This window comes from Corvus kubaryi, unplaced genomic scaffold (assembly GCF_017639235.1).
Source record: "Corvus kubaryi isolate FWS band 111438036 unplaced genomic scaffold, C.kubaryi_AGA036_p1.0 37308, whole genome shotgun sequence".
In the NCBI taxonomy this organism is placed as follows: Eukaryota; Metazoa; Chordata; class Aves; order Passeriformes; family Corvidae; genus Corvus; species Corvus kubaryi.
In genome coordinates this window covers 2,472,581-2,740,919 of record NW_024581096.1, presented here as the reverse complement: position 1 = coordinate 2,740,919, position 268,339 = coordinate 2,472,581, and the positions used below count along the sequence as shown (strand labels likewise).

The following is a 268,339-nucleotide window of genomic DNA, read 5'->3' as shown; positions in this document are numbered from 1 at the left end:
TCTCTTCTCTTCTCTTCTCTTCTCTTCTCTTCTCTTCTCTTCTCTTCATGAGCAGCATTCCACTATAGTTAGATTTTAAAGGGTGGTTTCTCGAAGTCTAACTCATTAATAATGGAGTATTCCAGACATATGTAAGACTATTTATCTGTAGCAATGGTTGAAACAACCAATCTGTTTTACATTCTTATTTTGAGGTATACAAACCTTTACGTGAGAAGTTTAAGTGAAGGAAAACAACATACGTTACCAAACAGATATGGGGACTGAATTACATTGGTGGGGCCTCTTTAGAAATGCTGCAGAATCAGAGCTGACCTTTTGCAGAAAATTCAGTGTTTCTGCCAGCAGTCTCTAACTTTATGCCCTTCTCTTGCCCCGTTTTGTCTTTTCAGAAGATATGCTCTCATTGTTGGACATAAAATGCTTTTCTCACCTCTACTGTGCAAGTCATTTTCTCAGGGAGTAAACAGCCAGAGGATCCAGCAGTTAGGTATATTTCTAGAAATGAACTGTGAGGATTTTGAAAAGCCCACAGAACTTAATGTGGACTCTGTTTTGACAGTTGCTGTTACCTTCACTTCACTCCAGATTTTCTCATTCCCTTTTCTCCTTTGTCATCCCTTTTTTCAGTGTTTCTGTTTCTTGTTTTTTTTCCCTCATAGCCTGTCTCCACTCAGTAATGAAATTAATATCTGATTTGCTACTGTCACATTAACTGTTTGGGAACTCCTCATGGCAAAGTCTTGAATGTATGTATGACAAGCCCACTGGAATCCACTGTCCTTTAGATCTGCGGCATTAAACATGATGAACAAAAATAATAATTTTTTCAAACCTCTATGTTTCGAGAAAATTCTGAAAACTCTGATTCAGTCCCTGACCGATGTTTCAGATGAATTACTTATTAAATAGGGGTACCAGTTCTTACTATCTCTGAAAAATACTTAGTAATTTTACATCATATTTCAGTCTTTCAAGGGAAAGCATTGTTCTCAAATACTCTGTTTTATATTGCTATAGTTTTTATCTAAATAATGCATGTTAATACTGCATTTTTATCATACTGTTTTCATAATTTATTTCTTTTGAAATTGATTTTTAAATGTCAGTTTGCTGGAATTCTAAGCCCTAACATGTAACAGCATGTAGCAACTCCTGTTGCTATGTCTTGTCATGTCATGTCAGAAGCGGAATCAGTTAATAAGCTCTTCTGAGCAAAAACCTGAGTGTTACTAGCTTATGTCAGTAAGTAGTGCTTCACAAGGGGATCTAGAGCTAAACTTTAGAAGGTATTTATAGACAGAAGTGTGGCTGATCATGAGCCTTTCATGTCATGCTGCTTCTATGCCCACAACAATTAGGGGTGCCAGAGAAGCCTGCATGGTTCAAAATTAATGTTAGACCAATCCAAAATAACTTTTTCATTGCAGTATTTCTGAAAAAATAATGTACGGAAACTTCATACCTACCTTCACAGATGTAAATAGAAGTTGCACTTGTGTTTATCTGTAACCAAGACAGCCAAGAAGTGTGCCTTTGTGTCCCCATTAGGCCAACTGTTTTGAGATCTGTTTCAATAGCATATTTCAGTATTTCTCTTCTATAGGTTTCTAATGAAACACAGCTAAAGCTAAGAATTTAATGACAAGTTTTTAGTGCTCCTTTCCTGGTCATTTTCCTAAATACTGTTTGATTAAGAAATCCCACATAGCTGCAATTTGATAGGAACTCTGCTTGTCTTCATTCTGGTTAGCTTGGCTTATATTGTTCTCAGAAAATTACTTCTGATTCTCACTGAATCTTATAGAGCCAGTCTATGTTAAGAATATGTTCATATATCTTAAGAGAAGTGAAAACATGAGATAATGAAGTTACACGCATTAGAAAGGCTTCAGCATGAGCTCTTAGAATTCCACATGTGCTGGGATTTTGCTTCTGATTTCTTACCTCTTTTTTTTAAGTTTTGGACTGAAAATTGCAAGTTAATGGAAATGTTTTTACTAATGCTCAGTATTTCTCCACATTCTGTAACACTGCTCTCTAGTTAGAAAGGACCATTTTGGTTCTGTGCCCCTCACTGAAACCAGCCAATGGCATTGCCAGGTAAATTGTGCAGGGCCATGCAATTAAGAGCATGTCCTTCTCACGCCCCACATTTGGTCATGCTCTTTCAAGCGCTGCACTTCCTGCATAGTCAGCTAAGAAAAGACTTCACACTTACTGTGATCTGCATGGTACATGGAGGTTTGCTCTAGTGAGAGGTCGAGTATCAAAGGGTAACTACTCTTAGCAGCATCATCAGTACCTTGCAAGATCAGTCTCCAGCTATGGGAGATACCAGTTCTGTCAGGCCTACACTGGAAAAATTCCAACCAATTTCAACAAGGTGTACAAAATCTGTTGTAATTTTTCTAATTGCTTTATCGTTCTGTTTCTGAGCAATTAGTTAAATATTTGAAACCATTATCTGGGCATTAAGATTTCACCTTGACACAGCATTAAAAGAAGCATTCCTTAATCCAGAATCTTTCCAGTATTACCAGTTAAATGCTGTTTAAATTCATGTTTTAAAATTTAACATATACCAAAGTGTTGGCTGTTAATGCATAGAATTTTCTCCTTGATGGGTACATTTCTAGATCTACATTTACATTTTCCACATAATTTTTAACTGTCAGAGAAATAATATACTGAATTATTTGTATATTAACATAGAAGGTCTTATTTTCTCTTATGTTCCATTTTTTATCTTGCTGTTCTTATTTTTCATAAGAGTACTTTCATCATGAACATTTCCTGGCAGCAGATCTGGTGTAAGAATTCAAATACCGACATATTAAATTCTGTGCTCAAAGTTGTTGAAGAAACTGCTTCCCATTTCAGAAGAAAACAAGTTTGCATTTATTGTTTGAGCAAAGAAAAGCTGACACATCATATCTCTGTCTATCAGGGCAAGACAGATCATTGCAAATGTAGTGTTGGTAACCTTGGCAGTACGGCAAATGGTTGAGTGGCAAAATACTTAAAAGTGCCATGTTTATACAGCAGCCTCCAATTATTTCCAACAGCTCTGGAGTTGTTACTGTGGTGAAACAGCACTATCCACCCTTATGCGTTTACAAGCCCTTCCAAAAAAAACCCCAACACCAACAAAGCAGCATTTGGTACTTGGGAATAGTATGACAACTGCAACCACAGTATGTAAGGCTGAGCAGGATGAGGCTGTGTGCTGAGGAAGCAGTCCCTTCATGCAGGGTGAAGAGCCCCAGTGCACCAAAGTCGTGGACATTCCAAAGTCTGGGCATTTAATTTAACTGCAGACCTACCCAAAGTAGTGGGTACAGACTTTTGCAGTTCATTTTGCATCATTCAAGACTCAGAAATTAGTAGTACGTCTGTGCAGCTGCTAATACATGATACTGAATGGCTAAGAAAAACTTGATGGAAAAATCCTTGTTTCCCAAGCAGAAAAAAAGGCTTTGCAAAGAGGGAAAAGAACAAAAGTAACACCAGTTCACAAAGTCAAGTGGAGACCAAAGCAGGATTAAGAAATCTGAAGTGAAAAAATTGCGGAGTTCTTTTTGCTAGAATACTGCTTCCTGAACACATTTTATCAACAGATGGTTTTAAAAATTTCTTTTTCCTTATGTGAATTTAAATTCAGGAAGCTAATCTATTTCTTTTTTCTTTTTTTTTTTTTTTGACACATTCAAGTTTTCTCAGTCTCTCAGCTGTGATTTTTAACTACTCTTACAGATTTGGTTTGTGAATTATCTGGTGGCGCTGTGTGAGATTCTTTTACTGATTCTATAACAATTTTTCATTTGGGATACTTTCATATGGAGGTATTTGAACATATGATTTTTTAAAAAGATAAAAAATACTCTGAGGCGTAAGCGTGACATATTCAGAGCACTCCTAGAAGCATTTGATACCTAGAGAATCCCAAACACTGCCTTATTCTGAGCAACCTAGTACTATCTACTGGATGTGCTGTTTTCTTTCCAGTTTAGAATTGCAGCAGTCACAGTGTTTGACCAATAGACAAAAAAAAAATTTATGAAAATATATAGATCTTTTCAGTAATTGCTAATGCAATATAGCTCTTACCCAGATCACAGTGAAACTTACGGAACATCTTCACTTTAAGTAGTCCTGGTAGCAAGGTGGTTTGTAATAATTTGAGGAAAAGCAAATACCATGTTCCTTGCGTTTTCATTCTAACCACTCTTCACAACTGCTCTGGTTTTCCCATTTTGGAATATGGAAAACCAGATACCTGAGTTACAAACAGATAGCAGGTATCCAGATCACGCTAATGCTTTAAGGAATGCCTTTTAGGAAAAAAAAGAAATTGAAATTTATATTCAAGGAAAGTACTAACAGAAATGAAATGGAAAAAGGAAGTGTTACAAACCTAAGGAATCAGCTGGTTTAGTGTCCTGTGAATGGTCAACAGCAGATGGCATCACTTGCCTGCAGCAGAGTTCCTTCTAAATCCAGTATGTTTGTAGTTCATTGTGACTGAGATCCTACAGCATCAAATACCTAAAGCATTTACCTCTCCTTCAGGCTCTCTGGAAAGTTTGACCGTATTTGTCCACACAAATAAGAACCAATTTCGAAAATGACCACACATCAGATACTAGTTTTCATAAAATTTCTGTACAACTGTTTATCAAAGGAACTGCACGAGAGTGTAGGTACGAATCCATTTATGTTTTGCGGATTTTAGAAAGGTAGAGTTTAAAAATTATTTGTTAATGAATAGTGAGTGATTAAGGGACATTTTAAAGAACACAGAAGCTTAACTAAAATCAAAGGGCAAATCTGCAGGCAGCATGACTTTTAGCTGCCTGCAGTGAAGTTAAGAGAGGCTGGGCTTGAGCCTGTCAGATGGCACAAATTTATCTGTGCTTTCTCCACATTTTTATCAAATTCATTTGAGAACTTGTCAATGCTGACAAGGCAGGGTTCTGAATAGGAACTCCTTTGATAAGCTTAAGAGTTACTGTATATACACCTAATCTCACTGTCTCCTTGGTTAGCACAGATCCTTTCTGGAAGGTCTGTGTCATGGTTTGGATTTATCTGTTCTTTGGTATCATATAATTTGGGGCTGTGAGATGTTTTGTTCAGCTGAGACTAGAGCTAAGCAAGGCTGACTTGAGGGCTCAAAGTTTTTTTTCATCTAACCGGACACCACCTTCTCAACAGGGAGTCTGATAACCTGCACAGAGAAAGGCCCTGTTCAGCTTATGTTTGGCTAGTGCAGAAGTCTCCTGAATTTCCCTAAAGTAGAGGCAAGGGACAGACAGCTGAAGGAAGAAGGAACAACGGGCTTGGAGTTGATTTCTGCAAAGGTGTGGTGGTCAAGCCCTGCATTTTTTTTTTTTTTTTTCTTTTTTAAAACTTAGAAGAACTTAAAAGCGTAGTTGGAGACACATGCAATTTCATTTGGAATTCTGAGTATTTAGAATTAAATACTGAGTATTCAGTATTTAATTCTGTAGAATTAAATTCTGAGTATTTAGAATTAAAATCCTGCTGGGGATTTTAATCTTAGCTAAAGTGGTGGCTTCTTTTGAGCGAACAGCCAAACTCCCACCCAATTGCTTGCTCATGCACTCCTCAGCAGGACATGGGGAGAAGACAGGAAGAACAGGAACGAGAAAGATTGGGTGGAAATAGAGACATTGACTGACTGTAGAGCAGCCTTGACTTGGGAATGATTACCCTAATCTATTGCCAATTAAAATAAAAATAATTACTAATGTAGGTAGTGGGAAAAGACACATACTAAGCTAGCACCTTTTCTACCTCTTTTCCATGCTCAACTTCACTCCAGGCTCCTGTACCTACCCCCACCCTCCTGAGAGGTGCAGGTGGGATGGCAGTGGGGGGTTCCAGTCCTTACCAATCTGCTTTGTTTCTCCTTCCTCCTCACACTTTTCCTCAGCTCTAGTGTGGGCTTCTGCACAGGCAGCAGTCCTGTCAGGAAAATCTGCTCTAGCTTAGGCTCTCCACAGGTGGCAGTTCCTTCAAAAACACCCATCTGCTCTGGTGTTCTCTGTGGGCTGCAGGGAAGATCTGCTCTGCCGTGGAGAACCTCCTCCTTTCTCTTACCCTGATATTCCCTGTCTTGTTTCCTACTCCTTTTGTTCCCTCTCTCTCCCTGTGGCTATTTTTGCCCTTTTTAAAAATAAGTTTTTGTTCAGCAGATGAACTCAGCTGTGTCCTGCCAAGGAGTCCTTGCAGAGCTGCAGGAACTGTCTGTGTCCAGCACAGGGAAGCCCCCCACCTCATCCCACAAGGGGCACCCTGTTGCCACCATCACTACCAAAACCTTGCAAATGCACCCAACACACCTACTATTACCTAGAGTGGAGTAAGTTTCCTTTCAGTGCTGTTTTACTCATATACAAGAAGATACACTGAGTGATTTGTAATTGGGTTTGTCCTCTAGTGGAACAGATTGGATAGTGCTCTCGTAGTTTACTTCTTGCCCATTCTTCAGTTCAGCCATTAAAACTCACTTCTGAGGGAAGAAGTCTAGAAAATTCTGGTCTGTGACTCCGATAGTTTCAAAACTATGTTTTTCAAAAAAAAAAAATGTTATAGTTGTATCTAAATTGTTCTAGCCTGGAAATACCTAAAATGTTATCAACCTTGGAGTTAGCAATGTCTCTACAATATGAGTCACTGCACTATGGTTTTGTTCTGCTGGTTGTATCATATACTCAGATTGACTCCATCAGTCTTACTAGAGTTATCGGAAATTTACACTGATCTAACAAAACTAAACCTGTTCACATGTCTTCTGTTATTGAGAGCGCTGTTGTAACTGCTTCAAAACAACAATCTGATTTAATAAGAACAGCATTGCAGTCATTTATGGATCTGCTAGAAGGAACAAGCCCTGCTTTTTTCCTGTCTGGACATGGGTATGGCATAGCAATTGTATCACAGTATTGCATAGAGAACAAAAAACCAATACATGGCACTGAAGCTGACAGCAGTTTGTGTGCATTTTTTAAAAAACAGCCCCAGCAAATGGAAGGAACACAAATAAGAACATTTTTCCAGGAACTGTTTAGAAGAAAACGTCTTTGTTGGACAACTTTTCTACCTGTATTCAAAATAAATCAGCCAGTCTTTTGTTGCCTTCAAAGATCTATGGCTGCATGGTGAAGAAATAAATGATCTGTTTAAGATACAAAAGCAAAGGCAGGTTTAGTAGGCTGTTGCACCTGAGCCATAATCAGAGGGACTTCTTGTACTTAGTATATAAGGGGATTGTCACCCTTTTCATCCCAACAGAAGCACCATTATGTCTGAGGTAATTTTTGTTCTTCATCTTTTTCATCTTTCTACTGCTTTGTATTTCTCAACCATGGTGTTTCAGATACTGACTTAAAATACAATCTACAGGGTAATATTTGTGGACAGTGATTTTTCACAGCTCATCATGCCAACTTACATTATTTTTCAAGGGAAGTACATATATGGAGCATAAGACAGAATGTGATTATTTAATTTTCACTTTTGGCTTGGCAAATGTTTATTTTCCTTTGGCTTTTGAAAACAAACAATCTTCGTTATATGTCTAGATAGTTCTTTCAGCTTATAATATTTTGGAACTATTAATACTTTCCCTTAGAGTTAAGCATAGAACTTGTCAAAACAATGCTTTTACAAGAAGGTTTATCAAACTGTTCATATAGCTTAGCTACTCTTTTAACCAGAGGTAGTACATCTGTTTATGTTTTTTAATGTTGTTGAAAGTACAAATAAATTCTGTTCTGTTGTAAATGTGTGACTAAATTTTTTAAGTTAAATTGAGAATTAGACCATAATAATTTTTCAGTTTTAGTAGTCTTAAGTTTCACTAATTTCAGTGCAACTGTGAATGCTGGGCACCTGTGGGAATTCAGGAAAACCTCAAGGTGTTTCTCAATTGTAACCAACACTTTGGCAGTACAATAAAATCATCTGTCAGCTATTTTGGAGGAAAAAAAATTTTTTTTAAGGAATTTTTATTCTTTTCCTTCGCATTTAAGGAGGAGCATTTTAGTCATGTTTATTAATGTATCTTGAAATAATTACCAAAATAACTGCGTTCACCTCTCTTAAAGATACCGAGTACTATATGGTTGGTGTAAGAGCTCCCTCTATAGGTTTTATTGTAAATCTCAATCTTAGGAAAATACAAAGGAAAGTAAATTCCACTTCTTGTCTGTGCCTTTTAAACATACTCAGTTGAACAACATTACATGATTTTTAAAAAGTAGGATTTTATGGAAAGAAAGACATCGATTTTAACAGTAGTTAAACCATGAGAATGTAATAGATTTACTATAGATTTTATAGACTTAAGTTTATTTTTACAAAAAATTATACTTTTAATAGCAGCCGGATAAACTGCGTAACTTAAGCTACTGTTTTGTATAGGACTAACGCAGCATTTTCACTTTTGTAACTACATTTTATACAGCCAACAATGAGGTGCTGGTCTGTGTCTCTTGGGCGGGTGCTCAGTGCTGTGCTAGCTCTCATATATCCAGCTACACATAAGCTATTAAATAGCTCTGTTGCAAACACCATTTAGCACAGCATTGTGTAAGATTGTGTTATATGAGATTTCTCTTGAATAACTTAATGGTCTTCATAAAAAAATCAGCTAGACTAATTGAACAGCTGACTTGGGGGAAATATTAGGAGTTTGCATGAACTTTCCTTGTAGATAAATATTATCTTGGTATATAACTATTAAATAATATTTAATATTAATTAATAATAAACTTATCATAACCAGCATTCTGAAATTTATGTCTATACTAGTCCCAGTTAAGCATTTCTCATGGTATGGCATTGAACACACAGAAATAGAAAAACTGATAACACTTTAAAAGGAAATGTTAAGCCCTCTACACAGAATTCAGGGATTATAAAAGAAATCTTTGTGCGCATTCACATCAGAGCATTTGGCTTTCAGAGATGAAAATGAAGCCTATATACATGCATAGAAGGAAATTGGTTGCAAACTAATGGAATTGTTGTGGTCATTATTGCAATTAAACACTAATTAAATAGTTTGAGACAATCAGTGAGGGTACTGGGCTGGAAATAATTCTCATTGTATAAACCTTGTACAATATTTTTCTTCGATACCACTGCTGTTACTCTGGATTTGCAAATGAGAGAAAAATTTTGCCTATAGTCCAATTACATATGTTCCATATTCTTGAGAAAACAAGAATGGGCCAGAACATGCATATGTTATTGATGTTTCTACTTCTTACTCTCATGCTGTTCATAAATACAGTTTGCAAAAAACCACAGAGATTTATGGCTGCAAAAAAAGTCAATTAAAATGCCTATTATTATGAATACTCTCCCAGCTTATTTGTAAATAGGAAGCCACTAATAAATCTGTATTGGTCCATGAGTTAAGCATCTTATATATAATTGCTGCCTTCCTAGTCTGCACAGTTAAAAATTCTGTCACTAAGAGCAAAAATGTTTTTTAAAAAGTTTTCACCAAGTTTGTTTCATAGAAATTTAATAGCTGTATAAGGAAAACACTGTTTGCTTACACCTGTGTGCAGACCCTGAAATCTTTTTGTCAGTGACACCTACAAAGGAACGTGGTAAATTGTAAATAAACATGGCTAACAAAAGTCCTGCAATAGCCATGACTTTTGAGAACATCAGAAATACTGCAGAGAAAAGTAGAATTGGCATATTTCAGTTTTATCTAAATCTGCTACAAGGAAATTACCTTGTCACAACATAGTGACTGTTTCTCTCAGGGATAGACTTGTGGTTAAATAATCCTAGTTTTCAGAAGAGCTAGACAAATTCAGCTTGACTTACCTGAGAAAGAGGAGCAGAACTTCTCTTTCTGTTTCCCTATCAAAAGAGCTCTCATCATTGAGCAGAAAAAGGTCATCATTACCATCTCTGGTGGCTTAAATTTTTTGCAGGTTCCACTTTGCACAAGAACATGTATGGGGGAATCCCCTTCAGGTGGAATAGACAAGTCAGTGGCTTCAGGACAGAAGAAACCTTGGTCACAAAGAAATCTTCAGACATCTAGGAAACTTAAGCAGAAACTGAATGGGCCTGTGTGTGTATATTGGTGGGACTCCAGGACTTAGGTATTGCATGATAATAATAATAAATAAGCAATAGTTTGAAGACTTAAATTTTGGACCTGCATACTAAATATGGAAACCAAATGGATCTCTACACTCCTAAAGTTTTTTCTCTCAAAGTTTTTTTCAAAAAAACTGTGTGCTCATTGAGAAAAGGGCTGCCACAGTAATTGATGCACACATTGCGGGGTGGCGGGGGGGAGGCAGAATTGTGGTTGAACCCTTTTGTTCTGCACCATAGCTTTATTCTGTATGTATGATAAAATGCAGAAAGTATTGTGCATGATAATTTTTCAACAAATCAAGACTTCAGAAGTACAAAAGCAGATGTGGCTTAAGAGAAATGGTCATATTATAGTCTACCCAAAAGAAATAAAGCTCCTAGGATGGGCTGGTTTATTACGATGTGTTTGGTGTAGCTCCTGTAGTAACAGACCACAGCAATTGTAATTTATGCTCCAGTAATTTCCTGCCTCTTTGATGATGTCCACTTTGTAATGGCTTGGCAGGTGGAACCTATCGTCCTTTGTCTCTTGACTAAATCCAGCAAAATTTCTCTTCAATCTTTAGTCTTTTCCAACCTTTTGGGTTTTTTTTCTTTTTTAGCCTTTTATCTTGTTTAAGCATTCGTTTTTTGTACAATAATTTTTTTCATGACTGCACAGCTTACCACTACTGTGATTCCAGCCCACAAAAGTGATACTTAATGCCTGATTTTACAAGTAGGCATGAGAATTGGTTCCTGGGTGTGGGTAAATTATTTTCTTGGTGTCCTAAGCGATTAATTGGAGGTGTAGGATTTCAGTTTTTGTTTTCAGAATTGTTACTACTTTTCTGAAAAAAGTCTCATGCATCCAATTCTCCTGACAGTGCAGTTGATAACACTACTAATTTAAATACAGGGGGAAAACAAATTCAGGCAGAATGTATAGAACGAGTAGGCTAAACCTGACTTGTTTCTGATGAGAGTGTCTTCAAAGTAGGGTTGATTCTGCTTGATACAGGATTTGTAACCTGAACAGGGACTGTTAAAGTGGCCCTGTAATCTCCTGCATTTTTGTCAAGACCAAGGGTAACTGAGACTGGATGGCAAAAAAATGCTTCAATCTCAAAGAAAATACTAATCCAAAGCTTTTTTAAAGAGGGGAAAATATCTCCATCACTTGTTTACCTATTTTCTGAAAACATGCAGAGGAGACAATCAGGACATGCAGTCTTACCAAAGACAGCCCAAGTTTAGCAGTGTTAAGCCTAGAGTTTTACAGATCTAAAGAATGCTTTGTAAATACATTATCATAGAAAAATCTTAATAGTTTGTAAAGCAGATTGTGATGTGGTTGCTTGCAACAGTAAAGAAGTGGATTTTATGACCCTTACATCCTTCTAATCTCATTCCTAATTATATTCTTCTCTTTTATTCCAGCCCAGAAGATGGTGAAATTCATCCTGAAATCTGTAGACTATACATCCAGTTGCAGTGTTGCTTAGAAATGTACACAACAGAAATGCTAAAGTCCATATGTCTTCTAGGATCACTGCAGTTTCATCGGAAAGGTACTGAATGGCACAAACACACAGAGAGATGCTAGTTTTAGAAAAAGAACAATCTTTTGGGTCATGAAAGACAAAACACTGTTCTGGTTTTGGCTGGGGTGGAGTTAATTTTCTTCATAGTAGCTATCATGGAGCTACGTTTTGGATTTGCACTGGAAACAGTATTAATAACAGAGGAATATTTTAGTCATTGCTAAACCCACATGAGGTCAAGGCCTTTTCTGCTCTTCACCCTACCCCACCAGTGAGGATGCTGAGGGGGCACAAGGAGTTGGGAGAGCACACAACCAGGACAGCTGACCCCAGCTGACCCAGGGGATATCCCAGACCGTATGGCATCGTGCTCAGCATATAAAGAGAGGGGGGAGGATGAAGGAAGGGGAGGGCATCCAAAGTGATGGCATTTGTCTTCCCAAGTCATCATTACTCATGAGATAGCCTTGTTTTCCTGGGGATGGCTGAACACCTCCCTACACCCATTGGGAATGGTGAATAAATTCCTTGTTTTGCTTTGCTTGCATGCATGGCTTTCATTTTACTTACTAAACTGCCTGTACCTCAGCCCATGAGTTTTCACCCTTTCAGTAGTCTCCATCATCCCACCAGGGGCGAGTAAGTGAGCAGCTCTGTGGGACTTAATTGATGTCCGAGGTTAAACCACAACAAGCACCAAATTGTAAAACAAATTATATATTTCTGTAATAGGTTTTCAGTTACTAAAAAGGAGCTCTATTTCTGTTAATCACAATTCTTACAGAAGTGTGTCTTATCAGGTATGTATCACTAATGTCCTCACCATTAAAAAGTCTGATTCTTTTTAAAAAAGAGTATTCCCTTAAGTTTTGGCTGTCATTAATCAGACAAGTGGGCAAACTTAGTAATGTTATTAGATATATTTGTTGGGCAAGATATGTTATTAATAGTGTGGCTGTTACTATTCATTTTCTTAACTCATTGCTGTTTCCAGTAAATTGTTCTTATCTTAACCCACGAGCTTCACCTTTTGTGCCTCCAGTTCTCAACTCCATCCTGCCCCAACAGGAAAAAGGGAGGGGAAGAGGGAGAAAGAGAGAGAGAGAGAGAGTGGCCTATGGTTTGGGAGAGTGTCAGTGATAGCACTAAATTGGGAAGTGCCATTGCTAAAACACTGCCATAGCAAAAAATAGATAAATACGGTTTAAAAGATGCCTACCTTTATAAAAGCAGATACTAGATTTGGAAGGGAAATTTTGCTTCAGTGAAAATGCATCTCTGTAATCATTTCATACTTGATTAGCTGCCTACTGAAAGGAAGATGTAGAAATGCTGATGATTTACTGAACAGTTTACTTAGTAACCTCATTGCTCAGTGATGGCACACGCTGATTAGGGCTGTATTTGTGCTGATTGTAACTACTCTTTCCCCAGATAGTATCTCATCAATGAAAAACTGGGTAAAGACAAGACAACATTCTGTAATGAGCTGTAATAAAGGTCTCGTAATGAACCTTTTGAATTTCCTGTCATGCTAAAATATCCTGTAGTGTACTTTTCATATCTGGCTGTAGAATACTGCTAAAGCCAGGGATATTTTTATTATTAAAGTAAGAATGAGAGATTTATAACTGCTTAACTGAGCTTCTCAATTATTTTCTCAAGTTTGATCCTCAGCATTATTTAACTAAATTGATTTAATTTCATACTAAAAGCATTTTCTGCTTCTTAAAGTTAAAAAAAGCTGAATTGCTGGTGAGAAGAGGAAGAATACATCATTGCAACTAAAACTATTGAAAATCTTTCCACTGACTAAATTGAAAGTAAAATTTAGGGTTCGTATCCATTTTTGAAGTATCTATTACAGAAGATGGCCTTACCTGCCACTGTAAGGATGAGAAGATTTAAAAGCTTTTGTTTCCCTGTAGGCTCTTACCAGGGTAGAAATGTTAAGCCTAAACCATACATTATTCAAGCAAAGCCTGTATTATTAGATGACTCTTTAACTGCTTTCAAGTGACTGAGCAAATGATCTGAAATTCAAGAAAGGATTCATGAATTGCTCACAATATAACAGAATTACTGGTAAAGAGCTTTTTTCAGTTGAAAAGAAATCTGTGTTGTTCATTCTGGCAAATCTGCAAGAGCTTGTCTTTGTGCTAACAAAAAGAACATTATGGTCTCTGCTTCTGTCCTCAAGCTGAGAGAAAGAACCTTTACTATTATTTCATCTAATGCTTTTATTGTTTCTATTGAAGCACCTTTCACATCCCTGAAGGATGCATCCTGACAGCATGTCACCAAAGGTCAGGTCAGGGTTCCACCATAAAACTTTAAAATAACGGAACGATCCTCTACTACCCTGTTTCATCAGTAACACCTTGTGATATCAGTGGCAAATGGATGGTTTACCTGAAACATTTTAAATGAAAAAGTAATATGTGGAGATTTTAGTAACATTGTGTTATGAACTTCTTGCCGTGGGAAAAAATAAGGAAACTTATATGACTGAACGACGACAACTGTACCATATGAATCACCTTAAAATACCAGCATAAGCTGCAGTTAAGGACAAGAAAAATTTGAAACACCTACAGGGGTGATACAGAGTAAAACATGTAATCTGTGAAGCAGGCTTACTCTGCTGTTCCACAAGCAATTGAGTCACCATTCAGCATAACAGTTTGTAACCACCAGAAAGGTCTTGGTCTCTTTCTCTATGTCTCCCCTCCTTTATAATGCCTTCACTTCTTCCTCCTTTCCACTGCTTTTGGAAAAGGAGTGGTATGATCCTCCTTCTCTGGCACTTGCTCCTGAACTTGTAGGGTTTTTGACTGACCTTACTTAAACCACTTCATAAGAAAACATCACATTTTATTTTCCCTTTTGTTGGGGTAATCCTCTACCATTTCAATGGCTAAAGTGGATCACAGAAGGATTTGGCAAAGCACAAGTTAGCAATGGATGCCAGTAAGCAGCAAAGAAAGGATACAGGACATTCTTTTATAGAGGCTAAACTTGTTATGGTCAATTCATGCACTCTCTAGGATTCACAGTTAGGTAACTGTGGGCTTCCTACTGGCTTTAGAGAGTATTAAAACATTAAGCAAGTATCTTCTGTAGCATAGGCGACATCTGGTTTGAGACAGGTAGCTAAGAATAACTTGTTTTTCTTTTTTTCAAAGGAATAATTTACCAGAATGCAACTGTTTGGAGAACTTGCTCAAAAACATTATCTTATGATCCAGGAATTTCTAGATTTAAAAAACAAGGTTACCTACCTGATAGCTGGGATATGTATTTGTGATTGTGGAAGAGCAGTGTACCATGGTCTGCAGTCTTGATTTTAGCATCCTACAAAAATGGGCTGAATGACCACTGCTCTATTAGCTGGTCTTGCTCTTCATGTACTTTGTCAAACCTTACAGGAACTACACAGATTTGTCCTGATGTCAAAATTTTTCAAATTGCAAAAATGGTGAAATGAAAAAACATTTCCTACTCATCTTTTTGTACTGCTGGTTTGAATGTTGACATTTGTCTGGGATGCACTCCAGTGTGAATTTTCTTCTGTATTTGGTGCCAGAATTGTAGCTGCCACTACAGAAAAGAAATGCTACCAGGCAATCCAAAGGAGATTTGCAAGATTACCAAAATATCCTACCAATGGTTAGCTCTCTTGAGTGTTCCACTATTATGATCCAATCCTTTATCCTGTTCTCTTCCTCACAAAAGCCCTGGAAGATCTGTCATGAAGCCCCCCTTCAATTTCAATACTATTATATTTAATTTCCATACAGTGAGAATGAATTAGGTAGGTGTCAACACAGAAATTCAGAACATAATACATTTGGGCTGTGGGTGGTGCCAGCTTTATATTGCTGTTAAATCATAAAGTACAAAATTTCACATTTTTGTCTTTTGTTTTCCCTTGGTATTACTGTAGTACTAGGAGACATGAATTGCAGTATTCTTTAATGTCAAAATTTTGAAGTTGTTTCCAAAATGTATGTTGTAGTTTCCTCACCCTGTTCAGTTTTGTCTTCTGGCTTTTATTTTGTGTTGCATGAGAGCTAGTGGAGTTCAACTGAACCCCTTCAAATTGGTAAGAGAAATACATGGCAGCTCTCAGGTTTGTAGCTTGGTGTGGTCTGCTCTGCTTCTGAACAGTTCTTACTCAGAGTTTGCATTTAAGCAGTCTTTTCCTCCATTTGTATTGTGCAAGGTCAAGTTCAAAGCATGAATTAGATAATTTGAGTATCTATTTTAATCAATAAATAATAAGGATACATGTTTTGTTTAAATATTTTAAAGGAAAAGAACCTTGCGGCCCACCCAAGATCTTAGATACTAAAGTGGAGGAGAGTTCCGAAGTACCGATTTTAGAAGACACATCATTATCACCAACAGATATTCAACAGCATCTATGGCAGGTTTCCACAGATATTGAAAACACTGAAAGGTATGTGTAGCACTTCATTCCTAAACAAATTTCTTCCTAGAATTTATGTAGTCTCTTTTAATTTGACAACCAGTGTTACTCCTACGAAAAGTATAAGTAAAATAAATAACCTGTTACCTTTTCTGGTACATTTAACAGAGTTTCTGATTTTGTACCTGAAATCTGCCGGACTCCAGTTCTGCATTCCTAAATCAAAAACACAGAATCTAATTCATTTCAGTTAGTTCTGCCCATAGGTTTAAATTCGGAAGTTTTAGGAGGGGAGGGGAATGTAATCTGTAGGTCTGTTATAGTGGTGTTCTCTTACCCTCTTAACTATGCAGTTGAAAGAAAAAAATGAAACTGTTTACTAGAGAGTAATACTGATGGCCAATATTTCTTTGAAAAAAATACTATTTTGAGGCTTTGTATATTAAATTGCTGCAGAGATTAGAATTGTTGTCATGCTTATTTTCATAAAGCCAAGTTCTGTCCTACAGAGGCCATAATGTGGAGAATAAAACAGAGCAATTTTTTACTAATTGTGCTCCTGCATTTCTAAGAACCATTTTATGTGTAGATGAATTAAGCAAGACCATATTGGTTTTAAATCCTGAAAGCATTAAGACATTACAAGCCTATAGGTCTACCATCAATGTGTAAAACAGAAACCATTTTGAAACTTCTGGCCTCTTTCAAAACATATCAAAATATAATTAGCTTTTGGAGATGATGTGTTATTATCATATTTTCCATCATCTGCCTTTCAGAAAATCTAATGCCAGAGTCCTCCTAAGGCAGGTGAGACAGATAGCCTTGTTTTTAAAATTTTCATTTAATATGTAGTGTTAAGTATCATGGGTTAGTTGCATGTATTATAATTTTCTGCTGAACAGTGAAACACATTCATGGCACAAGCTACAAAATGCTGATAAGGGCTATGAAGTTGACATTAGTACTAGCTAATACTAATTTTAAGACACATTGTGTGTTCTGCCACTAGGATCACATTGTGCCCCCAAAGGCTTTTAATATGAAATATTCAAGTGCCAGAATAGATCATAAATTTGAACAAGGAAAAGCTAGTATCAGACTGTCATAAAAGTGCTCCCCTGTTAATTTTATTGCCTTTTTTTTGGTATGCATCTTCTGATACATGTATGTAAACCAAATGCTTGCTGTGAATGGATTTTTGTATTTATTGCTCCACTGTTTTAGCATATAAAGCTATACTGTGAGCTACTCCCCATGCAGTCTTCAACTGTTGTTCCATTGTATCTTTTTAAACTGTTGTATCCACAGAGATATGAGAGAAATGAAAAACCTTTTAAGTAAACTCAGGGAGACTATGCCTTTACCACTGAAAAATCAAGGTAGGTTTTGAATTTCTTCATATAAGAAAAATTAAGATAATTAAAGGGTTTGCCTTCCTTTAGATACAAAAAAATCTAGGGTTCTTTAAGAGAGACTACAAAAAGAAAAATCTAGGCAAAATCTCTTCCCTGCTGATTCAGTGGAGCCAGAATCTAGTATGTGATCTTTGGCCTCTTGAGTTTCACATGAGGTATTGTGGAATTTTATAGATAGGGTATCTACACATAAAATAATGAACTTTTCCCGGTGATATGAAGGCAGAAGCACAACTACTTCCCAGTGTCAGGAGTCCTTCTTTCTCAAAGGTAATGAAGGTGCAAATTGCATAGACTATGACAGGGATCCTTCTGAGTGATGGGTTTGCTTCACCCCTACAAGGCTTGTAGCTTCTGTGACCTGACACTCACTCTGCAGAAAAGCTACTTGCTTTGAGTCTGCCATGAGCCTGCTTTTGCCATAGACAGCTATCAGGCACCCGATACAAATGCACAGGTGGGCAAGATCTCCATCCTATGCATGTATTTAGCAATGGGTCTTCATTTTGTTGTGTGCTAAATACTTCACATCTACAGGCACTCTCTTTGTTCATGAGAACAGCATTAAACAGATAATAATTTTTCTTTTTGATTTCTTCTTGATAATGGGTGTTCCTTAATGGGGTGCAGTCTTGGCGCAGTGGCAGCTGATGAAATATGCTGATTTTGTCCTAGATCTCATCCCGAGTAACTAAGCAGCCTAGCATTCATCGTAATATGCTAAGAGATGAATATAGAGTGAATGGATTCTTTATACAAGTAAGACTTCATGGCAGGATGGCTTGATGGAAAACTATGTTGAAAGGAAAAAGGGCATCACTTGTGATACAGACCATTGTAAAGACTGGAAGAGTGACAAAAAGTCTACGCCTAGTCTAGAAGAAAAGAGCATGCTGGAAATAAGGAAGGGAAAGACAAATTGGGGGGATATAAAGCACAGAGAAACTTGAATTCAGAGCAGAGATAAAAGTGTACAGAATTCTTCTTTGCTGCCTGGTGTCTACACTGCCCTTCAGCACTGACCAGAAAATCACTTACACCCTGTGCAGCAGGATAGGAAGCATCCCAGAGTTTTAAAACTCTGAGATGTGCCCCAGGATCAGGTAGTCATAATTATTATGGAGATGCTGTTAACCAGCACTGTAAGACTCTCAAATGCAAAATTTATTTATTTGCTCTGTGCTCTATGGGAGCTATTGATGCCTTTTCCTGGTCTTAAAATCAAGAGTCATACATGGTTAGAAGGGGAAAAGGGATTTTACCTTGGAATTTATTTTAAGGATCCTTAGGTGCACATGTCCAGTTCATATGCATCGAAATGCACCCCGCCAAGTCTGCCCCCAAAGATCAGGTATAATATTATAGGTTTTACTAATTAGCATATCTATCAAAGATTCCCCAATGAGAGGCTCAAGTGAGACCCCCTCCCCAAGGAGCCCTCCCCTGGATGGTTCTATCTTGGTTTACAGAATGTGTTCTAGAGAGGACCTTGGGGTCTGGGGCACACTGATCCCCAGCTACAAAGCTTCTAAAATGTTTAGTCTCTTAGCTTGACAAACAAGTCCAAGAATGTAGGCAAAAAGCACTAAGAATACAGAAGTTGTAAAAAGGTATAACAGGGGCATAAAAGAAAAGGCAAAAAATCTTCATGGCATCACTATCACGTCATAAAGAGTTGTCAGGCATTGGAATGACTGCCCAGGGAGGTGGTGGACATGTTGAAAGGACTGGACCTGGCACTTAGTGCTATGGTCTGGTTGATGTGGTGGTGATGAGTTAGAGGTTAGACTCAATCTTAGAGATCTTCTCCAACAAATGATTCTGTGATCACGTAGGTGCTGTTAGGACACGTAAATTATATAAACTCTTTCCTGTGTAATCTCTGCATATGTGTACATGCTTGTGTTAAAATGTGGGGGTTTTCATCACAGATGATAGCAGCCTCCTAAACTTGACTCCATATCCACTGGTAAGAAGACGGAAGCGAAGATTCTTTGGACTGTGTTGTCTTGTCTCAAGTTAGAAGATTAAGCACAGAAGCACCAAGGAAATCACAACTTTGATTAAACCACTATTATTTGACTACTGAGAAGATGAAGGTGGCTAATCTTGATTATAAAGTACATTTTCTACACTAGGCTATTCATTTTTGTCTTCTGGTCCATCCCCCTTTTCAAATAAGGGTTTTAATAGTTTTAAGTTACGGTGGTTCAAAAATGGCTGTGGAATAGATCTAGCATATTTAAATCTTTTTGAAGTATGTTTTGCATGCTTACTTTCAGTCACTCAAGACACATGAATTATGGTTCATAGATAATTTTAGAGGGTTTTTTTAAGTGTTTGAGCTGCAGCTAAAAGTTTGTGCATAGTACAGTACTCTTACTAGTATCATATTAAAATCATACTCAACAGTTTTTAAGTATAGGAAAAGAACATTTGATCATTCTCTCACAATCTTTAAACACAGGAAACTATTTAAGAGCAAAACTATTAAAGTTCTAAGACCTTCAAACAATATTGTAACAGAGTTTGTACAAAATCTCCAGTTGCTTTTCGTGCTCTCATTCATATTTAGTCTTCCACCGTATCTCAACTTCAAAGCTTTATAGAAAAATATCTTAATTTATGATACACAAACCATATATGAAAATAGTTAGGACTTGTAAATACAGAGAAATCATAATATCTACAAACTGTATAATGCATAGAAGCAACAGATTTCCTTTTAAGCCAATAGTGTATCTACAAGATTTTGGAAAAAATAAATAATTTATCAAAAGAAGGTGTATTAAAATAGACAATGTAAAACACAACATCAACCCATTTTGTTGCCAGTAGAATTCAAAGCATGGTGTCTGCATATCTCTAAGTACTGATCTAATAAGGCATGCCAGAATTATCTCAGACTGTAAGATATTAAACGTTTTACATTGTTAATAAAGTTTTTTATTTAAACTGAATGTTGTCGTGTTTCTAGTTGTATTGCCAGACTATGTATTTTTTTCTAATTTTGTTGTCCGGGTACTACAAAAATTCGTGATAATATTTCCATTTCAACAGGTATGTTTACAAAGATAAAAAAAAATGTATGACTGAATTCTTTAAATAGCACAGAAAAAGGTAACTTCAGTGTGTTTGAAGATTTCAGGTCATGAACTATTCTTAGGCATGCATACTCCTAAGCATCTAAAATGGGGAGATCCCTACACACACAAAACTCTGCTTCTCAGAGCAAACACATTTTTAAGAAGAATGGAATCGAAGTCCACAGCACGTTTTTTGAAGTTAATTCTTTAAAGTGTTCTGCACATTTCTCATGAACCTTGTGCTCGCTAATCAGAGCTGTTGTCCGTAAGAGGCAGCACCTACATGTTTTCATTGGAAGTCTTGACACTGAACCGTGCCATAAATCAAATCTCTCCTAATGGGAGAAGGTGTTTTAAAGTCTTTGCAAGGAGTTTGAGAGACAAACGGAGACTTTCCTGGAGTTTCACTGCTGCCAGATAGTTGTTTATTAAGTCTTATCAGAGAAACAGAGTCACTACCATGACCCAGGCATAACACAGAGCAGAGAATGCAGGAGAAAAGACCAATTATCAAGATTTACACAGCCTTTTAAAGATAATTTAACCAATGGTTACTAAAAACATACATATTTTCACTTTCCTACCAATTATTCAGTAACACAGCCAGGAACTGCAGAATTTTTTGTCCAGTCATCCCAAATTACTTTTACTGCATGTTATAAATAAAGTATGTAATTCGTGCTATTATGTATAAAACTGAAATGTAATAAGACCATGCAGAGACAGAGTTTCAAAATCCCTCCACCAGCCTGGCTGAGAGAAAAATTTCACAACACTAAAAGAAGTTCTCTCACAGATGTAATCAATAAGTGAGGATTCCACCCAGGTGGGGTTGGATCTTATCACTGGGACATTGACACCATGATGACTCCATCACCACCTTCTGATATCTACATCTCATCTGATAAGGAATCCGACATTCCAGGAACTAAAAATAACTGTTCCAGGAACCAGAGATGGCCCATTCATCATCAGAGATGGCCCATTCATCACCCAGGATGGACAATTCATCAGACCCAGGAAAGGCTTTGTGCAGCCCAACTTCGGGACAAGAAAACATCATGAATATGCTAAATTGCGAGAAAAATAGAATTAATTCGGACTCTACCCAAAAACTGTGTAAGAAGGGACCAGCCAAAGCAGCACTCGTGAACTTGGGAGATCTGATGCAGTAGAGGTCAGATCTATACGTGTTCACCCACCTCCGACCCCGGCTCAGTGCTGCTTTTCTTGATCGTGGCTTTTGAGACCGATATTTCGGTCGCATAATAAATGTTTTTTCTTTATAAATTTTGATTGGGCAATTCTGTTTATCTCACTGCAGAATATGGAGTAGTAGAAGAAGAAGAAGAAGGTTTGGAGAACAACAGTCCTCCATTTTGATGTATTTTGCTCTTCTCTATTTACTACAAAGAGAAGCCCAAAACCTCTAAATTTTTCACCCTGTGACAATCTTACATAGTAGTCTATCACCTGATTCACACCATTGTATTTTCTAGTTCTTGTCTGATCGTAGGCAGTTTTTTCCAAGGTTGGAGGTCAAAACAGTGTTGTTCAGGGGGGTAAAACCCCTTCAAAACAGGCAGAGAAATATTCTCTGCACTCTAGGTTCCTACATCGTCTCAAACCAACAGACTCACTCGGTGACTCCATCCCCACAGATACACTAGGTTTTGCAACTGTTAAAACTTAGGAAAAACAACTCCTGATGTCTAATGGCTATTAAAATTACTGTCTGGAAAGTTGATCAGTAGTTAAAATTAACCAATTAATTTCTGTTCAGCATAAGTGAAAAAGACAGACATTAATGCCAAAAAGAAAAGTATATGAATTCAAGACTGAATGTACAGTGATGCCATGAGAAAGAAAGGGGGAAAGAAGATTACACACAAGATTTCTTTAAATGTCCTGTTACATTGGTACACACAGAGAATCAGATGGGCAGATAAAGCAGTGAGCTTGTCTAATGCACTACCTGCCCACAGTGCATCACAAGGAATTTCGTATGCGAAGTTACATGACGGCTCACATCTCTGTGTTCTAACACAGGAATATTTGTCATGGTTTAGTGTAGTTTGGGTTTTTAGTTAAAGAGGGCTTCATCAGCCACAGAAGTGATTCTCTTGCAAACAGGTGCTTACAGCTTCCTCTAGCCACAATGGAACCTATCAACCAGCTAATTTGAATATTGGCAACTTTTTAAAGCCACTTAAGAAGCTTGGCACACCTCTGTGATCCACATTTAAGAACGGACAAACCCTGGGAAAGCTCTCTCTTGCTTACGGCTTTTGGACAGGTAACCTGGGGGACCAGCACGGCCCAGTGGGGCCGGGCCAGGTGCTGCTCAGCGTGGCCAGGCAGTAGTGTGGCTTGGCTGAGATCTCAGCTGCTTCTGCTCCCTGGACACCCGGCGCAGCCCCCTCAGTGCAGGCCAGGCCAGCTGGGAGACAGCCATCCCAGAGCCCCCGCAGCCCTGCTCCGTGCAGGCGCCCCACGGGGCGGCCAGGCCAGGCCAGGGCAGCCCTCACCCAGTGCGGCCGAAATTCATCTGAGGCCGCTGCCTGGCAAAGATCACATGCCCAACAGCCATAAGCGAATTCCAGCTGCAAGGCCCGGCTGAGATTAACCCTTTTAGTGCTGTAAGTTTCCTCCAGAACAGATGAAGCCTGCAGACATCAATCCTCTCCCAAGTCAAAAGAGAAGGAAGGGTGAAGGCATGTGAAAAAAACACCATAAAGACACCAAAGTCAGTGAAGAAGGAAGAGCTGAAACCCTGAGGGAGGAGAAAGAGGAGATGCTTCAAGCTTAGAAGTTGAAACTCTGTTGTAAAGCTATGGTGAGGGACTATGATACATCAGAGTACCCACTGTAATTTCATGAAAGCATGGGGGGGTGGAGCGTTCAAATTGCAATTGTGAGCAAAAGTACCTGTGCTGAAATGAGCAAATGTTGAAGTAGCTGTGATTTGATGAGAAGCTTGAACAGAAACAGATAAAAGTGATGAAGACCCTTGCTCCCAGGGAAGGAGAAGACCTCTCTTCCTAGAGATGAAGATGCTCCCAGAGATAGGTGAAGAGAACCTTTGTTTCTGAGTAGCTCAGCCTTAAAATGGTACCCCAGTAGCTCAAGACTGGACCCTCGAAAGCAGTTGTGAGGAAAGCTGTAAGTCAGGGGAAGGGATTATCACACGCGAGCAGAGAACCAACCGGGGCGGCTGTCTCGCTGTGATACTGAAGCCATGAGAGAACTGTTTCTTGTGGAGATGTCTCCATAGCATGAGCAAGAGAGACTCCTCTCCCTAAGTGAACTGAAAAAGATTATTATAGAGATGGTAAACTGACTGAAAACCTCAAGGGTTGTCTTTTTACATTGTCAGTGGGAGAAGGGAGAAAGGTGAGGGGAGGAGAAGTGTTCTGAAGGTTTAGTCTGACTTCTTTTTCTTTCTTTTAAGTCTGTTAATAAAGTTCTTTATATTCTTTTAAGTTTTGTGCCGGCTTTGCTTTCCCCTAATTCTTATCTCACAGAAGGAAAATAAGTAAGTAATGGATATTTTGAACCAAATCACTACAATATACATTAGTTAAGACAAATGTATAAACACTTTAGTTAATTTTAAAAAGCTCTTGACATCAGTCATATCACAATGAGTTCCATAACTTCAGCATGTTCTGTGATAGATAGACTTAGATATGTTGTCTTCAAAGCCCTTTGAGATTGGAGTATATTGAAGTGTACAGTAATAATACATCCTTGTACCTTTTGTTGTTCTGGAAACTTTAGCAGTGTTTCTTTTTCCTCAACTAAAGACTACTAAAATCGCAGTCTTTGCTCATTTTGAAGCCTTTCTATAATTCTAGGCAATCTAGCAGCTTACCTGAAGCAGTTTGTGTTACACTTTCTACTAATCCTAATTGGACACATGCTGTAATTCTCAAGCTGTATGGCCACTTAAGGAATACTGGTGATCAAAGGTGAATGGAATGTCCTCCAGTTATCCCTTAGCAGATTGTGATATGAACCAAGTCCTGGTAAGTTTCTGAACTGAAGAGGTGTCAAGGGATAATTTGGTTTACTTAGGAATGCAGAGGATCATCTTTTACTAAGTCAAAGGAAACAAAACTTTTTTTAATGCCCAGAACATCATGTTGGTAAAAGAAAGATAAAAGTTAATGATGTGACTACATTTTAGTTTAATGGAATAGGGCAGTGTGGGATCAAAGTTTAGAAGTTCCCTCAGCAAAATGCCATACAAATTATTTAGAGATGATTTAGAACCATTATTTGTTTACTTTCCACGTATTTAAAAGACACCCCCAACTTCACATTAATAAGCTTCCAAATACATGGAAACAAGCAACTCAGGGAGAATACTGAGGAAAGCAGCACTTGCTTTCTAAATCCTTGGAGTCTGAACATTTTAGTTGAAAGTGTTAAAAGTTAAAGGCACCATAACTCTTTTGCAGGGTAAGAAACAAGTAAAAATTCCTCTTCCCACCAAATATGTCAAGTTTCACCAACTCTTTTTTTTTTACTAAAACTTTACACAGCTCCAGCTTTTCAAAACCAGATTCTTTATAACCACTACCCACTAGCAGCAACTTTTTTTCACAGATATTTCATGTAATAAAATATACCAATCTAAGAAGTGAAACATCTATGTACACTGTAAAGTCTAAATTTTTCAGAGCAGAAACAAAATACAAGCTTACAGGAGAAGACAGCAAACACATACTGCAGGTTGCACGTTAACTTACCCAAAACGAAAAGTTACCATGCAAAATCTGCATGTTAACTTACATAATACGTCCGAGTATACCCAATACAACCTAGAAAATCTTTGTCAGAAAATGGGGAAAATACAATAACCAACTTCTATCCCATTTGAGGAATAAACATACAGTGGTGCATTAAATGCCTGTTGGTCTTACATCAGTATAAAGGTGAAATTCCTTACTGCCTATGTAAGAGATATGCTACCTATTGTCTAGCTTCATGGACAAGAGGCAAGAGAAGCTAAAGAAACATCTATTTCTGCTCGTTCTTACTCATAAGTTACCTCAGACCTCAGCCAATGAAGAGATTTGTAGCATTATTTTGGGAAGTTTGTGGTCCTGTTTTAAGTTCTAGGACCTTGAAGGCACTGACCGACATGGGAAAAGTTACCCTTTACCAGCAGAACCAACCTTTTCTGCTTCAAAAAGAAGTGAGCTAGGCTAAACGCAGGTGGGCAGGACATATTTTCTAGGGATCATGGTGTAGCAAAAGTTGTAACAATTACTTTTAACTGTTGTACAGCTGAGTAATTAATCTCAAACCTAAAAGTATTTCCCCTGAGATTCTATTTTCTTGTAGCAGTTTTACAAAAATTGCCCCAGTCGTGTGTCAAGAGGTATACCTTTACTCCTTAGTTGGTAGTTGTACCTTCTAATGTGTTTGAGTTTTTCAACGTAGGCTGTTCCCAGCATATGCATAATTGTACTAGGTTGAAAACAAACCAGTGGAAGGCACCAAGTCAGAATAACAATTTAATGGGGAAATTAAAGAAAAGGAAAAACTAAAAGAAAACACTGGTTCAAATTGACAGAGTCAGGATACAACCTGACACCCTCTTAGTCAGGGTGGTGGTAGCAGTCTGGTAGAATGGTAGCTGCAGTCCTTCTGAAGTGGTGATCCTGTAGAAAAAAGGGTCTGCTCTTCCTCAGGTCCAGTGGTGGCTGCGTAGCTCCTGTCCTCTGGAAATCCAGTGGAAAGGTGTTGTCTCTGGTGATCCAGGATGGAATGCTTGGCACAATGGGGTAATGAGTCATGAGGCCAAGTGTTGATTAGGCTCATTAACAGAAGATGGTCCGGAGGGAGTTATCTCTGAGTCATGCAGCAGGACAATGATGGGCCATTAACAGAAAGATAGTCTGGGGGGAGGAGGCAAGGAAACACTGCCCCACCTGATTTCAACAGCTCATGAGGATGGTAATAGAATACACTGCAACCCAGGACAATAATCTACTGTCCAGATCTAGCCTCATGTTGCCAGTCTTAGACACTTTCCTGTCTGAACTCACTTGGTTTTGAACTACCAATCTCCTTCTCACTAGTACTTTGAACCTTTACCTTATTTTATATCATCTGTAAAATTTCTTGGAGTGGTATTTCTCTCAGTTCCATTCTTCTAAAATGTATTAAGTACCAGTAGTAATGGGAATTCTGGTGTCCAAGAGAGCACCTGTTTATATTTGTCCAGACTGTTACTGTCTAATGCAAGCACATCTTCATTTGAGCCATTACAAGTACTCAGCTCCCTCTTCCATAAGTTATTTCTAGCTCTTCTGGGTCTGCAATTCTTTGATGAAAACAAAGTTTCTGCCAATTTTCAGCCTAAATCTACTCCTGGACAATTGATACCATATACAACACGTTTCTTCCAGGTCAACTTTATTCCTTGTTGAAATTCTCTGATGGTCAAAATTTTGCCAGGATATTTTAAAAACTATTACAATAGGTTAAAGCATCAGGAAAATATACAGTGCAGATAAGTAAGGATTAATCATTCATCTTCACAGTACGCTTTCTCAGTGGGACAAATACTTAGCCTACACAGAAAAGTGTAAATAAGCCACATCTTGAGTACATCTTGCTGAAGTTTAAATCAACTCTACTAAACAGTCTTTTCAGACTTTTGTCCTTTACTGCTATTACTTAAACTATAATTTTGCTTTTCTAAATAAACATGTTCCTCTGGTCTTCTTTCTCAAATAATTTTTTTCCCTAAAGCTTTTGGTTTCTTTATTCTTGCACCTCTTGTTTTCTGCTACCGCCACCTCATCTCATGTTCTTCTTTTGTCACCTAAATTCATCTTCATAGATTGTTACACTAGAATTTCTTGTGAACAGTGTAAATGTTCTGGCATTTTTAATACAGAAGCATTTTTGATGTATTTTTCTCTATCCACCCTTGTTATTATTTATTGTCATTTGCATCTTAGAATTTCTATTAATGCCTTTTTCAGGTCCTTGAGGCAGAGGCATTGTAGTAAGAGGCACCAGGTGCGTGTTTTGCCAAGAGAGTCTCTGATGCATGGTAATTTTCACAAGGTAAGATAGGTTGGCTGCCCAAGACATGGCAATGTCAGAACTACTTTTTAACAGCTTCACTGCTGGCTCTACTGTGGAGACTTCAGAGCACTACTGAATCATCAGTTGAGTGAAAAAGTTTGGGATGTCTGACATTCTCTTTTGCATACAGAGACTGTGTCCTTTTTTGACCAGGGAGAGATGACATGAGGAATTGCAAAAGATGATCTTCTATAAATACATCCCAGGAGTTCCTAGAACTGATTGTTACATGAAACAGATAACAAGCACCATGTCAGGTTCAATACTCATGATACTTTTCAGAGCGACCTGCAGCTAAGACATTCTTTCCTGTTGTCAACTACAAAAGCACTGAGTAAATAGAGTTCAATATGCCATTATCTCAGCAGCTTGCATGTCCTTAAAGATCAAGCCTGTAAAGGTTGCCCAGTCTGTTCCAAGTTCACAGCTAAACACTGCAATTTCTTCTATCCATAATTGCCTTGTTGCAATTCTGAGCTATATTATGATTCTTCACTATGACTTATTTTTGAAAGGAAAAAGAAAACAAAACCTTCCAGTTGTAGAGCTGTGTAATAATACTGCATCACAAAGAATTTCTTTTTCTTTCAGTTTTTGTTCCACCTCTTGGTTACCTAAGACTTTTGTTTGTCCATCATTTGTGCTCCCTTGCAGAGTGCACAAGAACTAACACATACCATTGAAGAGAGCTCAGAATACAACAAAGGAAGTATCTGACTAAACTGCAGGAAATAATTCAGGAAAAAGTCCTGTAAACAACGCAAGTTGATACTACCGAATGACAAAATCTTTAAAATGTAATGATAGCGTAATATTCATACAGATTTTGATGGTAATAGAGCTTGTAGTGGCAACACACAAAAATAACATTGCAAACAATCAGTGATGTGAACAGTGATTTTCTCGCACTGCAGACTGATGCTACTAGCAGGTAAAAGACTTCAGAAGTTTAAGCCTGTGAAGATGGTTAAGTATATTGTTAAAATGCCTCTGAAGACTATGAAAACTACTAAGTATGGAAGCATAATTTTGGCAGAATATAAAGAGAAAAATGTTATTGAATTGCTATTCAAATGTCCTAATCTGATATGCATTCAAATTAAGGTAAAACATGCTATACAAAATTATTTGTGTTGAAAGTAGCTTTCAACTACTCTAGGTACATTAAGAAAATGTATATACTCTGAACTCTGGAAAAAACTAAAGGGTTTTCCTTGGTGTCTCACAAGTTGCAGGGAATGCTGAAGCTCTAATTTTTGTGCTGGGAATGCCTTTTCCTTTGGCTATTTGTGAAACAAGAGCTTCAGTTTAAATTCAGTGATTCCAGGCTTTGGTGCATTTTGTAGCACAGTTTGTTTCCCAGCTTAGTAATTTCCTATCTTAGCTCGATTGTCAATGTGCACGTTTTTCTTCCACTATCTGGGAAAGACTACTGAAGGAAACACCAAGTATCTGCTTTTGTTTCCTGGTGCCTATTGACAGAGCCTGACTTGCATTTCAGAGTTTATTGTAAGGCTTGTGAAGGTTGATTCTTCATTACTCTGTGCATTTGGCATGCTCACCCTACATACTACTCACATGCTTTATTCTTGTCTTTCTTTCTGGAAATATGCATTTCATTCTGTAACTAAGCTGACAAGGAATGGCACTTGTTTGCACTGGCATCACCTTCATATTGTAAGAGCTTTGGTGCTTGCAGAGTAGCAGGCATACAATCACTATTCTGTAGAACTGCCTGTACAACAGCAGCAGTTATATCAGGGTTAGCCTTCGAAAGTGTGATTCATGCAAACTGAAGCTAGTTAACAACTGACAGGAATGAAGAAATAGCTAAAGTTTAATGTTAGAAGTCTTGTTTTGATATCCAAACCGTTACATCTATGTCAAAGATGAAATGGCCATAGCTGTAGAAGAACAAAACCCAAGCAGAAAGGACTTTAAAAATTGATAGCTTTTTTTGCTTGTTTGTTTTCAGCTTGCTTACAGTGATCCTGCCAAAAGAATGTGTAATTGTGTTTCACAGTCTATGACTAGATGAATTTTAGAAGATAATTTTGAAGAATCAATCTTTTTAGCTTCTCATTGCTCATTCTTCCCCTCTAAGGACCTGAACAGTGTTTCATAGTTGCACTTACTGATTAATGTATGTAAGCAGAAAATGTTGTATAAAACATACATTTATTTAAAGGGTAATAGAAAATCTCGCTTGAATTTCCATATTTGATGTAACCATTTTGACATTAAGCATATTTAAGTCCAGATCTTTCTACACAAAGCCTTGCAAACAGAAGTCTACCACATCCTACTATAAAGGAGTACAGACACAATCACAACAACTAAGAGGGAAGAACTAGTTAAACTTGCATGATTTAGTACTAAGAAACCTGAAATAGAAAAGCAGATTTTTTTTCTAAATGGTCCATCTAATAATTTGAAGCACTGATGTATGCAAATGGCTTTCTCAAAAAAATATATATATTCCATTTTTAAACAGCATTGCAAAGCTGTTGGGGTTTTAGGTTAGTCTTAGGTTTTTTTTCCTGTTAAAGGAATTTTCTGCCATATGCATGTTGCTAGGGGACAAATAGCTGTACTCAAGAAAGACAAAAAGGGGAGTGGGGCGGGCCTGGCTACTCCTTTGTCTACACCTGGGTGTGGGGGCAGTTCGCTCTGAGTGTCGGAGAGAGAAGCTGCAGAGAAAGGAGCTGCTGCTTCTTTCTTTTTGGCCGTTCTTTCTTCCTGCTGGAAACAACACCGGGACCCCAAAAGCCGCTTTCCCTGCCCTGCTGGAGGCCGAGCTGTGGCTGCCCTGCCCCGCTGCTGCTTCGAGCTTTCGCTACGCTGTAGCCCTGCTCGCCCTGCCTGCCTGGACCTCCGTGGGGTTCTCCCATCTGGATACATCTCGTCTGCCACCCGGGATTTGCGTTCGTCCCTGCCGCTCCAGCCTGCCGTTCTAGCCTGCCGCTCTAGCCTGCCGTTCCAGCCTGCTGTTCCTGAGAGTCCGGGATCGGCTGCCCAGTGGTTTGTGAAGCCTTTGTCCCATCCCTTCCCGGGATCCCAGGGCACCGGTGCCGCGTGCTCCCCGAGCTCGCTCCGGAGCGCCCCCTGCAGCCGCGGGGGAACCATCGCACCTGCCCTGCTCACCGGGAGCCGCCAGCGCCCCTGCCGGCTGCGAGCGGAACTGCACCCGAGGGGAAAGGGCCTGACAGCCGAGAAGGCTGGGACTGGGTTTGTGATTGCTGTTACTGCCATAGTTGTTGTTGTTTTGTTTGACTGGTTATATACTATATATATATATAGTAAAGAACTGTTATTCCTATTTCCCACATCTTTGCCTAAAGGCCCTTGATTTCAAAATATAATAACTTGGAGGGAAAAGGGGTTATATCTGCCACTTCAAGGGGGGGCTTCTGCCTTCCTTAGCAGACACCTGTCTTTCAAAACTGAGACAAAAGCATAAATAAACTTGCTATGAAAGGAAAATCATCTTCTCTGCAGAAGCAAACACAAGAATAGACCAGCATCTCAGTCACTACTTGAACTGTCTGAACTGTTAGAAGATGAACTTTTTTCCTTTCGTCTCTTCTTCTTCTCCTTTTTATGATGCCTTCCTTTCTTAGATTTATGTTTTTTTCCCTTTTCCTTTTCTTTTTTGTGTGATTTTTGCTTTTTTGACTTTGGCTCATCCTCTTCAGCTGAACTTGATGAGGACGATCTGTAAAAAAAATGCAGATCAATATGTAATTAAAAGAAGGAAAATGACACAATAATAATTTAAGGTGTCAGTATTTATATAATGTCACAAATTAAATTTGGAGTAGAATTTGTACAGTAGCATCCACTGGAAAGCTTATGATATCTGAGTCTGCATGTTTAACTTAAATGATAACTTTCCTAATAACACTTTCATGCCAGAAAAGCCGTATATTTATAATACAGATTAAAAAACAATGGAATAGGCAAGTTGTGCAGGTTTTCAGTCTTTGAGAAAAGAAAGACCAAGAGCACAGACCATCAGAAAATAAAGTATGACAGCAAGATAGAGCTTCCACTTTTAAAATACTGCATGATAATAACGATGCTAATTAATGCCTTCAAATGTATGTCCCTGATGCAAAACTCTACGAGAAACAGGTGGGAAAAATTTTTAAGTTCTTTCAGTTTATACTATTGGTCTCTAACCAGCAGTGATAAGTGATTACATACATAAAAAAATTATGAGAACAACAAAATTTATTAAATATTCGTGAATGCTAAAGAAGGCAGTTTTGTGCTATTGTTTACTTGATTAACTATTACTTGCATGTAAAGAAAACCGACAACCAGACTGACTCTCTTCTGTTCTACTTCTTCACAAGTGTAAGGTCTGTCTTCAAAAGTGGATGTTTGAGCTACACAATGTAAATGAGGAAAGGGAGAAATGCAAGTACAACAGGTATTAAATCCCATTTCTTTATTTCTGAGAGATGACGTCTTCTGGTCTCCAAACACATTTTACAGTTTATAGCTTCCAGTACAGTTCCTGGGATATCATCTTATCAACTGTCCTAACAACAAACCAGCCTCATCTATGGTCTCATTTAAAAAAAAAAAAAAAAAGAAAAAAAAAGAAAACAAAAAACCAAAAACCAAATCAGTCCACAGGCCAGAACTCAGATTCACAATACATTGGGGTATTACGACATTTTCCTCTGAAACTGGAGTAACACTGTTTTTAGACTTCTACATTAACAGGTACCCTAAAACTCAACACCTCTTAAGTATTACAGAGGTTTCCCTTTTGATAACTGCATGTTACTCAGAGCACATGTGTGTGCCTGCAGGTGTGTTAACACATGCATGTGCACACAAAGAGCCCTAGTTTCTGAACTTCAGAGAATCTTCTGCACCCTGGCTCAGCTGGGGACCAACCCCACAATCCTCCTGGACTTACTCTTTTCCCATCACAGCTTGCCTAGAGCTGGACAGTCAGGGGGAGTACTGCATTCTCTGATCTGCAGACCTCCAGCTTGCTAGAGCTTTCAAAGCTCCTGTGATCCTAACTCCATGGTAGAAAGCCTGTGACTCCACCATTAATTGAAGAACCTTTACCTTACCATTATTTTACCATTACCTTACTGTTAATCAGTTCTCATTAGAAAACATTAAACTTTTCAAACCAAAGATGTACTTGCAAATAAAGTTGCATCAATAGAAGCAATTTCCTGAGAAAGCACAGAAGTATCAAAAACATTTCTGAAGTTGTGTTTTGAAATGAAAAGAAGTGTGTGAAGATTACCTTTTCCTCGGTCTTTTTAATTTTGTTTTCTCTTTGCTTTTTCTTTTTTGCTTCTTTTTTTCTTCCTCTTCATTTAAATCTATCGGTAGAAAGTTGAAGTTTACAAAACATGTGTCTGAATTAAGATCAGCATTAAAAAAGTAGCTTCAATAGCAATGTAAAGTTACTACAAAATGATTCTCCTTCCCCCAAATTCTGGTTAGTATAGCAACTTCAGAAATATATTGCAGAGCAGCAGAAGTTTTCTACTCGACTTACATTGTACTGACATTGATCTAAGCACTAAGAATGAAGGAAGGCCTGTAAAATGTAGCAAAAAGACCTTTTCCTATATGTTTACATCAGATCCAGGTTTTCATATCCGTTCTTCTGTATTTTAACATTCACCATATTATTGTCCAAGTCTGAAAACAGGCCATTTAATTAGAACATATAAAAAAAATAATATTCTGTTAGTCTTCCCTGAGTTACTTTCACACATCCTTATTTCATGCTTCACAAACAGCAATGCCGTGAGACACATTTGAGTTAATTTTTAAGGTACTGCCTACAAAGACTGGCAGAAGAGTCACCCCACATCTGGTTGTGTCTGCTTCCTGCCGTAATGCCGTACAGCGTGGTATAGTAACTTCACATTTCTCTTACAGGCAGTATTTTTATGACATAGATGAAATTTCTGACCGTAGATTTTTCTATACCTGTTCAAAAAGTATTTTTGAACTTTGCAAAATGCAAATCCACCACATAAATACACATTCAACTAACAGTAAAATACTGGTTTTATAATTTATCCTTTAAAAAGAGACAGCCAATTTTGAGTATTTTATCTTATTGTTACGACACTTTCCATAAAGTCTGCATGCTGGTGTAGTTATTCCTTTGCTACCACAAATACAAATATTGGTCTGTATGTTATGGAGCGGAACTTGAAAGAATTTAGTATGACATAAAAGAGCAAATTACCTTTGGAGCAATGAAAAAACATGAATGAGAATGGGTGAACAAACAGTATTTTTTTAAGAAAATAGTGCAAAATCTTGAGAAGATGAGGCCACTTGAAATGGCAAAATTCCACCTGGATAATTGGCAGATACATGTCTCCTTACAATATACCTACCAGCCACAATTTGAGAAAGAACATATAATAAACAGGAATATTAGAAGATCAAGTAAACAGCTGTCTTTCCTGCAGATATCCATCTTCAGTCAGCTTAGAACTGAAAAAAATCCAACCTCTACATTCAAAAATACGTAATAAATGGTAAGTATTTTTTCCAAAGAGACTCGTTCCAATAAAGTACCACTGCAGTACCAATTCAGCACTCTTGATAAAGAGCCTATCCATTTCTTTTGAAGTGAACAGCTAACTATAGGGTTCCATCTATCCCTTTTCCTTTCTAAATAGTATCTTCAATAGGAACTAAATGTCAGAGTGTGTGAGAACAACCGAACAAAACATAATGAAAAACAGAAGGGCAGAGGAGAAGAATGTTCATTCGCTTCAAACACACTGTGGCAGAACAAACTGCCCTTCTTACTTAGGTGAATAACTTCTTTGGAGTCCAAACTCAAATAAACTCAAGTATCTGATAAACAACTCATCTATCCTCTCTCTGACAAAGAGGTGATACTCAGACATTCCAAATATAGAACAGTACTTCTCCAAATATGAATGGCTGAATTCCAATTTACTAGCTGTTTCAGTCAAAATCCTACTTAGAAACTGGAGAGAAATTCAGGTGTCATATTTCTCATTAGCTAGAAGATGTTTTAACTACATGTCGTAATCAAAAGATTAACTTGGAACATCCATGTCATTTTCTTCTAAGCAGCTTCTTAGTAACAGATCAATAATCTTTTGTGTTTAGGAGCCCCTTTTGAGATGTTCCAAACAGGTATATTAGTAACTTCCTATGGAAGGAATTAATCCTAATAATAAAAGAGTGTGGGTGTATCAAATCTCTGAAGTCTGAACACATAGAGCAAAAGACCTATTTTAAAATCAAAGGCTAAAAGAACTAAAGTAGTTATCAGAAAGGATGAGAGTCCCTGCACCTCAGAAGACTATTATCCAAAGTATTCTAAAAAAACCCCACAAAAACCACCTTACTCTTTTTTTCACGCATGGCTTGTAATCTCTGTAGTTCCTCTTCCTCGCTGTCTTCACTGCTAGTGCTGCTAACATCTAAAACAATATCTCTTTGAGGATCTACTCGGAGGAAGTTTCGACATTCAAATGTCAGATGACCAGCTGAACAAAATAAATATACAGAAAGAAAAATTACAATTTACCAAAAAAAATCAAAAACTAAAGAACATTTATTTTTGAATTATTCAGTTTTGAGAAGTGAAAGGAAAAAGGCTAGGCTGTGATCTGTGAAAAAGGCAGGAAAAAGCTTACTTTGAAAAAGTCTCCAAGAATTTTGATAGCTTGTGCTATGCTCTTCCATTTAATAGTGCTTTATAGCTTCTCTCCTATTCTGCTAATTTGAAGATTTTTTTTCGACTTTAGTTTATATTTTTTAATGGTCTCAGATACTTTCTGAAGAAATTACCTAAAAACACAGTGTGAAGTATTTAAAAAACTGTAGTAAGTGTTGCATTGCTTTTTTTACTCTTGCTAGTGAAATTGTAGAATCCTACTTGCTTATGAGACATAATCTTTAACAACCAGCACTTAATACTGACTAAGCTACTGCCTCACCAGTATTTTCAGTTTTCTAAGTTACATCTGGATAATCATGATGAGCTAGAAAACTTGTGCTGAATACACTCATTGAAATAATAAAGTGAAATTTAAAAACAATTAAGATCTGGTTTGGGAGACGCAGTAATTTAAGTAGTAATTGAAAAAGCTCATGTTCTTAGTAAGGATGATGTCAAAGTACCTATACCTTGAAGACAGAGATTTTAGGAACATAAACATGGATAATGTGATTTGACTACAAGTTTCCTTTTCTTCTAGAAAGCTTCTGATACTTGCTGCATGTAGAAACAAAGCACTAAATCTGTATTTATATCCATGACCCTTGGATACACAAAGCAATTCCTTGACAAAATTTGTTGCAAAGCCTGAAGTGAAAGAATGAAGCAAGCTTTTTTCCTGTCACCCAACGTAACGTTCATAAAAAACAGCTTAACTCGCTGTGCTAAAAGTTCAAGACAGTTCAGTACAAAACAGTGTCCATTCCTCCAATGTTCTAAAAGTAAGAGTCAGTGATTAACAATTTAAAATCTTCACTAAGACCTGTCTCCATTAATCAGGAAAGTAGCCACAGACATGCTTATATGATCAGTGTATAATGCAAAGCATGAGCTAAATGCCAACTGCAGAACTTGTAAGCAATAAAGGTAGCTGTTTCTTGAAATACACAATACACAAAGTAGTATTTTCTTAGCATAAAAGATTATCCAGATTTTAAACTATTTTTTCTTGTGAATCAGATTGGACTTAACTTAAACTGAAACGCCTGCATCTTTACAGTAAGATTCAGACGAAGCACAAGTGCTAATCTGAGTGTATATCAAAGAAGGTGCTTTCAATTCAAAGTTTCTCAAATAATTACACTGCAATGAGTATGTATGAAGATAATAGAATAATTTTTTTTCTGAGAAACTCAAAGAGCATTGATAGGTGTGAGAAGCCAGAGAATGAATATGAAATAAATAAATGAAAAATAATATGGTAATTTAAACTGCAAATGTCTGGGCAACCAGGGAGAATACTTTTCTCATTTTCTCCCCTCTCCTCAAAAGGCAGTTCCAACCAACATCATAAACTGAAGAAAACACTGGAACCCCCTTTTGCTCATTACAGACTTACGGTAGCCACACTTCTTGCATCCAGCTCTGATGTTATCCTTATTTCCACCTGAAAGAGAAAATTTCACCAATTAGGTGTTGCTGAAGGGAACCTTCAAGTTCCTTTCAAATGTGGCTTAATAATGTCAATACACAGATAGAGGTGATCGCTCCTCAGGAGTATTAAGTACACTAATGTACGGATTTTCAACCCCCACATGTCCTCCCTGGATGGGGGAGAAAGTCCTTGCCAGGAATAAGAGACGAACAGGACTTTTGGATCTTCTCAGTCTTCAGGTTGTTTATTATATCTTATCAGTAATTTACATGCCGCCAACATAGCATGAAGCAGAGCAAATACCAAAAAGGAGATGCAGGAAAACTCAAGGCCTTTGGTAAATTATCCAATAGCTGCTAAGTGCATATATTGTTTTTAATTTTCTACCAATCCCTAATGAACTATCCATTCTCGTGGCCTGTACTGCAGCGTTTTCTAACCCATCATTCTGTGCTACCAACACTGCAGAAAATGGAGTAGGCGAAGAAGAAGGAAGAGACCTGAAAAACCACAGGGATCCTCCATCTTGCCTTCATCTACTTACTATACTATATGTCATACTACCACCTAACTCACACCCTTGTAGATTCTAGTTCATCCCAAAGCCTTGGCAACTTTCTCCATGGACGAAGCTTAAAAACAGTGTTTTCCAGGGGGGATGGGTCTTTCAGAACAGGCAGAGAAACACTCCCTGCACTTTGGGTTCCAACACACTAAGATCTCTTAAAAAAACCTGCATTTCTAAGGCTACTTTTCTGTGCAGTAATCTATAAGAATACATTTGACTAGTTTAAACTGCTAGAGATCATTTAGCCTTCCATAATTTACTGCCAAATCCTAATTTGATTCATTGTGACCTTTCCACTTGTTTAGTTACAGTATTGATGCCTTTTCCTGGTCTTAAAATCAAGAGTCATACACGGTTAGAAGGGGAAAAGGGATTTTACCTTGGAATTTATTTTAAGGATCCTTAGGTGCACATGTCCAGGTCATATGCATCGAAATGCACCCCGCTAAGTGTGACCTCCCCCCAACACTGGGTATAACATTATAGGTTTTACTAATTAGCATATCTATCAAAGATTCCCCAATGAGAGGCTCAAGTGAGCCCCCCTCCCCAAGGAACCTTCCCCTGGATGGTTCTATCTTGGTTTACAGAATGTGTTCTAGAGAAGACCTTGGGGTCTGGGGCACACTGATCCCTAGCTACGAAGCTTCTAAAATGTTTAGTCTCTTAGCTTGACAAACAAGTCCAAGAACGTAGGCAAAAAGCACTAGGAATACAGAAGTTGTAAAAAGGTATAACAGGGGCATAAAAGAAAAGGCAAAAATCTTCATGGCATCAGTATGAACACAGTAATATGTATCTAACATTCCAGTGATCTGTTGCACACTATATAAATTCTAGCAGTGCAAGGGTGTTGACTGGCATTCACTGGAAACTCTGAAGTGGTTTATATTTTAACTGCAAGAACTGGCTTTAAAAGGCAATTAAAAAGACCAAACCAAACAAAAAACCACTCCTGAAAAGAAAGAAGGAAATAAAAAAGTCAATAAACTGTTGGATTTTTCTGAATCCATACAACATGACACCAAATACAAAAAAATGTAAGAAAGCAAATGTGTAATAAAGTAAAGAGAGTAACAGAAAAGTTTGGATTCTAAGCAGGACAAAGGATCCTAATAATGCAAGTTTTAGGCATAGAAAGTGTGTGATTCTCCCATCTGTGACAGCAGGTAAGGTAAACAGACACAGTAGGACATGATTCAGAAGAAGGGAAGCACCAGGGACTTGCCCCCCGCCCCAGCAGATACATCTTACTTTTAATCATTTAAGCCATTGGTAATGAAAGTCACAACTGAATTCCCAAAATCAAAGGATGCCATTCTATCCTCCAACTGAATAGAGCAGAAAAACCCCAGCAACTTAAGCAGTCATGTACATTTTTCCGAGTAACTAGGAAATGCATTTAAATAAATAATCTATTTATTTAAGTAAAGAAATCTATTACTGGATAAAGAAATCTATTACAGAAATTAAAGAATCAGAAATGGAGTACACTGGCCCCATTAATTCAAACTATGATTTACTGAAAAAAGCACTGTCTTCAGAAAATTCTACTCAAAATAACTGAAACCTTCAAACCCCAAGTTGAAAAAACTACCTTGGAAACTCGGACAGCTCTGGTCTATGACCTAAAGAGTACTGGAAAGCCAAGCAACAAAGATCCATACATTCCATTGTAACACATGATTTTCTGCAGATCCCAAAACCTTAGTATTACATATCCCCTTCAAGATCAGTAGTGTTCAGGTGCCTTTTTTGTGACTATCTTTAGAAGGACAGCCATGAGAGGTAAGGAGGTAGAGAACATGAAAGAAAGTGTCACAAAATAAAAATCTTGCCATGTCACATCACAGAAACATTCAAATCAGTATTTGCTTGTTCACTATTCCTTGGGACTACAAAACAGGATCACCCAAGCTACCTACTTTGTCTCAACTTTCTGAAATGCATAGTCAGCCTCAGCCCTACTGCACAGCTGACTTATAGGTAAAGAAAGATTTGGTATTCCAGCAAAGGGAGGTCAGTACAGTCATGTGCACACTACAGAAATCTCCCGTGTAAGTCAGGATCTCCAAAACAAACACCCATCAGATGACAAGAACATTAATATTGTCATCAAATATTCCCACCGAATTCCTAGGACTGAGATTTTATTATTGGCTTTAAATAATAATGTTAGAGGCAGGAGTTTAGACTAGATAAAATTTTAGATGACTAAAAGCAAACAAATTGCAAGAAGCTTCCTTTTCTCACTCCTTCCTCTTCCCATATCTTAATTCTCAAGGCAACTAACAACTGACGCAGAACTAAGGACTTCATTAATTCAGTGGAGCATAACATTGGAAAGGAAAGCTTCGGAAACCTTTGAACGCAAACATGTTTTCCTCAAGAACGCCTTCTAGAATGGGTGCAAGCTTCTAAAGGCCTTCTCTTCATCAGAGAAGCAGCTCACCACAGCTCAGGCCTGTTCAGTTGTTCTCGAACCAAACACTCCCCGTTTTTCAGAACAATGGGGGTTTGTGTTTGGCCAACACAGACCTGAATACCTTGCAAACCGCGCAGGTGTTTCTGCCTGCCCTATCTCAAAAGAACAATCTATTGGCACACAAGCGGTAATCCACAACGACAGTCGAGAAGAAAAGCGAAGTCTGACAACCACCGTTCTTTGGCTCTAACCTCAGAGGCGACGGGAACGCAGCGCTGGGTCACCCCCAGGCTCGGGGAGAGGCCCCCGCAGCCTCGGGCGGACGCGGCCGCAGCGCCCCGGCCCCGCGCGGGCACGGCCCCCTCTCCATCTCCCTGCCGCTGCCCCCGGCAGCGCGGACGGAGCAGTGCCCGCCGCCCCCCGCACGCTTCCCACTGCCGCGCACGGCCGCGCGCCCTCCCCGCGCAATTGTCCGTCGAGCCGCCGCTGATTCCCCATCCCCAGATGCCGCGCCTGGATCCAGCCGGCTTTGCCCCCTCTTCCCCCACGGCCCCGGGCCGGAACCCCTCACCCGGCAGTGCCATCCCGCAGCTCTCTCCGGACCGGCCCGCACACGCAGCGAGGCTTCTCCCCGCCGGAAGGCTTTTCCCGGCGTACTCCCGGACCGTACCACTCATAGAGAAGGAAGGGGGTCTCAGTACTCCTAGGGCGGGAGCCACGGCGGGGGACCAGAGGTGTGTGGAGAAGCCTACGGGTGTTTCCCAAGACACGTCATTTCTCAGTGATTCCCGCAGAGACTCCGGCCGAAGACTCCTTCCTTCGTCCTTCTTCCCGGCTTGTGCAACTTTATCCCCCCTTTCCTTGGTTGAGTACAGGCTCCCAAGATGGCGAGGGGCTCGGGGCGGTAGGAAGTGTTGGAGGCGAGGCGGAGTTCAGCGTCGGCCGTGGGCGAGTGTTCGGTGGCCGGGCTCGTCCTTTGCCCACCATGAGCAACATCTACATCCAGGAGCCGCCCACTAACGGGAAGGTGAGGCTGCCAGGGTGAACATCCTGGAGGAGTTGTAGGGTAATGGGGGGACAGACGACAGAAGCACGAAGTTGGTGGTGGTGGTTGTGGTGATTTGGGGTGGGGAGGTAGTTGTTTCTGTGCTGGACTGGTTTGGTTAAAGTTACTTCTTTGGCATTACCAGAGTCAAAGCACGAGGCGTGCTGTGTGGAGACATAACACAGAGCAGTCCTCGGAACGTTTAATTTCATTTCCTCTATTCTCGATTATATCTTACGTCCTTGATTTTGTTACGATTTATCACTGAATGTAATGGTATTCCGTGTAAGAGAAATATATGCCTTTGGAGATTTATAGTATTTTTTCCCCCACGTTGTTTCGTTATGGAAGTGATGAAGAGTATCTAAGTTTGTATCGAGTACCAGCCACGTTATGTTATGTTGTGTTGTGGTCATTATGTTGTTACAAATATATTATCCATCTTTATTTATTTATACATATTGATTCAGAGCTGTATCTCAAGATCTGGAAATGGTAGGTAGAACAGTAGCTGCTTGACACACTTAAGTGTATACCACTCTTACTAATATAACAAATTCAGATGCATTTTTTAGGAAGTTATATTCTTTGATCAGTGTCTAAGTTACAATAAAACTGTTGTTGCATTTATCTGTATGTTTACAGGTTTTGCTGAGAACTACAGCAGGAGAGATAGATATAGAATTATGGTCAAAAGAAGCACCAAAAGCATGCAGAAATTTCATCCAGCTTTGTATGGAAGGTAATGACTGAATGGGAAGGGAATTGCTGAAATTGATTCATATGCAATCTTTGTGCCCTTTCTGTAAAATAGAGGTCATAATTATGTTTTGACTTAAGTATGTCAATGGGTCTATTTCTGTTTAGAAGTTATTAATTGACACACAGACAATGTTTTTCAAGGTTACCAATGAAGCTGGTGGAGAAAAAAAAGTAAAAATTTTGGATGGTTTTCTCAAATTAAGTAGATGACATAGTTTTGAAATACTGTCTTTCAGAGTCTTGAGAAATCTTACTTTAAGCAAATGTCTACAAACTATAACAACTTTAGTGTGTGTATGGAATTACAGTGATGCAATGCTAGATGTTCTCCAAAATTCTCTTTTTTGCATCACAATTTACACTACCATTTCTTTTTTTTTCTGCGAGTGCTCCTAATGTTTCATTTGCTGTATTTTTTTGTTAAAGGAAGCTCTGTAAAACTTTCCACTGAAGCAGTGGGTACCAGAATGAGAAGCTCCCTACTGAGAAAACTGTAACAAAAATCTTTGAAAGACTTGATGGCTTTATATGTTTTCTAACTGCTGCTATTCTCTCATTTCAACATTTATAGAATTGTTTAGAGTTCTTTTAGCCTTTGTCTGTTAAACAAAAGTAGCAGTCTAGGCTTTATGGCTCCAGCACAGATCTGGTCTGTTTTGTGTTCTTTTCCCTAGACTTTTTGGAGTGGTAAAGGAATTTCTTAGCCTGTGATAAGGGTTCACGTATCCTTAGTGGGCTTTATTTCCTTTCTGATTTTTTTAAAATGCTGTGTAGTATCCTATGCTTTGTATAATACATTTAAGTATTGCTCGTTAATATCCTGCCTTGTAACCATCCGTGACTGTGTCTAGTTATGCTGCAACATTTGCACACCCTACTTTGTCTTGCAGCATGCTGTAGATTTATTTTTGTTTATTACTATTATTATTACATCAACCAGGAGTATAGTTCAGGTAAAGTTATGTTTTCATTCCTTTTGTTTTCTTATGGTCTTGTAACCTTTATCAGGTAGATAGATAAAAGAAGAAAAATATGGGAGCAAAATGTACCACATATTTCATTCAGCAAAAATCATGAATTTAGGTACAGTATAGGTGATGAAAGGTGTTCCATGCTGGTGAGTGAAAGTGCAAATCATCTGGTATATGGATGTGGCTGATGTTGTCGATGAGATGTCATCCAGGGTAGAGCATAGTATTTCTAGTTCTCCTTTTAAATTGATGTATTTTGACAGTATCATTCCAGTAATAAAACTTAAAAGCTGAAAAGACAGTAGTTCTCAAGATCATCTTGTCTGTGATGAGCAGGATTTTTTTCAAAAGAAACATATGACACCACAGGGTTTTTTTTGTAAGACTGTGAAGAACAGAAGGGAACCAAACGGAAGGCAACAGTGGAATCTAGTTACAGTACCTGCTTTCTGGAACTTCAGTCTCTGGACATCTCTGTATGATCTATGTGAAAATTTGGGTTTGAGATCACTTACATGTATTTAATATCTTATTCCTTTTTCCTCCTTTTTTTTTTTTTTTTTTTTTTTAGAGTATTACAATAATACAGTATTTCACAGAGTAGTGCCTGGCTTTATTGTGCAAGGGGGTGATCCCACTGGTACTGGATCAGGAGGAGAGTCAGTCTATGGAGCTCCTTTCAAGGTGTGTATCTTGTGTGTATGTCCTACACATTAATTTTTTGTTGTTCTGTATCTGTTGTTCTTTCTACCACATTAGATTGTGAAAAATCAGCTCTTTTATGAAATGCATACATGTGCAGTAGTTGCCTTCATGTGCTGCTTCAGTGTGTTTGAATATGCCCTTCTAAATTGAGAGTTCTTAAATCTAGCTGCTCTGGTGTATTGATAAACCTGAGGGAAGCTACACACTGGCTCAGCAGCTGTATTCTGTTCTGCCTGCCTGTTTTATTTCAGGTGGGGCAGGCACCTTTAACTTCTGGCTGCAGCTGCAAAGCCTGTTTCTGGGCCTTCCATCTTGCTGCTAGACTTTTAAATCTAGCACAAACCTGAAGTTTGTGGGAGGGAATGGTACCTGACCAGAGAACAAAACAAAAATTGCTGATATTGTAGTAGCATTGCTGCTTCAAATTAGTGGTATCTCAGTATTGCAGTGTTTAGCATCGTGATATTGCAGTGGTATTTATCACTTTCTCCTTGCTTTGAAGGGAGTCCTGTTTTGTCTTCTTAGGTCCAGAAAATGTTCTTCCTGTGGATTTTTGCGTAACTCTATTATTACAACCTGTTACTGTGCTTTCATGAGTTAGGATTTAAATGAATTTTTCGCATAAATGCAGTGATTGTCAAGAATGGTATTTTTGCAAGAAATGTATGAAATGCAGTTACTTTTTAAAATGTTTTAGGTTTTCTTAATATCAGGGAGATAACGAATGCAAATGAAAATAATGAATAACAATTGATTTTTAGGCAATGACTGGGAAAAGATAAAATTAACAAGACAGAACTTAGAGGTTTTTTAATTAGTAATGTGTCTTTCTGTTATTGATATTCTAGTTTCTAATTTTTTGTTTGGTGTTTGTTATGTGTTTATGGTTTCTTTTGAAGATTGTTCACTTTCTTGCATCATTATAGGCACTAGGGATTAGAAATACTCACTAAAAATAATTTTTGCTGCTCAAAGTAGAGGCTTTTAAATACAATTCTGGCACTGAGTTTCAAAATACTTGGGATTTATTACTGTCTGAATTAAAATTAGCAGGAGATTTTTCTGTGTGTGCAGGTTGATATAAATAATATCACTTCTCCCTCCTATCACGCTGTAGCTAAAGGAGTGAAAAAGTAGTTTTATACTGAAACCGTTCTATTTTCTGCCCTGCTTTTACCAGGATGAGTTCCACTCACGATTGCGATTTAATCGAAGAGGACTTGTTGCTATGGCAAATGCTGGGCCCCATGATAACGGGAGTCAATTTTTCTTTACATTGGGTCGTGCAGATGAACTTAACAACAAGCACACAATCTTTGGAAAGGTCTGTTACATGAACTAGAGTCTCAGTTTAAGTCTGACAGAAGCTAGTACAGGTTGCTCTGAAGGCCAGTTTAGTGCTGAAATTTATTTCAGTGCTTTCTAGGCTCTCTGTTCTCTTTGTTTCTTATATCCGGTAGAAAAGTTTCTGTGGGTTGTTCCTGTTATTATCTGTTTTGCTGTTGTTGTTCTTCTAAATTGTATTTTTATGTTGTGCTGCCTTTAAATAATCTTATTAGTATTATTATGGCTCTGTTATTAATCTGCTCATCTACTACTAATGACATGTTAGAAAATTCTGTTTGTAGATTCTAACTACCCAGGAAGGATCAGGAAAATGAAACACATGAGATGAATTTACCACTCTCATGATTTACTTAAAAGAAAAGAAACCAAATATTTTTTTATTTCGGTGTTTTTTGTTTTTCTGCTACATAGTTCACAGTAAGACTTCAACATCTTCCTCTGCGTACATTCTCAAAACTACCTGTATTCCTTCAACTTTTGCCATTAAATCTAAAACCCCAAAATTTTCTACATTGTACTTGCTGTCTTTTAGAAGTCTTACATGCTTACAGTATTTTTTATATCACTTGTACTTTCAAAACTTTTTACATAATAATTGCCTTGTAATTTGCAGAGTGAATAACACAAATTACAGTCAAGGACTTTCAAACCTTTTCTTGTAAATTTGCCAGGTTACAGGGGATACAATATATAACATGTTGCGCCTGGCTGAAGTAGAAGTTGACAAGGAAGAGAGACCTCTCAGTCCGCACAAAATAAGAAGTAGTGAGGTGAGTGTGTTCTGGTTTGAAATGTGACGTTTTAAAATTCTTTTGTGCACAGTGTTCAGAAAATTTGGTTTGTCCTTTTGCATAGTGTTTTAAAATGTTGAATCACTTAATCACAAAATGCTTACTAAAGATGTGTCTAAAGTACTGGGTTTTTTAACAGGTTTTGTTTAATCCTTTTGATGACATTGTCCCAAGACCAAATAGAAGACTGAAGAAGGACAAACCAGAAGAAGAAACTAAAAAGTCCAAAGTAAAAGGCACAAAGTAAATATCTGCAACATAAGTGGTGGTTAATTTTCTTTCACCTTTAATTTGTAGTTTGGCAGTTTTTTATTTTCATTTCTGCCTTTGAAGCGCTTCCTTGTTTCCGGGGAGGATCATGCAAATCTAGTTTCTCTGACCGAAATGTTTACTGTGCATCTGCTGAGCTGTAACTGTTTCGTGCATGTGATAGCTTGTTGAAAATAATAAAAGGTGGTGTATCTTTCCCACTTGCCACAATGAGCAGTCATCTGACTGAGATTACACTGCATTTAAAACCTACTTGTAGGAGTAACTGGGTCACAGCTCAGTTCTTCGGGATTTTTTGAACTTATTTTATCAGATACCACTTCTCCCCCACTGAAGTACTGAGCAAGAGGCAGGCATTTTGACATGGGAAATTTTAGTTTCTGTGAATGAAAATTCATAGTCATAAACACACAGTGAAAAGTAATAAGAACTCTAAAGTGTGCATGCTGTCAGTTCTGTTGCACAAAAATAGAACATGTTGCAGCTGACTGATTCCAACATAGCGTAAATAATTAACTCTTGAAAAAGAAATTACAGATCATAATTTGTTTTAATTGCATTCCTTGAAAGTGTACACATTTGATACCTTTCTGAGCCATCATATCTTGAAAATCTTGTGTCTTACTTGAATGCTGCTCTTCTGAGGAAAAAAATGCAACAGAACTGTCAGCATTCAAGAGTCTGGGAAAGTTAGTCAAGACAGAATTTCTTAAATAGTGTCTTAACTGATGCTTTGCTATCCTTGTTTTATCTCAGGAATATAATAGAACATGCTTTACATTTATGACTTACTGCAAAGCAAAATGCGGTAGTTGTTTGGAATTGGTGCATTTAGCAGGACAAAAGTTTTTTTAAAAAATCATGTACAATATGAATGTAATATATTTAAAGTTAATGGAATGTTACTAAGACTATGTTTAAAATTTTACTAGAAATTTTCTTTTTTCTCCTAAAGAAACTTCAACCTGCTTTCCTTTGGGGAAGAAGCTGAAGAAGAAGAGGAAGAAGTCAGTAGAGTTAGTCAGGTATTGTACCAAATTATCCTTATTTTTCTTTTTGTCCTCATTACCTTTTCTGCATATTTGTGGAAAGCTTTAAAGTTCTTAGTCTTGTTCTTATGTTTGCATTTTGAACAATAATACTAGAAATCGCTTTACTTTTTAGGATTCTGCTGTTACGGCATTTTGAAAAAACAGAGGTTTTTAACTCTCTTGACTTTGAAGGTGCCTTCAGTTACTTCATGAAATTTTTACATTTCCATGAAGTTTCGCAGTATAGATCTATGTCTGCTGTTTGAAAGTCATGGAAGCGATAGGTACTTTATTCTTTCTCAAGTCCTTAACTTATGAGTGTGATTACATGGTAAAATACTTGAATTCTGAAGATCATCTGTGCATTTCCAGTGCATGCTTAGCTCCATTTTCTTACATATATCCTTTCATCTGTGTGCAAAATGTGGTTATTGTGGAGAAAATAGTCCCTTATCATAATTTAATAGTGCGCTGTAGTGAAATGTTTACATTCACAGAACAAGGGTTGCAGAGGTAATTTTTGGTCTAACATTTACTTCCCTGACATTGCAACTTAAATAAGGTTAGTTTAAAAATTTCTTTAATAAATTGTTGATTTAATTTCTACTGCTGACCAAGTTGTTTTACTAGACCCGTAGGCTTTCTACAGCACTTTGCTGTTTTGGTTAGTGATCAGACTCTATGGTCCTGCATCCTGTGCCACATAAGTGAAAAAATGGTTGTCAGTCTTCAGAAGTTAGTTAAAATACAAAAGGAAAATAATGAATAATGATGGACAATATTATAGTGAGATGGTATCAGTCAGAATGATAGTAGAGTTTTATTACAACAGCAGTTTTAACTATTTTTCTTTCTTTTTTTTCAGCTTACCAGTCAGACAAACTTTACTTGTTTACCTTAGTATGTTCATCTGCCGTTTTGCTCTTGCTGTATATCTGGCTTGTAATACTGCGTTTAACTCAGTTGCTTCGACTTTCTTACTTTTCATGCCAAATACTCGTTTGCAATTTAAAATTGTCTAATTAGAATGCCTCTTTCATGATAAGCCTAATTTCAGTGTTTTCATGCTTTCAACTCAGCCTGAAAATCTCATCTGCCTATTTGTCCTGACTAAATTCTTGTCTAGCTGTAGCTAGATAAATAACCACACCAGCTCTTTAAGAATTTGTTTATTCTTTGCAACAAAATAAAACCTTCTTTTTGAAACCTCACTGTTTGTTCATAAGAGGTCTAGATCAGTGTCTCTGTAGTTCTGACTGTTATCTTAATCCTGATTAAGTTGAAGTACATGAACATCAGCACTAACTTTCATTCTCTGTTTCTGATAAGAGAAATGGAAGGTCAAAGTTTTATTGAGATCCTTTGACACCTACAAACTTAGAATCTTACGAGCTTTTTTTGGTTGCTAGATGCAGTAAGTCTTGCTTGTTTAAGAAGGGCAGAGAGGCTCTGGGTGAAACCCCTAAAGGCCAAGAAGGCTATTAGTGTCGTCAGGGTTCTGGCTGTAGGGCCCCCACCAGTTGTTGATTAGTTGCTTCAGTTTAAACTGTAGCTTTCAGTGTCCAAACTGCTTATTGTCTGTACTTGTTTCCTTTTGTGTTTTAACTTTGCACCACCACCACTCCAAATACCCCACCCCCTTCCTTAATGAAGGAATTATCTTTTCATGTTGCTGAATGTGTTAGTCTGTGTTTTCTACATAACAAAAAATTTTAGTTGCGTTTAAATGAGCAAGATTTTGTCCACACTCTACTCTCTTCCCAAAAGCATTAGATGATGGAGACATTCACAACACAGGTCACAATACAGACTGTTTCTGTAGCAGAGATTTTCAGTCTGATCCCTCTCTGAAATTTTAAGTATACTTTTTTTCAGATTAGCATGTAGAATGCTTTCCAACTGCAGTCTTTCTGCCTGAAGTTCTTATGTGTTGTTAGATTTGTTTGAGTCCTTGTGTCAGTAGATGATTCCTGAATGATGTATTCCAGGTTGATGTATTGCAGTTTGTTAATTTCTTCTTTTTTCCCCTAGGGATCTAATTAGTGTTCTTCCAATTAAGAAGTATTGTTTTGTAGATGGTGGTTCTCTGAGTTGTCATGTGTCATTATTGGAAAGTCAAGTTCTTAGCTCTTCATTCACTCAAATGTATATGTGCTAGGCCTATCATCTTTATGATGTGTAATGGTTGTCATGACTAAACAGTATCTTTTTTTCTCTCTCTTTTTCTTTTAAAACTAAGTGCATTGCTATTGCAAAAATAAATCCATGGAGTCAATTTGATGCTTCTCTTTCTGGAACACTTTCTCTGTTCCTCTGCTCTTAAAAGTGTTTAAGCTTACCAGATAGGCTAAAGCTAAACAAGAAATAAATTATGTTTTTCTTACCATAATCCTTTTTCACTATCTAGCCTCTTAAACACTGAAATGAATAACTTTTTTCTTTTTTTTTTTTTTCTTTTAACAGAGCATGAAGGGAAAAAGTAAAAGTAGTCATGATCTGCTGAAGGATGATCCACATCTAAGCTCAGTTCCTGCTGTCAAAAGGTTAATATGTGATTTCTAATTTCTAGAACAGATCTACTTTCAATATGTTATACCCAATTATGATAATGAATACTTCTTTAAGAAATGTTAACTCATGTTACTCCTTCAAAAATCAAGAGTGCCAGTGCTAGATCAGACTAAATATTTCTCTAACCCACCAAGCTGTTACCACCACTGGCCATCCAGTAAAGAATAAAAGCAGGGCAAATATAATGCTTATCTGTGTCCCAGCCTCCATCAACTTTCACCTCAGAGGACTGTCAAGAGTTTGATGTAGTATCTTCCCTTTTTGTCCTGAACTTGGATGCTACCAGTGGCACTTCATAAATTCTAGCTCTCATTCTAGTAGAGACAATGAGCAGTCAGTCTCTTTTATACCTCTCTTTACTACAGTCCTTTCTTAGACCATCTCCTAGCCTAAACTTTAAAAGTTACTTAAATTTTTGTCATGCAGAAGATACTCTGTGTCGTGATAATTCTAGTTGCTTTTCCCAACCCTCCAATCCAGCTTATACTTGAAAATATCTATTTTTTTTCCTTATCTAAAGAACACACTAAAAATTAGGTGAATCATGAATCTATATGCTTGGATAAAGTTGGTTTTCTTCTCTGTTTCTTTTTAGTACTTTATAAATTCTGATTTTAACCACTGTTGAGTGTTAAAGTCAGAAAATTCCATGAAAATACGTTAACTCCAAGAATTTGCTTATTTTAGAATTGTAGACTAGTTGGTTTGGAAGGAACCATTAAAATTTATCACATACAACCCCCCTGCAATGAGCAGGGACATCTTCAACTAGATCAGGTAACACAGAGCCCCATTCAACTTGGCCTTGAATGTTTCCAGGGGACATCTACCACCTCTCTGGGCAACTTGCTCCAGTGTCTCACCAGCTGCATCATAAAAAACATCTTCCTTATGTCTAGTCTGAATTTACCCTCTTCTGGTTTCAGACCATTACCCCTTGTTCTTTTACAACAGGTCCTGCTAAAATGTCTGTCCCCATCTTTCTTATAGACCCACTCTAAGTATGGAAAGGCTACAATAAGGTGTCCCTGGAGTCTTCTCCAGGCTGAACAATCCTGCCTTTCCTCAGTGGAGAAGTGTTCATCTTCATGGCTCTCCTCTGGAGTCCCTCCTTCAGGTTTCTGTCCTTCCTGTGCTGGGACCCAGAGCTGGATGCAGCACTGCAGGTGGGGTCTCAGCAGAGCAGAGGGGCAGAATCCCCTCCCTGGCCCTGCTGGCCGCGCTGCTTTGGATGCAGCCCAGGACACAATTGGCTTTCTGGGCTTCAAGTGTACCTTGTCAACTCATGTCCAGCTTTTCATCTACCTGCACCCCCAGGTCCTCCTTGCTGGGTTGCTCTCAGTCCATTCATCCCCCAGTCTATATTGATAATCAGCAGTTGCCCTGACTCAGGTGCTGCTGCACTTTATTAAATTAATGTCATTGATTGCAACACATCTAGAGTTTTTTTAATGGTCTTGATTACTTACTGATTGCTTAGAGCACACTTCAAAGCCTTAACTTTTGTGACTTCTTTAATATTCCTTGCTTTTTCTCTAAAATAACTTCTTTTTTTAAATTCTGGGCTATAAAGGTTCAAGGGTCCTTATATTTGTGATAATTAATAGTGAGTGTGTTAGCCTTAGAATATTCAAATAGATTTATTTTTTAATTCACCAACCTGTATAAGCTGTATAAGAAACTAAAATCTTGATGTTAAGCTTAATTATCAGTAAAATGCATCTTCCGAAATATAAACTAGTTGCAATGAAATGCTAGTAATCATTTGATAAAAGAGATCAAAAATATCTCAACTGGGTTTTGGTGGTTTCAACTATATACATTAGTGTTCTTCTTGAATATTTCAAGGTATGGTTAGGATTTCTCCATTGTATGAAAGTCCTTGTTTTTAAGCATTTCTAATTAGAAAAGATTATGATGGTCAAAGAATAGAAAATAATATTAATTGCTACTTTTAAGATTAATGTGAGGATGATATAAAGCAGTAAGTTCACTAAAATTTCAGGTGGCTAGCAATTTTTTTATTTAAGAAATGGTGGGTTTAAAATACTGTATTGAATCTCCTCTAGTACTTCAAAGTAGTTACTTTTTTTTTTCTTCTTTTAGTGAAGGAGCAAATGAAGAAAAGGGTTTGAGTGAGGTAAGTATCATTTTTTTACAAATAAGTCTTTTTTTTTTTTTACTGTGTGCAGAATAGATTTTCTTTGGGGAACAAATGCTACTTTAGAGATTTCTGAGAACTAGCTCAGGTCAGATTTCCAGCACAGGCCTGAGGGCTCTCTCCGAGCGCTAGTATTTGGCTATTCACAGCAGGGTAGAATTAGCATACTGCCTGCTACCCTTTGTAAAAACTGTTTATATTGTATTTCAGTCAGTAGGTTAGGTATGTAGAAGTATGGTATATGGGTTGTGTACCATCCAGTGACAAACTACCAGAGTGATAAAACCCCTGAAACTGCTTCTAAAAAAATAGTTTAAATCAAGTTTGTTATGAATAATTATATAATTGCAATATTTGAGGGTAAGTCTGCATGTGAGTCAGATTCCTGTTTGAAAGATTTCTTCAAGAGAATAAAAATTCAGTGAATTGTTAAATTGTAGCAGTTAAATTGTTTGACGAAGACTGTCACCTCTGAAAGACATGAAGTCTGAATAGTCAGACAGTAACATTCAACTAAACATGGAGGCAATTTAAGTACAAGAAAATTGTCATACATTGTGCAGATAAGCATTATGTCTCTGTCTCCAGCCATAGATCATGGGAGTACCCTTTTGAATTGCTGTTGAGATAAAGATGTAGTATTTGACTAGGAATATAGTCTCCCATTCCCCTAACTGAATTCTGGAAAATATTGTTTTCTATATCTATCCGTCATGCACAGGTATTAACTACACTGTGTGTTGACACACTGGAAGTAAAGGAAGAACACAGTCTGTGCCATTCGTGTGCCTAAAAAAAAGCATTTGCTTGCATCCTGTTCCTTTTTTCACAAGCCACAGTATGAATTCAGGTTTTTTCACCAATCTCCTTTGTAATTCCTGCTGTGCAGGAGCATTTTAGTGTTAGAAAAGCTTGGAGAATGCTATTTAATTAATAATTCTTCAGATGTTTAAATAGCCCTTTCTTAAGCAAACTGGGTTCAGGGAGTACAGAACCTGGATGTGTTAGGTTGAATAATAAAAATTTAAATTAATATACCTAATTAAGCCAAAGTTGGAAATATGAAGGTTTTTTTTTTTTTTCCTGGAGAAGTGTTGTCTTTAGGTTAATTTCATTGAAAGATTTTAGCTAAGATCTAGCACTTCAGGCAGTTACCTGGGTCTTGTACAGTGGTACAAGTAGTTTATCATCTCTCTTGGAGTTTAGTTAAATATCACAGGATCACTTTTGCATTTACACAGCTGCAATGTGTTGGTAGTTATATAGCAAAATAATTCTTCCAGATCTCCCTACCTCCCCCAGCTAACAAGCCCATAGCATGTAAGGGAAACTCTTGCTAGTATTCCCTAAGCACCTGGCCTTGCTGTTCATGCTATTAAATACCATCCTGTTTCTCTAATTGCAGTCTTCAAAGTCGTACATTTAATTCTTTGAGAGAGCCTTTGTATTAGCAATAACTGATAGCTATTTGTTAATATTGTTTTTGTGCCCAAGTTGTTAATTGAAAACATTATATGAAGTGTTTTCCCACCAGTGACATCTCTTTTCTGCACAGTATCTTTTCCTCTGCCTATTTGTCAGTCAGTTGCTGAACAGTAAGTTTCATGCAGTACTATGAATAGATAAAATTAGATGTCCACCCCTCAGTTCAATAATCTTATTAAATAGGAAAATCATATTATATACAGTAGCCACTAGTCATTCTGTCACAAAATGTCTAATTACATTTTTATTTCCCTGTTAAAGAGATGAGTGGGGCAACTCCACCCAGCTAATAACAGCTGCAAGTGGTACTGCTTTCAGGCAGGCAGTTTTGCATTTCTGTGTCTCATGGGGAACAACCATCAGCCAGCAGAACAGCCACTTGCCTTTAGAGGTGCCATGCAGTTCAATTTGGGTTGTTGAATCTATTGTTAAATCTATTAGTTGAGATCAGATGGACTTAATGAGAGAGAAGAGGGACTGAAGGAGGAGACTGGGCAGGAGAAAAGAGTAGAGCTGCAGGAGGGAAAGCGGTTGAGGAGGAAGGTTATATCCTGTTTTCCCTGGTTTTTTTCCAGAAGAAAAATGGTGAAATACTGTGCAAACTGAGGGTAATGGACAGTTTGGGAAGTAGGCAATTTAGCCAAGTGGGACAAGTTGAACCATTTTGTCCCTCCCATTTTAACCCCCCTCCTGTTACTCAGATTTCTGTAGTTTTTAACTAGCTTACTGCTTAGCAATTGCAAGTTGTCTAGAGCTGTCCATTTTTGTCTCAGAATTTCTTCTGTCCAACTCCATGTGTTTCAGTGAAATACTCTTACCTAAGTCCTAGCCGAATCACCACCAGCAGTCTGTCTTTATCCTTGACTGTTAAACATTTTGAACACAGTCCTGTCACTTTCTTGTTTGGACCTCCCCCTGCTGTCGAGGTCTGCAGTCACCCATCTCTCTGAAAACTTACCACGTAAGCAAATCCATGAGAAAGTGTCATTATCTCCTGTGTCAAACAATAGCTTTCTGGGAAATTGAGGGAAATGCTGATCCTGTTCCACTTTTCTCTTCCCCTATTAAAAAAGAACAGACAAAACCCCCCCAACAACTTTTCAGTCTTTTCATCGGCAAAATATTCAGCTATTTTACTGTGCTGAATATCCAGAGATTTCTTTTTTATTCCTGAGTGGTCTTGTCTTGCCTCAATCTCAAACCTAAGCATGTTAGTCTAAAGATTCCCAAACAGTGACTCCACTACAACTTCTGAAATCCAGCTCTTGATTTTTGTCTTCTGTTTCCCCAATTTGCTTCTTGCTGCTTTTGCTTTTCGATCCTCTCCCCCTCCATGTTTATGGACATGGTGTTCATGCTACTACTCCTCCTCCTACCTGTCTACCACACCCAGGACATGTAGATGTTCTTCCTTCCCAAGTGCTTACATTCTGACGGTCTCCTGCATACAGTAGAGTCCTCCAGATTACTAAGTGTCTTTTCTTACTTTGGATAAAATTAGAATCATGTGGTATTTTACTCTTTCCTTTTGCTGATTAGCATCACACCAAATAAATGTAAAAAGATGTACCATGTCATCTTCGAGCTGGCATTCTTTAATTACGATTCTTACAGACTTCCTTCTTCAAGGAAGGAAGTAGTCAAACTTAGATCCCTTGGTCTAGTCAGGCCACTTCTTCATTCTCCAGTTATTTCTCCCTTCAAATGTCTTTGATCCAAGGTGGTTTATCACCTTTTGCCAACCTCTGCTAGTCATGGAGGCCTGAGGCCTCTTCTTGGACCTCTGTAGCAAGCTGGGATGATTGATTCCACAGGTTTTCACAGCCTGTTATGATCAATTTAGTATCTGTAAGTTCCCTAACGGGCTGATGGACTAACCTCTTCCATCCCATCATGACTGTAGTATAGCCATGTGGTAGAAAGTTCTTAAGTTTTCCTTTCAGTGGAAAATGAAGGAAAAGTTTAGTATATTGTCTTGATCAAATTTTGGATTCATGAACAATGATACGAGTAATATTACACTGCTATGATGTCTTCTGTAGACCTGTAAGAGTTAGTGGTCTAGAATAGATGGTTTTAATTTTTTTAACTCTACAGGAAAGAAGTAACTTGTGTATGAAAAAGAAATTAATCATATTTGTATTCTTTTGTTCCCTCTGAAGCAAATAAGGATGTATTTGTTTGAAATGTTTGCTTTGAAATGAAGTATTCATCTTTTTTCTTGAAAGAGATTGTATTTATAAGAAAAAGATTTCTGTATTCGTCATTCTGTACTAAAAAATATCTTAAGGAGTTTTATCATTTTGTATCAATAAAGGACGAAGAAGAACATGATGAAGATGCTGATAGTGTAGAAGATGAAGCGGCTAGTAATGACAGATCTCAAATAAAGGAACGCATTGCCAAGAAATTGAAAATTGATACAAGTGAAAATGCTAAACAGCAACTTCAAGAGGAAGAAACTAAATCAGAAAGGAAAACAACTAGTCGCAGGTAAGGATTGTTTTATTTGGTTGGGTTTTTTCTTTAGATTGTTTACAGTTTTAAGATTTTCTGCTCAATTCCCGTTTTGCAGTTACAGCGTTGATAGGTGAGTGTTACATTAAAAATACTCACCCCTCCCCACCTCCAACTGTGGAACGTGAGATTGCCTATTGCTTTCATTCTTTGTCATTTCTTAGTTTTGTTTGCCAGTTTATAACAAACAGTTAACTTGCGTTTTGTTGCACTCGGCACTTATTGTTACCTTGTATGGGAGTTTTAATTTTCCCTGTGAGTTAGAAATTAAGTGTCTTTATATGTATTTGTCACTCTTTATTTTGTCTTTCTACTCAGTTGTAAGACTGAGTTTTGCAGCTTCTTTATCTGTAATCGTCCACCATTGAGACTCACAGAAAGGAGAGTCATCATCCAGTGAAGCCTGGTTTAACACAGTACTCATTCTTGCAGTGTACCTGCTGCCCAGTGACAACATTGCTAAGAAAGCAATTTGTATTAACCATTTTAATAGGTTTGAAGAGCTCTAGAAACTAAAATATTCATGGAATTTGAGAGGGAAATTCAGTGTCTTTTGTACGTCATCTTCATTATTGATTTGAGTCTAAGAATCACACCAGGTACAGTACAGAAGCCTATGCAGTTTGAGCAAATCTGGATTGGTTCCAGTCAGTTCTTTCTCAGGCTTGGGAGATGTTACTTCTAAAGTTCCTCATAATTTTATGTTTGCTGAAGAGAGGAGCCACTTAATAGCCAGAGATACATAAGAAGAGCATTTGACATCAAAGGCCCAGCACAATAACAAAAATAAGGAAACTCTAAACAAAATCTGTAATTTAAATGGGCATTAGTTTATCCTGTCATGTGATTTAATTCTAGTTAGAGGCTAGGTAACTAACTTCCCTGATTCGTCAGATTTTATGTAGTCAACAAGAGCTGTGTGGTCAGATCTGTAAACTGATGTTACTCCATTTCTTTTGGAACTATACATAAATCGCATCTCTTTGTGGAGTCATGTGTTGTGGTTTAAGCCCTGCCAGCCACCAAGCCCCACGCAGCCACTTGCTCACTGCCCCACCAGCAGGATAAGGGAGAGAATCAGAAGGATAAAAGATAGAGAACTCAGCTGAGGTAAAGACAGTTTAATAGGGAAAGCAAAAACTGCACATGCAGGCAAAAAACCACAAGGAATGGATTCACTGCTTCCCATGGGCAGGCAGGTGTTCAGCCATCTCCAGGAGAGCAGGGCCCTATCACATGTAATGGTGACTTGGGAAGACAAACACCATCACTCCAAACATCCCCCCTTTTCTGCCTTCTTCCCCCCACTGTATATACTGAACATGATGCCACATGGGCTGAAATACCTCTTTTGTCAACTGGGGTCACCTGTCCTGGCTGTGTCTCCTCCCAGCATCCCAGGCACTCCATTTCTCCTACCTTTGTGGCAGTACAAAAAGCAGAAAAGGCCTTGGCTCTATGTAAGCCCTGCTAAGCAATAACAAAAGCATCTCTGTGTTACCAACTCTGTGTTCAACACAAGTCCAAAATACAGCCCCCATGCTAGGTACAGCAAAGAAAATTAACTCCACCCCGGCTGAAACCAGCATGAAACTCAAGTTCTTGAGCACTGGTTTTCTGTTTTTCAGTGTTCCTTTCTCTCTGTAAGAGCACGTAAATTGCAGTACATGAAATACAATATCATTATTTTATGGCTATGTTAGATATAACTAGGTATTTTTTAAAAGAACATGTACAAGACATCTTGTAAAACAGATCCCCTGACTTTTCTTTCTGTTGTCTTTGAAGTTGTGCTGTGTGTTGCTTTGGGAATTGGTGGCAGTACTATCTCTGTTGTAGACACGTGGTCCACAGGAAGTCTACTGAGATCAATGAGTATGATGGATAATTTCAATCCCAAAATTTGGTTACTAGTCCTGTGGTTTAGATTGACACAAGTTTAAACTTCTTAGAGTCTCAGAGTTCCTGGTTGTGGAGAGAGACTGAACAAGTACAGTTTAGCATTACATAGCCATATCCGGTAGTGGAGGCAAGGATTCAGAAATTTGAAAAGTCTCCAAGAAAAGCTCTCTCTGAAAAAGAACCTTGAAGTATATGGCAGTCAAATAACATCTTTAGAACAGGAAAAGGCTTTGGAATCTGTGCATATTTACTACCTCCCTATCTGTCCAACTACCTGTCCACCAATCTGTTATAATTGTCACTGGAGTTTTATAAGAATGACTGCTGGAAACAAAATTGCCTAAGGTGTAATAACAAGTTTGTAGCATGAAGAGAACACAAAGCTAGAGGGTACTCCTAGGAATGAGATACTTAATGCCCAAGCTTGCATCATGTTTTAGCTCATTGTCAGAGACATTTGTATAGTCAGTCTGTAAGCTGCTGGCTCTACATGTGGTCAGTCAGTGTGCTCTGTTTGTGGTTATTGTACTCTTTCAGGGTGGTAGTTGTAATAGTATTTTAGCCAGATGGGTTATTTTAACTCAGAAGAGGGTTTTACTGGATGCATTTTTAGCAGTTGGGAGCCATAGCCTTGGGAGATACTGCTTAGTATCTCAAGTAACATAAATTTCTAGACTTACTGTTTTCCAAATAATTGTCTGCCGTCCTCTGGCGTGAAAATCAAAGGCATGATATTGTTTGTTATAAATAATGTGTTTTTACATTCAAGGTCTCTTTAGATAAAGTAAGATCAACAATATCAAGTTTCATTGTCTGAAATAGTGACTATTTTCTAAGTGTACTGGAGATGTTTGATAATATACTCGTGGGTGTTCACCACCCACTGTAGTCAAAGCCTATGTTGGCCAGAGGCAGAGATGTGGGAGGTGTAAACATCAAAGAAAAAGTTGGATGGGCTATCCATAGCTTGAGGGTAATGTCTATTGACATATCAGAGGGTGAAGAAACTTCTGATATCTATCAAAATTTCAACTCATCAGATACTTAAATGTGCTAGTAGAATAAATGAACTTCTAAGAGTATTTGTTTCAGAGTACTGTCTTTAACATGCATGACATTTTCTGCAAAACTGTATTCGTTTCTTTTAATCCGAATGCATCTGTGAGGTCTGAAGGTTGCACATCTATTTTAGAGAAACAGTATGGAAACAATAGACACCTTCTCAAGTTCACGGTACTGGGATCCAATACCACTTCTAAATGCAACCATACTTGAAGTGCTCAAATGGTGAAGTTAATTTTAGTCATTTCAGTATGCATTTTAACCTCTTATGTATGTTTTAAAAATAGTTTTATACACTTTAAAACTTTGTATTGGGTAAGATAACTTGGGAAAAAGAGTTTCCCAGTCATTCAGGCAAGTTGTTAGAGAAATTCCACAGGTCTGGGGTTTTGTATTAGAAAGCTTAAACCTAGATTGTCACTGTAGAACAGCTGTTTACATGAGGAATATATAGAGATAGAAGAAGGGTTTGCCATCATTGCATAAGTAATAAAATTTCTCAGCATCGCATTGAGTTTTTAAAATGGCAGTGGCTCGAGATGACCATCTGAAGGCTTCAGAGTAAATAATCTTCTTCTAGTCTGGTAATTAAAAATATTTCTTATACATTCCTTTTCATCCTGTAGGTGGAGCTCAGATGCTACACATTTCTCATTATCAGCTTTAAAAATTTTCAGTGCTTCTTTTTTGCACAGCATGTAGTGTGGAGTAAAATACAGTAGACTTTACAGTTTTTCACTGTACAGTCAACAAGTTCAGTTGCATCCTTGTAATGGATGTGGTATTAAATAGCAATATGAAAGAAATGCTTAAAATAGCTAAGCTCTTGAGGAAGAGAAGCTGACTTTTTCAGTAACTAACATCACTTGAATTTAATTTGGTGTCTCCTCTTGTATATTTTTCCCTTAATAATGCTATAATTAGCAGTTGAACTAAGTAACCACATTTGGTTTATAAGCTATTACTATCATAAGGGGATGAATAGTAGTAGTAGAAACCGTTAACTACTTGTAATTAATAGTAGCTGTATTGCCTCCTTTGCATTCCTGTTTTTTCTTATACCCATTTGCTTGTCATGGGTGAAATAAATCATATGTGAAGCTTTACATATTTTCTGTGCATATATATTCTTCCTTCATCCTCCAAGCAGAAACCTATAACAGTTTTCAAGGTGTAATTCCTCAGATTTAGTTTTTTGCTGAAAGACAATACAAAATAACTTGGACAAATAACTTCCATCCCCACGGTCCTTTTGTCAGTGAGGCACAATTGTAATAAAAATAGTTAATAATGCTAGGCAGGGTTTCAAGTTCATGCTAAGTCCAATTCAGATCAGGTAGTAAAAATTGAATATGGTCAAGACACCTCAACATTTTCTTACCATCTACTTGAATAAACATTGCCAAACTGAGCACACAAGTTTGCTTTTCTAAAGTGCTCTTATAGTACTGTGGTGTGGAAAAGCCAAAGGTAATTTTATGTGATCACATGGAAGTCTTTTTTAAAATACTTTTTAATCAAAACTTTTCTGTCTTTATAAATCTGCAGTTGTTATAAACGATGAGTTGGATATTTTGTATTTATAAATTAATAATTTATGTTAGAATATGTTGTTTTAAATGCATTTATTTTGCACTTGTTACCTTGTGCTTATAAGGCGGGCATTATAATGAAGAGTATTAAAATGTATATTTATATGCTTCTACTTATTTAAACTTGATCTAGCATCTCATGTTCAGCAAGCTACTTAATTGTTAATGTTGTCAGTTTCAGTGTGATGTCAATACCATATTTTAGAGCTACTTACTTTGGTATATTAAGTTTTATCTGTTTCTAAACAAACAGATATATTTGTTCACAAAATTCCTATTCTAAATTTATTAACTATACTTCTAATCCTACTAGCATTTTTTTAAACTAAGTATAACTTACTATCAGGCTTTGTTCAACAAAAGAGTTTGTCTCCTGGTTTTTCAGTTTAGCACCAGAAAATACACATTGTATGTTAATAAAACTGGCTTTTGAGGTTCTAAATAGAAGCAGTTTTTCTGACTTTGTACTTCCCTGTACCTAGAGAACTGCTGCTGTTTTCATACAGCAAATTCAGATATTCTCATAATTGTGTTTTAAGTCAAAGGAGATGATTAGATAACCCGTATATCTCATGCTATAGTTTACTGCCATTTACGCTTGTGTTGAATTCAGTGTTTGGCTACAGCTGAACAGGAAAGGCATTCAAACATAATTTTTGTAGATATCAAAAGAGTGTAGTTTGGTCCATATTTAGTCAGTGAGTGTATTCTATTCCAGTACTTAAGATACATTATTCCTAACAGTACCTCTTCCAGCTTTAGATTTTGACTTGTCTGGATTCAGCTTGTAGCCACCGAATTATTTTTTGCTGTGCCTTTTTCTGAAGTTCACTACAGCATGCTCTATTTTCTCTTAGTTCAACTACTTAAATTCTAATCAAGTCCTTTCAATAAGTGGTACAAATTGTATTCTTTCAGGCTTTCACAGTAAATTTTTTAGCATCCTCAAATTACTTTATGGTTTGGGTTGTTTTCCTTCTCCAAATTTTCAACATTCTTTAAAGCTCTTCCATCATTAATCTCTTATTAGCCTTAATAATGCTGTATACAGAGAGCAGCAATTTTTTTTTTTCTAACTTCCACCTCCCTGTTCATTCACACTTTGAACCACGGGTTGACCCTGTCAGCCCTTCTTACAGGTGTTCAGCTGTTATCACTTATATTGCTAGGGCATTCCAATTTTTTTTTCAATTGTAAATCTATGAGAAACAGTTTCTCATTTTCTCTGTCTTTTAGATCCTAGATTTTGGCAATTAGATGTCTTCGGATTTTGTTTTGTTCAGGAAGCCCAGGTTGCCTAGCAGTTCTGGTATGAGAGCTTTCTACTGTGACAGTTCGTGCAATTCACTACTAATGGATTTAGTACTGAGTTCCCTGCAGCGTGTAGGTGTATTTCTACTCAGTGGTTAACGTGCCACTGACAACTATTTTAAGCAATAACTTTGTAACCTAATTCTTGAACATGGTTTTTTGGCCTGTTTTGTGTCACTATATTTTTTTTTAAGAGTTCCTTACATGTACGTACTGGGAAGCAAGTTTTCAAGTTTTTTGGGTTGACTCTAAAATTAGCCAAGTTAGCAACCAGTCAGGAACATATACAGAGTTCTGCTAAGAAACTCTTCAACAGCATTGTATCAGAATCTATATGCTACTCTGAAACCTAAATCTCCCCTCTTTCAATTTTTTCTCAAAATGAAACTCGTACTCTAAATTTCACCAATGCCAAGTGCAAGGTGCTGCACCTGGGTCAGAGCAATCCTAAGCACAAATACAGGCTGAGCATAAAATGGATTGAGAGCAGCCCTGGGGAGAAAACTTGGGGGTGTTGGTTGACAAGAAGCTTGACATGAGCTGGAAACGTGCATTTGAAGCCCAGAAAACCAGCTGGGCTGCGTCGAGAGAAGAATGGCTAGCTGGGCGAGGGAGGTAAAACCTGTGTGAAAGATAGGGATAAACTTTTTAGCAGGGTCTGTTGCTCTAAGAATAAAAGGCAATGGTTTTAACCAAAAAAAGGGTTGATTCAGATTACCTATAACAGAGATGTTTTTTATAATGAGGATGGTAAAACGCTGAACTGATTGCTCAGAGAGGTGGTGGATGCTGCACCCATGCGGTTTGTTCAAGGTCTGGCAGGACAGAGCTCTGAGCAACTTGATCTGGTTGAAGATGTCCCTGCACACTGTAGGGACTTGGACGCAATAACTTTTAACCTTCCCTTCCAACCCAAACCATTCTAAGATTCTACCTCTTGAATCTCCTTCCAACCCAAACCATTCCCTGGTTCTGTATCTCTAAAGTGTTAAGGCTAATGCTTGTGTTTCATGGGGAAATTGTAAATGCTTTTATTTTATCAAAAATCATTAATTCTGTATGTCAAAAAAGACTTGTTCACTCTGCGTTTATTATGCTTCCTTTGTATGGGTTTTCTTTTAAAACTAGGAGACATCCTTAGTAATAAACCAGCAAAACAGCTTGTGTTGTTTAATTTTAACTTAACTTGAAGCATGCCATTTTGACAGTAAAATAATTATCCAAAGCTTTAAGCAATTTTAAACAATTGATATGTTAAATTGATAAATTTCAACTTTATGCAAAAGTAGCTATTTAATCACATATTGAAATAATTTTAAATAATACTGAATAAAATTCTAACCGATATTTCTGTAAAAGTGCAAAAACTCATACAGTGCTGAATTTCAAGAAAGGAAGTAAGCAAATCTTTGCTACTCATCCTGTTTCAATTCAGGGTATTGAAATGTTTCTCTTAAATCCTAACTTTTAGTGGCCTTTATTACGCTAAACACTCTTAGGACTGTTTCAAGTGATCTGCTTGTTGTTCTTCAGTAGTTCATAGATTTCTATTTCCGTTCTTTCACTCTTGATTTGACTTGTCGTTTGAAAAGCTCCTTGGAAAAGAACTAGGCATGTGAAATATGCTGATACATATACAGAACAGTATGGCACTATTTTAGTCTTTCTGTTTTTATGTATCTTGATTGAAGTGTTTCCAAGCAGAATTTCATTAGGTTAGTCGTTTGCCTTAGATACAGTACATCAAGAACACCAGCTGAATTAGACAATTTTTCTTGTTCATCATGTAAGTTCTTGAGAAGGTCGTAATTCAAGCATGTGAACTTGGCTGTGAAGACCTGACAAGGTTGTAGGAGATAAAATTTCTGTATTATGCAGGTAGTACCTACTTCAGTATTTTTGGTGTATATCAGGACAGTGCTCTTTCACTAGAAAAGCATTTTATGGAAATCTGGATAGGACTCAGCCCCAGTAAAGAGGCAGAGTTTGGATTATTACCTGTGAGAAAGTAGTGAAGTTATTCCATTATTTATTAATTGACTTTACAGCATAAGAATACAGAAAACATCTGCCAGTTGTCAAGATCAACACATTTTCCAGATTTTATACTGTAGTTACAGGTGCTCTGACATACAGTCCTTGCTCACATACGCCAAATTTGGCTTGTACTCAGAGTGCAAGTGGGGCACTGCCTTTGAAGAATTTTGGAGTTTATGTCAGAAATAAAGTAGACAAAATGACACGTGCCTCCAGTGGTTTGCAGATGGAACTCTCCTGAATTCTAAATACATTTAAAATTGTTATATCTGAGAGAAATGCCTTGTGTTTTATTGCTACAGCTATGATACGCAGATTTGCATGAGCTGAAGCTACCTGAAAACTTTTTTTCTCTCCTGTGATGTTAAGAACAAGCATAGACACTAACATGTGGGAATTCATTGTCTAGGTATCACAAACAGTGGGAATGGAAGTAACCTGAAAAAGGAACTTATTTTTATGTATTCTTTTAAAACGCAGTTTGGTTGAGTGCGTGTGTGATTAATGTAGTAGCTGTTTTAAGCGTCTGCTTTTCAAAAAATATAAATATTTAAACTTTCACCTATTTGTAATTTGTAATTTGAACTTTTTGTTTGTTTTTGTTTGGGGGTTCTTTGGCTTCTGTGAAGATGTCTTTATACACTAGATCCCCAGAAAAATAATGTTAGGTACTTTTACGGTGCCTTGCTTGATCTTGACTACGGCTAATGTTAAACTAGAGAATCGCACGCACGCACTAATCACTAGAGATGTAAAGAGAAAAAGGGAAGAGATTTTGTTCTATGCACTTCAAGTGTCTGAAAGGAGAAATGTTTTCAGAGTATTTTAGTTCAGTATTGATACCGTAATTTTGTAGTTATATCATACACAGTCACCCACAGGTAATATATTCTTACAGTCATACTTCCCTACATGACAGATATTTATTTTGATAGGTTTCTGCATTAATTCATGTGTATTTTGTATGCTTTTGAGTGACTTGTCATAGCATATAAATTCAATAAGGATTTGAAACGAAATTGTTAATTTGTAAATTGCCATTTATCCGCAGTCATATGGAAATTGATTACTTCTGCAAATGTTTGCATGACTCAATAATTCCAGTGAAACTATTAATGTCAACAAAAATTCATAAATAAGCCTGAGAACCAATGAAGTTTTTTAGGACTGGAATTTGTTGATCATCTTATGGTATGAGAAAAGAGGAGAGAAAGGAATATTTTGTCTGAAATGACAGAAAAAATCCTTACACTTGGAATTGAGTAACTTTTTTTTGAAGACTGTCTCAAGGGATTTTCGTCTTCTGTTCCTGTCTACTTGGCCTCCTTTTCTTGCCAGTTTTTACACAACTAGAGTGTTACAGTTGCTTGTGGAGTTCTCTATAAAATAGATTGCTTATGCAACCTCAGTAAATCAAATAAAAAAAAGTCAGCTACAAAATTAGAGCCAGAAGTAAGCTGTCACAGACAAGAGACTTCTAAGCAAGTTTTAGTGCTGTAGAAGGTGGGCATGACCTTCTGTCCACAGCATACTGTATAAAAGATATCAGTCTTACAGTGAAATGGGAGCAGCCTCTTGCTGGGACTAGAACTTTGAATGATATTTACTCTTGTTTTAATTTTTATATGTTTTATCAAGTCATTTTGTTATTAGTTTTTTTCTCATCTTCTCTGCTAACACGTAATTGATATTTTCTTTTTGTTTTACATACTTCTTTTCCTCAGTGCATGAGGGATCACTCATTTCAGTCTATTTTTCTGTAAGGATAGTAATAATATTTGGTTTAGCTAAGTGTAATGTTTCATATTTTAGCCATTTTTCTTTAATATATTCCTAAATTATTTTTTGACTGATGATATTCTCTGTGTAATTGTTTAAGAAACTGAAAACTATTACCTTCTTTTCCTTTGGTGAAAATGAATTCTTAACTTACCTGTAAGTTTAAGAAACTAGTGTGTGTTTCTTTTAATTTGCATTTTTGTATTTTGTTCAAGAAACTCAGTATTTCAGACACATATTACTGACATACAAGAAACAAAGATTCGGAATTGGTTTTAGAAATACATTTATTTTCTGAATAAGACTGTTTTCTTAGTGCTAAGGATTGCATGATCCACTTATTCTTTTCAAAATAATGTAAATTTTTCTGCCTTCTTTACCTTAATAACATTCATTGTAAAGAAAAAATAATCCCAGACATACTCTTTGTAGAGTTAATGATTGGCAGTAACTTAAAAGCAGACTATATTATATTAAACACAAGCCCAGATTGTTTGGGCACAAAACCCAGAATCCCTGCACTGAGATTTTTCTTGGCTGAGCATCAAAGCGTATTAATAGGTATAGTGTTAGGCTGGGACAAAGACGGGATTGTTACTGTGGTATATTTCATCCTGCTGCTACTTGGCAAGACTCAGTGTATTTTTAGGTGAAGTTTGTGTGTGCATTTGTCTAGTCACCTGGAAAAAAAGGATGCGTATATGACCCATGAAAATGCAGTTAGTGTGATGGAAGGTGAGAACGTGTAATCCTTATTATACAGTGAATTGTTAGCACTATATAGTGGGTAAGATACCATTTCAAAGAGTTGGAGTGTTCTCAGTTGTTTAGCTGCACATGATTTTTTTTTCCTTCTAACATAACAAGATGGATTTAGTAGTGGTATAGCCATGTACTTTTTAATTGCTAGATGTTCATGCTCCATTTCCTTTCTTTGTTTCAACAGAGTTGAGTAGCATGGGAAGAAACTTTTTGAGGGTTTTCTTTGTATTATAGAATGTATTTTCTGTAAATATGAGTGGTATATCTTGAAGTGGTGCTGTAATGAAAGATGACTGCAGTATGTTCAAACATTTTCTTTAAACATCACACCTGCTGTTTAACTCTAGACAGTCAGTCCATTTTACAATTCAATATTTTTATTATTTTTGCATGCCTTCCTAGAGAGCCAAATAGGTAATAAGTATTTTTGATACAGTGTAGAACAAGTGATGTTGGTTATCAGATTCTGGTTGTGGAATCTTTATAATGAGTAATCGTTTGTAAATAAAAAGAAGGGAATTCAATTATTGTCTAAAAAGTTGTTGTGTTACATTTCTGATAATTAGTAGTTAATAGTAGTTGATCATTTGATAATAGTGAAACAAAATAAATCAGACAACTTTGTTAGCTGACTCACAGAATGGGTAGGGTTGGAGGGGTTGAATAAAATCTGTGTCAACATAAATAAAGGCAACCCAACTTGAATCCTTATAAGGGTATATCTTTTTCTAATGAGAAGAAGCTGTTTATCTAATGAAAGTGGAAAACATCCAAAAAGCCTGAACCTTGAGAGGATAAGGCAGAAAAGGATGTTCAGATAATTGCATCCAGTGTTTTACCTAATAAAGCACACAAGACTCTTAAATTCTTTTATCTCATTCTTACAGTTTGTCTCTGTCTTACATTTCTATGGTGGAAAAAAATTCCATTTTAATTTAGAGAATATACCCCACAAAACTTTTCTTTGGTAAGTGCTTTTCTTATTAAGTAAATAAAAATGCTGCTGCTTTTCAGTCTGCCTTTTGGCTTTCCTTGGACCCTTTTTCTCTCATCTGCTAGCCTTCTGTTAGCATATCTTCATTTGAAAATTGTACCAAATCTCTCTTGGACTTTGATGCATCGAGTACATTGAGCATTAACCTTGTTTTGTGGCATTTTCCCCAGCTTTTGTTATGTGTCAGCTTCATCAGACAGTATGCTGTATTTTTCTTCCTTCACACAAGATAGTTTGTTAGTCTATGTCCTCAAGTAGTAGAAATATTTTGTTCATGGCTCTATGTTACAGTTTTCTGTTATTTTTGCTCAAGAGCACTTTATCAATCTCAGGCATATAATTATCTGAGTTATCTTTTCTCATTGTAAAGAGTGATACACCACTACTGTTTCCCCTTCTTCTTTCATCCCCTGGGTCTCTAGATTTTTCCTCCCATTTTATTCACAACCAGTGTTCCAAAAATCTCTATAAGCGTCTTTTAAAAGACACTTGGAAGCAAATTGCATGACCATGTTGCCTTTTTTTTTTTTTCTCTGACACTTATTTTTAGTTGCTTTTCTTTCTGTTTTGGGATAATTCAAGAAGACAGAAAAATATGTCATCCTCAGATATCATATCTTGCTTTCTCTGATATATGAACAGAAAGAGCTATCAAATCTTTTTTTTCCCCTCTCTACATTGTAAGTACTTTTCCTTTTTTTTTTTAGGTTTTAATCCCTAACATAATAATAATGTAGGGGGTTTCTGTATATGCTCGAAGATGAATGTCTGTATAACTTCAGCTGCGTCTGTTGTCATAAATAAATGGACAATGGTCGTTTAACAAATAGTTTTCTATGTAAAAATAACATCTGAGGCCAAGTTAAGACTTTTTTTTCCTGTTTGGTACCGTTTTTTGCTTTGGGCCTTTGGCAGCAAATTAGGAATAGCCTGTTTCACCCTTTGTTCTGTACAGGTGTTTATTCTTTGTATTTTCTTGGACCTTGAGTATAAAATTAAAGATAGTGGTAAAATCAAAGTATCAAACCAAGTAGCATATGTTTATAGCATCTTTTTAAGTAACATTTTTATTAGAAAGTAGTGTGGGGGTTTTTTGTCTTTTAGTATGTTAAAAGTTGTAAATATGTGTGTCTATGAATGAACACCCAACAGAAAACTCTTTGGTGAATTCATGTAGTTTCTCCTTATTCTGTTGGAGATTACTATGGTCTTAAACCCAAGATACCTTTACTAATAACTGGACTGGGTATTGCTAGTTTTTGTAGAGCATGGCATTTAGTAGAGACTGCCTTTATTACTAAGAAGGTGTAAAAGGTCTGGACTAATGGTACAGAATTACTGTTACTCTGAGGGGTTATTAGGATATTACAGCATCTGGCCTGAGATAAGAACTCTGGTAATACAAGTAGCACTGTTAATGGCAGTGGGACCTGCAGTTCAAAATACACAATTTCAATGGAGCTGGCTATAGCACGTGAATTTTCATTTTACAGTTTGCAGCTTTCCCTATGAAATGTTTTCTAGTTCTCCTGGGTTTCAGAGTTCTGAGATTAGTGCCACTCTCCCTTCACTTTCCAGTAAATCAGGGAATGCTTTGAGGCATCAGAGAGATAGCGACCATAAAAGTGAGCAGGAGAGAATAATGTAGAATGCTGCCGTGCTTTATTATTCTTGTCCACTCATTTCTCGCTAAGGGATATTACAAAAGAAAGACATATTGCTGTAATGGTTAGTCAGAGGTCAGTCTGACTTTTAGTGGATTTTGTGCATTGCTACAGAAATGTGGCTTAACTGTCTGCAAAGAGAACTCAGTTTTAAAAGTTGTATAAACTATGTTACTTCAATGTAGAATGAAAGTTTTAGAATTATGCCCACCCTATCAAATGACATGTGGAGACACCCTGTGTGTTCTTGCACATGTTCTTAGAGCAGCGGAGTTGACCATTTGGGACCACATGATGGTGTGTGGAGTCAGTGTGGTTTACTGAGTCCTGCAAAATCTGGGCTGTGCACAGCTGTTTCTCCATAGCGTCTGTAGACCTCCAGAATGCAGAAGATACTGAGACACACTCACCTTTGAGAAGTGAGGTGGAGAGGCAATTAACAAAACCAACCTACCAAAAAAATGAATTCATTATTAAAAAATAAACAAAAAAAACCCCACAAAATACACAACAATGTAATTCTTACCTCTATTTCCATTAGTTCTCATTTTGGCTCATTGTGCACCAGAAAATCTGTGATCCTCTTGGTAAGAAGATTAATACACATTGTTTGACAACTTCCCAAGTTAGAGAACAGCAAAGCATACCATAGTCACAGTTGGATAATTTCACAATAAAATCACTTTTTAATGAGAAGTGTATCAGCAGTACAGGCCTTTTGAAGTTCTTCTTAAGTTTGGCTGATAAGCAGCCATACTGAGCTCATTGATGGAAAAGCATTATTTGCTGAACAAGCCTCATGCTTAAGACTGGAAGTCATTGTTACGTCATTTCTTGGTTAATTGGCTGCACCTGTGATTTGTTAACAGCTCTAATCCAGTGGTCTCTGAACCACGTGTGGAAAGGTCAGCAGGAGAGAGTCTGGTGCACTGTGAAACATTGTTAGATGTAATCTTAGTTTGGCAACCTGTCATGCTTGTTAAATCCAGATTGTCACTTTTCAGCACATGATGTGAGCTTCTCAAAATGAAAATGGTGCAGATGATAAAGGAAATAAAGTCTGTGGTTCATTTCTTTTAAGGCAATGCTTCGTTAAGAACATACACATTTTTTAAAGAATGTATCAATTTGTAGGTCTGTCTCTTGTAGTGAAAAATTCTTTACAACTTTGTTCTTAAAGTTGGAATTTGTTGTATTTTTTAAAATATGAGTGTAAAATTAATATGAATCCAGTGAAATATGTCTAGATATCTTTATGTACACATGCATACAAGTGTATTTGTTGGTATTTAGCTCTCCCTTCCATGTCGGAGAGTTTGGGTCCTCAGCATTCTCAGGTGCTTATCATTGTGCTGCTTTTTATCATGTAATCCTATCTGGGGAGACTGAATTTTCAGTATAGTTATTATATAATGAGTAATTATATTGGTGCTATTTATATACATAAACTATCTTGTAACTCTAGTGTGCTTTTCAGCTAGTTAAGTAGTTTGAGTCTTGCAATAAATCTGGAAAATACTTTCTACGTATGTTGATACTGTACCTGAATTTTGAAAGTTCATCTGAGTGTCTTGGGCAATTGAATTTGCCTTTGTCTTTTTTGTACATTGTGTATAAAAAGCAAGTTGCTAGATTTATTTAAACAATTTGAATAAGTTTACTTAACTGAAACATCTCTTGTAACATTCTTTATTAAATAGGAATAATCTTGCTAAAAGTTATGATACCAGGGAATCAAAAAATTGTAGGGTAGTTTGGAAAGGACTTACAAAGGTCACCTAATCTAACACTCTGCAGTGGACATGGATATCTTCCAGCATATTATTTTGCTCAGACCCCTGTCCAATTTGACCTTGAATGAACCCCAGGGATGGGATATCCGCCACATTTGTGGGCAACCTGTTCCAGTGTTTCACCACCCCCAGTGTAAAAAAAGTCTTCCTTACATCTAGTCTGAAGCTACACTCTTTTAGTTTAAATCCATTACCCCTATCCCAACAGGTCCTGCTATAAAAAGACTATCTCCATCTTCCTTGTAGCCTCCTGAAAGGTTGCAGTAAGGTTACCCCAGAGCCTTCTCTTCTCTAGGCTGAGCAACCTCAACTCTTTAAGCCTTTTGTCATTGGATAGATATTTCAATCCTCTGATCATTTTCATGGGTCTCTTCTGGACCTGCTCCAACAGGTCCGTGTCCTTCCTGCTGGGACCCCAGAGCTGGATGCAGCACTGCAGGTGGGGTCTGAGCAGAGCAGAGGGGCAGAATCCCCTCCCTGGCCCTGCTGGGCACACTGCTTTGGATGCAGCCCAGGATATGGTTGTTTGGGCTGCAATGGCTTGTTGCCAGCTCATGCTCAGCATTTTATCCAGCACAACTCCAAGTCGGTCCTATCAGGCTACTCTCATGACATCTTGCAGCACAGGAATCATGTTTTTTCAGGAAAGGGTATAAGTTGGTATGGTTTTCGTGATTGAATTAACATTTGAATATTGATTGTGAGATTGTAACATCTACTTTGGAAGCTGTTGGTTGTATATGCAATGGAGAGTGTTTCTGAATGCATGTGGATTAAATACTAACCTAGTACAGTGCCCATGTTTTATTTTTTCCCAAATAATTCCTCAAGAAATAGTAGTGACTTTATGTATAGTATGTCATTGTCACAGAAATGGCATTATGGTAGTATTCTCATTTTAAGTATATGCATGCTGTAATTCACTGTAATGCGATAGATGAGAGTGAGTGAAGTATTTATGCCACTTTCATTGTGGTAGAGGACAGGGTTCAAGCTAATTTTATAGATATATTTTCCCTCTGTAAGATAGCATTCTCAAACAAGTAGGTTGTGTGGCTGTTTCAGTGACTAGCACACAAAATGGAAAAAAACAACTTTTAGTGTGAATTGAGGTCAGCAGTTGAATAATCACCTCCAGAAAAGAGGATGGACTTAATATGTCCAGCTTATTTTGAACTCCAATTTTGTATTCTTATTTTTTAAAATTTTCATTTTTAATGCATATTATCTGTGAAACACTCAAACTTACAGCTTCTTCAAGATTTACTGGGATATTAATTACAATGTACTTTGGAGTATTCTGATGAAATATGTTATATTTATAATGAAAATATGATGCAGGTTTCAGATTATTTCATAGATGCTTTATGTGCTGGTTTTTTTCTTACAATTCAACACTGAGCAATTTCGTGTTCATTCACAGTAGCGTAAGACAAAAAGTTACCGAACTATTTCTTAGGTATGTTCAGGTTGCTAGCTATTTTGATTAGAAAATAAGGAAATTAGCCATTCTGTTAAAATGTCCAAAGAAAACCAGATCTCTTCAGCCATCTAAAATGTGAAATTGTTTATCAGCATTATGTATGAAGTTAAAGTTACTGAGTTAACGTTACCTTTCATCAACGAAGTATGTTTTTCTCATCGAAGAAAATAAGTGCTTAAATGAAAAATAAACCTTCATCTACTTAAAATAGCTGTGATTTTATGTCGTGCTATCCCTTCTATGTCATAGTGAGGATAATATCTTCACAGTAATTGTTTTTAGTGGAAAAAGTAATTGAATTATATTTGACAATAATCTTGAATTTGTTTTAAAGTGTAAAAATTGAATTAAAAACAAATTTTTATTTTTAAAAACAAGTGCATGATCCAGTGAAAACATTTTAATTGAAGCTGTTGGATTTTTTAATAACACCTCTGCCCAGAAAAAAGAGTTGTAGTAGGTGGAATGTTAGTAGATTTTAGGGCATTATTAAGGCACCTTCCTGTATAGCTGAATGTAAGCATCTTTGAAAAAAATACTTACCCCTACCAAGAAAACAGTATTAATATTGCTTTTTGTATTAATAAAAATTCAGTGATACTTTTCAAGGCTTATTGTCTGTTACAATCTGATTTTTGTTTGGCGAATCTTTAACAAAAATTATCCAAATAATATGACCATCCTTAATCAGAGACAATTCTTTAATCATGTGATCTATAGCCCTCTCCAGGTCTCTCAAATCCTGTCTAATTTGTATGGTTAGAGGTTTCTCCTGTGAAACAGACAAAAATAAATAGCTTAACTTGTTCAAAGGCATAAAAATACTTCTATTTTGCATCTGCAGTCTGTCCATGGCAGATGTGTTATTATAAGGTTATAGCAAGGTTTTAGAGTTGTAGTGGTAGCCATTTTCTGATGGTAAATTTAAAGGATTAAGCAGATCTTTTCAAAACACTGTCATCAGTAAGGTGGTAGAATACTGGTGAGGGAAAAATGCATTCATGGGTGTCTTTTTTCATTCAAGCATTTCCTCCACAAATTTACTGCCCAGTAACCTTTAGGCTCATTGTTGTTTTTTTTTCATTGACTGATGAAATGGTGGTTGCAGGCTGTTGGCAGAAGAGGATGGTTTTGAATGGTGGCTATTGTTCTATTAACATTAGAACCCTCTGGCTAGAGGATCAGCAAGAATGCCTGCTAAGATTAAGTGACAATGTTGTCTCCTGATCATGGAAATAAGTTGCTGATAAACTATGACAGTACAAAAAGCCCTAAGGACTCAGGGTGGGAAAAGCTGTATTAAACTTCATATATTGCTCAGCAGAATTCTCACTTGCTAGCCAATTTGTCCACTAGTATCTGTTAGGAAGTAGGAATAAACCTTACATATTTGTCCTGTGTAGATTTATAAAATAATTCTTGAAACAATTACAAATCATGAGGTTCTATTTCTGTCTCTCTACTTTCATGTTACTATTTTGATACTAGAACATTCAAGGCATTATCTAACCCTTACAAGGAGTTATGTAGTGTTTATTAAATAAACGTATTTCCAGTGCTCTTACTGAAATTTATATCCTAAAATGCTAAATAGTATGTGCCTATTTCATACCCTCATATCTTTGAGTATTTCTTACATTTGGGCTAACTGTAGGTAAGCATTGGTGCCGTAATTGTTTGTTCAGGCTCTGCGAGCCTACTCCGAAAGATACTCAGCTTTATTTAAATGCATTTGTGACAAGTGATATTTGTGATTCATATAATTACAATACAAATGCATGCTCCAAAATACCTTGGGTTTAAAATGTTCTGTCGTTCTTGAAATATTTTAATATGTACAGAAGTTTGGAATTCTCAAAGAGAATTCATCTTTACAGTATTTCATCTTTACAGCAATGTAAGATGTATGCTTTTAGAAATTTTGTAGCATATGTTGAAACTTTTAATTTAGAATTACAGAATTACTGAGGTTGGAAAAAACATTAAGATCAGTAAATCCAAATATAAGCAGGACACTCCCAAGTGTGCACCACTAAACCATGTCCCTAAGTGCCAGTTCTACATGTCTTGTCCATAAATACAGTGATGGTGTGGAAAGTGAAATTCTTAGGAAGTAAGATTTAAATGTAATTTTAAAATATATATTTCTAGGATTCATATGTATTTGAGGAAGAAATTATGGGAAATGTTATTTTATTTCTTTTTTTTTCATGTCTCCAGTGATGATTTTTATGTTTATCAAGTTGGTGAGGTTATCCCTTGCTCTGAGATCCAAACAATGCAAATTGTAGTCTATACAAGTGGAGTGAAATTATCTGGTTTAGAGCACTTGCAGATGAATGTGTTCTAGAGCTTCCATGGTTCCAAATATGCTGGATAACTTACAGTATTACTGGAATATCAGGACCCAGTCTTAAAGTGTGGGGTTGCACACATTTATTTTATTAAATAATAAGAATTGTTCAGACTTGTACCGGAAGGTTCAAGTCATTTTTTCTGGTTTTTCTCCCTCTATTAAAATTATTTTTACTGGCTTAAGTTAAGCACCTTGAAACTTACTTGAGCTTTATCAGGTTTTTTTATTATTTCATTTTCTGGAAAATGAGTGCATCCTCATGGGGCATATACTTTGCTGTAATAGTGGTCTGTTGTAGACTAAGTCTCTGTTCTGTGCATAATCTTTTAATTCCCTTTAGCTGTGCAGAAGGAAGCTCTTGATACAGCCTTGCTTTGACTTTCAAGAGTAATCTGAATGCAGTACTGAATAAAATACTATTTTCTCATTTATGTTACCAAAATGATATCACCCCTTCCTTCTTTGCTCAAAGAGGGGAGAAGGTCTGTCCTGTGGCCCAAAGCTGAACACACAGGATTTGAAGTGTGGCCTCACCAGTGCCCAGTACAGGGGGAAAATCACTGCTCTGGTCCTGCTGGCCACACCATTGCTGATCCAGGCCAGGATGCCATTTGCCCTCTTGGCCACCTGGGCACACCCTGTTCAGCTGCTGTCACCAGCACTCCCAGGTCCTTTTCCTGTGGGCCCTTTCCAGCCACTCTGCCCCAGCCTGTGGCACTGCCTGGGGTTGTTGTGATCCAAGGGCAGGACCTGGCACTGGGCCTTGTTGAACCTCACACCATCGGCCTCAGCCCATGATCCAGCCTGTCCAGATCCCTCTGCAGAGCCTTCCTGCCCTCCAGCAGATCAGCGCTCCCACCCAGCTTGGTCTTGTCTGCAAATTTACTGAGGTTGCAGTTGATAGGATCATAGAATTTTTTAGGTTGGGGAAGACTATTAAGATCCCTGGACCAAACTGTAAAGTTAACACTGCCACATTCACCACTAAACCATGTCCCTAAGGGCCACATCTACCCCCAGTGTGAAGGAGCACAGGTCCTTCAAGGAGCAGCTGAGGGAACTGGGGTTCTTTAGCCTGGAGAAAAGAAGGCTCATGAGAGACTTTATTGCTCTCTGCAACCAACTGAAAGGAGGTTGTAGTGAGGTAGGTGGCAGTCTTTTCTCCCACATAACCAGAACAGGACAAGAGCAAATGACCTCAAGTTGCACCAGGAGAGGTTTAGACTGGTTATTAGAAAAAATTCCTTCACCAGTACAGTTGTGGACCAGAAAATTGGTGAAGATATTTTCAAGATATATGTAGATGTGGTGCTTAGGGACGTGGTTTAGTGCTGAACTTGGCATTTGCTGAGTTAACAGTTGAACTCAATGATCTTGAAGGTCCACTGCAACCTAAGAAATTCTAGAATTTCATTATCTGCCCAGAGAATCTCTCAAAAACAGAAATTATGGGTGCTCTAACCTGTTTTCCACAAATCTCTAGGTTCTTACGTCAACAGACGACAAGACTTAAGAGTTATGAAAACCTCTGTGTATCAGCTGAGATTCTTCATATGAGGTATCATCTGCAAGGGCAGGGTCTGTCATTTTAAGCCTTGCTAAATAATGCATGCTGTCCACACCAATCAAAATTTTTCTCATAGACAGGCTCCATTCCTTTCTGGGACAAAAGATTTGGTGTCATACCATTCTGTACTAGACAAGAGATTTGGTCCTATTGTTTCCAAGTGCTTTTCTCCCTTTTCTAAATATGCTCCTTTGCAGTTTCTTTTCATGCTTAATTTCAGTCACAGTGATATTAGTTTACTGTCTGAAGCCTTATATTTGCGGAAAGAAAATATACAGAAGGAAAAAACTTGTATTTAAAATGAGTACTTAAAAGGAGTTATGAAAGACTGTTGTTCCAAGTGTGTGTTAGGGAACTCTCCTTAGTAATAGTTTTAGCTGTTGGAGTTCCTATTTCACAGTGTAACAGTGTATTTCATATCTTATACATATTTCATGGCAGCATTGATGTAAAGAGTGAAAAAATCTTACTGTTGCATTCTTAGGAATCTAAAGGAAATAGGTACTCTGTTGTTCAAGAAGTGCTTGGACAACACTCTTGGGTACATGGTGTAATTTTTGGGGTTGTCCTGTGTAAGGCCAGGAGTTGGGACTTTGATAATCCTTGTGGGTTCCTTACTTTGTTTTTTAAAAACAAACCTTTTTCACTGTTAAAAGGATGATGTAAAAGATATCCAATTATGGGGACTTCCTAGTAGTACAAAGTCACTGCATTAAGTAATAATCACATGTATTTCTTTCCTCTGAGTCTTATGGCTGTATGCTAAAGGGTATGTTCTCTCAGTGTAGATACACAGAAGCATAACAGATAAACCCAGCAAATGCCATAAACTAGCTTAGTGATTATGAATATTTAAAGCATACAAACCTGAAAAATAGAGAGGTGACCAGATTACCTAGCAAAAATTAAAACTTATTTGGTAATTCCAAATGATCATCAGCAGGTTTGCAGGATTAATTTACCAATCTCTTTTCTATTACTTGCTTCCCCTATATCCCCCGCTCCTGGTTGTGCATTTTTACTACTTACCATCCACACCTGTTCTAGCCCTCATCAGAATAGCACTGACTTATTTCACTTTCCTATAAGAAAGGTAACTGAGCAAAAGCCTAAACTAGATGTCCTGGTAGATGAAGGAAGAGCAATTTAGGAAGGAAAGTAGTGCAATACCTTTTGTTTTCAGTGTCAGCAAACTGTTAAAACAGCTGGGCTGTTCATAAGAACTTCATCTGTGCATGCTGCTAAATCTCAGATGGTTTCTTTAGAATTTCAGTGTTAGTTTCCAGCTGTCCAACTGTATTGTAACACATTCAGTATTTTCCTGTTTTTTGATCTTTTCCTTTCCATGGAATTATTCCATTCGTTAGTTACAGGTAGACTTGTTACTTAATTGTGAATGAGAAATGTGGACTGTTGTGATGTTACGGTAGAAAATATTCTTTGAAAAAATATGAAACCAAAAAATCCAAGTTTTTTGGTACAGGAACCCCTAACTTAAGATCTATGGTTTTCTCTCCCTACTGTGTCTGCCAGTCTTGCAGTAGTCAGATACAATAGCATGTCCAGGGAAAGGCAAGAGACCTCAGTTTCTCAATGGGAAGAAAGTGTATGTGTGAATAATATATCTGTTATTTTAAAAATTATGTCCTTATTGCCTTTAGGATTTGAGGTGCATACTTTAAGAATCTCAGTCCGTATATTCTTTTCCAGCATGTTGCCAATAACAGTTTTCTATCTCAGTATGAATGAAAGAGTGCATCAGTGATGCTTGTACAGTCAATATTTTACCACTTCTTCCACTAGTACCATTCTCTCAATGGTGAGGAGAATAGCCTAATGCAGAACAGCAAATTTCTTCCTATTTCCTTGGGAATTTACATGCTGAATTCAAATACATGATAATATTCTTTCTCTTCCTCAAATGTGTTTTCAAGGGTTTAGATGGTATTGTTTCTGTTTACATTGTTAGGTTCAGATAGACTCAACATAAGTTGAAAAAGAGCAATTTTTCTTAAGTTGATTTCCCTCTCTCCCTGGAACTTTTTGAAAGAAGGCTAGAGAAATTACTAATTACTTCAAAGTTGTATTTTCTTTTCTGTAGCATATGTATTGCTATAGTAATCTGCCATTGTGAGATCTTGTTAGCCTGTTTTTCAAATCTGCATAGTTTATTTCTTGCCTAGCTTTTTCTCTTTCCTTTTTTTTCTGTCTGATCTGCTTTGATGTCATGTTGAGCACTGTCACAAATTGGGTTGGGTTTTTTTTCTTTCTTGTGTCCTCTCCAGTTGGTGATAAGTTATTATCCATTGCTTAAACTGATTTGAGATTTTAAATGTATGCTACCACAAATTATAAATATTTCCAGTGTTTTGATTTTCAAGTTTTATTTTTCTTATAGCAGGAACTTCAAAACCTGATTTGTTTCGTATTGATTTCTTGCAAAATATGCCAAAATGGAATTCATGTGCACCCTATGCTCTTTTCAGGCTTTAAGTGCTTCTAACTATCTGAAACAGGAAAAAAATTCCATAATGTTAAATGAACCATACAATGCCTTCAGACTCACTCTCTGCATAAGGGTTTAGGGTTACATAAACCTTTTGCCAACCCATCACTGAAACTTCATTTTTGTCATGGCTCTCATAAGAGTGATGGATTCCATGATTTTCATGTTTTTTAAAAAATATCTATGACTTTTGACATTGTGGTTTTTTGCATGTGTGTGGGAGGATGTGATGGTAAACAGTTCGAACCATTTACAGTGAGAACTTTCAGAGCTGCCAAGTTAAGCTTTGAGCTCCATGGGAAGCAAGTGGAGAACAGGAGCTCAGCAGCAGTTCTGCCGTGACACACAGGATTAGGCATGCGAACTCTCAGTGAGAAACTTCTGCTTCTTCAAGAGGTAGTTAGGCATCCACTTCCTCAGGAGGGTGGGGGGTTTTTTTTATACCGTGATTTACAAAGGTCAATAACTAGTGATTGCTGTTTGAGATCATGTTGTGGTTTTCAGACTGAACTCCACTCTGCTTTTTGAGGGTTTTTTGCCTTTTTTGGTGGAGTAGAGTACTTGAACCTCTTGGTGTAAAAAAACATGGCTTGCAACAATTTGCACTGCACTGCTGTAGTCTTTAACTTCATCTCATGCTCTTAGCTTTTAAAAAATGTCTGAGGAAGAGCTCCACACATGGTTGTTGATTATCAACAATTGAATCAATTTCAATAAATGCTGGTTTATGTTTTTCTTCAAAAATATGATAAATTAGAATAGCAGAAGCACTCAGTTTGTGGATTTTGTGGTTCCTGAATTTGACTGAGATTAGGGTTTGCAAATAACTTCAGGGACATAAATTAAAACTGCATTGGATTAAATAACAGTTTAGAAATTCAATCTATTTTTACCTTAAATGCCTCCATATTTTCCACTTGTCTATATACATGTTATAGTGCTTCATAACTTGATACCTAGCAGATTTTTGGATGACAGACTGGCTTTCAAAAGCAAGCAAAAAACAACAGGCAACTAAGCTTTATACTACAGATTGGTCTTGTATCAGGAGAAGTGTATGACACTCATGTATGAAGTGTTCATGTTAAACCCTGTTTGCTTAAATGCCTTTGTTAAACACCTGTGGTACTTCATGATCTGTCTCGATCTAAACTTATGATTGAAAAGCGATGCAAAACCAGTTATCCTTAATCAAGAGGTATTTCAATCCATGCATGCTTTCTCCTAATGAAGAAGTCCATTTTGGGGTTTTTGTCTGTTAGTCTAGGTAAACTGAGTTTTGCAGCTGTGTTGTACCGCAGAGTACGGGGACCTTAGGTCAGACAAGCTCCTACTTAATAGACCCAAAGTATTGAGGCATCATGTACTTTCAGATGTCCAGCAGTCCTGTTTGTCTCAGAGATATGACTACATGCAGGAATATTTCTTCCATCAAATATGTCAGATTTGTGGAGAAGAGTATAGAATGTTTGCTGCAGCTCTCTTTGTACCTCAAGTTGCTGCAGGAGCAGCCTTGAAACAATTGGATCAATTAGGCTGTTGGCTAAGTAAGAACTCTCATGCCATTTCTCTTGCATTGAGCAATTTGTTAACAGATGTTCAAAGTGCAAGACATGCAACTTTGCAAAACAGAGCAGCAATAGATTTCCTTTTGTTAGTGCATGGACATGGATGCAAAGATTTTGATGGAATGTGTTGCAAAAACCTTTCTGACCATTCGGTATCAATACACAAGAGCATTCAACAATTAGAAAAAGGTATCATCAAACTCAAAGTTGAAAGAGGATCATGGTTGGATGATTTGTTTGATTGGTTGAGCCTCGCTCCGTTGTGGAGGGAGCTTCTGAGAGTGGGAATGTATGTTTTGATTGTCATTATAGTCATGACGGTACTTGTACCTTGTCTACTTCAGTGTATCCGACAATGGTTTAACAAAGCAGTTAAAGCAGTGTTCATGGTTCAAACAGGAGGGGGAGATGTTGGAACCCTGAGTTCAGAGAATTCCAGTCTTTCAGTGCTGACAGGCAATGATCCTCAGAAGCACACTGCATTTGACCTGAGGCCTTGGGAAAAGCTTCCCAAATTATGTGATAACACTGAGGTTGTTGCTGTGTAATTAAAGTTATATCACTGAGTAGAATATGTAGAGATGTAGAGAAATTAGGTTTATGGGATATAGTAAAAATATGGAGGATTTTGGGTGTAGGTTAGTTCTTCTTCTTTCCTCCTCCTTTTTCACAAATCTGAGTGTTCTGGTATTGGTTCAAAAAACCCACAGTGTGGAACATGAATGTTTAGTTACTGGATTATAAGTAAAAATAAATTAGTTGGCATTCCATAATTGGATAGATTGGACTTTAAAAGACCTTGGAAGGTAGCACTTGGGGGGCCATTTTCACCTTGTTAACTTAGAGGCACACTCTGTGCAGCTGTACTATAGATAAGAAATAATAAACATCTGAATCCGAAGATAAACTCTGTGTCCCCTGCATTTCAATCTGAACTCTGAGTTAAAGAACTCACGAAACAGAGGCAAAGAAGAAGAGAAGGTGCAAAACAGAGAAAATTAATAATTTTATGGGTTTTCTGAAAAAAAGTTTACCATGCACTTACAAAATGTTTAGGTCAGCAGTAAGATGTAACCATTTGATCCTTCATAGGTTATGCAGAGCCTGGAAGAGACTAGGAAGAGAGTATTTCCTTGTGGGTCTGCATGTTTCTGGCATTAACTCAAGTAACCACGGTGTTTATTGAATTTGTCTGAATACTTGGGCTTAAATAGTCTAATAGTATTCTACCTTTTGAAAGTACAGCATATATCAAAGGATTCTCACCATATATACCTTTTGAATTTTTTGTAGATAAATATCCAAAATGTTAGAGCAAACCGTGCTCTCTCTGTATGTGAGTGAGTAAATCCTGCTTGATTCTGTCACCTTCATACTAATGTTTGTCCAAAGGGATAGTGTGTGATGGAAACTTTGATCAGATATCTATGATTTGCTCATTTCTTTTTATATAAAAGTCTGTGTTCTGGTTTATAAATCGTAGTTAACTTTGGGCACTATGGATTTTTGAATGCTTGGCAAGGAAGTATGTTTATTTTGGCTAAAGATATGGAAACGTGAATATTTCCTTTTTCCCATCATGTAAACTAGTAATGGAAAAAAGCATGGATGTTTGGACCTATTAGATCATCTAGTCTGACCTTCATTATACCATGGTTTGTCCTATTTACCCTTTTCATAAGCCCAGTAATCCATGTTTTTTGAAGGCAGAAGTTGTGCTCAGTTCCAGAATGTTTTGAAGAAGTGGCTATTATGATGTGAAGACAAGAAAATGTGGAGAATACACTTCTTTTGTCAGTTTCTTTTAGTAATTGGCTATACCTTCTGTGAAACATTTGTGCCCAATTTGCTACCAGCAACTATGTCTTTTTGCTTTTCTCTACTAATGTTAGCCCTCATTTCTCGGTATTATTTCTTCTTATTTCATTTGTACACTTACACTGTCTGTCATCTTAATTGTTTTTTCTCGGAAAGACAGAACAGACAGTGTTGTAGTCTTTGAAGTTCCAGATAACTGGAAAAAGGGAAATATAAACTCCTATTTAATAAGGGGAATTGGAAGACCCAAGGAAGTACAGACCGGTCAGTTTCACGTCTGTGCCAGGCACGATTATGGAGCAGATTCTCTTGGAAACTCTGCTAAGGCGCATGGAAAGAAAGGGGTGATTGGTGACAGCCAACATGGCTTTACAACATCCTTGTCTCTAAATTGGAGAGACATGGACTTGAGGGATGGACCTCTGGAGAGATAAAGAACTGGCTGGGTGGCCACCCACAAAGACTTGTGGTCCAATGGCTCATGGTCCATGTGAAGACCAGTGACGAGTGGTGTCCCTCGGGGATCAGTGCTGGGGCCGATACTGCTCAACATCTTTGTCAGGGACACGGACAGAGGGATCAAGGGCACCCTCAGCAAGTTCACTGACAGCACCAGGCTGTGTGGGGCAGTGACACGCTGCAGGGAAGGGATGGCATCCAGAGGGACCTGGACAGGCTTGAGAGCTGGGCCAGTGCAAACCTCATGGAGGTCAACAAAGGCAAGTGCAAGGTCCTACACCTGGGTCATGGCAATCCCAGACACACCAACAGCATGGGCAGAGAAGAGATTGAGAGCAGCCCTGCGGTGAAAGACTTGGGGGTGCTGGTAGATAAAACACTCAACATTAACCAGCCAAGAAAAGCCAGGAATGCCAAGGAGATCCTGGGCTGCATCAAAAGCAGCGTGGCCAGCAGGACAAAGGAGGTGATTCTGCCCCTCTGCTCTGATGAGACCCCAGCTGGAGTGCTGTGTCCAGCTCTTGTGCCCCCAGCATAAGAAGGACAAGGAGCTGCTGGAGGAAGTTCTGAGGAGGCCATGAAGCTGATGAGAGGAGTGACAGACCTTCCCTATGAAGACAGGCTGAGAAAGTTGTGGTTTGAGAAGAGAAGGTTGTGTGAGGGGGGGCCTTACGGCAACCTTCCAGTATCTGAAAGGGCCTACAGGGAAGCCTGAGGGGCTCTTCATCAGGAGCTGTAGTGATAGGACAAGGAATAATGGGTCCAAACTGCAAGAAGGGAAATTTAGGTTAGGTATTTGGAGGATGTGAGGTTGGTGAGACACTGGAACAGGTTGCCCAGGGAGTTTGTGGATGCCCCAACCCTGGCAGTGTCCCTTTCCATGGCAGGAGTGGTTGGGACTAGATGATTTAAGGTTCATTTCAACCCCTTAACATTCCATGATCTTACGATTCTTTGTACAAACTTATTTTCTTCAGTAGCTGAGCAATTTTTTGGCTCTCTTCTGTGCTGCCTATGAAGTTGCACTTGTTAAATAAGACCATGTATTTTCCATACGCATCTTTAATAGTTGAAAATTTATCACTTACTTTTTACAAAATACCTTTTTTTTTCCTCATCTTTTTCTCATATGTAGTAGTTTGTTAATACCGAGGCAGTTGGCCAATAAAACCACTGGATAATCCTTTATCACTTTGCAAAGATTGGCATATTCTCAGTCTTCTAATTTTCATGTGATAAATCAAAAGATGAGGAGACAGAGAGTCACTCAACTAATCCTTTTGGGAATTTAAACAGAAGTTGACAGATTAAAATATATTTATTATTCCATTAGATGAATTCTAACAACTTCCTTTACAACTGATGGACTGAAAAATTGTGCACCATTTTTGTGTAGCATGATTCTGGTTTTTGACAAACATGGAGAGTTATTTATGAGTTTGTATCCCTCGTTGTTGTATGCAGTGCTTTTCAACTCGAGTTGCTGCATTCACTTTCCCAGTGAACCAGTCTGGGGTTCCTGCCAGTATTGTCCTTGTTATGTGCTGCAGAATTGTGATTTGAGGCCAACTAAATTATGTCTTCAAGGATTTTCAAATGCAATCACAATTTCTTTGCATTCTAGTATTCTCAATTTTGTAATAATTCTGCAATCCTTCTATAATTTTTATCTGTTGGAGAACTAGCTCAAATGTCACACTGTTTTTATATACTTGTGAGCCAGTTTGCTCTTATTTTCTCTTATTTTAGTTTGTGATCAGTCGTCTCTAGTCAATTGCTTTCAATTCAAAAACCAACTAACCTTCATCTCCTAGTGAAATCCAAAATACTTTGTGTTGGATGCAATATCAGTGATTAAAAGGTCATATAATACTCCATAAGCTATTTTAATCAGGACTTCCAGGATAATTTCTGATTTTTCTCAGTTTGTTATGAACAGATAATTTTAGAGTATTGTACTTATTTTGTTTGGCTTTTTGTTTCAGTTTTGGTTTGTTTTGTAGACAACATCTCTAGATACTCTGTTTTCAGGATGTTCAGTTTTTTTAGTTACAGTCTGGTCTTCAGGCTGGGAAAGCCCTTCAGCTTCAGAAGTATTTTAAAATAATTTCACTTTCTTTACTTTCTTTCACTCTACACTGTCTTTCTTAACTAGAATTCTATTCACTGATTTCCTGCTAGAGTTTTCAACACTCCATGTGTATTGACCCTTGTGGTTTCAGTACTGTCAATTTTATCAGTTACCCAATTATACCAATTAGTGTCATATCACTTAATACTTGGAATGTGGGATCATTCCTACTAGAAATAAGGATGTTGCATTAAATTCATGTAATCTCAATGCAGAAGGGATATATTAGGATATATTAGTCTGCCATCTCATCAGAGGGGGATTATACTCCTTCATATTGTCTAAAGTCGTGTTGAGAACAAAATGTTCAGAGTAATGGTGCTTCCATCACATCTCTTAATTACTCCACATAAAAGTATATTTCCCAGCAGCAGAATACCTTTTTCTGTATTTTTCCTACTGAATTATTAAGTAACTGAACTTTAAGGTACTAGCAATTGTTTTGGTCAAACAGAACTGTTTCAGCAATATATTTCTGGTTTTACTAGTTTTGTGCCCTGTTCTTTCAGATGGTGGTGCCCTTTCCTAAAATCCAGTTTACATGGCTGCTTCTAAACAGGGATCTTTTGTGCAATTCTGATATGTTTTTCTGTTTTGTTGAAGACTGCTTCAGGAAGTGAGTTCATGTGTCTTAGCCCTCTATATTTTCCACTAGAATGTTGAACTGTACTAATTTCATTGTCTCATTCACTGTTGATCCACCGTACTTCTTAGTGTACTGATTTTTTTACATCAATAGGTAATCATGCTCTTGGAAAAGTAGAAGAGGGTCATCTGAAATACCATTTCATTAAAAAATTGGGAGCTTAATGTGTTATGGCTGTTGTTTAATTTTTTTTTTTGATCCCTCTGTGTGTGTGGGTGGAAGTTGTTCAATATAGCCATCTTTTCAGCGTTTTTTCCTCACCCTTTTCCCTGAAATCAAATAATAATTCCTTCATTTGGTTGTTGATCCAAATGTTTTCATATATATAAAATACCTTAACAATTACTTCTTTTGTTGTTATTAAAAATTATTATGGATTAATCATGAATGTTCAGGGCAAATCCTTGACGTCATGTAATGAGAAGTTACATAGTTGGCCAGGATCTGTTTCTCTCCATTGGTGCTAGACATTGACTCTGCTTAAAGTTGGCAGTTTCTGTGCGTGGTTTATCACTAGCTTAAACACTGGCAGCAAGTAAAAAAAACTTGCAACAGTACAGCTGTAGTAATGTGAGTTCTAAAACTTAGGACAGGATTCACAAAATGGCTTTAAATATTTTTTGAGCTTAAGTGGAAGTAGGTAATGGCTCTATTTGCCTTTTTTTTGTAAATTTTCAGTTGTTTCTACATGCAGTGCATACAGTTCACCTTTTGGTGGAGACATAGCATGCTCTGCAAACATTTTAGTGGAAGGTAAAAGCTGCTGACTCATTGAATTCAAAAGGCTGCGCTCTGTGTTGTCCAGTAAGAGGAGAGGCTTCTTAAGACTGAAACTGGAGACAGACAAAACACTGTCCAAGCCTTAGAACTTCTTATGAAATACATAAACATGTAGCACAGAATGGAGGTGAGATAAGGAGTTTGGAGGTATCTTAAGGAAATGAAGTTAGAGGAAAGGGAAGCATTTTAATGAAAACTCACTATGTGTGCTGGAAATGTCTTTTATATGCCCCCCAAGCAGATGAAAGGTTGCTTTTTTCTCTTTGTGAATTGAGACTAAAACATAACATCACTTCTCCGCTGGAGACTCCTGTGGGACAGGTGTGGTCAGAAAAAGACTGCTAACACTGTCTGAAGAGAGAGAGTCTGAGTGAGCAATGCCTTAAGGCAGTTAATATTCACTGTTTTGTCACATGTTTTTGCACTCATTTCCAGACTAGCATTTTTATAAAGCTTAACTTGCTATGTTTTAGGTTATTGACTTAAAGTTCTTCGCATGTAATTCCTGCTCATCCATATTGAAAGATAGCCTGAAAAAGCTGCTTGATATTAAGTTAATCTAGCAGTGATGAAAAGGGATATGGACAAGCCAGAAGTTTCCAATTACAGAAACAACAGAAGAACAAGTTATTTCTTCCGTTATTGCTATACTTGAAAATATTAAATATGTAATACCAGTTTCAGTCTAAGTTTTAGTTTTTGAGTTCGAAACAGAAAAAGACACCAAGTAGTAAAAATCATTTGCAAGTGGTATCATGAATTGTGAATTGTTCGAGAACAAATATGTGATACCTATACCCACCCAAAATTAAAACAATACAAAACCCACCCAAACAAGGGCCTGAAACATGAGTAAAAATGCATGTATAGCAATAATCTCAAAATACTTTATGGAATCTTTGCATCTTCAATACTAAAAACTATTCACTTAAGAAGTACTGTTTAATGAATTACTGGTTTTGTCCTTTATTTCCCTCTGCCCATCACTTAATATGTACATCTTTGCAGGTTTTGGGTATATATGAGAGAGCATATATATGCTCCTTTTATTCTCCTGGCTGCTAGCCTGTTTGATGAGATACCAAGCTTTTAGCTAACTATTGCAACTGATAGTTTTTCGCAAACAAAATTATTACTGGATTTCCCAACATAGCAAGTGGGTCTCCACCTCTACTGCAACTTAGACATATTTTGTATATATTTACCAATCTCTAAAATGTAGTGGCTTCATTCTTAAAAACAATTTTTAGTAGTCTGCTGTGCAGATTTTTAAAAAATCACTTTTAAAAAATGATTAGTGATTAAAAAGTGATTAATTTTTTCTCCTAAAGAACTCCTAAAGCCATTCCTTGCCTGAATAAACCAGTTTGGTTTTAACTGGCATGGAATGCAGGATTGCTACAGAAGTAGCTTCATCCAGACCAACACCATGAGCTGTATTCAGTTATTGTTCCAACATTAACTTTCTAAAATATGATGTAGACACTGCACTGAATTTGGTCCCTGAAATATTCTTTCATGATGTGCATTTGAACTGCAAGGTTTTTTTTTTCCATTTACATAATCTGCTCTGTATAAGTAAGTCTTTTTATTCATTTAGTTATTGTATTCATATTTAAAAGCATTTGGCAATTAAAACTGGAGAGAAAAAATTACTTTTTGTGTGTATATATATATAAATCCAATCTGGTGGTAGATGATCATGCTTATTTTTAACAAAATAAGCATGTAGAAATGGTAAATGGCTGTTCTTTCTTTGTTGCCACTTGATGGTGTTGCCCATTTGGAAGAAGGTCTCTTGATAATTTTTAAATTTTTAAAATTATGCTTAGTATTCCTGCTGATCTTGAAGCACTTGGCAAAGTTGTTTTTTGTGAAGAAAAGTAGTTTATTCTCCTTGATAGTCTTGAGGATTATTGACAGTGAGGCTATCAATACCACCATATGTAACTGGACTTACGCAATTTCAAGCTGGATCCTGTGTTAGCATGGAAAGGATACAGTCTTTGCTAGTCTTTTGCTGCAGTTTTTCCAAGCTATAGGCCATCAGAAAAGTGGAGTTGGGGTATAGATGCAACATACAACTGCTGAGCACAGAATCATAAGGTTGTCTTTAGAAAGTAATGTAGTTCTGCTCTTTTTGTTTACTGTTTTGTAAGAGGGAGGAGGGAAGGACAGTGGGAAAAATAAGCAGACAGAAGGGGCTACAGACTGACATCTGTTTACATATGGTATCAGTTGGGTGTTTGTGGGTATTATGGCAGAGGATGAGTAACACAGGAGACTTTTGAGGATGAAGTTTTAGTTTCTATCTGGATTTTATCACAGAATTTCAATCCAGACAAAAAGGTCAGGAAAATAGAAAGCGAAATAGTGTATGGGGGAGGAACTGAGAAGTGTTTATGTACAAAGCTGAACTATTATGGGAATGCAGTGACTTGTTCTTTTACACCCAAGCAGATGCATGAAAGGCAGTTGCCTGAAGTCTTTTTATTTGTCCATAGTAAACCCAAATTTTCATATTCCTTGTGCTCATGGAGTCTGATTGGAGTCAAAACACACAGTCTTACCCAGTTGTGTGAGATTGATCTCCTGTTGGACAAATGTAATCAACAGTGAACATGTGGTGTTGCCATATTCAATCTAAGAATGCCAGGGTAGCATTTTGAGCTAGTTGTTTCTATTACTTGTACCCAAGGCAGACTCTGTATTTTTCTGTAATACCAGTTAGCATATTCTTGTGAAGAAAAAAAGCAAGAACTGACATTATTTTCTTATTCCTTATGCTGTCTTTTCTATTGCAAAGGAAGACAAGACTTTAATCATCACTTAGGGTCAATTTCATTTTGCATTTCTTTTTCTTCTCTCAGATCTAATACATTTCTGATATACTCCTGTAAGTTAAAGGCATCAGTCCTCTCCAGAAGCAGTAAATTCCACTATCTGAAAAATACAATTGTAATAAATTTTCTGGTTTAAGGAGGAATCTCTGAAATTTAGGTTTAAAGCTTACATATCCACTCATCTTTTCTTTCCTAAATGCTCTAGAGTGTATTTATGGAGAGTTATGAACCTAAGCCGTATTTCTGCAGTCTGAAGGTAACACCTACCATATACTGCCAGGGGTGTGGATGCAGTTAATACTTAGCCTCTCTCCAAATGAATTTATTTTCTAGTTTTTCTGGTTTTTTGATAGATCTGATGCTGTATTTTAGTGGTATGTCATCTGTTACTGGCTAAGCTCCCACTACCTTGCTTTGCTTTCTAGAGAAACTTACCACCACAATTTTTAAGGCAGTGTTCTCTGTTAGTATGAAATCCTTTGTCTAGCAAGTGCTGAATATCATAAGGTACAAGAAAATGAAGTAATTGGGAGACTGCTTCTTTTTCTAATGCTATACTTCATTAAATGTAGCTAAGAAGTTACATATTCCCCTATAAGAAGTATTTATTAATTTTGCCCTACCTACTTGAGCAGTTTTACTGCTTTCTCAGGAATGTTAAAGAAATAATTTTCATTTGTCATAGGGTTCTGACATATCTGCTTACTGTCAGGGGTGGGTAGGAAGGGCAGATGTGAAGCCTGGAAAGTGAAAGACATGGCTGTACTTTAGTAGGACTCACTTCTAATGCTGCTGGTTTCAATCTTTCCCATACTTTAAACTAGTTGTGGAAAAACTTGTTCTTTATGAATTAACCCTTCTTTTTAACTTTTTAAGTAGTTTTAATAAAGGTATTGATAAAAGTATACATAATATGGCTTTTCAGTATCTCATATACCAGTCAGAAATGTTAAATGAATCCATTCTCTTTTTTTCCTTACGTTTTATACCAGATCAAAAATTGTGCAATAATGTGTAACTTGAAGGTTGCTGCATTCTTTGTAACAAGTGATTAATCTTTTGCAAGAATGATAACACAAATATACTAAAGATAGTATTTGGCAATAGTTTACATAAGGGTGAATTGTTAAAAGGAAAAAAAAGATGGTAGAACAGTTTGAAAAGAAAAATACCTGGTAGAAAGGCAGGAAAAACTGTTGCAACAGTATCTACTGGAAAACCCATGAGCCATGAGCCAAAACTGATGTCAAACACATTAATGTCTCACTGTGATGAATAACCAAGTAAGTATCAAGGACTCCTGTACCTAAAATAAATGCTAGCACTGGATTTACTGGATATTTAATTTTTCATGGGTTTTTTTAGTGTTAAGTATTAATGTCTGAAATCATCTGGATGGTGTTTTTATTTTCTGGTAACAGAGTGAAACAGAAGAGCTTAGTGGATTCTTGCAGTTGCACTGACGCAGAAGAGAAGCTGTTAAGGACAAGACAAAGCAATGTTACTTTGTGAGGGAAACAGGATAGTTCTTTTCCTGCATCCAAGCTACACAGAGTTATGTTAAGTACCTACAGAAAGAGTCCGTGAAAGAGCTGGCTAGCTTCCAGCCTAGTGCAGGTTTCATTATCAGGAAAAAATAGATTTTTGTGGAAAGAAAGCCTACAGAAGAAGGTGTGAACAAGCTTTAAAAAAAACCCCTGAGAGCAGGTGGAGGCAACCTGCATGAATGATATATTCATGTAGCTGTGAGACATAAACACGTGAGCACTGCAGCTTCCATATAAATGTGGAGTTCAATTTTTCTTTATTTTTAATGTGCACTTTTTTAATGGAATGTACTTTAAAAATGTTCTGAACATGCAATTAACAGTTCCATGTTTTCATGGCTTAGGGAACACTTTGATCATGTTATGCCTACCAAAATCCAGTAAACTGTTGCTGTTTTTTAAGGGCTTGCATTATATACGCAGTTCTAAAAAAAATTACTTGCCAGCTTTTAACTTGATGATTTCCTATTAGTGCTTTCTTGTATAGTAATCGCTTCAGTGGATCACTTAAAAAAGATATTGAGTGGTACTGAAATCCCTTGTTGAGAGAGATTCTGAAGTAAAGAAATTCTTCGGAAAGTAATGAGTTACAAGAAAGTTTCTTCATGTAATACTTGCTTCACTATTAAAGCTCTGTTTAACAGAGTTTGGTTTTACTAATTGTGAAATGTTCTGCAGTGTATGTCACTAGTAGAAACCATTATTTATCTTCTCTTTCTATGTTTTGTTCTTGTAAGACTTATTTTAAACAAAATGTACAATGGTTCATGGCTGCTTGATCATTTCTGAGAACAGATATGCAAGGGAGATTATTTTATACAGGACACTTAAAAATTATGTAAAATATTTTGCTGGAGAAACATTTATAGGCCCATAGTCTAGTTATTAGTATGTCATTACTTCATAATACAATGAAGACTAACTGTTTTCCTCACCTAAATTATGTGAGCTATGAACAGCAGTCTTGTCTTGGAAGTCAGAATTTTAGAGATGTGATGGTGTAAATAAACTCATTTGGGAGTATGTTTTGGAACGTATTTATATAAAGTATTAATCAGCTACTCAAAGAGTACCAGACTTAAGATATGTAATACTGCTTTGGTATACTGGATTTGTCTTCCAGTGGCCACAACCCTCCAAAATTGTAGAATTGTGGATTATGAAATTTCTGGTTTTCTTCACTAGAAATATTAGTTGATTTGTAAGATCCTGAGAATAGCTGTCCAGCTTTTTCTTTACAAATTTCTTTTTTTACTGTACCTACTACAGAATAAGGAAACCTTAAAAGAAGCCAGTTACCCATTTTAATTTTTTAATGCATTTTGGGTATTAAACTTGACAGAAAATCTGTTTCTAAAGTATCCATGCTACTTTCATTATTTCTTGAATTCCATTCAGTTTAGAAATACAACTGAATATAGTCTTAAACAAGTGCCTTCTGGCTTGGCTTACCAAAAATCTTAACAGTTGAATTGACACGGTGCAACTACAAGATCAATTGCCTTGAGAAGCTCTAATTGACATTTTAATTTAATGTTAAGATAATATGCTTTATTTTATATTTGTGATTGCCTGAGTGTTTATACAGGTCCAACTGGTCAGGGGACACAAGGTCATTTCTAAAGCTTTAGTGTCTGCTCATGTCTGAGGATGTACAGTAGCATATTTCTTATGGAAGTTTTGAAAGAACAAAACCAGAAAAGTTCCAAGATGCTGAAAGGAAGGGAGAATCAGAATATTTGAATTAGATATCAGAAATATTTTCCAAATTATGAAACATACGGAAATGATTGTTTCAGATATTTATATTAAGACATGTATTGTAGAAATGAAGAAGCAGATAAACTAAGTAACCTTGTAGATCTTTTGCATTTTCTTCTTCCAGCTTTAAAACTTTTCTACAAATTTTGTCCTTTTTTTAGCTGTTTCAAAAATCAGTTTAACATTTGTCATGTCCTTTTTGCAGTAGAATTTCAGCCAGGACTGGTATAACCAGAATATTAATTCCACACAATTTTTAAAGAGAACTGTGAATATAGCCACAATGCTGTTTTTAATTAGGTTTGTTTGCATTGTCTGTGGGTTTCATGTTACTACTTGGTTCTTCCTATTGACTAACCGCACTTTTAACTATCTTTCCTAGTTTTTTTTCTTGCACTTTTCAAGACAGAGTTCATTTCTGCCCATATTTTAATTTTCATAAGTCTGTTAATGCATTTCTGTTTTCCTACTGCAGATAACAATTATTTAGTGTCTGCAGATTTTCATTAATATACTGTTCACTGTCTGATTCGTAATTTAGCCAAGTCAGTTCACCCATAATAGCTAGTGAAGAAACACAGAGTTATGAGAAATACCAACAAATTCAAAACACAAATGATCTCTGAAAGGTAAGATTTATGGTACTAAATGAATGATGGCTGTGTAAAAATCAAAAGAGCAAGAGCAAATATTTCTGAATAATCTGGTTACATAGAACATGCCTATCTTGTGTGTGTTGCATCAATATAACTGCAGCTCAGTCATTATGTGAAATGAAACACTTTTTACATGAATAGTATTTAGTCTGAGCGTAAATGTAATTCCACTTTTGTGGAAGTGCAGTGCATCTGTATTAGCAGACACACAATGATTAAAAAAAACTGCTAGCAGATGGTGTTCAACAAAGACTACTATTGTTTCAGTATGAGATGCTTCAAATGTTCTGGGCATTTAGCCCAGACAGAGCCATTTTTCCTATAGTATGTGATCAGGCAATAACAAAAAGAATGAAAATAGAGGTGTCAGTCCATATAAAAATATTTTTATAACTTAATATATCTAACAAGTCAGTGGCAATTATTAAACCAAGTTAAATTAACAAAACTGATAAGATCATTCTTTCTACATTTTCATGTCTCTCCAAACAGTTATTTGGCATTCTACCTTCTAGGAAAAATGAGTTTGGAAAGTTAAGCTACCTGCTGGTACTGTTTAAATGCCCACAGATAACATAACTCAAGCTGCCTGGTGCCTGAAAGTGAGTGTTGGGGCAATCAACAGGAACAATAAAAATCTGTTCGAACAGAAAATCCACAAATCCCAAGGATTTGGAGCCTCCCTGTGGATTTTCCACAAATTTTGCTGTTTTCAGCAGAATCTAAGCTTTTATTTTAAAGGTGAACTGCAAAGCTGAAAAGAAAATCAAGTTAATAAAATACGTGCTGAATCCCCTGCTCTCCTTTTGCAGCCTCCTAACTGAGGCTGTGTGCCACATATGTTTCAAGTTTTCTTTTTATAAAAAAAAGCATCAACAAACTCTGTTTGACTATCATCTAATACTTACTTGTTGACTTCACGAATAAACCTTATCTCAATAATCTATTGTCACTGAAGAATTTCTTAAATCCATTATTTTGTTTTCTTCAAGTGACATGTTTGCCATCCCTCAGTTTAGTCTTACTTTCTTTTTTCTGCATTTAGCCCTTTAGAATATGAGCTTTGGAGCATACAGCTGTGACCTTCTATTTATAAAGATATTACAGATATAAAATACTTCTAGGATGAAATGTGGTACATCTAGCTTGAATGAGAAGCAATTACTGATTTTCGTTTACAAGCATTTTTCCAAGTATTTTTAGATTTAAATTGTAAAAATCAGATGGGCTGTCACAATCTGATTTATGGTAACTTAAATGACATGAGAGAGTTTTATACAAAACATTTGAATTGACGTTTCTTACTTGAGAATATTTAGTGATAACCTTAGTAGTTCAGTGAAAACAGGAATAGGATTTTACTAACTAATCAACAAATGAAAACGACATCCCAAAATGCTGATAATGATAAAAGAGAAGTAACTAATACTCTATATAATAGAGTATATATATTACATAGTATACTGTACTATATAGACTCTATCTGTTATAATGCTATAAATTTTGAAGTAAAAACCCCGAGATTACTGCATATGTATTATTTTTTATGTTGTTATGCATAGACTTCATGATAGAAAGGAAATTTTTTAATATAAGGAAAAAGTAACATTGAAAATCATGAGACCTATTATCTGTGTCTAATTATCTTTATTGTTTTAACACTGAATAACAGGTGCAATGAAGAAATTAAACATAAGATGAAAAGTAAAAAGAATATTGCCTTTTTTTCTTTTAATGTTGTTGCAGTAAGACTACTTCTTGGTATGATCTTCTTCATCTTTTTCTTGGTATGATCTTTTTTATCTTTTTCTTCATACTATTCTTTATCTTTATTGACTTCAATTGTTCTTTTCCAGTAATTTTAGGAAGAAAATTTAAAAGGAAGGAGCATCCTTTGATTTCTAACTGCAGATATCATCATTATTTTAACTCCTTACCTGACTTTTTAAGCACTGAGTTTTATTGGTTTATTGGTAGAATTTAGTATTTTTAGCTGGACTCTATGATTCTAAATTCAAAGGAGCTTAGAGATAGCACAGTATTTAATGCTGAGAAGTTGGGACAAATAGACTCCTGTAAATTCTAAGACTTTTTAACAAAACAAAGTTCACCCTTGACGTTTCTGTACTTAATTAAAACACCCGTTGCAACCATTGTTATGATGCCACATGCCTGTTTTGTTCCCAAAGTAGAGATGAACCAGTTACTAACTTTTTGTTCCTTAACCAAAATGGACACGGTCTTCAGCAGGTTGTAGAAATATTTGTGTGTTACAGCTGGTTTTCTTGTCTGTTTAATAGAACTTGTCTATACTAAGAGTAATTTGCATTACTTCATAGAGTGTAAAACACCGTATGGTCATAGTATATTATTTATACTATGTAGTATATTATTTAAGCAATAGTAAAGCAGCTGCATGTTTATTAAATCAAGTAGTATGTTTACACATGTTAAAAATATTACTTCACTTACGTGACAGTGTGTTTATATTTGACAAATAAATGCCCTCTATAGCCTTCTACTGATCAAATTAATGTCAGTGGTGGCATTGTTACAAGAATTGAACTGTTCTTGTGATATGAACTGTGAAAATATTACCGATGCCAGATTAAATATAAAATTTAGTCAGCTGTTTTATAATAAATTCAACTAGTAAGGACAAAAACTTAATTGACTGAAGCCTAAAAAGATTCAACTTGCAGGATATTTCTTGATTGAAGCAGTTATATGTGAGATAAAATGCATACTAACTAGCACCTTTCTTGCAAATGCTCAAATATAAGGCTAGTTTTCCTTTTATACTTATAGCTAGTTGTTTGGACATCTTTCAGCCTCAACATTTTAAGCCTACGTAATACAAGTAATAGATGTGTCCAGGTTTGGTTTTTTCCATTTTATTTCATTTTCAGATAGGTATAATACATTAAACTATACTTATAGTAACCCAGTAGAATAATTTATGTGTAAAGCAGTGTATAAGACTGGAGGATTGGAGACTTTACTTACAATAGAAATAATTAACATGATTGCATATGCCAATCTTCTGTCTCTAATGTGCTATGGCTACTAGAATAAAATGTCCTTAAATAGGTTTGATACAAATACTGTTCATTATTAGTCAGTTACAAAACTTTTCAATCACACCTGAGGGTGGATGATCATCTGAAGTAGGCTTTCATTGCAACATGATGATTCAGGTCCAGTTTCAGATCTACAGCAAAAATAAAACACCTTTGCTATTTGATTTCATTTTTGAGATGTGCTTTAGCTCAATTTAGAAATACTTTTCATTCACATATAGTCCATGCTTAATTGATGTACAGATGTGATGTGATAATGATGTGAGGCATTTTGGAACCATTCTTTTTTCACATGAGCAGGGAATGGGTAATGGGAAGAGATTAGAGACGAAACTACTTCTCAAGAATGCGAAATCCATCTGGAATCAAATATTCTTCTGTAAAATAACCTAGAGCTGAGATGATGCTTGTAGAACTCTGAGATAACGGACCTTAATTTTGGATATTCACAGATTATAATAATTGTTATAGAATCTACCTCTTTAATTTTATTAATTCTTTTGTAGTAGTCTTACTATGATGCTGATTTGTTGCTGGTTTTTGTGACTCATGTGGGCATTTCTCTGCCTGTTTTGAAGGGTTCTACCCCCCTGGACAACACTGGTTTTGACCTTTGTCCATGGAAAAATTTTCCTACCCTTTGGGAAGAATTAGAATCTACGCTGGTGTGAACTAGGTGATAGAATATTATGTAAGATTGTCACAGGGTGAAAAATTTAGAGGGTTTGGGTTTGTTAATATAGTAAATAGATAAAAGCAAAAAACTTCAAAATGGAGGATTGTTGTTGTTCTCCAGACCTTCTTCTTCTTCTACTACCCCATATTCTGCAGTAGAAGTAGTTTGGGATGATTGGATAAAGAATTCCACAGTTCCTGTCTACGTGACAAAGTGATTTATTGAACATTGGTGGAAAAGTGAAAATATCTTTTAAGTTTTCATTGGGTGATTTACCTTTAAAAGACTGTGTAATCTTGATAATTTGGCATTCTCCTGCATTCTCTGCTTTGTGCTATGTCTGGGTCACGTTAGTGGCCCTGTTTCTCTGATAAGACTTAATAAACAACTATCTGAAAGCAGAGAAGGCTGAAGGTCTCGGACTCCTGGCAAAGGCTTTAAAAACTCTCCATCAGGGGAGGTACAATTACGGCATGGGAGTGTCAACTCATATACTTGAAATTAAAAAATTAATGTACAGAATATACTATGCACTTAAATACATGCTTTGATAACACTGTGGGATGCTGGAAGAGTTCTTCTGACTGTGTATACGTCGGTGTAATTAATTCTATGGTCTTTAGGCATTCTCTAGATAACTCTGCATCAGCTGTGGCATATGGTCATGTATTAAGTGTTCAATATGGAGGAAGTTCACACAGGCCCTAAACTGAGTCAGGCTTTGACTGTATTTCAAAATCAATCTATTGATTATTAATCTACTTCCTTGTTTGACCATTGATGCATTCCATAAAATTAGAATGCTTTTCCTTTTTGTTTCACTATTGCATAACTCACAGTTATTGCTTTCAAAGTTATATCAAGCTTTTCCAGTTACACAAAATAAGAAGATGATCTTTCTTGGAGCTGCAAAAAAACCTAGTTTCCCTTTATTCAGAAACAGAAAATGACAGATCATTTTCTATGAGGAGTATTTTTACATGAGAGATACTTAATTCAAAAAAGCAATTAAGAAAATAAATAAGTTTGTGCACCTTCAGACATGGAGCTCTCCAGTATGGCAGATATCACTCAATGCTTATGTGCTACTAAGTCAAAATAATAAATGTCATGTTTTAGAAATTCTAACTGATTTAAGAATAAATTATGCCAAATGAGATCAAAGATCTGTTTAGCCCAATGTCCTGTCTCTGATGGTGGACAGAAGCAGCATAGAGCTAAGATACTATAGGGCAGCCTTTCCTTTTTCCAGCTATCTGAAGTTCAATGCTTACTTAGTCAGGAAGTTCATTTGGGCTTTTTTATTTAATGTTCTGTGGTATATTTTTCTTCTGTGACTAGATCTAGCTGCTTTGAACCTGTTCATGCTTTTTGGTCTGTATGGTGTCTTGTGGCAATACATTCCTCAATTTAATTGTAATCAGTGTCAACAGTATTTCCTTTTATTTCTTTTAATCTGCTGTCTTGCAGTTTCATTTCATACCCTCAAGTCTTTGTCATCTGAAAAATAGCCAGTAACACCTGTAGCTTACATTCTGTTGAAGATATTTCTGTCCTGTGTTTGTTTGGATACATTTTTCAGGTTCACTCAGATGTCCATTTATATACTAATTCTCCTTCCATACGAAGTGTCTGTACACAGTATTTCTAATCGCGTCCTGACTCTGATGTCTGGAATCTGATTTCTGAACAAACTTTGACATGAGGATTTCTTCTTTTACTGGACAGACACAAAGGCTTGATGGCCCATTCTCACCAAAATCCCAGTTGAAACAGATCTGCTTTTTCTGTCAGCTTATTTAGATAGAGGGGATCATCAAATTAAGGCACGGGATTTTTTAAAGGTTCTCTTAACCACCCTTGTGTTCTGATACAGAAGCAGGTGTAGGCTGAGCTAACAGTGCTTGACTGATGAGTGAGCTACATAATTTTTCCAGACACGGAGAATTCACAATTGATTACTTGGCTTATTTTGACTGCAGTCTGTTGTGCAACTCTGGAGAGTAATTCCGTGAAGTGCCATGTTTACTGTGTATGTCTGTGTCTTCTGTCTTAAACAGGAAGAGGAGCAGGATGCTGCTACCAGAGCATCTCATCCAGCCTGTACCTAGCAATCTCTGTCTTCAGGAGTCCCTAGAAGAAGTATGATGTAAATTGTTCTGACAGTGGAAATCCTGGCTTTTGACTTTCCCATAGTGTCCTACATCTCTACCCTGTCACATCATGCACATGTGGTTCCTTCATGTGACAAAAGAGGGCTTGAGAAAAGCAGTTGCTGCAGCTAGGTTCTTTTTGTGCTGCCAGAAAAATTCTTTCCAGTCTGCTCTCTCTTGTCTGGATCAGAGGAGCCCCTAGAAGAGGGGGCAGCCAGGGAGGATCCTCAGGCTGGATGAATCACCCTGTTGGATCCTTTCAGGCTCCAGTAGTACTACTGGAAGAAGTAGGGGTTTTTTGTTTTGAATGAGGCTCAGTGATTGTTTCTAGACTTGAAACATTCTGCAGACAGTCTTTAAATTGGCATTAAGTTGATGACATTTTTATGTACAAAAAAGCAGTTTTCTGTAAAGTGGACATTTGAGAAAAATTAAATTATTTTCTCTTCAGAGACCTACTTATTTCAAGTCTTAGTAAAAAAAGAAAATCTGTAATTGCTTGTGGAGGCATACACTAGGTAGATGCTGTAGAATGTTTAACTGATCTTTCAGACATTTCAGCATTGATCCTGAAAGCACCTCAGGATATACTTAACTTCAAGCCTTTTTTGCATTATTAGAACTACTAGCTACTGAGTTCTCAGTTGTAGTTTGCAGTAGCAAATCATTTTCATATGATTCGGTTGTTTAAAGTACCTGTTATATAGAGACTGCAGAGCAAACTCACTCAGGAATAATGTTGCCATTTTGTAATAGGGAAGAATGTTAAAATCTATAAATGTTTAGGCCAGCTAACTCTATGAAAGATTTTTGGCAAAATTCTATTTTTAATATGGTTCTTCCATGTAATTACAAATAAAATTTGTTTATTTAACATTGCTCCTATGATAGAATTTCCTATTTTGTATTGACAAGTAATATGGCAGGTCAGAAAATAACTCTGTATGTCTGTGATGACTGTATTTTACAGTGTTTGATAGGTTTTTATGGAAGCCATTTGGTGATCTCATCAGCAACAACTCTATTGTTTCATTACTATCAGATTCAGTGGGTTTGTGATTAAATCAGCAGAATAGAGAACATGAAGGGAGTGCTGTTCACTTTGCAATCATTTCCATCTGTTAAAAATTTTTATCAGATGTTGGGAAACAGCAGGCAAAACTCAGAGCAAGTGTTTTATCCAATTTCCAAGAAATGGTGATATATAATTGGCATATATTATGTTCTTAGTTTAATCTGTGCAGTTAGCTATTTTAAATAACCTATGGTATACCAGTATTAGTAGAATATATAGAAAGCTATTTCCATCATTCCTTGCATTATATTCTTTTGAAGACTTTGGTGCTGATACAAATATTTTGGTACTTAGTAATCATGAGCACTCGCAACACTTTTCATAAAATGGAGAGTCAGAGTGAGACTTGTAGTGAAAAATTTCCATCAGGCATGTGCTGCTGTCTGAAGTGTCTTTGCCTCCACTGATGATGTAGGAATCTGCAAATGGAATTGTCTGGCCAGTGGCCAGTACCAGAGAAGTGGGAGAGGAATCCATCAGCAATACCCATAAGCTGATTTGTAATTGGGTGGTCCCAAGGCATGGAGTATTCTATTTCTTCTGAAATTCATTTTTAGCATTAACTGTTCTAAATAGACGCTCCTGGTTTTCATGTAAATGTCTGACATACTTTTAATAATGTGAAGGTTTTTTACCTCAAACTGAGTGGTCTCATCTAAGAAGTGAAAAATATTTTCTTTTCTAATTGCTGAGATATTGTTGAGTGCCTACTTGCCTAGATATTAAAAGTCTGCAGTATTTGTGGTTTCACTACACTTTTTCATGTTTCCTTTGTCTCATCTTCTTCTGAAATTAATAATTCCTTTTTTCTTCATCTTCACGTCAGGGCTGATTTTTCGTGATGGGAATAATTTTTGTCATCTTTTCTGGAGTTTCTGTATTACTGTGTTGGCCATTTTGGCATGGGATACTCGGTTTCATTTATAGTATTCTAAATGAGTAGTATTGGCTGTCTCTTGTAGAGCTGCTATAATACTTCTTGGTTTGTTCTCCTTGATAAATGTTTATGCTCCTTGATAAATTTTCTGTTATTATTTTCCACACCGACATATTGGTAGAGATCTTCATTGAGCTGTTACTAGTAAAGTTCACAGGCTTTTTTCATGAACTTGTTCTGTTACTTTAGGGTAACAGTCCTTCACTCTGTAGGCTCTTCAGTTTTGTATGATAATTTAATTAGAGTTTCTGAGGACCTGTTTGTTCGATTTTCCATTCCTGAGCTAAAACCATGAGAAATCACCATATTTTGTCTGGGATTGGCTGAGCTCCTGATTTTGGATCTTCTGGAAATATATCTCATTCCATTTTTTCAGAGTATTTAACTTGAAATATTAACCTAGTTGAACTGGGAAGTAGTTGCCTATTCTTCTCTTAGTTTGGCTAATCTTTTTCACTGTGTGCTTCGTTTTCAATCCACTTCTCACCCTTTTCTCTCTCTTTTTAAAAGGGTCATTGTATAGGCTTTTTGAATATCTAAAGCTGTTCACTTTATTGTCCATCACTTTGTTCATCCACACCTTTACCAATACACTGGAATGAAACTGCTGGATTAGTGAGAAAACTTACAGACTCAATGTTCAAGATGATTTTTATTTTACTAGTTACTTAAAACACTTCACCAGAAGCTGTCATGATGTTCATTGTGTGCTCCTTGGTCATCCCTTTTGTGCTAGAAGTACACTGTTTGTTACTACCTGGTCATCTGGTACAACACTGGTTTTAAGGTGAGTTAACAGAACAGTAACTTCTGAGTTCCCTCCTGAGGATGTACTCTGGAGCTTTATCATACTTCAGCTGGTTGAAATGTACCCTTCTGACACCTGTCCCTCTGGTCTTGTCTCATCTTTATGTCCAAACCAGGTTACGTTCTTGGAGAGTTATCTCCCTAGAATCTTCTTTTGAGAAAGCTGGCACAAATCAATCATTTATCCAATCAGCAGTGATTTTGTTTTACTTTTATTATTCCCTTTAATCCCATGTGACCTAGTGACCTCTTGCTTCTTTTATGTTTTCTTGTTTTAATTAGTTCAATCATTTTAGCATTAAACTTTCAGCTGTTTCCTCTTTAAAACTCATCATAGCCCCTTTTATACACCTTCTAACATATGACCTACTACAATCTATTCTGACAGCTCTAGCTTTAGGTTTACAGATGCAAAATTCTTCTAAAAATTGTTTTACAACTTGCTAGTCACACTCTCTAATTGCTTGTCTTTCTGGTCCATTTTTTGTGAGCTTTGCATTGCAACTAATACGTTTTGGTTTTTCTGGTTTACATGCATGCTACTTCTAAAGCATTTATTACTTTTATCTAAGATATTGGAATCTGTTTGACTTCTCTGGTGAAACCACACTTCTAAGCTTTCATATCAAGTTACAGATTTGGTTTGCTTCCCCTAATATAGTAGAAAAATATAAGACAATGATCTAGATATGAAAGTGAGAATATTAAAGATGGTTATTAGTGGCTAATAGAAAAAACATGTTGAATTGGTTTATTGAAAAAGATTCAGATAAATTAACCTGCCTGTAGGTATTTCCTGAGCGATGGTAAGCTTTTTTCTAGGCTAAATGGTCATGATAAAATTTATATGGGATTAATCTGGAGGAGATGGTTAAAGAGAGGTAAATACAGAACAGGAACTCTAAAATAATTAAGAAATTGATTAGGAGAGAACATAAGGTATGTTGAAAGCTATTTTTTCGGGTCAAATTTATAGGCTAGTTCTAATTTCAGGTTTTCAGTACTACTTTAAATACTAAAAAAATCCCCACCACTGTTTGTTAAAAGAAGCTTGTAAATACTATAAAGTTGAAATGTAATGTTAATGAGATAGGAATATCCTAATGCAAAATTGTATGTTCTCAAAAGTTTGAGTGATAGAAGTAGGGTGAAATTTAGGAGTCATAGTATCGTACAAAAACCAAGAATTCCTCCTGTAGGCCATCATTCAGAAGTGACAGGGTAAGAGGAAAACCTATTAATTGCAACAGCTCTGTTGGTCTGCAGTGTGGTGTGTTACTACAAAAAAACCTCCAAAAAAAACGACCAAACATACTTCTAGCAAGCATTAAGGTAGTAATTTGCAATCCAGATAGGTATAGCATCGGTCTGGGTGAGAGATGCTGTTGGTCTTCCACTTTTTTCTGGTTTTGTTTTACAGTTGTAAACTGTCTTGCAGTAAGCGGAGTTGGGTTTTCCTCTTAAACTGAGAAAATTTAGGGTCTCCTATCTGTTCCAGGATCTGCTGTGAACATAGAAGGTCCAGATAGTGCGTAAAATCCGCCTTAATATATGATATGTGATATATGATATATACTTCTATACATGCCCTAATGCATACATCTGCATTTTCTGGCAGTGTAACTGGTGGCTGAACAATGTAAGCAAAGAAAGTTTATAGTGAAAGCTAATACTTTTTATTAAGCAAACTGTGGAAGAAAAATAAACTAGCTGAAGAAGAGCACATGTGCCCTGAAACCTGTGGGTTTCTTTGCCTCTACATCTGTCTTAGTTACCATAAGAAAATATATTGCCTCTCCTTAGTATCTTTCTTGTGCAAGTTTATACTTCATGCTCAGCTCATGGGCTCTGCTGTTTGCTGAGTTTCTCCCCGTAGAGTAAAACAGTAACATTCTTCATCAGTTTCAGCCTGTGAGAATTCATTGCACAATACTGGGACTGCTGATATACCATGTAGCTTACAGTCCAGTATGTATAATTACATAAAAATAGAGTGCCAGTTCTCTGAAGTGTTAATGATGTGAGGCACCTATTAACACTCAGGTTTATGGTAATGAAAAGGCAGTAACAGTTGCCCATGTAGTCTTTAATAAACATGCCAGTCCTTTTGGATTTCAGCATTGAAATCCTTCCTAGGTAATAAATACTGGTAATCCATCCATAAATTCATTCAATGCAGAAGTTTTTAACATTTTGGTTTTTTAAACAAAGAGTTACAGTACTAATTGCCAACTGTAGTATACCAGATACTGCTAAAGTCAAAAACAGCATTAACTGTCAAGCCTTACTGTTAACACAGGTGGCCATACAGGACCCAGCAGCTATATTAAAATATTTCATCTACAGGTTTCCAATGTCAAGACCGCTGAATATGTCTGCCACAATTTTTACATAATCATCCCATTTGAGATACAACTGCAATACACCATTTGCAGAAAACAGACATACATGCGTCTGACTTCTACAGCAAAACTAGGCTGGCAGAAAGACACAGTGCATATTCCAAACCTATAATTTTTATTCTCCTATTTACAGTTGTAAAATTCTTGCAGTACCAGAGATGAACAGTAATGCAATCCAGACAAGAATAAGATTCTTGAACCCTAGTGGAGTCTTAGATGTACATGCCAATGGGGAATTTGCTATCCACTCCAAGAATTGCATGTTCACAGATACCCCAAGGAGCAGAAGGGGGAATATCAGAAAAGGCTTCAGAGCTGACATGTAGAGCATGATATGTGATATAAGATATATATTCACCTTGCTTCTTCCACACATTCTGCAAATCAGTTAGTTGTGCAAACATGACGTTTTATATTGTTTCATTTTATCATTGGGGTTCTCTATTTGAAAATACTGTTTGTATTTTAACTTAGAATTGGAACTCCCAAACAGAATATTAGGCATTTTTCAAGAGTGTGTAGCAGAAAACAAAGCTATCGAACAGAGATTCTTCCTCATTGCCTTTGGTATTATTAAGGTGCCTGTTTGTCAGTTTTAGAATTACTTTTCCATATAAATCATGGGCATTGAAAATTATCATTAATAAATATAAGAAAGAGAACATGAAATGTGCTTTTAGTGGAATTAATACATTTGGGGAAATAGGTGACTGCCTGTAACAGGGGGGTATTGAATCCAAGACTTCTTTCCAGGCTATTAGCTTACATTATGAAAGGATAGTATTGCACTATAGCTTGATTTTTTTTTTTTGGTTTATCTAAACTGAATTAAAATCATCTCTTCTTCCATGAAATTACCATGAGCAGTGTTGAAGTACATTAGTATTCATTTTATTTTATTAAGATGTTACAAGATGCTGCTCATGTAAAAATTAAACTTGCGTAACAATTTGGACACACTTTTATTAGTTACAATATTTTTTAATTACTTTTAAAATTAATTAGAGTATTTTGGGTTACTTTCCTTGTTCGTTATGCTTATTGGAACAACACTTACTAAATAATGTTACTGTTTAAGGATAACCAGTTAATAATTTTCTTTTGATATTACTGAATGAGAAGACAGCAAAAGCAAATGAAAATAATTGTCTTTAAAAAAATATAAGTAATACAATTATAATACTAAAAAAAGAGAAGGGAAAATAATATGCTATGCCATCAAAAATAATAATTTAATCATTACTACAGCACTTCCCTGGATTAATTCTTGTTTCAACTGCAACTTGCTTTCTAGAAAAACTCCAGGCCCAGTTATGCAGAACACACCATGATCTTTCAGTTGTTCAGTCTCTGAATGGTTCCTCCATTATAAATTTACATTTATCTCAGTAAATCCTCTGACTGTGAGGCTATCTGTATTGTTTTGCCACCACTTAAATACTTCAGTTTTGAAAGAATGTGGTCTTGTTTAATACTGTTTGTACTGGAATCAGTGAATGACTGTGTGCTAGGGTAGCCTCTAGGAGTTTGAGCCTCTCTAGGGTCTTAGGTGGAGTTTAGAGGGGGTGTAGCAAATGCTCTAAATTGTAGTGAAGTTTAGACTGGAGTTGGGGTAAATTTGGAAATGCATAGAATGCAAAGTTTTCCAGCACTTTGTGATTGAAATATCAGCATTGAATGAATTTTAGCATCTACTGAGATTTGTCATCACTGGATGGGAATATCTGAATTACAGTTTTGAATATATGCAGCCATTTTTTTTCCCTGAATCACAGTTGAATAAGATACTGTGCCTCTCCAGGTCTTATTTGTGTCTGTATATAATATATATTTTATTTGTTAGAGACTTGGTATGCTTAAATAAATACAGGCAGTTACGGTTTATATACATGTATGCAGAAGCATACAAGTACAAAGAGACATATATGTATGTGGGATAGGAGGAATGGTTTTGGACTCGTGCATAGCAAGTATGATCATACGGTCACTTACACCAAAGTCACAATTACTGCTTATTTCTGTAATCAGTTCTCTTTTCTTCTGCCAAAGTGAAGTCAAATACAGAACTTCTCTTTTTTGAATTGTTACTTTGTAAATTCAGAAGACCCTTAATTACTTTTCAAAAAAACACCTTTAGTGCATGGCACTTAGAAACAATTCTATTCATTTAACTCAAAATATTTAGCTAAATTTCCAACTGATTTTATTTCTTATTAATTGAGGTATTAATCTGATCCAAAAAAAACCAAAAGAAAAACGTATGCACATATTAGAAAGCTGAAGCATGGGATATATGTTGTTAAGAAGATAACTGCAGAAAGTGACCTCCATCTCTGTGCTGGTCACACTGCTTTTGATGCAGCCTAGGACACAGTTGACTTCCTGGGCTTTGAGTGTACACTGCTGGGTCATGGCCATGTTCTGATCCATGAGCACCCCCCAGTCCTTCTCAGTAGGGCTGTTCTCAAACCCCTCCTCCACCATCTGTTAAGATTAACCATTTTCAGATAATAGGGCTAGCTAACTTAAGAACTTTGGTGAACATGTAATGCTTTCTGCTCTACTAATATTCATTTTAATAAAAGTTGGAAAACTACAAGAATTCAAAGAACAGAACTACTATTTCGTAGTCCGATCTTGGTGATAGGTATGGTACAGAGAAATGAAGGCAAGTTAGCCTTCCTTCACTCCTAAGCAGGTATAATAGAGTGGTTCAGTAAACTCTACAGAAAAAAAAAAAAAAAAAGAAAAAATTACCAAAGTTGAAATTAATGCTAGTTAGTGTGATTTTGTAGGTAGTAGATAACTATATTGCCTTTTGGGAAAACTTGAGGTAGGGAATGATATGACACAGGTTCAGAGAGTGTTGACTTTCTGATTTAGAGGAATAATTGAGCTTCTGCAGTGTTTATAGTACAGGTAGATTTGTATCATTTATTTGAAAGCCACTGACATTCTTACTTTCATTTTTTAAAAGTCCTTATAAGAAAATAATAGAGTACATGTGAACAAACTATTACAAATAATTTGAATTTAATACCTAAGTTGGCACAATACAATAAAAATACCCTTGTAATACAACTCAATGCTATGTTTTACAGCTGGAAATCAAAAACACAGGTTGTAGCTGCAGGACAGTACAACTGCTGAATGACATTTTGGAAAGAAGTGACCAAGAGGTAAATTGAGAGTCATTATGGGAAATGGGTGTCCAGTGCAGTGATGACCTTATGTTCCTTTTTGAGTTAGGAACTCAAAGTACGCCACCAGCAGAGACTTGCAGGAAAGCTGAAACTCATCAGTGTATCTGATTCTGAAGTCCATCTTCAGAAGGGCTGAGGAAATACTGCAGGGAGTTCTGAAGTAGACAGAAGTGATTAAAGTGAATATTTCTTTCAAAAAGAACTCTTTTAAAAAAGTATGAATTAATGTGCTAAAGGGAAGTCAGAGTGCTACCATAATTAACAATGAACAGTTGTTTTTCCTTGATCATGCATTCAGATGGTTTACTAGGAAAGCTGATGCCTTCAACATACATGGTGTCATTAGGGTGTAACTAAATTTCAGCCCAAAGTTACCTAAGTACTCATAGTTCTTAACTTCTGGAGTTTCTATCAGTTCACTGTTCACAGTGCTATCAAACCAAGCCACAGCTGAACCAGAAATTCAAAGGGAATCCTAGACTTATTTCAATATAAATTTTCTAGATAAAATAATTTCATTCTTCTGAGTAGAATCTGAAAATTCGGGAATTATGAACCATTTGGTTAGATCCTTTTCAGTCTTCTGCAGAGGAAGGTTACATCTGTTCTGGCAGTACCTCTGTGTGTAGAGAGTGGAAGAACTGCTTCCAGGCTGCAGGAACCTGGAAGTAGGGGAAGAAGCAGGAAGGAAGAGGAGGAGACGAGCCTGCAGTGTAGCTGTGGAATCAAGGGAGCAATGAGACAAGGATGGAGCAGAGAGGGCTATGCTTTTATAGCAACAGAAACTTTTCAGGGATAGCAGGCACCTACATAATTGATTACAAAAACCAACAGCTATGTTATACAAAACCTGAATGCAAATTTACTGCATGCAAAGACCTATGCTTCAAAGATGAAAGGGACAGGTACAGACTGTAGTCCCTTACTTTGATTCTGCTCTGCCTTTTCAGTTTGACATTTTCCTGTTAACAAAGTCAGGAATCATTTCTAGTCCTTTTCCAGTGAATGTGGTTTGTGAATGTAGTCTGGCTTTCCTATCAGCCAGTTCTTGTGACTTCCTTTTTAGCTTGAAGCCTTCTTGTATTGCCCTTCTCATCAACCTAATTTGGCAAAGTGAGTATAGGAATAAAAAATATGCAAAGTGTGGAGTCTGTAAAGAGCCAAGTATCAAAGTAGTTTGTTGACCTGGTACTGATCATAGAAAGGGCTTGAAAAAACATTTTGGAGTTAGACTTTCTAAGAATTAAGACCTTCTGTGTTCTGTACTAAAACCTCTTTCCACTGGGGAAAAAAATGGGGTGGCGGAGCTGAATAGTTGTCACTAGCTAGTTCATTGTTCATGCTGCAGTAGTGTTTGGCTAATTAAGAGAAAGTGGGTCCCTCTTACAGGAAACTTCTGATCTGCTAGGCTTTGTTATTCCCAAATGCCATTTGTAATCCACTCTCTCTGTGTTGCTGTCACTGTCTAGCACTCCAAATATTTTAAACATACAACCTTTTATTGACATGTGTTGTTCCTGCTGTGCAACTTCAGTAAGAAAATGTTACAGTATACTATATTACTATGGTAATGCATCTTGTTTACAATGCATGCTTGCTTAATGATGTTTGTTTACTATCCCCAATTTATAGAAAGCAATGGAGTTGCTTGGATTAAAAATATCTTTTTATCTCTTTTTTCCCCTATGATTTTCTGCTCAGGTAGAAAAGTAGAACTGTAGTTTTACGTAAAACTTGTTAATCTGGCTTAGTGTAATTTCTGCCATGCTGTTGAAAATTAAGACCTACTGCTGTGGTTGACTGAATAACTTTACAGTGACAGTGTTCTTTGCTAGTGCTTTTCACAAGCTCTGTGTTTGTGAATACATACAAATAACAAAATCAAAAGCAGTCATCCAACAGTTCCAAGTCTTTTGCTTAGAAAAGGCTGTAGTTAGTCATGGTATTACAGATGAAAATTGAGGTACATAAAACAACTGCAGGGAAATGCTTGCATGTCATGTTCCTGCATTGTAATAATTTCTGCAATTCTTTGATTGTGATGAAATCTAAATCAATCAGGACTTAATTTAAACTTAAAAAAAAAAATTAAAGTGCAAAATAAAAATTCTAACACCTGAAAATTTTGAATTAATTACCAGTTCTTTTGCACATGTAACCATAAGATGGATACAAATAGACACGAGCTGAAATTAAATCTAAATTCAATTTACAGAAGAGTTTCTTTTGGATTGAGGGAAGTTAAGAAGTAGTTCCCAGAGGTATTTTGGAGTGTCCATTTTTGGACAGTCAAAACCTGACTGGACAGTACTCTCAGCAACCTCTTCTATTTAGCCCTCATTTGAACAAGGAACCTGGACTGGCTGATCTTCAGAGGTCCCTTACAACCTGTGATTCTGTGAAGACCAGTATTCCATTTGATATTGGCACAATGACTTGCAAATTTTAGTTTCTTCTTTCTAGTGTTATCACATAAGGTTTTTGCAAAATTTGTAGAATGAAATTAATTTTCATATCTTAATAGTATACGCTTACATACATTTCATGTCTTTGTTGCTGAAAAACTGCATTGCTTGTCCAACCGAAAAATCCAGGATACTAAGATTCTACTTGAGTAAACAGAATTTTAAAACGTGCAATATTTATTTGGCAGTGCCTCTGTTCCAGATTATCTTTGTGTGGTTCTCATGGCTAATTAGAATGTTAAAGTAAAATTCAGATGCAGATTCCTTGTTTTATTATTTATTTCCTTGGCCTATTTCTATTAGGGTCTTAAAGTAAGACTAATGTTCTTTTGTTATCCCTTCTAATGAAAATATGGACTTTCTGAGGTCCTAATTAATTTTTAAGCCATGTTCTTAGCATCAGTGAGTCTGTACCTTCTCTTTGTTTGTATCAAAAATCTACTGCCCATTCACTTCAATTCTGTTTGTTCTGAGTGATTTTACATCACAGAAGATTATATTCTTGTAAATATTTCTCTTTGCAGTGAAGAGCTACGGAAGGAAGCACGACAGCTGAAACGCGAACTGCTGGAAGCAAAGCAGAAAAAAGAAGAAAGAGCTTTAAGACCCAAAGAAAAAGAAGGTAAGAGGTTTTGTGTAGATCTCCAGTTAACATTCTGGTTTTAAAGGTTTTTTTGGTTTTGTGTTCTGTGTACATAAATGTAGACTCTATTGTTGAAATGTAGATTTTTCTTTTCTTTCCTTAGGAATGGTAGTAATGTAATGATGCCAGTATGTAAGGAAATGGTACAGGTAGCATTTGTTCTTTCAAATCAGGTAGTATTTCTCCTTCTAAGGGTTCTTTAGTTACATCTGTGCTGTGACCTTATAGGAGTGTGTGGTGTTAGGGTGATAGGTAGATCGCTGCTGTGTTCTCCAAAACCGTCTTGGGCTCAAGACCGCTCGGGTGCAGCAGTATAGCCACTAGCAAGCTTCTCCTTTCAGCCCCGCAGATGTTTAGCACTGAGGACACACACACACACTCAACACAGCTAGCTCAACATTACCAGAGATGAGGAGTCAAGGAGGGCCCTCTGCATGGCGTGTTCCACAGACGAGGTTTATTTCATCCTCTGCAGAGAGGACCGGGTGCGAGAGAGGCCCCAGTGTTCGTGCGCAGGTTTGCAAAGGGTCACAAGGGCCAGTGATCTGAGGGCACGGGGGCGGTACACAGGCGGGACCAGGGAAGGGAACCAGTGAGCAGAGGGAAGGGGCAGAGTGGGGGACCAGGTCAGGTGTGCAGCCACAGAGTCTGCTTGGAGCGGAGTTTTCTTCAACCAGAGTCTGGGGGGTGTGAAAGGTTACATTTCGTCTGCAGGGAATTCTGGGAGAGGCTTTTCCTTTACTAACACAAAGGTGAGAGTGGTATGTCGAATATCTTGAGTTTTTCCATCAGCAGGCCTTTCCTATTTCAGGGCTCTCTGGCCCAGCAGCTGGCTCAGCTGTTGCCTCAGTGACCCCAACATGACCTCTGATTTGCTGAGTCTTCGTGACTTTCTGACTTGGAAGCGTTCTTAAATGTAGATGGTTAACTTTACACTCAAAACTATTGACTTCAAACTTGTATGTATCTTAGGACACCAATGGAACTCAAATTCCGAAAGTCACTACCATATTTATTTTCCTTAAATCTTAGCAAAATGGGATCTTCAGCTGCCCACTTCTTTGTCAGATAGTTTTTATATTCTCTTTCTTTTAAAATGTGTATAAATTGCTAAGCTTATAATAGTAAGTAAGGTGCACATTTTATTCCAGATGGATGTAGCACCTCTTTTTAGCCAAACTGAAGAAACAAAAATGTGTCTTTAAACACTCTGGAGTTGCAAGACACGTTTTTAGAGTAGCTTTGTAGTTCAGTTCTCAATATCATAGAAATCTGAAAGAAAATATAAAATTATTTTTAAAAAAATTCAGGTAACACACAATTTACAAGAGTGGTAGAAAGTATAACATAGTTTTAGAAAAACTCATGGACTCTTTTGAATAACAGGTGAGCTTGATCAGCACCGTTTTGACAAAATAAAAAATACAGTATCATGAACTTGTATATGAAATCTGGCACCAGATGTTAAAAATTGCTGACTCTGAAAATGTTGTAGGGATCACTGAATGAATATAAGCTCTCACTGACAAAATAATGAATGCTGTCATGAGCCATGTAAAAAAAGATCTGTGAGTAGAGGTATAGAAAAGGTAAAGTGTAGTTCTTACGTACATATATGATAAATTGTACATATATGATAAATAGTTCTTACACTATTGCTTAAACTAATTCCTGTTCTGATGCCAGTTAAGTCAGTGGACTTTGTAATTTGAGGAAATTTACCTTTACAGTGACAGACTAAAATAATACTTGGGCAATAGTTACTACTATGGTACAGTTTGGAAGGATACCGTTTATTCAAGCAAAGGGAGCATCAAGGTTGGTGGGGTTGGCTTGTATTTTCTTTAAAATAAATAGAAGGCAGGACATAAATCAACTGAAAATACGCAGGTAACAGCTAATGGTAAAAATAATTTTGAATAATCTTGATTTTCCTTTTTGTGATATGGAGGGGTTTGTTCCAGTACCTGTTGAGAAAAATAGATGGCAGGAAAGAACCTATTGAACTAGTTATTGGAGTGCCTAAATAAAAATCTTAAAAGTAAACATATTCTAAAATTTAAGGTAAAATTAAAAGGATGTTAAATGAGATGCAAGTAGTGAGGGATAAAATTATTAATGAAAATGTAGTGAAAGATTTCAGGTTTGTACTAGAAAACAAACTGAACATTAATTTACTCTGTGATGTGGCTGTCACTGTGGTTGTTGCTACAAATGCAGTAACCGTAAAAGTGCAGCTGTATTATTGCACTCAGTTCCCAGTATTGTACCACCAAAAAAGATAATGAACAATTCGATAAAAATGGACAAAAACACCCAAAACTAGCAGAACACTATGTGGACAGGTTTATTACGAGATACTTGGAGATACGTGTAATTTATGTAGGGAGTGGGATGGAAGGGTGGAATCTTAAGTGTTTAGAGATGGTTAGTCAAAGGAATGAAGCATACCTTTATTGTGAAACAGAATTTACAACTGAGGAATAATAGAATAGACTTTAGAAACACTTTATCTTGAACATAATGAACTCTAACAGAAGTTGAAGTGTTGTACCAAGTAAGTAATCTTGCTCCAAAGTTAAAAGCATTTCATAAATTTCACTTAGTTCACTTAGTCATTTTATATTTATTGGCCTGAATTTTCATCACTACAATAGAGCTGTCAACATGAAAGACAGTCTGCTAAATGTATAATAGTTTACCTATTCCACATTAGTTTACATATAAAAAATTGTTTCTATTTAAAAAATACTTCTATCATTGATGTGTAAGTAGCAGGAGATTTTTCCATTGTTCTCTGCCTATGCTCTTGGGGAGTGTGGGAGGGAGAGTGAGTTGTGTCATGCTGTCTCAGGTATGTCTGTGCAGATGGTGCAGACACTTGCAGTGTGTCTGCCTATGCTTTGAGCTGGTTGCATTAGGAAAAAATGTTAGTTCAGAGGCTATGTAACCACATTAATATGATTATGTGCTTGATTAATAAACGCTAAATCTCAGCCAAAATCTGGAACCATCGTGGGAGAAATTCACTGAAGATCCCAAAATGGTGAGAATAAGGCTTAGGTCATACTGGGCAGGATTGGGTCTATTTCTGGGAGGATGCTAAGGAAGGGATGGCAGCATGACATGTTTATTTTAAGTCCACTGCACAGATCTTTATTAGTGTTGGCATCACATTTAGTATCGCTTCTTCAAATTGTTCATATTATGCTTATCTAATATTTTTCTGTATTCAGAGATTAGATTAATTAAGAAAGACTGGAGAGTGAAAATTTAAGTGTTTACATTGTTTCAAGAGGTCAGAGAAAAAAAATAGTTCCCTCCGTACATGTTTGATTATAACCAGTCTTCCAATTTGTGAGTGGTATTGTTGACTATGCCAGACTGCTGTCAAGACCTTACTTTAAATAAGATGTTTTTCTTTTATGTGACATTTGTTGTAGTGATGCCAGAAATTACATCAAACACTATAATTTGAGTGCTGAATTACTTCAGCATTTTGAGGTACTTGGTCAAATACTCAAAAAAGATACACTTTTCAAAGTTCTGTAGAGTAAACCTGGGAATGTACTTCTGTGAAATCTGCTTTAGACATACAGCATCTGCCCAGTTGTTTAACTGTATATTGGTTTTAAATAGTAGTAGTATTTAGGAAGTAACATTTTAGTTTTTCCTGTTAGAGCATTTTTGTAAGCTGTCGAATAATCTGTGGTGAAATTTAATTGTCACACACACATGAGAAAACAGAAAAGCTGTAATATACTGTCTGAGCAGGGAAACCTAACAACTGATGTAAAAACCAACATTCAAGGGTAAGAATTCTACTGAGGCATGCAGTGTTTTCTGCTTTGTTTTTAATTGTGATATGGTAATCAAATGATTGAAATGTTTAGAAAATTTTCAAAATCAAGTAAGGATGCCAGTGTAAGATTATGTTTTATTTCTGTTGTATTATAAGGTTTGGGTAATGTCAGGGGCACTCAAAGAATTAAGCCCTGTGTTACATGGAAAGATGCTTTCTTGAAGTCTGGGACTTGAATTGTGCACCCTTCAGAACACTCTGAAAATAACAACATCCAAATCTTGATGGTTTGGGAACTTTGCAGCATAAATGCATTAAGTATGAAGATTTTTTCAGTATATGCAGGAGAGCTGCATTGTATAAAAGTATCCATCTTGAATTTGTGACGTTTGCAAAACTTTTTCTTTGTCTATTTGCATGGTTTTTTACATTTAATCGCCTAGTACCCAACATCACTATGCAGTCCCCTTCCTGCTAAAGTGAATGCCTTTTTCCTCTTGTCTCTCTGTCTGCAGAAGCAGAAGAAAAGGACAAAACCTCACTGTTAAACTAGCTTTGATTTTAGTAGTAATCTTAAATGTGTACTCAAAATCCACTGACATTTGAAAATTAACTGCATTTTAGACTAGGACCATGTGCCTAAAAGCTACCGAAGTTCAGAAAGGATTTACTCAAAACTTGCAGTTCACCCTGTTTTGCAAATCTGCTCTGGTCTTTCAAATAAGTGTTTTGAAGCTCTAGGAATTACTTCTAAGATTTTATTATTTGAGTTGGCTAAATGAACTAGTAGGTTTGTTCTAGAACTGTTGCTTTTTTCACTGTAGCAAACTGAAAATCTAGTAATCAGTCCAGCCCTGGAAGCTCATTCTGTAAACGAATCTATTCAGTTGTTCACAGTTGCTAAATATTTCCTGACTCTTACCTAACTTCTTGGCAAGCAGTGGCTCTTTAGGATCTTAGGCAGGCCCGAGCTATAGCAACAGTAACTGAACAGTTCTTGAAGTTGCAAATAAATCCACTAGTAGAACTAGTCCTAAGCAAAAAATATACAGGAGAGGATGTTACTAATTCTTTCAAGCATAAAATTATTTCCTTTTTTTTTTTCTGGTTTATTAATTCTTACACTACTTTACACTAAACTATAGTGTTTTAAGTTTCATATATATAGTATTTAAAACTGTAATTTTTTTTTCCCTAATTCTGGAAGAAGTGAGGTATTTGTCTTGGTTTTTAATTATCTAAAGTGTCTCTAAGTTCTGTATTTGTAACTTCTGATAGGAATTCCATTTTAATTCCTGAAATATTACTTCATATTAGAATTTATTTTGTAATTTGTAAAGATTTTATTTGGTTTGGAACAAAAACAGCTTCTCTTTTTAAGATTTCATCTCAATAAGATTTTTAAAATCAGTACTGCATACCTCTACAATTCCAAAAGAATGCAATATAAACTCAATATTGATGAGCTGAAAGTGGAATATACTGAACTAATACAGGAATGTGGTTTAGGCCTCTTATTTTAATTCACCAAAACATTCAATCATAATTTCTTTCACTTCAGACAAGAAGTTTTTGAGGTTTTTTCCCCCTTGATACTTAGTCTAGCTATGCCATGCATTTCTTGTCATTTTTGTCCAATAGGTCTTTTATCATATGAAATGTGTCATCTCAGTTGCTAAAGAATGCATTTTGGATACCAAGGAAAATGTATGGGCCCACCACATTTAAAACGTACACAAACCCTGCTAAGTAAACTGGGATACCTTTTAATACAGGTATCTTTGTACATTCTCCTTGTTATCTTACCTCAGTTCTGTATAAACTCATGATTACATATGAGAAAATTGCATTATAAGAGTTAATGGGATTACATTTGTGAAGTATAGCATATCAGGAATGTTTTGTGATGTAAGATGCTTAAGTGTGTGTAAAAATCTTCATGCTGGTTGTATCTCATCAAAGAAAAATCATAAACTAGTCTTTCATTGATCCTTTTCAGTGCAATAGGCTCTTCCTTTTTTATGGTGACATTAAACCTTCAGAATCAGCATGTGTTTTTCTGTCACAATATGTATTGTCTCTGCTCTTCTGTATTTCTGGTAATACTTTCACCAAACCAAATTCCCTTCTTTTTCCAACAAGTGTTTTATACACAGCTTTATTATCTCTTTCTTAAAAAGGAAAAAATACCTGTTCTAACTACAAGGACAGTAATTACTACAAGGTTTGTTTAAAAAAGTTTGTACTGTGGAAAATTGTATGCATACTCTCAGACCTGTATTTGTGTGAAATTGTACCCTATCTGTTCCACAACTGGTGGACTTTTAAAGGCAAAGTTACCCTACTTGCAGTTCTAGAAATGGAGCCCTGTCTTTCAGGGCAATATGAGTGTGAGCATAAGCAGTGATCATTCTGTTCTGATCTACCACAGGCCAGCTGAATTAGAATTCACATTTCTTGGTTTCCATAAAGTGGAAGTTAAAATTACACTTTCAAAAATAGAGCACTTCTGACACACCTTTTGTTGAGTGTTTGTTATGTTGTTAAATTTACCAGATGCTTTTGGAACTAAGCTTAGAATTATCAAGCTTTCTCTTCTGTTTCACTTCCTATTAGGAATTGATCCATCATTAAACCATCCATTCATTTCCATTCAATGCCCTTGGATCAAGTTTTGTCTTTGTTATACTTCTATCATTTTCTAGTTAAAAGCTGACATCATTTGAACTGTTCCTCATTTAAGTGTGAGCAAAATAAGGTCTTCCGTATTTTTTTAAAATCAATCTCTTCCTTTCTGGTTTAAGGACTTCAGAATTTCCTTCGTAGTTTCAGACTATCATTGTAAAACCATGTCCCAAACCCGAAGTTTTAGGTTAGGTTACACCATCATGTTGGCATGTATTGGCCATAATTTCAGGATAGAAGAATCTGTCTGAAAGAAAATTAATTACTTAAATGATAAAGTGTTTGCCACAATAAGATGAAGACTTTCTTGGTAGCAACCCAAGCTAGCTGATGTAATTAGCAATGTACTTAAAAATTCTTTTGAAAGTAGGGTGAAATATATTTTCAATAAGGAAGGTTATCTTTTTTGGTTTTTCTTTTTTTTCCCCCTCACCTTCCTTAGTGACAGAATATACACAACAGCTTGTTCAAACTAAAGAAGAAATTATTTGCTTCATGCTATTTACTCTTTGTGGTGAGATCCTCCTAGGGAACAAGTCTGCAAGATTTCCTGTAACTTAAATTACCTTCTGCATCTCGCAATACCTAAATTCAATCTGATTTTTATTTCACTTCTGTATATCCATGTCATTTTTCATTAATTTTTGCCTGAGTAAATCCTCTTAGATTAAGGAGATTAATACCAAAGTCATGATCCTTATACTTCTGCTGAATCAGCAAACTGGACCTAAATTTGTCTACCTTGATATGAAGGTCAAATCCATCATACAGTGCTATTGTTCCTCTTATTTTCAATTCAGCTGCAAAATTGCAGTTACAGTTGCAGGGAATCTGGGTTGCAGAGTAGTAGGCAGCAATCTACTTTTACATTTAAAAACGTTTCTTACCAAAGTCTCTCTTCTGGACATTTTTTCTAACTTGCTGATTACCAGTCAGACACAAAATAACTTTATCAAATAATTCCTGCTTATCAAAAACTGAATATATAATTTATATTCAAAAGTACTCTGTGGTTTTGAAATTATTGGTGGTTTCAAGTTTGAAAATGTGTTAATAACCCATTGACTTAAGGGCTCTTGAAAATCCTTCTGTTTTGCTGCTTGCTTTCAGTGTTAAGTGATAGGTTGTAGGACTTCATGAAGAAATATAAGTTTGTCTTTAAGTCATTTTAATGAAAGATGCAAAAATATGATGCATACAAGTGCGCAGCTCTTTTGGTTGACTCACTCTGACGTTAGTTCAAGTGGATCTGATTATCTTTTGTCTTACTTATGAAAAGGCTTTTCTAGGAGGCAGAGAGCATGAAGTTGAGGATTAGAAAACCTCTGACAGGCAAAGACCCAAGAAACAACAGTCTTAAAAAAAGGCTTTAACTGAAATTTAAATTATTTGTATTAACAGTAAGTGGCACACATATGAGAGTGATAAAAATACACAAACAAAAAAAAAACAAAAAAAACCAAAAAAAAACACCAAACAACAAAAAAAAAACCACAAAAAGGGGAATTTGGGAATTTTACCCTTTTTGTATGAGCATTGTATTTGAGCTCCACTACATTAAACTAAATTTTAGTCAAAAGACCTATATGACTAAGGATCACATCTTAAAATTCAGCATATGTATATCAAGGGTGGATTGCAGGTTTAAATGTTTGTGTCCAGTTTGAGACTGGCATTTTCATACATACTCAAGAACACCCTTCTCAGTTCTTTTGCTTCTCACAGATGGGCAGTTACATTGATCATGGCGTAAATGCGATTCCTTTCAAAGCACTCATTTAGGTAAATGTCATCTGAAAGGTTGTTTTTAATAAGGAAGCAGATGGTTTTGTAGTTGGAATTATTTATCTAGGGCTAAATGTTAGTAAAAGAAGACATTATGTTGTTTCCAGATAGCCAACAGTTTGGATACATGCATTTATGCAAAAACGAATGCATTATTTTCACAAGGGGTTGGTTTTGAATTAAGAATGGGATTTTTAATTTGTAGAAGAGATTGACATTATAGGGGGAAATACTGAGTTTTGTCATTATGTGTGGTAGTTTTATACTGTACTTCTGTTCTCCTCAGTTCATCTGATACTATGCTGCATGAGATTTTATGACAGATTTATGGCAGCTGTTTAATCATCCCTAAACGTGTGTGTGTGTGCATTTATCTATTTTGCTCATTCTGGAAGATGGATTTTTCTTTCTTTATCTTGCTGGTACCTGCCATACTCTGTTCATCATTATATCCAACATATCAACTGGAAAACAGCAAAAAAACCCAGCTCTGAATGCTATTATGTAAGTTTGATTATTTTCCCTGGTACCCTTTAAATACAATGTAGAAAGAGTTTAAATGTTATTTAAATGCAATGTAGAAATGAAGATAAAAAGGAAATAAGATATTTTATTTGTCGAAATACATAAACAAATATATGTAGATATATCATTACAAATTTATTTCCTTTTATTACAAAGTGCTGTGTTTATAAACTTCATAGAAAACTTCAGTTGTGAGAGAAATTTAGTTTGGAATCAGACACTTTTTCTGTATAGCTGTCAGCAGTCATCTGAAAAACCTGGTAACAACAGATTCATTTAGATACAGTGTTCATCAGGCTATATATCCTGAAATTTGTTGAAACAATTTTCTCCAAAAGTATTTTTGTTCATTTGCAATGGACATCCAGAGAGTTTACTCTTCTGTTTGTTACCAGGAATAACAATTGCATAAATATGTGTACATAAATTTCAAGTATAGTAATTCAGTATGTACAATGTCTTAATGCTATTCAAGAAGAAAATGTGAATGTGAATTGATCAATTTTCCAATTCAGTTTTTGTTGCATTAAATTATTAACGAATAATTTAATGGGACAGCGAATACTTTGCAGTGAAGACACTGTTAAAAAAGACAAAGAAGAGCAGCTCTTGACTCATCCATGTATCATTTTGTTATATAAAAAAGAGTTTTTTCCTGATTGACAAGATGGACTCTGTTTAAAGTTCAAATGTTACTTTTAAAAATAGGGGGTTTTTCCCTATTGCAAGATCAAGGATTTGATTCGTGGCTACTTCAGCCTACAAAAGAAGAAAACTGTGAATTTTTCTGTAGGTTGTTATTTGTCTACTTTTTAACAAATAGTCACAGAATATTAATACACATAACAGTTCAACTGCTTCAAGAAAGATCTTCAGAAATTAAGGTCAACTTGTTAAAGGAATTTCAGCAGTTTTTATCAGAGGTTTTATTTCTGTTACCCTGCTTTCCCTGGCTCCATAATAAAATATAACTGAAACAAAAATCTTTTGACTCATTGTCTGCCCGGTACAGTGTTGTGTTTTTCATTTCGGTAAGTAGCAAATCATTCTACTGCTGAGAAAGCAGTACAACTGAAATGTTTTATGGGAGTGTTTTGCTTGGTATTTTATCTCCAAAAAGACACTAAATCATGAAACCAAATTAAATTTGTTTAACCAAGTATGTTTGCTTATTCAGAGGAGGAATCTGCTCCAAACAGTGTTGTTGAGGAGTACCTTCAGGAGAAGAGAAAATATGAAGACAAGCGAAAGCAACAGCCAAAGAAAGGAGTTTCCCGTGAAGATCAGGTAATAGTTTGATAGCCTGGGCAACAAAAATCCAGAAGAATGTTCTGAATATATTTATCTCTTCATTTGTATAAAAGCAAAGTTTTAAAATCTGTTGTTTCATTTTCCATTAAAAGAAAGTTATTATTTGTAAGAATAAATCTTTTAATTACCCAGGTGGACAGGTAAATGAATTTTCAATGTGTGTCTGAAAGGGCTCCCAGTTTAGTTACTAAAATCTTCTGGAAGGAAATGCTAGTCATGAAGAAGAGTCCTTGATTACATTTGTGAGAGTTCACATTTCTTCACCTTACACTTTCCTTGCCATAAGGTAACACTGGGACAGAAGTTTATATACCTTGCATTTATTCTAGCTGGGTTTTTTAGCATTTTAAATTATGGTTTAAAAAGATTAAATTCATCAGTACTTCTTGGTGTCATGAAATGAAAGAAATCGTTTATAAGTACTGTAAAGAGAGAATCTTTTTTAAATGCAATGAAAATTATTATTCAAAATTAGCTAGGATGTCTGTAGACTTTAGTAGGCAAATACGAGCAAAGTACAGTTTACTTTACAAAAGTATTTGTTTTTTCTAAAATAGGAAGGTCTGAAATGGTTAAATATATGAAACTGCCTATGAAGTGGAAATACCATCAACTTAAAATCTGTGCAGTACATCAAACACATTGGTTTGTCAGTGCATGTCAGTTCAGCTACGAAGATGTTCCTGTTCACATGTTGAATCTAGAAGAGACTGGAAACTTGAGGCTTAGTAACTTCAAAGCAGCATTTGGCAAACCTTGATATATGTAGCAAGCTGATTTAGTTCTAAACTAAGAAGTTTATGGAAACTTTGTACATTCGACATCCCATTATCTTTGAATCAAAGAGTACTAAAGCTCTGTTGGCAGTGTGGATCAAGGGACTTAAAACTACATCTAATGAATTTACATCAGCCCTGTCATGGACATCACAGGAAAACAAAATGAGATGATAGGGATATGTATTCTAGTAGATCTTAATTTTTATTTATGTAACCTTGCTGGCAACTATTCAACAGTAATTAATCAAGTTCTTTGTAATCCATTTCACTTGTGGAGAGCCTCTTCTAGTCTTGCATCCCTTGTAACTGATCCTACAGCACAATACTATTTTCCATCCTCAGTGCAACAAGTAAGGAAGAAGGAGAGAAGGTATGTTTCCCTAAAATACTGGATAATGTAAGTCCTAGCCATCTTATTCTACAAAGGTCAAATTATAAAGTTATTTGAAGCACAGTATAGCATCTAGTGACTTATTGCAAAAGTGCCTACTTAGATATTTCAAAATTATTTCTGTCATCAGGTCTGTTCACAGGAATGCTGACGCCAGAGAAAATTAGACAAGAGACAAGGAATGTGGCTTTTTTTGGTCACAATTTCATATTAAAAGGGTCAGTTTGTTTCCTTCTGATGGCCTAGGTGCAAAGGTTTGCTGTCAGGTGTTGCAAGTAGAGTGTTTGTTTGCAATAGTGGGGAAAGCTATAGAACTAGAATGATTTGTAGGCCCAAATATCTTCAAAACTTTCCTCTCTCTCATCTTAAACAGAAGATTAGACAGAAAATAAAGAAAGTAAATGCAAAAAAAGTCCTCCAAAATTTGCCCTTGGCAGTGCTAAAATATGTTTTTGAAAGAATTCAAAAGCCAGGAAACTCCTCAAGTTAAGATTGCTCCCAGAAGGAAATTTGATTCCAGTGAACACTTCTGGTATTTCCTATTTCTGTTTTCTATTCTTGTTTAGTTTTTATTCTTTTAAATTTGAAAAACTTGACCAAACAAAACTACACAGCCATACAGAGGTGTTTTACAACATAAGTTGCCAACCTATCACCTACAAATCAAATGTTAGCTGCCACATAAATTCAGTTAGGCCCTTATTCCCGGATGCTTTCATTTTCAGGAATGTCTCAAATATCAGCAAAAAAAAGCTGTGGGCTGTGCAAATTATTCATACACTCTATGCTTTTTTTTGAAGAGCCCCCTCTCCCATCACAAGGCTCAGACACAAAATTTTTGTGTAATCAAACTCCCATTTCAGATGATGAGAAACAAGAACTGTGGCATGATATTCAGGTGTCGTCTGAGATTTGGTCACTTCATTGTCCCTGAAAGACCAGGCAATGTCAGTTTGAGAATAAAATACCAAATTTAAATGACTATGAGCTTTATGTATGCAGCATAAGAACCTGTATCTGCAGAAATAGTTAAGGTGGTTCATTTTATTTGAGGCAAAAGTGGTGAATTTTTTCAATACCCCCACATAATTTTAAAGATCATCAACATAAAGTATATAAACATCAGTTAAACTGGGTCTTCAAAGCTTGAATGGTTTGTAATTTATACAGTAGATTGCTTTAAAAGAGGACAGTAGCAGGTCCAAAAAGTAAAATTCATTGTCAGCAGTGTCATTTAATCAGCTGTTATATTCTTTATGCAGCCACAAGTTTTTCTTCCTTAAATATGCATTTTTATTTCACTAGATGGTGAGAGAAGTGCTTTTTCACACCTGATGGGCCACTCCCTGCTTGCTCTTGTTGCCTCAGCATTGCCTGCCCACTCACTCCATGGGTGCTCTCCATGCAGTCCCACTCTCACACCCACGACCACCTCTTGCTCTCTCACTTCCCTCTCTAAAGTGTTTCTTCTGAATTCATATGAAAGATCACTCTCATTGTACTTTTTCTCAAAATAATAAAAATGTTGTGTATGCCTGTTGGTCTGTAGAAATACAGAAATATACAACTTCTGTAAAACCATGTGTTTCATTTCAGACACTGGCATTGTTGGACCGATTTAAATCGAAGTTAACCCAGGCAATTGAAGAAACTCCTGAAAATGAGCTTTCAGAACCTGACGTAGATAATGATGAAGGATGGTGAGTTTTTCTTTGTTTGGATTTCTGTCTTTACCAATGGAAATCCTACTGTACTAACATAGTCTTACTGGTAAGCAGAATCTGAGTAGCAGAAAACACCAAATGTGAAGGCACCTGCTGCGTTAGGAGTCAGCTAAAATATATTCATTTAGCATTCTGAAAGATAAGGCGTAAGAGTAGATGACACTCAGCTTTCCGTAGTTTGAAGTCCTTCTAAAACTGTGTGTTGGGGATGGTAAGTATTTTTAAATGATGGATGAGATGAAGGTAGACTGACTGATCTGAAGTGTAAGGTGACCCCAAGGAAGTGGGGTATTACTGAAGTTGATAAAGCACTGCAGAAGTTATTGTCTCAACACCTCTCAGTCAAGGAAGCAGTGTGTACCCTGTTGTCTCATGTTCATCTTTCATGCAAAGAACCCACCTCAGGTAAGCAAGGGGATAAAAATCAGTATGATTGGAAGTGTAATCTTGAAGTCCTAGGCTGCATGCTGATAGATGCTCATAAAAGTATGCATAATGCAAAAATGCATAAAATGCCTAGAAAAAAAGAAAAGAAATCCTAGCAAAAAAGTTTTGTAAGGATAGATCATCTCCGTTTATAAGGCAAACACTACAGCTGGTCCAACAAAATAGGCTGTCTCTGCCTACAGTTTTTTCCATAGTTGTATGCATAAGCCATCAGAGCTGCAGCAAAACTACCAGTAAAATAGAAACCTTAAGAAAGTTCTTGGCAAGTATTTTAAGACAACCAGTATTTCTGTATCCCAGATGACTTAAAATAATTTTGTTGCTTCTTCAAACCATGTTTTCTTCCTTCGTTATGTCTTTTCCTGCCTCAGTCTCTTTGAGGATGAGAGATAACATACAATATACATTTTGAGATCCTTGAATTTCACTGATATTTTGAGATCCTTCTGAGCTACCAAAGTGCTTCTAAGTCCTCCAAGAATTATAGAACAACTGTTTCAGTTGGAAGAGACCTACAGTGATTTATCCAGTCCAACTGCCTGACTGCTTCAGGGCTGGCCAAAAGCTATAGCATGTTGGTATTGCCCAAATACCTCTTCAACACTGACCCGCTAGGGGCATTGATCTTCTCTCTAGGAAGCCTGTTCCAGTGTTTGACCACCCTCTTGGTATAGAAATACTTCCAAATATGTGGTCTAAACCTCCCATGTTCAGTATAAGATTCCCTTATCTGGCCTTTTTATGAACTTCTTATGAACTTGATCTTTATGTCAAATATTTTTTCATCACAGTAGTACAATCAGTCTTTTAAATACTTTTATAGAGTTCAAACATAGCTTTCCTATTTCTTTCTGAGTAACTACTCATATTGTCAGTAATAACTGAAAAAAACCCCAAACCTGAGTAACTAATTGTCAGTGATACTATCCACTGTAATTCCTACTGAGTGAAGAACTGTTGCAATTTCAGATTATGAAGTTGTATTTTTGTTCAGAAAATAATATTACATTCAGAATTGCACTAAAACAGATACTTGGAATAATATGAAACTACATAATAGACTAATAATTAATATCATATTAATTTTGCAGCACAGTAAGTGTGCGTATTAACTTTGTTTTCTTGTTGCCTCAGCATTGCCTGCCCACTCACTCCATGGGTGCTCTCTATGCAGTCCCACTCTCACACCCACGACCACCTCTTGCTCTCTCAGATGAGACAGTCTCAGATGAGACAGTCTGTTTCCAAATAATTTACTTTGAGGCCAAGTAAATTGTAAAATGTATGTTATGCAAATGGGCTATAAACAACATTAACAAAGCAATGGAATCTTCAGAAAGCTATTAATGATTGTTAGAAGCACTTGAAAAGTTAAATTGCGTATTTTGAATTAAGTGTTCACATTTTCAGTACCTTTGTTGTATAGGAGTATTTGATATAACTATACTGACTTTACATTTTAAAATTCTGTCTTAATTTGAATCTACTTCTCAAAAGACAGTATTTTACTTTATTTTATTTTTATTAAATACAATTAATGTATGACATATGCATATATGAAACATACAAACTACGTGATTCCTCCAGGCCATTTTGTAGGTCATGGTTGCTGTTTTTATGGGAAGGGAAAGCCTGCCAATATGCTTTGCTCTACTGTCAGGGTGTGTTATCTGAGGTAAAATGATTGCCTCTAAGACATTTTTATGTGTCCATGAGTGGCCACACATAGAGGTATAATTTTCGTTCTCTGTCAAGATAGAAACCATTACCAATTTGTTATGTTTTCTTTTATTTGGCAAACTTCTCTCTGCATATTTGGCTGAGCTGCTGTATTGGCATGGCACGTAGCAGACATTTGGGCACTTTTCAGCAGCATTCTACTTTTTATGCAATAAAAAAAGAAGAAATATGACTCTATTGTAAACAGTGTGTATGGTGTTTGATAATTATTACCAGATTTTACTGTCTAAGAATGCATCTGAGGAAATGTTGTGAAGAGTGCTGAAGAGAAATGCATAATACTAAGTTTTAATGTGGAATATCAGAATCTTTACTGAGACATTTTATTGCAACCTCTACTGCTGTGTGGGAATGATTATCTATATTTGTCTGCAGCAATCAAAATCCAATTTCCCTTGCAGAATTTAAAAATATCATAATAAACATGGTATCAGCTCAAAGAAGGGGTCAGAGAATAAAAATGTCTGACAATAACTAAGTGGACACAATTTTACAGCATCTAGGTACCTTGGAAAGACATTCTTGATCGGAGTTCTTCCAGGTATTATTTTCCTTGTGCCTTCGTGTTGAGAACTAGTGTTGGTGCTTTTCTCTTAATGATTTGTTGGATGTCTTCAGTACTATTTGATCACTAGTTGTTCTTTATTTGCTTACAATCCAAATAAGAAGGAGTCAGATGCATTACTTGATTCTTCTCTTTCTTAAAGGTTGTACAGAGTGCTGCAGATGTAGAGATTATCTGGCAGAACTCAGTTACATTCTCAGCTTAAAATCTTAACCAAGAAGACTTTTCTCCAAAATGTAGGTGAGGTCAAACATAGTGGCAGTAAGGTGTCGTTTGCTTAGAGACTAGTATTAAGAAAACCAAATAAGTCACAACAGAAGACCCAGCTGGAATAGTTCATCTGCTTGATACTTGCCACTTGGTTTACTTGACAGGCCTGAATTTGAAAGAGAAAACATTACACAAGCTGCATTTACACAGAACGCTGCTGCTACTCATCTTGTTTAGGACTTAGACTACTGCAACACATACAATTGCATGCATGTGATACCCATACAGGTAGTAGTGACACTTCAGGATTCAGATGATAATATCAAATAGTTACAACTGTAGTCAAACACAGATTTCATTCCAGAAGGTGTTACAGCACCTGCTGATAGTGAAACTAATGATGCAGATCCTGTGAACATGACAAAATATTTTTCATAGAGAGAATCCAGTGATGAGATTAAAAAATTCTGATGCAATCACATACATTCAAAAATTAATTGTTTCAGTTAATCTGTGCAAAATATTTCTCTTCAAATAGGATAAGAGTGATACTTAGTACTCTGAAACACTTCCATCAAGTAATTCTGAGAGTTCCAAGTGCTTCTTTCAAAACGTGAAATCTGAGACTAGATACAGCACTCAGCTAAGTCTTTGTCTGTGTTGAGTGGAAGGATTACTTTATTTGTTGCTGGTTTATTCATGTCTGGTTTCCAATCCTTTCTAAGCTACAAATCCTTTCCTATTGAATGGTGGCCTAACTTAGTTCTGTCCTGTACCCATACTGTTGATCACTCTTACTAGAATTTAGCCATTGCACTTCTTAAATTGTATCCCATTTTTCATACTACTCCTGTTCGCCAAAATCACATGAATTCTAAAGACTCCAATAAACATTCAAAACTTCATACTATACATATGTGCTATAATTATGTTCTTCCCCGGTACAGTCATAAGTGGAAATGAACTAACCAACTCTTACATTAAGCTTTTCACTTTGACATTAAACTATGGCTATCTACTCCTAAAAAGAGGGCTCTCCAGCTGAATTTTTAGTAACTTTACATGCTTGTGAAATGTTAGAAATATTTCTATGCTTTTCCATATGGAATACTGGTTTTTGTGGAAGGAACAGATTCTCTGCTATAAAAATCCACACATCATGTCCTTAACCAAAATTCTGGACTGTCTTACACTCTTCTCTCTGATCTTTTAAAACAAGTGGAGGCTTCCTGAAAACTGCAAGATTTATTGACATACTGGAAGTATATCTAGTGCTATGGCAGCTTTTGAGTTGGTGGAATTTTCTGTAGTAAAGAAGCAACCACATTCCTTTTTGAAAACTCACCAGGTTGCTGAGTCAATTTAGCATATATGTATGAAGGATCTCCATTATTTATGCAGTCTCACAGACAAAATGCACGAAAGTGCTCAGGAATCAACGCCAGTACTGTTCTTGAATTTAAAACTTCATTGTCTTTATCAAGTAACTGAAAACTCAAAATGATCATCACTCCATACCACTAAAATACCATGTTTACAGAACCTTATAAGACATGGAAGACACATAGAGTAGGAAGTCTGATGGGTTATTTTTTGGATTGATTGAAAACACATGCCCGTTCATTCACTTCTTGGGACTGATCAAGAAGTATCTTTATCAATGGCAGAGACAGTGGGACCGAGTGCACCCTCAGTACATTTGCAGGTGACAGGAAGCTGAGCAGTGCAGGTGACACAATGGAAGGATGGGATGCCATCCAGGGGCACCTGGAAAAACTTGAGAAACAGGTTCATGTGAACCTCATAAAGTTCAGCAAGGCCAAGTGCAAGGTGCTGCACCTGGGCCAGGGCAATCCCAAACAAAAGCACAGGCTGGGAGATGATCTCACTGCGAGCAGTCCTGCCCAGAAGGACTTGGGGGTGCTGGTGGGTGAGAGGCTGGACATGACCCAGCCATGGGCACTCACAGCCCAGAGAGCCAAACGTGTCCTGGGCTGCATCCAAAGCAGCAGGGCCAGGGAGGGGATTCTGCCCCTCTGCTCTGCTCTGCTGGGACCCCACCTGCAGTGCTGCATCCAGCTCTGGGTCCCAGCACGGGAAGGACATGGACTTTTTTGAGCTGGTCCAGAGATGGAACGCAAAAATGATCAGAGGTGGCTGGAATACCTCTCTGTGAGAAAAGGCTGAGAGCTGAGGTTGTTCAGGCTAGGTTAGAGAAGGCTCTGAAGAGACCTTATTGGGGTACTTATTTCAGTAATTAAAGGGTGATTAAAAGAAAGAGGGGAGTGACTTTTTACTTGGGCAAATAGGGACAGGATGAGGGGTAATGATTTTAAATTAAAAGAGGAGAGGTTTAGATTAGATACTAGGACGAAATTCTTTACTCAGAGGATAGAGGCGCTAGAACAGGTTGCCCAGAGAGGTGGCAGATGACCCATGGCAGTGGGGTTGGACTGGGTGACCTTTAAAGGTCCCTTCCAACCCACACCATTCTATGTTTCTATAATATGAACATTGCATTGAGGCAATATTCTGTTCCTGCTTGAAAACTGTGTGGTAATCTGTGTTCTGATAAATATGGCTTTATGTTGTTACTTCTTCAGTTTTGACTTCATGGAAAATGCCAAATTCATCCTGTTGGACCTTCAATATTCAGTGTAGAAACTGAAATACTAACATGTGAAAGTTGTTCCTTACCAGATGAACATGATTATGCGAAGTGCATTAAAATTGTTGCCACCAGGGAATCAGCCAAAATCTGTGTCATCCTCAGTAGAAGGATTTGGTCTGTTACTAATCTCATCAGTTCACAAGTCAGGGCTGCAAGTAGACCCTCAGCTGGTTTTAGAGTTTCTGCTACAGTGAAGCCCAGTAATTCTTCCTTCATTCTACACCTGGCTAGAAGTTTAGAATTTCTCCTTCATGATTCAAATCTCATCACTGGCCTTTATCTGCTCTCAGTAATGCACTCTGCAGCCTTTTAGAATTTGTCTGAGACTGCCAGCATGCTACATAGTTCATTTAATTAATAGCATGTGATGCCAGTGCTTCATAACTGAACCACTGCAGTGTTTCCTGGGTGGAATGTAAGGTGTTATATGTGAACACAAAGCTTCTTAATCTTTACAAGAGATCAGCCTTTTCCTTCCCTGTGGAGTGCTGTCACAGCTGTAACTAAGTGACAAATATAAATAAGTCACTTAAGTATTTTTGGAAGTATGTCTAGACTCTGAAACTTAGTCTTTCTTTTTATTTGAAACAGCATAAATCCATTCAGCTTTCAGATACACTGTAGGGCAAGAAAGAATGAATAAAATGGGAATTTGGAATGAGGTGGTAGCTTTCCACATGGTTTTTCAGTCTAAAATTCTTGTGGTTACTTACCTTTGTTGAGTCTAAACTATTCTAAATGTTGGTTAATTTGAGGTATAGGAAAAGGTATGAATCATGAGGCATTTTTTAAAATTGAAGTGAAAAAGTCAATACCTGAAAATACCTTCCAATTTGCACAAAAGTTGTTGTGAAAATTGTGTGACAGTAAAGGTCTTCTGTTGATATTTCAGGTCTTGCTTAATGGATTGTTTCATGTCCATGTTGTGTAATTACTAGTGTTGTCGAAACTATTGTCCTCTAAGTTATTTGTAAAAAAACCTCATGTAAGATAGTGAGGATTAAAACCAATTCAAGTTAATTTAATGACACTGCTTACTTTAATGCACTGTTTAAAATCTCGTGCCTCTTAAAAAGCTTTTAAACATATCTTCTTGGTCACAAAATACTTTGATTTGCACAGTGATGTTTTACATAGATCAGATCACCTGATTATAGCAGAAATTGAAAGGAATAAGTCTGTTTTTATTAATTTATTGGTTCTCTGGACAAAAAAACTCACAAAAGTTCAGTGCTAATCATTTGAAGTGCAGCCTGGTTTATATAAGTCAGATACAGTAATCCAAATATCGGAAAACTGTCACTGAGGCCACTTAAATATTGTGGGAATGTTGGGAGCGAATGCTAAGTTCTTTTTGCCAGGACATTAACTGCAGTTTGAGTTACAATTTTTTACTCAGTTTGTAGAGATAGTTTTATTTTACTCCAGAACAAACAAAAAATAAATCTGTATATTGAATGAAGGTATTATTTATCCAGCATCAGTAGTTATGCCCTCTATCTTCTTTAAGAAATGTTTTGTTAATAATACAAGGAAAACTCCCTTCAGAATATTTATGATCGGTTTTATGAGAAATGTGGCACAGTTAGGAGTGGAAACACACAATATTTTTCTTACTTTGTATTCTTACAGTAAAAGGCTTTGTAACAGAGAGAGAGTTCGGTCTTGAAATAGTATCAAGTCATTGATACAACAGACTTTTCAATGTCTGTTGTAGAGTATAGGCTAGAATTGGTTTGGGCTTGGATCTTTTTTAACTGAAAAAGCAATATCAGAATCACGTAAATGTTCAAGTTAGCCAGACTGTTTTTATGTTACAATATTTAATTTCTAGTAAGAACTAAATCACAATGCACAGTGTTAGTATTTACTCTATATACATTTGATAATATGTTCCATTTTATTTCCAGGATTTCCTATTTACTGCAGCATATACTATTGAGCTTTGCAGGGTGAAGTTCTTCAGGATAGACACCTGAAAAATACTGATTATATTTCTTTTATAAACCTTGCTTTATATACATTTTCTAAAATGCAGTTTTTTCTTTACTACAATACCTCAGATTTAGGATTATGAAATATGGCTTCCTCAAGATTAGCACTAGTCTTTGCAGCTTCAGTTGCAGAAGCTTAACTGTGACAAACACAGTAAACCCCTGAAAACTAAGCTGCAGTCTTTTTTACATGCTGATGCTAGCTTGGGGAATGACAGAAAAAGTGCTGCTGTAATTTATGCCAGTGAGGCACAAAGATGGATTAGAGCCATGTTTGCTCCCCTCCTCCCATCCAGACTTCAGCCAGCGTTCCTTCACTAGTCTGGAAAAACTGGCTCTATATTAGGTCTCTCCTGCTAAGGCCATTGATTTACTCAACTACATATTTTAAAAGTTGACAAAATACTTACTTGATTGTTACAAAGGATAAATGAATGCCAGAGATCTGTATTAGAAACACATTGGAAAGAGAGGTTGCTTTTCTATTTGGCAAAAAAATAAGCTTTTGTTTGGGTTTTAGGACTGCCACTAACCTTTAAAGGAAGAAAGAAAAAAACTCTTCTGCTGTAAATCTTTCTCTTTTTCCTCCAGTTTTGTCTTCACCTTCACCCCTGTACTACTAGAATGTGGTCAGACCTTTCTTGATCTGTAAATGCCAACCCCCTACCCCACCGCTTCAGTCAGTAATTCATACTAACAAATCGTTCTTCTGCTGATGTTGGTTGCTTCTAGCTGTTCAGCATGTCTGAGAATCTCAGCATTTGGAGTGGGGTTTTTTCTTGTTTATTTTTTTTAATTCCTCTATATCTGAGCTTATTTGGACTAGGCATCTGAGCTTTGACTACTGTTTGACTTAAATTCAGAGATGATCCGTGCTTTAGTCAAGGGATATCTAGTGTTAGATTTACTGTCTGGAAATCTTACTTTTTTTTTTATTGCCAGCAAATCTAGTGAAGAATGAAAAAATAATCTTCTGAATCTTTTTTAGCCTGGTTTAAGCTTCCTGCATATTTACACACCTTTTCAGGCACCCCAACTTCGTCTCAGTATTGACATACTTAAGTAAGGATTTGGATATATTTAGAATGAGAGAGAAAGGGGCAAAGAGAAGGGAGGGTGTCTAGAGAAAGCTGAATGTTATGAAAATGTGAGTATTTTTGTGCTAGAAATACTCTCTTTTCACTCCAACTCTGCTGTGGTGATACAATAATGCCTGACTGTGTTAACTTGGGGAGGTGATTTGCTGACTGACTTCAGAGTATCAGATGTTGTACAAGCTATTGCCAGAGACAGGATGCTGGACTGGATAGATCACTGCTCTATTCCAGTGTGGTGATTCCCATGTCCTTGTAGTAAATGCTATGTAGAGTTTTTCTTCACTGATGTGCTTTCTGGAACAACATCTGGAATTTGCGATTTAGTCTTCCATACCAATCTACTCTACTAGGAGCAGTTGTCTATTTAAAGCACCCATCTTCTTGCATTAAACTACTTAACATTTTTGTGAAGGGGTCAAGGATGTAGTATAAATATACTCTATATGAATTGTTACAGAACAGAAGCAATATCAAGATAGGATAACTGAATTTTATATAGAAAAATACCTATTGCTTGAAAAAGTAAGTCATCACAGTTTTACATAGTTCTCATACTATGAGAACTCATCACGTTTTCCCACAGATGATCATTGAATAAGGTGAGCTTTTTCATAGTTAAGGTGATTTCCATTTCTCTTAGAAGGTTGCTTACAATTAAATGTTCTTTCAAGAGAAAAAGATTGTTAGTACTATCTTGAACAATCCAAGGATACAATACTATATTAGTCTTTGCCAAGATTAGGTTACTTTGTTGTTAGCTTTGCAAAAATTGGTATCTTTGAGGTTCTTTTTAAGCTGGAGGTCCTATGGTTAGTGAAACTATTAATTTCGTATAATTTTTGCAGTGATTATTTTGTGGTAAAACTAAGCATATAACATTCAAATAAACTATCTCAAAAAGTATTATTTTAGAAATTTCTGCAGAAGTTCTGTTCTGATAATTTTATGCTGTAGGCCAATACAATGAGAAAATACAAACAATTAATTCTTTGTCCTGTGGAGGACCCAAAACTTGCTGGTTATTCTGAAGAGGTTAAGCCAATTTTCAGTCCTCCAGTAACTGTGGTATACAAGTTCAAAGGGTTAGTCGTAGTTAACAGAAGTGTACAGGCTGACTTTGTATAATATTTTTAAAGCATGTTTTCATGAGTTTTACTTGCTTAACACTGGGGACATTTTTGCTTTGTGCAAGAGCAGCAGTCATACCTCCATTGTTGTTGTGGTTTAACCCAGCCGAGCCCCAGGCAGCTGCTCGCTCACTGCCCCACCAGCAGGATCAAAGAGAGAAATGGAAGGGCAAAACTTGAAAAATTCATGGGTTGAGATAGATACAGTTTAATAAAGAAAGCAAAAGCCCCGCACGCAAGCAAAGTGAAAGGAGGAATGAATTCCCTTCCTCCCATGGGCAGGCAGGTGTTCAGCCATCTCCAGGAGAGCAGGGCCCCATCCTGCATGACAGTAACTTGGGAAGACAAACACCATTGCTCCAAACATCCCCCCTTCCTCCTTCTTCCCCCCACTTTGTATACTGAGCATAATGTCACGTGGTCTGGAATATCCCTTTGGTCAGTTGGGGTCACCTGTCCTGGCTGTGTCTCCTCTCAGCCGCCCAAGCACTCCCAGTCCCCTCACCAGTGTGGCAGTAAGAGAAGCAGAAAAGGCCTTGGCTCTGTGTAAGCTCCGCTCAGCAATAACAAAAACATCTCCATATTATGAACGCTGTGTCCAGCACAAGTCCAAAACACAGCCACCAGCCACTGTGAAGAAAGTTAACTACCCCAGCCAAAACCAGCACAAACAGCTGAAAGCTGAAATATTGTCAGCTAATAGTACTCCATTCATCTGAAAACCAGAAAATGCCTCTTTAGTGTCTTGAAATTAACCTCAGGAGAATGGGGTGGGGTGGGGGGGCTTACAGCAATAGTAAAATTTAAAATTTCCATGTAAAATCTGCTTATTGTATCATAATCACTAACATGGACTGAAACAATATTAATTTGATGTAGTAAGTATTTGATGTGAATACTTAACGTTTGAAGTGGACAGCAGTATGGCTGTATTTATAATTTTTCTCACTATTCTGAGCATTTTTTTAACATTTAAAACTTCTGTGGAAAAACTAATTATTTGAATTTGGCTAGATCTGAATAACAAACCTTATTTCTCTTTTTAATTATCAAGTCAATGAACATGAAAAATACATGGTGTTACAAAAGCATTTAAAAAGGGGCAAGATATCTGATCATTAGGAAGGGAGATGAGGAAAGAGAAACAAGTAATGTAGAATGGTGAAACAAGTTGCGAAAAAAAGAAAGACTGAAATCTCTTAGTGGTAACAATCACAGCAGAAACCTATGACCAGAAATTATTACTGGAAGGTATTGTGTGAGTCAGTCTCTTCTCCCAGTTAACAAGTGATAGGACAAGAGCATGTGGCCTCAAGTTGAGCCAGGGGAGGTTAGGGTTGGATATTGGTGAAAATTTTCTTCACCAGAAAGGCTGTCAGGCTTGGGAACAGGCTGCCCAGGGAAGTGGCTGAGTTACCATCCTTGCAAGTATTTGAAAGACATGTAGATGTGGCACTTCAGGACATGGTTTAGTGGGCTGGCAGTGCTGGATCAATGGTCAAACTTGTTGATTGAAAAGGTCTTTTCCAACCTTAGTGTTTCTATGGGTCTCTGATTATAAACTTAGTTAAAGTGAAATCACACCTGGTTTGGCAAACTAGGCTTAGTGGAAGTGTGTGATACAGTATAAGCTTTAAATACCAAGTACAGGGGTACAGGCTTTCGTAGGTAATTTACCACAGTTCCAGTGCTATGAGTTAATGAGACAAAAAATACTCAAGGAAATTGTTTTTTGAAACATCTTTTTTGAGACAGAAGTGGCTGTGTGAAACAGTGATAATTAGAGAGATGAATCCATCTTTGAGATTGGGTCTATCATGGTACTTAGGATATCAACCCTCACTGCTGTAAGAATCAAAACCTACTTCAAGTATGTGGTAAAAAATTGTTTTTCCTTTAATGATCTGTAAGGGGGAGAGACTGGGATTACAAGACTCCTTTGCATGGAAAGAGGGATGATAGGTTATGTTGCACAAGAAGAAAAAGCTGGATGGTGAGGCAGGGCAGACAGAAGCTACAAAATTTGCTTACAAGAGCTGTATTACACAGAGCACTTACTGATAGTTGCAGATTTCATTAGAGACATAAACATACTTCCTCTCTCCTGCTGCATTGTGTTTACAAAATTATTTGTTAAGGTCTTGGACACACTTATGCAAGGAATAATGACAGCAGCCTGATCCAAGAGGCTTGTTTTGCTTGTAGCATCTCAATTTAAAAAAAATCTGGAAAAATATTTGTAGTGGTTTGGTCCAAAATACTCATTACTGTTTATCTGCTGTGAGATAAGAATTAGGAGAAATGCAAAGCAGGCACCAAACTTGAAAGAATATAAAGAAGTTTATTAACAAACCTAAAAGAGGGAAAAAAGAAAAAAAAAAATAATTATACCACCTTCAGAACTCTCCTCCTCCCCCCACCTTCCTCCCTTCTCCCACTGAGAATGTAAAAAGACAACCCTTAAGATGTTCAGTCTGTTTACCACTTCCATAATAACCTTGTTCAGTCCATTTAGAAGGAGAAGTCTCTTCTTGCTCATGCTATGAAAACATTATCACAACGAGACAGCCGCCCACTTCCAAATATTGTTCAGTCCATTTAGGAAGAGGAGTCTCTCTGCCTGCGTGTGAGTCCCTTCCCCCGACTTGCAGCTTTTCCCTCAACTGCTTTTGAGGGTCCACTCTTGAAGTTTTTGGGGTACAGTTTTAAGGTTGAGCCGTTCAGGAACAAAAACAGAGGCCCTTCTCCTTCCCTGGGAGCAAAGGGTCTTCATCATCTTCATCTTTAGGACTGTCTCTGGGAGCATCTCTAGGGACTGAGGTTTTCTCCTTTCCCGTTTGGAGCAAAAGTCCTCATCTGGTTCATCTCTCCCTGTCCAAACTTCTCATGAAATTACAGCTGCATCAGCATCTGCCTATCTCAGTGCAGGTGCCTTTGCTTACGAGTTGAACACTCCACCCCCCATATCTTCATGAAATTACAACGGGTACTCTGATATATCAAAGCTTCAAAACAGAATTTCAGCTTTAAGCATCTCCGCTCTCTCTTCCCTCAGGTTTTCAGCTCTTCACAGCAATAAAAGGGTTACTCTCACCTCGGCCTTGCAGCTTTGCAGCTGGAATGTTGAATTTTTCTTATCGAAGTGGAGAGGGGGGAGACCCGAGCCACTCCAGCTGCCCACGGCAAGGCAGTGGGGGGGGGTTCCACGGCTGGAACAGGTCCATCGGCTCCAGGATGGCCGTGGCCCGGCCCGGCCTGGCCCGAGCAGGGCCTGGCCGGGCCCGCTGGCCCCCACACGGGGCCCACAGCCACCTGTCCCAGCACCAGAAACGAGAGAGAGCTGTGGGGGGGAGTTTGTCTATTCTTAAATGTGGATCACAGAGGGGGTCACAACTTTAAGTGGCTTAGAGAATTGTCCATATTCAAACTGGTCAGCTGATAGGTTCTATCAGATCCCAGAGGAAACTGTAAGCACCCCTTAGCAAGGACGTCCCTTCTGGGACTATGCTTGCTAACCTATGACAATATTAGATGTTATTAATGTATTTCCTCCTTCAAAATTCCCTTTGCTTTATGGCTTTGACATTCTTTTTGTCTTGTTTCTACTCTTGTTTCTCTTTCCTTGGTTCAACATTTATGCTTCTTTTCAACTGTCATTTGACAATGTTCTTCATTTAAATTTTGATCAATCTCTTTCTCTCTGTTTTTGTTTCTCATTCCTATACTTTTTTTTAGTCTTTACCTTCCTCATTTTTTTCTTTTGTAGTCTCTTAACTGTCTCTCAGTGTTTCTCAAATGTCTCTCCTCTTCCTGTGCCACGCACTACTCTGCTGGGAGTGGAAAGAGTGCCAGTGAGTTCATTCTTCCAGAGCAGCCTAATTTTTTCCTTGGGAGAGAGATCTCCTTTGCTTTGATCTGTGGATTCTCATCTGTTCACTTGAGTTACTTTTCTATCCACTGCTTAGGTATCTTGAGGATGATGGAAGGAAAATGTTAGAATGTTTCCTACATTAATTGTTAATGCTTATACTACAATATTTACTGTATTTGGAGGAAAATGCTAGCATCAAGTCGAACATAATTTAAAGAAAGCAGTAGTATTTGAGTACCTCTCATTGTTTTCGTTTTAAATATGGGATGCATTGTGAAATTGAGAAAAGTAGGAAGCATGTTACTTGCAAGCAATGTTCAACTCAGAAACAACTGGTAGTACTAGTAGTTATGGTCCATAGTGGTCCCATTTTTTAAGACAGCCTATACAATGCAAGAGGCAACACTGAAATTCTTGACACGGATACTTACTCCTTCTGTGTTAATTTTAAGCAACCTCATGGAAAGAACCAATAACTATCATAAAACATAGCCATAATGTTCAAAATGATGATACTCTAAATTTTATAGCAACATCATTAGTTTTATTTTGTATGCATTTAATGCAAAAACACGGGGCATGGCACTAACTGCAATGTTTTATGCAGGCATCTCCAAAGTGCAGGCATGTGCCTAAAACTGCTTAAGAATTGACTGCTGCTCTGCCAGAAGCTATTACCCTTACAACAGAGTTGGCAGGGTGTAACTTTTGCTCACACCTGTTGATGATTTCCTGTTTAAAATGCTGATGTAGGTGAGTGCAAGATAATGTCCCAGGCTTCCCTGCAGGCTCCAGGAGATTTGCTTTGTAGGGTCACCTGGGCAAGGAAAGTTGAAGGGGGCAGTAGGGAGGTGGTAACAGCCAACAGCTATTATCAGTCTGAGGAAAAAAGTGTGGTCTTAGGCAATACAGCTTTGCAGTTTCATTTCAGTTAGTATAAAAATCACTGATGCACTGAAACCTGGAGGTTTCAGCTTCAAAAGTAGAGCAAAAGCATAGTGCTTCCCTACTCTTGCCAAAATTCAAAATTATTCAGTTCACTGATTGCCACTTCAGTTTCTCCCAAAGGGGGTTCTGGAAGGGCCAGAGCTGTTGGACTACCAGGCTTCTCTTTACGCTACACTTAACATGACTACCACCTGTCAGCAGCTGGCATATGGTTCCGATCCCGTGCATGGCTCACACATCTCAAAATCAGAGGGATTACAGTATATCATATCTTTTCTTACAAGTACTGTCTCACTAGAGTAGTTCAAAAGAGCCTGGTCTGTTTGCTGACCTGAGAATATCACTAGGCCGTAAGAGTTTCCACGTAGCTTTGAAATCCTGTGCTGTCTCTGAAACTGTGTTAAATTAATTTGGGTATTGCAGTCTAACATTTCAAGACATTCCATTTTTGGAATACAGAAGAGAGCCAACTACTGAGTGTTCTTTAGTAACACTAAAGGAAAGAAATGCAGTACAGCAGAACAGCTGCTCCCCCATGACATGGGATAGGACCGTGGTTGACCTGTAGGATGCTGTCATCTGGTCAGGGTAAAAATCAACCCTTTTCAGTAATAAATCCATGCAAAGATTGCTCATTCTGGTTTGCAGCCCACTCTTAATAAAAGGTGTTAAGAAAATCTTTTTGTGATTATGTCTTCTAATAAAGAAGGACAACAATTGCACACCTAGATACTTCAAACCCAGAGTCATCAGTTTGGGCAAGCTATTCTATTTTACAAATTTTTAGCAAAAAAAACTAAGCTGCAAAACTTAGGATTTGTTTTCTTTTGAGTTTTGCTTGGTAGAACTGACTACCTCTCATCCTTTAAATTTTGAAGAAAAGTGTACTTCAAAATTGAATGTCTCTCTTATATAAAATGAGCTGTCAGCGATCAGCGATAAGCACAAGTTAGTGGATTCCTGAAGACCAGAGATAGGTAAGTGCTTTCAGCACAGTGATTGCAGAAACTTAACTGGGCAGCCAGCTCCTCAGTGAACCCAGGAGCATGCAGAAGGGAAGAGAGCTATAAACTGAACAAGGAAAAGTCTTATGAAATTTGTATTTGTGGAACTACACCCTAGCTCTGCACTTGGAAAATTATGCAAATGCAAACTCCTGTTGGAGGAACTTGAGTAAGATAAGTTTAAATTCAAATGCTTAATATAGAAATAATTGTTAAATGCTTCTTATGTTCCTTAAAAAAAATTTGCTTTTTAAAAACAGTATTCAGTGTGATTTACCATTTATATAGGTGCAGGACAGGTCTACCTGTGAAGATGTGTGACTTACTAAAATAAGCTTAAATTCACAGAAGGAAAATATTTCTTAAAATCTGCACTGCAGTCTGTGTTTATTTTACTTTACCTCTGAGATGCTGCATCTAAAATTGATTCTGGGAATATCAAAAAGTTTCTTAATATTGGCTTATTTTTAATCACAGCTGGGAATGCCTTAGTGGAAAGTTATGAATAAGAGTCAGAGACTATGACTTCTTTCAGCTCTCGGGGAGAAGTAAATACTGCTTAGTCGGAATCTACTGCATCTAATTTGCAAACTACTTGGGACACTGTATGGCCTGACCCAAGAATTAGAAATGTATTTAATTTTAATTCCTATTAGTTATATCCTGCATGTTATGTCCTGTGCTGTAGTATTCCTGGAAAACCTGAGTTGTTGAAAGGACTAAGTGTGACTACAATTCTACTTACACTCCTATAACACACTTTAAAACCATGCACCAAGGCATGACTCTATCTCTTAGGCCTGTACTTTAATTCAGACTAGGATAGAGTGATTTGATATGTGTACTCATCTTTAATAAGTTGAGAAGAATATGACAAATGCAAAAAGCATGTTAGCTAAAATAAATTACTTCAGTCCCTCCACTGTGAGACAATGTTTTTATAATTAAACTACAAATATGCAACCATGAGTCACTCTGATGGTACATTATGTTATTCTGAATTGTAGAGATGACTAAATGAAATAAGTTTGGGTGTTAGTAGTGTAGACAGGGTAATAAACTACCTAAGTTTTTTACTGGAAACAACTCTTTAAGTGTTTATGAAACGCACATGTCAAGAATCAATTGTGATGAAAATTCTCAATTTTTGTTTTTAGGAATTTTCTAAAGCATTCAGGCAGATCCCATATGGTCTATAGCTTTGAATTTTTTCTGGCTTCTTAAATAGTACTATATTGTAATCTGCAGTAACTGAGCTTTTTCTCCCTCCCTTTCTTTATGTGTGGAGATTTGCATTAAAGCTCTTGGAAAACTGTTGAATTCAGAGCATCTTACGTGTTGCAAGACACCAATAAAGCAGTATTTCATTGGCCACAAAACTTTCCTTTTGAAACTTGTTTGTTTTTCCTGGGTTTTCTGTCACAAAGACTGTTGACAAAGACATGTCATAGTCAAATCATAAAGATTGATATGCTTAGATTCAAATCAGTATAGTTCTTAAGTTGTCCCATCAAAGTCAAAGACATTTTTGAAATCGATCCAGATCCAAAGATTAGGTGTGGTTTTTGCCTAGACATATGAGTTTGCCATGAAAAAATTGTTTACCACCTCTCTGGGCAACCTGTTCCAGTGTTTCACCACCCTTGTCTTAAAAAATGTCTTTCTTATAGCTCATCTGAATCCATACTCTTTTGGTTTAAAACCTTTACCCTTTGTCCTGTAACAACAGGGCATGCTAAAGAGTCTGTCACCATCTGTCATATAAAGTCCTGTTGTGTACTGAAAGTCTACAATAAGATCTCCTGAGAGCCTTCAGAACAGTCCCAACTCTCAGCCTGTCCTCACAGGAGAGCTGCTCCATCCCTCTAATCACATTTGTGGCCTCCTCTGGACTCATTCCAGCAGTTCCCGTGCTGGGACCCCAGAGCTGGATGCAGCACTGCAGGTGAGGTCTCAGCAGAGCAGAGCAGAGGGGCAGAATCCCCTCCCTGGCCCTGCTGGCCGCGCTGCTTTGGATGCAGCCCAGGACACGTTTGGCTCTCTGGGCTGTGAGTGCCCATGGCTGGGTCATGTCCAGCCTCTCACCCACCAGCACCCGTTAAGTTCCTCTTGGCAGGGCTGCTTGAATCATTTCCCCTTCCAGCCTGTGTTGATACCAGCAGTTGCCCTGACCCAGGTGTAAGATCTAGTACTTGGCCTTGTTGAACCTCCTGAGATTCACATGGGCCACTTCTCAGTTATGTAACAGTGATGTTTTGAGATTATTGGAAATTTGGCGAAATTAGGAAGTATCTAATGGGGGGGAAACTTCTAATCAACAGTAGGAAAAACATTGACTTGAACAAGGCATTTGTTTAGTCTGGTATTCAGGGAATTAAAAAGCATGATCTGTACCAAGTTAATGTGGAGCAGCAGGACATGAAGCATTCCCCTTTTGATCTTCTGTGTACCTACTTCAAGCATTTTCCTTGTAAACTCTTCCCCACTTTTGTAAAATCTTCCACCCTGGTGAAAGGTGTTTAAAGTGACTAATAGGAAAACTTGAGAAACACTCCCTGTTCTTGGGAAAAATTTGCCATACGTTTTGGAAGATATGCTAAACAAAAAGACAAGAAAACAGAGTTTAGTATGAGAAATAAAATCCAGAGACAACTCTATCTGTATTCAGCTGTATTTTTCAAAAGGAGTGTTTACAAAATTATTACCTTACAAGGATCTTTTAATAAATTTTTTTTTAAAAAACACCAACAAAAGAAACCCAGGTCAGTTCTTTTTTGCTATGCCCAAAAATAAATCAGAAATCTTGCCATGCATATCATAATTACAAATCACAGCTTCTATTCTTTCACTGATTTGGAGTTTGTTGTTTTGATTTTTTTTGTAGGATGTCACATGTGCTTCAGTTTGAAGACAGAAGCAGAAAGGTGAAAGATGCAAGCATGCAGGATGAAGACACTTTTGAGATCTATGATCCACGGAATCCTGTAACTAAGAGGAGAAGAGAAGAAAGCAAGAAGATAATGAGAGAAAAAAAGGAAAGGAGATAAAAGGAGTGTAAAGCTAGCCAGAGCTGCCTTGGAAAGTGACTGCAATAAAGCACTGGCTCTTTTGTAAGCTGATCCTAAAAATACCACTGGACAAGTGTGAAAAAGAATCTCTCAAGAACCTGTCATGCAGTTTTGAAGCAGAGCTATCATTGTTTCTTAAGTTGTGCGGTCAAGTGCTCTCACTGCATTCATTATCCAACCTCTCTAAAGGTTTTTAGAATTACATATTTAATAAAACAGCTGACTTGACTTCTGTCTGTGTTTTAATTGCAATAGTCAAAATCACTGTGTAATCAAAAAGTTTTCATGAATGAGCATTTGTCAAAGTGAGAGTGAAGTTAGAAGATGGAAACCCCATCTGCAGGCTTTTAAGATTTTATGAAACTGCAATTTTAATTTTTTTCATTATTCTTTGAAAGACATGTAAACTTTGCCTGCCTGAACCACTTTGACACAGGATTAAGGTGATGCATTTAGAATGGTCCCAGCTTTCCTGAAACAAGCTAAGTTTAATTTGAGAATCTGGCTGTTGCCTCTTTCTTTTGAAATATGCATTCCAGTACAGATCACAGCTTGGGAAGCTGGGATAGTACATTTTGGATGTGTTATTTCACTATCCATACCACATGAATAAAAAAAGAGTATCTGAATATGCTGTAATGGTTGCTTAAACCACTTGTTGCAATACCAAAAACATTCCTTTGGTAGAACTTTCACTGTAAAGTAGTGGGTAATGAAGATTGGTTTGTTAATTAGTCCAGTACAGAAACAGAAGAAAATGTGATCAGTCTCATTAAAAGCATAACCCTGCTTTTAACAATTATTCTGTCATCTAAAATTGAATAGCTCAAGCTTCCAATTTATAGGTTTTCTGCATTTTTTACAACCCTGGGTGTTAATATTTTTACAGATAAACAGGAATTTTTGTTGCTCCTTCTTTACAGCAGTTCTGGTGCCACAGGAACATGAATTATCCAAATGGGCAATAGCTAAAGAGGAGTGAACAAGATCTTTAAAAAGTGCCACCAGAGCAGTGTTTTTGCTGATGTTGTTTTTAGAACAAGTTCAGTAAGGTATGGCATCCTTATCAAACTGCCACTGCCAAATTTCTTGATAGAGTTTGAGGTGTGAGATACATAAACCTGCATTGGTGGGTTAATATGGCCCAAATGTCAGAGGTTAGATTAATACAGGCTATAGCTTTAATGCACAGTGCAACCTTTGAGATAAGGAGAAAGCTTGGAGGTGTGAAGTGAGATCCTGTATAAAGCTGTCATTATCCTCCTCTTAGGCTGAGTGAATTATACTGTGCCATGGTGTAAAGAAGTTAAGAGGGGTTACATTCCTTAACACAGCCATTCACAAACTAGTGAGTCAAAGTTTTTTAATCATTAAGTAATTTTCTGTCGGGCTGCTGCTGGCAAAGTGAAGAACATCTAATGTCATGTGCTACTACCTCTATTCATTGCTTCGTGGAGAAAATCTTAAATCAAGTCATTACAGGAAATGAGCATATCAAACCCCCATTCTCGTGGAGATGGGGGGGAGGACAAGGTGGTGAGCAGGAAGGTGAGGGCTAGATGTGGAAAGAACCTCGAGCATCAATTCCAGGACAGTTAGTGCCCCTGGCATAGAAAAACGTTCTAATTTCATCTTTTTCCTGCAAGCTAAAGGAGGATACATGAGTCAATAAATGGACAAGTTGACTAACGCCCTTCTTAGCTGAATCTTTTTGCTGACTTACCTGCAGCAGCTCTTAGTAAGCTGTATTAGATTATTCCCAGTTTTAAGCACTAAAGAAGCATAAAGAGGAAACTTAACTTGGGGCTTAGGGCTCTGCTCAGTTGGAAGAGGTTTGCATACCCAGGACTAGTAACCTGACAAGAAGAAGAGAGTAACTATCTTGACATTTTGTTGGTAAGTATGCATTGAAAATCAAATTATCACAACTAGTCAACTGAGAGTCACTTAGAAATAGGATAAAGTGTCTAAATCTTACTCATTTCATGAAAGCAAAAGTATTTCATTTAGGAGACGTCTGGAGCAAAGTTAAGAAAAGTTTATGTTAGAAGTACATTCTCAGGTAAAGTCAACACCAAAGATTAAGAACCTCACAGAAAGAAGTTGAAATGATGCCACTTCTCTGAAACAAGTAGTTTGCAGTGTCACAGGTAACTCCCATTCTGCCAGTAGCAATCCTGCCTGTTTCTCCTACTGCCAAGCTACCAGAATGATTTTAACTCAAACCTATTTCATTCATTACCTGGCATTGCTATAATTACATGAAATGTTGAATGGTACAGCATTGCAGTATCCTTTATAGACTGTGAAATGTGTGTGCTCAGAGTTACACCTTTTATTTGCCAATATTGAAAATCAAGTGGGAAATAAAATGTGGGCAGGTGTCTCTCTCTGTGAAACAGTCATACTGAGCTAGGTTAATGGCTGAAAACGGAAGGAACAGTTGGTTTTGTGGCCGAAGGAAGAATATGTTCTACGGTAGTGAGATTTTTGACTGATTATATTTTCTTAAATCTATTAAGCATCCTCTATGTCCACCGTTATGGCCACCACCTCACCTGTCTGTATAAACATGCGCATAATCTCTATATAGTTGTAACATACAGCTAGGAACATTTGTCTGTGTTTTAAAACCAATGTTTTAACAGTTGCTTGTGAAGCTTTACTTCCTAAAAATGCTAGTTACGTGCACAGATTGCCTAGCTTGAAGATGCAAACCACAACACTGATATGTAATCCTTTCTGTAGACAAGTCAGTGTTTAAAATTGCTCTGTGTGCTCTGCTTCCCCACCATCACCACCTGCTTTTTTGATTACTCTATACATTAAGCTAAAAATGGTATAAACCCCGACTATGACTGAATTTTGAGTTACACCAGCAAAGGTCTACCAATTTTTAGTGGCAGCTAACTTGCAATTTCAATACATCACCTTTGCTGCTAACACAGTGGGCCAGTGTTGACAAATGTTCTGTGAGACATCTCCTTCCAGTCATCCCTGCCATTCTTTTAGTATAAGCATTAATTGAGCCTTTCATTTTGTAAGAGGGAATGTGACTTTCCTAAATTAAAAGAAAGGGTGGAGAAAAAGTTTTTCATCCTTACAGATACCATTATGTTGGTAAAGTCAGCATTTTCATTTCCAAACCAGCTGGATTTTGAGTAGATAAGGTCCTTCTAGGTCACATCTGGTAATAGCAAGATCCTCGAGAAGAGCTTAAAGGCTTGCCTCAAATCCTGTCAGTGATGCCAACAGCTAGTACAATGTGCCCTTTTTGCTTAGGAGCTAAAAAAACCCTGAACTGCAACAAAGCCTGGTTTATTTCTGTCAAATAGCCACTATGCCTAGGCTGCTAGGGGTGTAGTCTGCAATGCCACATTAGGTAACTTCCCCTGAGCTGCTGGCTTCCAGCATGAACAGGTTTGGGAAGAGGTTTTTCCCATACTGTCTCCTTTCCCCAGTAGAAGAGTGTCTGAACTATAATGGTTAAAATAACTACACACCAATGTTCTCTGCTTTCGTCTAGAGGACGTCAAGTTTGCAAGAGACACAATTATGTTTTGGCAACATAAAAACTAGCTTCAGACAGAAAGCATAGCTCCAGACTCTGCCTCATTCTGGCAGAGATATGTGCATCTGTCATTACTTAAATGATGACCGACTTGGGCTGTTAGAAGATGAGGGGTCTTCTTACCTGTGTATTCTCAGTAAAAGATGTAGGTATTTGCTTACATCTTTCACTGTAAGAAAGAATGAGCTGATCATATAGTTGCTACACTTACAAAGTTCCTGATGATGTATATACAGCACAGAGCATGTAAACTGAAAAGTTTTTGAATGTATCTGATAGCACCCTCCTGCCCTACTGGTATAGTAAGTACCAGAAGTTTGCTACATCCCAGTCTAATGCCATAAAGTGATTCCGTTGGTTATCCTGGGCAGATGTGCTACATTCCAGCTTGATAGTCACAAATTCCTCATGCAAACTGGCAGACACCTTGAACCCACAGGGGGATCTCTGATGGATGAGTTCTGGTTTGCAAGGCACCCAGGGCAGGTGGCACACAGCCTGTCAGAGGCCAGTGCACCTCAGCTGCTGTCACAACAAAATACTCCTCTGAATTCATTTTCGTAGTACTTTAGAGGAATTCACTTCCACTTCAGTATCCATCACAGATGGGGTTTTCCATTTGATTTTTCACTTCTTTTGGTTTTTTAAGAACCTGCTCACACAGTACAAGTTTCATTTGTAAGTCACAGACTGGAAGAGTGTGTTTAAAAAGCTACTGCACACTTGTGGAGGTCTTTCTCACACAGACACATAAGAATTGGTTTCTGCCACTACAGACTTCATCACCACTTCTCTCGTCATCATGTTTTCCCTGTGAGCCTCTTATTACCAAGGGCCAGAGAAAGAATTTATGTCCTCCCCCTCCTCAATCTTTCAATAGCTGTTGCATTTATAGCTAGCCTCTGCCCCACTGCCCTCACCAGCTCTCTGTATGTTTCCTGGTTTCACAGTGCAGAGCTGGAGAATCTGTAATCCACCAGACAAGTCACACACAAAAGCTGAAGCTGTGTTTTGTTTTATTATGTGCATGTGTAGATTCTGTACATACTACAAATGCAAAAGACATGAAGCCAAAGCTTCAGAGAGTAGACTTTAATTTTTTTTATGTTTTAAACACTTCCTCTATATATCTTTTTTTTTCATTATTATTCCTGAAACACATACGAAAATAGCATTATACCGATCTGGCCACAGAATGAGGATCTGCTGATTGTAACCTACAATTGTTATCTGGTATTACTCCAAACAGTACAAAAGCCTGAAAGCTATTTTTTTGGAAAACAAAATTAAAACCTCTTTTTAAAACACAAATTGGTTGGTACTAATAACCTTCTACTCTTAAAACACTGGTTTAAAAAAGCACCCTCCCTGAACAACTCTATATTTATAGACCTTAAAGAAAACTACAGACAAGATAGCACCTTCTGGGGAAAAAAAAGATCCTAAACCTTAACACATCAGAAAAAAATTTGCCTTTTTATGACTAATTCACCAAATCTAAATGAAAAAAAATTAATTATAGGGAAAGTAGGTGGGAAATCTACACTTCTTGACCTAGAAGATCATATGGAAGAGAAAACAAGTCCTGATATGAACAGCTTTTACTATGGTTCCTATTTTTAATTTATGAAATTCACTGGCTTTGGAACAAAGCAAGATATGATAGTCATATTTCTATGTCATTGGGAATTACAGACTTGAAAGTCCAGTCCAATATTCATAAGGTTATTTAAGCTATACACTTGCCCTCTGTGATTTGTTTGTAGTAGTAAAAGGGCACAGTTACAGAATAGCCCTAGGATACCCTTTAGTTTTGGCAGCTTTATTTGGCAGCAGTAAAGCATTGAAAGCTGAACCTCTTTATATTGAACACAGTCTGGAAGATCACGTTTTTGTAGCCCCTACTGAAAACTTGGCTCCAAAATCACATATGTTCTTCTTCAGAAGTAACTTCTGAGTCAAACAGATTTTAATACAACATTGCATTCAAAGGATACTTCCTTCACCTGCTTGAACAGAGACTCTCTACAGTCTTGGGAAGCATGGTCTGACCTGTATTATGAGGTACTGCATCCTTCCATCTCAAAAGCTATTTCACTGAAATGGCAGAAAATAACCGCCAGTATGTGGTCAGTCATTTTAAAAAAAGATTTCCATTACAGCTACAGTGTGCTCTCCCTTACATTTATAGAATATACAAACAGAAAAGTGTACACATTAAACACATGAATTATTTCAAATGTCAGAGCATGAGTTGGTCCTAAGTGTTCAAGTAGACTTGGCAAGATGGTATAGTAAGTATGAACATCTGGATAACGATTCAGGGGCATGAGCTGATAAATGGGGTCATTAACTACAATACCTATCCCTGCCCTATAGATTAGGATGTAGGACACCCAAACAACCAAATTATCCCAAATTACAACAAAAAAGCATTTGAAAGAGCTGTAAATGGGAGAGGAAAAAATAATTCTGACCCAAGTATTCCAGATTTACTTATAATGTAGTCAAAAGACTTTCCTCCCAGTGTTTCATATCATTTTATTTTACAAAGACAAAAATCATCAGACAGGAAAACCACAGTAAGCAATGTTCGCCTTTGCCAAACAAAGAATTTACATAAAAGTCTGCAAATAGATTTAAAAAACCCAAAAACTCAGCCCAGCTTTTTTCAGCTTCTAAATCTGATGCACATTACTGTTTTTTGTTTAATTTCAGGTGGTTTCACTGCTACAAGATGAGACCTCATATACCAGAGAGACCAAAATATACTACCTCACTGTCATATAATTTAGGCTCAGTCATACCTCAGACAATATTTTTACAAGGTCACTTTGCAAAAGTATGTCTAGCCTATCCAAATGACAATATTATTTATGCCAAAGGTTTTGCTTTACAGATGGAAGTATTCCAACCACTGTTTAATAGGCTGTATGGAGAGGCTAAGAAAACATCATTTGTTGCACACACAGCTTAAGTATACAATATAGAACTAAAGTGTACAGACTGATCATTGGCAACACGGGCTAAAACTGGCCTCAGTGAAAAAAGCCACAAAAGCAATGAGCTTCTGAGTTTTCCTCTCTGATATTATTTTTGGAATTCCTGAGCTTAACCAGAAATATGAATGCACAAGTGAGAAATAGATGTGAATTCAGTAGCTACCTGGATATTAAAAATGCAAAAAAGATATTTTTCAAAAGGGACTTTGTAACACAGACATATGGCTTCACAAGCAGACAGGAGAGCACATTCTCAGCTGCAGTCTCAAAACAGGGAATGGATAGGAGAGTAATGACCGGAACTCCAATAAAAAGCTTTTTAAAAATACTGAAGTGAAGACAACACAGTCTTCAAAGCCAAAGTAATTAGTACCAGGAGCAAGTGTTTCTGAAGGCAATTAGAGTAAAACAAGCATGTTTCTTTCTTCTCAAGCTCTATTCTTAGAAAATTATTTTCATCCATAGACTTTACTTCTAGTCAATCTGTAACAGTTTTTCTGGCAAACTAATTCTTTAGGGGCTGAAACTTGTCATTGTTGCTGACTAAAATCATTGTGAACATTCCCAAGATTACAAAATCCACACCAGACAAGCTCTGCCATATACACCAGAACATTATAGCATGTGAAAATCAGCTGACACCCAAACAATCTCAGTGCATCAGACTAAGTGTAATTAAGATTTGGAGGAACAGAACCACAAGAGGAGACCCCGAGGACTGAGGAAGGAGCTGGAAAAGTACTGCAGCTGTATAAGAATCTTAGCCAGACAATCATGGTTCACAGGCCACTGCATAATATTCTATAATAGTTCTGCTTTCAATATGGAAAATTAATGTTTATTTACCCTACAGAACTGTGGAATACCTGCCATTCTTCCTCTGTTAAAGTGCCATTTAAGTCCATGCTTTCTGACAGCACCAAAACATGCAGAAATCTGGGACTTTTTACCATATGATAAAAACACCAGCAGGGTAAGCAACCTTTTTTATTGTTGTTTAATTTTGAGAATACTTCTTGTGAACTGTTGGTCAAAGCAGCAACATTACTGAGACTGGCAGCAGACGGTGGGGTGTTGCTCTTTCTGTCCTGGCCATTCTAATGCTTTGGTCTGATCTATATTTCACAAATATAAGTTTGTCTTTCAGTTGTCAGACTGCAGGTTTAGTTCAGGTTCCAGACAGGAGGGGGAGAGGCAAGTAAGGAACTTCCATAGTGACAAAGTGTTTGCTATTTCCACAATGTGGCTTTTGGAGTAGTAGTCCCTTGTGACCGCAGCAAGCCACAAGCATTCAGAGCCATTTGAGTAAGCCAATATAGTATCACGCAGCTATGGACAGACAGCATTTGGCTCCTGGACACTCTGTGTGGAATGTAGTTTTAGAAGAAAGATATGTTAAACTCCTGGTTAGAGGGCAAGTCCAAAGATATCTCACACAAAGAAAGACTCAGTGCCTCAAGTTATCTATTGATTTCTACCCTGAATACCTGAAGTACACACTTATAAATAGTATGAATGCACCTAAAAAGAGAGTTTGGAGGCTGAGGTGCTATTTATTCACAAACTAGTGAACTGATTATTGTGCACTATTGCGCACTAATTATTGCACTTCAGAAATATAGGCAACATTAGGAAAGGAGAATACAGGCTGCAATGCTAATAAGGGAAAAAAAGGGTGCTGTTGTGCAAAGGCTAAACAGGACCAAACGAAAGTCTAGAGTCCTTTAACAGCAGTGAATTAATCAAGAATGTTGAGTACCGAAGCTACACCAACATCTAATGGGGCTACATATGAAACAAATATTCCTGAAACTTCTCTTTTCATGCTTTTTTGGCTCTCTGCATACATATAGCATCCTATTTCTACTGAGTTTCCAAATAATAATAACATAGCCACTAAACATCATTTCAGGTCAGAACAGACAGGACATAATCAGATATACTTCTGTAATTTAAGAGAGGTTTGTCTAACCTCCCTCCCTCAAAACTCCACATATGGGTTTTTTCCAGTGCATGACTATTGTCTTCAGAAATATTTTCCTAAAATCTTACCTAAATGTCCCTTGCTGTAGGGACTAACTTCTTTTACCAGTCTGAATGAATAACCTTTTCTGCTCTGCAGCAATATTTTACGTATTGAAAGATTTATCATGTCCTTTTTCTCCTCTGGAATAAACAATCCCAAAATTTTAGTTCTCTCGCTATGTCATGTTTTGTATATCTCTAAATCATTCCTACTAATCTTCTCTGGCTTTTCTCCCAGCTGGCCTACATTCTTTACCTGTGGTACCTAAAGAAAGCTGGGCACAGCAATCTCACCAAAGTCTTACTCGTGCTAAGAACAGAGGAATGAATCTTGACACACAACATCCCTGTCTGTTCACCCAAGCATGGGCTTTCCTTTCTCCTCCATTTGCACAGGATTTTTTAATGATGTTCAGCTTTGAACCTTTATAAATCTCAAATTCTTTGCTATTAACCTATTGATTTTTTAGTGGGTTTTTTGGTTTTTTTTTTATTGTAGCAATTAATTATTCCCAAGAGTGGTATTTGGTATTCATCCATATTGAACTGCACTCACTCTATTGTTTTGGTGTGTTTTATCAAATAGTTGCAAAAATTATGAATTTGTCTTGTTCTCCAAAATTCTTGGAAGCCCTCTAGCTGTAATTTCACCAACTCAGTACTTCACAGATTGCTTATCAGAATGCCATATGAAACAGGTCAAACCATCACATGGCTTGGCCATCACATCAAACTTCCATTACTCCTCTGCTACATGAAAGCCCTATTATCCTACACTAGACTTAAATTAGGCCATAAGAGTAAATTTATGCTATCAAAACTAAGATCAATTGCATCATGTTCTGAAGAATTATATGAGGGAGGAAAAAAAATCTATTCCTTGGAAGGAAAATATATTCTGAGATGCAATTTATCCTTAATATGATAAAGACTATGTAAGATAAGAAATGCTTTTCATACTTGACTGAATCCAGCAGCAACGAACCAAGCTAACACAGAGTTGAGGCTTAAAGCCTGATTATCCATTTAGTTACAGGCATTTCTCTTCCCCAGGTGTATCATGAACGATAGCAATATAACGCCCGGCTGCAAATGGCAAGAATTACTATACCCCAAACCTCAAGTCCTTTAAACTGTCTGGATGAAAGTGTGAAAGTGAATAAGAAGCAGCTCTGGGTCTGAACAGAATGGTGTGAAGGAGGTAAACACTCCTGAGCTTTCTCAGTCTTTTCATGTTAGCAGGGGTACAGAACTCCTTCTGAAAAAGGGAATCTGTAGAGGCTCCTTCCTTGTGTTGACATGGCAAATTGTGTCATGTATACAGAGTAACTAAAACAATTTAATTTCCTGTAAGTCCTCATATGAATGGTTATAATTTCTCATACCAAGGTAGAAAGTGAAAAGGAAAAGAATTAAAGTGTCAGAACTAATGTTCTCATCTGTTATTTGATAACTCATCTGCCATGTCTGCACAAAGGAAGTGAAATGCCCCAGCAATTGTTTTTAGACAGATTTCACATGGTTTTTTACACTTTAGTCAAGTGTACTGCCACTGAGAGGAAGCTCACATACTACAGAGAAAGAAGATAAGGGAGATGCTAAGTGTCTGAAATACTTAGTTGTGACTGTGAATGTAAAACAGCATTTCACATTTATGAAAGCCAACGGCATATAGGGTGAGATAATGGGATATTTTCTAAAAAGACCCCCAGCCTTGCATGTGAAAACAGAATCTATTCAGTCAGTGGTCAGGCTGAGGGTGAATCTCTCCTCTTTTATCTTCTGAAATATTGGACACATAATCAGAACACATCTTCTATCTGATTGTTGTAACTAATCAGGTCTTTGCTGTAACTAGCCCTTGATTCTGGCACCTTTCCCTGCACATTAGTGAGACCTTAGATAGCTTGATTTGGCCATCTTCTCAGAATCAAATCACATATTTTTGTCAATGGGATCTGCTAGTTCATTAAACAAAATCCAAGGAAAACAATACATATTGTCTTGAAAAGTGTTGAACTGGGAAGCAATTGCCCTTCCTTGTTCCTGCTGGCATACCAGTACAGTTTAGGGGAATAGGGTTACCGTACACTATTTTAATCCTGGAATTAGTAGAGCAATCTGTTTTAAGTAAAAAGTAGTGACAGTTGTTTCCTAAGAGATATTGGACATACAATATGATTACTCTTTGGTATCAACACAGTCTTCATGCCATCTGCAGAACTATCCCTTCCCATCCTCAAAATTTTGACTCTTCTTAAGTGAAACACTTCTTGAACAGAGCCACTGCTTTCCTCAGACCCAAATATGATATCATCTGAATAAATGAACACTTCTGCATTTCTTCAACAAGTTTTTTTCAGTGGCCATTACTTAATCAGAACAGATGTGGCTATTGTAAGAGTAGGTTGTGCCTTAGGACTCCAAATTTTCATTCCCCGGACAATAAGAAACAGCTGGCCAAACAACAGTCAGAATACATCTCCTACAAAAGACACACACCAGTCTCATTTTTTTGAAATTAGAAGATTTTTTAGCATGACAAACAAGACTGAAGCCTTCTACTGTAGGAATTACAGAAAAAAAACCCTCTTCAGATCTAAAGAGAAAGGTTAAATATTCATTTTTTCATAACTGAATTAAAGCAGTCCTAAATCAAGGTTGAACTGGATTCATACTGTACTGCCAGCCTCGCCCCTCCCAAGCAGAACTTAGAACCTGTCAGGCAAAACAGCCATGACCAAGTGCTGCAGTCTGGGTTGTACTTCTGAGAAGCACATTGCAGAAGCTCAGTCTGTCTTAGCTGGAAACACCTGCATGTTGCTTCAAACACAGGGCTAACTTATCTCCTCTGTCTGCTTGCACCTCATTTATGCTTTGATGCTGTCCATTGAAAAACAATTGTTCTCCTGTTAGAGCAAAGCCCAAGGTGTCAGAGGTAAAGAACACTACTTCTTTATATACTGGTTGTACCAAACAGTTGCTTCTCTTTTACCTAACATACTATTTTTACTTACTTGATATTAGAAGTTACTGTTACCAAGAAGCTGTGTTTGTTTTGGGGTTTCATTTTTGGCCAAAATCTGTCTTGGAAGAAGACCAAACAGAAAAGCATATATTAAACCTTCCATCTTATTGCATGGGTTTTCCTAATATGACATTTTTCTCTTTACAAATGTTTTTCCATAGTACCCATGCCAAACTTCTCTTAGGCTGTAGGGAGGCAGAAGACAGACAGGGACAATGCTATTTGAGAGCAGTTCGACTCAGTTCCAAAATACTACAGCTGCGGTCTCTTGCTACATTGGCCATGCTCACCAACAAAATTTAAACTAAGTGCTCGAAGACAGCACTTCATTCCCCTAGAATCCAACAGAGCATATCCCTTCTTAGTACTTGGAACCTGATTGCATTTTACATGCAGGTAGAACTAGGGGCTTAGGTATTGAATACTGGCCTGGTATTTCAAGAGCAGCTCTCAAACTCAGGATTTTGGGTTTAGACTAGCTAGAGACCTAAAAGCCATTCTGAAGTACTTAAGAGTTTTGAAACTGACACAGTCTTGAAAGCTCTAAACATCAGACGACATTTCTAACGAGAAAAAAAAATCATCATGCATTTTGTGGTGTTTAGAGGTAGTCTTCTGAATTCTCTTTCACGAGAATTCTGGGAATATTTTTCTGAAGCAAACGGAGTTGTTGTGACCCAAGTGCAGGACCCAGCACTTGGCCCTATTGAACCTCATACCAATTTTTCTCCTTTTCTTGGGAACCCAATGTAGGAAGGGTGTGGACCTGTAGAAAAAAGTCCAGAGGAGAGCCACAAAGTTAATCACAGGACTGGAACACTTGTCCTATGAAGACACACTGAGAGAGTTGTGGTTGTTCAGCCTGGGGAAGAGAAGGCTTCATGGAAATCTTGTATCACCCTCTAGTACCTGAAGGGAACCTACAAGGAAGGATGAGAGGGACTTCTTACAAGGGTCTGTAGTGACAGGACAAACCAAGGAGTGTAGATTTAGATTAGATGTTAGGAAGAAATTCTTTACTGTGAGGGTGGTGAGGCACTGGAACAGATTGCCCAGAGAAGTGGTGAATGGCCCATCCCTGGAGGTGTTCAAGGCCAGGCTGGATGGGGATATGAGCAGTCTGGCCTAGGAGAAGGTGAACCTGCCCATGGCAGGCAGCTTGGAAGATTATAAGATCCCTTTCAATCCAAACCATTCTGTGATTCTATGATTCTAAATCCATTTGATGCACAAAATAGATTGAATGCAAATACTATTAAAATAGATTCAGATCAATTTTCTTCATTTATGAACATCTGAAGTTTGATACCATAATGATATATGGTATCATCATATATCATTGGAGGTTGCTGAAAGAAAAGTCTCTGGGCTGATTACAGCTTTCTCTCCTTCACCACAATCAATGTATTATGGCAAGATCAGAGAGTTAGTACTCAGTACTGCACAAAAATTAATTGTGAATGGTAAGGTAAGGCATACGAATGTTTTCTCTCTGAAGAGAAAGAAAAACGTTTCATAAAATAAAAACAGGTTTAACAGCTAATGGGACAGAAGAATACGACTAAGGTCTCATTCAATCTGTTCTCATATAAATCAACCTTACAGCTAAAAAAAGACATTGCTGCTGTAGAAAAGTTATTCTCTCTCTCCATCTTCTTAGAAACTGTTGAATGGAAAGTCAGCTCCCATCCAAGGAGTCACCAAGGAAAAATTTTATTCTTAGCCTGTAAACTTAATTACTTTGATGCCTTAAGAGGCCTCCCAGAAACAGAGACTGGACAGGAGTAAAAGAATAAAATAGGTATTTATTTGAAAGGCCTTCAAAGGTACACCCTGGGAGCCAGAGGCTATTGCCAAAATGGACCCCAAGATGGATGACAGGACATGAATCCTTCACACCTTTATAGGTTTGGTTCATTTGCATATCAGGGTTAATTCTCCAATTAAAGCTTCAGTGAATGATGTAATTTCCCCTCTGCTGGCCCCCCTTAGAAGCTCTTTGGTTTATACTTTTTGGGCCTAGGACGGTCTGGGTGACCTTGGAGAGCAGGCCCGGAGAGGCTTTGTTATGTCTACCTAGCATGAGAGAGCAGAAATTAGCAAGATACAAGAAACCTCAGAGTTACACTCTAAGCAGTACAGAATCAGGAAAATATAAAAGTTAAAACCTAGGCATCAACTTCATGAAATTAAAAAAAATAAATAAATTACCATATGAAATATGTTGTAGTCACTCTTTCAAAATAATTGTCATCATACTTTCTATTCTGGAGTCATTACTGGACTTCTGTATAGCATAAAAGGTCTATTTAGAATTATGTATAGCACAAGGAAAGGAAAAATTATGAGGGGTTAAAACCCAAATAAATTATCCAGCTCAATTTCTCTCTCATTTTCTCTCTCCTTCTACCTTTTTAGAGTTTCTTTAAAAGTTCCTTTCTCCTTGGTTTTCCTTTTTTTCAGATTTCTTCTTTTGGCCACCTTCAATTATTTACCATTAGTCCTGGTGAACCACGGAGTTTCCAATTGACTGGAAATTAGCAGGTATGATGCCAGCCTACAAGAGGGCCTGGAAGGCAGATGCAGAGAACTACAGGCCCATCAGCCTGACTTTGGTGCCAGGGAAGGTTATGGAGCAAATAATCTTGAGGGTGATCATACAGTTCATGCCAGGCAACCAGGGGATCAGGCTCAGCCAGCACAGATTGGTGAAATGCGGGTCCTGCTTGACCAACCTGATCTCTTTCTATGGCAGTGTGCCACTCTTAGTGGATGAGAAAAGCCTGTGGATGTTGTCTGCTTGGACTTTACTAAAGCCTTTGACACTCTCTCCCACAGAATTCACGCAGAGAAACTGGCCACTCATGGCTTGGCTGGGTGCACAGTTCATGGCTTAAAAACTCTGAATGGCTGGGCCCTGAGAGTGGTGGTGAATGGAGTTACATCCAGCTGGTGGCTGCTCACAGGTGGTGTTACCCAGAGCTCAGTACTGGGGCCAGTCTTGTTTAATATCTTTGTTGATGACCTGGACAATGGGATTGAGTGTCAGTTTGCAGGTGACACCAAACCTGGGTGGGAGTGCTGATCTGCTGGAGGGCAGAGAGATCTGGACAGGCTGGATCATGGGCTGTGGCCAGTGGTGTGAGGTTCAACAAGGTCCAGTGCCTGGTCCTGCCCCTAGGTCATAACAACTCCAGCCTGAAGCAGAATGGCTGGAAAGCTGCCCACAGGAAAACAGCCTGGGGATGCTGGTGACAGTGGCTGAACATGAGCCAGGGTGTGCCCAGGTGGCCAAGAGGGCCAATGGCATCCTGGCCTGGATCAGCAATGGTGTGGCCAGCAGGACCAGAGCAGTGATTGTCCCCCTGTACTGGGCACTGGTGAGGCCACACCTCGAGTGCTGTGTTCAGTTCAATTCAGGAAGGACATTGAGGTGCTGGAGCAAGTCCAGAGAAAGGGAACAGTTCTGGGGAAGACTCTGGAACACACAAATCATATGAGGAGCAGCTGAGGGAGCTGGGGGTGTTTAGCCTGGAGAAAAGGAGGCTCAGGGGAGATCTTATCACTTTCTACAACTGCATGAAGGGAAGGTGTAGAAAGGTGGGGTCTGTCCCTTCTCCCAGCTAAAAAGTGATAAGACAAGGACCATCTTGGCTTACGAGCTCAGATTAGGTATAGTTTATTCACAAATACTGAGAGAAAGGTCGCCTTTTATGGGATCATCTAAAATCCTTCATCATCCATCCAAAATAAAGGACCTCTACAGCTTCCCTAGTGGATTTGGGCAATAGGAGATGACTCAAAAAGGACAGAGAACATAAACAAGGAACATTAGCAATATATAAGACGTAAAAGATGCCCCCTTAACACAGAACTTATTATGGAAGTACAATAAATCCGTCAGAACCCAATGTTCTTTTTGTTTTTAAATTAGGAAGATAATAGGCTTTCTCTCCAGAACATCAGTGAAACCCATTCATTATCAGAGTTTTCAGAGTGATATAACTAAGACATTACTGCCTTAGGGAAGGGAGAAGTTCTTTTGAACAATACAAAACAACAACAACAACAAAGAAGACATTATTTCCTGTCTCTTGGTGCTTCTGCAGGTTCTTTCAACAAGCAGCTACTCACTCCCACCATGTGCAGGAACCATGTGCAGTGACTTCACCCAGTCTCTCCTGGACTAACATAAGGTTACCAGAAAAATAGCAATAGAGGCTGGAAAATCAATAAATGAATATAATAAATAAATAAATAAAAAGAAAAAATAAATGTAGATCAACATTTATGAAAGGGGATGTATTACTGAAAGTGTCTGGAAATCAAATAATTTGTTTCATCTGCAAATGACAGATTATCATTTGATAGATCTCAGAGGGAAAGGACAAGCGTAACTAAACCTTTATAATTAATACTTTTACTTTACTTTACATACTTTTTCATTACATTGTATTACTTTTACTTTTTTAATTTTCATATGCCGAAATAGGACCTGATTGTTTAGACAGATTTCACATTTCCCAGTCTCCTGTGGGATTCATTTGGACTCAGACATTTGCACTCAGCCAATATTCATTCCATTCCCTCTCCCACACTGAGTAAGGTGTTAGCACACACAAAAAAACCTGCAAACAACCAAAATGAACAAAATATACCACACACAAACTTTAGAACATGCAGTGAGAGCTTTGAAAACTGCAAGCAGTGTGACTGTTTGGATAGTGATAGGACCAATACGCTTTTTCATTTTTAGTTCTAAGCAATCAGTAAAAAGACATTTGAATCACTTGGCAAGGAAATACATATTTAGAGTTATTGAAATAGATACAGGTAAAATTGTATAGATCCCCATTTAGTTACATGAGCAGTGCTTCTTGTGTGCCATTTTGCAAACAACAGGCATCATAATCATAAAATAACATAAAATTCTGGGGAAAAAAAGGAGAATCAACAAGGGAGAAAGGGATCAGGTTGTCAGAAATTCATGTTTCCCAGAGAGGAAATGAACAAGATATATGTGATGAAATCAAAGTATTTATAACATATAAATGAGACAGTTCCTAAATGGAAAAACAACTAAGAAATGATAGCAAAAAAGAAAGAAAAAGAGAAAGAAAGAGAGAAAGAGAGACAGAGAGAAAGAGAGACAGAGAGAAAGAGAGACAGAGAGAAAGAGAGAAAGAGGAAAAAAGAAAAAGAGAAAAACAAAAAGAAAAGTATGTCATTAAAACAAAAAGAAATTATACAGGAGGAACACTAGCTGATCAAAGTAGGAAACCAGTGATAGATGGTCAATATGTTGCAGGTGTCAATTTTTTTTTTTCTTGACAATCCACACAAAAAGAAAGACGGTAACATCCTAGGGACTGAGGTATGTTTTGTTAAGCTTGGGCGATTGAATTGTTGAAAAGCTTTACCTTCACCATAAAATAGATAAGAAAGCAATTTGAACTCCTGAAAGCCAACAAAGCACTAGACCCGGATGACTTAAATACCCAGTGGAAGAGAGGAGAACTGTAAACCTTACAGAAAAGATTTATGACAGGTTACTGGGAACAGGGTGTTACAAAAGGGCTGGAGAAAGAATTGATGCAATTACCTTCAATAGAGGAAGGAAGGAGCCAGAGAACAAATACATTGAGCTGTAGACACAGATATAGGAAAGGCTTGCTAGAAAAAATAAAAAATTTGTGTGACACTGATACAAGATATGGAAATAATGAGAAACGGAAGATAGGGAGCTCACATTTGCAAAGCTTATTTTTTGTTTCTTTGGATATCTGCTCACCTTTAATATTGATCACCTAACAATAGAAAAGGGCATATGCAGTAAAGGCTGTTTATCTGTGTTTAAGGCAAGAACATATCTGTATTCATGTTGATTGTTACAGGGCATTTTTAGTTGAAGAGAGCAGTTCTTCCTGATAAAGAACCTATCATCACAGACAGCTGCATCACTCAGTAGAACATGAATGTGTTCACTCCAATGGCAGGCTCCAAACTCACAGAAGCAGAATTTAATTGAATAACCCAGCAGATACATCTGACCACTTAAGAGGCATTTCAGAAGTGCCACAAGCCGTGAAGATATGTAAATAGCCCTCAGAGATTATGGGGCAGCAGCAGAAGACCACTGAAAGACGTATGAGTCACAACTCAATGTTGAAGGGACACTTTCAGAAGTGTCTTTAATAAGTAAGCACTTTTATAAATGCAGACACCACAATTTGCATGGTCAAAGAGAGTAAAAGGGAAAAAATTTAAAGAGATTAATCTCTTAAGGCCAAAAGACTAAGAACAGTAAGTGAATGTGCACAATCCCTTCCCTTTCTCTCCCAAAGCACTCTAAATTACTGTTCATTTACTCTGGAGGACATTAATTTGTATTTTTAATTTTTACTTTCTTTTTATAACAATTTACTAGCCTCCGAAATTGAAGAATATCTAAGATCAGAGTGTCAGAAATACCTAATTACTGTTCTCTATTTGTCCACTTAGACTCTTGAGTACAACATTTGAGCTTCCAAATTAAAAAGACTCCAAACACCAATTTTCTTGCCATAATGTGTTTTGGCACATGGAGTTGAGAGTCAGGTAGTCACTTAATCCACTAACGTCTTTAAAGATCTTCTCTCATACCACTTCACATTACTAGTGGAGAAAAGTACTATACCACCAATGCATGGAGCATATTTTTTCAAAACAGAAGTATGAACATTTTTTAACAAGATGAAGCTTAGAAAAGCATAGCCATAATCATAAGAGGCAGAGCCACAGAGCAGCCTTTATACTTAAATAAAAGCCTTCACCCTTCTTATCAGCAAGCCTGTGCACACTCTTGTCCAGAGTTTGTCACACAATTTATCTTTTCCAAAGGGAGAAAGAGTTTCTGTGGGAAGTGGTGTTAAAAGACCGGCACACGTCATCAGTATGCTACAATTAAAGAAATACCACTTTTAGTTTCAGTGAAATGTTTAGTTCATTAAGTGGCACCTCTAACTGCCCTAATCACCATGTCAACTTCTTATTATGAACAACATTTCTGATCATCAGAAAACTAAAATAAACTTGAAACATATGTATCATAGAGTCATAGCATGGTTTGGGTTGGAAGAGACCTTAAAAGTCAGGAGGGTTCTATAGTTCTATGGTTCTATGACAGGGGTGCCACCCACTAGACCAGGTTAATCAAAGCCCCATCCAGCCTGGCCTTTGATAACAGCAGTGATGAGAAAGAGCTGGATTCACTGAGGAAAAGAAAATCCAGAAGCAAAGAAAGTTGTACCATGCAACAAAAAATGTCCATACAAGCACCAGTGAATTGGAATCTGGTACTACTTTTTTTTTTTTTTCCTGTCTTCTAAAAATGCCTGAAGTATTTGTGTACTAAATCTGTGTACCAAGATCACAGAAAGAGTTTTCATATAAGGTCATACATCAATTAACACACAAATTCAGCAGAACTATGCTTACCATAGAATAGGAAAACACACTTGGAAAAAAGATGAAGTGCACTGAATCAGGGAAGTTGCGACAGATGGACAAGAGCAGTGCTGGAACTTCAATACAACTCATTTTTAAATGTAAAAATTGTGAGAAGAGAAACAATAAAAACAGCCATCTTAGCATCTCCAATATTTTGTAAGGACAGGTCTATGTAGCACCACTCTGAATTGTCATCATCTGTCATTTAATGCCTGTGTACTCTAAACTACACAGTTAACCTCACTGGAAGCTAAGAACCTATGGATTGTCTTTCCACTCCCTATTCCTACCATTTTCTCACAGCCTTTGAAAACGTTGATTGAATTAAGAAATTAACATAGCTGGCACTGTAAGTGCTACACAGCAATATGGACCATTTGCTAGTTATACACAAGATGAAAAACAGGAGTTGTGATGGTTTTTGTCTCTACACAGAATAGCTTCTAATTCAACTTTTGACGCACTTTCTCTGCATATACTACTTTTTTTTTCTTTCTTTCTTTTTGTTTTTTACCTTATGTTTTCATTCTTCATTTTACCAAGTCAGACTGTATCATCTTGGATAGCCTCAGGGGACTCTGAGCAATCAATTGCAGAGTACAAAGGTTGAAAAAGCAACTGCAGGTGCAAACTATGCTATCTCTGATCGCATATGGTGCATTGTAATCATCCATTTCTTAAGGCTTCAAAAACTCCAAGCTGACCTTGTGCTGTATAAACCATGACACTTTCACAGAACTATCCTTTTCAGCTATTGATTTTTTTGCATAAGCATGCATTAAATCTTTTTGTTCCTTTCCAAGCTTCCGAAGTGTATAGCTTACCCCAGAGGGACAAGAAGCTAAGAGAAATTTGGAAGATAGTAAAAAAAACCCCAAACACCCAGTTTCTATATTCTAGCTAGTCAAAACCCATAAAAATCAATGCTTATCCTCGGGACTCATCCCTCTTAAAACAATTTCTGACATTATTTAAATGCAGCGCAAGTTTTGCAAGAACATTCAGCTCTCAAATACATTGAAACAGATTTTTTTTCTCATTCATAATCTTATTTAATTAGCCCAAGTACAGGAAAATGTTACAAGGCTGACCTTCTGGCAAACAAACAGAAGTATTTTTTGGTTACTGTCAGGACAGGGGAAGTCAATATATTTAGCTCATAAGGAGGCTCAAGACTTGCATCTGTTTAGATACCCCTCAAAACCTAGTTCCTTAAGCCACCCTACCTATGTCTGTAAATAACTAGTTACCAAAGTTATTAAGAAACTAACTTAGATTTAGGCGTGTACCTAAATGCATGTCACTTTAGATGCATTAAACAGGAGTGGACTAGATTAATCCTTACGTGCAGAATAGAGATGTTGACTTTTTCTCACTTGTGGGTATATGCACTCAGACCACATATATTTCCAAGCAAGATACAAAGGATGTATCATCATTATCTCCTACCCCTTCATCCAGGACATGGGAGACCAGGGTGCAGTGTACTTACATCTGTCCTGAGGTTTAGAATCCATACCTCACCTATGCTTTTTCTCATAATTTTTTCCCCAAACACCAAGCTGTGAGATACCTTAAGCAAGGGGTGAAGGCATGTGCCACTAAGGGAGATATCCCATTACCCTGACACAACATGGTCCTGTGCATCTAGCCATTACATATTCTTGGAAATTCCCCCCATAGTATTTGTTTACATGGCATTTTGCAGGCAGGCACATGAAAATTCCACCCAAACAGAGCCAGCAGGACATACGCCAGCTCTGAATGAAAAGCCATACTGTGCATTTAGCATGATATTGAGCCTCAAATGATAAACTCCACTCAGCAGTAAGCAACTTTAAATCCTGGCATATTTTTAACTTTTTACTGTTTAATTTCAAAAACCCCAGAAATGTCTGCTTACAATACATTAAATATCAAGATTAAGAATTTTCCTCTATAGCACTTCTGCAGGACTTTTGCTAATGCTAATAATAAAGTACTAGCTTTCATTTTGTGTCCCTGTCTGTAAGAGGTAAAGACTCACACTTTGACAATTTGTCAGCTTTTTGTAAGACGGTAATGCAGTCTGAGATCTTGGGAGGAGCAGCCTCTGCAGGCAAGAAGTTCATACTTGATGTGTCAGTCAAAATGACCGAGGTGTTTCTGAGAAAAAAAGGTTAGAAAAAAAATGGAGAGCTTAAAAAATACATGATTTTACTGAAAATACCCATCTTTGACTTCCCTCTTCCCTCACCAGCTAGATTTATGAAAATCACTGTCAAAACATCCAAGATCCACACAGAGGACAGCAGCCTGTTATTGCTGCCAATTACTTGCTTACTTCAAAGCACTTGCTTTGATAGGCCGAAGATTTCAGTCTATTTAGAATGAAAAAAACACCTTGGAGAAAGCAGTATGATTTTCAAAATCAATCACTCAGGAGTTATTACCATTCAGAAAGTTATTTACAACCATCCTGTCCAGTTTCAGATAAGAACTAGCAATTACTTGTGCATGCTTTTGAAATTCTCAATTTGCCTATTTGAGAAATAGGTTTCAGATCACAAAGCAGTTACACAAACACTTAGAAACAAATCCCACATCACCAGTCCAACATTCTTCTCACAACAGTGTAACATTTTGTATATACTTCAGCAGCAGGACAGTCATTAAAATTTCTGCTTACTGTTGGGAGCCTGAAACTTGCTCAAGAGTCCTTCTAGTTCAAGGCAGGTAGGGGTTGTGAACAAGCCACGAGCACAAGTGACATTCAATTCTGAACGTGCTTGTATTAGTGAGAGAAGGGGCTGAATCTGAGCAAAACCTCAGGGCAAGTTCAGTATTACATGTATCATTTTATATCCAAGACAGAATTTGGGAGGATTGAGTCTTATTCTTGATGTGAAGTATGAAAGTCTTCACCAGACGAAAGGAAGAAGTCATTCAGGAGTTCATCTAAGTTAACATTGTAACTATGGAGTTAATCCTGAGGTTGGGTAAATAGCTATTTACTTACTTGTCTAACATTTTCTTGTGCAAATGTTGATTCCAGTCTAAGAGACTAAACACCACTGCATTCCTTTCCTGTGAACGTGGCAATTCCTAAAACTGAGAGAAGTAACAGCATTTCAGCAGGGAGAGCCTGAACCTCAGGACACTCCCTATGAGTCTGCAACCCTCCCTCCCCTCATCTGTCCATGATGTTATGTTGCATACTTTAATGATCACAAAACAATTTTTCATTAATGACCTCTGCCCCATTCTGTACGTTTGAAACTTGGAAAGTGAATCAAGGCTGCATATGAAGTACAAAAGGCTGTCTTCTGAAAGCACTTTGCTTGGCCAAAAAAGCTGGGAGAAATATTTGAACAAAGCCAGAACTGCAGAAAGAAGAGTCTGGTTTCATAGTCAGGGCTGATAAGTGATGATCTAGAGCATTTTTCTCTGGACCTATCTCTGCATAACACTTTCATATTAGTGAATGCTATAGAATGGCGTACAATGCTACATGGGAGAAAAAGAGGGAGGGAGGGAGGGAGGGAGGGAGGGAGGGAAGGAGGCAGGAAGGCAGGAAGGAAGGAAGGAAGGAAGGAAGGAAGGAAGGAAATCTGGAAACTGGACACAAAAAGTGGATTATAGCATTGAATTGCAAGACTTAGCTCTGATCTATTAAATTGTGAAATATGGGACCAATTAACCTGTTTAAAGTGTTTTGAAAATATTAGTGATACCTGACTATTATTTGAGAATGCTTAGATACCATTGTGTCAATTTCCATAAGAAACAATCAGGAAGTTAATAAAACTATTTACTTAGCATAATTTTAAAAAGCACAGGAAATATGGTCAGGTGTAGATGTTGATTTGCTTGTTATTTCATCAACAGTTATAGTATCAGAAGTAGCAGAGCAAATAAAGTTGCATAATATATTTGGCCCTATGTGCAAAACTCCTATACATCGTATTAAGGACCTGCTTAAAAATGTTGAGTTTTGTTACCAACAGAATCCAGAATTCCAAAGAGTTTTCCTGTTAGCACAGTCATCCTGGTCAGTAATTATTAAATTTCAAAAGCAGAAAAATAACAGCAATTCTGTTATAAATCTGGAATTATAATTGTTATTTTTTTATACCTTATTATTTTTATACTGTCATTAACAAGTGTTAGATGAAGATAAATGAGAGTCCATTTTCTCTTATTCTGTGCAGAGCTTCTGAATCTCTAAAATATCTAATACAATCTTCTTTGTCTTAAACACAAAAAACTACATTTACAATTTTACATTTTTAGAACTTCATTAATGAAGTAGCTCACACTAAGAAAATACTATTCATAGTCCTGTTTATTTTCTAAGGTTTCACAGAACAAGTCTTTAACACTTTTTAAAATGTAATTTTTTTAGAAAATTAATGTCAAATAGAAGAACCTCAGCAGTTTGCAGTAGAGCTCATTCCTCAGGACAGAAAGTACATTCCTTCTTTGTGGTCTGTAAAATACAGAGAACCCTATTACAAAAGTTGACAAGTAATTACAAGGTCAAATAAAGATTTTACTCTTTTTTCCTCTTTCTTTGTTATAAACTGCCTTCAGCTGATACTGGTTTGACCACAAGGCTTCAGGCTACATATATTCCAAAATCATTGCAAAACACTAAACAATTAAATTGTGATTTTTCTCCTCTTCACAGACAAATTGTGGGTTTCCTACATGGATTAATCTTAAAATGAGCTGGTTTGTTTCTTCTCCTGCTTACTTTACACTTTACCCCTTCCTTGGTTTTTTTTAATTGCACTAGATCTGGGATAAAGAAATTTTCCTCTCTAACACTGAACTCCAGGTTGACCATGATTGAGAAATCTCTCCCTAAAAATTGAGTGAAAGTGAAGTGTGTCTTTGGTTTTGTAAGTGAAGTTTAGGTTCATGACCACCTGAGGAACCAGCTCATACATAAGTCTTTGAGGCCTGATGAGATCCATCCCAGAGTCCTGAGAAAATTGGCTAACATAGTTGCCAAGTCCCCTCTGTGATGTATGAAGTCAGGTGGAGACCCCAGTGAAAAAAACGGAAATATTGCACACATTTTTAAAAGGGTGAATGGAGGATCCTGGGAACTACCAACCTGTCAGCCTCACCTTGACACTGTTTCCCACAACATCATTCTCTCTAAACTGGAGAGGAATGGATTTGATGGGTGGACTGTTAGGTGGACAAGCTGGATGGTGACCTGCAGAGGCTATTGCTCAACAGTCCAAATGAAGATCAGTGATGACTGGTGTTCCCCAGGGGTCTGTAATGGGACCAGTACTGTTTGAGATCTTCGTTAATGACATGATGAAGAGACCAAGTGCAGTCTCAGCAAGTCTGCAGATGACACCAAGCTGAGTGGTACAGCTAACACCTGAGTGATAGGATGTCATCCAGAGGGACCTGGACAAGCTTAAGAAGTGGGTCCACATGAACCTCAGGAGGTTCAACAAGACCAAGCACAAGGTTTTTCACCTGGGTTGGGTCAAACCCTGGTATCAATACAGGCTGGAGGATGATCAGATTGATTGTTTACTTGTGTTGAAGTACAGGTTAGTTCTTCAATTTTGTTGGTATAAGAAACTAGTACAAAGCATCCCAGACTAAGTATGACTCTTCATCTCTCAATTTTGCATGCTTTGATAATTGCTCTTAATCACAGGGCTGTGTTTTATCTTTAAATGTCAGTTCATAGCAATGAGGTAAATATCTGGCTAATAGGGTTGTAATGGACTCCTTTTTGTTCCCTCCCCTTCCTCAAAAAACTTCATGTCTAAGTTTGACGGTGGCCTGTCTCCCTTCCTCTTAAAAGGAATGTAGAAATCTGTGTTTCAATAGATGCTCCTTAAACGGTAGCTTTCTCCATGCTGGCAACATCAGCAACCCTTCTGATTTAACTTATGGAGAACAGGTCTAAAATATATGGTAGACAGATCGTTTACATATGTTCAGTTCCAAAATATGCCTTGTTGTATAGTACAATGTAATATATTATAGAAGTATTCGTCTTGGTTCAAGGTAAACAAGAAGTGCAAAATAGTATCTGCATATATTAGTTGAAAGGTAAAAAGAAATAAAATCAAAATAATTTGATCAAATTTTGGTGTCTTGTTTACAAGTTGAGTAAAAATATTGCTACTTCTTGGTACTTTTCCTTGGCATACCTGCACAGTTTCTCCCTAAATTAGAAGCCAAAGATAAAGACGTAATGCTAGCCCAGATTTACAGAAATTAAATCCCACCTACATTTTTGTAACATGTTTCTTGCTAGCTCACTACCAAGCCCACAGCAGTTGATCAAAGGCTGTACAAAACCCAGTTACAGGCTTGCAGATGGATCACTGAAGTAGAACACTTGATAGGCCTGCAGGCATTTAGGTGGAGGCCTGATTAATTTGTTCCCAAGAAGCGCATCTAAACAGATTTCATCCTACAAGTAGGCCACCTTTTTGTGAGACTGCAGCTGAAGACACACATTTGTCTAATTTTCACAGCTCTGAAATAAAAATTCTGTTTCCAATTTAAACTAAAAAATTTGCAGAAGCTTTTTAGGAATGCAGATATTCCCTTCATTAAGAATGATCCAGGAATGTCTTGATTTCTGTCTGCCGTATCTGATAATGAAAATTGTATCGAGTCAAACACATTGTGAGACTACTCCCTACATACAAGATCCTCCCCTTCTACTTAATTCTTTCCATTTTTCAGGAAGAACCAGACAAGGTGGTCATTCCTCAGGAGCCCTTGATTTGGCTTCTTGTGTGCAGATGGGCATTTAGTGAGCTGCTGGTTCCTCTGATGGGCTTGGCAGCCTCCCCCTCCTGCCATTGTCTTTTCTGAGCTCCTTTGTGGGTGTTTTGTCACGTAGCCTATCACTTAGATTTAGAAATAAAGAAATAGGCAAAGAATTTGAAAAAAAATATTCATTTTTAAGGATGCTATTCAGTTGTAGCATACGTAGAAAATTACTATCTATAATTTAAGCTTTCCATTTATCCTCAGCAGTCTCAAGCTGTAATGATGACGACAGTTACAAAAGCACTGTTGGAAGCCAGGAAGTAAAGTGAAGATAAAGCAGCGCTTAAAAAAGAAAATTTCATCTGGTTTTGCACTTTTCTCTTTTTTTCTCTCATACTACTGCTTTGCTCAGCTGATCTTAAAAGACATATTTTGAACACACTCTGAGCTGTATTTTTCCTGGGCTTGTCCTATGCTTAGCTTCATCTTTTCAGAAAGCTTCTGCCTGTTTCAATATCATATAGCAAGTGACAGATATGTGATGATAAGTAGCATTAGATGGGATAAGTATACATTCTGACTGTGGGTTTCAAGTGAAACCTCAATTGACACAGAGAGTCTGATTAGAGCCAAGCGTTTAATTTTTTTCTAGATCTCACAAGTTCTGGCACAAACAGTAGGTACCTCAACTTCTTCCACTGCTTTTAGAATAAGACAGAGTTCAGTAATGCACTAGAAATTCAGTAAATATAACACCAAAGGATTTTTGGCTTCATCTTAATAGAGAGGCCAATGAACACATTATAAACGCGCAAGAAGGGGAATCTCACTTTACTGCCTTTGGTCTAAAATTCCCTGGGATAAGGAAAAGAGAAACCATAACTGGTCTTTTCTAACTAGCATAGCATAAGTTTGACCATTAGCAATGTCTTTTTATTACGATTACTAGATTTCTCTTTTATAACACTGTTCCTCAAGTGATCAGCAACTCAGCAAGACAGCAACTTTAAACATTTGGCAGTTTCTTTTTACCACCTGGGCTTGCAGCGTCTATAGTTCTTTGAACATCAAGAATATAGCAACTGAGACTAAACCTAGCAACGTTTAAACTACTGCTCTTTCAATTTATTATCAGCTCTTTAAAAAAATTAGTATCTACATGAAAGCAGATTATTAATAGAGCTTCTGCTTCTCTGTCTGTCCTAACAGGGCTCAAAATAGCTAATTACACAAATGCAGGATCTAGTCTCCTAGACTAACAGAGCTCAGTGATGACCATTTGAATTGCCTCTTAATGTGCACACATGCCAGAGAACTGCTGGATTTCAAAGCAAAGGCTGTCAGAATGACACTTTATCTTCTGAAAGGATCTTCAGACCTGGCTAGTCAGGCCAAATCTTTACTTATTCTTGCTCTGCTAATGTCTGCATAATCTACAACCTCTGAAAGGTAAATTTTCACCTAATTACCAGGTATCAAATGCTTGCTGTCTGTCATATCAGAGAGGTGACCTCCCTTGTCATCCTGAAAGGAACATCAGTAAAACTGCATTAACTACCTGAAAATTAAGACTATCTCAGCTCTAAGTCATTGTAGTCCCAAAGGAGTTACTTGCTCTGTTTGGCACCGTCAGCACTGAAGTTCTTCTGACTGATGGCAGGCTTAGTTATGGGTTCCCAGTACTATGGGATCAGACCAAGCCTATTTTACTACCTGTTTGCTTTAAGCAGAGATCTAAAAAACAATTAAATTACTAGGGAAAAAGCGTTACTCTCCATCAATGATAAAAAACCTTTTCTTCTAACCTTCAAAAGGGATTACAAACAGCAACCATCTTGTATATCTTACCCTTTATTGAATGCCCCACAGGGTAAGAGATAAACTGTTAACATTATATATATAATATTAAAATTATGAAATATAAATAGAGAGAGAAAGCATAGACTACAGGACTCTGCAACACCATGGTCAGCCTGGGATCTGCCTTTATATGTTCCTAATTGCTCTCATACAACTTTGTTGAGTAAAACAGAATGTCTAGAATTGACTAAATGTGATCACTTGCTCCACACAAATCCCCATGAACTAAATGGGCTTGCTGCTTTTCCCAGCTCCAGATCAGGCATCCCCTGTGAAATTCAGGCATCTGTATGGACCACTTTATCACTTCAAGAAATCAGCTCATGATAGCACCACAAAGACCTCTTGAAAAAATTTGGGAGCAACTTCCTATTCACTAGAACTGTATGCTCAAACCCCAAGCCACAGGAACATCATCAAGAGATTTATCTTCCTTCAGACAGAATTGCTCTAACAGCAATGCCAGAAACACCCTTCCAAACCTCAAAGGAAACATCAAAGAACACATTGACAACCTTCCTTAACTTCCCCCACAGAAGGCTCCCAACAGGAACAGACACCCAAAGGCAGTTTTGAGAGGAAATGGAAGAGTGTGAATAAACCCAGTTTACAGCCTGACATCGACTTCTATCAGCTTTAGAAAGTGCCTGAGGTTACCTAGGACAAATGGTTTCTCAAACTCTCAGCAAAAGGTTCACAGATGGTTTCCAAACTTTTTCAAACCTTTCTGTATTTCCAATGCCCAGCTGGAGTATGACTGATGAAGAAGTCAGTTCCCTAATACACCCAAAATAGCCGAGGAAACACAACAGGACCTCAGGAGGAAAAAATTCTAATTCTACTTTTGTTCCACAAGCATTTTGGAGTCTCTGATTTGCAAATGTTCAAGTACTTGACTCTGTTTGTGTACAGTCCAATACCTATTTGTATATGGCCTTTTAGACAGATGTCAACATTTTTTTGCTGTCAATAAGCTGCAAGTGCACGTTAACTATGCAGTGTGTGGATCATGGTGAAAAATTTTGTTTCAAAGTTGTCTCTCCAAATAATGTTTTGTGAGTCTTCTTCCTTGTGCATGTATATATTTTTAAAACAGACTGGTAACAGCTTTTAGATACTGACTTGTTATTTTAGTTCTAAGTCAGAAATGCTGTTTGTGCTTCTCTTTTTTTAAATTGGAACTGAAAATCCAACATATTCTTCAAATCTCCTCACCCTAGCACTTCCTCAACAGCTGCCTATCAGAAAAATGTATTCACTCTGGAACCTCATGTAGGTTTATCCTTAACAGAAGAAAAAGGAAACAAAATAGATTGGGAAAGATCTCTATGAGTTTGTAAAGAACACCACCAAAGAAAATTCAGTTCTTTATCTATTATCTTGTTTACATATAAGTTTCTAAGATGTATTACTTTGTGTTGAGTTTTCAGACCTAACTGTTTGTTAACAATTTTGGATGAATCACAGGAGTACCCAGATACCATCATATCAGCACAGTACTTCATCAAATACTGACATATGAAAATGGGTCAGATTATCCACCCAGAAAAATAATTCTTTTCCTTGTATGTTTACTTCAACACTATTATGTACTTATATGGAATTGTTATTTAATCATATGATTGCCAAACTGGCTATAGCATAATTCACCTAGCACTGACCAACTACAGAATAAAAATTAAACAAACGTTTTGCTGTGGTTAAAATTTTTTTTCTATGGGTCTGGGCTTCTGAAGCCAGCAGGTCACTTGGTTTATATATACAATGTTGATAATTGCATTCCTTAAATCTGCAAAATGCAACGAAGCTCACTATTTTCCAAAATAGCTTTAAAAACAATTAAAATTACTGCCCAGACATTTTCAAACACAGCAGGATATTGGCTTAGGCAGTGATGGAAACTCTAAAAAGAAGATAAATATTTTGAAATGCACTGTAAATCAAATTTGTGCATTGGACTAAGAATGGATTATCTGCCTCTAAACAGCAAAAGCTGTTTTAGTTTTAGGGTTTTTTTCCATGCTTATTTACTAGAAATGACTTTAAATTGTGTCTGTGTGATTTATTTTTTTTTTCTCAAGATTTTTAACAGTTGCTTTGTAATAAATGCTCTACTATAATTAGTTCTACATACTTTACTCATTACACAGGAATCCACTTTTTATCAGTCTTTTAATAAAAAGTACATTTTTCAGCTTAAAAATTATTTGGAATAATGCTATGTCAGCCTCAAGCTGCTCTGCAAGTATTTATAGCAGATGTATCTACAGTCTCAACTGGGCAAATTTTGATGACGTAATTAACAGAGGCCTTGATTAAGAATGAGACCTTGAAAAATATTATCATATTATGATCTACTATCTTTTGGTACTGTGGTACCAAGACAAAGGCAGCCACCTTTTGCACCCTTCATTCCAGAAAGTATCTGGACAAGAAAAAAAAAAAAGACAGCCCAAATGGGAATTCCTACAATTGACTGCCCAAGCACCTTTGGCTGGTATCGATGAAGAAGCAGTGTAAAGAAGCCAAAGGCACTGGTTTTGTGTTTTCTATTGAAAGACTATTCAATTACATAAATCTAGCTGTTGAGTTTCCTACCTTTCTCCTTACCCTTAGAAAGTGATTTTCTGGCTTTCCTCAGTATACAGAGCAGGAAAATATGAAACAAGCAAACCATAAGACTTTAAAAAAGGCTAGTAAGAGAATGGTAACTCAGAAGTTTAATTTTAGTTTGGTGGTTTATTTCTCACAGACAGCTGCATGATTGTTTTCTCAATCCTGGCTAAAGATTTTTGTGCAGAAGGGCTGATCATTCATCTGTCGATCCCCTTTTCAAACTTCTGTAGACTACATCCAGGTAAGAATGGGCCATACCTCCAAAATCATCATGAACTTAATCAAAACAAAGATAAACATATATTGCTGAATGACATACACGGTATAATAAGGAAAACACAAGCAAGATCAAACTGAGATTTCACATGTAACCGCAGGACTGCATTGCACAACTCCAAATACCCTATGCAAGGTCACTACTTTTGTAATCAAGTTGCTCAAGCCACAGAGGAATGATCAAAATTTCAGCCCAAAGTTACCAAAACATGTTACTTCTCTCTTTTATTTTTAAAGGAGATTCAAGGTTCATTGTTTTGAAGGCTATAAGTGTCATATGCTTAACGAGCAACATACCTCTTGGCAGCCCTTCACTATCTTGATTACCAGCTGAGAGTCAACACACCCTGTAAGCATTTGTTCATCAGTTCAGCAGAATTACTCAGGACCCAGTGAGCATCTGGCATTGAAGAATGCAGCTGTCTTTGTGGCAAGCAGATTTACGGACATGATTTTTGCAACTGCTACTTTTCGTAATCATTTGCAGTTCACACATCTGCTAAATACAGCACAGACAATTAAAACAGGTTATCCAAAGTGGTATAGACTTCTGCTCACTGCTGCAAGTCACTGACAGGCTCATAGCTTCTTTGGTTAATAGTATATATGCCATTTGAGGTGTTCACGAAAGAGATTAAACAGACCAAGGGTCTTCCCATCTCCACAGTCTCTGCAAGGGCCCTCCACTCTCCACCCTAAAGACTGAGTTTCTGCAAGGGATGTCTCGAAACTCAAGGCATTGCTGCAAGTTTCTTGCACTCTATCTTCCCACATGAGCCATGTCCTCTCCTCTGTAGAGGTACCTCTGGCTGGGACCTGTGGTCTTGACCTATTTATCCAGCTCTTACCCCAGGCTCCCCTCACTGAGATTTCCTCAGCCCCTCACACACCCCTGTCATGGTTTGATACTGGCCCAGCGCCAGGCACCCAAGAGAGTTGCTTGCTCACCCTCACCTGCCACAGCTTGGTAGAGGAAAGAAAGAATTAACGAAGGGTTCCTGAGTTGAGATAAGGACTGGGAGAAACATTTCAAGGGCAAAACAGGCTCAACTTAAAGTTGCAAAGTGATTTTATTACTAACAGTATCAGAGGAGGATAATGAGAATTAAAATAAGCTCTTAAAACACCTTTTTTCCCCCAGCCCCTCCCTCCTTCTCACCGACAGTGCAGGGAGACAGGGCATGGGGGTTTGGTCACTTCTTCACTGAGACTTCCTTCTGCTGCTCCGGGAGAGGAGTCCTTCCACTGTAACACTGTGGGATCCCTCCCACAGGAGACAGTTCTCCATGAACCTCTCTGATATCGGTCCACTCTCAGGAGCTGCAGTCTTGCCACACCTGCTGCAATGTGAGTCCCTCCCCCAGGGCAAACAGTCCTCCCAAAACTGCTGTGCTTTAGGTCTCTCTTTCCACGGGGTGTAGTCCTACAAGGACAGGCTGCTCCAGCCTGGAAGCAAGGGCCCTGTCTCCACTGGCTCCTCACAGCCACCTCCAGGCATCCACCTGCTCCAGCAGGGGCACGTCCCCCACAGGCTGCAGGTGGATCTCTGCATTCCCCATGGACCCATGGGCTGCAGGGGCACAGCAGCTTCACCATGGTCTGCACCACAGCCTGCAGAGGAACCTGGGCTCCAGCGCCTGGAGCATCTCCTCCCCCTCCTTCTTCACTGACCTTGGTGTCTCCATGTTGTTTTCCCTCACATGTTCTCACCTCCTCTTCTTTTCTGGCTAGAAGCAAAACTGTGTGACTTTGTTTTGATTTTCTTCTTAAATATGTTATCACAGAGGCATTACCAACCTCTCTTACAGGCCCAGTTTTGGCCAGCAGGACGTCCATCTTCAGAGCCATCAGGGATTGGCTCTCCTGGACATGGTGGAAGCTTCCAGCAGCTTCTCATATGAGCTACCTCTGTGGCTCCCCTGCTGCCAGAAACCAGGCCATGCAAAACCAGTACAACCCCCCAGCTCTATCTCATGGCCCCACTCTCCTTTCCTACTCTCTAGCCCCTCCACAGCTTTCCCAAACCAGCAGCCCCAGCATAGCTCCCTCAAAAACACTGTCACTGGCCTTCCACTTCAGCTCAAGCCCTCCTGTTCTCATGCAGGAGCTGTCGTGGCTGCTCACTGTGGCAGCTCCTTCACCCCTCCAGCTGAGGAGGCAGCTGTGGTGATCTGTAGGCCAGGCAGTAGTTGCTGCTCAGCCTCGCCCAAGCAGCACTTCCCAGACCCAGAGTTCCCTGTAGCAAAACCAAACCATGCCCAGCTCTCAGCCTACGCTTGCGTACCAGCTGCTCACAGAGGAGACCCACCACAGCTCAGAGCTCAGCAGCTCTCCACACCAACATGATCAACCAGAGCTTGCCAGCTGCTGTGGCAGTATTGCACATTCCAGCATTCCAGCACCCATCCTGGCTGTGGCCCTGAGCAGCCATGAGCCACAGCTGAGCCCCAGCAAACAGCTGAGGGACACCTGCTGCTGTAGGCCAAGAGGAGGCTGCTGGCCAAATTGGAAACATGCTCTGGGAACTCTGTCCCCAGCATGAAAGCCAGGTGACAGAAAGGCTACATTCCACAGGAACCAATTTTATGTAGTGCTGGTCCAAGGCACCTGTGATACCTGAAGCCACATCCATCCACTGGGTCTTTCATGAGCATCTGCCCACACTGCAGATAAGCAGCCAGCAAGCCTGTGGTGCCTGTTTTGCTCATGCTGGGGGAAGAAAGGCCACATGGCCGTTTTCCAGCTATAAGAAAAAGGGAGTGAAGAAACAGCCATGAAACCAAGGCCTCAAACCCATCATTCTGAGTTTTTTTCTCATTAAAATTTGTGATCATCACAACTGCAAGAAGTGGGAAATAAACAGCATAACAAATCCACAAATCTGGGAGAGATGCATTACAGAAAGATGTTTGTCTTAGTGCTTGAGACCTTTCCTAGATGGATTAGGATGACAGAGAAAAAACCTAAACCCTCCATGGAAATAGAATTCAGGTCTTTTGTCTTCAGCTTTACAAACATTTTACAATGCAGTGAGCAACCAACGCTGAGCCAGCTTCTTAAACCTCACTGAAAATCAAAATGGAATATTTGTCCCTTTCCTTTTTGAAGCTAGTATAAAATGCACCTTAATTCCTTGTCCTCTTTTAATTAAATAGGCTATTCTACACTTTCTTTCACAAGGACCCTGAACAATATATAGTTAATTGACACATGTAATTATAGCCATCATTTTCCTTTCTAGAAAATCAGTTACCAGCCCTATCCTTGGCAAAATGCTTTTGAAGAATTATACTTCTGAAGTCAAATGTTATTGCTAATTGACAGGATAGTTTCAACAATGTAATCTTATCTTAGGTAAATAAACTTCTAAGGAAACTTTGAGCCAGAAAGGCCAAATGAGATGTTTGAGATTCCTTTTTTCAACAGAATGTCTTGTTTTGATAGTGCATTTCAGTACAAAGGCTACATGTGAAACAGAATCTGAGACCGAAAGAGAGGCTCGGTTCCTCTTGTTTGTATTCGCTCCTAACTCAGTGTTTTTCATAATATGGAAAAGTATCTTGAGGGGGCCTCTAATAACTGCAGTAGAAAAAAATGTTAAATATTATTTTTACTTGGACTACTATTTGAAAAAAAGTTAATGCATTTCTAGATTTTTTCTTGAAATTCTTATTTAGATTTTATATTTGTTTTTACATTTCAATAAATAATTCACAAAACTAGCCTAAAATGAGCATTTTTAGCAAATAACTGTGTTAAGTTATAGATGTGGAAAACTCTCAAGAATATTCACACTAAAGTATATGATCAAAGACAGCAGTACTGTACACCAAATATGAGATGCACAGATGTTTTAAAGCAGTGAGAAAAAGGAGAAGCAGCGACCAGGGGGGATGAGATAATGGAGGGAAGCGTAGTCCTGTACCGATGCGTGGATTCTGAGGAGTGGAATCTGAGAAATGAAAGAGAGTGTCCTGGAAATGGACTGTGAACTTTTCAACCACACACTGTCATTCGTGCACAAGGTCCTGCCCCTGTTTCTGGTCAGTGTTAGAAGGCAGTGACCCTACTAAGACCACTGCACTTCTGTAAATCTATTTGCTTTATAAAGCATAGTTGACCTCAGAACAAATGGGACAATAATAACGTAAAATGCACTCTCAGCTGAAGCTTGTCTTCTGAAATTCCTAGAGTAGATCTGTGCCTTTTCATAGAGATATAACTGGAAGGTATTTCCACATGTCCAGAACTGTAACCTCACAGTTAATTTGCAGACGAAGTGTTACTCAGAAGCACTACTCAGCATTACTTCTAAGAGGAGGTAAATTCTACAAAGAAGACTGATCTTCATTGCAAAAGATAAATCATATTACAAGATGAGTTTTTCAAACAATGTGAGTGATAATTTTGTTGTGCTGTAAACACTGCAAGAGTGTGCGCATTTGTAGACTTTGATGTCAAGGTGGGGCTGGAGAGAAGAATAAATAACTATACTCATCCTGATACAGATGAAGAAATCCAGTTTCTAAAATCCACAGCTTATCGCTTATCAGCCAGGCCAAATCTGATCTCTCTGTGTGGTCACAGTAACTGAAGCCTGAAGCACTCACTGGCTGAGTCTTCACTTCTAGCGTCCAAAACACTTCCTCTTCTATCTCAAACTGTGATCTGATAAATTTATTCCAAACCAGATTACTAAAGAAGTGAGATTATTTATTTACTGATCCTGCTAGGTCTTCTCTGAAAAGGCCTTCCCGTTTGTAGAAACTGCATCTTCCAGTCCTTAATGTAGAAATACATATATCCTTTCCAGGACAGACTTCAATAATTTGCTGACTGGTAGCTATATGACCTCTGAACATAAACTGTGTCCTGTAGCCTGTCCCACTCAATGCCAATGTCACTCCCGTGCAGAAACAGAACAAAATAAATGACAAGTGCTGCTTAGGTGGTATGCCAGTTTAAGGGATGCAGTATACTTAAATGTACACCACACCACAATTTGAGTGGCTTATTTTCCTAAACTGGACATGAACTTCCACTTTAGCTGGGCCAAATACACTTGGGAAATGACCAATTCACTAGCTCTGTAATGAACCTTGTTCTGTGGCTGACTGAGCCCTTATAAATCTATTTGGGATTTCATCCTGATTACTGCACGGAAATGCTCTTACACCACCCTGTCTAGAATGAACATGGGAGGGACCACACAGAAGCAGTCATCTATCCCTTCCACCTAATTGTTTGTGGTAAAGGGAAAACAGCCAGATAAGGGTGTCACTTCTTGCAGAATGACAGCCTCAGCTTAGTAATGGCCTTCTACAAAACTCTTAGATTGATGACTGACTGCCTCCAGATGAGGCTCACAGGACTCATCCAAAGTCCATTGCAGTAAACCTCCACAGAAGAGGTTCCAGAAGAGTCCTGGATCTTAGTTCCGAGTAACAATAAAAAAATAATAAAGAAGTCAGGAAAATAATCAAAGCCTGTTCAGAATTCTACAGAGGGTATTTAAAAATGCTTCTTATACATCAGATAGCTTCGGATAGAACAGCGAGTATACTCGAGAAGGAACAGTTTTGGGGTATAGAAAGGGAAGTCAGGGAAAAGAAAAGCCAGTATCTCAGGTAAAAATGGTGCTCATTTTCTCAAGAAATACACTGACAAAGGGTAACAGAGAATTATAACAGCATGATTGGCTCTGGAATGAAGATCTGATGAAAAAAATGCATTTTAAGAAGACTGGAGGGAATTTTGTGTCAGGAATTCTACAGTCATCATGGGTTATGTCAAGTTTAAGGTAGCAGGAGAAAAGGAGGGAGAAACACATCTGTTTCAGTGCTCTCAGTCTGTCATTATAACACAAAACACAACCACTCCAGTGGGAAAAAACAACACTACAAACTGAAAAATAATGGGAAACCTATCAGATTATAACTTACAGTGTGAATGTATGGGAGGGAAGTCAACAGCTTCACAATGACAGAGAAAACAGTCATTAAAGTGTTATTTACTAAGACTTTATCGAACTTTAACTTGTGATCTGAAGGGCAATAAAATTTTGTGATCAAGCACAGATAGAAATACCCATATTTTACAAACAAGTAATTGGTTTTTGAATCCTCATTTGTAAACAGAATAACAAAAATAACCAAAATTACTAAATACCTCATCAATATATTTAAGGTTCTTTGTACTTCCTTTAACATCTTATTCACAAGAGTGTTTATGTTCATTAAACCAGAAACTAGATTTTAATTCAGAAATAAGAAATATTTCATAGGGCTTGATCATATATTTCCATAACAAGTTATTTATACTGTACCAGGTAAGAAAGGAAACAGCTCTCAGCAAGAGTTACCTAAGCACCAAGTCTACTGAAATTACTTTCTTCTTTATATTTAAAAACATCATGGCTTCAGATAAACTTCAGATAAAACCTTAAAAGCTCAATGCAAGAAGGACATTTTATTGTTATTATTGACTGGCTGTTAATGAAATAATTCCAAGAAGTACAGAATATTTTTGCTGCCATTAATTTCATTCTTGATCTACATTACTGCTTAGGCTAAAATATTACTTAATAATGTACATGACCATATTCTTGACTTTTCCTTTTCCTTATTTCCTTATATATGACAAACATTGCTGCTGCCAAGGACAGGATTCTAGCATAACACAGATGTTTCTTGAAAGAAGACACCTTATATATATATTTTGATGCATCAGATGAAGCAAATATTAAGCATACAGAATTCTAGTAACTGTAAATCAGGGAAGAGACAACTGTACCATGGGTATCAATCTTAAAAGCTGCAGTTTTATTTTACTAAATTATCTATGTTAAAAACACATCTGTGCCTGGTGTGGAATTTCACTGTATCAAGTGTTACAATATTTTTGTTTTCATTACAAGCAGGAGAATGCATGTAGAACAAGTGTTAAGAAACATGACAATAAATTAGAATATAATTTACAAAAGCAAAAATAATAATAATAAAGTAACAGTGTACCACATTAATACTGAGTATAAAATAATAAGCAACTAATCACAATAATACAAAGGTAATTTCAGTCTGTATTATTAAGGATATCTATGTGACATTCACTCCATTATAAAGTTCCTAACGAAATGGACTATTTTGGATGTATACACCTTGAAGGATAGATCTCTAGATTTTTCTTTCTGTTTTGATCTTAATCAGCTGATAGTATTGCTCAGTGGAAGTACTGGCACCAGATTGGTTTCTGCATCTTGTATTCAACTATTTGATTCAACTATTTGAGTCTGTCATATTTATAGCCTGCACAAAGACTCCTTTTGTCACTATTTAGGAATATAACACTATTTAGCTTAGATTATATAGATGGCTACAGTGTAGCAGCAGCAATGAACTGTGCTGTTGAAACCAATTATTTTTCTTTAAATTAGGTTTCATATTTCAGTCTTAGTCTGTAGTGTTGATTAGCTTGTAAATCCATATACATTCTGTGTTTTGTTCCCTTTAACAATACAATTCAACATTGCTCTAGGGAGTTCTTTAAAATTCAACCTCAGTGCTGTTATGTTGCAGAGTAAACATCAGAATCCCCGGTGTTCTAGCACCAGTTAAGGGAGCAAAATGTGTCTTTGGAAACACTCCTTACAATTTTCATGTCCCAAATGAGGTAAGAAAAAAAAAGGTTTCTTTTCAATACAGAGAAAACCCTTTTCTCATTAGCTGAAACGACACATTAGCTGATAAACAAAATCATGCCCTGGAGAAAACAGGACTCTGATACAAAGAGGCCTCTTGCTTAGGGAATGTTGTAACAACCCCTTTCATCATACTTCTGATCTAACCAGGGCATGCTAGCACCAAGGTGTTTTGTCAAAAGGATATAAGAAGTCAATTCACTTAACAGACAAGGACTACATACTGCCCTTAATCTCTATGTGCAACTCCCAAAAACTGGGATGTTTTTATCTACTGGTGTCAGTTTTAACAGGACTTGTTTACATGGTGATGAGAGCAACAGATAACAAGCATATGTGAATACATGCAAGCCAACTGAAAATTAATTCCACTGGTCACAAGCATACAGAAGTGGAAATACTGGCAAGAGGTAGCAGATGACAGGAATTTGACGGTCTTGAGTACAGACATGGGGCTACACAAAACCCCTTGACAGATTGTCAATATGTTGGGGGGATTTCATAGCATGAGTCCTCTTAACAGTATCTATTGTTCAATGTTAATTCACATTAGTAAATAGTGTGCAACATACTTGGTTTGTTATTGGTAAAATACATTGGTACACTTCAATCTCATATTTTGAAATTATTTTTCACTGAAAAGATTACCTTTTTTTAAAAAGTGCTATTTGAGTTAGAATTTGTAACACATTATTGTTCACATAATTTTAACTGCATTACAACAAAGGAGTCATAGTTGGACACACAATCACATTCATGAAGTACCTGTTGCAAATATTCAAGTACAATATATTATTATAAACAAATATCTACTTTCCTCATCTCCTTGTTGAGTCTGTTACTGAAAAGTGAAGGGGAAGAGGAGCATGACAATTAACTTTTTTGTTATATTCCTGACTGTGACTTGCCTAAGAAGTTTGGTTTCACTTTTAAAAATGCAAAATACTTGGTGAATATTAAAAATAGGGTAATATGAATGAGTGGAGCATGGCAGTGAATAGTTAAGGCATCTAGCTTCTAATCCAGATGCATGACTTTGTTCCAGTCTCATGCCAAAAGCTGCCCCTTGCTTTAAATATGGTCCAGCTTTAAATAGGTATCTGGCCATTCAGGTGAAGGTGGCCAGCGTTCACTACAGCCACTGCATTTCCAGTATGCCTTACTTCTGATAGTCCAGCAGGCCTCTTGGCTCAAGCACACTACTGACTTCTCATTTGAACAGAACCTAGATACCTCCATGAGTCACTTATTCTTTGGTTGCAATCCTTGCCCACCCGGATGTGGTCTCCTGAACAGAACATTCACATATTCTTTCTCATAAACAATACCTCTGCTATGGTATCAAAGGAGGGAACATCTGGAATCCATTTTAACTTTCAGCTTTGCAAAGGATTGTTGCTATTACACAGTAGGCTTATCTTTTGCATTCAAATTCCTCAGTTTTGGAGAATCAAACCTAACATGTAAACCAGATCTAGAAGCCCACCAAGGTGTTTCTTCTTTGTGGCTGGTATTGTAAACAAAAGTGAGCTGGAGTCAAAGTGTAAGTTCTAAACAACCATTATGGTAGTAGCGAAGGAGCTGGAAATGCGGTCTTCACCACTGCTGGAATCTGCCTCCCCCATGATACTGAAATATGCTCCCTTTCAGTGGAAATCTGTTTCACTTGTACAATGGTAAGATGGCTATAAACCTGCAATGCAGATTTCATTTTGTTTCATAGCACACTTGTATTTCATGCACCACTGCAATAACTGTTGCATCTCTTAAAACTAAGTCCCTCATGGCTGTTCTATTTAGTACAGCGTTATATATGGCTCACAGCAGTGTTCAGGAAATATGGATTACTCCAAAGGGAATTAGGTGGAATGAAGGAAAAATACTTCTTTTTCTAAAAAATTTCTGCTCCTTAAATAACATTTCCAAGCTCATTTTATAATTTAAGTTGGTGCTGTGTCAAGAGATAAAATAGTTAACATTTTTAAGCTATGACTTAACATTTTTTTTTGATTCTTCTTTACTTCCATAGTAGATCAACTCATAAGAACTACATTTTAAACAGTTTTAAATAGAAATGGATTCAGTGTCATTGCTAAGTCCATAATAAAAACTATTTTAATGGTCCAAGGATGTAAACAGACTATTGGATTTAGTCAAAAGAACACAAAGGTTCCACAGTAAGCTATTCTATGTGTTGTGTGAATCTTTCAAATTTGGGATCCCCTCATACTGTGTCCAGCACTTTGGATTAATAAATCCCACTTCACAGAAGTTAAAATAATATTGAAATCCTGTCAGCTGGGGCTGACCAGTGGTTATGTTTTCCACAGGGTAATGCATTTGCGAGGACGTCAATCTCATTCCACTGTGTGGCTCTCTTCGATGGACACTCTTCCACAATGATAATAACAAGGCACATTCTTATGCTTCCTGTGGGTCAGTGTCCTTGGCAGGTCTTGCAGCACATCTGTCTGAAGTATGCTCGACTGCAGAACTTGAACTTCAGCACCAGTGGGCAATATGCCACTTTGTTCACATCTTTGCACTCTAATAATTAAGAACATTAAAGAGAAAGAAATCAGGAATACAAATTAAAGTACAAAGAAAATTTGATGTTTAATATGTTTCTCTATCCATCCATCTTGTTTTCTCTGTAACTACTAGTACAGTCTAGTGCATACAATATTGCAATTTTAAAAAGCCATAAAAATGTTTGCAGGGCTTTCAGAGGTTTAGAAGTGTGTAGTCTTTGCCTTGGAAGAATTATCATTTATTGGGATAAGTGATCATTTTACACAGCTAGAAAATGTGAGTCATTTTTTTATATTACTTTTAACTTCCTTCTCAGGAGTTATTTTATGCATCCATGAGAGGTTATCACTATTATGCTTCACACTATTTGATACCATGCTTGTGCATTTGTAAGAATCCTTAAAACAGAATGTGCACTGCAGCTAACAGGGACGGAGAAAAGTACGCAAGTGTTACGGATAATGGCGCCAACAGGGTGAGTTCAGTGACCAAACTGAATGGTGGATTATTCTTTAGGCTTGATTCCACACATTCACAATTTATTTTATGCTAGAAGGAAAGCCATTTTTATGCCTGTAATAGATACAAAAGCTTTTTTTCATAGTTGTGTTTTCCCTGTATGCTGGGCTTACTGCCTCAGCAGCCCAGTTGTGCTGGGAGGTAGCTCTCCCAGGAAGGGAGAAGAGAGCTCAACATCATTTAGGAAGGTTTTATTCTTTTGCATCCCACATAGGTTGCACATAAAGTGACCTTGTGGGTACATTGCAGGAGCAATGCTGGAATATGCTGTAGTTCTCCTCTGGCTCATTTTTTTCACCTGTAGAAAGAAGGTGGGAATGGGGAAAGGAATAGTTTGGTCCCTACTCAGTTCTTATCCTGATACAGCTGGAGAAACAGCTACATCTGACAACACAGGTTCTACAGTTCTTTATTCTCCATTTAATCTCCTAGTACATTATTCTTGCTGTGGGACAGGAAGTTACAGATATTGCATTAGCACTTGCAAGCATAGTGTAGTAGCAAATTGAGTGCAGATGAGAATTTTTAGTATTTGAACATAGGAAAGCATTGATGACGCTGAACTTCCAGGTCTGTACTGACCAGTATTTCTGATAATGGCAATATGCATGGTTTTAGCTAAGCAAGGAGCGGTTAGGAAATTACTTAAACTTTCATTTTATTAACACAGACATAGCACTTTCATTGCAATTCTTTTACTCCACCTACATGATGTTTTACATACTGCTTTTCTTTTTTTTAATTCTTAATGGAAACATAAATGAGTGACAGGAGAAAAGACATTGTGGGTAGCTGGTGGAAACAAGATATATTTCTCTATCAGCAACCACACACGGTCATTGTGTTTGACTGACTTTCAAAAACTCTTCACAAAAGAGTTCAAGTCTCTTCTAGAAATATTTCAGGTCCTCATGTTTGTGAAGACTGGTAACATAGGTGAGACAGATGCTGAATTATAAAGGAAGTGAAAAATAAAATAAGTCCACTTGATCTTGACAAGACATAAAAAGTTCACTCAATCCCAAAAATAACCCTCAAACACACTGTTTATAAATACAAGTAAAGCCACTAACTGCATTTTTGCTAAAAGCAGGATTTGAAATTATCCTTTTTCATGTTTCTTTTAAGTTATTCTTCCTCTTGAGTAAAACTGGACCCTGTTCAGCCGATGCCATTTGGACAGCAATGAGAGAATATTCTGGAAGTTCCTCACAACTTCTGTTTTAAAAATCAGTTTTGAAATAGATATGGTGGCTGATGAAGTAGCCTATTCTTCACAGGACTGTGGTTGAATGGAAAAGGTTTAGTAGAGTCCTTTTTCTTTCTAGTAACTAGTGTTAATAGGTTTTGGTAAGTTACATGTACAAGCTGTGCCTCCCTGAACTTTGTGGCTAGATCAGACAATATTATGATATTAACTATCATTTTACAGTAATAAAATCACAAAATGTCACTGTGCCTCCAGCTAAAGAAACTGCAAAGATGTATCACATAAAATATAAGAAAAACTGAAATGACATAAAAATACACAAAACAGTTTTTAAATAAACTTTTAAATGGGCTTTAGCAGTCTAGATTCAGCAGACATATAAGTATTTAAGAGAATAGAATAATTCTGAATATATTTCAAATGGTGTGGTAAATGATGCCTATAGTTCACTTTCAGCAGCAAATGCAATATATTACCCTTGCCAGTGGCAGCCCATGTTCAAAAAAACCACATCTACAATATTCTAAATCACCAATGAGAAATTAAAAAACCCCAGAGCTAAAGCACATGTAAAATACTACAAGATTCAATGTAACTTTCTTTTATTATTTCTGTGTCCCCAAAATTTTGACTTGTTTTATGCAAACAACTCATACTTTCCCAAAGAAAAATTTTCCAAGCTTTACCAACATGATCATTATACAGCAGAGTGTCTCAAGCTTCCTCAAAACCCTGTATGTTTTTATCTTTGGTTAGCAAAATTAAATTGCTAAGAAGTTGTTGAACAGGCTCTGTAGTCTGTGAGCACAGGTGTTTGGCAAACAAAGGGAATCAGGTTTGCTGGGGTTTGAAATAGGAAGAGAGCCCCCTCAGATAATCTGACCCTGCTGTAAACGGGTGCACTGCTGCTGGAGTTGCCTCACAATAGAGCCCTAAGTACGAGGCAGTGCTACAACGTGGCACATAGATAAAGTCCCCATGTGTTGGTAAGGATGCTCTTCTACACATGCACTCCCGAGTGGACAAACCCTCTCTCTGGGAGACCTGATTCCTTCCTTGAAATCCAAATACTGGTAGTCAGATCACATCCCACAGTACCTGCACTGTGACAGAAGTGAGCACATAGGCACAGTATGCCCCCCTCACAAATACAGCTCCAAAATTTCTCCCAGAAAATACTACTTTTCCAAAAATAGTTGTGCTCTTTAGGATTAATTAGCTCTTGAAATCTTCTCATCATCTCCAGGATGGTGAAAAAGATAGGCCTCTCTGTTTAAAGTGACAACTAACAACAGCTCCTCTTGTGTCTAAGGTGACTTTTTTAAGGCAGGAAATGTGACAAATACGTACATTATTCTGAAAATCCTGTTTATGCTTCTTATATTCATTATTTAGGAGCAGCTCTAAAAAATATATAAATTAGAATATATATATAAAAAAGAAATACTTGCACAATTATTGAAAAAAATACTTTGAAGACAGAATTTTTGCCTAATTTTGAGATGGGGCATCCTTAGTCTTTCAAAGATTGCAGCAAAATCCTACTGAAAGAATCTAAGCATTTTAAACTGTTAAATGAATTTTGAGATAAATACCTCCAGTGCGGGACACAAATAAAAAACGGACACCAAGTGGCAAAGTGTTGGGAACTGTATCCTTCAGAAGATACTGTGCTATATGAGCCTGGATGGCTGTCAGTAAGGAGCTGGCTTGCACCTGGCTCTCTCAGAGTGGAGGCCAAAGAACTGACATCCATCTGGAGTACCGTCTAAGTGACTTTCAACATTTTCTGTTTGTGGATACCAAAATTTTTCCAGTGAAGGTGTACTCTAAAAACACAATTACCAACAGGCTGACTGTACACAGCCTGTGCAATTCTACTGTAGAGAAGTTCAGGCCACCCAGTATACAGAGATCACACAGAGAAAACCCCTGATTGCCTTCTTTAAGAGATTAGTATATTTTCCTGATAATACTGAAGAATTACTAGTGTAATTACTACAAATAATAATATGACCTCGTAATCTGGAAATTAAGAGGAGACTGGGACTGGGACTGAATCATGTCCACTTATAAGTAATTTATTACCTTCCTTACTTTGGACTAAAGTCAGCATCTGTATTTGGAAATAAAATATCATGCAGCCTTTGAGATTTAAAAGGCAGAAAGTTTCCTAGATTGATAATTACCACTTAAAGAGTACATGAGAGTACTAAACAGAAATAATGCAAATTAAAATAACCAAGAAAAATTCTGGTACGAGCATGTTTTCAAATTACAACATTACAACCTCTACTTAAAATTAAAACTTTACTAAAAATAGTGAATTAGAGTGGTCATACATTGAACCATCTGTGTATTTTGGGGAAGATTTTAGTGTGCTCCCATTTCTTCACAGACATTTATATTTGCCAGACTTTTATAACAATTTTGATTCTATGGCATGGACATGGATGGATACAGTAGGCATTGAATGACCACCAAGTCTGGGTAGACTGCAGGAATAAATTTAAATCAGAGCATTTGTTCCACATAGATGGGACATTAAAACTCCAATGTAGTAGGAGATTCTGTGTAAAAAATACTCAATTATATACTGCACAGAGATTAGTTACGTTAAAAGCAGCCGTGTTAGCGACATTGCAGACAAGTACTCAAAATTTAGGCAATATAACAATTAAGGGAATAAGTGTTTTAGAAGAACTATTAGTGCTGTGTTTTCTATTCCTTTTCCCCTTCCACACAAAATGAGCTGTACTCATCTGATGAGCAACTATTCTAATCAATTATATTCTAATCAATTATTATCATCAATGAGGAAACATATTTTTTACTGCCTAGCACTCCAAGTCTACTTTGAAGTCAGCATTTCCTAATAGGTTGGACTGGACCACTTATAAGTTCAGATCCAAAGTACTTCATAAATGTGAATAAGCTTATTTTCACAATATTATCTAATATATCATCTACCAAAAATATGTTATGATGAAGTTAGTTAATAGTCTAATTAAATTGGACTGTATAATGCAAAAAATACTATAAATATTTTGAACAGGCATTATAAACCCCCAAAAAATTACAGGTTAGTTAGAAGAAGCCGAAAGGATGTCAAAGTGTAAGAACAGACTTGTTCTTACAAGAACCATGTAGCATGAAATCTATGGTCCCAGTCTTCCAATGAACATGGAATTTACTATTTTTTGCTTCTACATTGCTGTGTTTAACACTGATTAGGCAGGTAGAAGGTCAGTGATGAAAAGTGTATCATGTGCCCCCCGTTATTATGAACATTTCCATTGAAACAATAAAAAGATTAGAAAATCAGTGACACAAACAATAGTATTTTCTCCATGACTTAGGCTGTATTTTTAAGGGTATTTTTTTAAACAAACAATGTGTACTTAGGTTTTCATTGACTTTACCATTGAACTACAATGACTAATCAGAAAATAATTTTTAAAAAATCATTCACAGCCTGAGAGATTATGACATACAGACTTTTACCAATGCAGTAACGCTGACCATGTCACTTTACCTTTTTCAGAATAAATGATATAACATGGCAGACTTACCCTCTGGGTTGGAAATGGGAGTACTGTCACATTTACTTTCACACTGCTGCATTGATGGAGGTCTGAGGGTTTCTGGACACTCACTGGATGCTTGTCCAGTATATGAGAGACACTGTACTGTTCTCATCTGTTGCCCAAGACCACACTGTGCAGAACACTAAAGAAAGAGAAAAAAATTAAAAGCTTTGGATCCAATTTTTAAATATAAAATAAAGCAATAGGCAGCAATCAGAAACACTTCATATTCACAAATTTTAAAGAAGACAGGCATCTGAAGATGTGAGTAATAGAGAAAAGAATTCTCATAAAATATTTTAGAATTGTTTTACAATATATGTGAATACTTGTCTTTCAAAGAAAAGAAAATGCAATGCAATGTTGACTCCTTGAACAGTTCAGATTTGAAATATAAGAATATAATTTACACTATTTCATGTATCACACTGACACTTTAGAATAAAGAAGAAAAAACAAAGAGCTCAAGAATTCAAATCTACTAGAGGACTTTTTTTAAGGAAAAAGTAAACATCTTTCAAACAGAAATACTCTGCTGTTTCAAAGCATTTTTTAATTTCTATAACTAAATAGTTACAATTTTAGTACAATATTAGTTAAATATAAAAGTGGATCTGAAGAACTACCATAGAAAAAAGCCAACTAGACTATAATATCACAAATTATCTTCCACTCGTTAGTTAAACTAAAGTGTTTCATTTTCATAGAGCCAAATTGCTCAGCAAACAGAAAATTAATCTTTCATTTAATATTCTAAAAACAGGTCATTCATCACCATTGAGATGAAAAACGTAAAGAAAGAAGGAAACTTAGTAATAATCATATTTAGAAGCACTGCATAATGACAGCACTATTCAGCCTGTCCCAGAGTAATTTAGCTCCCTGTATGGTAATTAATGTATCTTATGTAAAAAATTATACTGATCTCAAAGTGGGGTTTTTCAGAGATAGATATATATACAGATCTCCTACTACAATAGGAATAGGCTTTTTATTTCCATCATGTTCCTCAAGGAAGTTACGTGTGTTTTAAAAATACTAAACCCTGCAACACCGTTGTATCTCAAAACACTCTTTAAAAAAGTAAGGATTTTTTTTTTTTTTTTAAAGTGCATATAGAAACCCATCCAGTAGCAACTAGGTTGCTCTCAGACAACCATCATAAAGAGTCACATTTCAATCTGACACAAAATGGCAGAAGCTTGCTGTTTCCCTCAGTCATGGGAGCCATCTCTTATCTATCTCCATCGATATCTTATTTTAAGAGGTGCTAATGTGGGAGACTAACAGCAATAAAGTCTTGCATGAACGATCTCACCTGTCCCCAGTCTCCAGCAACCCAGCGAGGAGGAGGACATCGGCCTAAACTACAGCGGATGCGCACCGGTGGCTTGTTTTCATCTTGGCATTGCGCAGCTGGAAAGGTTTTTAAAAGATCACTGCTTTTGCACAGAACAATTCGGTGTTTGAATCCTGGGCCGCACTTTGGTGTGCACTGAAAAAAATGTTGACGTAAATAAATAATTAAAATCTCAGTAAAAAGCCAATAAAATTCTCAGAAATGCTATTTGTAAAGCAGGACAATATATTTATGATCTTACAATTAAATTATAATCACAATACAGTAGTAATAATTTAAAAACGTTTAGAAACACAAGCTGACACTGATGGTTGTTTTATTATGTACAAGATTTTCTAAGTTTTAGATTTCCTTTGCTGTTTATGCTAAAGTGGACTATTTATATTACATTAAAGAAAAACACTGCTGCAAAGCACAAAGGTCTGCCACACGTAACACTATTATGAAACAAATTTAAATGTTTCAATAATTAAAAGTAAGACTCTCTGTTCTTAATATCACCTTAGTACAGTCTTTATCCACTTCACTTTATCCACAGACAATGAACACATTTTTCCTCAACAGACAAAAGGGAAGATAAATGCCGTGCTTGACTTCACAGAAACACATCATTCAGATATATAGAAATATTGTACCCTCTCCTACAATGCATGTTTTCCTCTTCTTTCCTATTTAAATTTTAATTCTGATTTCATAGTTTTCCCTCCTTTTATCACTCTTGTGCTATTCTGACACCAAGCAGACAATAAAACAGTAATTTGAAAAGAAGCACTCCAGATGATCACTGTTTTTCCTCATTTTCCTTCATAGTGGTGTTGCTGCCATTCTATTTCCTTTTTGCTACTGACCATTAACTGTCATATACAGTAGCTCAACTGCAGAATGAGGAAGAGACACGTGCTAACAAACTTAAGACTTTCCTAAAACTCAAGACCTTTCCCAAATCGATCCCTTTTTAACAGGTGATACTGTACACAGTATCCTCTATAGAATATCCTCATATTCTCAATATCCTCAGTATCCTCAATAGAATCCTCTATTGGCACGTTAACCTTTATCCCATAAGTGTATCTGCAGTATTTGGATCAGAAGCAGTTTCTAACAGCGTAAATCTTACATGCAGATTATGCTGACATATTCAAGACTGGAATTGCCTTTAAAATGTAAGGACAAAACATTATTTGGGAAACAACATTATGTGGAACTGGAGCAATATTCAAGAGGTCACATACCAAAGGCTTTCCACACATCCCAAACAACTCAGTATATCACTGGGGATAAAAGAAACACCCCTAAGATTCATTTTCAAAAAAATTACTTGAGTGATGCAAGCTTCATTATTGTATGCCTAATCCTGAAGCATCTCTGAGTAATGTACAGAAATTTTAAAACACGTTCACAGTATTATGTAAGGATGTACCCTATGAATATGTAGAACTTTTTATCTACATCTACATATACCTCAAAACAAGAAGAAAATCTCCAGAGGGAGGCACCTAAACTAGTCCATATAGAAAAAACAGGTTTATCCCAAATGTTATCTCTACTTGGGTTTAGGATCTTAAACTGGCTGCAAAAAGATGGGTCTAGCATTTGGAGTTTATAATCCAGAATGCAAAATGGATATATATATAACAGCTTTCCTTAAAATGTAACCTTTTCTTTTCTATCCTACTCTATTCTACCTTTTTTTTACCAAGGTACAGCCTCCTTATCTACAGAAGTTCAGTCTCCAGAACTCTGATACAGAGTAAACAGTTTCAAACATCCTTTTACTGAAGGGACTTCAACACCAAATCTTGTGCACAATGCCTACTAGAAAACTAGATGAAGGAGGGAAGTAAGAGAAGATCTCTGGCAGAACTACACAAAAAAAAAAAAAAAATAGAGACCAAAACCCCATGACAGTTAATATGTGAGGTCTTTGATGCCATGATCATGACTCATCAGTTGAGGTCTAAATTCCAAGGAGTGTTGTGAGTATTTCCTTCCAGATGTATTTCATGAAAAATGCATTACTTTTAAGTAGGAAGTAGAAGTATGAGCCCCTTCCTAGCTGAGTGCTTAAAAATCATGTCAGTCTGTCAAAACAAACAGAAAAGTGACAAGGTTGAAAGGACTTTGTCAAAATGTCAAAACCCAATGTGCCTGTGAGGTTTCATAATCTATAGAGCATGTCATCAAGCAGGGAAGACTCTGAGGACCAAACTTTGAGTTTAGGAGCATCCTCCTTCTACTACTGCTTGAAGACACAATCTTTAATCCATGTCTAAGATGCCATCTGAGAAAGATCGTCTTCCAGCTACTGGTACAAGAAGAAAACAACATTCCACAACTCCTTTTCTGGAGTTATAGCAAAAATTCTACTAAGATGGACTACACCTGGATCCCAGAAATGAAAGTGAAATAAGGAAATAGGTTGCGTTCAATAATACTGAATCACTGAAAATAAAAAACATCAGTAAAATTTAACAAAATGATTGTACACTTCCAAAGCAATTGAAAACAAAATACTCAGATAAACCAAATGACAAAAAATTATCTTCCATTACTAAATGCTTCTAGAATTTCTGCCTCCCTCTGTGGAAGTCATGAATGCAAATTATATGTGCTTGTCTGATACGGCTCTTCCCAAGAAATCCTTAGAATACTTTTTCTGCTTTTTTCATAATTATCCAGAAAAATATAAAAGGAGTAATTTATGGTGGTTGGATTAATTCTATCAAAGCTCAACTATTGCAAAGTATGAAAAACCTTATGGCATTACCTAAAAATGACTACATTCCAGTGGGAAAAACATCCTTAGTTTTGATTTCAATTTGATAAAACCCCTTTTACATTCTTGTAAGGAATTCATTTAACCTGTATGTTTACAAAATGGCTTTGTTTCTCTGACCAAAAAGGTACATAATTTCTTGTTAATAATCACTGAGAATTTTAAAAATGTGTAATTATACTGATTCTCAACAAGTCCATGTACAGATAAAAGAGTTCAATAATTGTTTTATTTGTATTATGCATTGTTTTGGGTATGAAAAAAAACTTTATAACTTGCATTCCAGAGAAATTAGCAAGGTTTGCCATTGGTTTCAATGGGAGGAGTATCTAGCTCTTTATTTTTTATGTACACTCTTGTTTTCCTTTTCATGCTTCTGTCAGAAATTCATATAAACATGCATATAAAAATGTTTACATTTATATTACTATAGGGATTTCAATACATTATATTTCTGGAAACCATGCACAGAAAAAAAAAAAGCCACTTTTCTCATTATATTGAAATGATATCATCAGTCAAGACAGTCTGCCAAGCTACACAAATAAAATTCACACCAGAAAGAAGCCTGGTACTTTTTCACAATCCTGATTAATTATCACAACTAGAAGTTTAGCAGAGCTTGAATCATTAAATTAGAATGATTTTGTTCAAAATCATAACATGACCTTCCTGCATAAAAGCTTGGACATGATAATAGAGTAAAATGACTTTAGGTGACTAGCATGTGATACCTGTGAGAGACATGGAGTTAGTTTAGGGTACACTGACACACCGTAGGTTATGGGCATTTTCATAAGAGGCAGGAAACAAAACAATGAGGCAGAGGTGAAACCTCCTCTGGGAAAATTTCTTATTAATCCTTTACTTAGAAAGCAGTGACAGGAAATGTACTAACATTCAGTGGCCAGAGGTCCTGCCTCCACTATTACCAATGAACTAACACAGCAAAATTTCCTTACCTCTGACCAGTCCAGAGCAACCCACTGTGGGGGGCAGGACTGGTTGTTGCAGGGCTCTTTTTCAATAGGCCGGTGTGTTAAACAGCTGGCAGTGTCCAGCGTCTCCTCCTCAGAAGGTCCAATCTTTCTGATGCAGAGAACTGTTCGTGAACGCATTCCTCCATCACAGGTCTTACTGCACTCTGACCAATCTCCTATAAACCATCTGGATAGAAAATGTTAGGAGACTCAGTAAATGTTTCAGAAACAGAGTTGATAATTGCACAAACCAAGAATGCAAACAGTTTCAATTACTAACCCTAAGTAATTTTTAACAATACACACATTCATGGTGAAATAAACTTATGGGTATTTTTACTGAATATTTTAATTTATTACTCACTGCAAACATATTTTCCAATAATAACACTACTTTGTATTTTTCTAGAGCACCAATTTCCAATCTAGCCTATAGTAGCTAGGAGTCTTTGAGCCTGACAAAATTGAAGCTATTTATGTAGTATTTTGTATTGGACTTGCCTGAAATAATTTCTGTGAAAGTGGTTTGCAACTGGAAATGTTTGGGAACCATTGCTGTAACTTACACCACAAGTCAAAAGCCAAGATGTTTGCCTCTTTAGTATCATTACAATAAAACAATTTGATCTCAAAATTGGGCTTTCTGAGAGTTAATTCTCATCTGATTATGAAACATTTGTAAACCTTTCAATAAGACACCATACTGAAATGCAAAATATTATCATTTTTTAAAGTGAAGCAAACACTGGTAAAACATGAATTCATCACATAAAAAAATTATCCCAACAAAATCTTTTAAAATTTAAAGAACTGTATGATAGATGCTAGAGGGAACTTCTGAGTGTTTCTGTGTATGTAGTAGAAGTCAAGAATTGTAAATAATATTAGATTGCTTTGTGCTACTGCAGAGATTAAAGCAGCTTTTAATCTGGCTGTAAGGTTATATATTTCTATTTCTGGATGGTTAATGCAGCTCAATTAAATTGAAATATCTCTTCATATTGACGAGCACATTTGGTCTTCATTATTTCGTATGTTGATTAGATACTCGCCTGAGTCATCCTTGCAAAGGATGAAGGTGAAGTTGAGTATGCTATCACATGTTGCCAACATGCCAAAAATGTCAGGCATGTCAGCCACTGTGGATGTTCCTGGAGGTATTCCTGGAGCTACCTCATAAGATCTGTCATTTTCTCAAGCTGCTGTCAAAAAAAAAGTGCTGCTATCCTCTTTTGTGTTACATTATGTGTAATATATCCTAACATGAAGCTACATCAATGCAGAGATGGAAACAATTATGCCACATTCTGTCATTACTTTCCCAGCAAAAGGAAATTAATTTGTGATTCTTCATCAAAAAATCTTATGCTTTTACCTAAATAGGGAGAATTTGAAGCTCTTCAGAGCTTTCAAGAGGCTGCAGTGTTAATTTTCAATTGGTACTATGATTTGCTCAAATGATTTCTCTCTCAGGTACCTCTAATATTTATACTGTATGACAAGATAGCACTATTCATAATCATAGAACTGAAAAAGTATTTTCTTGAAATCTGAAATGTAAGATATAATAAGTATTGAAAACAAACATAGTCTTCTGCTGTTCAAAGACATCAAAGTATAATGTAACTGGCATTCAGTTAGAAAGAGTATCATTTTCATTGCTTTTGGTATACACCACAAGAAGAGTAGAATTGTGCTAATTAAAAAGGGAAATACTTGGCCAGTCCACGTAAACACTCAGTCTTACTGCATGATAAAACTTTCTGCCAAAAGGGTCAAACTTCTTTGGATAACTATCTGTTATTTGAACAGCATTCTAACTAGACTACTTACAGAATCGGGAATTAAGAACCTTTCCTTAGTTTGGCATTTTGTATTCACTCTGTGGGGAACATCAGAATGGAGGCAGACATGGGCTGAACTGCTCTGACATGCTGAAGTAGATGCTAATTAATACACTCTACCCATTTTCTGAATACTGATGTCTTGACTTTCACAATGATCATCAATGTCCTTGTCATACTGGATGGGGAATCCAAAAGCTTCCCACTTTCTGGGCTGGGTTTTGTTGGTTTGTGGGGGTTTTTTAAGTAGTGGCAGGGAAAAAAAAAACCAAAACAAAAAACCAAACAAAACAAAACAACAAAAGGACACCCAAAATTTACCTAGTTTTGAAAAACTTTATTACCACTACTTTTTAAAATGTTAATTTGCTAATAGCTAAGCCATAGAAAGGAAGGAACTGGAATGTGTTTGGTAAAGAGGAACTGATTGAACATGACTACTTTGGTAAAAAGGAACTGATCAAACACAACCGCTTTTCAAGTCCTGCTCTCAGGTCTGGTTGGTGCATTTAGAGCCATGCTAAACAGGTTATCCAAACAGGGAATAAATGCATATCCTTCCAGGATAAACACATATTTACACATAGACTGTGGGGACAATGATTTTGACCTAATTTTGACCTGTCTGTGACACAGCTCGTTCGCATTCAAAGGTAAGAGCAGTGCAATGGCTTCACTTGGCTTTATGTCAAATAAATGTGTTACATGACACAGCAGGAAGTGTAAGAGACACTGCTCTGCCATTGTGCAACCAGGCACCACACTAGGGAAGCAGCTAAAACTCCAGGAAGAGACTGACTTCATGAAGACCTGTTGGGATTTTAATGCACAATAATCTTGTCTCATTCCTCCTAGCGTCCTTCATGGTACAATTCAGCAGTTTCTAAGAGACTTTTACAGGTGACCACCGTATTGTGCAGTATTTCCATTTAATCAGCATTAATGATTTTCATGCCCAGTTGGAACACAGCTAAGGACTACCACCAAAGTCAAACTAACCTGAGCTTGGGAATCAAGAAACTGTTGTATCTGTTCCACCTTCTCCACAAGTTTTATTTGTCTCAAAACATAAGAGAAGCTGTTGTTCACATGCTGATATTATTTTCCAGCACAAAATACCACAACTGTTTCTAAACAGGTTTTGTAGTAAGATAAAGCTATGCTATAAGTCCTTGCCAAACTTCATTTTTGATCAAACGAGCTGCTGAGTTTTTAATTATCTATATATAGCATACAGCTATCTTTAAAAATAAATCTAAATAGAATCTAAGCACCTAATCCTAAAGGCACTCAGCATTACTGTACAACACTGAATATGCGGGAGAAAAAGTTTGACAAAACTATTGTCAGGAAATTGTTTGGTCTGCTTAGCAGTTTCTGTATCTGCCACTTCTCGTGTGAACCCTTCAACCCAAGTGTTAATACAACATACTTTAAAATATGGCAAACATTTCAGATGCAATATTAATAACTAGGACAAAGTTAAGTCTCACCTCAACACTCTTTTACCATTATTGCCATAAGAATGGTCCCCAGTTCTACTCTGCGCACTACTCACTGCATACGACACTCAGATCCTAAGAAACTGTTTTGCTAGTATTTTTCACTTGCACTGTTTGGTGTAGTCCAAACATCATTATTGTTCCTCAGTCAAATCAATGCAACTCAATCCTCAATGCATTTTTCACAGCTGATTTTAGCACAACAAGAAACCAAAGCAAACCCAAATAGCCTTTCTGACAAGATAGGACATGAATGAACTTGATGAGAATTTTATATACATTTGGTTAACAGGATTTGTTATAGATTATGAAGACTTTTCTCTCTATGCAAAACAGATGTCCATATTAAGTGATTAATAACTTACTCAGGTGGGCAAGGCTCAGTGTTGCAGGCTCTTTGGTTTTCTGGTGGCTTACTGTCAGGGTCACAGTAATTGTTTTGTACAATGGAGCTGTCATCCAGCCTTTTACACACCACCTCTTGTTTCTGGACACCTTGGGATGAAATGAAAAATCCATTAATTAATCATTCTGTTCTTCTAGTTTTTGAGTATAATCGTATTTCACCTATTTATTATTAATTCTACCATCCCACTTTATTTGGCTGAAGGCTGCAGCAGTGAGAATTTAAATTAACTGAATGACCCCTAGCTGCAATTATTTTTTTATTTTCCTTCAATTTTAGGCTACCCCACTGAGCAAGGAATTTAAAATTCTGTTGTTTTCTAAAACAAAGGGAATATATTTATAGATTTACTAGCAGATTGTTTTTATTTATGTATTGCATGAAGTCCATTCTCTGTCTGCCATCCTCTCCTACCAAAGACACTTAAATTTCCAAAGAAAACATCACCAAATAGAATGTGGTCACACTTTGATGCAGAATTATTGTTTATGTGCTCTGGTTTAAAACAAACCAGCAATACTGGGAAACAGTGTTGCATTTTTATACATTATCCTACAAATTTTCTTCATTGAAATAACAGAACTATAATTCATTCTGAAAGATGCAGTTTGTCTCTGTGAATACTCATTTTGCCTGGCACTTTCAGCTCCTCTTTCATTGTTAACCATCAACAGGGCAATTTAGAATTGATCATTATTCCCAAAACATGATATATCACTGCCAAGGCAACATTATAAGGTAGTATATTAAGCAGATTTTGCCTTTTTTTTTTTTTTTAAAGCAGTAAAGGACCACTGATATGATGACAGTGTAATGTTGTAAAGAGTAATACACACTGCCTTCCTCCTCTCTTAAAAACATACTATACGATGTTCATTAGCATAAAAAAACTGTGGATTTGCAATTCACATGCAGTTTTTATTGAACATGCATAGTTATAAAACATAAAGAATAGGATTATTTGTATTATAAAAGCTGCAAAAAGCTGTACCTTTCTTCATCTTCTTAAATATTTAACTTATTCCAAAATGTGAAATGCATACAATTAAAAGGGGATTAAAACCTCCTGGCTTCAAATATCTGCCAACTTTACCTTACAGCCATCTCTCCACTTTAAGATATGCATAGAATCACAGAATGATTTGGGTTGGAAGGGAACTTAAGGATCATAGAGCTCCAAACCCCCTGCCTGGTCCACTAGACCAGGTTACTCAAAGCCCCATCCAACTTGGCCTTGAACACTTTTAGGACTGGGGCATGCACAACTTCTCTGGGCAACCTGTTCCAGTATCTCACCAACCTCACAGTAAAGAATTTTTTCCTAATATCTAATCTAAACCTGCTTTCTTTCCATTTGAAGCCATTCCCACTTGTCCTGTCACATGCTCTTAAAAAAAAGTCCGTCTCCATCTGTTCTGTAGGCTCCCTTTGGATACTGCATGCTTGCAACTAGGTCACCCCTAAGCCGTCTCTTTTTCAGGCTGAACAAACCCAATTCTCTCAGCCTTTCTTCATAGGAGGAAATAATATCTTCATTTGGCTCTTGAAAAATAAGTGAAAGATCTAACTATTTGAGAAGCTGTGACAAGATTCACTTTGAATTCTACAATCAGTGCAAAAACTGCTAACAGATGACAATAATTTGAATTAGATCACACAACCTAAGCAGGAGTATTTCTAGCAATTTTCTGCTCATGTTTTACCACAATAAGAAATAGTATCTAACAGCTATAGCAATGCTAGTAACATGGCACTGCTAGCTGATAAGCAATGCATGTTCAGTTCTGACTAATCATTTATCCTTTCTATCACAAACTGCTTTAATTCTCTTGGTTGAATAGGCTGAATGTGGCCTTCATAATGATATTTTCCTCAAATATATTTGCTTAAAAATAATTTATACACACTTTAGAATTATGCATTTTAACGATGCATACCATTCTCACAAATGTACTTATCATATAGCATTGATATTAATGTTATATTTTTACTGAATTTCCTACTGGCATCAGACACATTTCCTTCTAGAATTTGGCTAAAAATTGGCAGCCTTAACAAATTCATTTTTGAGGAATTTTGGAATAAGAAAATATTCTAAAGTTCTATGATTGTGAAGTATCACTGTGGTCAGCTTAAAAAAAAACTTCAGGTGTGTTATTTACTAAGTGTTGTTCAGGTAGCATATCACCAGTAAGACAGTACTGACCCCATTCACTTACAGTGAAGAATCTTTAATTGATGCCAGGAGATACATTAATCCATTTTTAAAAGGTTCTGCAGCATCTTGTCACACAGTATATAAACTTTACATAATTCCTGTCTAACTACAATGTTATTTAATAAAAAATCTCAGAGAAAAGATCAGATAGTAACTTTTAAAACAAGAAAAATATATGGAAAAAGCTAGAAGTGCTATTTTTTCCAGACAACAGCTACAGCTTGGTTATGCCCTGTACTGAAAAATTATCTTTAAATTATCAACACTTTCCTGAGTATATGGTCTCTCTTATAAGTAATCTAAAAAGCACGGATAAACTAGTTCATTTATACTCTGGGGAAAATAATTATAAGCAGTTAGACAGAAACACTTTGCTTTCAAATCTACAGATTTTTAGTTTATAATAAAAGACATAAAATGTTCTCATGACCGGTCAAGGCAATCCTAATAGAAAACAAAACTCCAGTGGCTTAGTGACCATAATCTCCAGAGAACTGAGCTGTTTTGCAGATTTCAATTCACAAATAGTCTGTATGACTTTCAGCAGTCAAATTTTAAATTACACAGAGCACATTTTATTCTTGAATTAAAATTGCAGGCATGTAAATGCTGTACCTATTTTTAAAATCAATCCCAAAAATTGTGGCTTGTGATTGCAACAGTTAATTATAAAGATGCCAGTACCAATATATAGTGACTCTTGCATCACTAAAACTACTGCATGCTGGTTAACCCAGACATATTTTCGGAGCTCACTCATCAGATCACAAGATGTTCATCACAGAGCCAAACTTATATTTTCTTTGATGAGGAAAAGTATGTTTTATATGCCTAAAGATAGTTTCATAACTCATTTGAGGGCATGAAAGAAAAACATAGTAGGCACCACTCTACATGGGTCATGAGCAGCAAAGAAAACTGAACAGCAACCAGTTTACTTATAATAGTAATAGTACACTGACTACTTTATAAAAAACCCCATGATTATCTAAAACATTTAATTCATCTGGATGAACTCTAATAGAATGAATGAAATCCTAACCAATGCTTAGGACTACTGGCAAATTCCAGACAATATATGCTGTTATTTGTTGCCATTAGAATTAATTAAGCATGAAAGAAGTTAAAAACGGAGTAGGCACTTATTTGAGTTATTTTTAAATGCATAAAAATAAAAAAACATAAAGAAGGAATCTTTTTCCTTTTCTAGGCTTTTTACCACCAGAAGCTCACTGCCTTACTAAGAATACTTGTGGATCTGGACAGAGTAATACACTTGCCCTTGGAAAATTACAAGATACAAGGAAAGACATGCATGACAGTTAATAAACTATGATTCTGTGATCTACAAGTTCACAGAATTCCAGAACTCATTGTATTGTTTCAGTTCCTATTTCTACATATTTTATATTTCATTTTCTCAGTGTTTCTCATTAAATAATAATCAGGCCCTTAAACAAAATCTTCTATTGTTGCCATCAATTTTTTCTGATTTCCCTGTGTTCTCTCCTTTCCCACTCCTCTCTCTATAGACAAATTTGCACTGTACATGCTGGTATTCTCTGGCATTGCTTTCATTTAGTCTTGTCCAAGTTTGCCACCAGCTATAAAGACCTAAATGAGATAATAACAAACTTTTCTTCTGAAAACCCTTGCCTCAAAATAGAAGAGTTATTAGTGTACTTTCAGGAAAAAGGGAAGTAATATGAAGAATACCGGTAGAACAGCTCAAATAATATTCCCAGAAAGAAAGAACTAGCTCAGATACTATAAATTTGAGGAAAATTAGAGGAAAATTTTTCAATACAGAAAATACGGGTTCTAGTGTACAAAAAGAAGAGCTGCAATTCTGGATTCCCAAGCCTAAGAACACTACTGATATTAAACATCAATGAAATTATATTCTTGTCCTACATATGAGCATAGGAATCCTAGAAAAATAAGAGCTGTCTGTCATCAGACAAGCCTTTTTAACTATATTGTAAATCTGAAGAACCTCTTTTTAGGAAAAAAATTGAAAATACTAAAATAGATCTCAGACTTTGGAGATTTAGTTTCTGCTTGGTTCACTGTACAGTGAGCATCAAGGCCACTGGCAGAAAAACTGTGTGTAGTTCTTTCCTTTAACATAAGTGACACTACAAAATACACAGTTTACAATCTCCCACAGAATGGGTCAGGTTGGAAGGAACCACAGTGGGTCATCTGGTCCAACCTCCCTGTTCAAGCAGAGTCATCCTGGAGCACATGGCACAGGATTGTGCCTAGGCAGTTCTTTCCACTGAGGGAGACTCCACAGCCTCTCCGGGAAATCTGTTCCTGTGCACGGTCACCTGCACAGTAAACTTCTTCCTCATGTTCAGGTGGAACTTCCTGTGCATCAGCTTCTGCCCATTACCTCTTGTTCCACTGACTAGCACCACTGAGAAGAGCCTCTTGGCACGATCTTGCGGGAGTTCCATGTCTCTCTTGTCCTGAGGAGTCCGGAACTGGACACAGCTCTCCAGGTGAGGCCTCACCAGGGCTGAGTACGGGGGCAGAATCACCTTCCTCCACCTGCTGGCAATGCCATTCCTAATGCACCCCAGGATACCACTGGCCTTCTTGGCCACCAGGACAGTCCGCTGGCTCATGGACAGCTTGGTGTCCACCAGGATCCCCAGGCCTGCAGAGCTGCCCCCCAAGGAGGTCAGCTCCAGCCTTTGCTGAATTTCAGATGGTCTCTGTCCATCTCTCCAACCTGTCAAGGTCCCTCTGAAAGGCTGCACAGCACTCTGGGGTATCAGCCACTCCTCCCAGGTTTGTGTCCTCAATGAACTTGCCAAGGAGGCATCTGTCCTTCACTGATGAACTGATGAATAAGTTAAACAAAACTGGGCCCAATATTGAACCTTGGGTAACACCACCAGTGACAGGCCTCCAGCCAGACCCAGTGCCACTGATTACAAACCTCTGGAATCTGCCAGTTCTCAATTCACCTCACTGATCACTCATCCAGTCCACAGCTCCTGAGTTTGCCTATGAGGATGCTGGGAAAGAGTATTGAAAGCCTTGCTGAAGTTGAGGTAGACAATATCCACTGCTGTCCTCTCATCCATCCAGACATTTCATTGGAGAAGGCAATCAGTTTGGCCAAACACCTGATTACCTTCAGTGAACCCATGCTGACTACTCCTGATCACCTTCTTGTCTTCCACATGGATAGAGATGGCCTCTAGAATGAGGTGCTGCATCACCTTCCCAGGGATCAAAATGAGGCTGACTGGCCCACAGATACATTTGCTTTCTTCCAGTTCTCAGCACGTCTCCCGATTGTCATTACTTTTCAGAGGTGATCATGAGCAGCCTCATTACGATGTGCACCAGTTCTCCCAGCACTCATGGATCCATCCCAATAGGGCCCATGGACTTGAGTAGGTCTGTCTAGTTGTTTCAGACCAAATCCTCCTTCACTAAAGGGAATGTCTTCCTTTCAACATCTCTTCACCCTGGTCTCCTGAGCCAGGAATCCCTGAGGCCTGGTCTTGTCAGTGAAGATTGATGCCAAGGCATTCAGTAACTCTGCCCTCTCCTCTTCCTCTCTTACCAGGGTCCTGTCTCCATCTAATATTGAGTCCACATTATCATTTTTTTCCCTTTCGTTATTGATGTATTTGAAAAGACCCTTTTTATTATGCTTAGCCAAATTTAAGTCTAGCTGGGCATTGGCTTTCTAGTCTCATTTCCATTTACCCTGACCACCTCTCTATATTCAGTCCAGGTTCCCTGACCCTGCTTCCATCTCCTGTATATTTTCTGCTTATACTTGAGTAATGACAGTAGTTCCTCATTCATCCACAGAGGTCTCTTGCCCCCTTGGCCCAATTTCTTTCTCACTGTGATGCAGCATTCCTGAGCCTGGAGTGATCCTTGAGCATCAATCCACTCTTTTGGACCCCTCTTCCCTGCAGGGCCTGTTCCCATGGGATTCTTCCAAAAAGATCCAAAAAGATGAGGTTAAAGTTAGCGCTCCTCAAGTTCATGGTTGTAATCTTTCTTGCTGTCCTGCTACCTCTTAATATAATACTGAACTCTACAATTTCATGGTCACTACAGCCAAGGTTGCCTCTCATATAAGACTTCTGCCTTTTAGAGGCAATCTAATCACGTAACCGTTTCTTTCATGAAAAACTCTAACTTATCTCCTAGATCATTCTATTGAGAATACCGGGGATCAGGAGGCATAAGGTCTACTGTGAAGAGCCCATTGACTTCAGGTGCCTGGAGGAGTTTTCACATGAGACAATTAAATTCCTTGAAAGCTTCAGAGACCAGAAATTAAAGAGAGCTACGTATACAATCATGAACTCATAATTAGCAAGTAAGAGTGTAATATATGCTTTGAGTTGCTCAGTACCGTAAGAAACACACAGGGGAAGCAGGAATGGAATCCAGACCTCTGGCTCTTGAATTGAGCTGTAGTAAACAGGAAACCTTTCTCCTCCTTCCTACCATTCCACTTACTATGTCTTCTTATTCTTTAAAGCCAAGACAGATCCTAGAACAGAGGTTCTGTTTGAAAAGTTAATGCATTTTTATTGTTCTGATGTAACTCCTCAGCACAGCAGAGATGAACGTAATATAGAAGTCCAGCAGAAAAGACAGCATGTTACTATTCAGAGATTGTAGGTTCCTCCTAGCTTGCTCTTAGGTTGTTCCTTGACTCCTGCCTGCTCTAGTTACCTTTCTCCAAGATAAGGCATACTAACGGCTCTAGGAAGAGCTGAATGCAGTGGATTGCTCTCAAAACACTATGAAGAAGAAACAGCACAAAAAATCAGACACTTCTGCCATATACAGTACTCCAAAACTATTTAAACTTTGTACTGCCACAATGTCTTTATGCTCTGTTCCATGACATTCAACACATACGCTCAAGTTCACTTTGGTTACTACATCAAGTAATATCCATGTTTTAAGAGTCACAGGCTTGGTCAAAATAAGCAACGCAGATACAGTTAGCCCGATTTAGAAAAAAACTAGACTTAAGCAATGTTGAGTGGATATAAGGTAGCCTGTTAACAGCCTCTGAAAACAGTCCCTGGTCAATTGGTCCCTCTTTAATAGAACACATGTAACTACAGAAAACAGTATTTCATAATCATTCTTATTTCTGACATGTCCTGGCTTCTAAATACTTGCAAAGCTGATGTTCTTCTAAGACAGCTTTTTAAGTCTTACATACACCTAGATAAAAAGACATAACGTTCAAACACAGACAAGTTCAGAGATGGACAGATTTGCCTACAGCTTTTATATAAACCCTACACTTGGCTATAAAAGTATATCTGGCTCTATGTTACCTGGAGCTTTCCTAGATCAAGACAAATCGTGATCAAACTTAATTAGCCCATACGCTACAGTAAGAGGCTGGAAAATGTTGGTGCCTTTAATTTGTTCACAGTCTTTTCCTAATACACAATATATTTCTTTAATCTCATAAATAAAAAATAAATTCCATGCCAATATTCTTCACGCATACTTATCCTTTTTTACCTTCAGTGAGAAATTCTTTAGCTGTTTAATACTGTGTTGTATTTTGAGGTCTATCAAAATGTGTCTTTTAAAGACCGAGTTCAAGCATGGACTTAATAATGAATACTATAGAAATAAATAAAGCTATACAGTGGTTTCATTTCTAAGCTTCCTCAATATTTCATATTTATATTAGCTAAATTTTCCAGTTAAAGCTTCTGTCTCTTCAACCTTTGTCTCCCTTTTCTCTTTTCCTGACTCTGCTCCTCCTTAGAATTGTGTCTTCTTTTGGCATATGGAGAAAGGTGTTTCATAAACTGAGGGGAATAGCAGGTTCTCTCACAGAGAAACCAGATATATTTTTTAACATTAATTACAGCTACAATGAAATATTTATTTATGAGTATGGTGCTCAGTGAAAATAAGCGACCACAGTATATCCTTTAATTAAACTGAAAGAGAGGAGAGAAAAGTGCCTGATTTGGCCACCATAAGCTACCAAAGAAAATCTCTCCTCCACCTCCTCTGATTTTAAATTAATAAATACATGCTGCTTTTAGGGATTCACAAATCTTCCCTTGAAATCTAATAATTACATCAAAATTTTTTAATCTAGACTAGTACTTACTCCTTCAGAGCCAATTATTTTTTCCACTGTATTTTGTCAAATGTGTGAAATGACAATGACCTTCATGGCAGAAGATCCATGGTTAAAATCTTGTCTCTACCTAAATCAATGGGAGCTTTCCCATGACTTCAGAAAGATCATTAGCTCATTACCATCCCAAAAACCAGGAACTGACAATACCTTTAAGGTTCTGATCATTGGAACTTTCTTTCACTAGGAACCAGGCACTTTTCTTCTTCGTACTTCTCCTTTAAAATGTTTTTTTCCCTGCCACACTTACCATTACTAAAATTGGAGTTCAAAAACGCAATCTGTCAACCAGCAATCCAACAAATGAACATAAAAATATTGGGAAAAGTTGGCATCATCCTCTATTTTGTTTCAAGACTTTCTCTAGTGGCACAGAAAAGAATCTGTGTTGTCCTTTGTGCATTATGTAGGGTTGGCTGTATTTAAACTGTAGACAACTAGAAACAGCCACAGCAGCTTCCAGCAGAAAGGTGAGTCATGATGGTTCTAAACATGAATACTTCCCACAGACAGAAAAAACAAGAAAGTGACAAGTATTTGGTCCAAAGGTCCTTTAAAAAATATGGCGTCTTCTTCTTGATACGGGCTTTCCACAGTGCCGTAGAAACTGAAATTCTGAGATGCATTTAAAGCACTCTCCCATATCTTCTGGAACAGAGGTATGTTGGGGAGATGATTCATTCAGTCTCCAGAGAGAAGAAAGATACTGTTCACACAGCACTTCTACTCACCAGTCCTTGCAGCAGCAATGGTGTTGGCTTTGAAGGAAGCCAACTGTCCTGCTCTCCCAGCCAGAGGTAAAGAATTGCATTGGTGGCCACTAGAGGGAGGATTAGGAATACAGTAAGTTGTGGGCAAAAGCCACCCATGATGAACCGCATGGGACAACCTACAAATCCCCCACTGCTGCCCGAGGGCAACAATTCTCAGATATTGCTATGGGCTGGCAAGTAAAATCCAATTGTTAGCATCTTCTACAGAGGAGCTGCCAAAATGCATCCTAAACTTTGGTGGCTGGAGGGTAGGAGGGCTGACTAGGATTGTGTGAAGCACACCTACAAACACACAGAGACACATCTCTTTATTTACTGCCTATTTTGCCTTCTCACTTTTAATCTCCTTACTTAAAACTTCTGATGTCCTTTATCAGCAAAGCTCCTGTGAAAAACAAACATACCAGCTTCAAGGGAGTCTCAGAATTATCAGCAGAGAGAGACACTGTGCCAAGATACACTGTATTAACAAAAAGATCTGAACATATTAAAGGTACTTAAAACCAACAAAATCCGCTGTGATTAAAATAAATGTTTGTTAAGGTTCGAGGCATACCTGAAAGAAATGTTTTCAATTAGTCACCTAGATAATTATATAGTGAAGTGCATCTTGCAATTCAGTTTACCCTGTAGCTTGACTGGGTGGTGTCTTACCTCCTGCACAAGTGGCAGAACATTCTGACCAAGGCAGATGATTCCATGCAAAGCCAACCTCATTGTCTCCACTGCCAGTGCGAGAGATTGGAACATTGAATTTATATTTTATCCCCAAATTCTGTTCCTGCAGCAGAATCTGTAGTTGAAAACAACTGGTTATACCATTAAAACAGGCAAGCAGAGGGCAAACACAGTGACATTTATTCTAGGCACGTGCTGAGTTCTGCTGAATGGGAAAAAAGTAATAAAGGAAGTCACAGTCATTCTATTTAGATATCCCCCAAAAGAATCTGTAATAACATTTAAATTATATACAAAAGAGAAATATTTTTATCTAAGCTGAGCTTTATCTTTTTTTTCTCCCTTAACATAATTTTATTATTTCTGTCAGTTCCTTACTCCTGACCAAATTGTTTGAAAAAGCTAGTTTTCACAAAATTAATATCTTCATGGAAACTAACTTGAGACCTGAATAATTATGGGAGGACAAAGCTGGAAAAAGACATTACTGTAGAAACATGCAGCAGTTCTAACTGAAATCTTGTGAGGAGTACAAGCCACAATTGAACCTATCTCTTCCCTTGTTAGCCCTTCTAGTGACTACAGTACATTACATTACTTCCAGTAATGATAGTAACACCAACAGACTGTTGCTGAGGCCATTGTTTTCCCCTAATGCCATAGCCAACAACATAAGCTTGGTGGAATCACACCTGTGATTCCTTTAAAGGAATAACAAAACTCTTGCTGCAGCCACATCACTGCAGGTGACACAGACACAAGTGCAATAATCACCATGAGTTTTTGTCTATCCTCACTGTTGAACTGTACTTCTACAGATTATGTGTCCAACACTAGCCTTTGACTCTCTATCAAACTTTTTTTTTCATTGCTAATGCACGTTAGATGCAGCAATCTGACTCACCTTGGAGCTACTTTTCATCCATTTTTACTTTCTCTTACATTTTGCAGAAGCATATCTGCCGACCTCCACAGGGCAAAAAGAGCAGAGAACTTTCAGAAAGGAAGTCAGTGACACAGACTGAATGAAAGAAGCCACTATAATGGTGTAACTCATTCTGTGTGGACTGTCTAGCTTATGCACAGCTACAGAAGGAAAAAAGATTATTCAGGTGTTTGGAAATGCTGCCTAAAATGTGGATATCCATGCAACAATTATTCTATACAAAAAAATATCCTATCTGGCTCAAGCAATCCCTGAACTGCAAATCTGGCAGCTGACAGAATACACTGGGAAAGTATCACCTTGTTCTTACACTCCTCCTCAACACAGTAGTGAAACAGCAGGCTCACTATTGCCTGTTGTCAGAGATGATATTAGGATCCTGGATCATACCTTCTGTTACATTCTCATACTTTATAAAATGTTTTAAGAGCAATGTATGTCACAGGAGTATACTTTAACACGCGTCATACCATTATACTCATTCTGTGGTAAGAGTATATATGGTCACACTCAGGCTTAAAGCTACTGACACGTGCAGAACTGTTGGGAACTGTCAAGTGTTGGCAGTATGCAAAAATACGATATATGGGCCATTTACAATTTTGGCTACCACTACTGTGAACCACATTTAAAGAGATGTGGTTCATTTTCAGTGAGATTTCCTGGTGCTCTTCTGACTTTATCCCTATTTCATGACAATGTTTGCCAGCCAGTTTTGAAAGGTAGGAAATCTGTGTTAAAACACTCACACAAAGTCCCAGCTACGCAAGCTGTATCCTGTTTGTAAACTCAACCTATTTTGATTTCATTAATGGCATTGTCTTTTCTCAGAACACAAATACACATTTCAATTTTCAAAAATATATTTATTATAACTTTACCATGACTATGAGGTTTTCTGAAGTAGGGCCTAGTGCTTCCAGAGACTCTGGTTCATCTGTTGGCCTCTTGTAATGGAAAGCTGTTCCAGCAACATCAAACTTTCTTGGCCAGTCAATAGTCCAGGCACCATTAATATAGTAGTCATCCTCTTCAGATTTTAAAGCTTAAAAAAAAATACAAGCCACCTAAAAATTGGAAGCAGCATTTATAATGGAGAAGCCATTGTAAATTAATCTACTAATCTGTTAGAAGTATGTGAGATTCAGCTCTATATCACTGTTTTTTCAAACAATATAAAGCCTTTTCTTTAGCCCTGGTCAAAATATCCTTCATGTAAATCAACAATTTTGCCTCTGCAATAATCTTCAATGTGCAGATTATTTTGCACATTTCAACATGCAGATGCTGTATGAAATGAACCAGAACGCCTCATGTAACTTGAAATATATCTTCAGCTTTAAAACTGACTCCATGTGCAATGTATGCTGAACTACATGAGATACATGCATGCCTGAAATGTATAATCGGTTATCAACCTCATGTTTAGATTAAGAAGCTGGGGGCATGGAATAAGTATCACAGACAATGTGCAGAGGAAAAAAAGAGAAGGAACATTGAGTCTGACATATGGCACCAGTTGGCTGTTGTTTTATTGCATATGTCTACGACTTTTTCTTTCTCCTCATTAAAGCACAAATACAAGATATTTCTACTACAACTGAAAAATTAGCTACTTAATCTGGTAAGATATTTTATCCTTCTTAATTTACAGTGTTGAACCATGAAAGCATTGTAGATAAAACAGAAATTTCATAGCTAACCGACCATTAGGATGGGCAAGCACATATTATTCAGGGATTTGTATTTGATATTTTATTAATAATATTAAGTTTCTAAATATGAAACTGACATTGTATCTTAAGGTGAATATTCAGTTAATTAACTATTGACTTCTTGATTTAAGGTGAAGATTACCAAGTTTTACATAGTTTATTTATTTTAAATAAAACATGTTTTTAAAGTAAACATTATGGTTGGAACCCCATAGTGAAAGCACATGTCATTTTTGGTTGAGACAAATAAGTGACTTTACTGGATAGGGAAAAACTTCACATCATAATGTAAAGGAGTAAGACAACTTCAGTTATCTGACACTTTATTCTCAACTACATGTGTGTGTTAGTTTACCTTAAACAGAGAAAATGCCTTGGTGATGCTTAAACCATCTAAAACAGATCAGAGAGCATTAATGTGAGTGGGAGATAGTGCGAGAGGTGGTACTGTTCTACTGGTGACAATGATATTCAGCAGAAATTAGTAAACATTTCCATCAGCACCATAAGGTCTGAAAATTAACATACCTATGCTATATGTGCTTAAACTAATATACATCCAAAAGCAAAGCAGGTAATTTTTTACTTGACTGCCAAAGAAAAATGCATTTTCATTCTGTAAATATATTTACCTAATGTGAGTTGTTATGCACAGGTGAAGGCCACAGCTGTGAACAGTAGTCCAATAATTACATAATAACAATTATGCAGTGGTATAATGCTAGTAGCATATGAGACAGAAAGAACAAGTTCATGTTCCTAATCAAATCGTTTATGAGAACCTGAAATGCAGGAAGCCCACAGAAAACTAGCATAAGAGGAATATAAAGCCATGTGTCACCTTGGATCAAGCCATTTAAGGGAAGATAACAGCATTACTAAACACGCAGTTTTTTCTGCAGCTCTGAACACAAAAAATTTTGTTGCTGCTGGGTTATCTGTTGGAGAAATCAGTTAAAATATTGTACTATTTGTGCAGCTGCAGAAATGGGCTTTACACCTATTTTGTCACGTAGAGAGCTAACTGAATTATCTAACTGCACCCCAAATTTGAGGTCATGGCTTTCAAAGAACTGCATTCTAGTTTAAGGAACTACCGGATGTTTGCTGTGAGTTAGTTTGAAAGCCTTAGTTTGAATAAAGGAGCCAGTGTGACAACAACAGAGGAAGAGGGGTTTATTTTTTTGTATTTTAGAATTATTGAATAGTTTGGATGGAAAAGGACTTTTAAAGGTCATCTAGTCAATAAGCAGGGACATCTCCAACTAGAACAGTCTGACTACTACAAAACTGAGAAGGTTTAGTATACTTTCAAATGGAGAAATTTATTTCTTAAACTGTAATCATGTATTTGGCAGTACTGCACATAAGACAACATATAGTAATATGCATAAATGGTTATTTTCAGTAGAACCAGTTCTATAATCTTATTCATGGTGTGGCCACACAAAGAGCTGTCCTGGAACAACAAGAGGAACTCCATAAAGACAGAGAAGGAGCTGTGAAGTGGACACTGCCACTGAAGAAATATTCATAAAACAATACCCTTGGGTTTTGTACTTAAACATAATAAACTCATTTTGCTTGTCTAGTTCCTTTAACGGAGCAGACAAATCAAAGCCTTCCTTTCCCCAGAAACTGGTTATCCTAAAACAGAGATCTGGTTCACACTCAATGAACAAAATACACCATTACAAAATGAAATAGCCCCTGCAACTTCAAAAGATTATCTTTCACTAGGATATAATGGCACTTTTGAAAGCTGGAAACACAAAAACCTAGTAAAGGAGAGGAAGCACCCATTTTGGTCATTTGGTCATTTGGAGTCAGGGCTCTGTGGCATGAAACAAGGTAGTGAGGGCAGAGCCTGAAAGTCCAATAATCCCTTGAATTTGTGACAAGCACATAAAAAGGTGTTTATGTACAACTTTACGTTTTTAGATCTGTGGCCAGATTAAATACCAATGACATTGTATGTATTATCTATTTAAACCAAAAAACTTGTATTTTTCATTTATTTTATTCAGACGGTGCCAATCAAAATGCTTTTCCAGCATCCTCTGCTCTACTCTTAGAAAAGAATGACAATCAACTGCAGCAGCATCTTTGTTCTGGTTTTCAGCTGTCCATTGAAGAGTTCTTGGCAGATAATGACCATGACAAGATACATAGCATGACTCCCTCCTGCCACCTCTCTTTGAAACGTCAGTGCAGGATACAGAAGCAAACTTAAATGTGGCATATTTTGACATGGGAGAGGGGTCCTGGGGAGCATGATGCTGAAAGAACAGTAAGCACTCAATTGCTGGTAGTGTTATTAATCCTGCAGAATGGAGGGAGATTGACTGTCTGCTGAATTACAGAAGGGTGGGGGCAAGCAGAAAGAAAGGTAGGCATTCAGCAGTAAAAGGTGCCATTATTTGAGGAGGTATCTTTTCAGCTTTATACCGGCTAGCGCTTGTAGTTCAATGCCTTAGAAAGCCTTGAGCAGCCCAGAGAGGTAGCACGGGCAATCTGGCACTTTAGTAGCTCTAGAATCGGTACCTGAATCAGCTGCAAAGCAAATACCACCAGCAGAAGCAAAGAGGGAGAAATACAGCTCCCTGCTCACTCAATTTCCTCCAGTTAGAAGCTTTCAAAACAAACAGACGACAAGACGTTCACAGAAAAGATAGCAGAGCCAGGAGAGGGCGGGGCCTCCCTGGATCGTCTCTTGTATCCGGAGAAGGGGAAAGGGGAGGACTGGGGGCGGACCCGGGGTGACCGGACAGTGAGACACTGCTGAAGAGTCTGAGTTACATTTGGTTTTGCCCACGCTTAGAACAAAGGAGCTCAGAGCACATGGCAGAGGCAAGTGTCTTTGGGAGGGGGAAGGGAAGCTCAGAACAGGCAGCAACAATTATTGTCAATATAATCTACTTAGGAATTCATGTTCTGATGAGGATAATTGCCTTTCTAACTCACACTCACACACATCACAATCCTTTCCAACATGTTAGTGTTATTTACCACCTACATGCACTAAAGACTGAAAGAAGTCGCCTCAGCAGTTGCTTTTCAGCTTAAAGAGGTAATTGCTTTTGCTAGTGTTAATTTCTTAGATTGCTGTACAACTAATTAGCTCTCTAATCCATTTCTGACTAAAACTGGTGTTCTTGAACCACTGTCAACTGACTGCTATCCAAACCAAGGTACATAAACTTTCAGCAATGCATGTTCTCTGGAGTTTGACTAAGTCAGATCTGTAAATATCAGTATTAAAAAAACAGCACATTTAACAATCTCCAGAGAAATGAGTAAAAATCTGAGAGTCTGAATTTAATCCTAGGCTTTACAGCAGGCTTCCTGAAAGATTTCAATTAATCACATACTTTTTCTGCACCTAATTTTCTTACCCAGAAACCAGGAATGGTGTCTAGAACCTACAATGCAGCAACATTGTGTAATTGATACATTAAATTCCCCTGAAGTAAAGAGACAGGATTGTTAGCATTTAAGTAACTTAGGCTGCTGATGAAATAAAATCTTGGTTTTAAACAGTTTAATCCCCCAAGACACTTTCCAGATGGAAGACACTACTTCACAGTGGGACAGGAGATTATTTGAATTTTATTTCCTTGTTACCAAGTATTTTATTTCCTCATATTGAGAATTATTTCCTCATCCACTTCAGTTCAAGTCTAACACTTTAGCTATAGTCAAGTTGGCATGATTTTGCACTGAATGGACAAGGAGGAAACGCGTAGCTCCATTTAAGAGAACACACCCTAACTCACTACTAACTGTCTTATCCCAATTTAGCTGTATTAACAGCTAACTATTCCCTCTGCTGCTTCTATTGTGTATAAGGTTTGGCCAAACCAGGAAATGTGCTTTCAAATCACAACATACACTCTGACTTAACAACAATCTGCTATATAAAGAATCCCCTTACCAATGTAGTTTTTTGACATCGCCACTTCTCTTACTTCAATGTGCACAGAACCTCTTGGAATTTGAACCACTTCCATATACCCTGTAAGACAAAGATACATTTTATTTGCTGTTGTTTTCTTTCATCATTTTTAAGTAATGAAAATAACCATTAATGAATTAATTTTAGTAATAAATTAGAATAATTTTAGGATAAAATTAGTATGAGATATGGGATTCAAATGTACTTGAACATTTTCTTTCATGTGATACAAAGGAAAATTCTTTAAACTTCACATAATTTTTAACTGATGGCAAGAACTTATGTATTCAGGAATTCCTTTTTAAGTGCTAATAAAATATTTTCAACACTGTATTTTAAGGAATTAACATTTAAAAGGGCCTTAGGATCATAGATAATTCAAGTGGTAGAGGATTTCAGTCAGCCATTTAGCTCAACTTCCTGTTACAAGTAGGGGCAGCTAATAGATCAGACCAAGTTACTCAGAGCTTTATCCTGCTGGGTCATGAAAAACTCCAGAGACGGAAACTGTACAACAGCAATGTCATGCTGGGAAGTTAGTGCTGAAGACAGCACTAATATTTGCTAAAGAGTCATCTACACGCATTGTGCAACAGAATGGACATACATGTACATACCTCCTCTGGGCAATGAATCATTGAAGAAACCTTCAATGGCTTCACATGTACTCCCATCTCCTCCACAAACACGGCATCTATCTTCCTTAGCATCAGACCCCAAAATATTATCACAACCTACATGCTGAGAGCAGATAAAAACAAACATTTTAACAGCATGATGGTCATGCACCACTATTTCTGAAGTTTCTTTCAAGTGTTCAAGTTTGAGATATTCAGTTCTTTTTATCTACTCTATTTTTGTTAACCAAGACTTTAAGTGGGTTCTCACTTGACAATGAAAGAAGATAAAAAAGGAGAATAATTCATGTTTTGGGTTGTTATCAAATCTTCATTAATAAAAGCCTTGCATTTCTACTGTGACTTCCAGTAAGGGATTTCACAGTGTTTTGCAAATAATATAATTGTTATACTTAGCAATAAATGATTGCTGATGCAGTTATTTGATATTAAAACAGCTGCATGCCATCTATATTGCTTCTTCAAGGTAAACATTTGCTGACAGCATAAGTAGTATTCGTAAGGCATTACAGCTTCATAGACCATATTTCCAAATGCTGCACGGGAAACTTGAAATTTTAATAAGTCTGAACATAAAGTGTAAATGACTTCACAGCAATAATAAATGCTGAATGAAACATAGTGAAAGGCTGAACAGCATGCTGTAATAGATGAAAATAAAGTAAAATAAATTAAAATAAAGGCAGAACCATTGGGGAAAAGAAAAAAAATTAGGATGAAACAAGTAGGTTGTAAACAGAATAAAGACTGCAGCTTGCCAGTATTTTTCCAGGAGTCATACAAAGAAGAAGGTAGCTACATAACTGTCTAGCTGTCTTTGTTTCCTGTCTAGCACTATTATTTGCCACCTTGTAAACAGCTAATACACACTTCATAAGAAAAGTTAAAATACTTTAAATAGCTGACAAAACATTATTATTTCAACTATTTACATTTCAAACTACTAATTCACCAAGATGACAGACACCCAACTTTCTTCACAGGTCGTTCTCAACTTGAGATTTTTTCCATCAGTTTACTAAAACATGGCAAAATCTTTTGATCTCACTATGTCATTCAATAAACATACATCTTCAGCCCTCCATTTAGCAAAGAACTTCAGCATTAAGCTTTAGTTATGTTAGTGGTTTTGTTGAAATCAAATAATTTTTAGAGTCACCAGTACTTTTCAAATGTCTAGACTAAGTACATAATTAAATGCTTTGCTAAACTGAGGAAGCATTGGAATGTTAATAACCAAAAAATACGGTATAGTACCCCAATTCTATTGAAATTCTTGTACTGCAGTTCTATAGGAATTTTACAAGATAATCAGATTTTTAGTAAATGGCAAATACTTACATCATCATACATTTTTTCCTAGAACCACAGAGCAATAGTGATGACTTTCTGTTCCAACTACATTAACAGCATGATTTTTTGCAATAGGATGAGCTAGTTAAACAAATTAATATGTTCACATTTAGTGTTTTTCAACCAGAGTGAAGTTCTAACTGAAATCATGGAACAGGCCTTGGAAGAGAGAAAGGAACCTGTTCATCTCCTGTTGCCATTTCCATCAGCTCTTCAATAGAAACCATAAAGCAAGTATTTTATCTGCCAGATAAAATGGCAGATTCTACTAATGTCTTTGAGAAGTTACTGAAATTCAAATTATTCGTCTATTTTATGCAATACCTTTCTTAACTTTTTGTCTCAATCTTACACTTTTATTAACAATTTGACCTGTCAACACTTCCTTTTATGTAATATACAAGTACCATAACTAAATATAGCTGACAGCAGACACAACAAAGTAATCCATAAGTACTTTATAAAACATTTGTAACCTTGCATTCTCCATTGATACAGATATCCAGTGAATCAGCATTGCACTGAGTCCCATCTATCACTGCAGGAGCACGTTCAGTGTAAAAATTATACCCTTCAGCCAAGCAGTTTAATGCACATGGTTTAACCCCACCTGGACAACAAAAACAAATGAAAGGAAAAAAAATTAACAGAAACCTTGAAAAGTTAAGGTTTAGTTAAAAATATTATACATAAACAGATCTGAAATAGACAATCTCATACCTGACAAATATAAGGTATACTGTTTATTTAACTTCCCCTTACTGATTTATTTGACTCTTCTTTTTTGCAAAAAATATTATTTCACATAGCAATATATGTCAAGGCTGGCTGGCTCCATAATGATGCCATTATGCCAGCACAGTCCTAATGATTATTGAAAAATTTAAAACAACAAGGATACCACTTCACTATTTGAAAAGGAGGAATAGCAAGAGAATGTAGTGCTAGAAGTATATCAAAACTGTGATCAGAATATCTGAATTGAGAGTTCAGTCCTGTTGAATTACACTCAGATCACATGATCGTGATGACCTTCCCTAGGCTCTTAATCTAAAAAACTGTTTGTAAAACCATTTAGGCTGTTAAGTTAAAAATCATTGGTAAAACCATTCAGGTCAATAATGTATTAAAAACACAAGTTATACCCTCCAGCTTTAGAATTGGAAAATAATTCATTAAACTATATTCTTATAAATAATGCAATTATTGAAGTAGTCTTTAGAGACTCCTATAAATGCTTTTACATCTTTCTCCTTTTTGTAATATTCTGACTTTAGGAAAGGCAAACTTATTGCAAGATTACTCAACTCATCACTGTGGCAAAAGAGGCACTTGCAGATCACCTGGCGATACAAAAATGCTGCTAGCAAGGATTTTCTTGCTATTTTCTAAGTCCGTGAGAGACTTTTCTCTCTCACAGAAGAGGTAGCAGAGACTGTAAACAACCAAGCCACCTGCAACCTTGAAAAGTCTTGTTTATGGTACAGTAGAAAAATATTTTGACAATGGATGTTTTAGGATTTTAGCCAATCACCCCCAAGGGGTGGCTGATCCTTTGTCCAATTAGACTATGAAGAAAAAAGTCTATAAAAGAGTTTGTAAAATAATTACATAAATCAATCTTGCTGCACAAAATTCCTGCCTGCTGGATCTTCTCTCCTCCTCCTCCCCATGGCTGCGGGACACGGTGATATACCCTAGGGCCCAGGCCTGCGGTAATAATCACCTATGGAATCTCTAATTCTATTACAGCTGCAGGTGGAGAAGGCCTCCATATTTTTAAAGTGGAGTCTCTACAATGATGCTGACTCCCCTTCACACCAAAACAAAATCTACTACAATAAAGAAATGTTGCTCTTCATAACATTTTCAGCAACTGACGAAAGTACAAGCTTAAAAATCTTAGCTCACGCTATTTTAATCAAAACATTGTATTTACAAACATTACTCTCTGTACAATATTTATATAATTTTGAAGTCTTTACATACGATAATATTTCTGCAATGCTAACCATTACCTCCAGTGTAGGGTTTCCAGTTATAATACTTTCCCCGGAACGGCATATTGTCAAAATCTGCACATTGCTTCTCTCTAAAATCACGGGCCCCTGAAGGACACAGCTAAAAAATGAGACAAAATAGTTAATTTGTTCCCAATATAAACATGAAAGGAAATGCTTAGATGCTTATACTGCAAATGCAATCATGCAAGAGATTAGAAGGTGGTTTCCTGTTTTGTCTTGTGGCTCTGATTCTGAAATTTGCTTTATTACTTTACAGTTGAAGTGTCTATTTGCAATCTTAGGCTGGCATGAAATAGCTGAAGTAATTTAAAGAAAAGTAAGTGTTACATAACAGTTTCCATAAAACTGGAAAACCAGAATCCTGTCAAACTATGTGTCATAATCAATCCATCAGCTACCTTCTTATAAACACGTTTAAAACAGCTGGAAAAAAAATCTGGTAGGAGCTGTAGGTTCAATTATGCTGTACTAGGCAGTTATACTGAGACACATTATTAAGACATCAAGAAAAAAACCAGTTTCTAGAGAACTATATTATTCCTGCTTACACGTAGCCTTGACAAAAGCATTGTTTTAAGGCTGAGAATGAGAATAGATAGCACGTCTGGCTCTGATTACCAGGCTCCGTGCATCAAGAAATAAAAACTTTCATTTACTTTTTCATTGCTTTGCATTAACAATTACAAAACCATGAAGTATCTTTTTTACTTGGAATGAGGGTAGATTTAACTAAAATTAATCTTGGAAAGAATTACAGGAGAAACAGAATTCTTTGCTATTTATAACATTTTTCATCAGCATATTCCAAGTATTCTTGAATAGACCCCCAGCATATTAAACATTGTTATCAATGTTTAAATACCTGTTGAAATTGCAAGCTTCATCAGAAAGTATTTAAAATGCAGATTAAAATCCTGTTTGGAGTGGAAGACAAAAGGATTTTTTGGACAGGTATCAAAGGTGCTAATAAATATTACTACTTTATGTGCAAGAGAAGAGTCCATTTTATGGCATTTTACTTGTCTTCCTATGTACCTAAGCCAGTTAGCACTTCTCAGGAATCTGAAATGCGTTCAACTGAAAAGGACTCTATAAACTCTAAAAGTGTATTGCACAATGCAACTATAAACATAACAATTATGATTCTCATTGTATATTAATCAAGATCTCATGATAGCCAGCCCACTGCCATATGATTCAGGAACTTTTAATTTTTTTTCTCTGATTCTGAAGCTGTAGCAATATGAATTATAACAGTGGACATTAGACAGTATTTATATTTTAAATTTTCTCTATTACCCTATTACCTCCTTTGAATTAAAAATACATTTTTAAATACAATGCATTAACTGGTAAGAACAGAGAGTGCAACTATTTTGATTCAATAATCCTTCAGATGATAACAATAAGAATTCAAAATAACTACACAAATTTTAACCACATAAATTTTTAAAAAATTGAATTTTAGGATGTTCTTAATAGTAACCCAAACTAAATTTGCCTCTCTGCATCACATTCTCCAAGCAGTAGAAGGCCCAGTCTTGGCACCCCTCAAAGCTAGGGTCTGAATCTCTCCAGTACTGTTCACTGCACACTTCATCAGTACCACTTGCTCAGCTCTACACAACTGGTATTTTAATTGCACTGAATTCCCCTTACCAGTTAAATAAATCACCTCCATAATTAAACCCTTTATCTAAATATTTATACAAGGACAAAATAATAAAATACAAAAATGAGTAAAGAAGGATCAAGATTTTCTTTTTATACTCCAAAAAAATTCTCACTATCTTTGAGATGTAGTCTTCCTGCCTAGTTTTCCTACTGTTTTTTAGTATCTTACCAATATGTGACAGGAGGTAAAGCTAAAGGCTATGATCTCAAGAAATACATTTGAAACTATGCTTGACAGACCTGGTTGCCCTCTATAACACAGTTGGTGTTGGGTGAGTGGTGGATGTTGCTTGCCTGGATTTCTCCAAGGCTCTCAGTCTTGCTTCCCACACCTCCTCCTGGAGAAGCTGCTGTGTTATGGCCTAGACAAGGGGTCCATATGGTGGGTGGGGACCTGGCTGACCCACAGCACCCAGGGGAGTGGTCAATCACTCCTCTTCAAACCTGTCACAAGTGGGGTCCCCAGGGATTGATACTGGGCCCACCACTGTTTACTTTCCAAAGTGATCTAGAAGATGGGATCAAGTGTATCCTGGTGAAATTCTGAGGAAGTGGATACTTGGGAATGGAGAGCCACCCTGCAGAAAGACCTGGATAAGCCGGAATAGTGGGCTAATGAGAATATTGTGAAGTTCAGCAGGAAAAGAGTAAGGTTTTGCACCCAGGAAAGCATGATCCAGGAGCACAGCACAGGCTGGGGATCTACCCAGCTTGGGAGCAGCTCTTTTGGAAAGGGTCTGGGGCACCTGGTGGACTCAGCTCCATCTGAGGGACCAGTGTGCTCCTGCAGCACACAAAGGGAGCAAGATCCTGGTGGCTCCAACAAGGGCTTCACCAGCAGAGATGAATTCCTTATCCCACCCCACACAGCGCATGTCAGGCCACACCTGGAATACTGTGTTCAGTTTTGGCCCCTGGTGTACAAAACAGATGTGGACAGGCTGGAGAGGATCCAGAGAAGAGCCACAAAGAAAATCACAGGGCTGGGAAGTCTGGCATGTGAGGAATGGCTGAGGGAACGGGGTTTGTTCAGCCTTGAGGGCCTTGAAGGTTTAGGGGAGACCTTATCCCCTTGTTCCAGTATTTAAAGGGTGGCTGCAGAGAAGATGGAGATTCTCTCTTTTACAAGGAGTCACATAGAGGAGATGTAATGTGTGCAAGTAATCCCTGGGGATATTCCAACTGGACACAGAAGAAAAGCTTTTTTCGATGAGAACAAATGGTGGTTGGAATATTGTCCTCAGAGCAGTGGTGATTTCCCAACAGCGGATACTTTTAAGATTTGGCTGGACAGGGTGCTGGGCCATCTTGTCCAGACCATGCTTTTGCAGAGAAATGTTGGACCAGATAGTCCTTGATGTCCCTTCCAACCTAAGACTCTATGAAAACCTAGGCACAGAAATGCAAAAAGATTACTACAAGGTAAGCTACAAAATGCATTTACAAAATGTCAGCTCTTTCGCACTAACTCTGTGTATCTGTTCTTTTCCCGATGCAAATGTGGAATAGCTGCTTCTCTTTATTGGGTAAGATATTTCACTTTTTTCATGCAATCACAGTACATGGATAACTCTTGTCAAGTAAAGACTGCTTGTGTCTCCAAATTCTCTTTTATGAGACTGCAAATCATAAGGTAGGAATCTAGCAAGCTTATGACAACTTAAAATCAGGTCTGAAGAAAGTCCGGAGAAGAAGAGGTTTTGAGTTTAAAAAGCGTTAACAAATTATTGAACCAACACTGACACAACACCTGCTTATCTTGGAGTTTGGGGTCAGGCAGATTTCAGCAACTGAACTCATCATTTCCTATTAACAAAGGTCTATACAAGACCTCAAAGAAGATGAGAAACACAGCCAGAAGAGCCACAGTTCAAACTCAGGTACTATTACAAAATGTGGCTTCTCACATAAATTCATTTCAGAAAAAAATTGCTTGAAAATACTAAAATTAGGAAAGTAACAAACAATATCTGTGAATGTATGCATAATGAAAGGAACCAACAAAAAACCCATGCTATGAAGAGAAAGGACTGAAGAACAAGAAACTTTTAAACAAGTATGTACACACACTTATATACATAAAACATTCCCAGAATTTGTAAGCCAACCATGTTTTTCATTATATATATAAAAAAGTAGACTTTTACAATTTTAGATGTATATCAAATTAAGATTGACATCCTTATAAATATTTTAAATCAATGAGTTACTTTAACTGAGAAATAATGTTTCTTATGGTTCTACTAGCATTTTGTATTATTTTTTTAACTAAAAACACTTTGGTTGAAAAAAGGCATATTTTTTTGTTAGAGATAATGTGGTTGGTAGTAGAAAACAATTTTCTGATGACTGTGTTCTTTATACCACCCTTATGTTTCCAGAACTTATTAGCTAATGTTATTTTCTGCTGATCTCAGTGTTTCCATTAGCAGATGCCTTTCGAATTAAGAAGTCATATATGGCTTTGGAAGTGCTTGACAAGAAATAAGTCTAGTAGGAGTGTGTGCACTGTTTCCAAAGGATTAAAATGATCAAAAAAAAGGACAACAGAACTAAGTCATCTCTGCAAAAAAAATGAAGTCAAAATGAGGCATTTTTTGGGTTATGAAGAGTAGGCACTTTAGGCAGGGCTATGTTGAAAGTTACGGATGGGCAATGAATGTTGACACTGCAAAATAAACTTCAACAGAAAAAATGTACAAACAGCACATTATTCATAAAAACAATAACATATTTGCAAGCTCTTAACACTTACATTAATCAACACACCATAAAAACTCTCAAGCACTAAGGACTTATATATATCTTGAAACTAGTTTCTGATTCTTAGTGATATAGAATCCTACACATTGATATAAAAGAAATAGACTAGAATTGTCAAAACCGTTAAGACTGTAAATTTAGACTTCTGTAAGTACCAATATGTTCATGCACTGTAAAACCATACCAAAAAACATGCTTAAAAAATGGATCAAAAACTCTAAGGATGGCATTTTCAAATTGCCTGGCTTGGGTTTGCAATCACTTGTTTCTCAGACCTAGGCAATGAAATGCAAAGTTCCCTTTCAAATAACTTGTCGAAATTACTGATTGAAATAGTAGGAAACCAGTATCTTGGAATAGAGTTCTGTAATTTTAAAATATTTTGATAAATTGTTGCAGTGGTTTGAATGGATGCAAATTACTACACTCGGGTATGAACACTCAGCTGTGAAAGCACAGCTGAAGAGTGACTTCCTAAACAGTGCTTTTAAGAAAGAGTTTTGGGCATAATGAATCAACATGTACTAAATGAACATTGTCACTACTGTAAGAAAAATTAAGACAATACTAAAATGAATGAAGAGAATCCCAACACTAAGGTGACAAACTAAGTTTGAGGCCTAGTGCTTCAAGGTGTGCTACTGGGATCCCAATGGTTATCAACATGGAGACTAGTGTAAAGAAGACTAAGAAGAGACATGATAGTAATCTGCAAACACAGGAAAGGTTCCAGTCTAGGGAATAATATCAGTTATCTTCTTATTGAGGAAAGAGTAAGTAGAGATCTTTACGGATTGAAAAGCATACATTATGTTTTACGAAAACTATACTGATTGTAAGGATATTGAAAAATACTAATGTTATTTCCTGGACTGGAGGCATTTCAAACCAGTTCAGGTGCCTAAGCATCAGTTAAGAATTGTTTCGAGAATTGTTTTTTCTTTGTGCCAGAGAATAGCCTGAATGGCCTCCTCAGAGACCTTCTGTATGTTCCTCTTCTGACCCTGTAAACTGCATCTCCGTAATAAATAAATAAAGAATAGGGGAAGCAAAAACAACCAAGAATAAAACTGTCTGAAAAGTGACAATAAGGTATTTAATATGGTAAGAATAAAACAAATCATAGCAACATTTCAGTGGTATGTCTAGGTAGCTATAGCATCATTCTCAATAATAAAAAGGCATTAAAAACTGTATATTTGTGAAGGAACAGGATTACATATTATGTAAACATTTTTATATACTAGTTACTGTGGCAGATCGGAGACAAATACAATATTTGAAATAATAATGCCTGGACAAGAGTCTTCAAAGAGCTAAAGGAGGAGGGCTGCTGTGTGCCAGTGTGTGTTTTTTAACAAATTTTAGATCTTGTGTACAAACTGAAACAGTGCTAGCATAAAAAGGTAATTATTTGAAAAGTATTAGTAGAATAGTCTAGATTACAGTTTGCCTCATATCAATCCCAAATAGGCAGAAAAGTTGGCCAATACTTGACTTATACAAAAGGAAGATAATAATACAAATCAGAATTTTTTGGTAAAAGTTTTAACAACTAAAACTTATTACAATTCCTGGTTAAAGTAAAAGAATAATGAAATATGCTTAGATTTTGATAAGTTACTTAACTTAATAGTAGACAACATCCTGGAAGATGTTGTAATAGTTCAATAAAGTATATGTGAAGTTTACTAAATATTGTCTGACAGATTTCAATAAGCAGTCATCAGGTAGTTGCTGAATTTGAAAGTGGATATTCTATCAATTGAAAGAATTAGAAAGACACCTGATGTGACTCAATATTTTCCTTTGTGAACTACAACTACAAAAATATTTCTTGTTCATGAAATCTTCCAATTACAAAAAGACCACCTGAGTGAAAGTAAAGAGAAAGGTAAATTAATTGGAGTATGATCTGATAAACAGATCCATTCAAATTAAAATTGTACCAAGACAGACAAATGCAAAGATACACATCTACAGAAAAACAGTAACACAGTCAAGGTTCCAGAATGGTGGGCTGGGATTTGGAAGGTTGGACAACTGGAAAAGTTTTACAGGTCCTACTGGACCAGCATCTAAACTTCACTGTGTTTTTTTACTACACTGTGGCCACTTCTTGGCTGTGTGAACAGGGCAGCTGTGATCAACAGCAAGAAAGTAATTTTTAATTTGGAAATTTTTAATACAGTCTAATAAAGAGAATAACCTCCACAAAGAAGTTTGCAGGGACAATAATTATGATAATTAATAATGATCATAAATGCAATTTTTTTCAATGAATCAGTGTATAAACTATTATATTTTCCTGAATATATCAAAAGATAAAAAGGTGAAACAATATCTTTAGGTACAGATTCTCTCAGTGTTACAAACTTCCTTTATTTAGGATGAAAATTAATATGAATTTAAAACTAAAATAGGACAGCCTTTCTATATTGGCAGTGCTACTGACCTGTAATTTGACTTAGAAACTTTTTAGTGAAATTCTTTATTGATGTGTATTTTTTTCTGGTTTGAATTTTAAGTTACTTGAACTTGTAATTTAGGTTCATAATTTGACCTTATACATTTATACTGTGTCCCACCCCTTTAGCTGTAGGTCACTGTTCAATGGGCTCAGCTCTAAAATGGAACTGCGGGATCATTCTGTAAATACAGTAATTAACAAATACCCAGTGGCAAAACAGCAGGTTTCAAATACATTTGCACAGACCGTGTAAGGTTGTGTAACACATTAGCAGTGGATGTTACAAAGGTATAAAAAGTGTCAGAGGGCTTAAACGTGGATTCATGGAGGATACTTTAACTTGTGGCAGTTAATGTGGTACAGATACAACATGAGTTCCAGCAAACTTAAGACACACAGCTTTTGGAAACTCACAAGGTAAACCAATAGAAAAGTCATCCCTCACCTGTCACAAGTGTATAATTTATTCTCTGAAAACCTGTTATAGGACACTGCTGGGAGATAAGACAGTGGGCTAGACAGATTTTTGCTCTGATGTGGAATGATCCTTGTTCACCTTTAACATGGAAGCTCAAGCTGAACTCACTCCAGGCCTTAATGCAAAGGCACTAGCTAGGCACCACATTGAGACAGGATCCTAACACACAGGGTGCCTACAATACAGATGTGCCTTACAGGACTGTTTGCCAATTAAACAGAATCCATACGCTTTCTGAACTGGGGAAAAAAGGCATCCATTGCTGCTAAAACATAAACCAGTCAAGTTGATCACAGTGGAACAAAGATTACTTACATCAGTATTGCAGGAGCGATAACGCTTCCTTTCTCCAAGACAATATTTGCCTCCACCTGAAGGCCTGGAGAAACATGTTTACATGTTAGTACATGCATTAGAACAAACACAACTGCATGAGATATACTAATGCATTATTAGTATTAATACAAGTCCAAGAGATATGTATTGTATAAATAAAAAATAAAAATACATTCAAGTTTTAAGATGAGATTTTAATAAGAATTGTACCTTTGACTTGCATTGGAGCAGACACAAAACATTACTGGGTACTTGAAAAATCATCACTCATATAATATAATTGTAGTTTGCATAAGTTCCAAGCAGTACAGTTTAATTGCATTTTGAACATCATAAAAAAACTATTGGTTTTAATTATTTGCTTGCTTTATAAAATTAAAATGGGAAATGAGTAAACAACCTATGTGATACGCTTTCTCTTAATCATATAATCTTACTTGAAAACCAGCAAAGACTGGTTTTATACTCAGAACCAGAAAAGACTGTATATTCTAGTTCAAGAATTTGACTCTGATTTGAATTAATCAGTATCAAATCAGAGGAAATTCCAGAGTAAGCAGATTTCTATTAGTGTAGATAATTGGCTGCTAAATTCCCAAACTGTTCAAGAACCCTATCTTCCACAGAGGTCAAATAATGAATTAACTTAGACTTATATGGAAGATTAATCACACATAAGCTCTTTGGCTTGCAACTTGAAACAGAAAGGAAAAATACTTTGTGAGGCTTTTATAATAAAAAATTAGATTTACAATTAACAAATGACTGAAAATTAAATCAATGCTATTTTTCACACTACAGTATTTAACCAGGAAACATTACCCTTAATCAACAGGGTTGGTTTTTTTTCCTGATGCAGACATATCCTCTCCCAAATACATTTGCTTATTGAACATTTCAAATTTAATCATTTTCATCACACCAAGCCAAATACATGGTGACAGAAGTTGGAAAAAAAAAATCTTAGGACATTATTCATGCTCCAAACAAACATTTCACTAGGACTTTCAAATACTTATTTGAAAAAAATAATCAATTTATTATTCTCTCACTAACATAGTCTGACAGGTTATTGATGCATACAGATAATTTCTGCTTTTGAATCCATTGAGTAAGTAATGATATTGGCCAGATTGGGTAGTTATTGCTAATAATAGGGGGCAAACAGACCACCTTAAGCAGCAGTGATATGTCATTATGGTATCTGTCTTGCAGAGTGCAGTGGAAAGCTGATGGACAGCCTAGCTCGGAAAACATGGATATAAGCAACAAATAACCTAAGTGAACAGAGAGTAGAAGACAAGAAAAGGAATGACACAAGACACAGAATGTATTTTCATGAAAGAAACACAAATGACTTTCAGAAAAAGTGGTCTTAAAAGCCAATAGTGGTGGCAGAGATAGTGATTATGAGAAATGACAAGAAGAGAGTCATGGAGTAATAAAACTATCCTGCAAAGACCTATAGCTGTGGTGAGGTAATCAGAACAGGCAAAAGCCAAAACAGAAAAGAGCAGCAATTCATTCAGCAAAGAACAGCGATAGAAATAAGCATTCCTCATTTGAGAAGTGATAGTGACAGAGAGAGGAGCACTTACCTGACAGAACTTCTCTGGAACAGTGCTCAGGACATTGGAAAACAGACAGATGGTAAGACAAGTACAGGTGTATACAACAGATCAAGTTGTAGTGAAGAAGCTGGCCCCTCTTCAGAGAGGGCAAATAGACCAATAGAGAGTAGTGGCAGGGAAAAAAGATGCTGAATTGTTTTAAGAGTCAGCAGGAAGTCATAACTGAAGAGCTGGACAAGGCAGCACATAAATATATTGCATTCAAGATAATATTACTACCTATGGTTTGTATGCAAGCAGTTATATTGACAACTTGGAAATACTGTGTTTGGTTTGGGTTGGTTTTTTTAGTAAGTAACTGGCAATTGCTATTTTATATCTGAGACAAGCATTAAAGGAAATATGCCCTAAGAAAGAAATCTACCTAAGGCATAATTTAAATATATTTTGATGAACACCAAGTTGCATAAAGAAAACCATTCTGGTTACTGCTAAATATAAATCCAGCTATCTTTGCAGTACATAAGATACATTAAAAATGTTAAAAGTATGTCTAGTGAACTTCTCCTGTTTAAGCATTTCTGTCTGCTATTTTGAAGACAAATGTTGGCAAACTAGCAAAACATTTTTACAGATAACATGTGAAACCACAGTTTTGAATAATTTCCAAATGTGTCTTTTTGTTGGCTCCGGCTTACTTTAGCTACTTACGCTGGACTGTCACAGTGTCTTATAGATGAGGAGACTCCTCCCCCGCAGGTCCTGCTGCACTCTCCCCATATTGACCATGGACCCCAACCCCCATCTATGCTCTGGGGCCAAGTGCCAAAAGGTACGCACTCTCCCTGATAACACCACTGAAAGATTTCACAAAAAAAACATAAAATTAGCTTGGAGGCTGACAGAGCTATCAGGACAGAAAAATATAAGGGTCAGACAATGACCAATTATAGGCATTAGCATTCCCTGTACAGATAACAAGACTAGTATTTTACTTTTTCTAGCCATGTTTAGACATTGGTGAAGGTGTGTGTGATTTGTTAAATGTCTCCACTCCGTCCTGAATTATAGGTCCCTAACACACACCAGAAGTACTTTTTATTTCATCAGCCTCCTTAACGTTTCACAATTAAGGAACTACAAGTTGCTTACATTCTTTTAAAAACTAAGATACATTTCCAAGCCTGGTTTGGTAAAATACCCTCCACTGAAGATTCATGTAGAGGCTTCATTACAGAAAATTAAAAATTCCCCTGACAGAATCTTAAAGAAAGTGTTTATTTTTATAAAAGAAAATCTGGACAACATTACAATGAAAGAAGAATTTTTCGCAGTATTTCATTTATACTAACACTACAGACATACTAAAAGTAGTGATGAAGCATTAGACATGGTACAGAAGATCATTTTAGAATAGTGGCTGGCCATTTGCTCGGGGCAGAATGAACACATGTACATCATTCAAGCAAACACTTAAACTTTGCAATATTATTACTTAAATTAGAAATACAAAATGAAAAACAATTCGCACAAATTATTAACTATTAAAACAAGTTTATCATTTCCTTCATCAGAAACCTTCTCTAAACCATTCAGAAATAATCCTGGGGCCTATATTTTGATCCACATTCTGGTGTCTACTGTATCACTGAGAATTTGAAGCAGCTCAATTAGATACCCTTTCCTAGTATTGCAGGCTTAGGTGACAGAGCAGAGCATGGACTCAGGTCTTCCATGACCTGAATCAGCTCATTTCACTTCCAAAAGGGAGCAAGTGTCAGTTTTAAACTCCCTTGAATTTCTGTAGCATTTCCAAAAAGAAATACAGACAACTTCTGTGCCCAAAACTAGCCATATGAATTTGACCAAACACACTGAGACATGCACAGAAGACATGGACAGACATATCCCTGTCTCTCTGCAAGCACTACTGGAAGACAGTCTTAACTTCAGAGTAATATGTACAGCAAAGCCAAGCTTTCCCTTCCTCTTCTTGGAGTTCTAAATTTACAGACTCAGTTGGGACTTCATGAGAGGACTGTACCCTTCATATGGAGCTTCTCTTAAATCTAGACTATTCTTGAATGTCTGCATAACACAATTCATGCCATATAGTGAGTGAACTCACGTTTTTAGCTACGATAGATATATCCATACAGTGCAGTGTTTTGCAATGCCTCTAATGGCACAATCAGGATGGAGAATAAAGTATTTATGGGAGCTAGAGGAGTGCATAAAATCATGTGTTTTTCTTCTCTTTACAGTGATAAGTGATAAAAATTGTATTGACTAAATACAAAAATCTCCTTGTTACAGTCTATTAGAGATGCCACACTAGTACATGAACAGATATTTAATGCTAAAGTCAAAAGCTTAAAATGAAAATACTTCTAAGACTAAAAATGTAAGCTACTAATTTAATTAAAATTACATTATATACATTACAAACATCAAGATCCAACCCAAGAAACACAAGATTCTCAGATTTAAAGTTAAACCCATAATATCACAGATATAAAACTGAGTATGTAAACCATCTACTAATCCATAGTACTAGAACTACAGAGACAATAGGCAGGTGCAATTTACCTGCTTTATTTTTCCAAAGCTGTATAAAATTCCTATAGTGTGTAATTTCCACTGTCATGCAAATATTATCTTCCACATTCCCACATTGCCCTGTAAAACCTTTTTAAATGCTCAGTTTTCTCTTCTACTGAACTTATATCTGAGCATTTAATGCTCACCTCCGTGTCTCTTAATTTTCTAGTGAAAATTTATCTTTCACTAGAAGCCAGTGATGCATAGAATCTTTGTCAGAGTAATTACAAATGACAAAAATCTTCATTATTTCTAATAGGACCGCAGAAATATGTGTCCTCCACGAATGACAGCAACCTCATCTGCTGTAATGAGGTTAGGACTATTGAGTAATCACCATATGAAGAAAGAAGAGGAGGTGACAGCTATTTTAAAAGTTCCTTACGGAAGGTTTAGATCTGAAATACTAATTCTTCTCTAACACTGAAAGAATAATTTTCCATTATTTCAACAGAAATATTACAGTGATGCATTCAAATACATATAAAATATGCAAATCCTCTGTGAATAAGGTAAGCACACTGAAATTTTTCCTAAAGTAGTGACTAACGAAAATAAAATATGATACAGTGGCACATTTGAGATCACTTTTATGAGTATTAGCTGCTTTACAGAATTAACATTTATAACAGTATGATTTTACAAAAATCCCACAGCAAGTACTCTAATATTGAGGAAAATTGATATTTTGCATGAGGAAGAAAAATATTAGTGTCAATTTGAATTTTAACTACTAATTTTCAATCATCAGTTCTATAATTATTTTTCAAGAAAGCTTAATGTTCGACAATAACTGGCATTTATCTTATGTTAATGTCCAATGATAAGTTAAATCATCCCACAATGTAGATATGTAAACTATCCTTTCAGCACCCTGTGTTTTCATTTTTTGCATGTTTGCCCCTCATTTACATGCCTAGCATGGATGTAATCTATGATCTACAAAAAGAGTTTCTTTTTTAATTACTTTAAATTAAAACATGACATAAGCATTCCTATCAGTTTTGTCTTAACTGTTTTATATGCACAATTTCTTCATCACTGTATTTTTTAAAATCTATCAGTTAATTTATCTTCACAAACACATCTCTGGGAATACCAGAGATAAACTTCATGCATATTTAAAATTATTATTACAGATTAGGAAAAGTGTATCTGTTTTAACCCAGCTGATATGTAAAACCCTTCGCCAAAGCATGGACATTTTAAAGCTTCAAAACAGAACAGACATAACAGTTCCATCAGCAGCAAGAAACCACTCTATTCTCTCTCCCTGCATGCAGAAAACAGCTGAGTAATTCCTATGGAAAATGCTCTAAAAACCTTCGGGTGTAAGCAGATATAAACCATGGAAAATTTCAACCCTAAGGGTTAAAAGCTTGGAAGGTTTATAAAAGCAACTGAAATAAGCTTTTATAATAGAAGGTTAGGCTATTTTAATTGTAGGAATCCCTACACATTCGGCCAATAAGATATTAATGTATATTGCATGAAATTATGCTTCGAGTTTTTCATTACACATAATTTACATAAGTAAATATCGAAATATGATTAAATACTCTGAGATCTTGTTAGGCATTTAGAGCTGGAAATGTCATTTATTATATATTTGGCCAGAGTCCATCAAAATAGGGCTTAACTTGGTTGTGGCCTTTAGGCATGACTGCAGTACAAATGTAGAAATAATAATAATAATAATAATAATAATAATAATAATAATAATAATAACAATAATAATAATAACAATAAGAAGGTGTTTCAGCACTATAGCCTGTTTATTTCACCTTAGTCTTTGGGAAAGTGAATTACATATTTGGAAAGAGCTCATGATTTCTGGTTTATTGGTACCAGGAACTATTAATTCACAGGAACCTTTGTGAATACAGTTTATAGACACAATTCTTTGCTGTTAACAGCATCTTTGGTTAACAGGTTTATGTTTATAAAATGGCATGGATTCTCTCATTTCCCTGTAATGAGGGGAATGCTTTTCCTCTAACAATGGAACAAGATACCGATGGCTGGAAAAGGATGTTTGGTAGAGAGGAAACTGATTAAAACCTCTTGACAAGGGGACAGATCAACATTGTCTAAAAGGGCCTCAATTTGTAGTCTCATGGTTTAAAAAACATAAATTGAGGTAAATTACTCTTTGTCATCAAAAAGGAGGGATGGTTCCAAAATAAACCTAGACAGTTGATTTAAGAGCAGGGCTTCTAACATTTTCTATTACTCTAATATAAGGTAACATTTTTAGTACAATGTGAAGGTCTCTCTATTTTTACTGGCTAACTCTAATCACTCAATTTCTTTAAAATGACCGGTTCAATAAATTCTTTAACATGGCTTACCACTATTTCCAAACCCAGCATGGAAAAGCCATCAGAACGACACCAGGTCATGGGCCCTGAATGAAGCTGTCAACACACATTAATAAACTGTGACAGCTGCCCAAAAGCTTTCATTCTTGCTGTTTAAACATCAGATTGCAAGTCAAAATGCACTGTTATCTTTGTTGAAACCAGCTCAGCTAGCATGACAAAAGTCAGAGTAAGAATATATGTCAGTGGTCATTGTTCAAAAAAAAAAACCAATCTGGATCACTGAATCTCATGAACAAATGCAGCACCTCTCAGAGAGATACTGGAAATGGTTTAATATAACAAGCTGTCTTTGCTTCATATAAATCTGCATAAAATATATTATCTTGAAAAAAGGTATGTAGAATGCATTTTCTTCTCCCTAGTACGTATCTTTTAAATCAATTAAAATATTTTTCTCTCCTCTTTAAGACCTACATAGATTTTACCTTGTAACTGAGAAACAGGCTTCTAACATTCTTGTCTGAAACTACTGATGTACAGAGATTGTTTTAAAATCAAAATTCTCATATTCAGGCAGATATTGTAGTGCTAAGTTTATCTGTTGCAACACTGACTTTCTGTACTTTTCTGTTAGGTGGAAGAGTTTATCTGACTGCACATCAAAATCCATAAAGCTAAACAGTTATGCAACCATAACTGAATAATGCAAGAATAATTCAAAGTCAAAATAGAAAAGTCACTGGGAAATACAGGCTTTTATTAAACCCTTTTAAGGAGTCAACATTTTTTCTATACATTTGTATGATTTGGCTTATATCTGAAAAAATAAAATTCTTTTCCCTTCTAACAAAATGACATAGGTTAAGGCTCTAGATTTATGTTGCACATTTTCAAAGTCCATGGCAGACCTAAAGCTGTAACAATCCTTTATGGAAGAGGAGTGTAAAATCTAATAAAGATTAAACTAGAAGAGTCTTTACAAAAAAATTACTCAAAAATATACAGAAGAAATAGAATATGTTTTGGGGTTGTTTTTTGACTCAGGCTATAGAGTTTTATAGAGAGGATAAATATTTTATTAAATTACACATATAAAATAAATGTGAAAAAATTTTGTAGGACACTTTCCATTAGGAGGCACATGTATTCTGAAAAACTAAGTTTTTGTTTGAACTGTTATAATTGCTGTGAAATACTTTAATTTTCTAGTTCTTTCTTCTCATAGTATCTGAACAATAAATTGCTTCTTCAAACAGTAAGTTGTGTGTACTCACCCCCTTTTCAATGCTCCCTGTTTGGCAAAGAGTACCTTCTGCTGCTGGAATGCTGTTGGTAACACAGCGGTTACTTTTGCTGAGGCACCAGAGCTCTCTACACACTTCCTAGGAAAGAAGGCAGAAGCAAGTTGATGAGAATAAAAGTCTAAAATTTCTTCCAGTCTTCATACACACACATATATACACAACTTTGTTTTGAACAATTAAGACATGGTCTGGAGAGAAATCTGAAGAAGGCTATTTTGAAGCTGCTATATTTTGCCTAAGAATATTTTGCTAAATAAAACATTCTGGAAGCATCAAAAGTAGACAATAATGTGGTATTCACACCTGCCATGCAAGCAATGTTATATAATTGCTTTTTTCTTGATTTGTGCTACGACTGGGCTTAGTATATTTTAGTGTAATAGAAGAAGTCTTTGGATGAGCTGTAGTGTCTCCATTAAGGTTGTTATCTGCCTCAAAATTACCTGCCAAAAAGGATACCAATAATTTTGAGACATGAAACAGCAACAATTACTTTTCTTTCCTTTATGTAGAAAGAAAGTTTTTGAGCTCAGACTACCTGCACCCCTCTTCTGCAACATTTGCTAAAGCAGTGCATGTGTAGTTAGAACCAACTAACCCAGGTACTAAAATACTTCCTTAAGGATTTTTAGTTTTGCAGCTGCTCTTTCATAAATGTTTTAGCCTATCCTATTTCCCTGTGTTGTCAATGTTAAACTAACCGAGATTTTCAAAATATCTTTTTGTTCCTACCATATTTTCTCATTTGGTTTTGCCCATTTACTAATTTAAATTAAGCCAGTTCTACTGACACTGGAGATATATTGTTAAAACTAGCTAAGGGTTGAAATTCATAATGTGGATATGATCTAAAATTGGGTGAACAACAGAAATCTTTACAGTTGCTTCAGTTGCTCTTGGATTCAGCTGTGTATGCACAAAAGAATCAGGAGAGGTTTGCTTTTACAGTAAATTACTTACACAATAATCTTTGCTGTATTACTTTGGGATCGGTGCAAGAGTTCACAGCTTCCTTACACGTATTTTATATTTTTAAATACTTTAAAAAATTTGGAATAGAACAAGATCTTTAAAATGATCTTATGATAATCCTTACTGTTTCATTTTATTTAACTGCTGCTTAAAATAATACCCTACAAAAAATCCTTGTATAGATTCTACAGTGACACTTGAAAGAAAAAGGAAAAGGAAAAGACAGTGTGAATAAAATAAAGTTATTGTCCACTCCCCTCCAGGTTCTTTGCTTCTTTGAGGTAATGAATAACTATCTGGCACCTATACACACTGTATCATGTGTTCTGTACACATCAACAGGAATAACTGCTACGTTTTACACTGCGACTCACATTTCTTGCATTGTACTACATATGCAAATTGATTTATTTATACATTACTCACTAGCAGCTGCAGCAACAGTTCAACAGTAGAATATTTTCTTGAAAAAATCAAAATTATTTATGAAGTTCAAAATCAGCTGGTGCCATTCTTGCAGGATTGTTAATACAGCGTATTTAGTTTCATGACTGGCAGAAGCAAGGTATCTTCTTTATAATCCATAAAAAAATAAACTGTAAGAATAGTCTGAAATTATATGGACTGAAAGCTGATGTTTCCTGGAGTTTCCATTCAATTTTTGACAATTATGCCTAAGCTAATTCATCCTATTTAGTGTCTGGCTCTATGAAAACCTAAATTAAATTATTAAGCCTCTTTTAGGAGAAATACTGCCACCTGTAAAAGTCTACCTGTAACCAAGGCAGAACTTTTCAAATTAGTTTCTTTTTTCAATAAAGAAATGCAAGGAGTATAAATATTTACTTAACTTAAAGCTCTGAACAAATTTTTTTGCCACTCAGCTGAAAAATCTTAAAATTAAGATACACATAAATATATTCATTAAAGTAAAACAACAAAGAAGTAACAGAAGATACATCACAAAGCTTCTTGAAAAATATAACTAGATTACAAATTTCACAGCCACTAAGGTGCTAAAATTCAACACAACATCAATTTCACATCTAAATCAACCATGAATCCAAACTTCAATACCGTATGGATTTCAAAGTGAAAACCTGAAATGGATTCTTTTCAGACACAGTATGAGGTCGTCCTGTCAGAATCCTGCCTTATTTACTTTAGCCTTTAATTTACTTCCTCTTTTTGCTGAACAAAATTGGTGTAATTTACTCGTTCATGCTTCATGTGTGGTTTATATTGTCAAATAGTAATTAAAAGTGTCAGACTGTGACAATTCTACTTGTGACCTTCTATTTACTTTAGATCTGATCAAGTTCAAATGTCTAAATTAACAGCTGTTCTGACTTTGTGGAGTTTGCTTCAATGCTCTGAAAACCAAAACATTCAATTGCATTAAGGAACAAAAGATTTCAAACATTCTGATATGGACAAAAGCAAAAAATTAGGTCTGGATAGCAGTCTGGAGTTTTAAAACATCTATGTTTCAGGATGATTTGAATCCAGAATTCTGTTTTTTGATCAAGAGTTTATATGCAGAATTCCACTTCCAATACGCCTAAGCAAGTACACCTTCTATATATTATCATGTAAGTGGAAGTAATAATTAACATGTCTTTGTCAGCCTAACATATCTACAAATGAGAGCATTTGACAACTTCCTTTCAATAGGATTCTTTCTGTATATTCAGGCTTCGCTGGTGCATTGGACTCTTCTAAATTCACTGATCTAATACCAGCTTGACATTTTAATTCTGAACAGATAACCATCACAACAGTGTGAATTAATGAATACAGCACTCCAAAACTGTTTTAGTCATTCATCCGTTTGCAGGAAGGCTCCAAGCATGTCAACTCACCTCCCTACTTTACAAAATAAGAAAAATATTTATTCCTAAATTGTTTTGAGAAGCAATATATTAAAACTAGATGTTATTACTGACATAGTCTGACAGTCCTTTTTCAGACCATAATTTCAGCAGGAATTTACCTCAGTAAATCCCTAAAGACAAAATGATAGTAGTGTAAAATTACTATGGGCTTTATCATGCTATTAATGTTGGAGCAAACACCTCTACTTAAATCAGAAAGGAGTTCTGCTTGAGACAGATATACAATATCCTAAAATCAACAGAATATTTCCTCAAAGAAAAACTATTCATAGCACCAAAGATTCACAAAAATAACCCAATGTATCAATTTGTAGACGTAATTTATATTAAACCCAAGAAGTGAAAGGGTTTTTGTAATATCTTTCAAATACAGCCAAACTTATTTAAGATACTGTTTATTTTTCCCTGCTGCACTGCATTTAAAAGAAAACATAGAGTCTGCAGTATATTCTTTATCACCCTGTACATGAAATGAAAAATAACATTGACAGTCATTTGAAAACAAATGAGATACCTAAAAAGAAGAAAAATCCATCTGTGCTGTTATTCCATTAAATGAAAATTGAATTATACCAGGTACTCTTATGGCTATGTCGTCTTTATTTTCAACTGACCTTGGAAAACAAAGAAGTTCTGACCTGCTCTGCAGGTCAACCCCACAGTCCCTATAGCTGCTACTAGGATAGTCATTGACTGGAGCTATTTCCTTACTACCCCCAATATCTGCAACATCTCTAATCAATAGTTTTTAATAAGCCAGCCTTAAAAACATATGAGAAACTGCCCTGAAAAAGTCAGGCCCAAAATCACTAATATAAAGTATACTGCTTTTTTTTCACACACTCACACATACAAGCACGCACACTCACCCACCCACACCCACCCACAACAGGTGACCCTTTTAGGGCAGTCTTTTCTTCCATGGAGAAGGATGAAGCTAATATCTCTTTTGCCAATATTATATTTTTTGAATAATTTAATGAAACTAAGAGAAAGAAGCATAATCTGAAAATTAATAAATGACCTCAATGTCAGTCTCCAAACGTCTGGATTTAGCAACTACTAATTTGTAAAGCAAACAAGGGAAAAGTTTTAAAAATCCTGGAAACATAAACTGAAGCTGAGGCCTTTCACAAGATCAAGACAAGATAGATAACAACCTGTAACGGTGTATCTTAGGGCTCCATGACTTCAGTTTGGAATTCGGATGCTTGTATTTGCAGTAAATTAAACAAAGCTGAACCCATCTAGAGAAAAAAACACAGCAAATCAAATTACCTTCTTTTTGCCTAAGTATTATAAATGATGGAGCCTCTTTCTGTTGCATCATGCAAATTTACATATAGGCATTTCAAATTATGTAGCATCTAAGCATCCTGTATCATAATCATCATAAATTGTTACAATACAGCACAATGAAAACTCAGTAATATGAACAGAGATCAAATTACTGTGCTGTTCTTGTTTTCAAAACTAATGAAAGCTTCCAACAAATGTTAGCAGTTCAGCCCATAAAATTTAAAAAAAAGTAAGATGGGAAATACATTCACAAAGCATATTAAATTGTGATAATTTGGGAGGTTCACCTTTTGTTCATAAAATTTTAAAATCTTAATTAGGTTTGTCTGTTACTTCAGCATGTTTTATTTATAATATGCTGCACCTCTTGATGAGCATTGCTAAAATACAGCATAAAAATAATTAGCTTGAGTTGCAATTCAGACCTGAAAATCATCAACAGAGTATTTTCAGCCTCATTGCTGAAATGCAGCTGACAACTCGACTAAAACTAGAAGACCCTAATCAGTAAGTGAACTCCAGAAGGTTCAAGGTTTTGTTCAGATAAGCACCCAAAAGTTACCATTTTAGTGCTTCACTACCAAAAGCTCACTGAGGGGTGCAGCATGTTATGAATCACAACATGCCAAAAGAATGTGAAAAAGAATACAAAACTTAAGTCACACCTTCGTATTATGCTACCAACATTCTTTCCTAAATATTGGGTGCTTATGTTGGGAATACTGGGAAACTACAGGAACCCTACAAAGTCAATCACCTCCCAGTACCATCTTCCCTTTCAAACTCACACAACCTATTCATATTTGTTCAAATAACATTCTGGTATCTGGAATCTCGTTACTGCTTCTACAATCATCTAATGCACTCCTCCTGTTCTGGTCACCAACCTCTCCTTGCACTTTTTTAACAGCATTCATAAGGTGCAGGCACATTGGTGTTGACATCTGTGTCTCTATGAGAGAGAAAGAGAAAAACAAAGACAGAAAAGAAGGAAAAGAGAAGGAGGTTTGGAGACCAGATAGTCCTAACGAAGAAAAAAAGAGGACTGCGGGAACTTGTTCAAAAAAGGATGCAAAAAGTACTTTAGCTTCCAGAAAGAGCAAAATTTCTGGGACTTCCCTTGGCTATATACATCATAAACTCAGAAAAAAGAGAGAACAAAATTAATTTAATTTCAACACAATCCTATATGTCCTTATACAAGAAAAGTTTGAAACTTTTAATATGTAACACTGAAGGCCTGCACAATAGTGATGAGAGTTCTTTCAACTGACTAGCCAGACCTTGGGAAGCAAACAAAAAAAAAAAAGGGAAGGTTGATAAAAAATGACAGAGTATGATACCAGGATCTTCAATTCCTTTCTTTCCTTACACATACTTTTAACACCACTTCATGAACAATGCAATGTAAATCCATCTACTGAAACTACTTACTCTCAGCTAACAAACAAGAAGTATAAAGCGACTTAGTTATGGTATGATATATGAAGTTGTGGTCAAAAAAGATAAGTTATCAGATATTATGTCCAAATTCAACTAAATGCATGATGCTAGGCATAGTATCAATGGTGAGAGGACAAAAGGAAACCAGTAGCTTTGGTGCAAATATACACCAGTGGCATCTCTGCCTTTCCTTGTGAAAAATCACCAGCTCCGAGAATCTGCTTCTATCTTCCTATAAAACCCCTACACCAATCTTAATACTACTGCTCGTTATTTAACTGGAGTAAACCACATCAGTATTTAATGAGAAAAGTGACAGTTTAATTCACAAACATTTGTATGACCTGATTACAAGGGTCAATTGCAATTGCAATTGCAATTCCACTAGGCTTTTTGCTCTAGAGGAAATATTGTAGAGCTATAGGTGTATAGTGATGTGTTTACTCTGCTGGATTTGGAAGTCAGCTGACCAACTCTGGTGGAAAAGCATAAAATGCAAAAAAAATATACCAAATAATTACAAGCTACTGTCTCTGAAACCCTGCTGCTAGGAGCCAGCAGCTTCGCAGACCGTAAAATGCAACACAGCAATACCAACCAAATGCATAAAGTGTTAACTACTTTTAAAATATCTGAGGTTTTAGTCCTAAAAATGTAGGGAACAGCTCTAAAGCAAAGCATTATTTTGAACTACAAAATCAGTAAGTTACAGTCCGGCATTTTCCAGGTATTATTTAAAGTCATAAGGTAGAGAAATTGAAAGTCAAGAGTGGAATTCTTTCCTGAGTTAACCCAGAGACAGCCAACAGCCAACTGTTACTAGGCAGATGCTCAAAGGATATCAGAAGTCAATGAAGAAGTTCCCCTTACAATCACCTAAACCAAAAGACTAAAGGAGGTTCTGAACTACCAGTGGAGCTAACACACAGAGCAGAGAACTGAGACACATCTGACAATCAGCAGAAGAAAATCCACACTGCATCATCCTAGGAGACGTAGGATATCCAGCAGTTACATAACTGAAGAGGAACTAGCACTGTTTCTAACAACCTCTAAGTCTTCCACTGCAGTGAATCCAATAAGATACCTGAAAGCATGTACTGCCTTTAGGAAAAAGCTATGCATCAGTATTAAATGGCACAGTTTCCACCATTAGAATTTGGCTCACCAGAAGTCATAAATTTAACATTCTAATGAGTGTGAAAATATACCCTAAAACTGAAATATTTTAAATAGCTTTAGACATTGCTTTTCACTTCTTTATTCAAAATACCCATTTCTTCACCTAAATTCTGTTAAATTGTCCCTGTATCAGAAGGGATACAGTATAGTATATAGAATAGCATAGTATAGTATAAAGAACAATGCACATGTAACACTAAAGGATCACTGTCTACTTGCTAAAATATAGCTTTATTTTTTCAGCTCAAACAGCTAAGGCATCACTTTGAATTCGTCTCACTTAATGTGCTTAACAACACAGAGAAATCTGACCAATAGCTGCAATGCTTTTGCTAGAAGAGTTCTGTCCAAATGTAACTGTTTAACCAGGAGTAGCCCTTAAAATAGCACCAAAACTACTGAAGAGCTCCTTTTTATGCCAAATTGTCCCCTTTTCAGTAAACAAACACGCACAAAAGCAGAAACTTGCAGTCCCTTTTTGTAATTGAGTTCTGATGCTTTAATTGGTCAAACACCTCTCCACGTATTTAACTTCAAGTTCCTAAGTAAGAACAGCTCCAACTTTAACTGTGAAAAATTCATTGCAGAATTAGGACATTACCTATGATCTAAAGCAACAAAGAGTTTAACTAAAGATCCAGAGGGAGTGGATGAGAAAATAAGGGAGAAAAGGCAAGAAACACAGATTAACATTAAAGTAACATGGTTGAAAGAGGTAATTTTTCTAAAGGTTAGAAGATTATGGCAAAATTCCTAAGCAGAAAAAATGTGAAGGTTTTCCAAGTTACTTTAAAAACATCGACTATATCAACAGGTACATCACAGCCCATAGGACACTTGAAGAGTTTTTGCCTTTGATTTGAGAGTTCAACTGTTTCTCTTGTCATGGCTTGCCACTAAAAACCAGTAAAGAACATGAGCAAGTGAAAAAAGCAAGCCATTTTCTCTGAAAATTGGAATTTATTTTCTTTTGGGTCACTAAACGCCCTGTTGGAAAACCTGCTCTACACCCTCTTTTACTAGACACTTTAAATAAGAAGGGCTAAAATAAATGCTTGAAAGGAGCTAGTATATGAACCACATTCACTGTTAATTAGGTATTTTTTCTATGTTTTTCCACCATAGTTACACATGTGTCTGTTAGAAAAAGATCCATGAACTATTATTAATGGCATCTTCATGTGAATAATACATTGAAAAGAAATATCCAAAGCACTGACTGTTTACTTTTGATAATAACAGAGTTGAGCATTCAATTTAGCTCATCCTGGGATTTAGATCTAGTTTCATTATTCAGTCCTAAGATCCTTTCTTATGTAAATAAATCCTTTTTTAGGGAGGTATTTTTCATCTGCACCACCATCTCCCAAACGCTGCTTCTTCAAAATTATCACTTCAAATCTCCAAGATAATAATCACCATGGTCACATTTGCAGAGCATTATGGCCATGGCAGATATTTTAAAATGTAGATACTATTTTAAATGCATATTATTTCCTAGAATGGATATTACCAGACTTCTACAATAACTTATTTATTAGTATATGCAGTTTGAATCCTATGACCAAAAATAGGGTGGTTATTTTCTGAGACACTCGAAAGTTATGTTCACACTGATGGCACACTGATGGAACACAATACTCTATCAATTCAGAGGTGTGGTAATGAAGCTTCCCTTCATGAAGACACTGTCTCAATTAAGTGTCAACGTCTTTTCTGTAACTCTAAGGGAATCCAAAAAAAAAGCTTTTTAAGAAAAAAGGAAGCAGAAGGCAAAAAGCAAAGATAACCTACACATCTTCATTACTTCCAGTTATTTCTGGTTTAGAAACTGGGTTAAGAAAGAAAATGTTCTGTGCAGCAGGATCATCATAACAATGGTTACATAGTTTAACAGTGTTTAAAAAAACCTACATATATGTGGAAAAGCCAGGTTTTGCACATTATGAACTTTCCAGTTTAATTTAAAATGCAATCTGTCTCCAAAGACTGTGCTATAAATCATAGATTAAATACCTGCAGATTTCCCTAGTCTGAAAATAAAAGATTGTGGTGAAAATTTGTAAGAAAAAAAGAAAATTAAAAAAAGGTATGACTTAGATGAAGAGACAGGAAATAGGGCCATTAAAGAACAGTGATGGGAAGTGAGAACTTAAAGAGGAACAATAAAGGCCAAAAGAGGCTTGATGAGGAATCAGAAGACCCAGAGCTAGTCAGCAAGCTACAAAGCTCTTAGATCCTTTCCAAAATGCAATCTGACAAAGAGGCATCCCAAGAATAATACTGTATTTATCACCCCAGAGATATTAAAAATGGAATTTCTTTGTATTATTTCATTATTTTATCTGAATAATCTAAAAATTTTAAATTACTAAAACTATTTACTTTTAAACCATAAGATATGTTCTTAATGTTTACTTAGTGTGGTCTCAGCTGATTATTACATAAGAAGCATAGCAGAATGTGTCCTTTAACTACATACTTTTGGCTGGAGGATTTTAAGTAAACATTTGTAACACAATGACCTACACGTGAAGGTTTTTATTTCTACTGTAAATTTATTTACTTTAATTATTGCACACTGGTACTTTCAGCCAAATCTCTGCTAGTACTTTGCTACTCAGTATTCTATTCAGCTGTCTAGCTTCATGTTCGTCTGTTCCCATAACCATAATTCATCTTTCAAAAAAGATATCTGAATAATGTGAGATGCAACAGACTCAATGTCAGGGGAAAAACAAACAAACAAACAAACAAGAAAATAAAATCAGATCTGATAAATCAAGACAAGTAAAAAAGTAAGTTCAAACTGTAGCTTTATACTCAAAGGTTAAAGCCAACACAACAGACTTCATGTTTCAAGATTAATACAACATAAACCTGATCTCAACTAACTGAAATCAGGGAAAATTCTCTATTACACTTTACAAGAATCAGGATCGAGTGTTCTGGGCTCTTTTTTCCCCTACAGTTAAGGAACAGCTTACCTGGCTCATCGTTACCCACATTTTAGTGTACAGCACATACAAATGGCTCAAGCAAAAGATGCAGCATAAGGATTAAAATGAACCCTTTGCTTACAAATGCTGGCACCGGATATGCTATTGGCAATCTGTAACCCACTACTACAACTAACTAAAGATTTATGTTCTAAAGGAATATATACAAATGACTAAGCAGAACACTCAGCATAAGGATTAAGACTTCTTACCCCATATTTACATTGGCGGGATGTTGCTCCATACTGGAAGCGACACTGTTCATCAGCATCATACACCTGACCTGGGGCCACAGCTGGATAAAGAAAGTCACGCTTGGGAGGCTCATTATCAAGGCAAGTACCACGGCCCGAACTGTTCAACATAAAGGACCAAATCAATTAGGAATTCTACTGACTGTAAATCACAGTAATGATATTACGTATCTAGTTCTTACTTTTAACAGTGCTGGGTGTGAAACAAATATGATTGCAATAAACAGACAGTAAGAAGGTACACCCATATTAACAAGAGAAAATATTTAGAGGGAATTAAGAAATTAAAATAATTTTTCATCATTACTATTTTTATAAAGTGCTTATTTTAGATTGTGAAATAATTTCATGAATTATCCTTTTTTAAAAGTGTGATAATTTCTGAGCCACACAAGACTGATTTTCATTTTTGGTTTAGGATTCCTGTTTGTTTTCACTGAAGAACAGCTACATTTGGTAATAAAATGAAAAATAAACAAATTAAGCAAATACAAGAAATTCAGTTTACAATTTGCAATGACTCTTCTGATCCTTCAAACAGCTAAGTATAATCTTATAGATATGAGCAGCTCAATTGGTTTATGTAAAAATAAAACACATTTGAGTTTCAACATGACAAAATGTTTATAGGATCAGGACCTTAATATGCAAGCTTTCCTTTCATTTGAGTGAAGAAAATGGTTACAGAGGTAAAAATTCTGCAGGAACTTCAAATTTACCTATACTAGGGTGAATGAAAAAATTTACATGGGTCCATCATCTTCTTTATTGTATTAATATTTAGTCTTAAAATTTTCATGTTAGAGCCAAAAGAATCATTTTTGAAAACGTCAGTATTTTCTTCTTTTTATATTCACTGTTTTGTTCAGTGGTTGATGGCTTTTTTCCAAAATATGCCCATATTTAACCACAATATTCTAGTGTAGTGGAATAAATAACAAAGAAAGCCAAAAGCAGACAGAGTTCTGTTTAGAAAACTTTGTACTTTGCTAAATATAATTATTCAGTTTTATTGGGTCAGTGTGCATAAAAGAGGACAGATGCTTTTTTATTTTCATTTCACATGTGAATAAGTGAGGATTTTCAAAGAATTCTTATGCCAACACTTAAAATTTTTTTCCGACATTCCTACCAATTTTGCCAGCACTTATGTTCTGTTTTTTTCCAAATCTTTTCCATGTACCTTGCCAAAGGAACATAATTTCAGAAGTGAATGTTCTACACTGTTTTTTGGAGACCTCCAATTTTCTAAACTTTTCATCTCCAGATAAAAAAAGAGCAAAAAGCCTCCTCTAACTACGCATTTTATGTTCTCATTTTAATCCTATTTTGATCAAGTCTTCAAAATACTACAAAAAGTCCTTTGGAAAAATGAAGAAACAAACATCTGCCAACCAGTTCAAGAAGGTGGCAAATAGCAACTAACACAAGAAGCAGGTAAATACTGGAAAAAATACAGTATTCAGTGACAAATTCCAAGGAATTTGGTGTGATTCACCTGCATGCATGCATACACACCACACCCATGCATCCCCTCAGCCAAAATCTACTTTTAAAATACCAACTGTGTGGTTCTGGCATAAAAAAATAGTGCACTTTCCCCTTTAACCCATGTAATTATTGCAAGTATATGTATTTTCTAGTAGCAGAAGTTGGGAAAATATCCTTCAATCTCTCCAAATATTTCAGTGTTGTATTTTGCATGTATGAGGAGTGCATGTTAATAATTCCAGTATTAAAGAAACTCACATACAAGCTGATTTTTCTGCAATGTCTGGACTAAACTGCAGATAGAATCTTTGATTAAACAAGCAGTGAGAAGTTTAGTATTTGGCATCAGCTTGAGCTAGGATTGCCGTATGATGGGAACATTTTCATAGATTCCAATATTGCAGAGTTTACATGACAACTGTAAACTGTGATCTTGTAAACAGATGGCCAAGGGCACAGCATTTAAAAAACCTCATTACCTTCAGTGACTTCTCTCCACAGGCCTATGTACCCCTGCCCAAATTAGGTTACAGAATCAGTTCTAAATCTTTAAATTCACTAAACTTGTAAATTAAAATCTACACCTGCTCTACAAGACATATAATGGCAGAAAAGCAAGTCAAAAATTCTTGTACGGAATAGAAAAATATGAGTATTCTGGTCTAATTACCAGATTTGCATCATAATGAAATATTGCTGTAGTAATTAAGTGAGAAAATTACTACAGAGAAGTCATTTTCTTATTAGCTAAATTATACCACAAGCTCTAGACTGAAAATTTATTTCTGTCTTCCCTTCTGCTTCAGTTCCATTATTTATCTCAAGCAGCTGAGCAAAACTGACCCCTGATACTGTACTGCGGGAACTGAAGTATCCTGGAAAAGAAACGGCATGATCTTTGTAAACACATTAATAAAACCAGAGACTTTCCATTGGTAATGAAAGGTCTGACCAAAGCTGTGCAAAGGATGAATACAGGCTGAGGACCATATAACCTTTCCAGAAAACTTTTACAGGACTTGGGAATGGTCCAATACTCTTGTGTGTATGTCCCTGTTCTCCTCTCTTTCTTTGTTCCATCAAAGCAAAACCCAGATACTTGAGGAAAAAAATTATGTGAAACTAGGGGAATTAACCAAAACGGTCCAAGAAGATTAATGTTTTTTGAGAACTTTATAAACAGAGATCTATCTAATACTACTATCATTCAGGCATACAAAAGTGTACACTTAAAAAAAAGATAGGAAAGGACGCCCCAAATACCTTCATATCCACAATTTTAGAAAATTTCTACTCACAATTGCTACTGTGCTCTGTGATTTTATCTTATATAGGAAGCATATACACCAAGTCAAAAATTCTACAGGATATCCCTGCAGAGCATTTCCATTCTTGAACATGGGGTTTATAAATCTTTAATGTCTGCAACAGAAATAAGACGATCTCAAACTGATCGTTACATTCTATTACTCTACAAGGTACTACTAGTGCTCAATGACTTTCTCATTTTCCTAATTTTAGGTTAATTTTCTGAAGTTTTATGGGACATACTGGGACTTGTTTCAATTATAAAATAGCTAAGCTTGATGTCATTTCATCCCAGTATTCTAGTGTAGTGTCTCCAGAGGTCATTTTAAAATACCCTACAATATAATTTAATTTTTTTTTTTTTTTTTTTTTTGTATTTTGTATTTTGTATTTTAATATCACAGCACAGCAAATTATTCTTCTGTTTGAAAGGATATCAAGGATACTAGAACATTCTAGGAAAGCTTAAGATTTCAGACTGCTATCACTGCTAACTGCTCAACCAAATTAACGCCAATCAGGGATTCAGTGTTTCTAAATCTTTACAGACTGAACAAGACAAAACTCAGGATCACCACCTTCAGCAGAGATATCACAGTTGTATCCAAGACCAATAAAGAGAAAAAGCAAAAACCATGGATGTAGATCTCTCAGCGTTTATGTTCCCGTTACAGTATCTATTCCCAAATATCCCAACTTACACATTATAACACAACTCCTTCAATGGCTGAAGAAAATATCCCAGAATGCTCATTCTGAAAATTGGTGTTTAATGTTACAGAATGTCCTCATTCATAGTAATGATGTGGACTATAACACAAGCTACTCTTAATGATCATAAATTAAATGTATTATAAATATTTGTGAATATCTGTTATAGCTAAACAATCATATACATAAATACATTGATAGTATACATAATGTTTTATTTAATTCTGATACCAAATTACCCATAAAATATGGAAAAAGCAAAAGTAAATATGATTAACAAAGAACACAGAGCATTTTTACATATACATACCAATCAAACCATTAATTATTTACATTCCAATTAATCCAGATCCTAACAGAATCCTTACTTCATATTTATAAGTAAAAACTGATTTTTTAAGAGCACAAGGATATAGTTCTGTACAGGTTACAAAAGCTGCTTTACTTTACTTGACATTAATGGGTAAACTCTGCCCACTGCTCAGTAGTCTACAGATCTAAGCATAAATATTTGGAGAATCTGGACATAAGTAACAGAAGTGTGATTTGGAGTGGTGTGCTTAAAATTAAAATGAAGCCAAATGCAATTACTAAATTAAAACTTTCTTGAATGTTAGGGAAATTCAGATTTGCCACTCACACTCCTGATAAAAATCTTCTTCTTTCCAATCTTTTAAGTAAGGTTGGCTCTGTCTTACTATCTATTTCATACAAAAGGCTTTGTAATCTTGCACAATCTTTTAATCACACTCAATTGTCCTTTGCTTGGTGGTAGTAATTTGCTGTTTCTTTAATGCATACTATCCCCCATATTGTCTTGTGTTCCAAAGCATTATTTTATTCATTGGAATAATTATCCAGCAGCCATACTAAGAAAAATCTATTTGTTCATGTATCAAAACCATCCTCCTATCAAAATCTGGTTTTAAGAGTTCAGGAGATACTCAGCTATAAAATACTGGACCAATCATTTATTTCATCAGATATTCTACAAATAAGTTAATGGAAATCTGCTGCTGATTCTGCCCTTTACAATTTCATTATATTTAAATAACTCAAGAGGTAGACAAAGAGTAATAATTGCGAAGTCAACACTCAAAGCCATATTGCCATCCCGTGATTACTGAAAATCTTTGGTCTTTTTTTCAACTAGGTAGCCTTTTAAGTAAAACATAAGACTTTCAAAGTTTAAGAAATCTTTGAGGACAGGTGCTTTTTATTTAATTATCTGTTAGCAAAAAAAAATTTAAATATTAGTATAATTTAATTAAAGAAGCAAATTATAATCCAAAGTGTTGGTCGACACATAATACTGAATGTGAATGTTCTCCACTGATTTGTAGAAAGAGATACTAAATTTTGAGACGATTGATGTGATTTTATCTTTCAAAACTAGTCTTGGTTTATACTTTTTTTCAGAAGTTACTTTACATTTCTGGAGTATGAGGGAACTGGTCAGTGTGCCACAGATGGTATACAAGGCATATATAGATGTATCCTATATTTAGCTTGCATATCCACTTGTATATTCAAGATTCTTGGGCAGGTGATGTCTGGACCAGAACATTGAATGAATTCTAATTTTTGTCTATATTGTCTGCATGGGCTTGTTTAGACCAAGATAGTTTTGGCTCCCTTCCAGAGTTACAAAGTTGTAGTCTAAGATCTAAATCCTGCTGTATGGCAATCATAGAGTGTCTCCAAGAATTTTCTGTGATAGATGTTACTGAAATAATTTAAGACTCTTGGTTCTCCTCCATCTTCAAAAGACAATCCTGCCTTTGAAAGATAGAGTTGGCCATCTTGCTTCTTTTAACTCTTCTCCTGATAATGGCAAGAAAAATAAACTGTGATTCCAGAAATCACCCAGTCTTTGTTATAACAAAGCACAGTAGTAATAGATACACACACACATTGCATGGAATGAAATCTATACTAATTGTTCTTCAGTCACTAAAAATAATTTTAGGCTTGGTCCTTTTCTCCTATGAACAGACATTGCAGGTTTCTATTCATCCCATGGGAATCTCTGTCCTCAGATACTGCTCTCCAAGCCTTGAATTCTCAGTCAGTAAAACTGTAATTAGTTCCATATAATGTTAGTGAAATTAGAGCCATTGCAAAGCACTTATGAACAATTCAGTTGATAAATGGAATGATGCCAATCTTTCACTCTACCTAAAAGCTTGATAGACAACAGCTATTATAAGCTTGGCAGACAACAGCTATTATGTGCTTCAAGGAACATTTTCTCCAGAAAAAAAATATTTCCTTTGGCCATTGCTATATCTGCGCTGGTTGACCATCCTTGCTGAGAGTTTTGGTAGATCTATTAGCAATACACAACTTTTCTTTGTCTTATTGTCATCCTTTGAGCCATATTCATCCTCTTTCCATCCTCCTTCCAGCACTTCGGCAAAATAATCTGTGTTCCCAACTACTGCCTGACTGAACTGATACCCTCCAGGTGACACTTAATGGTTACTCCTCGGTGCAAAACTGCTGTAGCAAGTGGTGACCTGAACTGGCAAATGAGTAAATCCACATTAATCTACTTTACCGTAAAACACTCTCAACACATAATGAGATTCTATCAAAATTCATCCCAATTGCATTAATGTGGTACTATGATAGCCTGGCCCAAATGTGTACAAAGATCCAAAGATATAAATCTAAAAGGTCTCACAGACCAGGTTTCTGCTTGGCTATGCGCATTTAAAATCCTTGTGTCCTATCTTTCTTGTTAGACACAGCTAAATGAATTCCAAACCAGCTTGGCCTCTAAAGCTCTACATCAGCATCTTTCTCACCTGTTGCTAAGTTATGAAGAAATATGAGGGGAAAAAAAAATTCTCATCAGGATGCAGATTTCTGCTCTTCTAAAAGCAGTCAAGGAAATGTTGCCACATGAAACTTGCTATTTTTCTTTGCTTCTTGCTAACTGATTACTACCTACAACTGAAATTTATCTGCTGTTAGAGCTGTTCTGTCTTAAGGAAAGGTGTGAATGGGTAAAAAGTGATTTTGCATTCTGACAGTTATCCTGCAGGTACTTGTGTTAGTCTAACAGCTTCCTGTTGCCATTGAGATGGCATAAAAGCTGGTGAGGATACTAGAAACTGGAGAAACAAACTACAGTTTTACAGACTACTCTACCTTATGAAATAATAAATCAAGTATTTTAAGAAAAAATTTATCAATTAATTGATATTAGATCCACAGACAATAAGCATAGATCTATAATGAACAGATCATGTTTGAGAAATCTGACATTTTTAAAAACAGATTCCAGAACTACTAGATGAAAGAAAAGTTATATTTGACTCTTAGAACAGTATTTAACACAGTATTCTATAAAACTCGAAAATCTATAAAAATTGCAATGTGTAAAATAATGTGTGTCCAAGGTGGCTTTGAAAAAAAATAACATTTCCATTCCAGGTTACAAAAATACAGCTAAAGTATTATAAAAAATAATTCATTATTGAATCTTCTATGCATAGACTTTTGTTTTACTCTAGCTCAGATATCACTTAGTATCTTCAGTAATTTTTTTTTTTTAATTCATAGATGGTAGTAATTTGAGTAGAGTTGCAAACACTGGCAATGATAGAGAAGTATCTTAAAAAACCTGAGGAGATTAGAACTGTGGGAATAGATTCAACAGAATACTTCTGGATTTATGTTGATGTAAGTGCAATTTCACTGCCATCCCATATACTACAAAATTAAACTTAACCATAAATCAAACCTATGGAATGGAAAAGAATAATGGAGATGGTAAAAGTAAATAATAAAATAAATCAATTGAAAAACCATGATGTAAAAAGGCTCAAGATAAAAATGTTTTTAACTGGCAGTAAAAATTTGAAAGACCACTGCATACATCAGGCTAAAATTTGAAACTGTGCAGGAACATTATAAACAAATGTCCAGCTCTATTATATTTGCATAAAAACACAAGCCACAGAATTTTATAATGTTCCTTTCCCAAAAATCCATAAATAAGAAATAACTTCTTCACTTTATGCTGAATTATGTCCTCGTCAACAGACAACTTATTGTCAGGACAAATGGGACCAAAATGCAGCTTTTTGGAGAAGAGCAACAAATAGAAGTAAATAAGACAGAGAACTGCAGAAGTGTAACAAGAAGAACAAGCTCCCAAATACTACCTGAACTTATGTAAGCCTGCAGTCAGGACTACAAAGCTGTGAAATGATCTTAGAAGAGATATGAAAACATTAATCTTTTTCATGGTTAAAACCAGGCTGCAATGACATACTAGAAAGACTAGTAATGGGAACAGCATTGAATGAAAATAAATAACTGGTAATTATAAAACAAAATAACTATGTATATATTTTTAAATAATGCTAGTGTTAAATAAATACATATATATATATATACCTATATATATATATATCTACTTAGCAAATGAAATTATATTGTGAGAAACCTGTATCACACATATATGGTAAGTATGATTTATACATTTATTGCTTTATTTTAGACATTAATCTTAAATACACCAGTACATAAAACTGTGTGGGTGCACAGTTCAGTGGTCTGATACAAAATGCCTATTACCACCTATTACAGTAACTGATGACAAGTTTTCTTCCTCTGAATAGCAACAACATTAAATGTCTGTCTCTGTCCACTGACTCTATAGGAAGCTCAAGCACTTCATCAGCCCAAGTCAGTGATTCTCTACATCCTGTGGGAAGCTACATTTGAATCAACCTAAAGGTTTTGGTCTGGATGAGTCCCTTCAGACAAGATACAGAAGACAGCATCTTATTCTGAATTTAGATCCCTGAAAGAGGAGGAGATGCTAATTTTGTTCTTAGTAGCCTGACGGTTAAACACTTGACTGGTTTAAGTCCCTCCCTTAAAGTACAGTAAGTGTCTGAATTACTGAACAACCTGTGTTTCCTAAGGGAATGACTGCACTAATGACACTGAACCTGCCAACTAAATGTTGTTTTCCTCCAATAAAGCCATTCTTTCAGCATCTAAAAAATCTGTTATGAATCTGTTATTGGTGAACTCATGGTTATATGTACTTGTCTTCAAAACTTAAAACACATACAAAGCTTCATTATGAATCATCTATACCAGTGAATATATTGATATGAGTACATTTTTGTGAATAACATATTTCGACTGAATTTTTTCACAGTGAAATTTCAGGTAGCAATCTACTTCTGGATAAAAATCACCACAGAAGTAGAGGTTATCAGAATTTTAAGGTATTAATAGAAAGATCTATGCCATCCTCTTCTATAATCTTTATATTCTCACCAATGGTACCAAAGAACATTGATAGGTAAAAACCCACAAGACTGCATAAAAAACATCTGAAGAATGAAATGTAAAAGGAACAGAGCTATAGCCTTCTTCCCTTTATTAGATTCCCTCACATTACACATGCATGCAAAACATGATCCATAGACAAATTCTGCCCTTCTCTAGTTCTCACTCTTAGATTAATGAAGTAATGAGGTATGATCAGCATTTCAGAATCTTTTGAGTAGATTACAAACAGTAGAGAACTGGGAATGAAGCAAAAGAAGCTTTTGTCGTTACATAGAAACAATGCTCTACAGAAAAAAGGTCTTAAGTGACTCACTGTATGTCTGTCTACTCAATATAAAAATGTAAACCATCAGAACAGATCACTCTATTTCTACAATTGATCCCAAAAGGTGTCAATTTTTTGAAAACTCATTTTTCATGAGAGATTACTTACTCTAAAAAGCTGGTGATGTAATCCCGACTGCAGGCCGACCAAGAGAAAGGATTGGTGTTTGCTGTAATATGAGCTGCCATTAGCTTTGCTGCTTCATGACCTTTGGTCCCACAGGAATTTCCAATTCCATCATGATTCATACCAAAACTGCTCAAAAGAGAAGGAGAAAGAGCCCATTACTCTTTTATGGCATCATATATCTCTTAAAACATAATGTCACCTTTACAGCAATCATGTTGGACCCAAAACAACACAGTGCAGGAGAGCTCCTAAGTGTACAGTCAGTTAAGTTCTGTTTAGTTTATTCAGATCTCAGAATATGGCACAATTACATAACTATGTTTCCTCCTATGGATTTTTGGAAGTATTTTATTTGTTTTCTAAATCTTTTAAAGAAAACATAACAGTATCCTTGCAAGACGAATACAGAGCACTGAAGCCTTTATTTGGTATGGTACCTGGATATGGAATATTTATTTTAGCTCAGACTCTTGGATTAGTAAAAAAGGACAAATAGGCGCTGTTGCTGTAACAATACAGTATATATAGGCACACTGAAAACAAGGATAATTCAAGTCAAACATGGGGTTTGCAATTCCTAGGGCCATCCTGTCCGCACACTTCCCCTCTGTATCTACTCACAGAAGGACTTGGAGCCCTTCTATTAGAGCTTTGCTTTGTCAAAGAATGTCAAAATGAAGACAATTAAAAATAGAAAATGTGATAAGAAACCTCTGCATGGAACTTGGACAGATGAGGTTTTCAGGCAAGAAATTAACTTTCAAGAAAGATGATATGACCCTCATAAAAAAATATGGTTAAAGAATCCTTATGTCTTAAAAACCCCTTGAACTACAGATCATCAGCATAACCATTAAATTAAAACTAGAATTTCACAGGCCATCTATTTGAACAGACTTTCATTGCAGACTGTCTTTGTTTAGGACAATCAACAATGTGTACTTTATGGATGTGACATAAATGAGGCACCTCAATAGTATACACATATAGTTCTCAATAGTATACACATTTCTAAAACTCCACTCTCTTAGTCTTTGATTAATTTCCATTAATCACTTGGGGGAAAAAATTTGTTCCCTCATTTCTTATTTTTTTAAATATTAAGCTTTGGTCAAATTTACTCCTTCTCAAATAGGGTACAAGGCTTAGGAAATCAGAGGGGCAGACAGTAAGAGACACAGGAACTTATGAGACAGAGAAGTGATTAAAACAATGCCAAAACTGAGACTCTGAACTTCCAGAATCATGCAAAGAGGTCTGTCTTTGGAGTCTTCTGTATGCTAAAAGGCTCTCTGATTTCTTACTCATCATTCAGGAACACAAATGTGTTGAGGCACTCAGTTTTGATTTTCTGTAGTATTTAGGACTGACTGCAAGAACATACAAATGTACTATGGTAGTACATAAGAAACTGACCATTTATCAGCTGACAATACCACTTCATACCAGTTCATGCCACTTCCTTTACTGAAAGCTGAGGCAGTTGAGTTATATTAATCTAAACACATTGCTCCAGAATGTGGTATAAAACCCCAAGAGTTTAATGTTACCCCGAGCTTCAATACACTGAGTACTACTTCACCTCTTCAGATGATCATAATAACTTACAAGTGGAAGGTGTTGGTACCATTCCTTCCAAAAAAAAAAAGAACATCTGTGAATGATGGATGTTTCCTACAATACCAGGAAGGACTTAATCAACAAAAAAGCATGGCTTCCTTGCCTATGGGATGTCTCCCTATGGAATACCTATTCTGCAGCAATGCCTGCCTGTATCTGGCTGGTTTTGATCTCTCACAAATGCAGAATGCTGTATACTGTATTATACACTGGAAAGGTCTGGCAGCTTAGACTGTTATATAATCAAATAAAGAATGTCCCTCGCATATAAAAAATACAGCTTTAATCAACTTATCTGAGCAATGTACGTAACGCAATGAAACTTTCAGACCAGTGTTAATTCTTATGATCTTATCAGATACCTGTCCATATTAGGAGAGGAAAGAACTTAGATGTCTTGTGCAACAAACTGAACCAGAATTTAACAATGAAAAATGTGCTTTATTTACGTATTATCAATGGCAATAATCTCCTAGAATTTGAGGTACTTCAAACAGTAATACTCCTTTTTGAATTGTCTCTGTACCATTTCTGAAAACAGAAAACCTTCTTTTTAAATAATCTCCATAAATTACTTGTTTATAGAAATGAGTTGGATGATTCTTACATTCATTTTATCTCTAATTAGTGTATTCCATTTTCTAAAAATCTTACTGATTTCAACTCTCTGGGAACTGAAATTTTTATCTTTTGGGCATATGATTAAAAGAACAAACTTCATAGTTCAATAACTTTCCTTCCATCAGCTCTCACAGATGATGTTGGCGGCAGTAGCAGTGATATGTCTGATAAAAAGCATGTCTGTGAATGGAAGCCATAATTTCTGATGCACATGGGAACTCAATCAATGCCTTTCCATGAGGCAATGGTATACTCATTTTTTATAAATATTCATTCACCCACATCATCTATTCCTTTCCAAGAAGGCTTTTCTACTTGCCCTTGCTTCTGAATTTAGGAGGAAAGTGATCATGAGGTGCAGGTAACTTTTTCTGGTGTTTGCAGAGGGGTTTTACAATTACTGTCATCATTTCCAAAGATGGTTGTGGCAGCATGCCATTACAGTCCAGTAATTTGCACTCCTATGGGCAGGACTGCAGATGGAAACACATTTCTGACCAAACTGCCAGTTTTATTTCCATCAGAACATGCCGGTCATATTTGACCATCATTACATTAAAACTAGGTCTTTACAAAAGCATGTTTGCAATTGGACTGGCATGGAAAGGTAGAGAAGAAAGTAAGGAACATAAAATATTCTTTGTGGAGCCACTGTTACAATTTGCCTACCTTTTTCAACCTCATTAAACATACACGGACTGTATTCCTTTCACTGGCTTAAAAAGCCTGTCCAAAACTGCCAGTATAATTTTGTCTTTACAAGAACAGCCAGATGAATGAGCAGAGACTGAAGTCTCCTCAGGTGATACAGAAGTTATTATGTGAAGTTATCTTTCCACCTAAAATCTCAAGGAAGAATGTTTAACCCAGTAGCTCTTGTGTTTTCAAGCATTATGGTTCCTCATTTCCCAAGAGAGCACTTACCTTACATTTAAGAACTGTGCAAAGTAGAAACACTAAGAACCTTAAAACTATAATTGAAACTCTCCTGCAAATTATTTCTAGTTTGTATACTTCTCAAAAAATTCTAAGGCAGCACATCCTAGTAGTGCTCATTGCCTGTTTCGCTTACTAACATCTGTAACTGAACAGATTTTTTTCCTTTTGGCAATCTGTTTTTCCTTATATCTGAAAAAATTATCTGAGGAAGTTATTTGTAATACACATCCTACTTAAGATTCAACCTCAAAAATCACAGGGGAGATAACTAGTGTCAGCTGCACTGAATAAAACAGCAATAGATAAGGAGAGACCCTGGAGTATAAGCAGAGGGAAGGATGTGAATGTAAACTTCTTGTCTAGCCTTCCTTTATCTTGCAAAAAAAACCCAACATTGCAGGTCCCTACATTTTCATTTGGTTACTGATACATTTGATGGTTCTAAACCATGATGGTTATGGCTGCCAAAACACTTACTGCTGATACATATGAAATTACAGCAGTTATTCTTGTGAGACAGCCAGAACGCTTCCAGTCTTATTTACTATCCAGATACTTAAGATTCAGAGAAAACAGATCCATACCAATGCATCTCCATAATCTGTGCTGAGATTTACTTTGTTACCATGTACTTTATTAGCACTGAAGTTACCTTTAAAAGTGGTACTCTGGTGAAATGCCATTTCTCAACCAATTATCTCTGCTATTTGACTGAAGTACTAATTATCTGCATATCAAAACCTTTCCTAGCTTTCTTAGGGTTTGGAGCATTCAGAAAAGCACAAATTGCTAATGTTTAATTTCTTTAAATACAATAGAGTTAATTTATTTCATGTTAATTTTTTTGTTTCTTACCAATTCATGAGTTACCTGAATTTGACCCAGTTTTTTTTAAAGCAGTGTCTTTTATGTTGTTCCGCCACTTGTTTAACAGCCTTAGGAAGAAGTATGCCAGAGACAGAATTGTGAGACAAGTGAGGAAACAGAGTTACAGGAACACAAGCAAGAGAAATACCGTAAAGTCAAGCACTGGATCTTCTTGTTCATTATCTGAAGCTGATTCACAGCTGCAAAGATGACATATGCTCAGAATGAAGAATTGACACCCTATCTTTCTAAAACAAAGTAAAGAAACTTACACCTTAAGAGGTTTTATGATATTAATTATCTGTACTAGGAGATAAACACACATGCTAAGAGTGAAATGGGCCATTTTCAAGTAATTATCTTGACCTAGGTACACTGCAAGTATTCCTCCAGTGTCTCAGCATGTTAGACACACTGATCTAACATTTATGGAGAGTGAAATAAAGGGTAGGGAAGGGTCATAAAGTGCAGCAGTGAAGAATACTTTAAAACTTTCTAAAAGTAAATCTCGACCAGAGTGTAGGCATGCTTGAAAAAGTATTCTTGTATTTGACAGAAGACTGAAATAGCAAATAATAATTTGCTTGGAGAAACTGAGTTTATTACATTAGATGCAAAAATTTTCATAAAATTTGTATTAAGTAATTTTGCCAGTGTATTGTATTTATTCTCATACTTTAAAATGTGTAATTTAAATATCTATATATGTATTTCATATAGCTTAGAATGTCTATTTAGGGCCTACATTGAAAAATTAGAATCAGCTTCCCTACATCTGTAAACATAGGCATGGCTTTAAATACGCCTTTTCTTAGTGTCAGTAGAAAATACACAAGGGGAGAACCACGTTCAACATTATTTTGTTCAACAAAAAGTGAGTGAATATGAACATAAACTGCTATTAAACAATAATAGAAATTTTTTTGCCTACAATATCAGAGCTATGAGCTACACAGAACAAAGCACAATTTCTGTGTGGACATACATGGTCATGGTAATTTTATTAATTACTCTCATGTCTACTAGGAGTGAAATATTTTCCAGTTGTTACGAGGTTATGGTAAATTTTGGAGACCTCACAATCATCAGATTTTATGTTTTCTCAGTAATAAAGGTAAGCAGTTTTTCTTCACTTTTTATAAATATTTTCCCCATACATCTCTTAACAGAAAATTCTCCTCTTTCTATGTAGTCCTCCATATATTTTTAGTCAATGGTACAAAAGTATTGGTTATAGCTACATAACAGCATGAAAATTAAAATTTGCCCCTAAATGACATTACAAATGAAGGGATAAATAATCAAAAAGTATTGAAAAATCAATTTATTTTAATTTAGGATTCCAAACATTGATAGCATTTATTGAAACTACCTAACACTACATATTCCTCAAGGGAGGAATCAAGGTTAATTAGTTACTTCACTTTCTATTTTCATATCTTAACACGGATTTTTAACCTTAACTGCTGATTTCCTGCATTTGGAGATCATTCTGCAGTTTGGAGTATCCTTAATGTTTTATTTTGAAGTAATGCAAAATTTTAAACTTTAACTTTGGTCAAACACATTAGGTCCCTGAAAACTTGGGAAACAAACTAATTCAATGATAGGAGATTTATAAAAAGCATATCTGCTATGAAATTCAACATAATTTTAGCACACTTCTATCATAATTTTTCCTATTTACTTCCTAAATACTGTTCCCCTCTCAGTCCTGGATGATGACAAAACACCCCATCAAGTAGAATTTTTATATATGAGCATCATTTAGTATTAAATAACATATGAGGCTCTTAAAAGCACAGCAATTTCTAATTTACTAAAAACCAATGCAGTTTATTCAGAAACCTGAACTTTCTTATGGGGAAATGACAGAGTTCTACGGGACTATTACAAAAAAGCAGAGCACAAACTTCTCCTGGATTACACTGCCACAGCTATCCAGCCTTCATGGCACAATAATATCATCAAGTAAGGCTTGTGTACTACACAAAGCCAATAGTGCAAATGCATCAGGTATCTACACTGCAGGCCAAAGTGGAAAGTATTGGCTCCAATCAGGAAGCAAACTTCTGAGTTCAGATTTCCTTCGGAAATTCAAGATGCCCTGAAGGTTATGATAACCTTCCACTTCACCCCCATTTATTCTTTTACACTTTTTTTAAGACTTGTGAAGTGTTACTACATCCATTTTCCTTGATAAAATTGCTTGTTAGAAAAACTATTTTAGTATTGCAAATTCTAAACTTCAAATAATATTTCACAGGTATGTAGAGACAGACTTTTTTCAGATTTTAAATATAAACGTGTCACATAATTGGGAGGTTTTGCCTTATGTTTATGATATTTCATTCTATATGCATGTCATTAAAACTGAAGTCCCAGAGAAAACTTTTAAAAACTTGCAATATTATAAAAGCAAGCATAAAATAACATTCCTTTAGCAAAAAAGATCAAGGCAGGGGATGGAAAGTGGGGGGTGAGAGAGTTAGAAAATAATTATATGGTCTTATGTGGCTTGTGGACACATTTTGGTTAAGGTTTTTGTTGGTTTTGTTTTATTCGGTTTTTTGCTTCTTTGGTTGTTTTGGTTTGGTTTCTTTCCGGTTTTTTTCATTTTGTTTTTTCTGGGTTTCGTTTTGGTTTGGTTTGCGGTTTTTAAACTAAAAAACTTAGTTAAACTGTTCCTAAAATTCAAGCCATTTGAACTCCATCACTCCTAGACATCTAGCAGGAAAAAGCTTAATGTGTTCTGTTTGCTGTTGAGGTGTTCCTACACTGTAGATTTGAGACAGTCTGCTATAGTTAAAGATGGAAGACATCATTGTCAGAGACAAAACAATTAAAATTGCATCAGCTGGAGAGCTGACAGGAGGTGATGTTAGTACAATCCATCCTAGCTGTGTTTTAATTAGTTTTAAAAAAGCTATTGTGAAGTTTGGTATATGTGTCTCTATTACCTCAGACTGGAGTATTTTCTTTGTAGTTGTACAACAAATACATTTCTTGACACGCACTTCTAGAAAACATCCCACTAAAACTCAGGTCCTCTGCTGCAGCTGAGGTTTGACTGATTGTGGTGAGTTGACCCTGGCTGGATGCCAGGTGCCCGCCCCTCTTGTCCTCAGCTGAAAATTTGAGGAAAGGTTTGCGGGTTGATATAGGGACAGGAAGAGACCACTCACCAATTACCATCATGGGCAAAATAGATTCAACTTTCTGAAATTAGCTTAATTTTATTCCGAATCAAATCAGAGTAGGAGAATGAGAAATAAAAACCAAATCTTAAAACAACTTTACCCCCATTCACCCCATTTTCCCAGGCTCAGATTTACTCCTTAATGGAAAATGACGGTTACTGTCAGTTACACATCACTGCTGTTCCTTCTGCCTCACACTCTTTCCTTCTCCAGAATGCAGTCCCTCCCACCCACCCACTGGAGCCGGTTCTCCATTAAATTCTTCAACATGGGTCCTTCCCATGGGCTGCGGTCCCTCACGAACTGCTCCAGTGTGGGCCCCTTCCATGGAGTGCAGTCCTTCAGACACAGCCTGCTCCTGTGTGGGTCCCCCATGGGATTCTTCCAGGAAAACTGCTCCAGCATGGGCTCCTCTTTGCACAGGGCCACAGGTCCTACCAGGGGCCTGCTCCAGCATAGGCCTCCCACGGGGTCACAGCCTCCTCTCAGGCATCCACCTGCTCCAACACGGTGTCCTCCATGGACTTCAGGCGGATCTCTGCTTCCCTGTGTTCCTCCATGGGCTGCAGGGGCACAGCTGCCTCACCATGGTCTGCACCACAGGCTGCAGGGAAACCTCAGCTCCAGTGCCTTCTCATTGACCTTGGTGTCTGCAGAGTTGTTTACCTCACCTATTCTCACTCATCTTTTCTGGCTGTTGCTTTGCAGCAACTTTTCTACCCCCTTTCTAAAATGTGTTATCCCAGAAGCCCTACCACTTTCACTGATGGGCCCAGCCTTGGTGGGTCTATCTTGGAGCCTCCTAGCGTCGGCTCTATGGGACATGGAGGTAGCTTCTGGCAGCTTCCCACAAAAGACACCCCTGTAGCCTGCCTGCTACTACAACCTGACCATGCAAACCCAGTGCACTGATCAAACATAAAGCTCACTGGTCATTGAAGAATGAGGTAAAGACAAGCATCTTCCGTAAGTACCACCAGATTACAAGTTTTACTCCAGCACTGAAGACTATCCTTCTCATATAGAAGGAGAGGTACTTATAATATTTTTCACTTTGTATACAGGCTGAAAAGAGACTTCAAAAAGTGCTAGAACTGCAGACCTAGCTATATGAACTAATTTAGAACTAAACACATGCTTGAAACTATCGCTGTTCTTCATCTTGAAGACAATTTAATCAGTTGGACTATAAGCTATGTTTTTATTATTTCTTACATCTTTTTTTATCAAGATATGACTGTCAAACTGTCAAATTTAAATTCATTACATCATCTATAAGTCAAGACAATTCTGACTTTTCAGAAACTATTTTAGCGACCAGTCCTGTCTACCAGCTCCTTTCATACAGCCCTCAATGCTTGTCTGTCATTCTTACTCTAAGTTCTACAGGCAACTTTCTGCCCTAAGCCTAGTCCACCACCCTCATGTTTTGACATTTCCTTTGTTTACCCACTTTTATTGTATTTATTCTTTTTCACTTTGTTTTTCACTTTTCAAATCACAGCTAACTCCTCCAGAGGACTGCAACAATGAATGGCAAAATGCCTTTCTTTTACCAATATACCTCTTCAAGTGAAATCTGGAATTCCTTACCAGTTCAACTAAGTATGCTATACAGCATGCACAGGACATGCTAGACATTTTAGAATGTATCCAAATATAAAAGCATAGAGCAGAAAGCCACCTAACTCAGCTGACAGGGAAACAGAAAATGGGACTGGATCTTACATCATTTAACTTGTCTGAGATAAAAGCGAGATCAGGCCTGCAAAGAGTTCCTCTTTTCACCAAGAAGAAAAAGTCAAACTTTGCTTGACAATTTAGGGGATACACGCTCAATTCTCACTCTTGGTACAAGAAATCAGTTTGTGATCTTTGTTTACCAGAAATCTTAAGCATTTTTGGTGTGAAAAATATAATGGTAGGAAAGCAGACATTCTGCCTGTCAAGCATCAGAAGTCAGTTTTCTAGAGAACCTATGTGGAAGTCTAAAGACCCAACTCTGAAATGTATCTAATTCACAGAAGTACTAAGAGTAATACAAGGCTGTTCTTTGAACCCTGGCTAGGGAGAAACAATCATAAAATGTTAGTTTCTCCATTGTTTATGCACTCAAGAAAGAAACAACCACTGTGTATGACCATCTACAATAGAAACAGCTGGTTATGAGTCTGAACTGCACACAGCTGGACAGCACCAAAACTAGGTTATACACATATAAACACTACAAGTGGTAAGGAATGGAAGCCAAAAAAAAACTTTTTTAAAAAATGAAAATATTTAACAGAAATATTTAATAAAATATTTAACAGAGTGTGTTACAATCACACTCAGACTACCAGTCCCTTTAAGTTTTAAAGAAGTACTTCCTGGATAGTATTTTTCAACCAAATGGAACTAAGTTGGATCAATACAAGGTTAAAGGAGTGAAATTTATGACACTATGATATACAGAAATTCAGACTGAAGGATCTAATGACTTCTCATCACTCTATAATTCAGTAAAGTATTAATAACAGGTTGAGCCATATTCCCATCAGGGAAGCCTATAAATCTAATTCTGGAGAAACTGTGGATAATCTATCAAGAATATGTATTATCATAATTGTTCTCTCTTAATCACAAAAGAATTTTGATCCTCAGCTCAAAGGTTTTTAAAACTCAGTATTCCATAGCAACTGTACAATTAATAAAAACATGATCTTTCAAAGTGAAATTCTCACATTCTTATCTAACTAGAATGCTATCCAGAAAAGCATTTCTCCTTGAAAACTTAAGAGATTAATAGTCTGTTTGTGATTATAATATTCAGTCATACTTTCTGTTAAATATTTATAGGGTTTTTTTTAAATTTCTTTTTGCTTCTGTTCCTCATCACTTCTACATTTTTATGTGTATATTCATCAATCACTTGGATGAAGGGGCAGATGCCTGCTCAGCACATTCACTGAGGACATAAAGCTGGGAGCAGTGGCTGATGCCCCAGAGTGCTGTGCAGCCCTTCAGAAGGACTTGACAGGTTGGAGAGATGGGCAGAGAAGAACCATCTGAAATTCAGCAAAGGCAAATGCCAGGTCCTGCACCTGGGGAGGAACAAGCCCAGGCACCAGCACAGGCTGGGGCTGACCTGCTGGGGGGCAGCTCTGCAGAGAAGGACCTGCGGGTCCTGGTGGACACCAAGCTGTCCATGAGCCAGCAGAGTGTCCTGGAGGCCAGAGTGGCCAAGGAGGACAATGGTATCCTGGGGGGCATTAGGAAGGGCATCCTGCCCCTGTACTCAGCTCTGGTGAGGCCTCACCTGGAGTGCTGTGTCCAGTTCTGGGCTCCTCAGGACAAGAGAGACACGGAGCTCCTGGAGCAGGTCCAGTGGAGGGGTGTGAAGATAGTTAGGGGTCTGGAGTATCTCTCTTATGAGGAAAGGCTGAGAGGGAGTTGGGCCCATTCAGCCTCGAGAGGAGATGACTGAGAGGAGACCTCATCAGTGTCTATATGTATCTGAAGGGGACGTACCAAGAAGATGAAGCCAGGCTCTTCTCAGAGATGCTAAGGAATAGGACAGAAACTGATGCACAGGAGTTCCACCTGAACATAAGGAAGAATACTGCGCAGGTAACCATGCACTGGAACAGGTTGCCCAGAGAGGTTGTGAAGTCTCCCCCACTGGAGATACTAAAGAACGATCTGGATACAACCTGTGCTATGTACTCTACAATGACCCAGCTTGAGCAGGGAGATTGGACCAGATGATCCACGGTGGTCCCTCCCAATCTGATCCATTCTGTGATTCTGTGTAATCTAGTGCTTTTATGTTGCATATTACATATTCAGTGTAGGCACGTCCCTTAAATGCTTCTATTTTTCACCTAACAATGAAGTCAGTTTCCTATTCCAAGTCTGAAAAGAGGTACAGCCAAAGAAAAATGTTTACAAGGCTCTCAGAAACAATTATTTTACTCGCATATTTACTCCAGTACCTTCTAGCAGGTACTGGAAACTAGGAGGTTGAGAGGAAGAACAACTTTGACATAGTTGTAGGGGCATTCAGTCACAGCGTGGGTAGAATGACAGGTGATGTGTGACTACCACAAAACATAGATTTTGAAGATTTTTTGGTCACGTATTCTTCCCAGGTTATACTGATGGTATCTATATGGTATGCTAATTCTTAAAACCAAGCTTGTAGTGTAACTTTCTTTAATAACTGTGCATTGTATAACAGCTAAAGAATATGATTACCTCTTCTTACAAAACCAGAATCTGACATATCATGTCCTCTACAGAATTAGCTGAAAGCCTCAAAGAGCTGAGATTTCAGAATTTTAAAGGATCTTATGTAATAAGAATCCAAAAGATATCAAACATACAAAGACCGATGGTAAAAACGCTCCTATGATCACAGGATATACACTATCACTATATGGGTTTTTCCAGATTCTAACCAGTCTAAGCTCATCAAATAAATTCTGGTCATCATGCCATATTTGCCTGATAAAATAGCAGCACATATTAAATTAATTTCGTGTATCTCTGGAATAACATGTATAAAACACATACAAATATCTCAGAGGCAGGTGCCAAGAGGATGGTGCCAAACTCTTTCCGGTGGTGACCAGAAACAGGACAAGGAGCAACAGACAAAAACTAAAACACAAGAAGTTCCGCTCAAGATGAGGAAGAACTTCTTTGCATTGAAGGTGGCACAGCACTGGAGCAGGTTGCCCCGGGAGGTCATGGAGTCTCCCTCTCTTGAAACATTCAAAACACAGCTGGACAGGTTCCTGTGTCACCTGCTCTGAGTGACCCTGCCTTGGCAGGGGCTTGGACGAGATACAATACAAGACATTATTTACAGGAATTTTAGAACTATTAATATTTAGTGATTGGAGGAGCTCTTTCCTCAACAGTGGAAAGGCAGGGAGGCAGGGCAGAAAGGCAGGAAGGCAGGAAGGCAGGAAGGCAGGAAGGCAGGAAGGCAGGCAGGCAGGAAGGCAGGTAGGCAGGAAGGAAGGAAGGAAAGTAGGTCAAGGGAGTTATTACATGTATTTTTAAATTGTTATTTTTCAGATCTTATATAATTGCTTTTGAATTCTAAAATTCATCTACACTAGATGTGAAGATTTTTTCATACATAATATAAATGAGAGCACAGTTGCCCAGTGATTATCTCACATAAGAGGTGGGCTAAAAATAACTGTTTACTTTTTTTGATCAGCAGTTTGCTAGCTTTCATTTCAGTCTACACTGCAACTTTTAACAGTTCCATCAGCTAATGAGTGGAAAAGCATGTAATCCATATCTGTATTGGTCAAGCCATGTAAAAGAAGGAAGCCTCTTGATAAAAAGAAGATGCCCAGTCTTTTTAGTCATCACAGTGTACTAACAGTGCTGTCTTTTGAGGGAAGACCTGAAATATTTCCAGACCAAACAATACTCAGATTTTATCAGTGTCAAAACAATATACTCTTTAAAACTATATGCTGATACTTTAAATGTAACAACTGATGCTATGACTGCTCTATGCCTGTTTTATATAGATCATGCTTGAGTGAAAGAGGACTTAAAGCATATGAATACTGACAATGGAATCAATGTTTCAGTGATAAGAGTTTGAATTACATGAAAGACAAAATAAAAAAAGAGCAAAAAAATTTACCTTTTAACCACTTCTCTTACATAAAGAAAGGCAGCAAAAGTAACAGGGGAGAGAAAATTTTCAAAGCCAAACATTTAAAAATATGAAACAGATTAGGAAGGTTGTGAGTCAAGTCTCAGAAGGACAGATTTAACTGGAATCTGAAATCAAAGGGTATACAATGAGTCTTCAGTTCTAAATTTAAAGGCCCTGGTAATAGATACTAAATAAAACATATTGCCACTCATGAATACCATATACAGAAACATGGAACATCAGAATAGAGCTGGTGCAGGAAAAAAATTATGTCTATTATTAACTAACGTTAAAAAGGTGATGAATTAAAATGTATTCTTATTTTAAACTCACTCACTTGTGACCAATCTCATGTGCAATGGTAAAAGCTGAACCTAGGCCAATGTCTTCATTAATGCTGCAGCTCCTTTCAGGCTCACACATTCCAGCCACAGAGGCCAAGCCTGAATAAACAGAAGGAGACACAAAGGGTCATGCCAAGGTGTTTCAGTCTTAAAAGCCCTAGTTGTAAATGCCTGGATTCTTTTTAATAACTTCTATGCACAGAAGGAGCAGTTGGCAAAAGGTTAACTTTCTAGTCATTTGCAAAATCACTGGGGGGAATTTCACTTTGCCGGCTAGACATTAATATTTTTTGAACTGCAGTCAGTGCTGGAAAATGTCTAGACTAGGGGTTAGATTTATAAATTTTACTTCTGTTAACTTGGGACCACCTAGTAACTTGAGCCAGGAGAGGGAATTCAGGAAAGCATTTCTATTTTAACATTCTTGAGCCTGAAGAAAGCAAAATGTATCCACATTATTTTTCTAAAGAAATCTGTTTAAGTTTAGTGGGTTCATAAAAACATACAGGCAACTTTTTTAGCTATGAAAAACCTCACATGGTACATTAAAAAAAATTAAAAAAACAAAACTGAATGCATCAGTGAAGAGAGAGGAGACATGTTAATAACAAACACGCATTTAACCATGGAAGTCTTTTCCATTTATCACCCATCATCTTCTGGCATTAAAACCTTATTGTGTTACAAGGGCTTTTAAAAATTTTCTTCTTTCACTGGCATTTATGGACTATGACTCTTCTGTATCTTACACATTTTTCAGCAACAGATTATTACAGAACATACTGCAGTCTTAATTTAGTGCCACTAGAGAAAGCTTTAAACATCAGGTTTATTTAATGTATTTCTCCTTAGAGTTTCTTATCTGAAAGAAGAAGTAAACCTTTCTTTAAGGAAGTTACCTCTTCAGTTAACCTACACTACAAAAAAAAAAAAAACAAACCAAAAAAACCCAGAGAAACAACAACAACAAAAAAACCCCAAAAAAACCCCCAAAAAACCCCCCACCAACAACAACCAGAAAAACCCAAACCCAAAAAACCCCAACAATAATAACAAAAAAATTGAAAAAGTTTGACTTTGGTTGAGAGATGAAGGGAATGGAACAGGGGATGGAGAAGAGAGAAAGCAAACTCCTTATATGAGCAGGGACTTCAAATTATTCTATTTGGACTAACAGTAAGAAGTCATAATATGACAAGTGCTTCCTGCTGTGTCCACATCAGCAATTAATTTCAAGACATAGGAGTGGATCAGCACAGTGAAGCCCTGATGTTGAGGCTCTTCGAGTATCATTGCATGCTGGTTTGGACATTCTTGACTAGTTGAATCCTGTGGACTGAATGTCACTACACATGTGGCTCAAAGCTTCCTGAAGGGAAAAAACATTGTAGGGGTATCATAAGAACACAGCCCATGGGTGATCTCAGGTCTCCTGTAGGCATATAGAGACCATTTGGGGGGTATGTGTTCCATGTTTTCTCCCAAACAAATCTAGTTTGGACACACCAAAACTACTGACAGCCAAATTGACATGGGCGAAAGGTGACAATGTGTGTCTGGAGAGTTTGCAGTGTGGAACCTGCGAAAAAACCAATTACAGTTCACCTATGCTGTTCTAACTGAGGAAATTCTGAAGACAACATGTTAATACATATAGATATACAACTATCATGTTCCCCTGCAAAGTCCACCATATTTGAATGATAAAGTCATCTTCATCTTCATGTCTTATAACTGAGGACTTGCTTCGGCAACTTAGAAGACCAGAGTAACATAATTCCACACCATGCTTGCAGAAAGAGACAGAGATCAAGTTAAGAACTCAGTCAGTGGCTCAGATTTCAAAAGCTGTTGTCCTTCACTGGAGCCACAGAAAAACTGCAAAGATGTCTGAGGTCTATCTTTTCTAAGAGGTTCCATGAAAGGTCCCCTGCTTCAGGTGTCTGAAACAGGATACAGATGTCTATGCCATACAAAATCTTTTACTTCTGTCTCTTCCTAGAATACCGATTATTCAGGTTTCTTCTGACCTTCTGAGACCTCTCTGTGACCCTTTTTCACAAACTCCTTATATATATGATTAACTTTAGTTACTGGATGTCAGTGTGACTTAAGCGTATGAAATGCCTTGCAAAAGAGGACTACAGGGCCTTGTCTCCTCTCCAGTTCAATGCCTATAATGCAGAAAAATTGCCATGGTTTTGTTGCCAAGACTCCTATAACAGTGAGTAGGAACTGATACCATATGTGACTCTTATTTTTAATTTTTTTTAATTAAACTTTCTGTTTAATAAAATATTTGCCAAATCTTTCCTCTGCTACACTGCATTCAAGTGAAGCAGAATTTGGCTTTATGCCAAGATCTGATACAGTAAGAACTAGTACACTAATGATCTGTGTTAAAAGCATCATATAAAAATATCAAATAGTTCATGCACTAATGTATTCTCTTTCAACCTTCTTTCTTTTAATGCTTGCAAAGCTACTTCTAAGACATCAATATAGACAGTCTCTTCAGTTTCGTCACCTCCAATGTCAAATAAAATTAATTACATTTAGAAATTCATCATCATGATTTGCCTTTTACTAAAGCATGTTCTGGATTTTGCTTATATTTATAGCAGGCAAAATTTTGGTACCTTTCCCCATGTAAACTACACTTTTCTGCCAAAAGCATTGGACTGACTTGCAACAGACTTACAGAAAAATTAACATAGGTTAAGGCTATAAAGCATACAGTAATACAGGGAAAGACAAAGGAAATACAACCATGAACTCTGACTGAGAAAAGTATTAATAATATGAACTAGCTGAATTAGAATTTTATCTTTAATCACCTGCAAGAATGAGGCTTATGAAAGGATACAAACCGAAAAAAAAAAATCTAAACAAGTGCTACATTAGTCTTTGAACAATGTTTCCTTTATATACTAAAGCATCATTGGAGGCAACAACCTATAGTTATAGGTCATCTATAGTTATTTATTGTAGTAAATAACTTCTGGTGACATATTTAG

General features: G+C 36.8%; 4 protein-coding genes across 11 annotated transcripts in view; 2 read left to right on the top strand and 2 right to left on the bottom strand.

Moving 5' to 3' along the window:
* The window catches only part of LOC121664741 (regulator of G protein signaling 7 binding protein), a 31,976-nt gene extending 11,482 nt beyond the window's left edge, over nucleotides 1-20,494 (top strand). Inside the window, exons 2-6 of one of the 2 annotated variants that reach the window (XM_042028265.1) lie at nucleotides 9,987-10,160; nucleotides 11,581-11,711; nucleotides 15,999-16,146; nucleotides 17,428-17,498; nucleotides 19,466-20,494. In XM_042028265.1, coding sequence (XP_041884199.1) covers nucleotides 10,120-10,160; nucleotides 11,581-11,711; nucleotides 15,999-16,146; nucleotides 17,428-17,498; nucleotides 19,466-19,557 — 483 coding nt within the window. In that variant the 5' untranslated portion in view covers nucleotides 9,987-10,119 and the 3' untranslated portion in view covers nucleotides 19,558-20,494. The remainder of the gene's footprint in view (nucleotides 1-9,986; nucleotides 10,161-11,580; nucleotides 11,712-15,998; nucleotides 16,147-17,427; nucleotides 17,499-19,465) is intronic. The other variant, XM_042028264.1, reaches the window with a different exon arrangement.
* Nucleotides 20,495-31,191: 10,697 nt separating this feature from the next.
* SREK1IP1 (SREK1 interacting protein 1) lies at nucleotides 31,192-40,602 on the bottom strand. Of its 2 annotated transcripts, none has more exons than XM_042028259.1 (5): nucleotides 40,531-40,602; nucleotides 36,832-36,879; nucleotides 35,119-35,259; nucleotides 33,009-33,087; nucleotides 31,192-31,445 (listed from the first exon to the last, which is right to left on the bottom strand). In XM_042028259.1, the coding sequence occupies exons 1-5, from the start codon at nucleotides 40,535-40,537 to the stop codon at nucleotides 31,256-31,258; spliced, it is 465 nt and encodes a 154-aa protein (XP_041884193.1). In that variant the 5' UTR covers nucleotides 40,538-40,602; the 3' UTR covers nucleotides 31,192-31,255. The 2 variants fall into 2 exon arrangements, with proteins under 2 accessions (XP_041884193.1, XP_041884192.1); XM_042028258.1 differs by lacking the exon at nucleotides 40,531-40,602 and adding an exon at nucleotides 40,432-40,522.
* Nucleotides 40,603-40,751: 149 nt separating this feature from the next.
* On the top strand, nucleotides 40,752-141,946 carry CWC27 (CWC27 spliceosome associated cyclophilin). Of its 2 annotated transcripts, XM_042028256.1 has the most exons (15): nucleotides 40,752-40,887; nucleotides 41,551-41,647; nucleotides 43,210-43,322; nucleotides 44,524-44,667; nucleotides 45,362-45,460; nucleotides 45,621-45,724; nucleotides 46,707-46,776; nucleotides 49,246-49,325; nucleotides 51,460-51,493; nucleotides 55,317-55,492; nucleotides 75,735-75,809; nucleotides 109,856-109,953; nucleotides 119,949-120,058; nucleotides 122,849-122,952; nucleotides 141,535-141,946. In XM_042028256.1, the coding sequence occupies exons 1-15, from the start codon at nucleotides 40,846-40,848 to the stop codon at nucleotides 141,695-141,697; spliced, it is 1,509 nt and encodes a 502-aa protein (XP_041884190.1). In that variant the 5' UTR covers nucleotides 40,752-40,845; the 3' UTR covers nucleotides 141,698-141,946. The 2 variants fall into 2 exon arrangements, with proteins under 2 accessions (XP_041884190.1, XP_041884191.1); XM_042028257.1 differs by lacking the exon at nucleotides 75,735-75,809.
* A 36,831-nt stretch (nucleotides 141,947-178,777) lies between these two features.
* Nucleotides 178,778-268,339, bottom strand: part of ADAMTS6 (ADAM metallopeptidase with thrombospondin type 1 motif 6) — a 149,729-nt gene continuing 60,167 nt past the window's right edge. For 4 of the 5 annotated variants that reach the window (XM_042028250.1, XM_042028252.1, XM_042028253.1 and 1 more), the window contains exons 9-25: nucleotides 265,316-265,421; nucleotides 252,043-252,189; nucleotides 242,736-242,877; nucleotides 232,704-232,811; nucleotides 227,216-227,361; nucleotides 224,913-224,976; nucleotides 217,207-217,309; nucleotides 215,665-215,798; nucleotides 213,815-213,938; nucleotides 213,177-213,257; nucleotides 208,409-208,572; nucleotides 206,558-206,696; nucleotides 196,700-196,829; nucleotides 192,971-193,175; nucleotides 189,191-189,367; nucleotides 187,858-188,014; nucleotides 178,778-182,571 (exon numbers count right to left, since the gene is read on the bottom strand). In XM_042028250.1, coding sequence (XP_041884184.1) covers nucleotides 182,462-182,571; nucleotides 187,858-188,014; nucleotides 189,191-189,367; nucleotides 192,971-193,175; nucleotides 196,700-196,829; nucleotides 206,558-206,696; nucleotides 208,409-208,572; nucleotides 213,177-213,257; nucleotides 213,815-213,938; nucleotides 215,665-215,798; nucleotides 217,207-217,309; nucleotides 224,913-224,976; nucleotides 227,216-227,361; nucleotides 232,704-232,811; nucleotides 242,736-242,877; nucleotides 252,043-252,189; nucleotides 265,316-265,421 — 2,237 coding nt within the window. In that variant the 3' untranslated portion in view covers nucleotides 178,778-182,461. Of the gene's footprint in view, nucleotides 182,572-187,857; nucleotides 188,015-189,190; nucleotides 189,368-192,970; nucleotides 193,176-196,699; nucleotides 196,830-205,861; nucleotides 205,951-206,557; nucleotides 206,697-208,408; nucleotides 208,573-213,176; nucleotides 213,258-213,814; nucleotides 213,939-215,664; nucleotides 215,799-217,206; nucleotides 217,310-224,912; nucleotides 224,977-227,215; nucleotides 227,362-232,703; nucleotides 232,812-242,735; nucleotides 242,878-252,042; nucleotides 252,190-265,315; nucleotides 265,422-268,339 lie in introns of those variants that run through there. The other variant, XM_042028255.1, reaches the window with a different exon arrangement.

Coding starts and splice junctions, on each gene's coding strand:
- SREK1IP1 (XM_042028258.1), bottom strand. Junction 35,260..36,831: donor ATGCAAGAAGTGTGGCTACC/GTAAGTCTGTAA, acceptor TATTTTGTTCAG/CTGGTCATCTGACATTTGAA. Junction 33,088..35,118: donor AGCCATGCGTGAAAAAAAGA/GTAAGGTGGTTT, acceptor TTCTACCGATAG/ATTTAAATGAAGAGGAAGAA.
- CWC27 (XM_042028256.1), top strand. CDS start 40,846: ATGAGCAACATCTACATCCAGGAGCCGCCCACTAACGGGAAG. Junction 45,725..46,706: donor TCCAAAGTAAAAGGCACAAA/GTAAATATCTGC, acceptor TTTCTCCTAAAG/AAACTTCAACCTGCTTTCCT. Junction 49,326..51,459: donor TCAGTTCCTGCTGTCAAAAG/GTTAATATGTGA, acceptor TTCTTCTTTTAG/TGAAGGAGCAAATGAAGAAA.